The sequence below is a fragment of the Lutjanus erythropterus genome, chromosome 8 (assembly GCF_056507025.1).
Source record: "Lutjanus erythropterus isolate fLutEry1 chromosome 8, fLutEry1.hap2, whole genome shotgun sequence".
NCBI lineage: Eukaryota > Metazoa > Chordata > Actinopteri > Lutjaniformes > Lutjanidae > Lutjanus > Lutjanus erythropterus.
The window spans coordinates 38,159,583-38,447,940 of NC_139324.1; the positions used below are offsets into that span (position 1 = coordinate 38,159,583).

A 288,358-nucleotide genomic window follows, 5' to 3' on the forward strand; every position below is an offset into this window, starting at 1 on the left:
CTCCTGGTTTAGTGTTTGATCGCAGACAGCAGACGGCTGTAAAATCTGCTCTGAATTGTAGTGATTCACAGTCAGTTCCTCTTGATCTTCAAATATATTTGAGCAAGAAAAGATTCAACAGAGAGAAAAAAAAACACATCAGGAAGAGGGGAAAAATTAATCTGGTGAAGCAGGACGATCTGAAGTTGAAGTTCCAGGTGGAATGGCCAAAAAAGAGGCAGATAAAATGTTCAGTCTGGTGTCTCGAACCAGATACGTGATCTGATTTGTTGTTCCAGATGTTCTTCGTGATTCACCGCTTGCTGCACCTGAATGGAGTGTCAGTAAAAAGATCCCTGACAGTGGTAAGAGATGAAGATACGGTCGATTGAGAAAGCGGAGGTCCTGAGGAACGAGTGATGGAGAACGCGAATGGAGACGAAGAACGTAGGAATGATGAAAAGTAGGAGGGGAAGAAGGAAGCATAAAAAGGGAGGAAGAAAGAAAAGTCTGCAGCTTAAGTCCACAGAGGACTGCAGGTGAGTGTTTAGGTCAATAAAATGTCCAGCTACCTTTTGTTTGTCCATAGTGCTCGTGTGTGTGTTTGTGTTTTATCAGCTGCAGTTGCAGAGCAGCAGTCCGGCCACTAGGGGGAGCAGGTTGAGCAGCAGGAGCCACAGAGTGATGGCCAGACCTGGAGAGCTGGAGCACGGGTCTGAAACAAACAAACAAACAAACAAACAGATTCACATGAACATCGGCATTTATTTCAGTGGTCATTAATCTTTTTTTTTTTTTTAATCAATATTCAAACCTGAAAATTAAAAACAATTCACAAGTACCTGAATATCAAGATTCAATTCATTAGATTCAACAAGATTCAACATTTTAACCAGTAGATACGTCTAAAAATCATGGCAATTTTACAAAACCTAGATAGCATAGAAGTAACTCTTACACTGTAAAAGAAAAAGTTGAGAAAACTCATAATTCATTCACTCATTTTTTGAGTTTTGGATCAAACTCTGCAGCATGTAGCCGCATGTAAACGTAAAATGATCACGAGTGAAACTGACCAATGGGGTTACTCCTGGAGGTGTTGATGGGTGGTAGCAGGTGGGGGAGGGGGCAGTCGTCACAGAAGTCGGTGCAGGCGGGGCAGATCAGGACGCCGTTGTAGACCCAGTCGCTGACTCGCACGCTAACGCTCAGCAGCTGACCTTTACGGACGCAGAGGAAGGAGCGATCCTGAACATACACCGTCAGACCCTGAGTCGAGCACGCCACCTGAAAGTGTTTTCACAGCGTGAGTGAGTCTGGCAGCGCAGAAATCAAACCGTTACAACCTGCTGAGGATCGTGTTCGCGGCACCTTATAGCATCCAGAGCCCCAGTCAGGGTACGTCATCTTCCTGGTGCACTGCTCCATGATGAAGGCCGACTTCTGGTACAAACACACAGAGTCCGGTCCGTACTGCTCCGCTCCGTAGTTTCTCCACCAGTCTGAACACAGACACACACACACACACACACACACACACACACACACACACACACACACACACACACACACACACACACACACACACGTAACACTGATGGCTGATTGCTGATGTTGATGATTACTCAGAGAAAAGATATGGACAGATGCAAAGCTGCATCTACAGGGTTTCTCCTTCACTTCTCATGAGGATGTCTAGTCAGTGTTGAAGGTAAATGTAGTCAGCTGAAGTAACAGATTCCTCAGTGCTGCAAGACTGACACATCCAATCCATCGTACGTCAAACAGAATGTCCTACGACACCTGGTCACTGTATGCTGTCAGACACAATTCATGGACTCAATGAAAGTACACAAAGTAGGATACAAGAACAGCACACACTCTGCTTGTGGTGCTTAAAGCAGCACAAAAAAAAATCTTTTTCCAAAAATCATGCCCTGGTTCCTCCAGATACTCGACCTTGTTGTGAGCCGTTCCACGGTCCTGGTAGATTTTTACTGCAGACAGAAAGCAGTTCCTACACAAAACAGCTCGCGACAAAGTGAACTGTCCCTTTAACAACACAGTGTTAACAGCAGTGAGAGGGTTACCTGGCTGGTTCTCAGACACTCTGCAGTACGAGTTCCTCTGATATTCTCCACTCAGGTGCCAGCTGAACTCCTGGCTGAAGGGACAGTAGTCGGCGATCTCCACGGCGCCGCCGAAGAATGACAGCTGATCGGCAGCCACGTCGGGGATCCTCTCAAAATACTGACACACACAAACAGAATGATATATCAACAGACCGCAGTATCATATTTTTAGTAGTAGAGCACATACAGTACAATGAAGTAATATTACAGAAGGATAGTTTCAGCATAGTTTACAGTAGAGCTGAAACAATTTGAACTAATTGATTAATTAGTTGATTAAAAGAAAATTGATCAGAAGTATGTTTATGATTGAAGAGTATCCTGATTATAACTGAAGTTTACTACGATAGAGCGATAAAAAATACTAAAATAGAATATAACAAACATTTAACTGTGCAAATACGGCTCAGTTTGGTCGCACGCCAAAATGAACTGTACAAACAGCCGTGGCTTCTCCGTGTGTGTACCTGATACTCCAGCGGCAGCTCCTGTGGGTATTTCTGCAGGTTGCAGACGGCCACGGCCAGCTGGTCCTGTCTGCAGGTGAGCTGCAGAGGAGACGCTCGCACTGTGTCGCAGTACGGAGTCACAGCGTGTCGCCTGCAACAACAAACATAACACAAACGCAACTGGTGAGGTACTCTGATCTCATACAGTCACATTTCAAATAGCCTGAACTATCCTTTTAATCAACATGTGGTTAAATATAAGTCTGACTGACTGCACAAGTTTTAAAATGACTCGGTTCACCAGAGATTCTTTGTGATCATGAGGAAACAAACTGGCAGAAACACTTCATGTGAAGAGTGGAGTATTATTTATTATTAAAGAGTATTATTTTCACCTCTGTCTCTGTCTGTCCATCCAGAACTTGCAGCTCTTCATGACAAAGTCGCAGCCGAGGCCGCGGCCCCAGTCCAGCCTCTGGGCCAGGCTGTAGTTGGCTCGGTACCAGCCGCTGTCCTCCATGATGGCCAGCGTCAGCCGAGAAAACACTCGGTTCTGGGTGTGGGAGCCCGTCATCGCCTCGTTCTGGCGGAAGAAGAGAAAGTGATGGGGACAAGGAGAAACCCAGATTGCTCACTTCCAGGGTCAGACAGAGAGAGAGCGGTTACCTCCAGCAGCCTCTTCTCCCAGTGGTTCAGTTCAGTCCCTGTCCCTCCCTGGTTCTCCAGCTCCATCCCCTCCAAGATGGGGCAGTTAAAATGTCTCCTCGCCTCCTCCTGAAAACAAAGAGAAGAGCAAACACAGATCTGACAAACACTTACACCTCTGAGAACAGCTTGACTTAACTAAGATGGATGAGCCGTCTCCACTTCCTCCCACTGTACAAACCTGGAGCCAAAACATCCTGAATAGAAGCGCTGCCATCTTCAGTCATCAATCATGACATGAAACACCCTTTTTATGGCTTCAAATAAAACCAAACTGATCAGAAAAATGAACACTTGAACAGACATCAGCGTGATAAGAACTACCTAAAATGACAGAAACCATCTTTGGGGAAAATCTGTTTTGGTTTGGTCCATCTGGGGAGGCAGGATTTATGACCTGTACATGAGTCAGCCACCAGGGGGCGATCAAGATGCTTTGGCTTCACTGTTAGGGAGCTCTCATTTTTTATATATATCCAGTCTGTGGCTGCAACTAACAGTTATTTTCACTATCGATTAATCTGCAGGTTATTTTCTCAATTAATCCTTTAATCTGTGAATTTTTATAAAACACCTGGTATAATTTCCCACAGCTGAGAGAGATGTATTCTAATGTCTTATTTTGTCTGACAGTCCAAAACCCACAGAGGTTCAGTTTACAAGGAAATATGCAGATCAATACATGTGATTTTTATCTTGATGATGTAACGCTGTAATCTTTTTTTTCCTTCAGCTGACATGAATTAGCTGAACTTAGTATCAGGACAGTCACTGAACTTTAATCTTTGCTTTAGAGTCTGACTGATCTGTTGGTCGGGCTCCAATTAGCTTAAAATAAAGACATCCAAGAACATCCAAAAGTAGCACAAATCTCTGGCATTTTCTGCTATTTTGAACAGGTCAAAACACCTCAGCAGGTCGCGTCTCGCAAGCCTGAATGTGGTGTTCAGTGTATGAAGTGTACTGCTTCTTACCACGACACGGGGAGTGACCAGGACGTGGACTTGGTGTCGGACCATCTCTCCTCCTCTGATGTCCCACAGCCTGCTGACCCTCCTGATCACCGCATTGCTCCACTGGTACAGACCCAGGCTGACACACACACACACACACACACACACACGCATGCACGCACGCACACACACACACACACACACACACACACACACACACACACACACAAATTTAAGACGAGAGGTTTTACTTTTTTGTTTTACTTCAAATTATCGAACCATTATATGTCTGATGGTCTCTTCCTCGCTGCAACAAACACATTCACCAAAATGTATGCAAATCAATGCTAGCTCTTTTGCTCTTTTCATTGTAAAAGAGTTGGCAACACTGATCCTGGTCAGATCTTAATGTGGACACTGGAGACACATCTTGAGGTTAAATCATATCCAGATATGATCTGGATGTAAAACATATTTTAATGGCAGGTTGTTAAGGTGGTTCATGCAACTGGGCACAGGTCCTCTCGGTCACTGATGGCAATTAGAGCCAGGATTTGAGGATTTACAGTAAGCTAAAGTGCTAATCTTGATACAAACTCAATTAGTCACTTTTGGTAGATTTTATCAAACCACATATTAAACTTTATTCAGCCTGTCAAGACATTAAACTTGAATGAATCTATAGCTTGTCATGTTTTTACAGCAAACTGCAGGTTCCTTTGGCTCAGATATTTTATCCCTGTTTGTGATTGTTATATGATTCTGTTTGTAGCTGTAATGTGTGAATGTAATTCTGCTGAGGTCGTGTAACAGATAGAATATTTAGAGGAATGTGAGTGGAAAAGGAAAGTACAGACGCAGACTTTGCGCCTCAGCAAACCGAGATGACTTCTTATCAGGCAGACTTCGACACAAACTGTATTCACCTCTCGTTGAAGGCAGGCAGGCCGCTGGCGAAGCGAGGAGTCAGAGGTTTACCCTCGTCGTCATGGTAGAAGGCAAACAGGCCCGCTGAAAACCCCTGGTGGACAGAAGAGAAACAGCACACGAGGTGAACAGAAATCATCCACATACATTCTGTTATGGACTTGGTTAACATGGCCCTTTACTCATAAGTAACTTTCTAAGCTTATTCTATAAGCCAATATTCTGATGTATGAAGTTACAAACAAAGTTAAAAAAAACTCAAATTTAATGAGGGTAAGTGTTGGGTACCAGTTTAAAGCAATCCTGCTTTAAATGAGATTGTACCAGCCGTTTAAAGGAATAAAATTCAAGCATTTTTCAAGCACTTTCAAGGTACCTAAACAAAGATTTTCCAGACTCTCAGAGCCTTTTTCATCACATCTAAATTACTATAAATGCAACTTCAAAGTTGTTCTGTAGATGAAATGATTCAAGTTAAACATTTTCCAAGTTTTCAAGACAAATCCTGGACATGAAGAAAAATGCTGCTGTACTGACCAGAGCATGGATGATCTCATGTTTGACGGTGGAGAGCATCCCTTCAAACTCCTGAGGCTGAGAGGAGATCATGGCAGGACACAGGTTGGCATAGCCTGCTATAGGTCTAAAGGACACAAACACACATTTTATATATTAATAAACACTACACAAATAAAACACTGCTGGCTTTATCATCATGTTGTGGTCCTCCCCCACCTGTCCAGCTCTGCCTCCAGCTGGCAGTAAGCAGCGTAGGCCACTATGTTCTCCTGTCCACAGCGCTCTGTCGTGATGCCGCTGACGTAGAGCACAAAGTCGGATCCTTCCACTCCGGGACCGTCCGGGGGCCCCAAGGGGCCGCATGACTTCCCCGATTCACTGCACACTTTGCATTGCTAGAAGAAAAGCACATGAGACAAGGGTGAGCAAAGGGACTCTTAATTTTAATTAATTTATCATTTGTTTCATTTTTATGAAGATGATGCACAGTTTTATCTTCCTGTCAACCCCAGTGATCCCTGTAGTTTGGTTAAACTGCCGTGAGGTTTTATTTTATTTTCCTTTTCTATTTTAACTCCTCTGCAGTGAGATCGGACAAACCTTTTGTAAATTATAATGAATACGCTGTGAAGCATAAGAGGTTTAACTTTGACATTTTAAATAACAAGCCTCATATGTTCAGCAGTAACAACAGATAGTCAAAGCAGAGGTTGCAGCACTATTATTAGCTTCTGCCCAGCGTCAACAATAAACATAATGAGATTAACATCCCAACAATAAACTCCCTTTATCCTTTTAACCTTCCACTCTCTCTCAGTCATCCCTTCATCCATCCATATCACCATCTGCTTCCTCAATTTGGGCTTTTTCCTTCTGTTAGCAGCCTGCATTCTACTTTTCTCCTCCTTACTCTTCTGCCTCATCATCACACTCAACCCTCCTTCATCTCAGATCACAAAACGTGGTCACTGAACACTCAAAAAATAGCTTAGCATCGAAAATCTGTGCTGGTTAAGCAGGAATTTGGCAGTTCCTCCTTTCATGGGGTGTCCCACAGGGATCAATCTTAGGTTCACTTTTGCTTTTTCATATCTGTAGCCAAAGCATCCAAATGACTCAAGATAGCAGATTCTCTCTACTTTCCTTAACTGACAGGAAGTTCTGACAAGTTATCATCAAAACTGTAAAAAGGAAAAACATCATGGGCTTTACTGTACAAATTGTAAAGCCTCTTGAAGCAAACTGTGATGTGTGATATTAGGCTGTACAAATGAAATTTGATTTGACTTGACAAAGTAAAATAAAATGTGCAAATGTGCAACATTTCACCGACATTTAGTCAGATAATTTTACAAGGAGTCAGATGGAAAAAAAACCTCACAGCTCTTAAGTGTGCTCACATAATTGCAAAATGAACAAAACATGAACCTTGGTTCAGATTTTAAGGTTTGAAAAGGACCTTAAACATGTTATTACACCATCTATTATCCTTAGCCTGTCCTGACCTGCAGGTGGTGCTGTGGTACAACGACGGGGCCGCACCGGGTGACGTCTGCGCAGGCGTCCTGGCAGTAACGATGAGGGTCATCTCTCTTCCTCAGGTACTGATTGGTTGCACATTGTCTGAGATGACAGAGAACAAGCACTGCTGTTAATTAACTCTGCGCGGCGGTTAGAGAACAAATACACTGTTTCAGCTCTCCAGACTGACTTCATCATAAGAAACAAGCTTTTATTTATGGGTAAAGTGTTGCTTCTTTGAGCAGTGCCAAGTGTCAGAGCAACTAGTGGACTGCAAAGGCAAGAAAATATGATACAGGAAGCGACAGACTTTCACTAGACAGAGATGTGAATAAATTATATTCCTAACAAATGATATGTATGTTGCTATGATAAAGTAAGTTTCCTTTATATATTTATTTTACATAATTTCGATTACATGATTCAACTAATTCAGAATTTTTACTGAAGAGAAACATGACGGATGAGACATACATCACAAGCAGATCTAGTCACATGAGTGTTTCTTGAATTTGGTCCATTGTGCAGTGGAACGTCAGCTTTAGTTGAGAGATGAAAATACTGTGATTGGACAGGGGCCACATACCTACTGAGCAGCACAGGCCCCACCCTGCGCCTCACACTGAAGGCCCTCTGCAAGTAATCGATGGCCTGAGGAAACAGCTTATCCTGAGGAGGGACACATGCACACAGACAACAGCACTGTTTCAGTCTGACACACATCTGACCACAGCCCACAAATCACATAGTGTGGTTGGACACAAGTTCCTCACCTTAACCAGTCTCCTCTTGTCTGCAGGAAGCCTGCAGAGAGGAAAACAAAACACATCCTTTACTCTTACATACTGTAGTCACAAAGTGGGGACAACAGGCACATAATTCATACTATCATACTAAATTATGAAATCACAGGCTGCGGCTTTAATTTTTTTTTCATGAGAGTTATAAAGCTTTCACCATTAACTGTCAGCGACTGTAGTGAGCTGCTGCAGTGCTTACTGGTCAACGCTGTAGTCATAGATGATCTTTATCTTCAGCTGAAGGTCGTCAGGGGAGCTTCTTTTAGTCAAACGCTCAGGCTTCAGGTACACATGATGGACAACCTTAAAGAAAGGCAACAAAAGAAACAATAAGAAATCAACATCCAGAAAAAGTGTCTGTTTTTAACATTTAATGAACTCTCAGGTGAAGGCTGAGCAATATGGATCAAATCAAACCAAATCAATGATGTCCACAGTGAAAGGGCAGGTCTGAAGGGGTGTTTGTCCAAGTACAAAATGTCCATAACTTAGCTGTGTTTAAAAAGAAAATAACAAAACCAATTGAAACGTAGGAGGTGTCTTTAGTCTGCAGCCAAGTCAGAGCAAAAAAAAATGCCTATTTCAACTTTAATTATAGTTTGCATTTCCGCTGTTTGATGTTATCATTTTGACCACTGAAAATACTACACAGAACATCTGAGTACATTTTGACGCATTTTGATCAGTTAGTCAACGTTAGGCCGGTGCTTTTACGCTGAAGAAATCTACCCGGAAGTGTTATTTTGGTTGTTGCTAGGGGAACACAGAGCAGGTTTAGGGAGAACAGTTATAACTGAGGAATGATTGGTGCACTCTTTACTCACTAAATGTACCTGACATGACTGACTGCAGGTTGTGGTTACTGTCATTACAATAAACCCTAACGGAGACTGCTGTTAGCCTGTTATCTTGCTAACCAACTGTATTGCAAATCTCAGTTAAATAGCTAACTGAACATGCTACACTATTCTTACATTGGATGTCGCTCAACAACTGATGTTTTATATCATAATGACAATCAACGTTGGCTCTACTGAGTGTCCAGCAATCTATTTCAGAGTAACTTAGAGTAAACTAGTTATCTTATCACATTATATGCACAGAAACATTAATTAGCTACCACAGCTAGCGTCCTAGCTAGCTGAGTCCCTCCGCTGACGTTGAGTCTAAAAGAGAACCCCAGACCGGCGAAAGATCTCGCGAGCGTGATAATTTCATCAAACTATGATCTTTCCCTAATCCTAACAAAGTGTTTTCTGTCCCTAAACCCACCCAGACTTTAACTATAAGGTTGTTATGTTATAAAACATAAATAATTTGTCTAAAATGCACAATGAATAAAGAGCCGGTACAAATCTCGCGAGAGTGGCACAAGTTTAGAGTGCCCCTTTTAGTCACAACCGACGTTGAGCCAACTTAGCCACAGCACCCTGGCAGCGGAGGGTGGTGCTGGAGGGGAACCCTTGATTTTTCGGAACTCTCGTGAGATTTGTACACATTATTTCTTCATATGGCACTTAATACGCACCAACTATGTTTTATAGTGTGACAACGCCTTGGTTCTGACCTGGGTATGCTTAGGGACAAAAGCACTTTGTTAGGATGAGGGAAATAGGTTACAATGATCACTCTCGCGAGCTCTTTCGCGGGTCTGGGGTTCCCTCCTATGCACGACCACAGCGCTATAGCTACGTTAGCTTGGCTGATAAGAACAGAGCAAAGCTCACCTCGCCGGGAGACGGGGCACGGTGTTTGCACGTTCCGTGGCAGCTCACTAACAGCGCCAGCAGGGAGAGGATGAGGGCAGGGCCGAGGAACCAGGACACGGACGGCTTGCCATCCCCGCTCAGCCTCGGCTCCATCCTCCGACCAGCGGGTCTCGGCAGCCCGACGTCAACAGAACCTCCGTCGGCCCCTGTCCGATCCCCTCGGTGCTCGTTTCATTCATCGCTTGCAGGCTGAATCAGAACATGTCAGCATCCCGCAAAAATAGTACAAACTCCTGTCGCTGAAATGTGAAGAGAACAGGCAGCAGAGTGGCCGGGAAAAGGCAAAATCTGCAGCGGGTCCCGCTTTGTGGTTTGTGGCTGTCAGCTGTGAGGAGAAACCGGCGCTCCAAGATCGTCTATTGTCAAGAGGAGTTACTCAGAGGAACAACGAGGACGTGCGCCAGCTGAGCGAACAGGAACAGAACTGTAAAGATCGTCTGTTGAGAAGATGAGTCACCCCTCACTGAAAAATTTTGGGAAAGTAGAAGTCCACTAGGTGTTCTGGTTGTTGTGCGGTGTTCTGCTGTGGTTGATTGTAGACATATTTGCTCTTTATTGTTTTTAATGAACTTTCTTACATTTTATCATTTTGACAGACTTTTTTTTTAGATTTCCCTTTTTTGTGATTTTTACTGTTTATATTGCTGTATATGTTTCTTGCCAGATGCTGTCTGCTAGGTATTTTTCATCATTTCATTGGTATTATTGATATTTTTACATTGTATTGTATATTCTTTCAGCCTGTATGAATGTGAACTCAGTCGATTTTCCATGAATAAACATTTGAAAAACACATTATTAATATTCACCAATGTCCTGTAAATGCCAGACATAGTCTGATAACATCTAAAATTATACATAGGTTGCACTACTCAAAAGAGAAAGTAAAGAGAACTGCTCCCAACTCTGGTTTACTTAAAAAAAAAAAAAAAAAAAAAACCTGCCATGTTGTTTTTGTAGGACAAAGTAAAAATATGTGTGCTTTTACACACCAAAGATGACTGTATCCTACATTTATCTGCAATAAAAGTATTCTTTAAAAAATGCTAATTAGATTATTTTCATCACTTTAATTTGCCGTCATACAGCCCTTTTGGACAGGAAACTGCCGTTATAAAAGCCAAATACTGCTCTCTCGAAAGCCAACCAGAATCCTGTATCAAAAACAGTAATTTTATCTTGCAGAACACTTGAGTTGCTGCTCTGCTGCTTCCTCCATCTGTCACATCACTTAATTGTGAGACTCCAGTGTTTTTTAAACAGTTTTGCATTCACCAAAGTCACACAATACACTAACACATTAACTGATCGAGGCAGCAGTAGACTTCTGTGGGGCAGAATCACTGTTTTTGCCAAAGGAGTCTGGTTGTTTGGAGATACTGTCATTTGCCCTACAGAACGGTGTTTTCCATGGTGTTGGAAAAAGCTGCCTGATGACAAGGGACAGTGGTGAAGATATTCTAAATACAGCATACACTTAAATTGATATTGATTTCTTAAGGAGGCTAAAATGTTTTGTTGCTGACCCTGTCCATAGAGGCACGTTGCTCATCTTCCTCTCTGTTTCTCCAAACTGAGGATGTCTTGACCACCATCTACTGTAACTAATACACTGACTATGGATACAAGCACACTTCAAATAATCTGCACTGTCCCTTTAACAATGAGTGTGTAAAAAGGTAAAGTAGAAAACACGACCAAACACAGCAGCAGTTAGAGAAGACTGATTTTATATTGAAATGATGAGACTCGCTACAGTAAAACATGATGGTACTGTGGTGAAGGAAAAGTACCAGCAGTGGTTAATCAATCAGTTCAATCTCGGTGGGACCACTACGCAGTCCATCAGGCATCCACATGTGTAAGGACACACTCCTGGGGTTTTAAGGCGTTTCACATCGGCGGGATGAGAGGCGACTGCTGGTGAACTGCTGGAGCCAGCGCTCTCGGGCCATCAGGCTCTGGGTCCGTCCAGTGTGTGGTCGTCAGCGACGTTAGACTCCGTACTTCTGCTTCAGCTGCTCCACCAGGGCGATGTACTCGTTCATGGCGTCCTCTTTGCTCTTGCCTGGCAGGTTATGAAAATGCATTTAAGTAAATGAATACGTGAAGACAAATTCATGAATAATTCAGCACTACTTTAAACAAGAGATGAAACATTAATTGGTTTTTCATTAAACCACAATAAGATTCCCAACAACTGTTATTACTGTTTCAAATTATAATTATCATTAAAACCGTGTATTATTACGGTATTTTGAAACATTCACAGTAAAATAAGTTAGCATGAGTCTCTGGTGACAAAATAGTGCTAAACAGAGCTTCAGTTTAGCCTGATATAACCCTGAAGTCTTCCAGTCACACTGTGAATCTGGAGGTGAATGTCACTGAAAAATCCTACATATACCAAGAGCTCATTCTGTCCACACAGGGACTGAAAATTCCTTCTCCGAGGTTTGCCTGAGACCTGAGTGGTGATACGAATTAAAATGCTTCAAGTTGGTACAGAAAAATAAGAGCGGCACCGCCTGCAGGACTGAACATGTACCTTTCTGCTTCTCCCAGGCGTCCCATTTAGCTTTCCCGGTGAAATCCAACATCCCTGGACGACCTTCAGAAGAGACAGAAGAGAGACAAAGTCAGATTTAAGTGACAAGGTTTAAGTAAATGAAACAAGTTGGCTGAAATCTTATGCGCTCAAGGTGTAATGCATTTGAGGACAAAGAGCAAGAAAAGGAAAATGCAAAGTGTAGTCTTTCTTATTCACTGCATCCATGGAAATCGTGATGAACGCAGCCATAAAACTTTAGTTTCCTTAGTCAGTAAAGTCAGTCTTTTTATTTTTCTGACGACTACATGACTGCATAACTCACAGATGTTCAGACAAGCATAATCATTGTTTATTTTTGATGCTATTGTGTGTATATATGCAATTTAAAAGATATTGCCACATTTTCTGTCAAACTAATTTGCAGATTTACAGATTTGGTTTAGTTATAAGACAGAGCTGTTTTGCAGGATGTGATGTGCAGGAGTAGAGGCAGCTCTGTGTACAAGTGTTCATTAAGTCACAATCCGTGCATCTTGCCTCACTTTCAAGGGAATCAAGCTTGCTCTGGCCCATGCCCGCTTACACAGTGCTAAAATGTTTGGCTGTGCTGGCTGTCTGCTCAAAAACGCCACGAAAAAGACTATGATCAATTTATTTTTTCTAAATTCTGAATTTAATATTTTAGAAACTAAAATGGCAATGGTCTGAAAGCACATTTTTTCATACTTGTATTTTTCCCCAGATCTGGAAATAACTAAAATCAACTTCCATGACAAGAACAAAAAGACAGTGGAGACACTATCGAGGGCTGAGGTGTGTTTGTGGTAGGAGGCAGAGAGTGGCGTCTCACTTGTGTTGACGTCCCCGACGGTGGCCTGTTTGAACAGGGAGTAGACCTGCAGCATCTCATCATCTGCCGGCTTCGCCTTCAGCTGCTTCACCTCAGCTGCTGCTGCATCAAACTTAGCCTGCAGAGGAGACGATCGGACAACTTCAGAACAGGAGGACGGACCAAGACACACATTAGAAGAAGAGAAGGAGCTCTTAGAACCACACTTGTGAACTACGTACAATACTGCACATTAAATATCGGGGCCTAGAAATTATAGGCTGATAAAATATAATTTATATTATTATTTACTATTCTGATACTGATATTATAACCATTAAATATCTGCTATAATAATATCTGATTTTACAGATTATGTCAAAGCATTTCATTTGAATTCTTTGACAAAATGCTCACAGTATATTTGTGAACTTTTTGGGGAACTAGAAAAACATTTGAAGACTCAGAAATGTTCTTTGTTTTTGTTGTTAATAGTGATGTCAGGTAGGTTTAGTTAGGTCAGAGATGGAATATTAAAGCTACTACAGGGAGTTTTTAAATGGTTATCCAAACTGTCACAATTTAATACTGACACCTCTATATCACATACATGAGCAAAAAAGTCCATCAGAGAAAAGACTGGCTGGTTCTACTTATTTTTAATGTCCACCACAAGGTCACGTTCTTCTTGAAAACAGTCAAAACAAGCATGTGTTTACATTTTCCCAGGCAAAGTTACAGTGAAAAAATAAGCATGAGGTGATTTTTCTAGAATAATTTTAGTTTAGATTCTAGTTATGATGTAGGAGACACTACCAGTTTTATCCACAGGGGACTCCAAAATCAATAAAATACCAAAATCCCTTGTTGTAGCTTTAAATCGTCCATCTCTGCTCACTATACCTCCGCCTTTCTTACTCTCAGGTGTGCATGAACTAAAGGTTATATGAATGTTTTTAAAAAATAAAAATGTGAAATTATCTGTATCTGTTTGACCGCAAGAAGTAGGTAATTATCAGTTACCAATTTTGGCTTTAAAAAAAATCCATATTGTGTATTCCTAACTTTGACTTCTGCTGTCAGTACTGAGGGGAGGTTAAGTGTCACACTGGTTACACCTGAGATGAAGTTTAGCCTGAACACTAACAGGATCATTCAAGTCTGATAACAGAGGACAGACTTATCTAAACCTCCTTTATGAAACACAGGCTCCTGAAAATACCACCTTTGGTCTTTCAGGTGAATGTGAATAAAAACATATTTATTTTCCTTTAATATAACACACGGTCAATGCCTCATATTTAATGAGAGAGGCCAGAGCTATCTAAATTGATGAAAAGATGAAATCCCTTAGGTTGGGTCCAGCTGTATCAGATCAATAGTAACTCTCACACTTGGAGAAGGGAACATTTTGTGTGTGGAGGAGACACTGGCACTGAATAGATTCTTTTTTTAAACTCCTCTGCTGACCTACTGAGAATTCTTCATGCAGCGCACATCTCTTTAAACTCAGCCTGAATCACATATGCCTACTGTCTATCTATTAGTTAAGGCTAAGGCTGTGAAATTTATCACAATTCCAATAAAATCGTAATATGGCTGAGCAATATGCACATTGCAGAACCAGAATCAAATTGGAATTGGAAAAATGTATGAGAAAACAGCGTTATAATGAGGTGCTGCAGTGTTGCATAGATGACCTGTTCTCCAGATGAAAGAAAACATGTTTGTTTCGTACAGACCTCGATAAATATCACATCATCATGATTTTAGAGAGAACAGAGAACATAAAATTTGCAATGCAAAAATCACATATCGCAGTTTCAGTTAAAAGAACAGCTTTTTAACCAAATTGTGCAGCCCTAGTTTTAACACAGCTACCATAATAACGCTCCGCCGCCTCCAGAGCCTCTGATAAGAGAAAGGTGGCGGCTAATCAGTGCGTTGGACTTTAAACTGGTGTCACAATCTGCACACAGATTGATATTATTTTAGGCTGAGCTTCAGCACAGACTGAGATATCCGGGAAATCCCTCCACTCACAGTCTGGGGATAAATGCAGTGGAACTGAAAAGAGGCAAAATCCTTCAAGTACAATGAGCTCATTGATTCACTTGGACCCCTTCACACAAACACACAACAAAAACCCACTAGCTGTGCCACTCTGTACCAACTGGGCCAAAGGGGACGACTGGGTCGGATACGGTATAGAAAGTGCACTGATATGAATTAAGACTAAGGTGTGAATTTTGACTGACTGGTAGAGCCTTCATTTTGCTTGACTATATAAAAAAAAGTTGTATCAAGCAGAGCTGGGCAATATAATCAATAATAAGTCAATATCAAGAAATTAGACTAGACATGATCTTAGATTTTGGAGTGGAGTTGTTTCAGTTAAGAAATCTACCTCAGCAAGACACAAACTAACCAGCTAACTTGCTCCAAATTCTCTCATTCTATAGTCCTTAAATAATTTTAGTTAATGCTATGCTAAGTTATTCAGTTGATGCTTAGTTAATGCTATCACTAATAAATCACAGACATGCAGTAAAGACCTGAAATCCAAGTGATCTCTCTGATCTCTGACCGCCATGCAGCTGTTATACCAGCGCTTTACCCGATATATAACATGACCATATCATCCGTGCTCCAAATCATATCACAATATATATTTTTAAGGAGAAATCTGTACTAAATCATAAAATGAACACGATATATCATCAAAGGAAACATACAAAGTTGAAATACCAGATTATAATGCTAAAGCTAGCATGTTCTCCTCATTTCAGGCCAAAATAACTTATTTGTTTGCCCGTTTTACATTTATCATTTAAAATTAATGCTGAATATTGGCTGAATGAGCAAGTCCCTGTTTATGCGCCATAAAAAACATCAATAAGATGTTTATATAATGATTAAATTCAGCAACATGTTAATGGAGTCTGGCAGGCAGTCACTTCAACTTCAGAGTGTGTATTTTAAGAGCAGTGGGCTTTTGTTTTCAGAATAAAGAGGCTAGTTTCACATCACCAGACAGTTGACAGTTATAAACAGCTGATCAAATTACAGTGGAGGTCTCATCGTTGCTTGTCATTGTCAAAATATAATGTTGTGCTCCTGTTTGATGTCCATGCAGGCTGCAGAAAAACTCCCTGAACTTAGTTTGGGTAGAAGAGGCCAGGGGGAAAAAAAACTTCCTTCAACTGTAGATTGTCTATTAAATAGGTTGAATTCCTATTTAATATATAGTTTATGGCTCAAACTCACTATTTGGACTGCTGAACTTGTTTCTGAATGCTAAGTACTTACATATTTCTCCTCAAAGTGATTTAATCATGCTGATGCATGAAAAAGACCAATCTGGACTAAGAAACTCATCATGCTACAAGAATGTGTAGCTGGTGAGTGCAACCAAATGTGTTTTTAAAAAAACTGCCAGAATGTTGCAATGGGATGAAACCCAAGGCCACGAAATCTACAACAGAAATACAATAGGTAATAGGATCATGTGTAAGGAGGAGCAAAGATCAGGCTGTACAAACAATGTTAACAGTATCCTCAGGGTGTGTCAGGAGCTGAATGACTGTAGGTCAGCGGTCAGGAAGAAGCCGCTAAATCTAACACCATTTTAACACTGGCCTAAACTCTTTATACTGGTCTGCTGCCTGATGTGACTGAGTGTAAGGCAGGTTATGAACTTTGCCTTACATAAATACTCACTCCTTCAACTTGTGACCGGGCATGGAGAGCTGTGCATCAGCAGCAGCCATGTTGAAGTTTCCAATCTTACTAATAGATCAATCTTGACCTCTTCAGCCCACCTGCCAACACTGAGGGGCAGATGGACTGTGATACTGTAATATCAGGCTGTTAATATATATTAAACACACAAAACCGTAATTAGTGCACAGATAACGGAGAAGAATAACGGTGGATTGCAAGTCCCACCACACCTCAATAACACGCCTTTATGAACGGGTTAATAGCTAACAGCTAGTAATATCCTTCACTGTACACAAGAGTGTCAGTTAGAAACAATACTCGTTCGTTTAGTTGCCATGTGCTAATTTAAGGAAACAAGCCTTCGCTGTAAGAGTGGTGTCTAAATGGGAACTCTAGATTTGTGAAAGTCTCGCGAGATTATTACTTCATTTTACCCGCTGTACCAACTTAATTGTGTTTAATATTGACCACAACGCCGTGGTTAAACTCTGTTAAGGTTTAAGGCAAAATACTTTGTTAGGGTTACGAAATGATCATGGTTTGAGTATAAATGACAGCTCTCGCGAGATTTGCGGTTCCCCACCTAGGCACAACCCGCAATGGTTAGCTAAACCTGTCACATCGGCTAACGGCTCCTGATACCGCTCATTTAACGGTACGCAGATGAATAAGAACCAGCTTTTCCATGTGCAAATGCGGCTAACTACCTTGTTCCATACACACCTGGAGGTCAGCCATCTTTATTCACGGTCCCAGTAAGGCGAGGTGGCCGCTCTGCACACAAACGAGTCGAGAGATGGTGAAGGGAGAAAGTCTGCCCGTCCCTCCCATCATACGACCCCCGTCAGATACAGACACGCCCTCCCTTCATCCTATTGGCTGACTCAAAGACCGACATAATATCACAGGCTTTCATTGGGTGGCGTGAAAGTTGTAACCAATCATGCCTCTACAACAGAGGAGCCTTTTTTTTTTCATTTTACTATTCCGAGCCATTAAATAGCATCATGAAAATCACGGTCTGGACAGAATAAAAGTTAATATTATTCACTGTTGTGATTTCTGTGGTTTGAATAAACAGTGTCTCACTTATTTTCATGCTGTATTTATTTCAATATAAAACGGGTCAAACGGTCGCTCTGTATGGTAGTGATAATTTTTTATTATTTTGAAAATAACTCAGTGGACAAAGTTGTAGTTTTTTTTTATTCAAGTATTTATATTAGGCGAATGCCACATACATTAAAAGAAATAGCCCAGTAAAAAAAAAAAAAGAAGAAGTTCTCCATATTTTAATTGATATTATGCAGTACAATTCACCAGTCAAACTGAAAAAAGATACAATTTTTGGAAAATATTTCATATATATATATATATATATATGTATACATATATGAAAATAACCCTAACCCTAACCCTGCTCTCCTGTATTTATTTATTTTATTTCAGATTTTTTTCCTCCTCCTGCTCCTATGTTTAATTTAACTTTCACTGAATGTCAATCCCCACCTAGTGCTGTATTTAACTGAATTCCCTGGAAATTCCTTTCCTCTTCTTGTTTCTTAAAATTGACTTAGATAATATTACATGCCTCAGTCATTTGATTTACTACTGTAGAACTACCATAAATATCTGACTTCTGTCATTTTGAGTGTGTTTAAGTTGGCGACAGAGATTAAACACTCTAGATTTTGTTATTCCTTAATTTTTGTGATCATTTTTTAAACTGGTATTTAAAAATAATGATTATAATGATTATACTCAAAAATGTCCATGCATTATTCGGTATGAAATTGGCAAACAACTACAAGAAAAGAAAGAAAACAACAACAAAAAACAAAGATGAGGACTATAAATGTCACCAAGAGTTTGTACCCCTTCACTGCTCCATTGATAAAATGAAATTGGTTGGCTTTACACTTGGATGTTGACATGATTAAAAAAGGGAGAGTGAAGAGTTCGACAAAATTTCGCAGCGAGGTGCATCATGTTCTCTTCCATTAGCCTCCGGGACACCTGAGAAACATGATTTAACCATTTGGAGACAGGATGCAGTGCAAATGAACACTAGAAGATGGGTTCACCGAGGCCCTCTTCACCTTTTGGTCTTTGCAGAGCTGACGGTTTCAGTCTGGGCTTTTTATTCCTTGATGTTAAAGAATAGGTTTTTTTTTGTACCAGTGGTCTTTAGGCGGTTGTAAAGGTACCATTGAGCTGAGAAATTTTGCTATTTCAACATTTTTTATGCTCAACATGAGGCTTGCCTGAGCGAATGACAGGTGTGGAGCGCATATAACCCTGTGGCAGTCAATCACAGCACATAGGGTGCTTTACATCATTTATACTGCTTTAGCTCAAATCATACAGTCTTTGGTTCAGATGTCTCAAAGTAGCTCAGACATATGCAACTTTTTTTATTTATCATATCGCACATCTCAGCCTGATTTTTAGCTAACCTCTTACGGGCCATGGAAAAATTCAGCAGGTCCTTATCTGGCCCACAGGCCTTGAGTTGATTACAGGAGCAATTCAACGTCAAGACACACACACACACATACACTTAAAATAGAAGGGAAGTCATCCTTAGAAACTGTTTGAGAAAAGGGCAGGAACTTTCAAAAAACACTTGATTGCTGTTTTAGTCCCTCCAAGGATTCTGACTGGCTGCACAACTTTTGGAGTGGACACAGACGGACGACTTGAAGCCTGTCAAGATGGATTCTCTCGTGATCTCGCAAATCCAGCTGCCACGCAAGGTACAAATAACAAATATTTTTAGACTTCAACCAAACATCTTCCCAAATATGATCTGTGTGCAAATACAATATGGTCAGTGGTTCTGATAATCTTTACAAAAAGTATTATCTCTTTAATGTTATTCAAATCCAATTTATGTCTTTTTATATGTTCTTTTTTTCTCGCAAAGGCCCCTATGACGTCTTATGCAAAGGTTCTGAGCTTATAAACCCTCCTTGCATTGTTTCGTTCTGTCGTTTGAACACTAGATGTCGCCAGTGGTCCTTGAACCTCTCATACATCCCCTGCTCACTTACAGCTCAGTTTTACAGGAACTGGGTCAGCCTGGTCCCAGAGTGAAAGGAAAGGACTCGGAGCAAAGGACAGGAGAGATTTCAGCTGCGTATTCTCAGTGTAGGACCCCTTATTGTCCTGTGGGTCAGTTTTAATTCTACATTAATGCCAGACACTCCCTGAACACTTGACTCTACAGTCTGCAGACACCATGACAGCCATCAGTGTCAAGGTAAGCTCTTCTGGTTTCATTTATTCCACTTTAATTTATCTATTTATAAGATGATCATATGTTTTGTGTGCCAAAATGAGCTAAAAAGTGACTAGAATACAACAGAAGTACTCAAGAAAAGTACAAATATTTCAAAGTAATTATGTGTTTCCTATGAGACATGATACATTATATAAATGTTTAATTGAAAAAATCTATGTGGCCGTTGTTTTCAGTGTGAAACTATTAATTCAGCATCTATTAAAAAAAAGTTTGCTACAGGAATCCACTCAGTTTCAGTTGTCTCCCTCTCTGTTTTGTCTTATGTCGTTTACGTTGTTTTTGTGTTATTACATCCTTTATGTCATTTTCATCTTGTCACATCTTATAGTGTTTCCTCATTGTTTTGTCTTTTTACATTTTCATCTCGTTATCTATTGTTAAATAATGTTTGTCTTATTATGTCTTGTTATGTCTTATTTGTCTTGTTGCACCTTTTCTGTTGCTTCTGTCTTGTTACGTCCTTACGTCATGAAGTCGTATCATTGCTTTAAAACTAAAGTAACAAACCTGTTTTGAAAATGTAAGGAGTAGAAAGTACAGATGTTTGTGTTCAAATGTAGGGGTAAAAGTCACGTGAAGTACAGATACCAGAAAAATTTACTTAAGTACCTGTTACCATTTTTTTCTAATGACATGTTATGAGTTTTCTTACTGCTGTCTTATGTCTTATGTTGTTTTTGTTTTATGTCTTTTGTGCAATTTTCATCTTTTGTTTTGTTACGTTGTTTTTGTCTTGTTGCATCATTTTTGTGTTATTACGTCTTATAAGTTCTCTTTGTCTTGTTGCACCTTTTATGTCATTTACAAGTTAAAAGTTGTCAGAAAAATAAATGCTCACTTGAAGTACAGGTACCCGAAAAAACTACATAAACACCTGTTGTGTTTTTTATCTTGTGTTTGTCCTGTAAGGACTTGTCACGTCTTTTACGTTGTTGTTGTCTTGTTGCATATTTTATGTAATTTCTGTCCTATTACATCTTTTATCTCGTTTTCATCTTGTTACGCCATTTCTATGTTATGTTGTTTTTGTCTTATTACGTCTTCTATGTCATTTTTGTCTTGTTATGTCTTTCATGTAATTTTCATCTTATTATGTCTTTTCATGTTTTGTATTGTCATTTTCGTCTCATTACATCTTGTTATCTTCTGTTTGTCTTGTTACATTGTTTTTGTCTTGCTTTAACAATGAAGTAACAAACAAGTTACTTCCCATCTTGAGACGCAGTCAAATCGTTGCCTGTGAAGTGATTCAACAACATTACAGGAGTGAGAATCCGGTGTGTGAATACGCTCTAGTTTTTCATTTACTGACTCTCTCTATCTTTCACCTGGGCTACTAGTCTTCTGCACTTGTTGGGACGACAGAGAGGTAACATGAAGGGTGATGGGGCATCTTTTAAATAAAGAAAACAGCACTGACTCCTCCATGTCGTCCGCAGGTCTACAGAAGCTCTTTAACACAGGGGAATCAGCATCGTCTCTTCCTGGAGGTCCTGGTCCACAGCCTGATCATCCTTTGCACCGTCCTGTCCATCTTCCTGTCCTCCATCGCTGTGTGCGATGGCAACTGGCTTCAGACACCCAGTGGACGCACGTTTGGCCTGTGGCGCTTCTGCACCACGGAGCCTGTGGAAAATGTGGTGGGGAGGATAACGCTTGGACATAACGACCGGTCAGCCCCGCACTGCATCACCCAGCTGGGTCGGTCCGGTGTGGAGGGGGTGGAGGTGGGGATGGTCTGCTGTCGGGTTCTGGTCTCTCTGGCTGTGGTGGCGGCCATCTTTGGCCTGGAGTTCCAGGTGATATCCCGGCTGAGCGAAGGCGAGGACTCGGCCCGTCGATTGGTCCTGGGCTCAGCCCTGATGCTGGCGGCGGGTTACATGTCTGCGGCAGGTGTTGGCGTGTTTGTGGCTCTGCTTCGAGGGTTTGTGTCACCAGTGAGCATCTCACTCACCTTCTGGTGCCAGATCACTGCAGTCTTCCTCTTCTTCCTGAATGGAATGGCAGCCCGACACATCCACAACATGAACATACCGGCTCCACTGAGAGGCACCCAGCTGAAATGCTGAGGGAGAGTTCAGCGACTGTGAGGCCCTGTCCTCAGTGCATCAGTTCACACCTGGTATGACAGGTGAAGGTATCTACAACTTAAAGAAATGTCATTTATCAAGCTTGCAAACCTCCATCTCAGTTTTTGAATGGGTTGGTGTAACAGTTAATTCCACCAACAGGTTAATCCTCCCTTAAATGCTCGTTGGATCGTCTTAATGTTGTTCTCAGACAGACAACAGTATTGTTTGAAAAAACACAGCCTTCTTATTTTCATTGTTGGGACGCTGCTTTGACAAGACAAAACAAAGAGTATATCCTGGCTTAAAGTATTATCTGGCACGATGATTCACCGGCCAGTCAAGTATTGCCATGTAAACACTGTTTTTGTAACCTCACCACGATTCTTTCCAACTTTCCAGGGATGTTTAACTGCAGTTTCTGAATCTGGTTTAATCATTTACAGACACAACCGAAACAAACTGGTTGACTGGTTGATAACACAGTTATAAACGTGGCTCATTGATGTGTTTTCATTAGTTTTTATGCAACAGTGGAAGTTGATGACTCACTGGAAGATATGTCAGGCTCAAATATACACAGATTCTTACTATTACGATCAATCTTATGCAAATCTTGTCTTCTTTCATTAAAGGGAGAATCTTTCCTTGAAGAGAGAACTTTTTCGGGTTTCCTTTCATGGTGCTAAGCTGTATTTTATTTTCTTTGCACATGTTGTCCCTTAGCCACAAAATGGAAAAACAGAGAGCGCTGTATCTCTGTTACGCTGATGACACAACGTTGTATCTCCGTCTGAGACCTGATTCCCTGCAATGCCTGTCTGACAGCCTGGATGATAGCAAGCATCGGATGGCCAGTAACTAAAGGAGAGTAAAATGGAAATTTTAATCGTTGATATTTTTAAAAGTATATTTCATGACCTGGGATCAATCTCTGATTATGACAAACCCTACGCAGAGAAGCTTGGCATTTCATTTGACCTCTAATTTGAAATTTGATGAAAACAGATCAACGCTGTTGTTAAATCTTCATTACATTTTAATGCCATTGCACTGGTTACCTGACCAATCAATGTTGCCTCCTGCAAGTTCCACTGATCATAGCAATCCCCTGAGAAAACATCATACATGTGCGTCTCAATTTACTGACTCAATGTTTTATTTACTTTATTTCTTTTATTTTGTCATACATACCAAAAAGATCATAAGGTTTGCCATTGTTATTGGCATTAATCAGGTGCTGTTTTGACTGAGATTGAGTGCCAACGTCTTCATTTACAAATAAAACAGATTTTTGTTAGAAATTTTGTTTTTTTCCGAGCCTTTCTGATAAGGTTACTTAGAACACTCAGAACAGAAAGCTGCTTTATTCTCCCTGGAACAAGCTGTCTTTGATTTTTAATGAGTTACACAAACACAAAAATCACAACTTGCACATCTTGAAAATCAGTTTTCATTTGTTCCTGCAAATTCAATGGAAAAAATACCTAAAAACATCACTAAATACCACGTGATCAAGCATTTTAGGCTGCAACAACCCCCCCCCCCCCCAAAAAAAAGCCTGCAAATCCTGGAGGGGCTGGCTTCAGGAACTTCTATCTGTGTGTGAATCTCAGCCTACTATAATAATCACACAGTCAGATTACTTATCATCTTAAGCCAGAATTATTACTGTACTTTAACGTATGAAAAGAGAATAAAGGTCAGCTGATTGCAGCCGTTCACTGTCAGTGACTGTATTGTTGCTACAGACGACTCTGAGGCAATAACTTACTAAAGTCCAAACTAAGACATTATTTATTTATTTTCTGAATTGAATTCTGATAGCAAAGTGACAAAAACAGTTTTTCCATGCAGGCATATTGTTGTGTCAACAGCACAAACTCAACATGAATGTGTTACGATGTCTATTATCTATTTCGGTCACACGTGTACTGTGTGTTCCTTCTGCCGGTTAGATCAGCACAGCAGTTTATACACACGAAACACATTACACAGTTAAACATCAGTTAAGTTCATCTATAATACAAAACACACTAGAAAATATTTACAGCAGGGATGATGGATGTTCAAACTGTCTGAACAGTGATTGGAGAGAAACAGAAAAGTAGGGCAGCAGGATTTTTGGTTTCTTGGTCCAGACCAACACGTCTCAGACACATTTCTCTCAGACTTGTCTTTGCCTCCAGCCAGATATTAACAACTTGTTGATTGCACTCCTTCCTGCCTGTAACGAGACTAAGAGTGTCCACGCTAAAAGCTCTGTTGGGCTGTGCTTAAAGGGACAGTTCAAATTATCTGAAATGTGGTAGTATGAGGTATTTATCCATAAACAGTGTTTGGGAAAGAAGAGAGGAGGAGGAGGTTGGAAGCTACGCAACGTCCTGCTGTGGACGAGGTCAGCAACAAAGACTAAGTGCAAGCTATTGTTAAAATATTTTAATCACTTTACCTCCCGTCAGACGTTGTTTTCCTGTTGGAAAAGGCTGTCTGACTGTTACAGACTCTAGTATCGCTCTCTCAAAAGCCACCAGACTATTAATCCATACAGATTTTTTTTGGTCTGAGCTGCAGAGTTTTGGAGATATCAGCCGTAAAGATGTCTGACTTTTCGCCAATATAATGGAACCAAACGGGACTCGGTTTGTGGTGCTGAAAACACCAAAAAAATACATTTGACTCTTTCTAAAGATCATGACCTGCTGGGGGTCATAATGTCGAAGTGACATAATTGACCAAACAACACTTAATGACAGCAGTCATAATCACCCATTCAAATGAATTGTTACTGTTTGTTACGTCCCTTAGCTCGTGGTGGGAAAAGGGAAGAACATAAAACCAGATGTAATTGGTTAAATAAAGCTGTTTATTCACGCTAGCAGTTAAAGTGACAATTTACACAAACGAGAGGCTTCAGTACAGGCGACAGAGCCGGCGAGTGCTGCTCAACTCAAAAAAAAAAAAAAGAACATAACCAAAAGAGAACTCCCAAAGTGGGAGCTTACCAGCTACCTGAAGTGGCTACAAACAAAAGGGAAACAGAAACACAGTAGCTACCTACCAGGACAAGCTTCAGAACAAAACTACAAAAGAGTCAGCACTCCTGTACCTAGTGAAACTAATACAATGCACAAACAACGTAACAAGTGTGTGTGTTGGCTTCAGTCAGTTATTGAAACTGTACCCTGGCCCAGTCCCGTCCAACGAGTACCTCATTCACAATAATTTAAACACAAACACCAACGAGAGGCACATGAGGCGAACTGTCTATGAGGAAGGCAGCCGCCCTGACTGGCACACTCACGGAGTTTAAATCTCGTCGGCTTCCAGCTGCACTTCGGTGATTGGTGGATGGCGATCAAGGTGCACCAATCAGCAAGCCGAACAACAGGAGGTAGCGCAGGTAACGCCCCTCGCAGCTGGAGGCCAATCACGGGCCGGAAGTTCACACACTGCAACACATAAACAGAACTACGTGGCAAAGGGGGTTAAACACGGAGGGGGCGGTAACGGCGGGCCGTAACACTGTTACTTCATTGTTAAAAGCAAATCAAGAGACGGAAAACATTCAGAATATGATCACTGTTACAACCAGTAACACGACGTTATGATGCGTTCACTTACTGACCCATGTGTGTAACAGTCCTTAAACATACATGCATAGAGCTAAATCTTTGTTGACCCTTAATAAGCTTCTTAACTGTTGCCTCTACATGAAAAAAAAAAAGTCTCCTGTTTTGCTGCATGTCTTTGTCTTTATCAGGAGTCTTTCTGTTTAGGTCTCAGTCCGTCTCCTTCAGACCCAGTCTGGACTCACGGTAAACTGGATTGTACTGGTCCTGGTACAGTAACCCAGCTTGGTGCTACGTCAGGCGGGACTCGGGGGTGGTGGATGTTTTGATGAGCAGGGTGAAGTTGGTGGGACCACTCCCCCCGCTTTGACTCATGGAGCCACACTGTCTCCTGCTGGGCTCCACCTGCAGACGCCGCTTCAGCCTCCACCTCCGCCACCGCCTCTGGATCTCATTCTGGACCTGGAGAAGCATTTGCATTATAATTATTTCTGACCTGTAAATTAATAAAGAGACCGAAAAAATTACAGCTTTGTAGTGAGCGGTACAAGTTTGCATGTAGGACTGAAATTGTAATTTCGGGAAATAGCAAAATAAATCTTACCTCTCCATTCAGGAAACAGTAAAGAACTGCTACAACAAATCCCTGAAACAGCACACACACAAACAATAGCTGTTGCCATGACAGCATGCTCAAGGAAAGTTTGCTGACAATGCATGTGGATTCATGTTGGATTTTGTAACTTCCTGCTACAGTGAGTCGGCTGAGGCTCTGGGAACTCAGCAGGAGCTGACGAGGAGTCATCAGAGTACAAAACATTCAGACGCTGCAGTAACACGTCGACCACAACTAAGTGACACTCTGCTGTGTTTGAAGAAAATGACCCCCGGTGGTGATTGTACAGAAAGTTACAGTAAACCTTATTGTACCTGAGTGGAGGCGAAGGCCAGCTCAATGAAGTTCCAGATTTCAAAGGTCTTATCATCGACTTTGTGTGGAAGGAAAGCAAAGAGGATGTAGTGAAGGCCGAAGAGCGACACCAGGAGAAATGATGACTTGGCAAGTTTCCTGTTTAGCAAGAATTAACAGCGTGAATAACAGAAGGTGGAGTACAAGTGATTGTGTAACGTCACTACTGGGTCAAATAACCGTTTAGATATCCATGACATTTGTTTGAACTTGTGCATTTATTTGGCACATGTATTAAAATCTCATTCAGGTTTGTAATGACCAATCAGGGGAACTCCTTTGTTTTAGTTGTAGGGCTGCCCCCGATCAAGAATGATTTTTTGGCTGGTCAATACAATCCAAACACTAAGTTAAATTCCCATATCAGCCTACAGGACTATATTTTACCAGTAAGACAAGCATTTTAATGTCCTCCTTCATCTATGAAGTGCAAATTAAGACGTTCACACAGTTAGAGAAAGTAAAAATGTGCGTCCTCCTGTAGCTCAGTTATAAAATCTCCAGCACTGCTGCAGCTGCAGTCCTTCAAGCTGCGGATTGAGGATTTATTTCAACCGAACCAGAGTTGGCGATTGTTGCAACAGTAGAAAGATGAAGATGAGTTTTAATTTGTTTCTCTCGAGTTTGCATGAAGCTGCTGCTGATGATGATGTTAAAATTACAGGGGCAGGTTGCAGGGCTTGTGTGAAAAGGGCTAAAACATTTTTTTTCCAGTGTGTGGGTCCTCTCTAGTCACGACTCTTCAGTTCCAGTAGAAATAGGATGGAATTATGTGAACATTAATAAGATGACAGCAGTCCAAAAAACATTAAAAATGCAGTTAGAGTCTGTTAAATTCAACTTTACTATACTTTACTTATATCATGAATGTGCAAATGTGTACGTGACATAATCTAGCAACTCTTTGAGCGGCTTTAAAACTACTTTTAATTCATATGTGACTGGAGGTTTTTAAGCAGTTGGCTCAGGGGTGAACGATATAAAAAGCAAAACCACAGACCGACAGATATTAAAGTTGTGTAGCTGAACAAATCGCTCACCTGTAGTGACTGAACTCACTGCCAGGCATGTCCTGTGTCCTCAGCTTGGCCACCAGGATTCTTACAATAACCAAGAAGAACAACAGGTTGACCTGGAAAACACATCGATTACAGAGTCAGACTCGTCGTGTGTGTTCTGCGTCGTCATATTTCAATCCGTGATTAAGAAAAGTTAAAGCAGTACTGACGATGATGAAGAGCAGAACAGGAACTCTGAGAATCCACCAGATCCACTCACTCCTGCTCGTCTCCCAGCAGCTGCAGAGGAAAATTAACCATGTGGTCAGACAGACATGCTGCAAATCACATCCACACAGTTAACACACTAAATGCACCGGTTGCTCTTCTGTTTCATTTCTGACAAAAGTATCGGCTCAAGCAGTGTTTGCTGTAGTATTTATAAAATCTACATCTGCAGCTCTCACTTCTTTTTAAATCAAGGCTGAAGACTTTTCTGTTTGCCTTTCATTAAACCACAACTGAGGCTTTTGATAAATATCATAAACTGCACTGTAACTTCTACTTCTCTGCTTTATCTGATTTTTATTTTCTGTTTACCTCTTTAAATGGGATGTCTTTTTTATATTGCCTTATGTTGCTTTTATTTCGTCTCCATGTGTTTTATGTCTTATGTAAAGCACTCTGTATTACCTTGCTGAAATGTGCTATTTGCCTTATCGCTGGTAGTTATAGTTGTCACTATAACAACCAGGATTAAAACCTTGAGGATTAAGATTCTTCCAGCTACTTTTCATGTTAAAAGGACAGCTCACAATCCATCTGACACAAAATATTTTGCAGAGTAAGTAAAAGGAAGTGCAGCGTAAAATCACTTTAAGATGTCATGAATAATTCCCTCAAGTTCAAGTGAAGTAGTGCCATTTGGACCGGTCATGAAGATGTCATTACTTTACTCGAGGTCAAGAAAATTATTCATGATTCATGACAGCCAGTGTCAAAGCCAAAAATGTGCGACAGTTTAATGTAGTGTTAAAACATAAAGGTTGATAATGTCAAGTTGTCATAACAAAGACATCTTTGCATTAAAGGAACAGCTGTGGGCAGGGGTATCATTAAACATCTGGCCACATGGTGTGTTTGTGCTGTAATGATGAATATAAACTGATCCTACCCTTCATCTTCATGAAGGTATCTGGCAAAACTCCAGCCAATCATAATTATCACAGGAGAACCTGGAAGAGAAGAGAAATGATGAATTACTTTATATTTCTCTCTACATTTATCAGCATTTTAAATAGAGACAAAAGTAGAACAGGGAGGTTGTAACGTATAACAGCTCCCACAACTTGTGCTGAAACACATTTGCAGAGTTCGTACCCCAGCCGAGAACGATGTACCACCACAAGTGTCTCCTGTGGGAGAAGAGTGAGACACTGACCAGGCTGTACAGGTAGTGTCCCTCAGCCAGCAGCCAGCTGTAGTTGGCCATGATGCAGTAGTTGGACAGAGCTGTTGCAAGTTTACAACTCACCTGCAGGGGGCAGAAGAGGACAGAGGTGAGCACATTTTCTACTGCTGTCTCTGCAGAACAGTGGAGCCAGAAGCACATTCTGCTTTTTTCAGTAGTGATGGTTTTAGTACAATAAGTGTGAGCAAAAAAAATGTTGTCATCTTTATGCTGAAGGAAAGCACGACACAGGCAGTGTTTTGCAAAAGACTAAACACACTAATATGATGTCACTTCTCCATCCTGTCATAGCGCTGCCTGCTTACAGTTTTTTTTATAATTGCTTACACACTAAAAATAAAAATAACATACAGTTAGTGAAACCCAACACTCAAGGAGCGAAACATCAGCCCAGATGTGCACAACTAACAATAAGTACTTTCTCAGCAAAACACTACATACACTTTTCTACATCAGACAGAAATCTAACACGATGTCTCTTGTTTGCCCTTTCAGAACACCGCCTTTCAAAATACCGAGCAAACAACCAGTTCATCAAACACGGCCGTCAGGACTGCAGACACTCAGGTGCTCAGTTGTAAATCAGGCTTAAGCACAGTAAAAGTTTCCGTGTTTAAAGCGATGCTGTGTGCCATTCTGTGGTTTGATTGGTTTACATACCCTGTGATATGGATGAAAAGCTTCAGCCAGACTCAGCTGGAGGCAAAGCAATGCTACTGTTTTAAAAACTGTGCTTAAGCATTCATTAAAAAAACTGTAATTGTAAACTCACCAATTAGGCATAAACACAAGTGCACAAAATCTAAAATAAGACGAGGTGGCCCACTATATACACTATATCACTACTTTTGGTACTTGCATTGTGTTTAAAACACTGCGTTGTACGCCGTCCTTTGACATTTGACATGTTTTGATTGAAGTACTACGGTCAGAACTAGCTAGCCAAAGAGACGATATTTAGAAGTTTTGTAGTTACAGTTTTTTATGATTGCTTAAGCCTGATTTTGACAATGGCTGATTTTGTCAAAACGCTACACACAGGAAGAAGAACACCTTGAATCTTTTGCAAAATGTAACACTTCATTCAAAGCTGTACATCAATTCAGTTTGAACCGGTTACAAACTGCTGTGCTCAGTCTAAAACACGTTTAACATTTCTGTTTTTCAAATGATGGTTTGATGCTTTCAGAGATACTGTACAGAGTAAATTACATGAATTTATTTTCCAAACAGAACAAACAAAAGCAGGACTACACACTGATGAAAATAATTATTTCTCTCCATGTTGCAGTCAATAGATCTGTGCATTTCTAAAGGTTGCTTTTTGCACTGAAAATCAGAAGGGCACATATTCTAAAAAAGAATTTAGCCGGCTAAATAAACAGAAAAAAACATTTGTGGAGACAAAATGAAAGCATGAATTACAAAAACTATTAGCATCATCTCTTCACCTCGCTGGACTCACTTTTAATCAATATTATTAATTTTATTTGTTTTCTTTTTTGTATTAGATGTTCTGTAATGTCTTTTTTATTAACTTATTTACAGTTTTTATTTTACAACTGCTTGCACACTAAAATTAAAAATATAACACAGTGAAACCAGACACCTTGAGGATCAAAACTACGGCCCAGATCTGCACAACTGTAAGGACATTTTCAGCCTCACACTTTTTGCAAAAACACTAAACACTAAAGCGTTTTTCAAATTTAATTATAAACCCACCAATCAGGCATGAGAGATATAAAAAAGGCAACAGGTGAGTGAACCTGACTTCACCACAAATAGAGGACGTGAATAAAGAAGAAAAAGAACAAATTCATCAGATGTAAAAACAGTAAATGTAAAGGCCAATAAAACTCTTCAGATATCAGGAGCTGAGATCACTGTATATTTCCAAAGTTTAAACACAGAGTCAACATGAGGTCACGTGACAGCGCTCAGACAGGATGACGGTTCAAAGTACCGGATAGACGCCACAGAGAAAATGGTCTTCGGTTGAGAACAGAACCAAGTCTCTGATGAAGATGAGTGCGGCTCGGAGGATGAAGGAGAGGAAGAGCTGGATGTGGATGAAGTTGCGTGTGCAGTGGAGCCTCCTGGTGGAGAGAAGACAAAGAGGCATGGACATGGACATTGGTGTCAAACGTTGGAAAGCGCATGGATTTGCCACTGAAAACTAAGCAAGTCATCCCTTTTGCAGTCAAAAGCAAATGCCAAAATAATTTCCAAGATATATTATAATTTTTTTTTTTTTTTTATTACTATTAAAAGGAAAAAAGTGTTTAGGAAATACTCCTTTTCCTCTTAGCTGCTGGAGGAGCACGACAGTGTCTGTGTTTGATTGACAGCAGCCTGCAAGCTGAGCGCTGCTGCTGGAAACTTCCATCGTAGTTTACAAGCCACGGACAGAAAAAAACATTTGTTAGTCATAATGAAGAGTCAGGACCACAACAGCATCTGGACCACAGTGACATTTGCAGGTACGATCACATGACGTTCCTTGTGCCTAATTAGCGACCTAGCAAGCAAACTGACGTGAGCAGCGCTCTTTCCTCACAAGGATGTTTGTTTGGTCGCTTGACTGCAGGACAAGACGTGTGTTCATGTTTTACATGAGGAGATCTTAGCAGGGAAGCTAACAGGGGTTGTTGTTTGTGGCTCATGTATTGTGTAGCAGGTTGCTCTCTGTCTCAGTGTGACCGTCTCCTCTGTCTGTGATGAACACTGATGTCACTGCTTCATGCAAACATTTAATTAGTTAGATGATGCTTCGTTTCACTGCTTATAACTAGAAGTTAAATGCTATTTTCCACTAAAAAATTAGTATGCAACTGTGGCCATTGAGCTACTGTATTTTCATATTAAACATTGAGAACTTGCTTCTTGACTTGCAAGTCACATTGCACAGACTTGAGTCTTGACCTGGACTACGCCTCGAAAGACTTGAACTTGGTTCAAAGGACTTAAATCCAGCTGTGGTTCAAGGTAATGAAGGAAGAACCAGTGCAACAGTTTTGCTCATTAGAGCTTTTTAATAGGTTTTGGAAAATAAAGTAAATTTTAAATTATTAGGACTTACTCAGCTATACAAGCAAAAATATCTCATGCAGATGTCCGGCATGTTTACGTCTAACTGTCAAGTGAACTTTTGAAATGTGGGGGAAAGAAAGAAAATACAAATTAGGTATATAATAGCACATCACCTACTGGTTTGGAGCAAATAAACAAGGCTATGCAAAGCTTAGTATCGTCAGAAGTTTGTGGTATGAACTACGTTTCACATGGCTGAGAGCAGAAGAACACAGTAGAAGAAGTAAAGGTTGCAAACTGGAAACAAAAACAGTTGCTTGCCAGCCATCAATAAACCTCGAAGAAGAAGAAGAAGAAACTAAAGCAGTTGGTAATTTATGAGAGAAAAATGGGGAAAATTTGTCAGCTTGTAATTATTCTTTCATGCCAGTAGACAGCTTCTTTTTTTATGTTCTTCTACGACAAGAGAAATTTAGCCAGAAGGCAAAGCCGTCGATCTATCAGTCGATCTTCGTTCCTAATCTCACCTGCGGTCATGAAGCATTGGTCATGACTGAAAGAACAAAATCACGGATACAAGCGGCTGAAATGAGCTGCTGCTCCTTTGTGTAGAAGGGAGTCAGTTGAGGCGGTTCGGGCATCTCGTAACATAAAGATCCAGCTGGGAGGAAGCCAGGGGGGCAGACCGAGGACCAGGTGGAGGGACCATATCTCCACCCTGTCCTGGAAACGCCTCGGGATCCCCAAGTCAGAGCTGGTTAATGTAGCCGAGGAAAGGGATGTCTGGAGTCCCCTGCTGGAACTGTTACCTCCGTGACCCGACTTAAGATAAGTGGTTGAAGATGGATGGATGGAGGGATGGAGATAGAAACAGTGTTTCCATCTCCCATTAAGAGCATAAACTCTTTTGAAGACAGAAAAAAAACACCTCAAGCGAGCGTAGAAACATTTTGCAAAGCTGAAGTTTTTTGAATGTTGCTGTTTACATCAACCTGTTCTGTTGTGATACTTCAAAATAAATGAAAATACGACTACTGTTTGTTAGTTCAGAGAGCTGTCCTGCTGACCACTGACCTGAAGAGACAGAGGATGGTCACGGCAACGATGAGGGAGATGAGAGAAACGGCGTAGCCCATCGAGTACATGATTCTCACATACTGGAAGGACCTCTGGGACCTGAACACCTGGGAGGGAATACATACAGTTCACCTGTAGCAGGGTTACAAATGTGTGCATGTCTGTTCTTATATCTCGATCAATGGGCCTCATTCACCAATACCTTTGCTCATTTATTCTTCTTATGAAATAAGAAAACTTTGGTGAATGACAGAATCTTTGTGAAAACTGTGTAAGTAGATTTTAAGAAGAAATTTCCTCTTCGATTCGGTTGGAGGATGAGGGCCACTGTTTGGACCAAAGATAAGAAAAAGATTCTGTCAGCCCTGGAAGCTGCTGTTATTAGTCTTGAGGTTAGAACTGGGTTAAAAATTAAGATGTTTAAACATAAGTGTGTGCACGAGCAGTCAGAGAGTGTGTTACATCACACAATCAGATTTAAAGTGCGACCGGTTTGTGCAGATCTCCTAAATCACTTCAGTCGGCGCAGCTGTCCTCCCAACAGGAAGACTTCACACTGACACAAACCAGACGGCTCCTTGTAATGATTTAATCTTTAATTCCACTTCTCTCTGATCCAAACACGACGGTGGGAAATCACACAGTCTGGGATGAAGCTTAACTGCAGCTTCAGTTTATTTAAAGGTAATCCTGTTCACACCAGGTGACGGTTTGTATAAGAGATAGAAGCTGCAAGATGGAAGAGCTGCGAAGTAGTTTCAGTTAAAGGATGATTCTGATTTATTTTTCATCCCCAGAGTTTACTGCTTGGGTTCGACTGACATTCTTTTAATTATGACTTCTTCTTCTGCAACAGTATAATGATTTTTGGGCTGAAGAATTGGCGCCACCTGCTGCTTATCTCAATGAACCAACTAGTAATAATCACAATGGTAGTGGATAGAAAACAGCATTTTCTTTTGCCCGTTTATTTGAAATTTGGTTAAATTTTGCAGGACACTTGGATTGAAACAGCCACTGTTGCAAACACTGTATTTGACTCAATCTCCACACACCATCCTGATGTATTAAATACACACTAGAGCACCAAAAAAGTTCATGTGTATATGTGTACTACAGTACCCAGGTCTTTTAGAAAATCAACAAAAAAGTTGGGACGGGAACAATGAAAGACTGGGGAAAAAAATACCTGTTCAGAACATTTCACAGGTAAACAGGTGACAGGATCATGACTGAGTATTAAAGGGACGTCCTTGTTCACAAGCACGGATGGTGTGAAGTCCAGCACTTTGTGAAAAACTGCAAATAGTCCAACAGTTTAAGGGCATTTCTCAACACAAAACTGCAGGAATCTAGAGATTTCACCATCTAGAATCCATAATATCATTAAAAGATTCAGAGAATTCAGAGAAATCCCTGCATGTAAGAGGCGAGGCTGAAAACAAGCATTGAATGTCTGTGACCTTTGACCCCTCAGGCAGCACTGCATTAAAAACTACATTGTATAAAGGATATTACATGGGCTCTGGAACACTTTGGAAAACACTTTGGAAAACTGTTGTCAGTGAACACAGTTTGTCATCCACAAATACAAGTTAAGAGATGAGCTGATGCAAAGTGGAGAAGTGTGCTGTGGTTTGATGAGTCCACATGTCAGGTTGTTTTCAGAAATCACGGACGTCGTGTCCTCCGGGCTTAAGAGGAAAAAGACCGTCCAGAATTCAAGAGCCATCATGTGTAACAGTCACATCTGTCAGTGCCCCGTTAATTCTTCAGGTACTAGACTGACCTGTCTTCAGTCCAAACCTGACTCCCATTGAAAACATTTTAAGTGTAAAATACAACAACAGAGCCTCCGGACCCCGCCTGAAGTCGTTTATCAAGCACGAATAAGAAAGAATCTCACTTTAGAAGCTTTAGTGTCCTCTTGTCCCAAAAGACTGAATCAAAGTTATAAAGTTGGAGGTCGTAAAACTAAACACGTAGTTGTCTCTCTACCACATCATACAGTCATTAAAAACATGGTTAATGAACAAATATTCCAACCCGGTATCTTCAATCTGAGTACAAATAACGCCACCATTTGTACTCAGATTGAAGATACCGGGTTGGAATATTTGTTCATTAACCATGTCTTTAATGACTGTATGATGTGATACACTTTCAAGTAGGGCTGCAACTAACGATTATTTTAATTAATTGTTGTATCATCTGGCGAATATTCTCTCTTGTTTGCACCATAAAATGTCAGGAAATGGTGAAAAATGTTGATTATTGTTATCTAAAGCCGAAGATGACGTCCTCAAACATCTTGTTTATCCGACAAATATTCACATTTCAGGAGCTGAAATCAGTGAATTTTGACTTTTCTTTCTTAAATAAAATTACTCAAACCGATTAATTGACTATCAAAACAGTTGGTGATCACATGCATCCAAAAATAGACTTTGGCGTATGCAGTGCATACTGTTTGAAAGTTATTTATACACAGGTTGAAGAGAATGGGCTGAATACTGAAGCTTGGACCTTTTTTACAGATTTACATTCTGAGTAGGAACCAACGGTTTTGGGCTGAGAGCCACAGACCGGGCAGAGAAATCAGACAGATGGACCAACACATTGTTCATTTGGCCTTTTCATGGGATTTGTTGACAATATGAGATGTATGAAATAGCAGCAGCCTCCAGTGATGTGCACTGAAGTCATTATGTGACATGAATTTCACTTCACTTCATCAACATTTGCAGAACAGCACGTAGTTTGAGTCTCAGAAACAAAAACAACGGTTTGAATAAGTGGATTTTGTATATATACATTTTTAAATGTCCAGAAATGATAAATTACCTCATATTGTTCCAAACGCTTCAAATAAACTGAAAATAACGGCTCTTTAACTGGAATCTGCTAAACCCAAATAAAACATTTTGATAAATTGCCAGTTGCAAAAATAGCAGGAAGAGAGGAGGACGGACCGAGGGACAATGAGACACATTTCATATTAAGCGTAATATGAAATATGAACAGCTTAATTTTAAAATGTACTTGTATATATTCTCACTACTTTGTGACTGATGAAAACTAGCAGCAGGCGGGGTATGATGGATTGTGGGTATTTAAGATGGTATTTATCAGGAGTCTGAGGCGTCTGACTCGAAACAGTTTTTTTTTAGAGGAGTTATTTGTCCTGTGGATCTTTTTCTGTTTCAGCTTACCTCCAGAGGAAGGCTCTCGTTGAAGCCGTACACGCAGGCGATGTCATGTGGAGGGTAGGGTTCAGTCCAGCCGTGCTCCGTACAGTTCCTGAACACTCGGCCTACGCACAAACATGGAACATATTGGAGTATATTACACACTTTTTCTCTTATTATTCAGACAGGTTAACAACAGCATTCGCTGTAAATACAATGGAAACTGAACATTAAAGGTGAACCCCAGTTTAAAGTGATAGTTCACCCAAAAATAAAAAATAAGTCATTATCTACTCACCCTCATGCCGACTGAAGGTAGGGTTTAGTTTTTTATTCCACAAAACACGGCTGGAGTTTTGCAGGAAAACACTGTTGCAGAATCTCCCAAACAATGGAAGTGAATGGTCACCAGCTTTTAAATGTAAAAAAACAACAGAATAAAAACATGAAACGTCTTCATACTGCTCGTCCGGTGTAATCCAGGTCTTCTAAAGCCCCGACATACCAAGCTGACTTGAGAGACGTCATTTCCACCAGGTTTTTAGCCTGAATCTTCACTGTAGATCTTTAGCTTGGTGCCACAATCACACGCAGGTGCACACCGTCTGAACTGGGTGTGTGTGGTGTGACGGTGTGCACGTGCAAGTGGACGACATTTTGGGGCCTCAGGAGACCTGGATTACGCCAGACGAGCAGTATGGAGGCATGTTTGAAAACTGGTCACCATTCACTTCCACTGTTTGGGAGATTCTGCAACTCTGTTTTCCTGTGAAACTCCAGCTGTGTTTTGTGGAATAAAAAACAAAACCTGACCGTCACTCATCATGAAGATGAGAAGATAATGACTGAATTTTCATTTCTGGGTGAACTATCCCTTTAACAAAATGTTACAAATATCTAGTCCATCTGCCTAAAAGGTTTACAGATCATAAAGTATAATGTTTTTACTAAATGCAACTATAATCTGATTATGCCTAGTTACCTTTATCCTAATTACATAATCCTGTTACAAGTAATCCATTACTCCTCAAGCCTGCGATTACTACCATTGCCCCAAACTAATAAAACTGCACTGGACTAAACTGAGTTAAATGACAAGCGAAAAACTTAGAATGCATCAACATGACACACTAAATGTCCTTAAAAGTGGCCGTTTATGCGCCATGATGCCCCATGACCTCTCGCTGAGTGGCGTCACTGACCCTCCCACTGACCTGCGGTGTGGAGGAACCTGGGACACGGCTGAGACACGACCTCTCCAACTGGAACAGGAGGCCAACAGTTCAGCTGGTCCCACCAGCCCCTGCAGCCTGCTGGAGAAAACAGTCGCCGTCACAACCGAGCGAAAACAAACCAGTTAGGCAAAAATTTTTTATTTGGACTTTTAGTTTGTTAACATCAGCAGCAAGTTCAGGTTCTGGTGAAATAAAGAATGTCCCTTTATTGCCAATACAAGCCTGAGATTTAACTCCACAATAAAAACCTCAGTTTTATTAATGCTTTATAATATAAGCAGAGGACACAACACTTTCTAACATGAATAATAAGCTGTTGGAAATAGTGCATTCCAGTGACCCCAAACACGAGTTTAACTAAAATGAAAAAAGACAAAAGCTTGATTTGCAGTGTGTGGCGTGTTTAGCACTGAGACCATTTTCTCCTCCGTCACTTTCAAAAGTTTGCAGGAATTATTCACTTATGTTTCCATTTATGGCAGAATAACTCCTCCTCAGCGGTATGTCACAGTCTGAAGTGTCTACATATCTCTCCAAAGTCTTCTTTTTGTCTTGCCAAATTACTTTGGCGTGACTTTAGGACTCTCAGTCACAGTGAAAAATAGACTAAATTAAAAAAAACAAAAGAACAAGTGGAGAAGAAATAATGTCTGAGCAGACTGGCACAGTAATCACTACTGTGTGCTCTGTTTATCACAGGGCTGTTTATCATCACCTGACCATTTATCTCATTTTGGGAGACGTCCAGTAAAGCACTTTTCTCACACTTTTGTCCAGATCACTCCATACGATGAAAAATAAAGCTGTTCAGCCAAACGCTTGTGATGTGAGCGGACGGATGCAGAATGATAGTGTGGTAATTCTTTTAAATGTGGGTCAGAGAGACGGGCAGGGACCTGCTGTGGACATAACTTTGGAAAACTAATGAAACACTGACTCAAGGTTAAATCGTTGCACCAGAATCTCCCTGCAGAATCAAGCAATAAATTATTTTCCTCCAAGAGCCGAGACATGATAAATCTATAGTATTATTACAGTTGATTTGATCTTTATTTTTACAGCACAATAATAAGAAGTAACAAGCTGTAATTTATATTAAATTAGACATAAAACTAGAAATAATACGTTCTTTATTGGATTGTATGAGAACCTTTATTAAGCCCTTATTAGACTTTTATTAAATGTTTACAGGGACAAGTATGTAGCATAAATCAATGCCATCACAGATTCTCTGTTCTCACAGAACGCTCAGATCCTCTACTGCCGGTTTTCTACACACCCACATGATTCTGAGGTCCTTTAAATCAGATTTGCATTTCAACTAAAATCACTATTTCAGGATTTGTACACTTTGTCCAAAGTCAAAATCAAGCACTTTTCAAGCACTTTCAAGGTGCATTTTCAAGCACCCAAAATCTGTCGTAAATGACATATTTATACACAAAAAGATGATTTCACTTCTTCATCACATTAAATCAGATGCTACTGTGGTATTAAAAACCATAATTATGTTTTGTGATAGAATTCTATGGGTGACAAATTAAAGGAAAACAACATGTTTTATGTCACTTGATTTCCTTTTAGGGTTGCAATTTTTGTGCATTTTCCTTAACTGATAGTTGAAAATGCTTAAAATTGATCGACTGATTAATCTTTTACAATTAATAAAACACAAAACATGTTTTCTTTTTCTTTTTTTTATGTATATTTGGGACAGTAAAGCTTTGGAACGAGTAACTTATTCTTTTGGTGAATGTGTGTTTGTGTCCGAGTTGGTTGAGGATTTTTCATTGCCTTTTTTATGTTTTTAGTTGCAAATCAATGTATTTTATTCAGTCTCGTATGCAGTTTTTAAATGGCAGTTTAGGCCCTTAATGACCTTTACGGCCTTAGATTCATGATTTCTCCTTCAAAAGTGTTTTATCTTAATTTTATTGTCTGATTTATTTAATGTGTGTATATATGTACATATATATATATATATATATGTCTTGTATGTCCTGTTGTTTATTCCTTGTTTTTAATATGTAAAGCACTTTGAGCTGCATGTTTTGTATGAAAGGTACCATACAAATAAAGTTTATTATTATCATAGCCTAAGATAATTTGCAATGCCCGTCCCTCTCTGGAACTTTAAGATACCAAAGACTCAGCAACAAATATAGGTCCGTGTACATCATAAATCTTTCCTCCCAAACAATGTTCCTGTCACTGTAGGTGGTTCTTATCACGCTGATGTTTATTCAAGTGTTCCTTTTTCTGATCAGTTTGACTTTGATTGGTTATTTGATGATAAATAATTGTTGCATGATTGACAGCTGAGCTCTGATCACGGTCGAGCCTGGTTGGACTTTGATACCGCGGCACTGACGCTGATCACTTCTGCACAAACTCTGTCGTCACCAGTACAAGATGGCGGCGCTCTTATGCAGGATACTTTGACTTCAGTTTTTGTTCTATGGGAAGAAGTGGAGACCTGCTTCCATCTTGATTTATATCCGTGCTCAGGACCGCAGCAGGATGTATGTGCCTTTTTAAATTCCAGAAGGACAGGTCTCTCGGTGGTTTTGGAAAGAGTCCATCAGCGCTGTATCATGTTCAACGTCACATACATCACAATTAGCTAAACAGTTAGTGAACCTCTTGACCTGCCTGCATGCTTCGTATGTTGAGTCACAGCTGCAGTGAACTCTATATCTCAGTGTCGAGCAGCGAGTGGGCAGCTCCACCCACAGGAGTGGCAACTGTGTGTATCTTAGTGGTACCAACTTTACAGCTTTCATTTCTCTGTAGGTTTGGGTTTCCTGTCGGGGATCTTCTGATTGTAAAAAAATAAAATAAAATAACCAGACCACCTTCCCAAAAATTCTTCAGCTCAGTATTCAGGATCATATTTCCTCACCATGCACTCTGGAGCTTCTCCTGGTGCAGACCTGTCTTCCACATCCAAAATAAAACTGATCCATTTTCAGTCACTGCATCCAAATAATCATTAGGTAGCCAAAACAGTGGCCAAACACCTGATTTACATTTTGTTCACTGTGGTGCTAATTACCTGTTTGGGCTCTCTGACCTGCCAAGATAAGCAGCAGTTTGTGTTTCTACTGATTTCAGCACCGAGCCAGTGATTCTGAGAGCTGCTGAGTGAGGAGAAGTGTATAAACTTTGTCATTAAATTGAACATGAATTTGTTTCTTTCCTCGCATCACTGTACCGGGCGCTGCTCCGCGTCTCGATTGAGTCGACCTGCCAACATCTGGCAGCTGCTTGAACTCAACATTTCAAATGATTTCAACATTTACACTAATGTATGAAATAAGATAGCATTTTATCTTTCACGCCAAATTTTACAAATACAGTAAACAGTAAACAATACAGGCTGCTTCTTTGTTGTTTGTTGTGTTTATTGACTTTATGAAATGCTGTCTGTGATAAATTCTTAATGCTTGGGGTTTTCTTGTGTATATGAAAAATGTTCTACAATAATCATTTTTGTGCTTAAAAAGCATGTTGTTTGTTTGTCCTGCAGAGGTGGGAAGTAACTCCCTAAACTTGAACACAAATATCTGTACTTTCTACTGCCAACATTTTCAAAACATTTACTTTAGTTTTAATGTGTTAGAGGGGAATGACTGATTTTTATTTTGCATCTTTGTGTGCCGCCTTTATGTCATCAGGACTGATTTTAACCTAAATGGACTGAACAGTAACACATAGAAAAGATGATTCCTTGGTGTTTCCATCAGCGCACATCACACACGACAGACGTAACAAGATGGAAATGACATAAAAGACACAAACTTATTTAAAGATGTACAAAGACAAAACAACAAAAGCAATGTAAAAGACGTAACAAGAAAAAACAAGGTAAAGACAGAACAAGACAGAAAATACATGAAAGATGTAACAAGATGAAAATAATGTAAAAGGTGTACCAAGATAAAATGACATGAAAACAATAAGATAAAAACAATGTAAAAGACATAACATGTCACTAAAACAACCAAAAAGTCATAACAAGCTGAAAACGGCGTATAAGATGTAAGAGGACTAAAATGACATGAAGGATCCTAAAATAATGTGAAAGACACACCAAAAATAACATGAAAAAAATAAGACAAAAACAACAAAAAAAGACTCAAATGTATGTAAATGATGTAACAAGACAAAAATGACATGAAAATCATAACAATAAAAAAATGATGTAAAAGACATAACAAGACAAAAACAGAAGAAAAGACGTGACCAGACAAATTACATAAAACAGTACATTACAAACATTTCATTACATAAAAGACAAAACAACAAAAATGACATAAAAGATATTCAAAGATTTAACAAGACACAAAATCATGTAAAGGATCGAATAAGACGAAAAAAGAGTAAGACGAGATGAAAAATCATGTAAAAGATGTAACAAGACAAAAACAATGTAAAAGACTTAACAAGATGAAAACAACATATAAGACATAAGAAGACAAAACAACAGAAAAGATGTTACCAGTCAAAAATTACATAAAAGATATATAGAGATGAAAATGACATATAAGACATAACAAGACAAAAACAATGGAAAAGACTTAACAGGACACAACATCATGTAAAAGATCGAACAGAGTAAAAGACAAGAAGAAAATCATGTACAGGAGTAACAAGACAAAAACAACGGAAATGACGTAACATTTCAGAACCTGTACTTTTTAACTTTTACTCAAGTAGAGTAGTTGAACCTGTGTCTCTACTTTAACCAGAGTCTTTTTTTTTCTTGAGTAAAGACAGTCTGGACTTCTGGCACCTTTGCAAACTGTGCTGAAGTAGATTTGTGTTCATTTGCACACAGAGTGAAGAAGTCAGATCGCGGAGACGCATGTTAATACCAGGTGAGAACAGACCGTCAGTCTTCTGAATTACCGCACACTCGAAGAAATGAGCTTAACGAGCAGCAGCGAGCGAAGTGGAGAGCGCTCGAAGATTCGCCGCAGCAGAGACGTGAAACACGGAGGAGGACACTTTGACTCGTGTCGCTGCCGAGAGCTTAAACATGAAGGAAATGTCTGGTATTCATTAGTGGAGATACAGAGAGGCCCTTTGGCCCTGTGGAACTCTAAAAATGTGTGATGACATTGTGCGAGACATCAATCCACCAATCATCACGACAGGTAATGTAATTCCTCTTCAGCTCAGTGCTGACCTGGGAGTGGAAACCATGGCAACAGTAAGCTTTTTTTGTGGCTACAAATGTAATTAGCTGACGGATCATGCTATTACCTGCCTCAATAATGGGAGAAGGTACGTGGCGTTTCCTCTCAAGTCAACACGTTTGATCAAAATGACAGCAGAGCAGAACAACAGCAGGTTAGATTCTATCAATCCTCATTTTCTCTATATTTAAACCTCCGGCCAAATTACAGCTTGCAGCTGAACAGATGGAGGCGGACATGCTTCAGGATCTTTTTGTTGTCAGTGAGGTTTTCCTGGAGTAAAACATTTTACGGAGGGTAAAATGGATTGAGGGGACGTTTCAGCCCAAAATCAAAAACACATATTTTCCCCGTGGCCTCCAGTGCTGTTTATCCATGTAAATTGTTTTGGTGTAAGCTGCAGAGTTTTGGGGATTATCGGCCGTAGAGATGTCTGCTCTCTCTCCGGTTTAATGGGACTAAATGGCACTCGGCTTGTGGTGCTCAAAGCACCAAAAACATGCATTCAAAAAACTAAAACCCAGCGTCTCTTTCCAGAAATCACGACCCCGGATATTGAAGATAATCCGCATACTTTGATGTGAGCAGTTTCGTGTAGGAACTACTTTCTTTCTCATGGAAAATAAAGTAGTTCTGGTTGATTCTACTGCAGAAAGAAAGTAGTTCCAGCATGAAACTGCTCACAACAAAGGTTTTGGGTGAACTGTCCCTTTAAGTTAGTGCCAAAAAGTTCATGAACTTGACACCAGGTGGGGGGTAAGACCATCTAAACCCAGCTTACCTAACATTTATTTGCAGATCATCATTTCAGCATTCTGGTATTGATCTTAAAGGAGCAATTTTAAAGGGATAGTTCACCCAAAAATAAAAATTCAGTTATTATCGTCACACCCTCATGCTGATTGAGGGTCAGGTTTAGTTATGTTAGTCCACAAAACACTGCTGGAGTTTCACAGGAAAACAGTGTTGCAGAATCTCCCAAATGATGTGAGTGAATGGTGACCTGTTTTCAAATGCAAAAAAACAACAGAATGAAAACATAAAATGCCTCCATACTGTTCATGTGGTGTAATCTCAGTCTCCTAAAGCCCAAACATGCCAAGTTGACGAGAAAAATGTTATTTCCACCATGTTTTTAGCCTGAATCGTCACTGTAGATTCTTAGCTTGGAGCCACGTTCACGTGCACACTGTCTGAACTGGGTCTGTATGTTGGGACAGTGTTCATACAGCATGTCGGGACTTTAGGAGACTTGGATTATGTCATACAGGCAGTATGGAGGCGTTTTATGGTTTCTTTCCTGTTGTTTTTTTATATTTGAGAACTGGTCACCATTCACTTCCATTATTTGTGAGACTGTTTTCCTGTCTAACTCCAGCAGTGTTTTGAGGACAAACAAAATAAACCCAACCTTCAATCAGCATGAGGGTGATAATGACTGAATTTTCATTTCTGGGTGAACTATCCCTTTAATATCAAGTCAAAACATTTGCAAACAGCGTCTGACACAAAAAGTGTCTGTCTGCTCTCCAATATAATACGGGACTAGATGGCCCTCAGCTTATGGTGCTCAAAGAGACAAATAAATACATTTGAAGAAATTCAAAACTAGTGTCTCTTTTTAAAAATCAGGACCTGGTTACTCAGGATAATTCACAGAACTTGTTGTAAACAGTTTCATGTAGGAACTACTTTCTCTCTGCAGTCCAATATACAGGAACTACTTTAGAATCTACTGGAACACATGAAATTGCACAAGGTGTGTGGATTATCTTGAGTAAATACATGATTATTATCAATTATTAACAATAATGTGGGAGGCAACTTATAAAGGAGGAATGAGACTAAAACTTAGTGAAATAAAGGTCAGCATGATGACATCAGCAAAACCTTGTTTGTTTATTTTCCTATATAAATCACATACCTTTATTTCACTCTGTATTTCTCCCCTGGTCATCTGCAGTGGCTCACAGGTTACCCCCTTTTTGTATTAAAGGGATAGTTCACCCAAAAATTAAAATTCAGTCAATATCTTCTCACCCTCATGACAATTGAAGGTCGTGTTTCAATTTTGAGTTTGCAAAACACTGTTGGAGTTTCACAGGAAAACAGTGTTGCAGGATCTCCCAAAACAATGGAAGTGAATGGTGACCACATTAAAGTACCTCGTCCGGTGTGATCCAAGTTTCCAAGGATCTACACTGAATATTCAGGCTAAAAACATGGTGGAAATGACGTCTCTCAAGTTAACTTGCCATGTCTTGACTTTAGAAGACTTGGATTTACACCAGGCATTTTAGTATTTTTTCCCAGTTGTTTTTTATGCTTGAAAACTGGTCACCATTCACTTCTTATGTGGGAGATTCTGCAACACTGTTTTCCTGTGAAACTCCAGCAGAGTTTTGTGGACTAAAAAACTAAACCTGACCTTCACTCAGCATGAGGATGAGTAGATAATGACTGAATTTTCATTTCTGGGTGAACTATCCCTTTAACAGACCTGATTATCCACCTTAATATCAGTAGTTTTCATTATTATTATTATTTAATTTAGTCTTTTTTCTTGTATCTCATTAGGGCTCATTAGACCTCAGAGTTGTTTCAAACCAATCATCACTTGTCACAGTTTCACACCTGTTGCGATGTCAAAATCAATTTTCTTCATTTTGTTTCTGTCTCAGACTAAAATCTTTGTCTTGAAGCGGTTTTGTTTTCATTCTCCGAGCCTCTCGCACGTGTTTTTGTGATCATGACAGAGACATTGTGTTGGACTCACCTTGTTTTCCAGGACTGGAGGAGCTGCCGTTGGTTCTGAGCAGCTCCAGACAGGAAACTTCATCCTGGAGTAAAATGTAGTTCGGGTCGCATTCAGGAGGAACAGCTTGAGTCTGCAAACACAGTGAGAGAGCTGAAAGTACAGACAAACGCAGGCTGCGCGTCAAAGAGCGGCACCATCGCGCGTCCACGGTGGAAACGCCGCTGTCAAAGTATTGAGAAGAACTCACGTGTGAACAGCAGTGAAGAAGAAGAGAAAAAACCGCGATGTGTCCCGGTGTCCACATGGAGATGACATCGATGACTCTGCTTAACAATAATGGAATATTAAAGGAAAGTAATTACGCGCGTATTTTGGAGATGAAACGCAAAAACGTCATGATGATCCGAGCAGCGTCTCCTCCTCAAACATCCCGCATGACACCGTGAGAATCTGTGCGCACTGTTTCAGTCAGACAGACAGTCGGTGTCCCTCCTCCTCCTCCTCCTCTTCTTCATGCTGGTCCCTCCATCCTGAACCCAAACACACACCGCGGCGGTAACACACCTCATTTAACACCTCCACCCTCCTCCTCCTCCTCCTCCTCCTCCTCCTGAAGGTTAACTAAAGCTTTATGGAAACATTTGGCATTTTCACGAGCAGCTCTCTGGCTAAAAATCACAATCAACTTATTGTTACTGGTTTTAAAGTATCTCATGTAGGTACTTGAAGGCCTACAGATTTTGGGTAGGGGAGAGCGGGGCATCAAGTCATATGGGTAAGTTGTCACACTGGTTACATCTCCATCACCAGAGGGAGCTGTGCAAAACACCTAACAGTGTCATGAGCAACTCACTGTTCTGAAGTCATCTATTTTTGATATGCAGTGTATGTTGTTGTAATTTTTGGTGGGGAATAATTTTCGTATTTTTTTAACCATGAATGTAAATTTCAATAATAAAACTTGCTAAGTAAGCATGTTTAATAATGTTATTTTTGCACAGAACAGAGGAGAGAAAAGCCATTTAAGTTCTCGAATAAAGCTACCTTGTGGTATAGACAGCAAAAGTGTCACATGCACTGTAAAACAAAAATGTTGCGAGAACTCAAAATTGCAAAGCAACGGACTCCAGACTAGAATTTTCAGTTCTGAGCCAAAATCAGATTCTTAAGTTCTGAAAAAGTTTTACCAAGTACTGATCTTTTGTTGAGACAATTTACTTTTCTTCTTTAGATAAAATCACTGCGTCCAAGTTTCAAAGCAAATCATTTCAACTAAAGATTACAGGTCAGCAAAACTTTTTAAAGTTTATTTCAAAACTATTGCAGTGCCTTGCCTTCAAATTTTAAATCATCTTAACTACTTTTTTTTTTTTTTACAGTGTGTGACAATAGAGATTATCCAGCAGCAGCTCTGAAGAAGACGACTTTGCTAGCTGCTAAAGTTGGTGGTTGCTATACAACATATAAACGACAGAGCATGTGTTGAGATACTGTAGTGGTACATTTTTTTCATCATGATGTTCACTATGTAGTGATGCAGTTGGTATCACTTTGGTATTTTTCTATTTTTTTTTTATTTTTTTTTTTATCTAGCTCAGATTTAGCTGGGAGCACATTCCTGACCACCTGTCAGCTGCTAGGGGAAATCAGTTGGGAAGATTTACGTGACACTTGATTTGTATTATTATTATTTAAAAAAAAACAAAAAAAAAACAAGTGATTAAACCACCCGAATTTAAGGGAGGTAGACTTTTGCTGTGCTATGGATTAGGCCAAGGTAAAAAAAACAAAGAACACCTGTTACACAGGTATGTTTGGATGTGAGTTGAAATGTTAAAAGAGGGAGGAGGCTCTAAGAATATATTAGGTATTTAATATGGTGCACTGAGCCCCTTTCTTCAGTCTAACCCCGGGTTTGACTCATGCTTGTTGATTTTTCTACCCCAGAGAGATCAATAAACTTTGTATGGCAGAACTTGTTGCTCCTTCAGTGATTCTTCCTGATTCTTCCTTTGATGATGGTCTGAACTTTGAAAATAAGAGTGATAACTGTGGTCTTTTGTGGCACTAAGCCCAGACCTTACTGGCCCACCTCTGAGGACTTTTTCACACAACAATACTGTTTCAATTGTATTAGTAGTAATAAATTATTATAAGTTATCTGGCTGCAAGATGGACGGTTGAAATACACAATAAGATTTTAATTAGAAAAAATATGTTTAGAATGATAAAATATCTTTTTTAGGAATATGCAAACAGAAGGAGGAAAAAAATGAAGGAAGAAAGCACTTTACTTTAGGGGAGACCGGGGACGATGGTAACATTTTTGTTTCAGCATCAGTTGTCTAAATCAGTGATGGATCTCTCAAACGTTGATACATGGTACCTGCGTTTGTATTTGTTTGTTTGACAAATAAAACTCACCTGGACGTTTACTAAACAATCGCAGGTTATGCAAGTTAATATCAAATACAAAGAGTTCTGTTGTTACAACCTACCCCTCTATGGGGGTGAGTAGTAGCACTAGGCAGGGGCAGATTTTGCTGGTTTAAGAGCCACACTATCAATGACAAAAAAAATCCTTAATGTGTGTGTTTAATGTGCACCGTTGTGTTGGCTGCCTCTGATACAGTTCCACACATGTACTGCAGTTTTCATGTACAGTTGTTGTTGCTTCTCCCACGTCCCATGTTTTGTTTATCCTTTTTTTTTTTTTAACGCTGCAGGGCTTCTCGCCTGTGTTTAATGTTACAGCGCTATGAACTGTGGGTAACTGTGCAGGCAAAATCTGCAGCAATGTGGAGTTACAGAAAGTGTGCATGAGGGTCTAAAATCTGGGAACAAACATTGTGATTGGGCTGTAGTCAGTGACCGTGGTAGTTTCCCTCGCACTCAGATACAGAAGCCCTTCTCTGCTCTGTGATAATGATGATTTCTGTCATTTGAGCTGAGTGTTATCTACTTCCATTATACTGGGGAGAGAGCAGACATCTCTACAGCTAATATCTCTAAAACTCAGCAACTCACAGCGCAAACAAAGATGGATAAATGGCACCACAGGCCAGAGGAAAAATATATATTTTTGATTTGAGGAGAGATGTCCCTTTTCAACACTAAAAGGGGGATGTAAGGCCATGCTGGGTGATCAGACCCACACAGCATCAAGGATCAATAGTGGTAGCTTTATTTACCTGTTTTGACTCCGTCCTCTATAAATCTATGCTTCACCGCAGAGGCTGGTCATTTATCCTCTGAGGTGTTTGTGGATTTTACAGTAGATGCAGAGCAGAAACCGAAGAGATTTTATACGATTTAGTTGAGAAGTTACGAGTTCGTTCTCCCTATGAATTTAAAAAAATCATCCTAAAAAAAAACATGTTAAAGAAGTTTATTGAATCTCGCAGCGAGCCAAACCTGATCTTCAGTGACTCTGCTTTGTTTACATGATACAGCTGATTTCACTCTGCTGTGGAGGATTTGTGGATACATCAACATGACAGCTGGTCTGACATGGCATGTCATTTTAAAGGGATAGTTCACCCACAAATTAAACTTAAAGTAAGTCACTATCTACTATCTATCTACACTATCTACTTCTAATTTGTTAGTATGCAAAACTCTGTTGGAGTTTCACAGGAAAACAGCGTTGCAGACTCTCTTAAACAGTGAAAGTGAATGGTGACCAGTTTTCAACAGTAAAAACCTAAAAATCTAAAATGCCTCCATACTGCTTGTCTGGCATAATCCAAGTCTCCTAACTATCTAGGCGAACTATCCCTTGAAATGGTGCCTCTGGATGAATTTCTACGTTTACCAGGATCCCCTGCAGTCTTTAACTTGTCAGAACTTCACATTTTATATTTCATTTATATGTTTATTCACATTAATAGGAAATAGAAAGTCAAATGAAACAAAGATTTGAAGTCTTTCAGACAAGCTGATATGTGAAGACAACATTTTCCAAAAGAAAGAAAGAAAGAAATTAAATATATGAAATAGTTTACATAAAGTTTTACCAAACTATTACTTTCTATATATCTGACAGGAGACGTGTTCAGGCAGCCTCACGTCACAGTCAAAATGGCTCCATCTGCTGGCCAACACTTGATACTGACTTTGCATGGAGTGAAGCAGCTGCTGTCTTTCTTAAAGGGATACACTTTTTTTTAAAGTGGGGTCATATGAGGTATTTCTCAGTAAGTGAGGATGTACAGTATAGGCACCGGTCAGCACGCCTGGGGCACCGGCATGGAATTGTGCTGCTGTGGACGGGGTCAGCAGCAAAATGTATTTTAGACACTTAATAAAGGTCCACCTCAATAGAATCAATATCAGTTCAAGTGTACGTTATATTTAGAATATTTTCACTGCTTTACTTTGCTGTCAGACAGCCTTTTCTGACAGGAAACCACCGTGATACGAGCCAAATATCAGTCTCTCCAAACCAACCAAACTTCATTGACAAAATCAGTAATTGTAAAAGGAAGTTGCTGGTCTACCGCTGCCTTCATCTGTTAATTTGTTTGTGCTTTTGTGTGATTTCGTGTTTTAAAAGGACAGTTCGGCGCCACTAAAGTCACTCAATAACTCAAAGTAACTAAGAGACTAAGGCAGCATGATATGTGCAACTCTCATGTTCTGCAAGGAAAAATGACTGATTTCGCCTATGGAGTTTGGTTGGTTTTGAGAGAGCGGTATTTGGCTGTCTGACGGCAAAGGAAAGCGTTGATAATACTCTAAATATAGGTTATTTCTGAACTGATATTAATTTAACATAGGTGGACCTTTTTTTAAAGTGACTAAATTACGTTTTGCTGCTGACTCTGTCCACAGTTGTGCATCACTTATCCTTCATACTTTCTGCTTCTACAAACCGGGGCGAGCTGACTGTCATCTACTGTAGATAATACACTGATTATCCATGAGTACACCACATCATACAACCCCACAGTCCACTCTGCCTAAAACAAAGCCTTCTGCAGGCGCACACACTACTAAATTATTCACACTCACTTCCTGTTTGGCAGTTTGGACCAGCAGATAATATGGATTAAGATCGAGCTCGAGCAAACAAACATTTCAGTGACTGAAACTGAATATAACCAATAAAGAAGAGCAATAGAAGTGATTCCATTGTTAGCAGGTTAGCGTGCTATACTCATGTGTTCCCAATTCGCCATATTCACAAAGATGATAGTGAAAATATCTGGGCCATATTTCAAACTAAATAAGATATTTAATAACCAATTACACTTCCTTGTTAGCAGTGTCATTTGATATCGTTACACAATACGATAGGACAGAGTAGGCTGAGTTAACTCTGAAATATCAGCACACATCTCTGACACATTTATTCAAGCCTGGAACTAAAATGCCTTGGATATAATCAAGCTCTGCTCTCCCACCAGAAACAAATTATAGACTCGCCAGTAGTAGTGTGTTTCTGGGCAGCGTACAGTCTATTGTTATGGGGCACAATTTAGCTCTGTGACAGACTTAAAGGTTCCAAAATGGGTTCTGCAGTCCAAATTCAACATACCGGAGCAGGCTGACGAGGAGGGGTCCTCCAATGTAAGTTGATCAGCTGTTTATAAGTCTGTCGGTGTAAAGTTAAGCCTGTTATCCTGAAAACAAAAACCCTGCTGCTCTGAAAATACACGCTCTGGACTGTGAGTTCAGCGGCTGCCCGTCTCACTGCCTGCCAGACTCCAGTAACATTTTGCTCAGTTTAACCGTTACGAACATTTTGCATTAATTTTAACTCTAATAAACATGAAAGTGACAAACAAAAACAGACGTTCTGGACCAGAATGGACATTTCAAAGGAGGACATGCTGGCTATAGTGTTGTTGACATATCGCGGTCATTTCATGGTTCTGTACCGTGAACATAGAGACAGATTTCTCCTTGAAAAGCTGACAGCAGATGCTCTGATTTCAGGTTGTTATAATATGACATGCTGGTTGAGTTTTCTGTCATATTGCTTCATGTAATTGATAATGTGTCACCTCCCGTCCCTTAGACACTGCAGCAGCAATTACTTCTATTCTTTGCACATGTGTCAAGAGAGTTTTAATTAAGCATCTAACATCTGCTGTGCTACAGAGAGACACCAAAAATATGTCCTTCTTGCCAACTGCAATTAGAAAAGAAAAGCTGAAAAGAGCCAACTTAGAAACATCTTTTTTTTTCTTTTTTTTTACTGTAGTTATGTTTCTTAAATCAAACTGTTTGTTGATACTGTGCTCCTGTTGTTCGTCTCTATCAATTGTCTTGCTGTATTTTTTTTTAACACGAGTGTTGAAATGAAAGACTCTCCTTTCAATGAACATCCCTCACTAACTGACTTAAAGTGTCCAGATAAAATGGAATAGTGCTAAATGTTAGCTTAAACATGTTAGCTTTCACAAGCTTACAGATTCAACAATCCCATTTACACACATTTCTGTGGTAAAGTTATGTGAATGTTCAGGATAAAGTGAGAACCATAAGTTTAAATAACTTGGGTTTGTTATGTCAGTGTTTCCCAAACTTTTACACACAACAGGCCTGATCCATAAAACACGGGAAGTCCATTAAGAGGTCCTGTACATAAATAAACATTCCTGACCATTTTTACTTCCATTTCTGCATCACCTTATATTATCTTTACACATATAAAAAATGAGAAAATAACGCATTTAGGCTGAGTTAAGGCGATCTCATTGTTTTTACTTCCTCTCATCAAAAAAAACAAACCTTAAAAAACTCAAAATTTCAAGGTAACGTACTGTAATAAATATTTCAGTTAAGTTTCTTTAGTTAAAGTTAAGTTGAAATAAGCTAAAAGAGGTTTTGCTGACCTATATTCTTTTGTTGAGATACTTTGATTTTCTTCTTTGGATAAACTTGAATCTCTCAGTCCTAGAAACTAGTCTTAGTCTGAATTAAACAGGCTCTTGTTTTTTCCTCTCATCAGTAAAATAATTACACACATTTTAACTGATTTATAAAAGATATACTGCAGATATAAATCTTAAATTTCCGGAATTTACTCCCCAGTTTTTCATTTAGTGACCTAAATAAAATTACAGGAGATTTTATTGAGGTTTTCATGAATCCTACATGGGAATGTGTGCAGACAGACAAATCTTTTCTTTCCCACCTGAGTATGTTAATGAATCACGTTTGACCTTAAACTGGAGGCACGTGTCTGCAGTGCAGAAAAGACCCAGTAAATCCATATAAGAGCTGCAGACTTGAGTGCAAAACACAAACCAACAAGCTACTGATTATTTTACACATTTTGGACTATAACCTTCTTAACTGTCTTGAAGTGCCCAGTGTTAAATGTTAGTTTAACCATGTTAACTTACACAAGCCTACATAGAAAACAAAACCCTTTCCATGCATCTTCGTAGAAAAGTGGGTAAAGTTATAAGAAAATAAATAATAGGTGTAAATGTCATCAACACATAAGAGGAATGTGACATACTGTGTCTGCTCCCCTCTGGCTTCTGTTGTATTCATACATTCATCTTTGAAGCTGAACAGATGTTTCTCTCCTGGTGGGACAGCCTTGCTTTCATCCCTCTTGCAGAGCCGAGAGCTGTTGTCGCGAGCTAAAAATACCTGAGCAAAACTGATGGCCCTCTCTCCAGAGCGGACAGATGTCACTTTGTCACGTTTCCAGCCGGGGGGACCTGCGAGTGCGCGGAGAGGAACACGGGCCGCCCGCTGAAGCTGCAGTTTAAACGTCCTCCTCGAGAAAATGACTCTCAAGTCGCTGAAATAAACCAGTTGCGAAAAAAATAAGGATAATTCGATCACGATAATAACATCTCCCACTAAAATGCCATTGAGAAAACAAATTATAAGTAAATGTAATTTGTTGGAGACATGATTAACTTATCTTTAACCTGAGGAAACAACAGAGCCTCTGAAAGCTCGGCAAACTGAGGTCACCTGTTTGGAAGTCCAGTGACCTGCAGCAGAGTAACAAGACTCGGGAGGATTCTGTGATGCACAGGTTTGTAGTTTGTCCACAGACGGAGGACACAGATAAAAAGAAGCGTTGTCAAATACTGCAGCTGGGTCAGTTGGTGCATTCATGTGCGCCTGAGTTGATCCCATCTCCAGATTTAGGAAGTCTTATTCCAACTTTGGTGTGTTCATGGACTTTTAAGTCAGAAAACTACAAGCTACCAAAACATTTACTTTTGTCCGCCATGTTTCTGTGTATATGATGTCGAGTTTCTGAGTTGTTGTACTGACTTTAGCGTGCCATTTCTTTTTGTTTTTTTCCCTATTATTCAGACGCCACATGAATTCAAAGACACTGTAAATACCCCTGGATTATCAGTTTTGCATGTGCAAAACTCTGCGGGTCTGTGGTCAAGCTAGCAAAGATAAATCTGAAATGTCCTGGTAGACTTTTAAAATAAAGGCACAGAAAATACTTGGTTACGTTCAGGGAAAGATCAGGGTTTGGGTTAAAGTAAGAACCTTAATTACATAAGTTTCCATATATATCTTAACTTGTGAATGTAATGCAGAGTATAGTAAACTAAAAAACTAAAAAGAACAAACTAAAAAGATGTCATGCATGAATGTTTACTTATTTTTCTCTTTTGTTTGTTCTTAAACAAAGCAGTGAAAGAAAAATATTTAAATCCTACTTGGGATTCATGAAATGTGCGCTGACAACCAAATCTGTTCTTACCCACCTGAGTATGTTGATGAGTTGCATTTGATCTTAAATTGGATGCCAGGAAGTTTGCGATTAGCTGATAGTAAATTGCCAAATTACCAGTAAATCCATATAAGAGTTAAGTGTCATGTGCGAACAACAAATCAACAAACATTTGACGGTAACCTGCCAAAAAAAAAACATTTCTAACAAACATGGATGTTGGGGTTGTTCAGATGATGCCTGTGTTTTCATAAAGCAAACTACTTTTTCTTCATCATTCTTAACATTTCACAGCACAAAACACGACGTGACTGTTGTGTGTACTGACGTATGTGTGGTCTGGGGCTTTTGACCGCATCTAAGAACAAATGGGAAGCACGAAAGCACTGATGAATGCCACAAAAGTTCTTAAATTGTTTGCACACACAGTTTCACATCAGATTTGTTTGTATGAATGATGGGTTCTGTGGCAGATGCACAAAACCCAGAAAAGTGCATTTCCTAAATTGTCAGATTCATGCTGTAAAAGCACCACAAATTATCTATCCATTATCTATAACCGCTTATCCTTGGCAGGGCCGCGGGGCTGGAGCCGATCCCAGCTGATACTGGGTGACAGGCGGGGTACATCCTGAACAGGTCACCAGTTTATCACAGGGCTGACAACAAATGCATTCTTAGAAATAAGGGATCCAAATGGTTCTTCCCGGAACGCTGTGGTTTTACTCAAAAGATTAAGGGTTCAATTAAAAAGCCTTTTCATCCAAAGATCCCTTTGTGGAAGAAAGAGTTCTTCAAAGAACTGTTGAGATCCTTGAAGAACTCTTTTAGCAAGGGTTCTTTGTACCATAAGTATAAAAAGATTCTTGGTAGAATTCCCCCTGGGTGGGTTCTAGATGAAACTCTTGTAATATGAGGGTTTCATCCCAAAGAGAAAGTAGTTCTCTCAATGAGAAACTAAGGCACTTTATATATTGATATTGTGCTTAAATTGTTATCAGTGTCATTGAAATAGACTAAACATTCTGAATCCAATTAAAAATATATTGAATTTAACAGTTTTCTGACCTGTAAGTGTTTGTCTTTAGTCTTTGTTATACTGGTGGATCTGAGTCACAGGAAAATCAACCCTCTCTGCTCAAAAGGCTTTCAGTGTCAGCGGATGTTTCGGACGAGAGAAGAAAGAGGAGGTGCACAGACAGAGGAGGATGATGATGATACCGACAGCAGAGAACCAGGAAGATTAAATGTGCATTTACGAACAGATGGAAGCTACTGCTCTCTGGACTGCAGAAAATTGTAACAATTTCTCTCCACAGCTCCAACGGCCACCGCTGGTCTTCGGTTAAAAAAAAAAAAAAAAAAATGTCCTGGCTGTGGTCCTGGGGCTCTGGGCAGGCCAATCATGCTCCTCCTCACCAAACCAGTTTTTCATGGAGCTGGCTTTGTGCACGGGGGGGGGGGGGGACAAACAGAAGAGGGACAAACACAAACTGCAGACACAATGTTGTCTAAATGATCATAATTCACCTTCACAGGGGCAATTTGGATTATTTGAAGTGTGGTTGCATGAGGTACTTAGCCAGAGTGAGTGTGTTACCTATTTTGGAGAAACAGCAGGAGCACCAAAGTAGGAAGCTAAGCGATGTACTGCTGCGGACAGAGCCAGCAGCAAAACATATTAGACACATTAAACAATCATTATTAATTTAAAAGTCTGCTTTAACTACAAGACTTTCACTACTTTACCTTGATGTCTTGCTGCCTTTTCTGATGGGAAACTGATATTCATAGAAAAGTCTGTCATGTTTGTCGACTGGACTTGAAGAACTGAAGACGCCTCTTGGGATGAGAGGCGAAACTGAGTACGAGTACCACGATCTGGATAACTGAGAATCTTCACAGACGTGGGAAACATCCGGTATACGAGCCAAATATAGATCTGGCTGATTACCTCTAAAAACTCAGGAATTGCTGGTCTACTGCTGCTTCAATGTGTTAGTTGGTTTGTGTTGTTGTGTGACTTTTGTCTTGTAAAAGGTCAGGATTCACCAAACACAAGGACTGACTGGTTGAGGCCGCAGCAGACCAGCAACTCCTCTTCGTGTTCTGCAAAGTAAAATCACAGTTTTTGTCAAAGGAGTCTGGTTAAACATCTAATAGGGTACTATTACTTGCAAAAAGAAATAGTTTTACTAAATGCAGTAACAGCAGAGACAGAGAAAAGAAGACATTATAATGATGTTAACATCTTATTATGAATCTCGACACTGTAGCTTAAATGCAAATCTGTGAACAAACTTTAAAACTGTTTAAAATGTATTTTTGCAGGAAGAGGATGTGATGCTCTGTTCCATATGAAGAGTGCTGTGTTTAGTTTTTTTAAAGGCATGTTTTGGGGCTTTTTTGCCTTCATTAGATAGGACAGCTGAAGAGCAGACAGGAAAGGAGGTGAAGAGAGAGGGACACGCAGCGAAGGGCCTCAGGCGGGAGTCGAGCCTCCATACGTGGAGCGGACGCTCGACCAGCTGAGCTACAGGGCCGCCCAAAGACTGCTGTGGTTTTGATGAGTGTGGAGGAACAGTGATGCTCCGTGTTCCCTGTTCTCACAGTGATACGACGTCTCTGTGGTCAGACTCGTGGCTCTATTCTCTGCTGTCCGACACGTTTTGCATAAACGATTTGCAGCAGGGTTTCTTACTTAGAAAGCCCAACCTTATTCCACGCTTGCGGGTTATGAAAGCTTGGTGCTGCGATGTGGTACAATGTCACCTCTGTCTTCTGTTTTCAGCGCGGTCTGTTTTGAGAAAATAAAGAGGAGACACAGTAGAGGGAGGGGGGAGCGCTTGTTTTCTGTGAGCGAGGCAGCAGGCGTCCTGAGAGAGCGGTGCAGGCAGGAGGAGAGAAACAGAGGAAAGTTAAAGTGGCAATTCATTGACGCCAAAGATATATATAATATATCCGCTGCATCAACTTTTCTCCGATTCACAATCAACTTTTTACTGATAAAAAAAAGGGATGATCTTACACATTAAAGTCGGATGCATCGTTACACTCCTACTATAAGGTGTAAAATCTTCTGCAACTACAAGTAAAACCATGTTACAACAAATCGATAAGAATATATTCACTTTTATTATTAAATTATCCATCTTTACAATATACCCCTAATAAAACTGCAGTTGTACAAATCATTAAGAAGGAGAAGTAATCACATGACATGACTCCATGTATCTACATGTATATATAGTATATATACATGTATGTAAAACGTTAAAAAAAACCAAAAACACATCCCTTAGATCCAAATGAATTAAGATAATTAATGAACAAATAATGTCAAGTTACCATGCGGCCTCTTGTTTAATTGGCCTGGGTAATTCCAAAAATGGGCACACCTCTGATTAAAAATAATTTAATGATTTAATTAGTTTTTCTGGTCTGTTAATTTTCATACTATGTTTGAACAGTGCAGTGCAAAACAACTCGGTGAAAGGAACATTTCACACATGGCCTACCGGTCAAATGGCCGATGTGGTTGAGCTACTGGGTGATTAAAATTTCTACCTTCTTCCATCTGTTTTTTTTTTCATTAGTGGGCTGAAAGATAACAAGCTCCTGCATATGGAAATGCAAATTAGGCACTCGTACAGTAGGCAGTATTGGCCCCCTGTTCCTCTTCCCCGTCAACACCAAAACATTCACCACCAAACTAAAAAAAGACGGCAGCGAATGTACGCATATCTTACAGGCCAGGCCTACTTCTTTTGATTTCCAGGTATCAGTAAGTATATTCTACTGCAATGCAGAAATATTCAGCATTTGGAGTTAGTACGAAAATGTTGCGCACATTCAGGAGGTGCAGCAGGTTCTGTTAATCCGTTCTCCCTCTTTTCAGTCGTCTGCTGGTTTAAAAACCACGGCGGCTCCGTTTTCTCGTAGTCTTCCGCGACGTCAGAACGCACCCGTAAAGACTCCGCCCACGGCTTTCTGTTTCTGCGTCAGCGTCCGCACAGCAGGAAGGTCCGCGGATGTTCGCAGTGCCTTTGGTCAACGTGCAGGTGTCGAGCTCAGAGATCTGTGTTTGTAAGGAATGATGCAACAGCACATCCACACTGTCAGCCCCATGTATGAGAGGTATGTGGCTGAGGCGAGCAGAGCACAGGCCGCTGTCAGATGTAGAACCTCGTCGTGTGGTCGGATGAAACACCGTCACGCCGTCGGACGAAGAACTCCACGTAGTCGGATGAAACAATCCCTCATGGAGTCAAATGTAAAGTCAAACGTGGAACTCCTTCATGTTGTTAGATGTAGTACTTCTTTACACTGTCGAATGCAGTACTCCTTCACGTAGACAGATGTAGAGTCAAATCTTGAACTCCTCCGTGTGGCCAAACGTAGAGTCGAATCTTGAAGTCCATCCCGTCAAAAGTAGTACTCCTTTACACAGTCAAATGTAGTACTTCTTCATGTAGTCAGATGTAGTATTCCTTTACACTGTCGAATGTAGTACTCCTAAGTGTGGTCAAGTGTAGAGTCAAACCGTGAACTCCTCCTGTGTGGCTGAAAGCAGCACTCCTTCGTGTGGTCAAATGTAGTACTCCGAAATGTGGTCGAATGTAGAATCAAACCTTGAACTTTGAAATTTTTAACTTCTTTGTGTGTTCGAATGTCGAGTCGAATCCTGAATTCCTTTGTGTGATTGAATGTAGAGTCTTGAACTCCATCTGGGCAAATGTAGTACTCCCTTGCATTGTCAAATGTAGTACTCCGTCCTGTAGTCAAACGTAGAACTCCGTCACGTTGTCAGATGTAGAACTCCTTAATGTGGTCGAACGTAGAGTCCAATCTCATTCGTCTGGTAAAATGTACAGTCAGATTGATGCTCCTTTACATAGTCAGATGTAGAACCCCTTCATGTGGTCAAATTTTGAACCCCTTAATGTAGTTAAATGTAGTACTCCTTTACATAGTCAAATGTAGTGCTCCTTCGTGAAGTCAATTTTAGAACATGTCCATGTGGTCCAAGGTAGAACTCCTTCGTGCGGTCAGGTGTGGTCCTCGTTCTCGTAGTCACGTGGCGGTCAGATGTAGTACTCCTTCATGTTGTCCCTGACAGAGTTGTGTAGGTGCAGCTCCGTCCTGTTGCCCGTCTCCATGCTGTGGCGGTGCTCCTTCTCGCCGATGCTGTGGTTGCTCGTCTGGGCCCGTCGCCGGTACAGGAGGCGGGTCACCACGGCCACGACGCAGACCGTGATGAACACCACCGCTGTCACCACACCTGAGGGGCAGCCAGGGAACACAAGAACACATTAGTAGGTAGCAGCTGGAACTGTAGGGGTGTAAACAGTTTGAAGGTATCTTATCTTTAAAACCTGAACTCTGCATGTTTCAATGAGTCACTTTTATTGTCAAGGGTTCATGATCGACGTGGAGTAAGTTGGGGGAAAAAAACTTTTTTGTTTTGTTCTCGTATGTCGAGGGAACCAGTGCAATCAAGGGAATAACCTCATGGTGTTTAACCTCCACAGGGAAATGCCAGTCTGGCCGTTCAGCACCGCACAGTGTGCCAACACCAAAATAAAGCGCTTTGTCTAAATGAGCTTGAGCTAAAGAGACAAAGATGGTCATGGAGCAGAAGAAATAATTAAGATGGAGGCAGATGGAGAGAGTGACAAAAAACAGATGGGATTCATTTTCAATAACCAAAAGACAAATAAATGAGCACAAAAGAAGAAAACAGACCTGCTATTACAGCCACATCATTTTGAGTATCGCCGCCATGCTGCTCCTTATCTTTATTCGTTGTTGCAGCTTGATCTGAGAAGGAGAAGTGAGAAATGTACTATTTTGTTTAATGAGCAATTACGCCGCTTTCATTCTGTTGCTTCATGACAGAAACTGCTTGGTGTAAAACGACGGTAAACATTTCCTTCCAGTCCACGGGGAGACGCCAGGTAAGTGTGACTTCATTCATTCCTCAATTACTCCTGAAATGTTATAATGACAGAGATTTCAACCACGTGTAAATGTCTCAGAGCTGTGCAGCTGCTTCAGACAATTTACTGTGGAGCTTTAAAAGAAGCAGTTCATTTAGAAAATTATAAATCAACCAATAAACAGATATAAAGACGTAAGACATTAGGTTCTGAACCTTTTTATATTCTTTTCAACACGTTCTCGTTCCCGACTCGTCAAATGCGACAGCTTGGTTAGAGGCCCTGTGTTCAAAACCATGACACTTCAGGAACCCGGAGTGTCAGTTTTGCATGTGCAGGGTTCCACGGTAAAATCAGCAATAATAAATATGCAATGTCAGGGTAGACTTTCAAAATAAAGGCGCAAAAAGTACTTGGTTAGGTTTAGGAACAGATCATGCTTTGGGTTAAAATAAGTAAGCTCACAACACCGTATGTAAGACAACTTAAGTGAAGTATATAGGTTACATCAGAGGTTCTCAAAGTGCAGCCCACTGGCCTGTGGTGGCCCTCACAAACATTTTGTGCGGCCCCACACGTGATGTGAAATGCATGTATTCAATTTTGCACCGTTTGAACTTTTCGCTTTCAATAACCACCATTTAATACACACAGGCCTGGAATTTTAGCATTTTGGAGGCAAGGGCATCAGAAATAATGATCTTAACTTAAAAGTTAGGGATGACTGCATTTTTAAATTTTTTTTCTAAGTTGTCAACACTAATTTGACAACACTATAATTGATTAGTGTCTCAAAATATGTTTATCTATAATTAGTATCTTAAAATAATGGGAAACTTTGGCAAAGTAGTCATTGAATAACGAGAAAGTTTGTCATGATTTTGAGATACTAAATAATGATTTTGAGATAGAAAGTCATGATTTTGTTTCACTTGATTTTGGACGTAATCTGAAAGACACAGGTGTCTAAAAACTGTACTTGACGAGACAAAAGCAGAGGAGAAAAGTGAGGAATGACACCTTTTATAAAGCTGCTGGTTGCATTAGAATGCCATGATTTTAATGTGTGGCCTTCAATCATACAGTGGCTGCCTGAATTAGCACTCAGTCATAAACAATAAACAGGTTACTCATCTACCCTCCACACCTCCTCCATAGAAAGTTCGCTGACTTTCTCACTCTTTACACGTCACCCAACTTTGCCGTCACATCAAAACCTACAGAAATAATGCTAGAGGGACACCTGCAGCTTTATAGTTTGAGGCATAGTGGCACTGACCAAGGTGCAGCATTTGACGTCTTGGCTTTTGTTACTTTTTTTTTTGCTTTATGGTCTGTGGCTCGTATATCTGACCCCGCACACATTAATCATCCTGTAAGAAAAGCCTGCAGGGAGTGGTGTTCCCAGCACTCTTCCCAGAAAGTAGCTGCTGGCTGCCAAAAAGTAGTTACAAGTTGCCAGCTGACATCTCACTAATGTACTCTGAATATATTCCCTGCATCCCACTCTCGGTGAATGTGTGTGTGTGTTTGTGTGTGTGTGTGTGTGTGTGTGGAGCTAAGACCTGAGCATTAATTACACATCACTGTGAAGCTGATAACAAATGTTCTGACAGTCGTCTCATTAAAAATATTTCTAAACAGTCGTAGTGCAATATTCAAGAACATGTCACGGTGAAATTGGGCCTCATACATGAATGATTTCTTATTGTTCTCTTATATTAGTTCTTAAACAAAGCAGTAAGAGCAAAATAAGACAATCCTGTGTGGGAATCATGAAACATGCGCTGACAGCCAAATCTGTTCTTACCTTCCTGAGTATCTTTATGAATCATGTTTGATCTTAAGTTGGATGTGCATATCAGAAAGTTTGCAACTAGCATATAAAAACACCCCAATAAATCCATGTAGGGGCAGCAGACGTAAGTGCTGCCTGCAAACTTCTGTGCTTTATATAAGCCAAATATCACTCTCTTCAAACCAACCAAACTCCACTGACAAAATCAGTAATTTTACCTCACAGAAAGCGAGAGTTGCTGGTTAGAATGACTGATTTTGCCTGCAGAGTTTGGCTGGTTTGGAGACAGCAATGTTTGGCTTATAAAACCATTGTTTCCCATTGGACAAGGCTGTCTCATGGCAAAGTAAACCGCTGAAAATATTCTTAATATAATGAACAATTAAACCAATATGGATTATTTTTAGGTGGACTTTTTGTCTAAAGTAGTTTTTGATGCTGAACCTGTCCACAGCAGTTCATTGCTTAGCTTCCTTGCACTCATAATTTAAGATGAAATCTTTTCATACAATTGATTCATGCATGAGGCCCATTTCTTTCAATGGATTTGAAGCATTTTCTGCTGCTTTCAAATAAATTTTTTCTAAAAAGCAAGGACTTTTATTCCATTATTCTGATTCTTTGAGTACTTTGAGTACTTCTTCTATCACTCTCTATGGGCCCGTGTGTTTTATGCATCTTGCACAATTTGTAAAGTTCAACTCCAGGTGCATAAAATCTTCTTCAATTTTAGAGGTGACAGAGAATGTGACACTGAATGAGATGTACCTCTTTTTTTTATCATCAGATGGAGCGTTTCACACTGAGCATCTACACAGCAGTGCAGGACACTCTTTCCTAATCAGGACTAAACTCGAGTTTTATCCATCTGATGCGTTTATTTGTTTCTTTTTCTTTTTTTTTTCAAGTGTGCTACCATTGCATTTTTGTGCCGTCATATTATAATAGTGCATATCTATAGAGCTGACTCGGAAAAAACAAAAATGGTGTTCAGTTATTGTTGTTACCTCGCAGATTGTGCGATGTGATGGAGTCTGCCAGCGCTCCGCAGTTTGATTGGACCAGTGGACCCCGGATGGTGACCAGTGAGCTCCCTCGATTCAGCAGCGCTGCTTTCAGAGGAGCCACGTGATTAAACTGCACTGAGGAGAGGCAGCCAATGAAACCCTTCGAACCTGCTAGAACCACCTCCTCCTGGAAGCTGTCTCTTCCTAGACAGACAGACAGACAGATAATTATTTCATCATTTCCTGGCATTTATACATATAATCCCCTTAAATCACCAGACAACCTTTCCTTGATCTCAACTACAGTGGTATATTTTCCTCCTGTCATAAAGATGTCATTAAATGTTATAAGGTCAGCGTGATGACAGGGTACAGAACCAAGGACTTCCCAAAAACTTGGTATTTTGCCCGGGGCTCACTTTGAGTCATCTCATCACTTTCTGGATAAGCTAGCAAAGCTGTGACTGAAAAAATTGTTTATTAACCTAAACTTTACCTTAACTCCAATATTAAACCTTGTCTGTGTAATCAGAGCACGGACTGAGACGGTCATGGAGCTCGACCATGAGCTGATCTAAGCGTGCACCGCTACATCCTGCAAAACCACACACATCTGGGTAAAACACAAGTTTTTACAGAGTCCCATTACCTGTAGCTGGCATTAGCCAGTTAGCTCAGTTAGCTGTACGTCTTGATAATTCGGCCAGCCCTGGCATGTTTATGACAGGTTATGCTGTCCTTGTCAAGTTTTTATAAGAAAGACATCTCAAATAATTTTAAAGGGACACTTAAAGCTACTGCAAGGAGTTTTTAACTGGTTACAAAACAGCCTTAAGTTTTTACTCAGGTCTCTATATTTCCTGCATAACCAAACAAGACCATCAGCGAGAAGATAGATCGTATAGTCTGTATAGATTTTCTTGATGCCTGCCACTGCACTGGATTCTCCTTGAAATCAGATGAAAACTATTTCTGGCAGGGGTGTCAAACTCATTTTAGTTCTGGGGCCACATGCAGCCCAGTTTGATCTGAAGTGGGCCGGACCTGTGAAACCACTGCTTAATAATCTATGAATAACATGACTGGAGCTGCAGCTAATGTTGATTTTCATCATCAGTTAATCTGTCAATCATTTTCTCAATTAATCCATTACTTGTCTGGCCAATGAAATGTCGAAAATTATGAAAACTGTTGATCACTGTTGTCCTCAAATGTCTCACTTCGTCCACAGCGATTTTTTTCCAGTGCAAAGATGTAAAACATTCTGAAAACATTCATGATGAACAGCCTGAGACGTCTTGAGAAAAATAGGAACTATTTCAGCCATATAAATCAGGAATATCAGCACATTTTATTGAAAAACTGGAATGAATGACTCTGTAAAGTTTACAGACTTGTCTTCTTTCCATGTTTGCATCTTTTTTTGCAGTGAACATCAACTGAAATAACTTCCACTGAACACTCTTCCACTGCTGCAGCGGTGAGGACAGAAGTTAAATATCTCTCTGCATTAATGCTGAAGTTGACTTATTTGAAGTGCAGCGATCTGAGGAGAAGAATGGGAAGGTAATGTTTGCGGGAAATGATACATTCTGTTGACTCAGGGAAAGTTAAACATGATGAGAGGACTTACTGATGACTTTGCCCAATGTCAAGGATCTGATTAGGATCAGCTCTGCATCAGATGACAGCGTGTACTTTCTGTGGATGTCCTGGTCGATCTGGTGGAGTGGAAAGTAATCAAAGAGAAAGCCGGTTACAAGAAATCCAAACCAAGACAGCGGCACACGGCGATACATCAGAGATTGTGTTCTGGACTGCTTCACAAGAACCATTATCAGCACACAATTAGCTTTTAAGTGCTTCAGACCCTCTGCTGATGTGCTGACTCAGATTGTCGACTCGATACCCGATCCAAAAAAAAAAACAAAACTGAAGACAGAACCAAACGTGTTTGTACTTATTTTTTAAATGCTCACCAAAAGGACCACCATCTGTGTGAGCTCTGTAAAAATCACACATTAGGTCTGTTCTGGGGAGCCAAGTCTGAAATGCCTGTGGTGGTAATCAATGTCTGTTGATTTCAATGCAAATTAAAGGGACATTTTATTCATTTTTTTATGTTTTTTCTAACATTATGTTACTCCTGAGATGTGGTGACAATGCGTCGTGTCAGTGTTCACATATATTACTTGGTAATTACCACCTATTTTCCATGACGTTATGGGACCTGGAAATCGAAGTGTTACCTAATCCACTCATCCACTGCCACTTCTAATACGTGTCACTTTTGTGACACATGTGCAATGTTGTCGCTCTTTAAAGCTAAACTAAGCTGAATGTGTGCCTGTGCTCACTGTGCCTATCATTACTGTGCAAACAGTTATTTGAGTTAGGTTGTAAATTTTAAGTCTTTCTCATGACTGGATTTACTCAGATTGTTTTTATTCAATACACTTGAGCTGCCTGCTGAAGACAGAACCCTTCACAAGCAGCGACACAAATACTTTTTTTTTTAATTGGATCCCCATTAGCTTCCACAAAGTGGTTGCTAGTCTTCCTGAGGTCAAGACAAAAACAACAATAAAAAGACAACCACTTAAAATCACACAGCATCAATGAGACAATAAAATTCATTATAAGCCCAAAACTGAATGACTCAACACATGAAGGAATAAATAACAGTAATCTAAATTTATAATGGAAACAAAAACAAAATACAAGCTGGGATCTGACGTCTGTTACAATTTTTGGGACGGCATCTGTTTAAGTCCAAAGGAAGTGCGCTGCATTAACAAAATATAAAGATAATTGAGGCCTTGGGTTGTTTGCAGGTTAAATTTTATGCAGCAGGCAGCAGACTGTTGCAAAACAATCATCAAACATGTCACTTTGATTAATTATTCTGCACGGTTTCCTGCAAATCTCCACGCGAGTTGAAGTCTGACACAATGAACACACAGTTGCATCACAGGTTCTTCTCTCTCTCAGGACCGATCCATCCAGCAGAAGAACCTGGTTCAGGATGTTTACATGCTAACAGGCAGGAGATCTCACGGACTGATTTCACGCGTCCGTCGCTCACCTGTACATAGAGGTCTTTGCCTTCACGGTGGAGTCTGATTCGGTGGATTCGTCCGTCTGCCAGGCTGCTGAGGATGGGACTGAACACGTCTGGGCTCCTGTGTGTCTGCAGGTGATACCAGATCTGCAGACTTCCTGCACGAAATCAAGAAAAACAGACTTTAAAATCCACATATGAGCGCTTCATGAAAGAGGCAGAGGCAAAAAAAGTACACACATTCTGTACTCAAGTAGAAGTACAGATACTTGTATAAAAAAGAAACAGAAATATTGATTCAACGTCTTTACTCAAGTAAAACTGAAAGTGAAAGTACAGGCTGGGAAATTTATTCAACGTATAACTAACAGGACTTCACATTTTCTCCCCCTGCAGAAGCCCATTTCTGCCAATAAAAGTCAGATAAAAGTCTAGATAAAATACTTTTCATCTCATAATTCCAACTTTTTATCTCAAAAGTTAGAATTCAGAATTGTGACTTCTTATCTTGGATATTTTCTTTTCTTTTACGGGGGGAATGAGCTTCCATAGCCTCTTGTCATTTACGCCTTGTTACGTCTGTCTTGTGTGATTTACCAAGCAATTGTCTTTTTGTCTTTTGTTAGAATATAAACAGGAAATAATAAGAAATGCTTAATGTGTTTTGTTGCATTAAATACAAGATTAATGCATTAACCGTATAATTTAAAAGCTTCATGCATTTTTATTCAAGAAATAATCACAATTTCTGTTGATAATGTAATTTGTTTTGTGATAAACAACACAAAAATATCAAAATGCAAACACATTAGGTGTCCCACGAAATTTTTTGTTGACTTAAACTCATTTTATAAATCCTTATGATAGAAAAATCTTCTGTCTATGAAATCTCAAATTCAATTTTCATCATTTCAACTGAACTAATCTTGATAATTATAATATAATTTTAACTTTTAACTATCTCATAATGCCAACTTTTTATCTCATAATTTTAGCTTTACCATCGGGATATTTTTTCTTCTATTGGTGGAAATGGACCTCCATAACTTCATGTGATGTTTTCGTCTTGTTATGTCTGTTGTGTGTGATACGCGCTGGTGGATGCAACAAGGAATAATCTTTTATTTGTGTTATTGTCCCATATATTTAGGTTGAAATTAGCCTTGATGTTGGGAAGGTGGCACGCAATGATGCAAAATAAATATAATCAATAATTCCTCACAAATGTATTAAAACGGAAGCCTGTTTTGAAAAACTATGGAGCAGAAAGTTCAGATATCTGTGTTAGAATTCAGGGAGCAAAATTTGTTTTCTGTTTCTTCCCACCTCTGGGTTTAAGTTTGTGTTGCTGAATGTCTCAGTTACGCCTGAGACGGGGTTACTGCACATTTTAAATACCTCAACATATAAAAATATCTGCGCTCTCAGCAGCTGCAGAATGGATGCACACGAGTCTGTAATTCCTTGTATATATTTGTTTTTGTGAAGAACGAGTCAGAGGGAACGGCTACAGACCGTCACGATCTTGTTAATGATTCTCATGTATGTCAGTGTTGTGTTCATGCTTGTCCTCGGTGTTGGTAAAGTGTGTAATGTCAGATGTGTGTGTGTGTGTGTACCGTTGTGAGCCAGGATGACAGCGATGTACTGCTGGCCGAAGGTGCTGACGGTGAGCAGCATGGCGGGGCTCTGGGAGGTGATGAAGGTGAAGGCCACGTCCTCTCTGGCCCGGCTGCTGCTCTGCCTGGGAGCGCTGGAGGCCTGCGAGCTCCTGTTCTGCATCACGGAGAACGGCTCCTGGAACGTAAAGGTCACCGAGGACTCTCTGTCGAAGGACACCGACACCTCTGCACGCAGCACAACAAGATAGACGCGACTCATTATAAATCACACCGACACTCTAAAGTCCTACCAGCCGTCTTTAGAGGTTGCAGTGATTATTACAACACATCACAGCGTTATCGCTGTTTTTATTATTGTCTTTTCATCATTTTGGATAAATGATGTGTCAATCTAACTTTTTATTATCAAGTCTACTTATATAGTATCATGAGTGTGTTTTGTTTTAACCTTCATTAATATCTAATAATGGCAACCTTGGTCAGTCAGGGTCATGTCTGGAGGGGAACCCTTACTTTGCAAAACTCTTGCAAGACTTGTGTTGTTTTCTTCATTGTGCATGTTGTAGAAAAACACTTTAGAGAAGGTTAGAGAAAGATCACGTTTTGTGGTAAAATGACCACTCTTGTGCAGGGGTTAAATTAAGATTTCTCAGAAAACTCAAACGTTAATCGTTCTAGCTGCTGTTGGAAGGGTGCAATATTTGTGTAAAATATCTTGCATTAAAAATTATGCATTGAGTTTACACAGATCATCTGAGCAGTTTTCATTCTGTTCGTAAACCTGTCAGTTTCTGATTTCTCTGTGCCTTGTCATTTGCCCATCACTCTGCCATCTGTGCTACCTGACTGACTGACAACAGACTGATGTTTCTGATCTGCTTGGTAGCTTTAAAAGAAAAACACTGACAGAAAAAAGGGGAACCTTGTCAAAGTTCTGATGTTACATCACCTCATCTAGGGCATATGTTCTCTACAGCTACAAAGAAAATGTGCTTTAGTTATTTCTTGAATTGTTAAGTGTAAAAATATACACATTGTTGAATATATGGGAAGTTAAGTGTCCCCTTATGACACAGGAGAGGCCTGTGTGAACAGCCCTGCTCTCAAAGGACAGTTCTCCTTCTCTTTTTTCTTGTACTTAGCTAGCTAATATAAATCAATCATACGCTAGCTAGCTACAGCTGATAGTTACTGTTAGCAAAATGTTGGCTAACTAGCATATGAGGTGACCAGACATCCCATATTCTGGGGAATGTCCCTATTTATTTTTTTTTTACTGTACGTTAATGCCAGCTAACATCCAGTCATAGGGAGTAACAGATCAAATGTAACTGTATTACGTATAGCTTAGCATTAAAAAAAACCTGCTAATGGCAATATTGGTCAGGCAGGGTCATGTTCTGAATATCTAAACTGCTAATGTTAGCTACACTAAACAAAGACTAATGTTAACTAATCAAAAATCCTGTCAGCGCACTAACCCAAATAACGCTACTGCTACAGAAGAATATTTGGGGACTATACTGTTATATATATATATATATATATATATATATGTATATATGTATACATATATATATATATATATTATACTGTTGTCATATCAGTTTACTGGAAGTTCTGTGTGAATTGTGAATAGCATTAAGTACATTTAACGTGCACAATTATCATTATTAATTCAAACATTAACTGACAGAGGAAGGACTATCTGGACAAACGATTATTAAACCTACACCAGAACATAAAATATTGTATTAGGCTGAACAACTTCACCATATTTGGTTTTAAGGCAATTCAAAAGTAACAGAAAGTAATTAAGTCATATTACTTTAATGTTTTATAACAGGTAAATAGAAACTGTATCAGAATACATCTTTAAAGTAACCTTCCCAAGCCTGCTAATATCTAAAAAAGCTAGGTCTGAGCTAAGTTAGCTTGCTGTTAGCATCTCAGAGGACTGCTGATCCTAAATACAGCCTCACAGAGCAGCTAGCGTGGCTGTAAACTCTGTTCTGTCATGTTGTTACTGAGGTACATCTTGTAATCTCAAACTTAAATTAAAATTAGTTAACGACTGAGTGAGCTGGAGCAACAGCACACCTGGGCTGCCTTTTATCATTTCAGTTTTTACAAGCTGTTGCTCTCCAAAGCTGAGTCAAAGCTACGGGCCACTTACACAACAGTCACCGCTGCACCATTAAAGGACCTTTTCACAGAGTGCCTGGCAGCGACTCAGAGGAACGTGACTGTATTGATCCTGGTGTGGTCTCCCCCTGCTGTTATTTTTCAGCTCGGAGAAGTTTGGTGCAGCTGAACCTTCAGGCGGGGCTGCCCGACACACACGACACGCTGTATTCAATCAGTGAGGCATTCATTCATTTTCTTTACGCCTTCTTTCAGGTTCAGGGTCGGAGCAGAGCTGCAGGCTTCACCAGCCTCACAGACACCTGGACAAATACTCTCTGTGCTCATATTCTGGTCTTTTTCACGCAGATAAGAGCATTTTCCTCAAAACTAGAGTCATGGATTTTATTAGAAGGTGACTGTTTTAATATATGTTAGTTGTTGCTTCGTATAATCAGCCAGTCTCACCTTCCTTACAGGTGGGTCCTCCGTAGGCTGACTGCGAGCAGTCGCAGGTGTAGCCGCTGCTCTTCTCGATGCACCTCCCTCTGTTGTGGCAGAGGTTGCTGGAGCCGCTGCAGTAACCTGGACACCCGGGGCTCACCCCCAGCACCATCTTGGCCCTCTCCTCCAGGTCGAGGGTCGCACCGTTGACGGTCAGAGTCCTGACGCAGCCCAGGAAGCCGCTGTGCTGCTGGGACGCCGTTCCTCCTGGGACGATCATCGAACATGACTTCAGAAATCAGAATCAGAAATCTCCCTAATGCTCAGTGTATAAGGTTATGGACTAATGGAGATGAGTTTAAAGTGTTGAGTTAACTTCTGTCTCATCATGTTGTCATTACACACTGCTTTAGATTGAAGCCTTTTACTGAAATTCACAGGAAGTAAAAATTAACTAATGTGGCTCTTTATCTGTCAGACAATTTAATTCAGTTTCCAGTTTTGCAAGTCATAAGAAAGTCTCAAGTTTTTGCACTCAAGTCCAAAGTCAAGTCCAGGATTTGATCACAACAGGTTTTTCACCAAAAGTGATGCCATTTTAACAACAGAGCCTCGACTAACTGTTATTTGTGCAAATTCAGAACTTTTTTTGTACGTGAACAAAATTATCTTTGGTGTCATTTTGTCCAACTGGAGCTTGGTAACATTTTGACTAAATGGCCAAGATGACTGGTACATGGTCAAAATGTTTACATATTAGGTTTGACTTTAGTATCTAACTACTAAGAAATGCTGCAGTACAAGAACTTGAAGATCATTACAGAGGTACTTCGGGACCTGTTGTACAAGAATAGGGTTGAGTTTGCTGATAACAACTGGATCAGATGTTTTAATTGACCTTTTAAAATCTGCCTGTGAAGAAATTAATGGGATACTGTTATGATTTTAGCATCTAATTGTTAAAAATGCTTTAGAGAAAGAACAAGAAAGTAATGACAGATGTAGGTCTGTGTCTGTCACCAAAGGAAAATAAGAAAAAATAGAAACTTTAAACAACTTTTGTGATCATCTGAGTATACATTTCTGAGTTTACGAAGTGTGCTTGAATGCACCATGAAGTGCAAACAGCTGAGGAAGTCGAGTAGAGGGGAGGAAAGATGCAGCAGTAAATAACATCAACATCCAGCAGAGAATCTCAGCATAGTTTTATATTATCTGTTGATTTTCACATACTTTAAAGTCAAAAGGTTCAAATGAAGTAGAGTTGCAAGTTTTTTTTGGTTTTCTCAAGTCGTCAAATTCAAGTCTGACTCAAGTCATTCACTGTCATAACATGGTTACTGTAACTCTGCACTGCATTAAACTGATGAATGCATGGTGTGTGTGTGTGTGTGTGTGTGTGTGTGTGTGTGTGTGTGTGTGTGTGTGTGTGTGTGTGTGTGTGCTGGAGCAGACTGATGATGCAGTGAGAGGACGGACAGTCAAACGTACTGTCACAGATCTTTGTCATACACTGCAAGTGAATCGAACTAATAATCAAAAAGTAACGTAGTGTGTTGTGCCACTTTTCTTAGATTTCTCTGTTCTCCAGTCAGAAGCTGTCATACCTACAAACAGCTGGCCGTTGAGGCGAAGGCGGCGATGTCCGTCCGCCGGAGCCTCCAGGAAGCGGAGGGGCAGCTGGTCGACCTGCAGTGACGCCTCCTTCACATTACGCTCTGCTCTCACGTAGTGCCACTGCCGGTCGTTCAGAGGGAGGTGGGACTTCACAGCCAGGACTGCTGGACTGTTTCCCACGTCAAAGGAGAAGGTCACCACCGAGGGAGCTATACACACACACACACACACACACACACACACACACACACACACACACACACACACACACACACACACACAAAACAGCTTGGTGAGATTGCATCTTGTGCTTGTTTTTTTATGTTCTACTATATCATCCCTGGCTGATGCAATTGTGATATAATGCTGCCGGGGGGAGCTTGATGACCTGAATGGATTTATGAGGAGGCTCAGCTGACAGCTCGTCAATATTTCACCAAGTCTGTGATGCTGCAGGAACCTGCGGTGAAACATTATGGCTCCAACATCCTGAGAAAACGTCAAGACGCTCCTTTCTCTGATAAAATCTAATATATGATAAGTAGAAGGTAATACAAGACCAACTTCAACCAAACCACCCCCATATTATCAAGGGTGCAGGTTTGGTTTCAGATGTGCTATTAGTTATGTTCTGTTATTTTCATTGGTGACTTGGTGGCAGGCCAAAATAAAACCTGCCTGTAGTCAATACTTGTAAACCTTGAGACCTCAAAAATAGGGAGGATTTCAAAACCAAAGCAAGGGATCTAGGAGTCCTCCGCCCAAAAACAAATGAGTATCGACTTTTTCTCGGTGCATCCATCAGTATACATCACAACAGATGTACCAAAAACAATAAAATATGACAAGAGGGGCTATGGAACTACACTTCCAAAATATTAAATCGAAATTATAAGACAAAAAGTCTGTTATTTTAGTGATGATCAACTCACAGCTGAGCTCCACTCGGATGAAGTCTTTGAGGCCCATGTTCTCCAGAAAGACTCCTGAAGGAGCGCTGGTCTTGAAGTAGAACGAGATGTCGGAGGCGAGCTCGGCCTGCAGGGTGGGGAAGAGGAGGGAGGAGGACTCCCGGTAGAAGGACGCCGCGTTCCAGATGGACTCTGAAAGAAATTTAAACAAGAGTACAGGAGAAGGATCCCTGGAAGGAGGCTGACAGCAAGGAGAGATCTTCAGTCAGACACTAAGGGAACCAAGCAATTTACAAAAACACATCACAAATATACAGTGGCTGCGAGCTGCAATGCCGACTGCAGACAGCAAAATTTGATATTTTTAGAGCAGAGGACCAGACGTGGATGACAGAATGTCTGTGTTGATTCCGGTAGCATTGAAATTTTGCATATTTATAAAAATATACAGTGAGAGACTCCTGAATTGACCACAGGTTTCAGTGAGGGAAACTTTAGCCACAAGTCAGTGGATGTGCTGAAAAAGTTTCAGCTTTGTAGGATGTACAGATGATTTTTTTTTCCATTTCATTCAATATTATTATACAGGAAAAGATTAAAAGTGACGTTACAGAGGGTAAAATCAGTTACAGTTAAACAGGCCTGCCTCAGTCAGAACTGGTTCCCGTCCAAAAAAGAGACAGTCAACAGAAACAAAAACAGAAACAGAAACAAGTCTGGATTGTGAAGTGTCTAGACCGGTTGAGTCCACCAAGCACGGCACGTCTGCGCCATGGTTCTGATCCATCCTCCGCACGGCTGCAAGCCCCACCAGCAGCGTTTCAGAAGCATTTCAGCAACAGAGCGTTTCGTCCGCCTGATTATATTACCTGGCACAGATTTTGTTGATTAGGTCCTCTTTCCTTACTCTTTGTGTTTCTACGTGGGTAAGCAGGCTACATGGTTAAAGTGTTTCTTTTCTGTCTGTCTTTATGCTTGTGAGTCTGCACGGGGTCTTTTATTTTGAAAAATTAACTGGCCTTTTCTGTGTCAGACTTCCTGGCTGTTCGATCAAAAACAGACTGGGCGTGTATTTGAAGCGGAGTGGAGCAGAGAGCCGGTTCTGGGACGCACTGAGGCGCTGCTGGTGGAAGCACTGGGATCAGCTCCGGCTGATGTGGTGCAGCCGTAATGCAACGCAGCCACGCCTCGTGGAATTTAGCCATTAGATTTTTTCAGAATGAGTCATTATCATTACCAAAATTCATGCATCGATTGATTAAGGACCCAGAATTGTGCAAAATGATTTTCATATTCATCCATGCAGCAATTACGAGATATAAACTTTTCATGTTTGTGGCGCCCCCTAGAGGTGAAACTCAATGTGCTTCAATACACACGTTAAGTGAACACTCCTGAACAAGTGTCTATATTTTCAGGTTGATATCTCATTGCGTTCATGAGTTACTGCAATAATTTTGAAAAAAAAAAAAAAAAAGATTGGCTCATAAAGTCAAAATGGATTGATTGGCTGGTGTGGCTGACCTGGAAGATGAGGCTGAGGCTGAGGTGTCACACCAGCATTGATACGAGGGGTGGGGGAAAAATTTGATGCAAAATAGCACTGCAGTATTTTGCAGGGCAATGTAGTATTGATACAGGGATGCCAAGTATCTTTCTTTAATTATCTAAATTATTAAGATTGCACAAAAAGGACAAGAGAAGCTCAAACAGCAGCTACAACATTGAAGTGATCACCTACTGTCTCCATAACAACGCAGAGGGCCGATTCTGTAAACTGCCTCCGAGCCTGTTCTGTTGGTGTCTCCGATCACGATGTGGCTCACCGGTAGGTGGTCTTTATAGGAGAGGACCCCCGTGTCATTTGCCCTGTGACAGAAAAAGAAAAACAGCGAGCCGTCTCAGATAAAGGAACGTACGCCTTGAAAACAGAGCGATACATCACAATGCAGACAGGTACCTCTGGGAAAAATGCAAATGAAGCTCTCTGGTGTGAAATCCCAGAGAAGACCGGCCGAGGTGAAGATTAACATAGAGTATATAAGAAGATTCACAGAGTGTAAAACTGTGGTACTCTGTGCACAGAATCGTGATTCATTTGATCCTAATTTTAGTAATTAATGAACCGTAGTTAATCATCTGGAAGCAAACTGTAGAATATGAAACTGAATGTGTTAAGGTGAATAATATTCTGTAATGTGACTCTGAGTGTTTAATCTCACAGGAACCCCACCTGCAGGAACGTTTAGGTAGCACTTAGCGGGCATAAATTCTCAAACACACAACAGACTGTTTTCACTCATGAATTAATTCAGTCATGTTGCTTTGATGTTTAATAGTTTGTTTTTTTTGTGAGGTACTGTCAATGTATTCCAATCCTTCCTGTAGATGCTTCACATTATAAGTCTGCCAGCAGCCTGAGTTCCAGGGAACAAGGTGTGAAAAAAAAGGTTCAGAGGGAAAAGCTTAAAAAGACGAAGATGGCCTCTGCTTTTGTAGACCTTCACAAACTAGAAGAGGTCACTCAGTAGAGTGCTGATCCCCGCCAGGCAACAGATGGTGAAGCACCTACTGCAATGCCACCACAACTGCCAGATGCGACCAGCAGAGATGTGTAATGATTATCATGATCCACACATTGTCCTGAGCTGAAACACGATTTCAAATTGAAGCAGTCGTTGATCATTTGTGGCTGTGAGGTCAGCTGTCAACGGACAACAGAGCTGTCAAAAAACAGAATCACTGCATCACAGTTGTTTGTCTCCACCAGCCAGTCAAGTTTAATATTTAATATGGAACTGACTGCAACTTTTGAAGGAATTTAGTAGAAGGTATGAAGTGTACTTTTTGGTAAAAATGGAAGTTCTCACTGTTAGATCATCAGTCAGAGATCCCGTAGTCGACTGAGTTTCTCTCAGTCAAGCATTCTTTTTTTTTCCCTTTGTCAGTCGGTGTACATTACAGTAACAGGATAAAACAGGGAGAACATTTCAATGAGGCATTAAACGGAATCAAATATATTTTGGATTATATTGGCTGGTGCGCTGTCGGATGACTGATGAGACAGAGTGAAAGGAATGGAGCTCGTTTTTTTTAGCCTGGGTCATTGACTCTCCAACTCTCTGAATGACCACAAACCATGAAACTGCGATGGAAGCAGAACAGCGTGATGCGCTGTCAGCCACCCCATCTACACACACCTGCGGAGCGCTCAGACCAGGTGATGCTTGCTCGTTTGTTTGTTGTTTGTGTTTGTTTTTGTGAGTGACAGGTTCAGATTGTTACAGTTATTGTCTGATAACATTATGGAAAGGATCACAACAGTAAGAGACCTTATGTCAAAGAGTAAGACACGCTTTGTTTAACAAAAAACAGCTGTTTAATTGCTCTCGTCAAACTCTTTCATCATCATCATCATCTTTATGAAAAGATCTTGTTTTTGATTCATCGTCACCTCATAATTTTATCCTATTCAATATTTGTGTGCAATTTTTCATAATTAGCATATGACATTTTGAGTTATGGACAAAAAGGGGTGAGGTCACTATGACCTTTGAAGTGAAATCTAATCAGTGTATCCTTGCTGTTCCTGGTGTGGACCCAATGTTATTTAAGGTTTTTCAAGAATTCTGAAAGACAGAGGTCCTTCAGCATACAGTCATGAATGTGCACAGAATACAGTAGGCTGATTGCCACAGAAATATTTGAGATTAACTGCTGCAGGTCTGATCATGAACGCGCACACACAAATATTCCTGTTTTTGCCCTTGAACCAAAAAACAGACAATATTCCTACAAAGCTATTTACATGGCTAAAGAATATTTCACTAATATTCCCATTTACATGTAGCTGTGTGTACTCTGATTATGGAGAAGAGGAACATTTAGAGCCACTATAGCCAATTTGCTTCTTTGCATTAAAACAGGATTTTTCCACTGGTGGAAAATGAGCGAACAAAGCCTCCCTCTTTCATTCATTCAACCACCTTCTTAAAAACGTTGGCGTTGCGACATCTGCGCATGTCCAAAAACCTGTTGATATCCAAGTCTTTCATAATGTTTAAAATTAGTTGTGTTTCTTTTTTTGAAATGTGGGCTTTTCTCGTGTGCATGCATCTCCACCTCCGCCTCGCAAACTGGTCGGTTGGTTTACAACACACGGCGCTGACTGTAAACAGCCGAGAGCCTGTGTGTCTCAAACTGCAGTAAGAACCACAACTGAGACACATAATCTGAATGTGCTGCATGCACGTCCAAAGACGGCTACTAAAACCTGCATAATGCATGACCTGTATCAGATTTGGAATACTGTCATTTTTGGGAGCTGTAGTAGAAAACTAGTATCCCTGTAAATGTAGTCGACGTTGAAGAGGCTGTTTTATGTGCATATTACATGTTTCTCCTCTTGCTGTTTATGGCTACAACTCAGTATCCTATTATTAGGAGGGGGACAGCTGCAAGGCTCGTTTTGTCATAATATTATAATAACTGCACATATTGTCAGACACATTCCAAATTACTTTCATTCATTTATCAGCACGGCAGTAAATTACTGACACTTGCTTGTGAGCCAATTTATAAATTAGCTGGTTATCAACAGAGCTGAGTGACATACTAACAGGCATCAGGCTTAATTTGTTGAAAATACGCTGTTCTCCTGTAGTTATCACTTGTGGTAGCAGAAGCTGCTGTTGCTCAAAATGCTGTAAAAATAAGGTTTAATCTTCATCTTCTTGTTAATATTTGTGTTAATTAACCTTCTCAGATGATTTTTTCCCTGAGATTGATGCAGATTATATTTATTGGTGTCAGGTATGTGTGTGTTATGTACCACGAGTCTGTGTCGGCGTCACAGTTGCAGAAGTAGTTCATGTCGATGCAGTTCTCCTCCAGGCTGCAGGAGCACTGCTGGACTCCCGGCAGGAAGCCGCCCCAGTAGCTCCGCCTCTCTCCTGCCTGGTCCAGCCACCAGGACAACGGGCGGCCGTCTGCAACCAAACAGCACACAGTCAGAAAAGTAGGCCTCAAATAACACCTGAAAATATACAGCAAATGACTCAGTGTGGGACATGTGCAAAAATGTGTGTAAAGTTAGTTTAATAAACTTATATAAGTAATCTGTTTTAACCTCAGTCTTTCAATCTTTCAGTCTGCAAAGCAACATGACATCTGTACATTATAAATTAGATTTAGTTTGCTTATGATGATAAATGAAAAAAAGCATACCTCATTGCATAAATAAAGACAATTCAAACAAAGAAATAAAGTGAAATGCAGTACACAGTGTTATGTTATATTTATCCTTCATGAAGGCTGTTGCAGGACTAATGTGTTAGACTGCATTAGTTTTAGCTAGGTGTACCTAATGACCTGGGAAATGAGTGTTTATTTCAGCATTTCCCTTGCAGGATCAATACAAATACAAATTATCACAACAGATGGTTCCAGTGAACACAGCTCAGTTCAGTGTGCACCAATGAAAAATATTAGACTATGGCAATTTTACCATCTTGTTGTTTTTACTTTGCATCTGTAGTCAAGTTAAGTCAGATTTGAATTATATAGCCTAATATCACAAATCAGAAATGCGCCTCAAGGGGCTTCATAACCTGCACAAATACGCAGACTGTTCTCACTGAAACAATGACTGTATACATCATCCTGTGCAAGGAGCTTATTAAAACACATATTTACGTTTATTGTTAAGCAGTGTCATAGTATCAGGGCCGGCCGAAGCCTTTATGTGGCCCTAAGCAGAAGTTGATTTGGGGGAGCCCCCCACCCCCCTCAGTGCCACCAGTAATACTGACTTTTGTTAATACTCGATCATTCACATACCTACTGCACATCCATTATCAGGTTTATTAGTTGTAGCTGTGAGGTTTAAATGATCATAAATTATTAACACCAGCCTGACATGTTTTCACCCTTCCACGATTTTTAATTTTTAAAAGACAGCAAACTCTCAAGACTGGTCTGGTGTTAATTTGCAGTTTAATATTCAAAATAACAGGCTGTCACTGTGAGCATGAACGTGACACCGGCTCCGTCAGAGGCTGCTGAAATTTATTACAGCAGTAGAATTAGCTTACCAGACCATTAATTAATATTGAGTTTTTGTATGATTATCATTTACAATAATACATCACAAAAAAACAAACAAACAAACAAACAAAAATTCAGCAGATAGTTAACTTATGCCACAGGCCAGATTTGCATAGTATGAAGAGCAACAAAGGCTGCGTAGGGACAGGTTGGCTGCGGCCTGAGAGACGTCACCGCAGCCCGCTTGGAGGCGTGTCTGGGCTCGCTTTGGCCCCAGTCCAGGGTCGGTCCGTCTCGGGCGCAGCTCAGAGCGCTGAGAGTGATAATGGGAATGCAATTTGGCGTGGTACGGTTTGGCTCGGCCAAAAGTGCCAGTGGAAAAGGTCCAATAGTGTTCCTCACAGAGAAACCGAGGGGCCACGCAAATAATCGTGAACATGGAAATAATGAAACACCGTTTAACGGGCTAACTCCACAGTTCAGGATGACATAGTTCTCAGTGTTTTAACACGTTTTCAGCAACTATGTTCTAACATGTATTAATCAATTAGCAAAATAGTTGGTGATTAATTTAATAATCCATGCATAATTGTTTTATTTATTTCATTCAGCAGGTTTTATCAAGACAACACGTAAACCGGGAGGAAGTGCATCATTTGCAACACCAACGAGTGACTGAAACAGCAGCACTTTACTTAAACTTAAAGATATAAACACAAACTGAAAAAAAAAAAAAGTGACATACTGTGTGTTTGTCAGACCCTGAAGACCTACAGTCAGTATGTGTTGGTCTGTTTAATTGCTTATACACTCAAAGAAACCTGAAGATGGAGTGCCTGTTTTTTTTTCCATGGCTGTCTGCACCATGTAAAACCTAGAAATACTTCCTAGATTTTGTTTTGTTTTTGTTTGTTTTTCTCACTACTGAAGAGCAGGAAATGTGAAATAAACACATTCCTCTCACGTAAACTTGTTTCATTTAAAATCCTGGTTCTTCATTAGCATGATTGCTGAAATGAACTGGATCATGCCCAATGATTAATTAGAAAAGGCTGTAGAGTGTGCAGGGAACAGGGATTTGTTGGTGTCTACATGTTCAGCGAGGTGATTGACAGCCTTTGACCTTTTTCCGTGCTCACACAACAAAAGGCGGCAGCAGAGAGAACCAGAGCTGCAGCGGATATACAGATATAAACCGGCTTGTTCTCCGTCTCTCTTTGATCTGCTGTGATAATGAACTTGTTTGTTTGCGTTCACAAGGCAATTCAGGACTTCATGAATGTTTCATGATTTGGTGGCAAATGTGCAATGTTTGGGACACCGGAGGCTCCCGGAGGTATTCAAGTTGTATGTACACAGAAAAGATTGCTTTTCAAATTATAGCAAAAACATAACGACAATAGCGACGCTGGAGACCGTGTGAGTGTTCGTTCACGAGGTCAGAGCGGGGTTTTCTCCGTGTAAAACGAGCGGGACGGAGGAGAAGAGGGGGAAACATTCAGTGGCAACGTGACCTTCACAGAAAAATAATCGCTGTCACATCATATGAAGGGGTGTGCATAAGACTGTCATTACACTGTCAGTAACATTAAAGAGTCTGCGTGAATAATTATGACTGTTATCGTTAAGTGTCATGTCATCTTTAACACAAAGCTGACATTGTGTGAGATAGCTTTAAGTTTTTACATGACAATAAACTGTCATATGCGGTTGGTTTTGACACTGGCTGTCATAAGACCATTATAAGTGTTTCATGAATATTTCCCTTGACCTCAAGTGAAGAGGCACAGTTTGGACTTGTCATAAAGATGTCATTAAGTTAACAGAGACGAGAGAGAAGCAAGATACGCCACTCTTTAATTACTTCCATCATCTAACCATTTAATGAATGATAATCATTTAATTCAGATTAAAGGGTTGTTCAAACCAAAGACTATAACTATTAAAAATATAGTTCTAAAATCATTTTAATTCAAGTGGATGGGTGAGTTCACAAGTCTAATGCTGCAGTCTGGACTCGTCCATCCACTTGAGTCAGGCAGATTTTAGAAGTATATTTTTTATAGTAATAGTCCTTGGTGTGGACGGCCCTTCAGACTTTTTAAAAACAGACTGCGCACGCAAGATGTTTTTATAAAATCTTATTCAATAACATTCTGAACTGATGGTGAAAGTAACTCAGGAGTGACAAATCTCTCTTCCAGTATCGATCAGCATTTTCCCCCGCCATGCTCGTGTCATTGGCGTCCAGCAGAGTCTGACTGGACAGGAGATCCTGGGACCGAACACAACCTCCGAAACCAACGGTGAAATGGTTTTCTTGCTGGGTTTGGCTTCTGGTACTCAGCTAAATTTGTGGCTAGCTCCACAGCTAATTGAGCTAACTAGCTAACGCTAGCTAGAGATAACAGCAGTTAGTGGTTAGCCTTTAGCAACATGTAAACAAGCTAACTGTTATCTGTTCATCAGCTAACTCTTTATGATAATGATGGCATTATTGGCTTGATTAATGTCAAGTTGTCATGAGGAAGACATCTCAAACAACTCTGCATTAAAGATAACATAACTGACTGAATGACACTTAATGACAACAGTCATAAACATTCATAAAGAATCCTTCAGGTTAATGACAGGTGTCATATGACATGGTTATAACAGTGTGATAACAGTCACCCCTTCAAATAAAGTGTTACCAAATAATCTTCTTAAACAGGTGATTTTACCTTTGGTGTTGAAGAGGCGGGACTTCCTGCAGTTGTAAACCACTTCCTGTTGGCACTGCTCTGACCCCGCTATGATGGCGCGCAGCTGTCTGGCCGTGGCGCTGTAGTTAAACATCATGATGTGAGGTTTCTGCAGAGAGGAGCCCTGGACTCTGACTGGAACTGAGATGTTGTGGTTCAACACCGTCCACACCCTCTCCTCTAAATACACAACACACACACACACACACACACACACACACACACACACACACACACACACACACACACACACAAAAAACAAAAAAACAAAAAACAGACATGAGTTTGAACGTTAGCATGAACTCAGACAAAAACATGTTTTACAGTTGGTAAGCATGACTTTTTGTGAGATCCTGTGAATGTATCCCAGTTCATGAAGTAGTCACAAAATGAAATGTATAGATTTTGTGTACATCGACATGATTTTTTAATTTTTTTTCATGCCAGACGGCTTGACTTTAAAGGCTAATATGGACAAATGTTGTACAAGGAGTAACAAAGTCTGCATAGAGCAGAATTTGGGCTGGATGGGTCGGTCAAACACAGGACTTTCACACAGGAGACAAGGGTTTGATTCCCATGTGAGGCCAATAGTCTCTGTTAATTATTTTAAGGAAATAGTTATTTTATCTCAAGCCATTATCATTTCCTAACCCAGAGTAATTGTTTCTCAGCAAGAATTATTTTATTATTTTATTATTGCTAACTTGACCATGAAAAGATAACGATGGTGGATAACACATTAGTTTAAAAGTTGAAGTTAAGAAACTGCACAGGTTTTTACCCACCTGCCTTAAGAAATTAAACTCGACAAATACAGCAGCCTGGTCAACAGCTCTACTGTAAATATCCCTTTAGCATTAGTTTTGTACATGCAGGGCTCCGCGGTCAGGTTAGCAATAATAAATAAGCCATGTCTGGATAGACTTTCAAATTCTCAGCACAAAAACTGCTTGTATAGGTTAAGGAAAAGGTCACTGTTTGTCTATTAAAATAAGTGTCTTACTTGCGTAAGTTTGTGTGTGTAATGTTAGGTTACTTACATACATCAGATCACTTATGTAATGTCCTAACTTGCATCTTAATTTACAGAACACCTTAAAAAAATGTCAGTGTTGACCTTTGTTTTCTCGGACACAAGCTCCAGTCTCGGTGAAAAACCTGTGTTTGTTTGACCTATCCATCCACCCCACCTCCTCCATCTGTGGACGTTCTCACTCTTTATCCTACATCACCTGACTTTGACAGCACGCTACAGCGGTCCCTATGGCCTCGTACTTTGATGCTTCGGGGCACTGAGCAAGCTGCTGTATTTGACGCATTGGGAGTAAGAACGTTCTGGAAATGACAACATGGAAACGGTTTGGAAAGTTGCCAGAGGTCAGAGAGTTGGTAATAATCTGACCGACTTTTGGGCAGTCAGATAAACTGACATGCAGGCTAGACTGGGCTTTAAAATGCTGTGGCTTGTTACCTTAGTCTGGGATATAAATCTATATAAAACAGGTCTGTAAGGTCATCTCCCAGCGACCTCCTATTTTGTTGTTTCTCCCGTGAAACTCACATCATTTGCATGACATTCAAACTTTATTATGAATAACTGTCACAAAAGGATCCATATTTTTGTCATCCAAGTTGCCAGATTGTCTATGAAACACAATCCACGCACAGTCCACACACTACATACGATTTTGATCCATCTGTCACCGTCGCCTGGCGACCCACAACCTGATTCAAAATGTGTGTGTGTGTGTGTGTGTGTGTTTGCAGCTGCTCTCTGTGCAGGCAGACAGGCCAGCTAACCTGATGCTAACTGTTGTCAAAATGTCAGAGCAGGCCGGCGATCCACCTGAAAAAAAAATCTAAATAAACCTGCAGAGAGAGTCTGAACAGATTCTATTTATTTTCTGCCTGTAGTGGTCATGCAAAGCCTGTCGGGTTGATTTTAACGTAGGATACTGTGGGAAAAATGACGTTCATTCACTTATTTATTTGCTAACCTCCATTAAATAAACTCTCCATGTTCTAATTTGATATTTTTCTTTTTGTAAATCAAGCGGACTGAGAGAAAACTAGATTTTTGCACCTCCTCTTGGCTCTTTTTTCAAGCTCTAGTAAATCTGGCCCGTGAGGGAAACTTTGACCAATCACAGGTCATCTCACAGAACGGGCGCTCCGATTGGTTGTTCTCACAGTGTGTTAGAAAGTTTGAATCTATGCCAGAAACTCCTGCAGGAAAACTGGACTCATCAGGAAGAGAATCGTAAGAAGAGTCCAGCTGATGAGCAACATGTCTCAGCTCACCTGGTTACTTTTGACTTTACCTTCAGTTGGGTTTATTCGCATCTATCGGCTTTTACTGACCAGAGCTTCTGAGGGACGAAACACCAGAGTCACACTGATTTTGCTCCGATGCCGACACCTTTAATGGCGAGAGGGGAGTCTGCTTCCAACTTTTGAGATTAAAAAGTGGATTTATCTTCACTCTTGCTTCTCAACCTGTCCGGCTGACAGCGCTCGGCTGTTTACAATGAACCAATGAGAGATGTATTTGGAATATACCTCTTGAATGTAAAGAGAAGAGGGGGGAAATAACTAAGACAGGAGGGACAAAAAGGAAAGAACTGTTGATTCTAGACTTTCTACCTAATGCAGCTTTGGTGACTATTTTCTCATTGTGTTATTTTAAAGTGTATAAATGCCATTCATCTAAAATACACGTTTTATGCTTTCACTAATGTTTGGTTGGACACTTCATTTACCAGCTGGACCACACGCTACATGCAGTTAAGGCTGTTTTCAGACCAAATCAGGTGTTGCGGCGATTAGCCCAGAATTGTGCGGCGGTGTGGGGGGTTAGAGGGTGTTTATTCGTGCTGCGAACAAAACCGCTGTGAAACAATCACAAAATAACATTTTATTTGTATGATTCACCAGCTTTCTTGCTCCCACCGCTCTCCCCACTCAGTCTCTTTGATTGATGCTGCAGTCTCTCTCTCTCGCTCTCTCTCTCTCTCTCTCTCTCCCTCAAAGAAAAGGACACAAATCAAAGGAAGCGTCTCGGTGTCGCCATGCAGCATAAACCTGCAGCCAGACGCAGACGTCGAAGCTGGCTACTCGAAATGAAACCGAGAAAGGACACAACTGGGAGGGAATCATCGTTTGGTCCATGAAGTCCACCTGGAAAGTGTCCAGTTTCACAGATATCCCACGCTGCATCAGTCCAACCAGCAGTGAGATGTTTCTATTGGGTGGTTATCAAAGATGCTGGTAAACCAACACAGTACATAAAATAAGCACAGCAGGAGTGAATGAGGAGTAAATTTAAATTTTTTGCAGATTTTCTCCACTATTCAAATTGGTTTTCTATCCAGAAATGATTGTTGATAGCTTGACATCACCGTGACGTGGTCTGCACGTATTAGAACTGAAACAATTATTCAAATAATCGATTATTAAATTAGCCACCAACTATTCTGACAATCGATTGATCTGTTTGAGTTCCGTTTTAAGAAAAAAATCTCTGATTCCAGATTCTTAAATGTTAATATTTGACAGATATTTGTCACAGAGGAGTAAAGAAAACAGAACAAATTTGTCTCCTTTACTCCTCTTTAACATTTAACTGAATGTCTTTGGGTTGCGGACAAAACAAGAATATTTGTGGACATTATCTTGGACTTTAGGGAAACACTGATTGACATTTTTCACCATTTTCTGACATTTTAAAATAAACAATTATTATTATTAATTGAAATAATTAATCGATTAATGGACATTGAAAATAATCATTAATCACAGCCCTAATATGTATATATGTAAATAACTATATATATTGTTTTATTGTTTGATGTCATCTTATTTCATTTTCATCCTATTCCAGTTTTAATTGAATTAATAATCTGTATATGTTATATATTCATATGTGCAGCATGAAGGACCTACATCTCTCATTTCACTGTGCGACCCTGTGTTGTATAATATAATATTAATTAATAAATGACCTTGATACGTTGATATTTTGTCTGACGTTATCATAGCATCATTTATTTATCTGCAACCGTCTGTAATTGAGAAAAAGAAAAATGTTTCCTCTCTTTCTGTTTGTATCCTGTATTACCCATTTTTGTAGTCAGAGAAACATCCTATTCATATTTAAAGTATTTGTTCATTAGGTGAGCGTGCACGCATTACAGCAAGAGCTGTGTTTTCTTTTTAAATAAAAATGAAACAAAGGTTTAATTTTGCACCCTGAGGAAATGAGCTCACCTTGTTGACAGGTTATTTAGTAAAACGAGAATCTAGTTTAAATGATTATTTTGCACCTTTCTAAACAGACTGACGTCACACACACACACACACACTGTCAGGGAGTGTTGGCAGGAAGCGTATCGAGTGAGTGTAATGATTTCTCTCTGGACAGTGAAGTGTCAGCGCTGCAGATCGATGCAGTGTGATCTGTGAGAGACTCTCAGCTCGGAGCTTCGGTCCCCGCGGAGCTCAGAGAGTAAAGGTGACAACATAGTGGACTGCGGTGAACTCACCTGTCATGTTGCAGTAGACCGGTGCGGGCCCCAGGGGGCCACTCCCGTCTGGATCAATGGAGTAGAAGCCAGAGGAGCTGCCAATCAGCTTGTAGGCCTCGCAGGACGACTCGTAGATGGCTGCAAGAAGCAGAGAGGTTTTTCTTCAGGCGTCAGCACAGAAACAACAGCTAGTGGCAAGATGTTTTAACATCTAATCCAACCGCTCTCTCCTGTGTAATTACAGTTAAGACGTCCAAAATAGCATTTCTCCTTGTCACAGAAGCGTTCTCACTATTCAGAATGGTAATTAGAGATATGCACAGTAACATTCTTACCAGTAGAAAGTGCAATTCAAGATATTTGTCCAAACAGTGAAAGCAAAATAATATCTCTGGAAAATATTCAAATAGTATAAGTGGATATCTGCAGGTGCAATTTTCCCTGTTCATAATTATTCAATTGTGTGTCTGTATGTATCTGCAACGACATTTTCACTAGTCACATTATATTTAAGATATTCAAAGTTACATCATAGATATTGGGAATAGTTTTTCTGAAATTGAAATCATGGATACAAACAATTACAACAATACTAACAATAAGAACTTTATTGCAGATCTTTCGAATGTTCATTTTAGGTATCAATCAACCTTCCTGAGTCCCAACCTGTTTGGAACAAAGGTCAACTTCCTCCTTTCCTGTTTCCTGTACTCAGGCTATGTGCTATACTCATCTACGCTGAAAAGAAAACCATATTTTAAAGATCCTGCTCAACATATAATCACATCTTAGGTTAGCTAAAAAACATTAACTAACTAGCTTGCTAATCTACATCAATCATTAGCTATCTAGTTAGCTAAGGTTTTGTTCTGTAGCAAAACTAGCTAGCTAGATAGCTAATCTATGTCAATCGTTATCTAGCTAGTTTCATCTGATAGCTAATGTTTTGCTAATATTAGCTAACTTTCGAATGTAATTTAGTTACAAAACAATTGTAATTGTAATCTGTTACAGTTACTAATCAGCTGGTGATTGACAAAGGGGTTACATCCAAATGTTCTTCTCAGGTTGCCTGGTGGAGATCTGCACTCTGCCTCTAATTACAAATGGAGATTATCAGCAGGTTTAGAGTTTTAAAATACATTTTAAAATAAGGAACAATATGCTGTTATGTGCAGCGTGCACACATTACAAATCTTATGGAGTCTCACAACATCAGACTGGTCTTGACTGAAACCATACACACACCAACCGCTAACACTGCTAACTTTAGCAGCACAGACCAACCACTAACATTAGCTACACAGAAAGTCTGTCAGCTTGCTAATCTGTCAATACTACTACTACTACAGAAAAATATGTTGTGATTGTAGGGGGTGATGCTTTTATGTCAGTGTACTTGAAGTTTGAGTGTGAAGTGTGAATAGCAAATGTAATAAAGTACATTTAAATGTGCATGATAACGCTATTAATCTAAACATGCATTCCTTTGTTATGCACACATAACAAAGGAGGCAATGTCTGGACAAATGATTAATAAAGTGATCAATAGGCATAAAACATTATATTAGCCTGAATAATTTCACCATATTTGATATTGAGGTCATCCAAAAGTGATGGAAAGTTACATTACTTTAATACTGTAATACTTGGATTAGGTTACTGGCTATATTTTTAAAAGGTAAGCACCATTTGAATTTATTTTAAAATAACCTTCTCAATCCTACAAAGACATTGGAGAATTAAATGAATGTGAGCAGCAGCCACGAGGCAAATCAAACTCCACAAGGCACCGCTGAGTACACAGTGGACAAGTTGGTGGACCAGGTTGGAAAAAAAAAAAGAGGAGCCTGTTTTAAATTCAGGAGGTGTTTCTTTCTGTCACATTGGCTCTGACGTGCGAGGACAGCTGCATCTGCCTGCATATAAACAGGAAATCAGCATTCTGGGGGCACAGGAAGTTCACACGCGGACTCCAACAGACGGCTTCACGCTGAATAACAAGGTGATGTCGGGAGCTGACACCAAAGAGGAAAAACTTCAACATGTATGTGTCAGTGTGGCACTATTTCAAGGATGTCAGTTTTTTTATTTTTTACAACTCTGGTCTTATTGTTGTTTTGGCCATCAGTCCTCTCACTGTATTAACTGTAGCTGTGTGCACACAGTTCTCCTGTGTGCTCAGATTCCAGCACGTCTACGTGGTGCGTTCAGGGTTATTATTACTGACAGAAATGATGGAACACCCCTTGCAGTCTGATTTTTTGGCAAAAATGTTGAAAGATTTAAATTTTCCTTGCTCTTGTTTTAATTTTCAGAGTCAGTTCTGAGATCCCAGTGCATCAGAATTATCCTAATTCTCATCCTTCTTCCATATGTCTCATGGATCTTCTTTCTCTTTTACACTTAGAAAAAAAACAGGATGAGGATGAGATGCAATGAAACGCAATTTTTTGTTGTACGCTCTTATTGTTACGTCTCCTTTCTTGTTATTATAAAAGATGGACTGATTTGGTTTCTTACAAAACAAATTTAAGTTAGACGTCAAGTTCTGCCACTGGGGGTCTCTCACATTAAGACAATAACAAAAGACGTAGTTGGTTGACGTTGTGAGGTAGCGTGGGATTATGGGAGTTGTTGTCTTAATTGTTGAACAGCCACCACAGCTGATGGAAATCTATCTGACATGACTCGGGCAGAAATCATGTTCATGGACGAGGTGATGTATTAAAGTTTTGTCACTCTTTGAAAAGTCCAGTGACTCCTGTGTTTTCACAGAAGTTACAGCTGTGACGACTTTGAGTTTCAGTTCAGGTATTCCTTTTTTTATTTTGGAAAAGTCTTCCTGACCTTTTTTTGTTTACTGTTTCCCTGTGTTCCCTGTGTATTTATTCTAAGTGTTTCCCCTCTCATCTTTGCCAGTTCGTCTTTGTTAGTCAGGTGTTCCAGCCCAGGCCTCTGCGTTTCTCTGTGTTTTTTGGACTTAATCTGTTTTATTTGACTTTTCACCCCCTGCCCATTCATTTGGATTTGTTTGGCTTCGGACTGTTTTTCTGCTTGTGACCTGTTCCTGCCTGAATACACGTAAGCCTTCTGTATATTTTTCTTTGCTATTAAATCTTTTGACCAGCTCTGCTTAAAAGTCATCTGCATTTACGTCCAATCTTATGTATTTTTGTTGCTGCACTTGACGACCAGAGACGGTAAAGAGGACGATACTGTTGACAGATGACAAAATTAAACACACCGTTACCTTGAATAAAATGACTGATTTCTCTGATTTGAACATTGTTAGAAACAATTGGGATAATGTGAACAAACAACTCAACAAAATCTATAACATGTCACATTTTTAGACATTTTAATGCAGAAAATGTTACACATTATAGTTTTAAATGTAAACAGTAGTAGCACTAAATTACAGTGTTTTGACCTTGTGCACAAAGATGCTATTAAACTATTAAATTGTTAAAAATACGTCACACTGTAGTTTATTTTGTCCTGATCCTAAATATTCACATTTACTTATACTCACCTTATACTGAACATACTGTTTTATTCTGTTTTTATTATCACCTTGTCTACTTTAGTCATCTTTTGCAGACTTATCAAAAAAAGTTTTTACTTCACGTACTGTTATTATTCTGTTTTAAACTCCAGACACCGATTTATTCTGGTTCATACTGCAAATATTGATTTATGACCTTGTCTACCTCAGTTGTCTTGTTCTCATTTCTTCTTTTTTTCTGTTTCTCTTCTTTTTTTGTTATTAAACTTAGGTTTTTGTACTTTTTTTTTGGTAGTTTTTTTTGTACTTTTGTACTAAGTAGAATAATTGATGGCATTATGAAACATAATAAAGTAAGAATTTACTTTAGAAAATAAGTTCATGTTTATTTTTTCACATGACAATAAAGCTTTTGAATCTTTTGAATCCATTCAAAAGTCCTTTTGTGGACTGAGCCACGATGGAACATAGTCCCTAAACAGATGCATTTTTACCTCCTGTTTGATTAATGTTTGCTACAAATTATAGAAGCCATTTATTTTAGGAATTAATAGAAAAACTTAACAATGAAACTATACATTTTTATGTATTGTTAAAGATGTCTATCTTCAGTAGGAACCAATGGTCTTGTGACAGAAAGAGCCACAGACAGGAAGTCAGAAAGTATTGAGAGACGGACTTCTACATTAGCGGTCTTTCCATCCATCGGAAAAAGAAAATGCAAATGAAGCTTGTTTCCATCCACCACAGTTATTTAATGGGAGATTTCCCGTCAAGATAAGCAGTAGGTGGCGCCATTTCTCAAGTCAGAAACCATGACGCCATTTCAGAGGAAGAGGGAGCGACCAGATGTCTAATTAAAAGAGCGCCAGTCGAACCTGAAATGGCGAAACACCGTGTAGAAAACAGGATGTAAATCTGACATTTCTGTTCGATCAGCCATCAGTAAAATGCTACATCACTAGAATTTATTCAGAAAAAGTGTTTCCATCTCCCATTAAGAGCATTAACTCTTTTCAGAAAAAAACAAAAACTACTTCAAGTGAGCATAATAACTTTTTTTTGCAAATTTGAGGAAGTTTTTGTTGGATTTGGTGTTTTAATGGACCATCATTTCCGTCATCGTCGATGCTACCTCTCCTTTTTTTTCTCACTGAAACAATAAAGAACATTTAGCCAAAGAAAATGTGACAAGGTGACTCACAGTTGTGACAGGTGGCTCCAGAGTAGCCGGTCCCCGAACAGTCGCAGGAGAAGGAGCTCCACGTCTGCCAACACCGACCTCCATGTTCACACAGGTTAGGAAGACACCTGCAACCCGACAGGACAGTGTTTTTATTTATTTATTCATTTTTTTAATAAATGTGACCTGTTTATCTTCATAGTATAAACCCCAAGTCAAGTGGAAAGTAAATCCTTTTAGACTTGTATTTAATTGGATGCGGTACACAGACAAGCCAGTTCACGTTCAAACTCATAACTCCCTGCTTATTTTTAGAAAGACAGCGCCAAGACACATTCTGAGTGTGTTCCAACAGCGACAACAGAGACCCCGGACTGTTGAGCAGCTGAAGTCGTATACCGAACGAGAATGAGAAAGAATTTAACTTTCAAAACTTCAGCAGTTCGTGCCCTCAGTCCCTCGATCTCACACCTCAACATATCTAAATGAAAAAAGGTTCTGTTGTTCTCCGAGAGTCTCCGTCTTACAGTCATGCCCACTTTATCCCATGCAATCTTTTGCATGTAGTACAAATATGTTATATTTGTTGATTTAATTTAAATATCCCTTCATCCTGGTCTCCCTAGACAGAACGCTGGGACTCCTGTGGATTCAATGAGCCACAGTTGTATTCGTGTGTGATGAAAGTAGTTTCCATAGCAACTGCTTCATTGTAGTGAAACCGTTTCTTTTAAACGCTGTATAAAATGACCCTCAGTGACCTCTGGCATAATCACCGCCTCACGAAACTTCACAAACACAAACTAAGGAGCGCTCAGAGGATGGATGGCCATCCAGTCACTGAAAAAAATGCACTTCTTACAGAAACCTCCAAATGTCAAACGTTTTTGATGCCAAATCACAGCAGGATTTTTTTTTTTTTTTTTTTAGGTGTTTCTAAAGGTCTTAATAGTGTCTTAATGTGGCATGTTGGAGGGATTCTTCACCATTTTTAATAATTCTTGAGTGGTCACAAATGGTTAAATTGTGCACCATCATATACTTTTATCACAATTCAATTTTTTTGTTATTTATTCACTTGTTTTTATTGCTGTATTCATCTAATTTTATTTTATTTTTATTGTTAAGTGTTTTTATTTATATTTTCATATATACCTGATTTATACTATATTTATTTTGACTTTCTGTGTCCTGTTTTTTAGTGTCTTTTCTGGCTTCTTGTTTCAACTTTATCTTCATTTGTTTGACAAGTTTTTGTTATTGCATTGTTTTCCAACTCCCTGCTTTGCACTTTGTCTGTTTATTAAAGGTGCTCTATGAACAAAGTTATTATTGTTATCAGATTGTGAGCCCTTATACACTGTGTGACTTTAGTGCATCAGAAGTGACCCTTTAAAACGGCAAACTAACAAAATAACACAAACTAACCGATCGATGTAGTGGTAGATCAGAAACTCTCCGATATTGATTTTTTCAGGTCTAAAAATACGTTTTGCTGATGACCCTGTCCACAGCAGGACATTGCTTTACTTCTTATACTGGTGTTCCTGCTGCTTCTTCAAACTGGTGCCGCCGCCATCTACTGCACTGTACCTCATACAGTAATTCAAATAAAAAATATTAAGCTTCAGATATAAAGATTTCAGTGGAAAAATGTGATTGTTAAAACGAGGCTCTGTCTCTGCTTATTATCTCCCAAAGTGTCTTCATAACAGGTAACAACAAACAGAACAGAAAGACTCGTTTCTTCAGAAACTTGAAGCAGTAATTGTTTGTGTTGTTTTGCATCATGTTCAGTCTTCTACCTTCACAGTCTGCTGAAGTAACGCCGCACTTTGATCTGAATAATTCTGGAGACAGACGTGTCAGGGCAACATTTAAAGCATAAACAAAGCTGTTAGATGAGACTTGATGGAAAAATGAAAAGGTCACACGAAACCCTCGCGGGGACGTGACGATGTAAAAATGCTGGTGCGTCTTTTCTGAGAACTGATCTCTTTATTATCAGTTGAGAAAGATTCCTACTCGCCGCTTTGTGTGTTTTCATTTCCATGTTATTAAAACTGGCTTTGGGGAAGAAATCTGACAGTATCACTTAAGTATTTTTGTAGTATTAGTCTGTAATTGTCTTAAGTTGAGAAATCTAAGATACTGTGGTGTTTTTCTCCAAAAATAAGAGCATTAATATCAGAGCAGAGTTCATGTTTATGGGATCTGAACACAATAAACACCTCAATGAAACTCTAAACCGCACTTTTTTGATTAATAGTCTCTTCCTCAACCTTCCTCCAGTTTCACATAATTGCCATCCTTTCAAGCATGCATCTATTATTTCATACACTTTCATCTCTAAGCCATTAACTGCAGCGGAGCGGGTCGGCCGCAGCTCGGATAAGGTTGCAGTCGTCGGTTTAATTACCATCAAGTTTTTTTTTTTTTTTTCTATTGTTGTGTTCACAGCTGCTCTCACAGGTCATGAAATTATAGTAGCTGACCCGCAGAAGTGCTCTGCTGCCGTAAATTGAGTCATGAAGTTTAAATGGACACAGTAAGAAAAAAAGGAGATTAAGTTCCATAAAGGTTCTCAACCCGCTTAACACACACACACACACACACACACACACACACACACACACACACACACACACACACACACACACACACACGCACACGCACACACACACACTCACACAAAACTGTGGTCATAATCCCAAAACAAAGCAGAAAATGAACAAAAGACTCACAAATCTGCAGCCACACGTGTCCTGACACAAGCTGGTCACAGCACAGACTACACAACACAAACTACACATTATACTGAATGTTCAATGTTATTTTTCTTTTATACTACTTAGGGCTGCACAATTAATACAAATATTATCAAAATTGCATGATGGCCAAACAGTATCCAAATTGCATGAGCTAAGATTTTTTGATAAAGGAAAAATGTGTAACAAAGAGCATAATAATGAAGTACAGTAGTGCTGCAGAGATGTCCTGACCTACAAATCTTGTTTTCCAGATGTTTGTTTGGTTCAGACCCCAGCAAAAGTCACATCTCATGATTTTAATTGTTTTTTTTCCAATTAAAATAAAAACTGTGGTGCAAAATTACCATTCCCATTAATAGCGAATCATATCGCAATCGCAATAGACCGTTTTACAGCCGACATTTTGGTAGCAGAAATAGCGGTCTCCCCCAAGTCATTCAGACGGGTTATTGAGCTGCAAACATGTCTGGTTGTCGCCCGTACAGCTGTCAGAATCAATAATCCACTGAATTAATTTCTTGGCCGACTCAATCAGTTAGCATTAGCTCACATTGGCCAGGAAGACTCATGAAATCTGATTGTGAGTCGTTATTTTAGCCGACAAAATCCGGGGTCGTCAGCTAGAAATGGGAAGGTGCTTTTCTTTTCATCTCTAAGGAATCGAAGACCTCGTGTTTCAACAGTTACTCGACTACTTCGATGTTAAGTCTTCCATAGTCATCACTGTGAAGTGCATAAGCGCAGTGCAAGAATGGAAAGTTTGGCATTCTTAGCAACAATAACTAAGCGAAGGGTCAACTGCACCGGCTTAGTAGAAGTTAGTTAAAAAATTAAGCTGTAACAATTTAGCTACACGTCTGTCTTGCAGAAGTTACATATAATTTGATTACAAAAAATGATGTCTGTTTTAATTAAATGGTGGCACGACTAATCTAATCTCTGGAAAATGTAGATAAATTTAGGGGGTAAATTTTGGGGGTAAATGTTTGGTTAGTTTCATAGAAATGCTTATCATGAAACTGGGTGCTTGTAAAATGTAAAATGTTGCTTAGCGTTTTAACTATAATACACTTATATACAGCACAGTTATCTCACTCATCCTTTTGTTCATTTATTCTACTTTGCTCTATTTTTTCCAATTAAAATCAAAACCACGAGCACTGATGAGCTGCTCTAACAGCCTCCTCTGTTCTGGTTTCATGTTTCCACCAGTTCAAACTTTCTGCAGGGATTTTCTCCTATTGAGCCACAAGAGCATTAGTCAGGTCCAGCACCGATAATGAGGCCTCACAGTCGGTGTTCCAGTTCATCCCACAGCTGCTGGATCGGTTTGAGGTCAGAGCTCAGAGCTTCGCAGGCCAGCCAAGTTCATCCACACCGAACTGGGAAAAAAACTATTTCTTTATGGTGCCTGGGGGGCATTATGATGTTGAAACAGGAAAGAGACAAAGCTGGATGCAATCATGTGCGGTATCATTTAGTTCAACCTTCACTGGAACAAAGTAGCACAAAGCAGACACACACACAAGACCAAGAGTACACTAATACAGTATATGTGGGGTGTTTTTAAGCTGTTGGGAACACAAATCCTGTGACCAGTCAGGCAAACTATTATGTTTTATCATTACCGATCAATAATCTGAATCTTTATATTATTAAAAATAAAGAAATAAGGGTTGATGAGTGTCCTTTCAGTTGGCCTCCATCAAAGTTGATGGACATCTACCTTATTGAATCTTCAAGTAATGTTTTTAATGTGTCGCTTTTTATGTCATTAAGACACTTTATATGTTTTGGTCAGCTGTCCAATGTCCATTTAGTCCAAGCTGAGAGAAGAAAACAGGTCAGCTTTAGCTCCACTTCCTACGTTACTTCATGCTGTTTACAGGCTTCATTATTAGAAGGTAGGTCAGCTTAATTTTTGTGAAATAATCACATTAAAATACCCTCTGCTCCTGGGAGTGGACAGCTGTTAAATCAAACTCCAGTCTAAAAGCAGGTGGTTTATGGCGAGGTCATATTTTTTCACAGTAAAAACTTTCGCTCCACCATCATCAAGATTCTTTTCTGATTGACTCTGATCTAAAATCACAGTCAGGACACACGTCCTTTACTCAATAACATCATTAACTAACCGGTGATAAAGTGTTTGACACAGATGTACATATACTGACTGGCCGGGGTCCCACTGTTTATCATTTTCAGCCTCTCTTCAGGTGGCTGGAAGCCACAGATCTCTTCTTTTATCGTCTTTTGGGTAAGTAAAGAAAATCGAAAACTACATCATTTGGATATTTATGAAAAGCTAACTGTATGCTGTTACAGACATAATCAGATTACACTTACATTTAAAGAAAATATTATAATTTTGTCATTTTGTTTTTAAATGAGAAAAGCGGAACAACGTCACATTACAGAGACCAGCTCTCAAGAGCTCAATGTCTAATCACTGCTAATGTTAGCGACACAGATCATCTGCTGCTCTGCTGTATGAATAAGTTTGAGTGTGAAAATTACCCCAACATTACTTATAAAAGTACATTTAAATGGGCATAATTACAAAATAGCTGAACAAAGCAATTAATAAGCATAAAAGCATCCAAAAAACATTATATTAGCAATTAACAATTTCCCCATGATGTTAAGGTAACCCAAAAGTAACAGAAAGTAATCAAGTTACATTACTTTAATACTGTAATACTTTTAATACTGTGATACTTGGATTAGGTTACTGATTACATTTCTTGTTTAAAGTTCCCCTTCCTGTCAGGAAGTCGGGATGTATCAAACAGCTGTTTGTAGCTCAGCGCAAAAGAAAACATCTCCTTCCATTGTGCTTTCATTTCTTACAGCGCGTCTCTACCCTGCTGACTGAGCGTGTCAGCACACTGTTGTCGTACATGCTGAGCCACAGACAGCAGGTAGCTTCAAACCTGAGATGAGAGACAGAGACGGTCTCCCCTCAGGCCGGTCTACACAAGAAAATGGCAGCTTGTGTCCTTTCTATAAGCGTTCCAGACAACATGCAGATGCTCGTGGAGTTGGTGGGTCTGATCCAGCTCAGCTCTGCGAGGGGTAACGAGGGACTGATGCCACGCAGGACAGGAGGCAGCAGCTTGTTAGAAGAGTCCTGTGCCAGCAAAGGTGTTACGGAGCCTCCGCTGCTATGTAATTGGATGATCCTGTCAGTGTGCCTGTCTCCATTGGACAAGATGTCAGTGACTTTCAGCCTGCTGTGTAGAAAACATGCCACCATCAACAAATTAATCACGCAGGCACAGATAACTCCCCGTGGCTACGTGTGTCCTAATTCGGGGGACAACTCCTCTAAAGGACAAAGACGGGTCCTGTTCAGGCTGCTCTGTGAAGCTGTGATGGTCATCGGAGGGAAAACTTTACAAAACAGATTTTGATCGTTAGCAGCTGTGGTGGGAAAAAAAGGTGGAACATGGCGTCAGAATAAACATCAATAAATTCGACTGCAACTCAACGAGTCGCTGTGATTTTTTTCTTTTTTTAATAGCTTAATTTGTAGGGATGTTAATGATTAATGATTAATGATTAATGAGTAATCATTAATTGCTGTTAAGAATTCAATAGTATTGAAATGACAGTGATTGCGCCACATTTGAGTGACATTTGTTGAATAAGGAATCTTAAACTCTAACTGAAAATATGAAATGTGACACAAAAACAAAAAATAAAATGAAAATGACAAAAAAATTAGAGTTAGTTTTGTATCTTATTAATTATTAATGAGTAATTTATTAACTGAATGTTAGCATTTCATTTCAAGTGAAATACACAAAATTGCAAACCCTACTTTTAACTTAAATCACTTTTGCGTCTGTAATAGAACAGAATAAAAGTAACCAGTCATGATCCAAGTATGAACGCCCTTTGCCAATGAATGCTTCCATTATGTATGCACAAATCGCAGAAATTAAGTATATGCTCTACAGAACGTAAACACAGAACCCACGGTCTGTTTTGTTCAGTGATAATTCCAATAAAGGTTATTCAACTACTATGTCTTCAACAAAACTGATAAAAGGAGTTCCACGCAGGATTAAATCTTTCGATTTTATCAAAAAGCTACACAACCTAAGACACATTTTCCATTAAAATACCAACTCTTTGCATTGCCTCATTTGAATGAGCCTCCCAGAATCCAATCTGTGCTGAGCGCCGACACACAGAGAAGTTCAGCAAGTTTCAAGGCCAGAAGAATATCAAACTGATGGAGCTGCTTGCACCAGTCCAGAGCCGCGCTCGCATTTCTGTGAGGCTGTACACACAGCAGTGACCATGTTTTCTGAAAACTTAACAACAGCACTCATGGCGGGCAGTGTAGCAGTGTCGCCAACAGTTCAAGTGAGAACCACAGTAAAAAAGTACAGATTGCAGACCAGCGTCCTCTAGATATAACATCGACGCCAACATTAAGGCTACATGGATATATGTTGGCAGTGACGGTTACATTATTTGAAAAAGATGCACTGTATCTAAACAACTGAGCCTTTACTTTAGCATGTTAACATGACATTTAATAATATTAATATTATGGGAATGCCATAAGTTCTGCAGGTATCCGTCCATAAACCAAAGTAGAAGACAAATAGAAAGTTTGAACTGATGATGGCACTAGATGTAAAGAGATCATCAAAGTCAATAGACTGAAAGTTTGTACCAAATTTCATCCAGCAGGTGCAGCGATATTCTGAATGCTGTCATTTTTCTTGTGAAGACAGCCTCCATATTCATCACATTATCTGTTCCAAAAAAAAAAAAAGAAAAAAGAAAAGAAAAAAAAAAACCTGGACAATAATTCTTTCCTCTTTGTATCTACTCCTTGCTCTTTAACTGGGAGACCCGGGGGAGATCTGGCACGTGGGGGAGTTGGAACAACCACTAAGGTAGGAGATGAAGAGGCTCACCGAAGTTATAAAGACTTGTCCTCTGGGGATCAGGAATAATTAAATGGTTATTTTCAGCTAAACAACTGATACCAAGTAGAACACGCTGGTTGTGTCCTTTAAAGTCAAGCGAAGTAAGGCTGCCTCCTGAGCTTTCAAAGGAGGAGATCTGAAGTAAGACTGGATTTATCAGCCTGTTATGAGATAAATTCAGTGAAGAAACGCAGCTACTTAAGTATCTAAAGTAAATCTTTGAGAGCTATCCTTACCTGTCTCTTATGTTGCAGGTGTCAAACTGAAGCTCATTATAATTTCCCACCAACCCTTGCTGGACATGGTTGAGGTTGATTGGCTGGCTGTTGATGGATATGTGGCGCATGCAGCCCTGGAAGGCCAGAGTCGGGTTCTGACAGCCCGCCGGGGGACATCCTGGGTGGAGACGACGCGTCAAGAACAAAGATCTTTATCTTAACATGCCAGAGGACAACAGAGACCTTTCAGGAGTTATTCTGACACTGTGTGAAAGAAGACAGATAAATCAAAGTATCCGCACGCTGAACGTCCACTGACCTCCAAAGTAGAAGCTGCCTCTGGCTTCCAGCTGTTCCCACTGCTCGATGGTGGAGGCCGGCTCGTTGTCCAGAGTCAGAGTGATCTGCAGACTTCTGGTGTCGAGACTCACGGAGTGCCACAGTCCATCATTGACTCTGTGACCTGGGGACAGAGGGACAGACTTTACGTCAGTGAGGATGAAAGCGTCTGCAGTACAAAGAGCTACAGAGAAAATATTTGATCAAAAATGATTTAATTTTAATGAATTGCTTTGATAAATGGATTTGATCACAAAAGCAAATTCAAGCTTTTACATAGAAGTTCTTGCTATTGATTAAATGAAAGCTGTGTGAACCAGGCTGACCTTTATCCAAAAAACATCACCAACCAATTTATCATGTTATGTAAACCCGACGCCTTGTGACGAATATCTATTTGATTTTCTGCGATTCTTTGTCGGCCACCACGTGAAGTGAATCATCTGTCCGTGACCTTTCATCATACTCATTAAAATGTTGAGAGCTGGATGACAGGTTGTTGTTGATAGAGACAAAACTGCAAATATCAGATTTAGGTTGGAATTATTCCTGAAGGGGTTGTGTCTGCCGTTAGCTCAGTCTTTGTCTTTTACATCTTATCTTACATCATCTTTTGTTGTTTTTCTCTTGTTGTGTCATTCATCCTGTTACATAATTTACATCATTTTTGTCGTTACGTCTTTTAGTTGTTTTCATCTCGATACATCTTCTATGTCATTACCGTCTTGTTACATCTTTAACATCATTTTCATCTTGTTACTTCTTTTACTTGTTTTTGTCTCATTACATCTTTTAGACTTTTTTCTTGTTAAGTCTTTTAGGTTGTTTTCATCATGTTACGTCTTTGCGTTGTTTTTGTCTGTCCTTTGTGATATGCACTGATGGAATCGTCTCAGCCTAATACAAAAAATGACCACTTTTTCATAAACATGTTGATGGCTCAGTCTTAAATTGCTAAGAGAGGGATGAAACCATGATGGCAGCTGTGTAGATGAATCACCGTGTTCACAACTCGGCTCCCAGATTTCACAAACACCTCAGAGGAGACAAAAGGGTTCATGCAGGATGCACATTCATTGAGAGTTATTTTAATTTGTCAAAAATATTGGCTGTTAAGTCAAGTTTGTCCAGGCTCTTGGGGAAATGTTTCACTATCCGCCGCTCTCTCAGAATCTATTAAAATCCAATGATGCCTTTCCTCCTCCCAGAGGACGGCGAGAGCCCCGGGCATCGTTCTCTCCACTCGATTGGCTGTTTCATGGAACAGGCAGTGTAGCCGTGAGGGACTGCTGGTGATCGCCTTCTTCCCCCGCCTCACGGCTCACATCGATCTCAAACTGAGCTCGAGCAGTTTCTATATGCAGACTCTAATGTCTTTTATAAACATATCAATGATCTGTGCAGCTGTTGCTCAAGTGTCTGATAAAAGAAAACATTTGCGTACAGAACGTCAGCTGAGGTTCTCATCATCCTGCTGGTTTCCCCTGTGGCCGATCTGTCAGACATGTTGGAGTCTCTGAGCCCCACGTTTACCCGCAGGAAACGGCCGTGCTTTGACAGTTTAATGACATCACTTCACCGGTCACACCTTCACCGTGTTCTTTCATTTTCATCGCAGCGTTCAATATCCTGTTTGAATGTTCCAGTGACCGGCAGGAAATGGAGAGTAGCGCAGTATGGCAGGTAAATATTGTTGCTCATTACAAAATGGCCTATTTAAAGGAATAGTTAGGGTTTTTTTTGAAGTGGGACTTAACCGTAGTCACTGTGTTACCTTCAGCAATCTTCCTACATGGGTGCTCCTGTTGCTTCTCCAAACTGGAGACGTGCCGACCGCCATCAACTGGAGGTAATACACTGACCTTTGATAAGATCCTCATACAAACACACTTTAAATAATCCAAACTATACCTTCATGCATGCAGACACCTGATTCATCTGTATCTGTATCTCAAAGAGGAGCGATACTCAGCTTTTAATGAGTTTGGACGGTGTCGTCTGGCCCGTTGTCTCAGGTCTAAGCTGAGTTAGCTTAGCTCTTATCCCGGCTATCTTCTGCGGTAGCGGTCCGGTTCGTCTGGCTGAGCGACCTGTCTCCACGTCTGCTGCACTAATCGAGTCCCTTCCTTTTCTCACATTAATGAGTGTATTTCTGTCATCTATCATTAGATATACCTGCCATATTTCACCATCCACCAATGTCTGCTGAGATGTAAGCTAGCTTTAGCCTCAGTGTTTTAGTATTAACGTTATATCATGTGTGCAGCTGTCAGGTAACTTTACATAAATACTTGCACAGGGTTCTTCTTCTAAAACGTGTCAGACGTTAACATTAAAACAGACTTTTCGGCTGAGTCAAGGAGTTAGCAGCAGCTGACATCAGCCAGCCGACAAAATTCATCGTCATCAGCTAGAAATGAGAAGCTGCTTTTCTTTACGTCTCTAAGGAATCACAGATGTCGTGTTTCAACAATTACTCCCAACTGAGATGTTATATCTGCCACTGTTATCACTGCAAACTGCACAAATGCAGCGTGAGGATGGAAAGTTTGGCAGGCTTAGCAACAGTAACTAAGGAGGGCGGGGCTTAGCGAAGTGTCAATTGTCTTTGGAAATAAATGTTTGCATTGTGTTTAACTGCAAATAAAAACAAGGCAGCAGTCAGTAGCAGTCCTTTTATAAAATAAAATAAATAATTAATTAATCATTTAATATCACAGAAGATATGGTCAGTGTATTGAGACATTTTTTAAATTATGATATCATGGTATTAGATATATTGTCACACAGGTGTTAATGCAGAAAATAATCAATAACCTTTTTCACATTTATGTTTTTAGTATATATTTTATCATACTTTAGCAGGACAGCTCCCTTTTCTCAAAAACAGTCAGGTAATGCTCACCATTCTGCTGCTCTGAGTTTCTATTTAAAAAAAAAAAAAAAAAACTGTTCACGGCTTGATTCCAGCCGGCACTGCTGTCTCATTTTGTCGATCTGTGTCGGGCAACTTCCTGCATAGATTATTTCACACCTTACAGCGGCTAAGAGGGGATAATCCCTCCCTTAACTGGGAGACTTTTAATGACAAACATTTGCAGGAATTGCTGAGTTTCATTGGGAAACATGGCAGAGTAAGCAATTAAAAAAAGACAGACTGTTAGAAAATTGTTGTTGAAGTGGAAATGGACAACTTTTCTGCTGTAACTTATGATTATGAAGCAAATGTTGATTGCACAGAGGAATGGCTGTAGAATAATGATGCCATCCACTGTTAGACTGGTTCCCTATGAGCCTCGTTTTCACATTGAAAATGTGTCTATAATTCTTCCCAGGAAAATTATGTCTGCATTATAGACTAAATTAATAAACAAATTCACTCTTTTCTTCTAATGTTTTCTTCTACAGTTCTTCCCTCTACATCCAAACTTCAGCCCCGGTTGGTTTGAAGCAATAGTGTTACAGAGCCTACGTTATTATTATGCAATGCACACAAGGACGTAGTGGGAGCTCAACCCAAGTAAACTCAGTTTATCGCTCTTTGAAATGAGGCTGCGAGTTTACTCAGCTGTTTTGTGATCAGTTGTATTAATCAGTGAGGAGGAACAGGGTGGTTAAACTGGATGCACATCTTTAATAGCTTTTGCCTGTTCCCAAACTCAATATAAGGATGCCTTAGGAAAAAAATAATAATTGCATAAAATCACTGTAAGGATTTCCGTGGGATGTTGGTAACAGGTCTCTAATAACCACTTTCCTCAGAAAATTTTATGGGACCCATAACAGTTCCTCAAAAGCTAAATAATATGTGGAAGATGAAGCCACGGGTGAATTTATGGTAAATTGAGAGGATGAGGAGATACCAAGACACATTTTTTAGGGCAGGAGTGACCCATTGGACAATGTGAGACATATTAGAAACACAGTACAGTTTTGATGTTAGCGCTAGCAGCTTTGTCGCTAGCTAGCCAAATGTTAACCTGTTAGCATTATGTGGAAAGTCACCAGTCTTTGTTGAGTCCTGTAATATTTTTAGCTTGTTTTTGTTCTTATTCTTGTTATGGCTCTTTGGTTAAACTTATTTTGGATTATGTGTCTGTATTTTCCATATTCTCTGAGGAGTCTGTCCAGTTTGGCTTTTTATTTGTTTTTGTCTACCCTTAAAATAATGCTGTCTAGTTACATTCCAGAAGTGTTACCATGGTGACTGAAGTGCACTTATGCTGCGTTTCGATAGTCACTGCTGTGAAGCCTTAAACACAAAGACAGTCTAACAGGTTTAATGCAACAATACTAAATGAACCCCTGAGTATAGAGAGAAATATTTAGCTTAAGGGACAAACTTAAGTTTGAAATATAAGGTGGTTTATTCAACCAGGCACACGACCTGACAGCAAGCTAAATATAGCATACACTTGAACTGATATTGATTCTTGTCTAAAACGTGCCTAAAATGCGTTTTGCTGCTGACCCTGTCAACAGCAGTCCACTGCTCAGCTTCCTTACACCAGCACTCCTGCTGCTTCTCCAAACTGGGAGCTTGTCGACCGCCATCTACCGTAGGTAATACACTGATACAACCACACTTCAAATAATCAGAACTATCCCTTTAAAAATGACATAATTGACCAGATGGCACTTAAACAGTCATAACCATTCGTACAGATTCTTTCATGTTCATGTCAGTCACGTACTTGTAATCACAACCCTGATTTTTTCTTAAATCTTTAACATGTGTCTGTAAATGATCCGTCTGTCTGTGTTTAAACTGTATATTTATTTTTGCACAAGGTCTTGAGATTCCCATCTCAACGAGAGCACTTGTTTAAACAAAGGATTAAATAAATAAATGTCACATCACGGGGAAGATGGTGCCAGTCTTATCCACAGAGCTTCAAACAAATTGTTACCAAAGGATCTAATAGTCCAGTCCTCACAGTTTAGTTTTGATCCATCACTTGCTGTGCGGATAAGATTTCCAGTTATTCTCTGCATCAGACGGACGAGTATTACACAGAGACCCTGATGTGATTCAAGAATTTACTCCCTCTGTGCTTCGTGCTCTGCATTCAAATGATGAAACAAAGTCTGTTGTTCACAAAAATCGACTGACCAAATCCCAAGATTATTTCCTAATGTGATTTAAATGTAATGTGTCTCCACACCGAGGAGCAAAATGAGCCCCTGAATTTGCTGTGCTGCAGCCTCAATAATTATGAAGCCAGAAGAGGAGGAAAAACAAGGACTCGTGGCCAAAATAATAACGCTGGACGGAGAAGATACACATGAAAGACACGAAATTAAAAGCTGTCTGGATGTCGTCGCCGCACGTCTCAACCATGTCATATGATTTTCAGATGAAGTCAACTGACATGTGAGAGGAACGGTGCATCTTTTAGGATGCTTTTTTATGGAAAAAAGAAAATGTATGCTATTTGACATAATTGGATAGAGAGGAGTGTCAGTGTTTCAGTAAGATATATATAATAAGAACCATGCTGATATGACATCGTGAGTTTTCTTGTAAACAAAAAAAGGTTATGCATAAAACATTTACAAAACTGATTTTTAGAATCTTTTCAATCCTGCATTGCTTTTATCCAAGTTTAGTCGTCTGTTCTGTCGTAGCACCACATTTCTTGTCACATTACTGTCAGCTGTGGATGAGAAATTATAATAAATCATTTTTTAAAAAGAGTCTGGTTTGTAGAAGAGGATTCAAGCCACGGGAAAATTTATTAAGGTTAGGGCAACATGAGAAAAATTTATTTGAGTTCTGACTTTAAGGTCAGAATTTTGAGAAAAGATTGTCCCCGAAGAAGAAGAACAAGAAGAAGGAGGAGGAGAAGAAGATGAAGATGGAGGAGGAGGAGAAGATGAAGATGGAGGAGGAGAAGAAGAAGAAGATGATGAAGATGGAGGAGGAGAAGAACTAACCCTAATCCAACAAAGACAAAAGAAAAAGATGAAATGTTTTTTTTCCTTAAATAATATGAAAAGCAAAAACAGTTGGAGTCAGAATTCTGAGAAAGAATAAAGTCACAATTTTAAGTTTAAAGTCAAAATTCTTAGAAGGAAAAAACAGAAATCTGAGTCTAAACTAAATATTATAATATTTTTTTTATATCTTTCACATTTCCAGAATTCTGACTGTAAACGTAGGACTCTTGGGAGGTTTTGAGGTTGAAGAGGCAAATCACAAAAAAAGGGAATAAGAGCTGAGAAAATAATTTATTTCCACTGAAAATGACATGATAAAAGCAGGGCTGATATGAAATGAAGGAGGTGTCTGTCAGCGGATCCACTGTTTGATTTCCTTCTGTAAGCGGAGCCTTTGGTGTGAGGCTCAGACTTCAAAAAGCACCGATGTGGTTTATGGATTTTTATGGTAAAATGATTTGTAGCCGTGAGCCCTCCAGCTGTATTTCATTCCAGACGCCATCTGCAGAGTCTGGCTTCCTCAATCAAACATGATTATTTGTGTTATCTTTGCAATCACATAATCCCATCATGGCTCTCTACATCCACAAGATGACATTTTTCTTCACATAATTCTAGGAAAATTAAGATTTTATTGAGGGCAAACATGCTAAAAGAAAATAAAAGATGATATTATGTGCAAGACCACATCTTGTTCTCTTTCTGCATGATGGATTTGGTCAGCAGTGTCGCCTCAGCATTAGGCTGTGAAGCATTATGAACACTGGACAGAAAGACAAATAAACAGCCAGATGGACTCAGGACAGAAAGATGAGAAAAGGCAAAGACATTTCTCACATCTTCATGTATTTTGGGTCTAGTTTTTAGGATTAAAATGAAAACAGAGTGTGTCTGTTCATACTTGGGTTTTCCATTTAGAAACCTAGAAGTGGTCATTCAGTAGAGTGCAGATCTCTGCACGACAACCCCCCAAAAATATATGGATGTAACCTCTTTGTAATCACCAATGTTTTGATTAGTAACTGTGATTTAACTACAGATTTTTTGTCAGTAACTGTAACAGGTTAAAATTACATTTATTTTTTATTTAATAGCATGCAACTACTTACTTGTACTCTGTAGCGCTGCTCCTATTTGACACTGGTGTTTAGGGCACGAATTCTTGACTTAGGGCCGAGATTACAGTGACCTTGACCTTTGACCTTTGACTATAATGAAATATTTGAATTTCTCCTATTTCACATTAAAATTGGATCATATTTTAGTAGATTAAAAATTAGTACGTACATAAAGTAGGTATATGTGCGTAAGTAGGTATGCAAGCAAGTGCATAAGTAAGCCAAGTTAAGCTATGCCAAGCTAAGTACATAAGTAAGAAAGTGAGTAAGCAAGCAAGTGTGTAAGTAAGCAGGTAAGTGAGTAAGTGTGTAAGTAAGTAATTAAGTAAGCAATTAAGTAAGTATGTAAGTGTATAAGTAAGTAGGTAAGTAATTAAGTATGTAAGTAAGTGCATGAGTGAATGAGTGAGTAAGTTGCTATGCAAGTAAGCAAGTGTGCAAGTAAGTAGGTAAGTAATCAAACAAATGCATAAGTAGGTAAATAAGTCTATTTTGAGTCCAGTAAGACCTCGTGGCTATAGGCTAGTCTTGTTAAGACCTGATGGATGTTTTAATTTAAATTATGGCTCCTGAAAGTTCAAATCTGCACTTGTTAAAATAACAAGTTTTAATGTACTACAAAGAGTTTTCAGTGGGTTAACAAGCACAAAATGAATGTCAACATAAAATAAAAACTCCTTGTAACTAATTTAAATTTAATTAAGTCTTAGATAGAATTTGGTCTGGGAAATAGAATAAAGTCAGTTATACAAATATGTCTGCGTGTGGTGTGTCCTCACCGGCTGAGGCCTCTGATCTCTGCTGCCCTGAGCTGTGGAGGGTCAGGAGCAGTCGACTGCTGCTGATCTGCAGCTCCAGTCTCTGGGGTTCTCTGCTCAGCCATGCGGAGAGCAGCAGTCCGTCGGCGTTCCACGTCCTGAACTGGAACCGAATGGAGAATCCCCCCATGATGGCGGACGGCGCGGCCACTGGCAGCGACAGGAAGCTGCTGCTGGAGCTCAGGAAGGTGCAGGCCACCAGCTGAGGCCGTGAGCACGAGAAGGTCACGTTTCCCTGGAGAGTGACAGAAAGGGAAAATTGTGGAAAAAAAATGAAAAGAAGACTCAAGTAGTAACAAACTAGAATTATCCTCTGAGACCGTCTAATTAAAATGTTTTAAGAATAACGGATTCTCTCTGACCCTGACCTGTGTGACTGACCCACAAATCTGACTAAACTACAGTAAAACATGGCAAAACCCAGGAAACAAACTAAATATCAGCCACATTTTACACTAATCAGACAAGAGACCCTGAAAGTTTACTGAGAATGCAAAGTTCAGGTCTAAACATCTGACATAAACAATACGCTCACTTTACAAATTAATTATAGAGCATAGTGATTAAAATGCCTTGGGGAGCCAAACATCTAAAAGTGTGAAAAATATAAAAATAATCTCTGGATTTTTTTAATTATGCACCTGTTTCTTCCATCTGTCAAAATGGGATAAATTCTCTCTCATACCACTACATTTTTGTTTTAAAACAGCATTTTGAAACAAAAAAAGATCTCTAACCAGATGAGTGTTTTAGCACCGTTTCAGAAATATTAACATACTAACACGCCTAAAAATGCATGTCACAGCTAATAATACAGAGGCCTGGCTAACAGTGGGCTAACCAAAGCTAACAACAAACATATAGTACCCACGCTAACAGGAGGCTAACCAAAGCTAGCAGCTAACATATAGTAACCACGCTAACAGTAGGCTAACCAAAGCTAACAACAAACATATAGTACCCACGCTAACAGGAGGCTAACCAAAGCTAGCAGCTAATATGTAATAACCATACTACCAGCGGGCTAACTAAGACCAGCAGTTAACATGTAATAACCACATTAAAAATGAGCTAACCAAAGCCAGTAGCTAACATTTAATAGCCATACTAACAGCAGGCTAACCAATGCTAACAGCTAACATATAACTAGAGGTAAACTGTTAAACACTGAAGCATCAGAACAAATCCATTATTTATACAGACACAGATTTATGCTTCAAAACTGCCAGAATCAGACGCAGTATGTCCAGGAGGACTGCTGAAATGTAGATCGATTGTTGGCCAATTGTTCAGTTTAACCACAGAACGGATGAATGTCTCTTTTCTCAGTGCAACAGCAGCAACAGTAATGTCAGATGAAGCTGACTGGCTGCTAGTGATGCTGACTCGGCTGACAGGAGATGACAGCGCGGGGTAATTGAGGCACAGATTAAAAGTCAGACGAAGATCGGTTACAAACTTGACATCCAGAGATGTAAACTTTTAAACGAGCACTGATTAAAACCGAAGCAATCCAGCAACAGTTGAGAAATCCATATAATTCAGAAAAAAAAACAACTTCCACAGCTCCAAGGATCACTTTGAAACAACCTCATCTAACTTTGGCGAGAAGTGGAAATAGACAACTTTTCAAACGGCATCTGTGGGGGGGGGGGGGGGGGTCGGGGCAGTAACATTAGAAGAAAACATTAGGAGAAAAGGCATGAGTCTGTTTATTCATTTAGTCTATAAATTGAGCATCCATTTTCCCTGGTGGCAAACAGCATTGCATAGTAAACGCAAGGCTTATAGGGAACCAGTCTAAACACAGATGGTGTCATTATTCTATAGCCATTACACTGTGCAATCACCATTTACTACATAATGATAAGTTAAACGTATAATATGCAACAATTCCCCTAAAAACAATGTATATAGACTCATTTAAAAATAATCCCTTTCAATCATCACTTACGACTCACTACAAGCATGTGGTGGTGTCTGAGATGCTGCAGCCTTCTGCCTGTTTTCTTATTTTCTCATTGCAGCTCGGGACGATTAACCAGCTCAAAATGTCGGTGTTCAGGGAGTGAGACTCAACAATCAACTACTTTTTTTTTTGTCAGACAAATCCTACCGATTCCACCTTTAAAGCAAAAAAAAAAGTTTGTCTATTTCCACTTTAATTCAGAGGTCATTTCATGTAGGTAGTCCTATCAAACCCAGGGCCTGCAGGGCAGCACGGACCAATCAGAGCTCTCCAGCTCTCAGTGTGGCTCCTTCACACCTCCGTCAGGGAGAATCACCCATTGAACCTCCATCACGGCTTCCATCATGGCCCCCGGCCTCCCTCTGTCTCTCTGTCTGTTGTAGATGAAGGAACTTAAAACACCCCGATCAAACTTTTGAAAGCAGACAAGAGCCTGAGAAGACGCGCAGGTCGCGGACTAAATCAAAGCCTCGACCCTCGACCCGTTCTCGCGTTTACGCTTAATCACATAATGAGATCAGATTAAATGTAATGACACCAATTTTCTCTCTCAACTAACCAATTTTCCAGCCAGGATGTGTATTATTGCAATCACTGGTTCACAGTTTTAGGAAAAGTTGAAACCCTACAGCCAAGAGAGTTAAAACTCATTTTTGATTTTTTATGCCTTTTATGCAGAGTACGAAGATTACAGTCTTTTGGGTACTTTTTGCTGCATTTCTAATAAATTTTAAGCAAGCTTAATTTAAGAGAGTTAAGACATAAATGAGAACTGCAGTGATGTCTTTAATAATTATCAGTGTTTTCTTTGCACCGATTGGTTCAACAAGCTAGAATTGACAAGGTAGATTTTAAAATAAAAAAGGACATTTAACAAATAAAACATTAAACATGGTGGTTTGAACATATGGCCCCTGATACTGAAAAGTAATATTGCACATGATAATGAACACAATATAGTCCCTGATACTGATCTTAATTGCCCTGATATGATTAAAAGTAATACTGTACATGATATTAAAAGATGTGAACATATGCAGTTTAACACAGTGGTTATAGCCATTAACATTAATGGCAGCAGCCTAGTAAAATATTCAAGAAAAGAAAAGTTGATGCAGGAGAAAAGCAATTAAATGAGAGATTTCAAGCAGTATGTCCTCCATGCCTTACACTATTTTGTATATTTCATTCATAATAACTGTACACTTTTAATGTCTGTTTGCCTTTATTTTTCAAGACTTTTGCTTTTAAAGCCAGTTATTAATTATGATGTTATTATTAAAGCCAATAATCACGCAAATATGATGCGTCCTCTGAGAACAACCATAATGCTGATGTGGCTCAGGCTAAAATTGAGTTTGACACCCGTGAATCTGCAGGAATAAACACCCCAAGTCACACCGGATTCTGCTCTGATGTGAGCCTGTCTACAGACAGAGGGAGAGCTCAGAGTTTGTTTCTTAACACTTTTGGGGATTAAAAAGTGGATTCATCCTCGCTCTCGCTTCTCAACCTGTGTGCGGCAGCGAGCCACAGAGGAGTCGACCCCGACTGTCTGCAAAGGTACTGTAATTAGTCTCTTTTCTTCATTCATGTTGGCTGCTGACTGGAGGAGAAACGTTACTTAATGAACGTATGGAGGGGAGAGGAGGGGGAAAAAAAGAAGAGAGACTGGAGGGAAATAACAGAGCCGGCGTCTCTGGTGAGAGCTGAGTTCAGTTGGAGGCTGAACTGAACACAAACACAGCCGGTGCCTGCTCACTAGTTAGCTGCTCATTTGCTTACGGCTGTATTCTTGCTATTTTGGGCAGATAAACACACTCACACAAGTAACGTGAATAATTCCCAAAAGGATCAGACTTGCTAGCAATGCAATAGCTTTCTGTCTGAGCACACCTTAAGAATGTTATAAATCACAATCCATAAAATTCCATTTCCATTTACAAAAATAAAACACCTCAAACTCCATTCGGTATCTGTGCTTTAATGTTGGACCTGGGACACTGAAGTTACCGGTGCACTGCTGCTAACTGTAGCTGCCATTAGCTCAGCTAGCCGGTTTATTAGACTGGGACACAGCCTCAGAGACCGAGGGAGGCCAGTTTAATGACTGGAATACAGCACTGTGGTGGTTTAACGTTACAGCTGCTCCGACTGGACTGTGACTCTGGGGACGGTGAATATACGGCAGGTTCAGGCAGGGAAAAGAGGCGTGAAGTGATTGAGGAGCAAGTTCCACATGATTTTTTCCTGTTTTGAACAAGGTGTGTTGAAATAAATTAACAAAACACTCTGATGTCTGATGTTAGTATGCAACAGGCAACAAGCTTCGTGTCCCAAAATTAATATAATAAATGTGCGACAACTAGTTCACTATAAGCTTGAACTGACAAGGACTGGTCAGCTAGGAAGATCTTTAGTTGGGGGCAGCCCCGGATATATGATGCAGATGTAATTGAGAGTTACTGAAACACACTAAGACACTAATTAGCCTGATTCTTTAGCTGAATGGATACTGCAGCTGATTGTGTTACGAGGGAATCTGGTTCGAGTCCTCAATCTTCACGTTTTGTCCTTTGGTTCTTAGGAGTGGGTGCTAGGAGTACTTGGTGGAAGCAGTGGGCGCCCTTCAGTGGCGTCTCCCTGGTTGCAGAAGCACCACCAGTTGAGCTTCACTCCTCCTGCTCTACTTGGGCTGGATGTATGTAACCCACCAATACAGCTGAATGGATACTGCAGCTGACTGTGTTATGAGAGGTCACTGGTTCAAATCCCCAATCTTCACATTTTGTCCTTTGACTCGTAGTGGTGGGCGTTAACCTCGCTCAGATGTTACGTTACGATTTGTAGTTTGATGTTGTTGATATCAGCCTCACTGTTCACTGTTCACACTCCTGCAGTCCTATCAGATCTGTATTATGAGCCTGTTAATGCTAACACAGCATTTCAAACTACTGCTGCTTCACATGAAAAGTGCACCACTGGTGAAACATGGGATAGCTCTTATTTTGATTCCATATTATGTGGTCGAAATGACTAATAGGTACAATAAGTTTTAGAACTGGTTTAGTTGATCTTCTCAGCCATTATGGATTAAACTTTGGTTATGTTGCACTCATTCAAGTAAGTATTTAAGTGCGTGGATACATACAGTGGAATTAAAGCAAATAAAATCAAAGTTGGACTCACCACGCTGTAAATCTGTGGCTTGCGTCTCTTTGCCAAGTCGATGATGTTGATTCCATTGTAGTAGAGGTTTTCCATACAACCTTGGAAGTTCTTCCTCAGGAAGGTGCCGGGTTTGCCGGGCAGCGGGATGCCTCCAAAACTCAGCTTTAATGAAGAAGCACAGTGAAAACACATTATACAACGTAAGTAATCATATCATAATAAAATAACTTTTGGCATTTTTATGCTGTTTCATAATAAATGATGGTAGTCAAATTTAGCTACACCAACCAACTGCTAATGTTGGCTTCACAGAGCAGCCACTACTGTTAGCTACACAGACCAACTGCTAACTTCAACTACATTGATCAACCACTAACATCAGCTACATAGAAATCCAGTTAGCTAGCTTATCCGTCAGTACATCTACTACTACTTCTGACAAAATAGTGAAGCTGCTGACTGGGCTGGTGTTTGTGTGAATAAGTTAATGACAGTTTGCTTGAAGTTTCAGTGTGAATGTCATTATATTACTTAAAAATGTACATTTAAATGTGCATAATTACTTTTATGCACATTTAAAAATTACATTTTTGGTATTGAGGTAATCTGAAAGTAATGGAAAGTAATCAAGTTACGTTACTTAAATATTGTGATATTTTGATTTGGTTACTGACTACATCTTTTAACAGGTATTTGGTAACTGTATCTGAATACATTTTTAAAGTAACCCTTCCAGCCCTGGAGATTTTCTAATACAGTTTCATGTCCGTCCAAGACCTGAAAAGCTCCAGCTAACAGTCTCCTAACACAACAACACCATAATGAAACAGTCATTCAGTGTGAATGACTGATTTGAAGCAGGACTGACCTCGTAGTCGACCTCCAGCGAGTCTCCTTCCCCTTTGGTCTGGAAGTGCTGCGTGTGGGAGTCCACCGTGAGGTTCACCTGCTTGTTGAAGCGCTCGATGATGACGGAGTGCCAGTGCTGGTCGTCCAGCAGGCTGCCGACCGTGACGGCAACACGGCTGCTGCTGAACCTCAGCCTCGTGTCGTCTGACACAAACACAGAAAGACAAAAAAAAAAAACAACCCAACACGTGAAAAATTACTCAAGTCGACAGATGATGAATAAATGACAAAAACACTTTGACTTTAACACTACAAATTAATTTAATTTTACTTTAATACCTAAAATGCTTTGGTTCCCACGATAAAATTAGAACTAATTAACTATTTTCCAGCCATTGACAAAATACCTCGTCAATTGCTATTTTCACTGCCAGGCGAATTTTTCAAAAAAATTGAAACAACAAAATGAAAACACCGGTGCTCAGCGGCAGATCCGCGAGTGCATCACGACCCGGCCACAGAGCCCGGGCACAGAGCGCGGCTGCTCACGCTGCAGCCCCTGGGAGACGCGTTGCAGCTGGGTCAGATAGCACCACAATCTGGGAACAGAGCCCGGGCACAGAGGAGGCGAGACGTAGCCGGGGCCAGACAACGCTCCAGTCCCCAGGAGTGTTTCAGGCGGGGGGGCGAAACACACCTACACACCTAATGTTAGCCACACAGGTGACAGTGATATCACACACGTAATATGAAGTGATAAAAAACAAAAATAAAAACTAAATATGATCGGGTTGTAATAAGCTGCTTGCACAGATGACCTATACAGATGTTTTTCTGATGAGGGTGGACTGGCTTTAATAAACTCACCACGGCTACGTTACAGAGAGTATCAACCAAAGAAAAACTGGAAAATCTTAACTCAGAATTACAACTGAGATCTGTATTTAAAATTACAAAAAAGCATCACACAATTGTAAAATTGTATCTTGTAACTGCAACATTTATAAGTACGCATAAGTACGACGAGATAAAGATCTCATGAGATATTTATTCACAATTACAAAATGTTTTATTTATTTATTTATTAATTTGTCTGGTAAATGCCATGTGCTTCCATACGAATCTTTGTGTAACTCCCAAATTCCTAGAAACACACAACCTCAGTGTTCACTGGTTCTCACTCAGCGTTAGCTGTGGTTCTGGCTGCTGGTCTGAAAAAATAAAGTATTATTTCACAGCCACCTTTTAAGCTGCGCCGTCCACCTCTCTGTGTTTGTCTTCTCTTGTTCTCAGTTGGCGTTTATTCTGATCTGTCCTCAGTACCAGAGGAGTCTGTTTACTGCGAACTGAGCCGCACAGCCGTCGAATCCAGCTGAAAATCTTTTAAAAAAAAGAAAATCTACTCCTTTAAAATAGATCTTGGTGAAGCAACCTGGGTAACAGATCCATCCACCGGGCTTCACCGTCTCTTCTACACCGTGCATTAGAAGAGTGAGGTCGTGAGACAGTGTCTGACTCACCCAGGTTGAGGTAGAGGGCCAGTTTTCCTCTGTGGAGCTCGAGGGTGATGTAATCTCCCCTCTGTCCCTCCCCGTGCAGTAACACCCCCTCGGCCTGACGGCTCTTGAAGCGCAGAGAGATCACGTCCTTCACTGTCGACATGGACTTCTGGTTGAAACGGTACAGCAAAGAGCTTCTGCCGTCAAAGTCCGCCACATCTGACTCTAAAAGTACAAATCAAGTCATTAGAATAAAAGCTGCACACTCAGAATAACTCATGCTACATGTTATAGATGCAGAGCCAAAGTGTCTATGATTGATTTTTAATAACTTATTCAATTTATACAATTTTAATGTGGCTATATGGAAAAAAAAAACATCTACAAATTTACAAACAGACAAAACTGAATAATCACCCCCCCCCCACTATTACCCAAGTGTTTAATACAAGACACACTGGTTAATTTCCACAACTATGCAGATGACACACAACTGTACGTTTAATTGGACCCAAGTGACAACAAAACCATTTGCCATTTGACAGGTGGTCTGGCTCCAGTAAACAAGTGAATACAGAACAGACATTTTATTAGTTGTTCCCAAACAAAAACAAAGCTTCTGTTGCAGGTTTTATCTGAAGTCTCGAGCCTGAGGACTATCCCAGACTCAGACTTAAATTTTAAATCCCACATAAATGAGGTGACCAAAGCAGCTTTTTGATAAGATAAGTATTGCAAAGGTACGCGTTCCTGTCCCAACAACATGCTGAAACACTTGTGCATGTATACAGTGGAACCCCTCACCTATGTTCCTTGGCATGATTTGATGTAGCCTAATATTTTCACACTTAGTTATGTAATAGAACAACACAAGAAGAATGTATTAGAAAGATGTTACACATGTATTAAAACATTATTCTTAACACAAAATACCCATGCACACACACCAAGAGAGTGTCTTTTATTCTTAGTAAAATAAAATTTGGATTCTGATTATTTCAAATAAGACAGGATAAAAATACATAATATATGAAATATAAATAACACAATATTAAAACATAAAAAAGAACAATAATTGTCCAAGCCCTGGACTTGACATAAATAAAAGTTGGACGATACATCTCCACTTCCTCTCACGACACGAAACTGAAGCCAGAATATCCTGGATGTGAGTGCTGCCATGTTGTACTGGAGACGTTATCTGGAGCCTAACCCCCCCCCTTTTTGAATATCATCCAATAAATAATTAAAATCAACTGATCAGAAACACTTCAATAAACAAGAACTACTTTAAATGACAGAAACCACCTTTGGGGGAACATTTATTTGAGGTGTTTTGAGGTTTTTTTTAGTGTTTCCTATGTCCACATACTGCAGCCAGCCACCAGGGGGCGATAAAGATGATTCGTTATTTCTATATACAGTCACTGGTTTCCTCCATTAAAGGCTGACCTGACTGGTAAGAGGATGATTTAGAAATATTTGAACTATTTTAGATTTAAAAATTAAAATATTACTGAAATGAAGATATGATTCTTTAAATCATGAGAATTTAACCTCCTGCCAGAGAGTCACAGACCCCTGCCTGAGGACCTCTGGGTGACTCTACTGTAATGTAATGTACTTTTCACTGTCCTGCCAAACCAATCTAGTGATAAACTACAAATTAATTCAGAACTCTGCTGCCAGGCTTTAAACTAGAAAAAATACAGAGAGAGAGAGAGAGAGAGAGAGAGAGAGAGAGAGACAGAGAGAGAGAGAGAGAGAGAGAGAGAGAGAGAGAGAGAGCATATCACCATGGTTTAGCTATCCCTCCATTTTCTTTTAAAATTGATTTTAAAGTTTGATGACTTGTTTACAAGGCTCTTAATGGTTTGGGACCAAACTACACTATTGATTCTTTGTCATTTTATCATCCTTCACTGCCTCTTGGATCCTCTGCAGCTAGTGTTTTTTTTTTTTTTTTAAATACAACCCATCACACAAATAGAAAAATAAGCACCTTGGCCTTTTTAACTATTCACCAAAACTGTGGAATACTCAACCCAACGCTATGAAATGCAAACACTGTGAACATTTTTAAAGGACAATCAAAACCTGTTTATTCAGCATTGCCTTCAGCTTATACTTTACATAGTTTATTGTTTTATGTCTTCATTTGTTTTAATTCTATTTGTCTGAGAACATAGTCTTGCCTCTTATCCTTTATTCATTCGATTGCTTGGTTTTATTGCACAGAATCTGCACTTCTTTTAACTGGCCTTACATTTTTTATTTTATTTATTTATTTATTTATTTATTTAACACATTGTATACATTAAAATTTTAATAAAGAAAGTGAGTATTATACCCCCAGCACTGGCAAAAATACAGTAAATGAAAAATATAAATAAAAGAAATAATAAAATTAACTAAAATCCTCGCAGTGGATAATTTATAAAAAGCTTTATTCCTTCAGAAGTACCGGTTTCCAAAAAGTCACTACAGGGACTCCAGGGAGCAAAGTTATTGTCCTCCTTTTTTACAATATAAGTTAGTCTCCCCAAAGCCTGACAGCCTGTCAGTTCCTTTATTCATTCCATAATAGTGCAATTACTTTTCTGGATTGAAAAAGTCCAGAGTCAATAAGCAGCGACTGCTGCAGATTTACAACAGAGTCTTCAGGGTAAATGATTCCCAACACACAGAGCAGAGGCCTGTTTTTATTTATTCTCTTGTCTCCTCACTTTATTGTAAAGCACTAAAGCACTTGAGTTACACCTCTGTATGAAAAAAGCTATATTAATATTGTTTTTTTATGTTATTATCATTATTATTATTATTATTATTGGCAGTATGTGACACAATGCGCCTGTTGATTTCTCAGCTGAGCCTTTATGGTGTAACACCAGCGGCATCTTCACAAGATTCAAACACAATTTTCCAGCAACAACCTTCCAGAAAAACAACAATTGTCACATTGATGACATCAGCTTCCTGTCCTGTCCTGTCCTGTCCTGTCCTGTCCTGTCTCATCCTGTCCTGTCCTGTAGGTTGTGGCACTGAGTGATGCAGTGCTACCCGAGGCTTCTGTCGTTGGCTGATGTCTCCCCTCCTGTCCTCGTCTCTCATCTGACTCATATTTACAATAACAGTAAAGTATGTGAGCAAATCTTTGAACTTGAGCTTTAAGTATTCTCTGTTAATTCTCACTGAAGCTTGAAAGCTCCGAAACATCCAACAGTAGGAATAAATCAATACTAACATTTACAAAGCTGCATATAAATGCAGACACCAAAATCCTTTAAGCTGACACAATAATCACATTAATTCATAAAAAAGACTGTCCTCACAATGATAAAGCAAAGTTTACTCATCTAATGTTCAATGTTTAACTTTAGCAATTTATTTTAAATGCCAAGTTCAGTGAATTGTCTTGTCACATCAATCATACTTGGACCTGCAGCGTTGTGCTTTTCATTTTTAAACATTTTTACACGAATTAAATCTCATTCACATTTACATTAACATCACATACATTATTAAATTATGTCACTGGGTTAGGGTCAGGGTTGATGTTGCTGCTACACAAAACACTTATTTTGAAATATATAAATAAAACCTTTTCACCCAAAAAACGTTGTTAGTGTCGCTATTAATGATTATTTTTTTGTAGGTCATGATTTATCCCGTGTCTCAAGATTATTTTATTTATTTGATTTTTTAAAATTAATTAATTAAAATTATTTTATTCTTATCATTCGACTGCTTTGCCTTTAAATAATAAGAAAAAGTATTTTCTAAACATTTATGTTGTTAACATTACAGGTAACACCAATGACAAATAAATGGCAGACGAATTATTTACATAAATGTATAAAATCAATAAAAACACATTAAGCTCTACTTATTATGGAGTCATCAAATTTATAAGTTAATTGCCATTTAATCAGTTTTAATTTTGTAGGAAGGAATAAATCTCAGCAGATTCCAGCTTTTCTGCAGAATGAATCTCTAATAAAATTAGTGTAATTCATTAATAAATGATATACTGTCCAAAATGAAACAAAGCCTAAGTACATGCAGCAATTAGCCTTCATTAATACATCATATAGTTAATGAATTCATAAATGAATAATGTTGCCCATTTAATTATAATGTAAATAACTTTGTCCTTAATTTTCCAATTACTTATAATGTCATCATGAGTCAAGCCATAATTTTGCAAAAAATCTCCATATTCAAGAGAAATAAATTCAGCTGTAATTTGATAATGATGTTACAGACTGAAACAACAATTCTGTCACTTCGGACATTTTGCACAACAAAAATCATAATGTTTTGCCGTCCATGTTTTATAAAAACCAGCTGCGAAAATAACGGATGATGTACGACGGTTTCATTTTAAATGCAGTTCGGGATCATTACAAACAGTCGATTTACAGCTCAGTCCTGCCAGGCTGCAGTAAAAGCTAAACGTTCTGTGACTAAAGAAGATAAAACTGCGATATCTCCACATCAAATCAGACAGAACCTCATCTGCATGTCTTCTACGTTTTATATCTCCGTGTGAAACTGGCTTCAGTTTGTCCTGACTGAGCTCAGTTAGTAGCTGTGGGTTGGGTATTTTTTTTATTCCCCCTTCTGTTTTACCTTTTATATGTTTCTCCTCCCCAGAGACTCTCCTGCAGAGATTTATGAATTTATGGATTTCCAGCCTGTAATGCAGCAGGATGAGCCGCATTGATACCTGCCTGCAAGTCTCCTCCCTGTCATTCTGTCTTCACTGCGCCCCAGCAAACACACACACACACACACACACACACACACACACACACACACACACACACACACACACACACACACACACACACTTCACATTTTACTCGAGATATTGGATAAAAAAGAATACAGAGTAGGGATGCACCATGATATCTGCACATCACTGGTACTGGCTTATAGAGGCTTTAAAATTAAACATCAGTGTTGCTCTGAAATGAACAGGAGAGGCGACACTTTACATGCACTGAAGTCACATTATCAAAACTCTGCACACAGTCAGCGAAACAGAAGTCTATGTGCACCAAACTGGGAATTACTTCCCATTGTTTTCACACAAAATGCATTCAGTGACCACAGTTTTTTAAATCCATGAACTCTTTTCTCATTCTTACTCCACCGACTGCAAAACACTATGTGTTCAGTCCCTGCAGGATTTTACGGGCGTCTGAGGAGATTTTTGCAGCCTAAAATGCCTGATTTCATGGGAGCTTTTCAAAAAAAAAATTTGTGATGCATGTTTTTAGGGATTTTTTTTGCAAAGGAGAATAAAACTGCGCTCTGTTCTGAGTGATCTAAGTAAACTTACCAAAAAGCCTCTGGATTACAGAAGTTCTAACAAAATATGCTTTATTTGCAAATGAATAATGTGCACCTGGAGGGTATTCCACAAAAAAACAAAATCTTTTTGGAGCTTAAAACACCACAAAATGATAAAATATAAAAGTGTGCAGAACACTGATAAATGTCAATGAAAACAAACAAACAGTTTGTGGTGGAATTGTTCAGATTTGCACTGACCGGACAAAATTGCAAGATCACACAGAATTCATGGAGATTGGCTGGATTTACGTAAATTGTTGCAATCTGCACTTCAACATCGCGACTTCATGGAGGGACTGTATATTTCCTTACATTTTTCAAATACTTTCAAACCATTGCAAACACATTCAAAACAGAATGATGGCTATTTCTGTGCATTTCTGCAGTAACTGTATTGATGTATAATCCTGGCAACAACATTTGCAATAAAATGAAAGAATCCAAACAGCTGATTGTGGATAAAGCTGAAAGCTGATTCTCTCTGTGGTCGGTGTTTTTCAGGTCAGCGTGTTCTGAGTGATGATGTTTGCTCTGTTGGTCGGCTGGTCTTATTCTGAGACAGGTGTGAAGTGTTTTTGTAGTCTGAGTGAGATTTGGAGGAGAGAGAAACTGTTTGGCAACAATGCATGTTGATGATGCAGATTGTAGAAAGAGTTTTGTAAAAGTGGCTCAGTATTGACCGATTCTTCATAATGATCGAAAAATACTGCAATTATGTGGACGTGACGTGAGTTTGTCTGTGGTGTGGAGGTTTTTTAGAGTCTCTTAAAGGGTATCAGAGTTGCTGTTTGCGATGATTGGACAGCGTCGGTCATGCGAGGTGGAGCCGAATCTCGAATCTCCTCCTTCACCTAAAGGACCAGTGTGTAGAGTTCAGCGCCATCTAGCGGTGAGCTTGCAGATTCCAACCTACGATGTCTGTGAAGCTTGTATAAAAATGGAAAAGACCATATCTAGAGCGTTGTATTTTATGTCTGCATCTGCCAGCGAGCCATCATGACAAGAGCAGGCACAATAAAACGTTAATTCTATTACAAGAGAGACTTAGATGAGAAAAAAGCAACATGCATGTATCTGTATCAGCGATTGGAAAAAAAAAGTGCATCGGACAGTATCTTATTTGACACTGGCAAAAATCAAATGTGGATTTGTGGATCACATTTCCTGTTTTTGGAATATATTTGCTGATATTCTAGCTAGAAACCTCTGTTTTCTGATCTGCTCCCGTCTTAATTTGATGTTTCTGTGAACTCAAAACTTCATCGATGTTTATGTCTCAATAAATTCTCTACAGCATGAAGTCCATCAAAACAACTCATGCATATGGAAATTAATATTCTACTTAATTTACCACATAAGCTCCCTTCAATATATTTCATGCCTTTATTAGGGACCAGCTATGATTTATTAATTATTCATTATTATTTATTTATTATTTATGTAATTTAAATCTCACTCTGATGCTCTCTAGTGGATCAGGTAACCTTAAAGCAGCTGCATTTGTGCCAAAAATCAACTTGTTTGTTTAATCTGAGCACATGAGTCTGTGCACAAACAAGCCGCATCCAAGACTGTTGGACTGGAAAAAATGTGGCCATTAATGGGACTGAGTAGTTTAAATTTCCCTCATTTTATTAGATCATTTCACATCTTAACCACTGTCGGTCAGGGCAGCCGGATGAGCCTTTTGATTAAAATTAAAGGGCAGAGAAGCCCCTCAGCTTTGGCAAAAACAAGAAATGTCTGGTCAGAAGGAAGAGAAGGCAAGAGGTGAACTGGCAGAGTGAAGGCAAGAGAGACTGGAGGGACAGACGGAGGACGAGTCAGAGGGAACAGATCTGAATATGAGAGAGGCAGAAGACAGAGATGGAGAAGAAGTTAAAGGGGACTGATTATAGTACAGACATTATACAACATGACTCCACACAAACTCGTTCAACTGTTCTAGCCTTATAAATTTATGTTGCATCAAAAGTCTTAAAAAAAAATCCAACTGGGGTAAAGTAAAAGATAAAAAAAAAGATTTATGCATGTCTTCCTGTCTCGTCTCTGCACAAAGGGCTCTGTGATGTCCTCAATAAACCTCAAACTGTGTTTTACACAGTTAGAGAGGAATTTCTGAGCCTTCAGATGCGTCATGGGTCAAAATGAGCGAGTGGCTCGGTTTCTTGAAATATCTTTGCAATGAAAACAAGTTGAACTTAAAAGCTAACATGTTTACATTCATCCTTGCCAACATTTACTATATTAATTAGTGCCAACATGGCAGTCATGAATATTTTGAGAGCTGTTTTAATTAATTAAGCTTTAAATTGATGTCAATCAATGCCAACATTCATAGAGATTAGTGCCAAATTATGCTATCTTGTATATGAGTGTAGTAATATAGTGATATTAATTTAAGTTATTATTTTAGGAATTAAAAAAGTGGCACCAGAGTATTAAGACATATCTTTGAACCACCACTTGGATCTCTTAGAACTTTTTATATTTTATAGAAGAAATTTTTATCAATAATAAAATTATGTGATCATACGTAATTTGGTAGGATCACATTTAGGAAAACTTTCCCTTCATACGATCCCTTGAGACTTTTTTCTCTCATTCAGAACAGACAGAGGTCACAAAATCTTTATTTATGTCTCAGTTTCTATAAAGGTTCTGCTTTCCCTTATTTTCAGCGTTGCAATGTCGAATGCTTATTCAGTGTTTCAAAAGTGAGTTCAACATATATAAAAGAAATTCCTGCGAGCAAAAAGCTCAGGCTTCAGACAGCTCTGAATACGTTTCCAACAGTTTTTTTTTCCTACTTTCTTTATGGGTCATCTGCTCCAGGCACAGCACACCCACGAAGTAACGCACCAATCCACCCGCTCAGTCTGTCTCTTTGTACCGAGGTGATGCACAGCGACTCCGACCAGGACTGTGTATTATGTTTCATGAAGAAACTGTTTTCTGGTTTTCCCTCCGATGTCCTCCAGCTGCTCCGCCCTGAACTCCTGATGTATGATTTATATAATATACTTTTAAATTTATATAAAAGTTTTTTGATTGTCAGATAGTTTAACTTGTTGGGAAAGTAACTGCTAACTGCTGCTAAATTTAATTTAGCTGAAGTTAGCTAGTTAGCTCACTTAGCCATGCAGTTAGCAGTCCTATAGTAGTAGTTGACTCTCTCAGCCGCGTCTCCTCATCCCAGACCTGATAACCTCCTCCTCCTCAAGGCGATCCAAACCTCCGGCGCTCAAGGAATGAACACCAAAATCATTGCTCTTTAAAGCTGTAGTTTAGCTCTCATGCAGAATCTTCAGTTTTGCAAACCCGCCTCCTCCTACACCTGCAAAGCTGACATCCAGAACCAACCCATTACACGCGATTAAATCCACACCTGCCCGGGAACCTGTCTATAAACGCCTCAACACAACCTGCACCCATGATTAAATGCACATTCATAGTTCCCATAGTGACAATGAGCTTAGCGTGTGCATTAAGCTGATACTTTCTGAAACTTTTTACAAGCAGCAAAGCAGCTGACAACATTTATTTTCACAGTCTTTGAGTGAACCAAAATCCTGCCAAATGTCCAACTTGGCCTTTGACAATGTATCGTCCTCAATTTCGGATTTTCTGATGGCTATTTTTACCCTTATCTCGTCAGTATTAGCTGTCAGCTGGCCTTCATTGCTGCCAGATCAGATAGATCAGATTGTTTGGCAGGATGTAGGGTCAAAGGTTGTGTCGCAGACTTTCAAAATAAAATTCTGCCAGCTGATTAGGCCGCTGTATTAGCGGGATGAAAACATACTTTTGAAATTAATGTATTATATCTTGCTCTCCCCAGATACCTGCCTATAATGAGTTAATTGTTTCCCGTCCCTGTATCCGTGAATTTAGATAAATATTTTTGGTACTCAACCCAGTGCAGGACTATATTGTGATATACCGTCGTGCACATTGGCAAGAGGAGGAAGTGTTGCTCATAAACACCGGGTGCTGCTCCCATAGAAAAATTATACATAGATGATACACAGACTGTTGCTGCGTTACATCAACATCGCCACCGTATTGGACAGGGCAAAACTGACATTTCAAGCAAATACATGTGCACAGGGAAGCTGCAACCTTTCTGGATAAAAAGCTCAACATTTATTTCTCAACCAATCTCAATGAGTAGTGTCATATTTAAGGGTTCACAATGTACACAGAATAAATATAATAAATAAATATAAGAAGAGAAAGAAAAAAACCTGTAGGATCAAAACAATGTAAAAACCAGTTAAGTGTACCTGGTAAGTTTGAGAGTGTGTGGTTAGGTGAGGGTTGGATGCACAGAGTGATTTATCTCCAAGTGTGATTTGAAGTGCGGGGCGTTTCACTCACTGTAGGAGCAGCCGTACACCTCCACCCTGAGGCCCAGCCAGCCGCGGGGGTTCCAGTCCAGAGGGACGAAACGCAGGAAACGGGTTCTCACAGAGTGGGACAGCTTGTTCTGGATGGCAGCCTCAGAATTCACGTTCCCCACGAACGTCTGAAGGACCAGACAGAGAGAAAGATCACTGTTAAGAAGCAATTATGCAATTAAAGTAAACAGATGTACCAATGTTTCACCGAGAAACAACAGAAACAATCCCGTCTGAAGAACACGAACAGTAACATTTCTCCTGGGAAGAGGAAAAAGAGCTGAACGCTTGAAATCCAAGCAGAAGAAACATCTAAATCCTTTGAATAGCAAACTGCTGACAGGGCAAACCCAAGGGCAATGCCTTTTTCCTCTCTGTGAACATGCTATTTGATGAAAAGAGATAAGAACCATCATGTGGTGCAGAAATATGAGAATATCCAGAGCACTGTGGTGAGGAACAAGTGGGGAAATAAGGGGTCTCGCACTGTGTCTTCTCCCTGGGAAATAACAGCCCACGCCTCTGAGATGTCATTATTTATTTCCACCTCAGTATTCCTTCCACAGCTGTGAAAGACTGGAGCAGAAAAAAAAAACAGACAAGGTTACATCTGCAGCTCTGACACAGATAACTAGGAACTGGTTAAAACCTGCAACACCCCCCCCACCTCATCGCCCAAACAACAGAATGCACCGTTGGTCAGCGCCTCCAAAAATAACCCATCAACGTTTTCTGGCCTGACGCTCCGATCAGCCTGATAACACTGTTTCCCAGTGACCATCACGAAATGATTCATGCCCGATCTAAATGTATATGTTCACATGTTAATGGACTTGTAGCCTAAAGGTGTCCTTTAATGTAGTTGTCCTATCAAAACAGTCCCCAGTACATTTTAACTGTCCTACTTTTATTTTTATCCAGGGAGGGATGTACCATGAGGCAAAGGTCGGTGATTGCCTTAGACCTTAAGTTACCAAGGGCCCCCCCCCCCAAAAAAAAAAAAAAATCGCCACATAAACTTATGTTTAAGAAAGTTTTTACATTTAGTTTTTGGAAATTCTGACTCTCTAAATACCAACATGCTAAAATGGCATCAGTTCATGAGGCCTCCCTGCTAATGCTGACCCATCTCGTTTGCAGAGATGATTCAGGAACATGGTTTGAAGTACGGGAGAGCTAAGGGGGGCCGGGCTCCCCTGAGACGGACACCGGCTCCCCTGAAAGTCTACTTGGGGACATTTGAGGAGACGCTAAAACAGGCTGTTCCTGAAATAAATTAGTAATAGTAAAAGTATGCTGTGTGTCTGCATGTTGCGTGTTTATTCGTTCATAACATTACAGTTTCCGAACATTTATCTTCACTAATCAACACAATGCCGTGTGCGCTGGCGGGGCAGTCCGCCTACTTCGGTTCCTGCTTACTTTTCGTGGTTATAAATAAATCTCTTGGCCCTAAACCCATTTCCAGCAGATTACAACAATCCTCAGACAGAAGGTAAGCAACAGGGAAATAAAGGGACAGTCAGTGAGGAGAGAGTGTGAGAGACAGAGATGCAAGCAGCAAAACAGCTCTTTCTATGAGTCCCACCGCCGTAAAAATAAATGTGAAGCAGAAAAAATGTTGCCTGTGTTCCCTGCTGATTTTTATGATTTTATTTCTTGTTTTGCAGCAACAGCAGCCTTATATTCTTGTTATTCAGCCTCTATGAAATGTTACTGACAGTATTAACTATCAGTAGTAGCAATAGTTTTTTAGTTGAATGTTTTTCATAGTAACCCCGAAACTGACTTTGTTGCTAGTAGTAGTGTTAGTAGTATTATCGTGAGATTGATCAAACGTGCTGATGGTGAAAAATGACCTCACCTTCATCTTTTGAAGACTGGATCAACCTCTGTCAAAGTTATGAATGAGTCATAGACTCTCAGGACATGAACACTCATTCTCTAAAACACAGAGCCCATTCTTGGATTATATTAATAATAAATGACACCCAAGGATTGATCTCACACGTCACGTATAATGAATATCAGCTAATTAGGCCCGTTGTTAATATGTATGTTAATAAGTATACACAAGTTTTATTCAGTTTTTTCTTTGGCTTTTGTTTTTGCTCTGTTGTATATTGATATTCTCTGCATCTTTTTTGTTTTATTAAGTTAAATATTACATTACATTACATATTAGTTACAGATATATAAGGAGGGGTAGATGGGTGGGGGGGGGTGGGGGGGGGGGGCGGGGGGGCGTATTCACTAGACATGAAAATGTCTTACAAAGAGAACAAGATTTTTTGGTGAGAAAAGATATAAAACACATCAGGGTCAGCAAAGTGCTGCATAACCAGCTTTGGTCGGCCCATTGTTCAGACGGCCCATTATTCTGAAATCCCAATAGTCTGAAAAGTGTCTCATTGGACCAAAAGCCCATTTGTCTGACAGCCTGTTATCCCAAAAACAAACGCCCATTGCCCCTGGCTTGGCATTGGCAGACTAATCTCATTTCATCTTCGATTTCCAAGGGCTGTTATCAATACACGCAGACCGAATTACCTTACCTTAGTACAATTGGATAGAGCTGAAACCAATCAGGGCAACGAAAAGTCACCTACAACCAATTAGAGCGATGAAATGAGTAACGTAGCAGCGCTTGGACTGTTTCTAAGCAGAGCAGAGAATGACTGATGCCAGGTTGCAGTATCACATGTAAATAGTACATTTAAATATGTTTCTGCAAACATCTTAGGTGAGAAATAGGCAATGAAGTTACATAATCTTGATCCATATTTGATCAGCACTGCAGTCTGACTGACAGTTTGATATTAGTTATTAGATGTTAGGGTTAGGGGCAGGGTTATTTCCTGTCCTATTGCAGGGCAATGGGCCTGCAATACCTGCTGGCAGTCATGACAGTTTCCCCATTTCCCTTCACCAAAACTGTCCAATCAGTGAGTTACATGTCAGCACACACAACTTCATATTTACTTCACTTCATTTATTTGTTAAAAGTCTGTGTGAACCATTGAAATATATAGAGATAGACACCATGACAGCTCCCCAAAAGTGAAGCCAAAACTCTGTATCACCCCCTGGTGGATGGTTGCAGTATAGGTCATAAACGGCAGACCACATGGGACAAACTAAAACATCAAGATATTTTGTACAGTGGGAGAAAGTGAAGCTGCAGCATCCATCTTTTTTTTTATGTCAATAGTGACACAAACCAGAGCAGCGCTAGAAATCAGTGGTGTATAATTCTTTGCCTTTGGTCTGGAACAATAACCTGGGAACCAGATGAATCTGCCAAGCTCATTTTTTTTTCATTTGTTCTGGCAGATAAGTTCCATTCTTCCATTCAGACAGAATTTCACCTGCCTTGGATCCAGTCGGGTCACTCACAATCATTTATTTAATATAAGGTGGATTTAATATGATGACAGAGGAGCATCACTGGTCCAGATTTGAAAAACGCAGGTTCTCTAGGACTATCCAGCAATTCTCAGGCTCACAAAACACAGATCAAACTGCCAAACTGGGCAGAATAGATCAAATATGGATCAAGATTATGTTACTCCATTGCCTATTTCTCACCCAAAATGTTTTCAGAAACATATTTTAGTGCAGTGGTTCTCTGTTAGGAGGCATTTGCAGCAGATTTTGTTGTGAATTTTTATTAAACATCCATATTTTTTTGTTTTTAAAGATCAATATTTCCAGATATTACAGCTTTGGAGTCTCGCTGGTCGGTGCTGCTCTTAGTAGAGTCCGTTTCTGTGACTAATGACAAACTGGATATCCTTTGTACTTTTGTTCTGTTCTTTTTATTGTTGGCTGTTAATGCAGTGTTTGACTTAGGCTGGGGAATGGATTTTACATTACATCACCTCTACCAGTGATGTAATTTGCCTTAAAATGTTATTTAGTTTTGTGAGAGCCAAAGTGTTTGTGAACAAAAGCTCTGAACACACACATACAAAAAAAAAAAAAAGTCATTTTGGTGCTTTTGAGCCACAGTATTATGCTTAACCATGCAGCTAAAGCCAGTTTTGCTGGGTATTACATGGAACAACTACTCTGGCGCTTCTCAGAAAAAGCATTACAGCTCAAGACTCTGTCCAACAGGAGACTGGACAGGAAATAGAGACTAGAGATGGGTCACCGGACAGTCCGGACAGCAGCACCGTGAACTAAGAAAGGTAAGATGTTTCCAACAGAGCCGTCAAGTCCAACCAAGCTTCTGAAATATCAACCTGACTTCCTGCAATATCGTTTTTTTTGAGGGGGTCACAAACACCAACCTGAAAAAGTTGAAAACCACTGTTTTAGTGAACTGTTTAGCTGTAATAAAAGAGAGGTTGTAGCCAGACAGCTGCCATTCTGTGCTTTGCTCAGAAATAGACCAAGCAACAGTCCATCACACGTTGCTCTGATTGGTTGTAGGTCTATCCAGTTGTGTCCAGAGGCATATTGGCCTGCGTGCCTTGATAACACTCCCTGCAAATTGAAAATGAACCGAGAGTTTCCAGACTAATTCACATTTCCGAATTAGCCTGGCCATTCCAGGCTACTGTACTGCTGGAACAAGTGATCCAAGCAGCCTAAGGGTGCAGAAAAAGTGCAGCGTAAGCAATTACAAATGAACTTGTGCACCCTTCTGACAAAGCGTTTAAAAAAGCCAGACTGACCAAAACAGAAAAACTGAGAGAGACACGGACGGAAACGGACACAAATGACTGATCACCAGCTGTTTCAGGGGGAGATGATGCTCCAAATCGATAACAACTTGTATTAGAAACTATCAGAAAGATAGATTGTCGACAGCTTCGGGGTTTCGTGAATAGTTCGACTGTCAAACGAGGCCAATAATTCAGCGTCTCCCCCCCCGGCAGCAGGAAACACAAAGCCACATGAGTAGGCATGCTGAGAGGCGGCACAAATGACCGTCCACGTCTGCGGAGTGGAGGCCAAGTCTCTCTCAGAGGACATGGATACACGAGGATGCTGTTTCTCCACAGATAATGAAGGCGACGGTCCGACAAGGTAACCGCTGAGGCTGTTATGGTGATTTATGCTCAGTGCTTTCCTCTTTCGAGCCATTTAAGTGGCTGAATCTTGTAGGAGATGCAAGCTAAGCACCTCCACACACGCAGTAATTCTTGTCTGCAGAGAGAGGAGGCTTCTGAACACCTGTTAAATACTGTTGCTGTCGCTTTTTGTGTGGGAATGAATTCCAATTTAGATTTCTGTTTTTGCGTTGTAAAGCAGTTTGTAAAGCAGGAGGTTTATTTTATAGATATTACACGTTTATCTCAACAACTATTGAGTGAGTTTCCATGATGCAATATGAAAACCTACAATATGCTGACAGTATTTATAGAAGTTTTATTCACATTATGTTTAGTCATGTTTTCCAGCTTCCTTTCTCACTCTAATGTGTCCTGTATTTTCCTGGATGTCCACGGGCGTTTATTAGAAAATGCACTGTTACCTTGAAAAAATCATGGATATGGATCTTTTTAAAAATGAAATACCATCAAAATGTAAATTTTTAACATTTATTTAAGATTTATTAAGTTCATCACTATGCATACCACTGCATGTAGTAAAGCATAATGGCTGCATATATTCACAGCCTTATTTTTCTGTAGGATAATAACCATTAATGATTTGATTCAAAATTTTTAGATTTTAATCTAGAATTAGTGAAAAACAGTTCAGGGTACTTTATAAGATTATAAACATGTTATTTTAACAATACTAACAATTTTTAACTTACAACCATCACTAAAAATGATCACAGACTATGAGAGAAAGCTGGAAATGAGAACAAAAATAAAACTGAGAAAAGTCGGAAACATTAGTGTTACGACCGTTCCCGGTCTCCCCTACTTCATTTTTAATTGAGTCTAATTAATTATTTATTTGAATTTTAATGTTGGGAAATTGGAAATTTAGGCTGCTTGTTAAGTTTTATTGACAGAGACAATTATGGTTGCTAAGCAACCAAGATTCATCTCCAACTGTGCAAAAAGTAACAATAAAACTGGAAATTTTAAATGATTACATTTCTTTGCTTTTTTGTGTAATTTATATAAAAAACTAAGTTTTAAATGAATAGACAGACATTTTTTAGACAAAGTCAGGTACCAGCAGCATTATATTTTTAATTCCATAAAGTTATTGCACATATAAATTTGAAATTGGTCAAAATGTTCTTCTGTTAATATCTTTTTACTCATGTTTTATATAACATGATGTCCAACTGTTCATCTTGTTTTCTTGCTCACTTCCTTTTTGAATATGTAATTATTCCTCATTCAGTTCTATTCAACACTTTATTGCCATATCAACATGGTTGATTGGAGTTTACCTTGATGAGCTCATCTTCTCACATCCTTCTCTCGGTATTCAGTCTATTCATCTAATGAAGTGAGCTGATTGAAGCTGCAGTGAAGTCATTCTACCGATTCATACCAAACACATCACGATGAGTCATTAGCAATCATACGCAATCCCCCCCTCAGACTGTTTATTTTCATACATGAGCCGTGCTGCTGAGGACTCCCTGAGCTGCGTCGTCTCGGTTTTTTCCCCCCTGTGGAAACTCTTGCAGCAGCGCATCCTTTCAGGTCTGACTTGCAGAGGAAGCAGAGTCTCCTGTTAGAGGCCTGAGGGGGCAGATCGTCTCCCAGTGGACCGGAAGTCACTCCTCATACAAGTAAACAGTCCTCCCCTTCACCGTGACTTCATTATTTCCATTCTGGTATCGACTGACGTGCGCTCTCATTAAGACTCTTTTGTCTTCCTCTCCTGTGAGGAGCTCCCTCGTGCCGCTGTTCCTTTATGTCAGTGTTACACAGGAGAGGCAGGCTCGTACGTTCATTTTACCCACAATCGATTCAGTATGGACCCTCCTGCTGTCGGCACCGATCAGCACAAGAAGCAGTTTGTATTACAGAAGGTCAGCTGCCGACTCAAAACAAATTACCATAAACACACAGCCCTCTCTCATTCTGTAGATTTTCAAATGTATAGATTTACTGTGAGCTATGAATGCAGATGTGAATCTCTGTGGGTGAAACACTGAATCTTAAGGTAGAGGTTTCACCTGGACATTTAATTCTGAAAATTAACAAGATTAAATATATATATATATATTACAAAAGCTAAAATATGGCTGCATGGTTTGAGAAATGAGCAGATAGATCGTACAGCCCCGACTCCAGAACAGTTGGAAGGATGTGTAAACTGCAAATAAAGACAGAATGCAATAACTTGCAAATCCCTCTGAATGTCTGTGACCTTTGACCTCAGCTCGGATGGCTCTGCATTAAAAAATCTATATGACTGCATAAAGGATGCACCAGGGACTTGGGAACACTTTGGAAAACCACGCAACAAGAAAGACATTTATCAACAACATCCAGACACGCTGCAGACTTCTCTGGACCCGAGCTCATCTCAGATGGACTGAAGCAAAGTGGAAAAGTTTGTCCATGTTTCAGATTGTCTTTGAAAATCCTGGACATTTCGTCCATCAGGTTAAATTTACTTTTTGGGGCTAAAACTAAATTGGTAAAACTACTGGAATCTTAAAAAAAATTAAGTGAGATTGAACTTTTACTTTCTTTTGAGTAGTTCACCTCTCACTATTAGATTATCCAGTTCAACTGAAATGAAAAAAAAAGTAAAAGAACTCATTTTGTTGGTGTAATATTGTTTTTTTGTTGTTCAGCTACAGTTTTTAATATCCTGCCTGTTCAATGAGAAATATGCTTTTATTGTGAAACACAATCAAAATTTGTAGTTACTAGATCAAAATTATTAAGGATTTTTAAATGTCTGCAATTGAATCAAGTACTGTTTTGTGTCCGGCGACTGCTTAGCGTGTTCTGCCATCTTGCGGCACCACCACCGCTGCAGTGGGACATCGTGTCCAACACTCTTAGTGTCCACTGGTTGGGTCTAGAAGGGAACCCCAAATCTGCAGAACTCTCATGAGATTCTTCATGGTTTTGGTCAAAATTTTCACCCTAGCGAGATCTTGTGGATCCGGGGTTCCCTTCTAGACAACATGTCTGCTGCTGCAAACAGTGACAGATGGGTAATTAGATTGATGACGTTAAACAGCAGCCCTCAGTAACTGATGAAGGAAGGCATTTCTCAAAATTTTAAACAGTAGTCAGACACTGGTTGTGACAACAGCCAGAGATGGATGATGGACCACCACACTCCACCACATTTAAGTGATGAAGTTCTGTGTAATATATCATTAAAAATATCTATGAATTCATATTTTTCATCAGGTACTCAAGATTTTCAGGAACAAAGCTCTTTTCTGTTAATATTTTTGATCCACTATGACACATGGTGGTCCTCTGTACACTCAGTGCAGTGCTCTCAGACAGCAGCACTCTGCACTGTTGGAGCTGCAGCTGTTGGAGACTTCCTGGACATAGTTGTCAAAAGTAATGCTGCATAAAAAAGTAAGTGTAAAAGTAGAAAATTGTGCTCGCATTAATTCATGCTCAAACTGTAGGGCGACACCACTGCAGCAATGGCGGCTTGCTATTTTTTGAATTATTATTTCAGAATCTGTAGGGATGGGAAAAGAGATCGGTACCAGAATCTAATTCAGGATTATATTTGCAGTCTGAGTAGCGCTGACCAATCATCTTTACGCACACTTTCCATGTGGAGAACAAAAGATTTTGGCTTGAAATGCAATCTTTCAGTCCACTATCTATCATGTGACAACAATTTAGCTTTTTATTAGCTTTTTAAGAGTTTATCTGCGTTCATATGCAGGTACAATCTGCTCGTAGACGTCGTCTCTCAACCCCAACTCAATTCTCACGTCTCACGTTGCTAATCTGATTGTGAACAATGAGTGGTGCAACACTGGCCATCGCTCCGGTTAACAGATGGATTAACAGATGCATTAAGGAACACTGAGGCTCAGTATTGTGAACGTGTGACCGATGATGGTGCGTGCTAAGGATCAGTCAGCGATGACCATATGAGAGACATAAAATGGTGATTTTCCAGCTATAACTTAGGCATGTTATATGATTAAAAGAAACAGATTGGGCCTTTAAAGGGAATCCCAGGGGGGAAGAAACGTCTTCACACTCTGATCTCCTGCTGGATGAAAAGAGCTGTTCACACACGGCTCTGTGTCGGGGGATGATACGTGTATGTATAGGGATGATGATGATAATCTGGACCCCCATCAGGAAGACTTTCAAACAGCTCCATACACACTGAGTGCTCAGCTAATTTACCTCTACAGCAGAGCGGAGCGGACTGCAAATATTTTACAGACAAGTGTGGAAGAACAGGATTTAAAATAGCAGCGCTCACATTTTCTGGAGAGTTTACTTTGCATCAAATATCTTTCAGCGGACTCTAAAAGCCTCTTTTCTTACATAAGAAATGACACTAAAATAACAGCCAGTGCTTCAATTGTTCTGAGGATATTTCTCAGCCAGAGTCCACATTTCATCACCTCGGAGCTGGCCCCTCTGCAGACACCAGTCATTTCCTCAGCTTTTCTCGCCCGCCTTTGGATAATTAGGTCATTATCGGCTTGTGCCATCCTGTTGTCTCCATGTCCTCTTGTGCCTTTTCAAGCTTTGCTCAGAATGTTTCAACAGACCGTCTTTGTGAGGGTTTCTAAAGGACGGAGCTGCTGCTGGGACCGAGGTCAGACACAAAACCCACAAGTGAATCTGGGGAGAAACAGAAACTCTGTTCTGACGATTGTACACATTTTCATGCGTGTGATACTTGCAGAGAGATCTACAATCCCTGTGCGTCTTATATTTTAATTGAGAGTCAGCTCACATCCTTGTCCTGAGCAAGATATTCCACTATTTGTCAGATTTCTACTAAACCTGCTGTGGTTTAAGGCTGACTGACATTTAAAATATGAAAAAACAGTAACAACACAATACCTGAATTTTGGTGCCAATACGAAAACAGTACTTCTTCTTATTATTCTTAATACCTTTTGTCTGAGGGATATAAACATGCATTTGTCTTCATAAAACTCAAAGTTGAACTATTTTATTTCAAAACCAAATTCAGTTTGATATATTCTAAGAATACGAGGTAAAATAAGAATACTGACATTCATAATACATACCAATTTACCTGTTTACCCGCAAAATGTTCCAGACAGGTTTTTTTTGAGCATTACACAACTTTCACAGCTGTTTGTTGCTCCTGTCTCAACTTTTTTGAAAGATGTTGGAGGCATAAAATGCAGGCAAAGTTTAAAATGATTAGGAAATCATTGTTTTCCATTTTTATTTATGGTTTACAAAACCTCCTTTCTTTGGAACTGGGGTTTTTATGTCACTTGCACAGGTTCCTCAGCGACATCTTTTAAACATCTATAAAATGTGTTCTTTTCAACATAAAGCACATACCACAAAGCAAATCTGAGTACACGAAAACAAGTAGAGAGAAAAGTTGACTGAGGTTCTGAAGCGCAGAGCAAAAAGGAGCAGGAGTTAAAGGGTCAATTAAGTCATTTTTACTGCAATGTTGACATTGTTCGAGAGTCTCAACTTGACATTTACCAGGAAAGCATAGCCCCACCAACTGAGGTAAAACTCTCATGAGTTTATTGCAACAGTAAAATCACTTGAAATGTCATTTGGTGTGAAGCCAGGAGGCTTTACAGGCAAACCAGCACTGATTCAGGACCATGGACGGAGCCAACAAGACACTGAGGTAAAAACTGCAGGGAGACGGTGCGTTTTCAGAGCAGTGGGCATTTGTTTTCAGGATAACAGACTGTCGCACAAATGGATTTTCGGTCCAGCGGGGCATTTTTCCAACTATTGGGGTTTCAGAATAATGGGCCGTCAGAACTATGGCATGGCACCAGCCATGGACTGCGGCACCCCAGGTTAATGTGCCACCGTGGATCTTTGGTGCATCTCTCTCACCTGCTTTTACCTCTCCACTGTCACAGCGCAATAAAGGTATGAAATTTGTCAACACAGAAGAATCAGAAGAAGATAACAGACTTGGAGCACAAAGGCCTCATGATGTGCAAAACCATCTAAAGGCAGCATGTTTGTGTTTTACAGCCTCTAACTTGGAAGACAAGTGCCTACATGCAAGGCTTGAAAAATCTATATTTTTCTTATACTGTCAGCACATCCCATGTGTAGAACCAAACCACAGATGAATATACCCGACTAACAAGTACTGTGTGTGCATCCAAAGCCTGATACATCGTCTTCCTCTGTGCTGTAGAGCTCCGAAAACACCTCACTGAGCCTCACTGTTGCACTGGCTGACACACCGTAGTTTATTTTGACTCAGTCCCGCCGTCCTGCTGCCCCAAATACTCACTAGACCATCAAATGTGGATTTATCCACCACTGGAAATAGTCTCCAACAAATGCACCTTTTCCTCCTGTGTAACATTTGTGAAAAACTACAGTGACCAGCTGTTTCATGAAATGATTGAGCCATTCTGAAAATGAAACTAATTATTCTGATGTAAGTTAAAACCCCAGTAGAACTGTACAATACTGATGCAGTTTACTGACTTTTTCAGCTTTCATTTTTCATCTCTATCTCAAAATCAGTTGTTTCATTAAAAAAAAAATCGCTTTAGTAACTTTTTAGACCAAGTTTTATTCAACATATTTCAAAAAACACCAGAGAAAACAACAAGTAGCACCAGGTCTGCTGTAAATAGTTGCAATGGAGTGAATCTCAGTCTGCCTACAGGAAGAGAAATGAGAAAAATCGCTGGATTTATTTTATTTAAAAAACTTCACTGAAACCCAGTCAGTCGTCCCTACTGACTCTTTGTCACACTTCCCCCATTAAAACAGCGTGAGAGCTGTGAGAGCTGGTTAGGTCCCGCCGTTTCCTGATGGTGATGGTGTGTGTTAGGCCGGAGATATACTTGCTGTTTAACCATGCGTTTGCGTTCACGTATGCGTCGCGTTAATTTCTAAGGACGCGCACAACCATCGCTCCAAATGGACGCAGGATACGCGAGGCAGCCATGAAGCGTAGGGATGCGTAGGGGTGCGTATGCGAACGCGTAGTTTAAAGCAAGTATATCTCCGCCCTTAGTGAATCCGAATCATTCTGAACTGACGGGCTTGTGCTCGCTGTCTGCAATCTGCATACTGCCACGCCCCCATTTCTCTGTAAGGAACACGTTTGCATTGAAAAGTATCATGGAGAAAGCTGTGAAATTGTTATAACATCACATTCAGACGTACCCTCTAATATTCTTCTTCTTCTTTTTCTTAACATAAAAGCATTTAATCATGACATTTATGATCAAACCCCTAAAAACAAGGAAAATAAAGGAAGATAAATCGACCATCAAATCTCTTTCAAGACTTCTTCTTCCCAAAGAAAGTGGTTTTTGATGAGTTCTACATTTAATTAAAAGGTGTGTTTTCACATTTCCAGGCTGTATTCATTGTGTGTACACACGGTCTGAAGTAACCCTAAATGTGTTCACACAGTATGAACTCATTCAAGACTTGTGCGTAATGTTCATACACGCTGTTTCAGCACAAAACTGTGTGTACACACTGTTGTGTTGTGTGATAAGGCCCAATCATTTTCCAGAAAAGTGTGGTTGGAAGTGTTTCTGGCAACTTATGTGATAAAAATCGCAAAAGTTGCAACATGGTAAGTCGTGACGATTGAGTCTTTGTTGCACTTCCCCCCGAAAAAACAGCATCCACCTCCAGCAGAGAGAGCCAAGGACGTCCCGAAAAAAAATAAAAAAAATCACAGATCTCAGTGTTGCAATGAATATTTACAGTTCTGGTAACTGAGGACAACTTAAAGTGTCTAAAGCACAAAGCACAAAAATCAATCAAAGATTTTATAGAAATTGAATAACTGAATATAAACTTAAATTAACAAATTTTGTGAGGCAGAGAGAGATGTCCTATCCTACAAATCAGATTCTACAGACTTAAAAAAATAATTAATAATAATAATTTGGTACAGATTGCTGCAGAAAAATCTCATAATGATAATTTTAACATATTTTTAAATCAAAATAGGAATACTGATACAAAAATTATCATTACTTACAATATTGAAAATTATGCCACAATTGCAGTATCAATCAAAAATAATCATAATTAGATATTTTCTATGTTTTAATAAACTGGGAATGATTTTTTAAATGAGAGACGCTCCTGGGCGCTATAGTGAAATATAAAACAGGGTGATATTTAAAATCTTACACGGCCAGCTTCAGGTTGTCACAAAATCTACACCAAACAAGCATCAAACTCTCTGTTTTGCGTCAGAGATTCTACAGAGATTCTAGTTTAGTGAAAATCAGCGGGACTCAAACGGCTCACGTGTTTAGCTCGTGTGAAGGTTCCCGTCATGACCTCGTGTGGAGGACAGATAAACCCACACTTCAAATCCTTTACTCCTCCATTTTGCGCCTCTGTTTCTACAACGACTCGCTGTGGCAATTATTTGACACCGCCGCTGTCAAACCGAAGGCCAGGCACCTTTTCTTTAAAAAAAAAAAAAAGAGGTAAAGGTTGAGTCTAATTTGGCAGGTGGAGTGCTGCCGAGAGCTAACAGCCGTATGAGGAGCTGCTGCTCGCTCATTAGTCTCCTCAGCTCGAGTACCGCCACTGACCTATCACCTTTGAACTTCACTTGTTAAAATGCCAGATGGACGTCAATTAGTATGAGGCAAAGGTCTAAGGGGGGAAGCCGCGGTCGGCCAGCTCGGCGCCGGCTTCATCACGCACCGCTCGCTAATTAGCTGCCAGTCATCCTGCTGCTTTTTGGGCATAATAGTGGCACGGATCTGAGGCTGGCACCGTCACTCTGACAGGTGGTCAGTCCAGCACTTTGGTCCAGACTAAAATATTTGAGACTGTACAGACACTCATAAATCCTACTGACTTATATGTGATCTTCATCTACCTCACCAGCCAACATGAGGTGTGGTTCAGACTGAAATATCACAGTGACGCAGTAAAGGCCTGGACTCTCATCATTTTCAGGGTCAGAGGCCACTTGACATTTGGTGTTGTCACCTTTTTTGGCCAAATGCCGGCGCAGCAACGTCATGAGATAAAACAATTTAAGTCCATAGAAATGATTAATTTAACTTTAAAGGTTAAGGATGACTTTATTTTTGTTCTTTTTGTTTCTTCTAAATGTTAACGCTGAGAACAGGAACACTGGCAGTCAGTCAAAGGTCAGTGATGATATCCTAAATTGTGTGTGTTGATATCAATTAATCTATAAACAAATAAATGTAAAACATGTTTAAGTTTCCTTCCCTAACAAATCTGACAAACAAAACAGTGTCAAATGAGATGCAGTTAATGCCATTTCTAGACTACTGATTAATCAATTTATTTTTAATCAGTTACATTCTTAAATAATCACTAAGATCTCTAGTTAGCATCATGAATAATAATGAGAAACTACATTTATATTTATATGAAGATAATAAGTCATTATTTTGAGATAATGAGTGAAATTCCTGCCCTGTTAGCAACATTACACAGATTCCTCTGACTCTGGTTAATGTCAGTTTTCTTCTATCGAGGTGAAATTTAATGAAATACGTCAACGTCTATGTGATGAACTGATACCAGACTTTGTTCTAATGATCACGATTTGGACGTGACGACAAAACATTAGCATGACAAACGGCAGCATGTCTGGCTAATTAACACTAGCTTACTATGCATCTGCATTTGTTCTGTGGGGGTTTGAGGAGGAGGATGTGGGGTGACGCAGAATCAGAGCGGGTCGCCGATGATGCATCTCACTCTGGCTCGCTGTCTCAGGTCTAAGCCGAGTTAGCTTAGCTGTCCCCAGCTGTCTTCTGCAATCTGGCTGGGTGACCTGTCTCCAAGTCCGCTGCGCTAACCTAGACCCTGCGCTTCCTTTTCACACGTTTATGATTGTATTTCTATCATCTATCACGCAGATATACCTGCCGTCTTTCACCATCTGACCAATGTTTGCTGAGATGTAAGCTAGCTTTAGCCTCAGTCTTTTAGCATGAACGTTATACCATGTTGTATACCGTCGTCAGCTAGAAATGAGGAGCTGCCTTTGTATACGTTTCTATGTCGTCATGTTTCAACGATTTCTCCCAATTTGTGTGAGAATGGAAAGTTTGGCAGGCTAAGCAACAGTAACTAAGGAGGGCGGAGTTTAGTGAAGGGCCAGTTCTCTTTGCCCATCTGTGTATCATCATGTTCCACCTGGGAGCAGCAGAGTCACATGTGACACCTAGTGGTAAAAGTCGGTATTAACGTTGTGATCTGCAGGTTTGAAAACTTTGGCCCAACCCTTAAAATGTAAATAAACCATTTTAATCAGTTTCCAAACAGTAGGTGCATTTCTAAATCAATAACAGTGATTCTTACAGTGTCTTTTGTCCACAGCTGATTCATATTGTATGAAAAGCTTCTTCAGTCCATTAAATCCCTTCAGCATTCTGCAGGCAGAAGGACACATGTTGATTTGGGGGCTACTTCCAATACGCATGGCCTTCATTAAATCACCAGACCGCTTCAAAGCAACCCCACACACCTCTGCTCACACCAGGCCGCTTCGTTATAACTCGTTATTCAGTTGTTTATACAGGAGACGATTGATTACAACAGCTCACCATGTCACATTTTACGATATCACGGAACCATTTACAGCATGAAATATAGTGGAAATAAAACTGAACTTGCATTGGACTGAGGTCATCAGCATTTTTTTTTATTATTTATTTATTTATTTCATTGCAAAAATTCAATAAAAACCTGCCTGAACTACAGATTTGTGGCACTGTTATTATTTTTTCCCTCCCATATGTGGTCATGCAAGAAAACACCCAAAACAAACAGTAAAACTACTTGGTTAATAAAAATGAATTGTTGTATTTCAATAGCATTTCAACAGGAGGAATCATATGATTCTGTCCCAGGCTTATTGATCCACATAAGCAGTTGATTACTGTAGCCATGATCAGTAGAAGCACTTTCCACTGTATGTTTAATCATATACATTAATATTTAAATCATTTTATTGGACTCTGTGGACATGCAGAGCTGAGCAGCTGCTTTTTATTTATCAGTCTGTGAACGTTAGCCAACATTAGCTCAGTATCTGATGGGGAGACTGAGAGCCTCAACAGGATCAATTTACTGTAGATGATAACTTATATTTTATACTTACTTTATTAGCATAAGTGGAAAACTACACAGCAAGTCAATATCAAGTCTGACACTTCTGAATGTAATGATTAAAATTATGAAAAGGCCATTTTAAATATTCGTAGTACTGAAAAGTAGTAATGTGGTTATTCTCACTGAATATGAGCTACTGTAGCCTACTTTTTCTTTATACCGACTGAAGAACATACAATTAAAGAGACTGGTTGGATTATTTGAAGTGGGGTTTTATGAAGTACTTATCCACAGTCAGTCTTTCTACCACTACCTACGATGCCAGTCGGCACATTCCCAGTTTGGAGAAGCAGAAAGTACAAGAGTACAAGAATGGAAGCGGACAAAACATATGTTAGCCTCTTGAAAAAATTGGTTGCTTTAGCTCACAGGACGCAGGAGTTGCTGGTTTATTCCTGCATCAAGCTGGTGGCTTATTTGTGTTACTGTGAGACTTCGGTGAATCCAAACTAATCTTTTAAAACTCCAAAGTCACACCACAACAGAAACAAACTAAGATATCGAAGCACTGGTAGAGTTCTGCAAGCTTAAATGACTTTTTTGCCAATGGAGTCTGGTTGAGCAAGAGATATCTGGCCTATAAAACCTCAGTTTCCCTTCAGAAAAGGTGGTCTGACAGCAAGTTAATCTTGATCTGTCTCCCATTGAAAGTCTGTGGTGCATTATGGAGCACAAAATACAACAACAGAGACTCTGGGCTGTTGAGCACCTTGAGTCATATAACAAGCAAGACTGAAAGAATTTCACTTTAAAAACAACAATTAGTGTCCTCAGTTCCCGAATGCTTACTGAGCATCGTTAAAAGAAAAGGTGATGTATCACAGTGGTAAACATTATCCTGTCCCAACCTTTGTGACATGTTGCAGGCACCAAATTCAGAATGAGCGTATATTTACAAAAACATATATTGAATTTCTTGTCTTTGTACAGTGCAAAATCGGTACCAAGACAGGAGTGCAGTTTGGTCAGTTGTCTATTTGTAGATGATACATTTTAAACAGGTGTGGAGGAAGATAAATAATTCAAAACAACACGCAGCGGTGATGTGGGGTTCACCCCCACGCTTGCCATGCTCTCTCAATTTTAACATAATGACAGAAAATTCCACCACACCACTGCGACAGGCCAGCGGGGTCCTGGCTGGATTGATTCATCAAAAACTCACATGTTGGCATGAACCTGTTCTTACCTCCTCCTGCTGTGACAATCACTGTGTGGGCTTTTTTTTGTTCACGACTGAATGCTTTTGTTAAACAGTCCAGGTGTACAGTAAGTGGGGCCAATATGAAAGATCATAAAAATTAATGAACACACACACACAAGCACATCAGGAAGTTAAAACAAGAAAAACAGCCTCTGAGACCCACTGTGATATTACATTAACAAAGAGGAAAGTGCAGTACATACAGCTAGAATAAAATGTGTCTAATGCGAAGAAAAGATTTGTTCCTGTTTCATACAGTGGTTCAATGAAACAAAGCTTCACAGGAGACAAGACACCAAAGTTTCTTATGATCCAGTGGTGTAGGCAACCTGAGTGTTTGTGGGAACCTGAACAAGGTCTTGTCTTTGTATTTTTTTTTCTTTCTGCCTACATCTGAACATTCACTTGGGAGACTCGAGGGAAAACATGTCCTCATACAAGACAACATGACGCAAGTTGAAGAAAGACTCAGCAACCTGCTGCTTTAACACACATCCAGCAAATACATCTGCACAGAAAACCTCCTGATCAGCTGAATCACTGCGCTCTGTCACAGTGGAGACATGGTGACTGCACGACAGTGGTCTCTCTTCAGTAATGACACCAAGAGAAATACTTGATGTAACTTCAGTTCTAGAGAATGAAGTAACTGAATGCAACAGCCCGCCGTTGCCTTATTTACCTGGCCCAAATTAATGCTGAAGCTTTTGCCGAACGAGTAAGTGTCTGTTTATGAGTGGTAAGAAATAATTAATAATCTTGTAGAAGGTGTAGATCTTTATAACTGTTAAATTGAGAAAAAATGTTGATGGAGTTTGGCAGGCATGATCAGAGTCTGCTTGGATCCACTTAGGTACAAACAGACCTGAGGCCCGACCTGACCGGATTCAGAGCACTAGAAAAAGTCAAATCAACGGCGTCTGTCTCACATTGCTCAAAAATGTGATTCCACTGCAACACAGCTGAGCATCATTCAGGAACCTCAAAGGAAAAAGTCCATTCTAACATCATAACCAAAATGTCTGAAGTGTAAAGACTCACCCCTCCTCCGTCCTCCTGTCTGTACTGTTTCCACACCTGGCCTGTGTCGCTGTAGAGCAGCAGGTACCTGCTGACCCAGTCCGAGCTGTCGGAGCGCCCCTGTGTGGCCACAGCTGTCACCTCCATCCGGTCCCTGAGGTCCACCTGGAGCCAGGGCTCCCGGTCTGTCACCATGGGAGACCAGCCTCCTGCTCCTTAGGAGAGCAGAAAAACACGCAGAGAGTACATGTGTTATGTACATAATGCCACTAGGGGTCTCTCACGTTAAAACAAGAATAAAAGACGCAGTTTGATGATGCGTAGCTTAAAAATGGGGGATGTTTTCCCTTTAAAACATCCACCATCGCTGATGACAATCTGTCTGACATGAATCGGGCAGAAATCATGTTCATGTTTAAGGTAATATTAAGGTCTTAATCATCACCTGTTCACATTTGCCAACTTCCTGACGTATCAGTTGTAGCATGCTTTCCAGGAAGTTATAGCAACTAGCTAGAAACAGGTAACAGGGAACATCCTGTTAACTTACAGAAATTAGGGACGGAGCAGTCTGGGATTTTTAGAAATTTCAGATGGAGATGCAACTTCTAACTTTGTTCAACATAAGAAGACGCACAATGAGCGGTATCTCAAGGTTAATATGAACATAGTCAGTGAGCTGATGCTTAGCTAACATTAGCTTAACAGCTAAATAACTTTGTAAAACAATGAGGCTGGAAACACAGTTACATTATGACTTGTTTAGGAGTCAAAACTCAAAGTTTAGGACTTGGGACTTGAGTGCAAAAACTTATATGTGAGTCCTGTCCTGTCATGATAAAGGTCATGTGAAAACAAAATCTGTGATTATTCCTTACGGTGATAATGTCTCATGGCTCAGATGAGAGAGGCTCTAATCCATAGAGATATAACAGACTATTTTAACCTCATGATCAGGCTCTCACTGTTCTCCACTGCCAGTTTACACAATTCAGAGGTTTGACAACATCTTTGGATTTGTTTTTGATCCGAAAAAAACTGTGTGAAATGAAAGATCAAAGACACTGAGCATGTCCAAATCTCAGGACCTGAACTCACAGCAGGTCCTGTTCTGAGAGCTGAGCGTGTCCAGAGATAAAACTCAGCGGGGAACAACTACACCACTTTGTGGAACAAATCAAGAAAACTTCACTCAGGTTTCAAATTGAAGAAAAGAAACTTTACTTAAGCCTCAGAAGAATACAGATGATGAGCATGAGTTTTGAAGAGTGTTTCTTTCACTGTGCAGCACAGGGAGATTTCACAGCTGTCATGAAACCGCTTCTTTTTTATGTTTTTTTTTTTGTCCTTTTCTGCCTTTAATTGAGATAGAACAGCTGGAGATATGACAGAACAAAGACATGCCACAAAGGCGTGCAGGCTGGAATCAAACCCACGGCTGCTGCAGACACTTCAAAGCTTCAGTAAATGGGTTTGCACACTCTGCACTGACTGCAATTTTCATGGCCGATTCTGATTTCTGATTTTTGATGCGTCTGACCTGCCGATTCTGATTTTGGCCAATTCTGATTTTTAATCTAAGAACTATAATTCACAGAACTCACAAAGATCTTTGTCACTGTAAAATTAAACTGGATGTTCATAATAACACTGACTATTAAATAACTTTTACATTTTCTCCAAAAGTGCTCCAGGTTACAGCCACGCCTTATTATATTAATAAATTAAAATTATGCACCAAAGGCGAGCACGATCTTGTGAGATCTAATAAGAAATGTGGTTTCACACGAGCTCAAACTGTCTGGTTCCAGTTTCTGGCCGGTTGATAGTTGCATCCCTATTTTTCTAACAAGATCGAAATTCAGAGCAAGGTTTTATACCATTGCAACAGCAGTATGCTAAAACCATCGGTTGACGGCTGGAATAATCAAGAGGTCTGAGTGAAACAAAAGGTGAGTGATACTCAAGAAATCCCAGACAGGTTACTTAAAGGGTAACTTTGGTATTTTTCTGAATTCACTGAGTTGCACGTGAAAATATCAGTAGAGGAGCGAGAGTCAGACATCAGAGAAGCAGCGGGGAGAAACAGTGTTTAGAGACAGAATTTTTCACTAAAGTGGTAAATTAATGGTTTATTTCAACCAAAGCAGAGCTGGTGATTGTTGTAACAGTGGAAAGACAAACCAATATGGTTGATGAGTTTTATTTTGTTTCTCTCAGTTTGAAGTGAAAGTGTTTTATAATGATAATTGCTGTAAATAGAGTCTGGTGGCTTTGACAGGAGTGATACAATAGCTGTTTCTGGTTAAATAAAAAGGGTCTCCTCTTTAACAAAAGGGTCTACCTCTGGAGGGGTCCTTTCAATAATGTTGTTAGACACTTAAAATGCCAATCTGAGTCTGAGTGAATAAAACAAGCACTTTTGGTGGACATACACCGACAGCACGCAATTGCTCAGATGGATTACATCGCAGCCCTTTTTTGTGGCTGAAGGCTGCAGCAATCTTTTTTTTTTTTGGCAACAATTGTTGTCCCTATTAGTCACTTAACGCCAAAAACATGGGAAGTAGTTTCCAGGTCGAAAAATACAGAAGTTACTCAACACAATCTGATCCAATCTGCCGGCACTAAGTCTGTCTGCCTGCCTTAGGGGTGTAAATTTTACTCACATTGCAGTTCACAACTGCCTCTCAAAGGTTATCTCACTGGATGAGTAGTTCAAAGGGTTTTACCCGCAGGGGTCTATAAATCAATGTAAATAGTTTCAACACAGAGATTACTGTCAAACAGAAAGACAGGCACTAAACAAAGACAATAAAATCAAACTAAACTATGGCAGAATTGCAGTGTTGAAACAAATCAAGAGCTATTTGATTTTATCGGTGTCTCGGGACAGACTGAATTTGTTGAAATATTTATGGAAGGTCGGATCCAAATCGAAGATTACTCACAAGTTTCTAGCCTCACGGGTGCACTGCAGAGCCCGGGAAGCTTATGTCTGATTTATAGTATCCCTGGGTCAACAAACCATCATTTCGGTTTCATCAGTGTTGAATATGAGAAAGTTCCTTGACATCCAGGACTTTATGCCAGTGAGACAGGTTGTGAGTGAGTTAATTTAGGAGGGATCTGATGGATTTATGGACAAGTGGACTTGTCTATCATCAGCGTATAAATGGAAAGAAATATCATAAATGTGGATAACTTGACGCAGTGATGACATGCAGGTAGAGAACTGTAAATGGCCAAAAATAGACCCTTGAGGAACACCACAGGTAATATTTACCTGGCCTGAGGAAACATTCCCAACTGATTCTGCAAAGGTTCTACTGCTCAGGTTAGATTTTCCAGTCTAGACTGGTCCCAGTCACGCAAACTGAGTTAGGGAAGTAACAAAGGGGGGGGGGGGGGGGGTATTCATAATAATACTTATTTTGCATCATCGTGCACTGCCTTCCAAACATCAGGCATGATTTCAGCCTTAATGGATGGAACAATACACATGGAGAAGATAGATCCTTGGTTCATCCATCAGTGTGTATCACATGACAAATGTTAAAAGACAAAACAAAAGCAAAAAAACTGAATTATGTAACATGAAAAAGATGTAAAACACATAAGATGTAACAAGACAAAAATGACAGAACAAGATGAAAATTATGTAAAAAAAAACACAAGTGAAGGAGTCTCACCCGCAGAGAAAAGATGAGGTTTGCTTTGCACAGAAATGTCTTTCAGAGGATGACTTTTTAATTTTAAACTTTGAGCCTGTCCTTTTTCACTCTTGCTTGAGTGAAGACGGTGAGCCAGTACGTTGACTTTTACCGGTCTTCTTTTCTGTATCTGTGCCTCCACTTGAATAAAGAATGTGTGAACGTTTGCCCCCTTTGATTAATATGCTGCAAACTCAGCCAGGGGGTCTAGCTAGTTAGACCTAAGAAATGGTCATTTATAAAGGGTATGAGTTGGGAGTAAACCACTTTCTCCAGTATTTTGGCCCAAAAGGGTAATTTAGAAATGGGTCTAAAATTATTACAGATTTCAGTGTGGAGGTTAGGTATTTTCGATAAGGGATGCACAACAGAGGATTTAAAAATCAGAGAAAAAACTCCTGAGGATAAAGACTTATTGCGAAAAATATCTAAAGATGAAATCCTCTTTGAAAGATCTTGTGGGTAAAACATCTAAAGGAGAGGAGGAAGGTTTCGTGCCATTAATCATCCTCGGTAAGTCAGCCTGGGAAACCAGATAAAAAGAATTAAAAATCCAATATACCTCTGCGTGGTAGAATAACTGGAGATGGCGTGATTTGGGCTTTAATGCTATAAACTTTATTGACAAAGAAGAATTGAAATTTCTCACATCTCTCAAGAGAAGGGACTTCATTTAAATCAGGAGGGTGATGGATAAAAGAGTCGATGGTTCTAAATAGCAGTTAGGGGTTGTGAGGATCTGCAGCAATAAGATGTATTTCATGTAATTTATTCCACGTTTGGTGAGTTGGGGTGTCCAGATCAGTCCACATGGTTCGATCTGCATGTGGACCCTGGACAAAATTCAACCATCTTAGTGTGAAATCAAGTTTTGCTGCTTTTTAAAGTAATAATTCCCAAAATACTGATGCAGAGTTGCAGTGAAAAGACAAGACAGATGCAAGCTATATTATACTCTGCAGCGCTCTGAGTGGCACCAGGGTAACTACCTGAATGTGGGCATTTTTCATTGGTTTAACTGGGAAACTGGGCATGCGTGAAACCGATCATATTGTAACTTTATGTTGGATATCTGCTCTATTAACTTCAACACACAGCTCCTCTCAGCTCGCCGGAGCAGCTGCAATCTGTCCGTCTGTGACACAGCTTTCAGTGTTGATTGGCTATTACTATTGATATCTAACCAATCAGATACAAGATACAGATACAATACAAGAAGGTTGTGTAGCAGAATTCTGATGTAGTTCCCTCTTTGATCAATTAGGTTGTTTTATAAGTAATAATAACTAATTATATTATACTGTATAATGTATAATTATCTATTATAGAGTATATCTTATAATATATTTTAATACAGTTAAACAGTGTTTCCCAAACTTTTCCCTGGGTATGCAAATGACAAACCAAAGCCACAATAAGCCTTATCAATAAATTCTGGTAATTGTTCATTCCTGCGTGAATTAACATTCCTGACCATCACCCTTTATTATTCTGATGCTTTTTATTGAAAACATACACAAGTTAAAACTTTATGAATGAGAAATTAATTCATTTAGGCTGAGTTATCAGGTCATCTCACTGTTTTTAATTCCTCTTACCAGGAAACCAATATAGGACAATTTAGCCGACTTCATAAATGAGTCAAAAATAAGTGCATTTAGACTTTTTCTCCTGTCATCAGCAAAACAATTTACACATTTAAAATAATTTATAAAAGACAGATATAAATCTTTCATTTGCAGAAATTCCTCAGTAGTATTATTTGGGAATGACTGCAGTAGAGTTTAATATTAAAAGAGAGAATGCTGCAACAAAGCCAAGTGCACATTTTTTCTTTTTTACTGATCAGTGTCACATTCTTAACTCAAAACCACGATACAATCCAAACCATGACCCAAAACCACAATACAAACCTGGAGTCCATCTCTATTTATTTCCACGACATCATAAGTTTCTCATACTGCTGCCATATTAAAATGGCCATATTGCTGATGAGACTCTGGACTAAATATTTACTTACATTACAGTCACAACAATGTCAAAGTTGTAGGAGGTGGCGATCCAGGACAATGATATGTAGTGTGACGGCCCGGTCCACTTGAAACCGCAGATTAGAAAAACAATTAACCCAGTTTCCATCCAAATTGATTTGAGGTTGAAAGTGATTTGAGGGTAACAAAATGTTTACATATGACATTAATGTTACAGCGTGGAAAATTTGTTTTGTCAGCACGTCCTGCTGTAGAGATAAAAACAGTAAAGATAAAAGGGTGTCTGACATGTCTGTATCTACAGCATGTAAAATTACTGAACATCCTCTTATCTCACTCACCATCTCTTCTGTTGAGCTTGGCGTTATGAGCAGCATAACTGATGGAGGACTGTGAAGAGCTCTGGAAGGACGACTGCGGTAACGTGGACACCAAAGGGCTGTTGCAGTTATCTGTGAAAGAAAAATAACAAAGTGTGAGCCTTGAGCAGCATTTTTCATCTGAAACTGGAATTTAAGTAAATAACACAAACAAAGAGTTTGAAAAGTGTCAGACATGTGAGATGTGAGAAAATATCTCAACGCGATAAGTGTTAATTAAAAATCCTCGATGCTCTGTTTCTCAGCCGAGGAGGAACTTCTCTTCTGTCACTTCTGTTTGTCACTTAGTTCCCAGTTATTTCATTGCACATTTGTAACTTTTGGTGACACTTTTGGTATTTTCTTGCAAACTAAAAATATATCTTAAAAATGCCACAAATCTACTATCAGCAGACAGTTGGCACATGCATGCAGCCGTGCATGAAGCGGCATTTTGGGACATAATTTTTAAACAAGACATCGATTAAATTGTCTCTCAGTCAAGGTTTAGTTACAAGCAGGGTTGGAAAAAGTATCACATTCTTTACTTTAATGCAATACCAAAAAGTCCTACATTTAAAATCATACTTAAGTAAAAGTATTTAAGTATTTAGGTATGTTAGGTATGTCTGCTGATTGAAGAGTTTATTTAGCTGAAGGAGGAGAATTTTCTCAGCCCAAACAAAATGAAAAACTGTAATCTGAAAAGTGTAAGGAAACTGTCATGTGGACTAATTAACAGGCAGCAGAGCCAAAGCCCAGTGTTATATTTTATTATTTTCTACATTTTGTATTTTCTAACAACTCTCATTTCTCTGTGCACTTATCTTAAAACATCTGTAAACCCAAATCCATTATAATCTTCTAACAATGTAATTTAGGGTCTTATGTACATAATAGTGGGTGTATAAAAAGTATTAGAAATAAGATTTAATCCAAATTCAAAATATTGTTGTTTTTGTATATGTTCCTGTTGTGGAATTTTTTTTACATGGAGATATATTTAAAAATTATTGAATTAATTCCACAAACAGTTCATAAAAAGTCCTGCAAGGTAAAAAGACTGTCCATGTCGTCTGGTGTTTGTAAAGAGAGCAGAGACGGCAGCTTCAGTTCCCCGCTGGAAAACGCAGCCTGTCGACAGTAAAGTGGCGAACACGATCTAAATATAGAGTACTCTTAAACCTGTATTGATTTTTTTAGGTGGTCCTTCGTTTAGGTGGATAAAAGACGTTCTTGCTGAGCAAAGGAATCTCCACACTGTACAGTAGAGACAAATGAGAATAAGAAAGCAAAGAAGCACAAGAAGACCAGTTTAACTTATGTAACACACAGCAAACAACCAGCAGCTCCAGGATGTGGAGAGAATTTTGTTGGAAGAATATAATCAGATTTTTCATGACGCTGTACAACAACAAAACATCTGTACAACAGGCATGCTGGAGACTGTATGAAGAAAAAAACGTAGATCATACTGAGGTCTTTTGGGGATGTACAAAAATGTTCAAAAACTGGAACGATGCATGGGGCGAGGTGAAGGAAGTACTGGGATATACGATACCGAATACATGGGAGGTGCTGCACCGAAGCAACCTGACAAGAGAAACTGTTCAACGTAAGAACCGATACTTGACCAAAATCCTTTTAGCAGCAACAAAGAAGGCTATTACCAGGAAATGGCACAAAGAGGACCCTCCTGCTCTAAGATGTTGTTGAAGAGATATATGACATGGAAAGACTCACTCATTTACTGACAGTCCAACAATCAGAATTCACAGAAAAATGGATCAAATGAGTCCACACACTCTTGAAAAATGGTCCAAACACCAAAATGAGCTGTTTTCTAAGTTGCCAAGTTTTCAGAGGCTTCAGGATTCCTGTTTATGTCTCATTCTATTCTGTAAAGGTGAAGAAAACTGGTTTAAAAGAGGGAGGGTTGTAAGTGGGAGCACTGGGATGTCAGGTGTGACTGTCTGGCAGTTCATGGCCCGTGGGTCAGGGAGGAGGGGCCCTCAGCAGAATTTTGCTCAGGGCCCCTCGGAGGTCAGGGCCGGCTCTGTCAGTAGATATCAGTGGAAAGTAAATCTGCTATCAATAACATCTCTAGACTCGCGGAGAGAAACAGAACAGACATTCACACATGAATCATTTGTGCCAAGTGAGTCTTAACATAAGCTGTTCCAACCCTGTTCGCCCTCATAATGTCTGCTGTTGGATAAATCCATTTTTTTTCTTAAACAAACAAATAAACAAACAAATGATATTGAAAACATTTGAACAGAAAACGTATGACTCCCCTCTGACTCCATCAAAGCGATTTCCAGCAGTCTTGGCAGCCTGTCCACCCTTGTTAAACCCCACGCCAAAAACCTTAGTGTGAAATTTGATTCCGCCTTTCACTTTGACAAGCAAGTTAATGCAGCAGAAAAGGCCTTTTTTCCCCAACCTCCCAGTATCAAAAAATGTTTTCCTCTTTCTTGAGAAAGTCTTCCATTATATATATCATATATATCACCTTTAAATCCTCCCACTAAGGCTGAATCTGAAACTCCCTGTGTAGCGGGATTAGTCAGTCATCCCTGTCCCGCCTACAGTCGGTCCAGAACGCTGCAGCCAGCTTCCTGTCAGGTATCCGAAAAAGGGCAGATAATACCCCTCCACTGTCTGCCAGAACATTCAGATTTGATTTTGAGGTTATCCTGGAATGGGCAGCCGCCCCTCCTATATCGCAGACCTCCTAACCCCTTATTTTACCTCCAAGTCCCTCAGCGAGCCTGACTCAATCCCAGGGGTCTCCTGTGACACTGAGTACGAATATGTGACACAACTTATTTTTAGGGCTGACCCAGACTAAGGACTTTTTAAAAATCAAATCAGATTTGGCTGTACGACACAAATATTTGATGATTTCATCTTTTTTTCAGCTCAGCTTGTCACATTAAAGTCATATCACCCTACATGAGACTGGAACGGTGTCCCACAGGGTTCAGTTTTGGTTCCTTTACTTTTCACACTGTATATTAATAACGTTGCCTCTTTTGATAATGTCTGTAAGGTACATTTTTATGTAGATGATTACATACTTTATTCATCTGCTTCCACATTAATAGGAGCCTCTTCTATTTACTCCAGCTCTCACCTCCTGAACTCAAACTCATTTTAAATGCAGCAAAAACAAAACTTATGCAATTTTCTAGATCCTGCTTTTTGGAGGACTTTAATTTCAAAATTTGCACTTTAGATGGCACTGAAATTGAAAGAGTGTCCTCCTGTAAGTATCTCGGAGTAATTATTGATGAAAAGTTCTCCTTTAAACCTCATATTGATGAGCTAGCTAAAAGTTTAAGGATGAAACTTGGCTGCTAGGAGAAGGAAGCAATGCTTTTGTATGCTTATATAACTATCATTTTAAAGCTGCCCAGTCACCTGACATCCCTCATTATTTATCGTTGTAATCTCAACCAGACCAGATCTCAGGACTGGTTACAATTGTTTTGTATTGTTTTATGATTTTAAAATGTAACCAGGGCATCACTGAAAATGAGACCTTGGTCTCAATGGGTTTCCCGGGGTAAATAAAGTTAAATAAAATAAAATTACCAGTAAAAGCATTTACATACCAACAGTGATGCAAATAATCAGCATGAAATTGCAAATATTTCGGAGGTGAGATTTTGACCAGTCTGACTGTTCACATCAAGAGCAACGCAATTTTGTGAATAAATTATTAAACTTAAAAAAATAAATCGCACCTGACCTGGAGTTCCTTTAACTCTTTAAAATGAATAAAATAAATCAACATACCCAGGTACCACCGGCTCAATTTGAACCTCAGGCACTGTGCATATCAACTAACTCAGTTTTTCACAAACAATAAAGCAATAAATAAAATCAAAAACATAAAAGCCCTGGTTATAAGAGTCTGTTGTTGAAGAAGGGCACATACAAGTCCATTATCTTTACGTTTAAATATCCATGTACATTTTTTTGTCATAAATCATCCATTTCATATAAAGACATTTTCTATCAGTCTGAGCAAAATCCCACCTCCTTAAATACAGAATTAGGAATATTAGAGCACATAATTAAGCAGCTCAGGGTACAGAGATGAAGTGCAAAATGAAAGGAAGAAATAAGTTCATATATCAATAAGTAAGATTTGGTTCATACAGAGCATGTAAAATTTAAGTAAAGAAGGTATTAACAAACTGTATGTGAGCTCAGGTTTCATATACTGTATAATGATCTTATATATGGCAGATAAAATGCTGATAGAACATTTAAAGGGCATTTAGAGCAGATGAAAGTACAAAGTATATGGAAGCACATAAAAATACTAAAATAATGATCCTATAACAAGCACAATAATGTTGAAATAAATCACTAAAAATAATAATATGATATGATAATGGAAAGTATAACCATATTAATTGCAGGCCATCTTATAAAAGTGAGTTTTGGGAAGGTGCTTGAAAGCTGCAGTGGCGTCTGCTGATCTCACTGAGGGGAAGGCTGTCACCGAAAATGCAGAGTCACCCTCAGTTTTCAGTCTGGTCTGAGGAACAAAAGGTTTTGATCAGCTGATTTCAAGGGCCTGGCGGGGGCGTGCAGAGACAAAAGCTCCTGGAGGCAGACCATGGATGGCCTTGTAGGTAATTAATAAAATAAAACATAGCTAGGATTCTCGCTTGTTTATAATGTCTCATTGCAGTGTTAAGCGTGTGTATTTTTATAAGCTTTCATCTGTTTTATCCTGTTATTCTGATGCACTCTGACTGACAAACCAGAATAAAAAACGCCTGCTCGACTGACGGGGTCTCCGACTGGTTTCTTTCGGGGGGCAGCCCTGCTTACTTCACTACTTCTTCTCAGAATAATGAAGTTCTTGCTGGAGTTTGACCTGTTTAACCTCACTGTCACAAGGCTGCACAGGGTCACAACACCCAGCTGTTGTTCAGCACGTAACACCGAGAGTGATCTCCTCATCTGACTGAACGACAGCATGTTTCTCAAACACTGACGCATACAAGTTATTTTTCTTAAAGCTGAAAAACGTATCTGTGTTGAGATGCTTCCAGTTGTTTTCTGTCACAGCTTTAGGACTTTTTGGGGAACATTTTTATGGAACATTTGTCAGTATGGTGAGGCAGAAAAGAATGAGACAGACTGCACTTGAAGCTAATAAAGTGGCCTGTCGTCTGAATCGGTTAAACTGCATTTTTTTGTATTCATTCTGCTGAGAAAGAAAGAAATAGAAAATGCATCCTTGAGGAGTTGAAGTTGTGGGGTGAAAGTAAATTATCAGCCTCTCAGATGTGAGCAGTTTTAAGTGAAGAATAGTAGGAAAAAAAAAAGTCAGACTCACTTATCCACTTCTCAAATCTCTCTCCAACAGTCCATTAACTCGTGCAGTGACCCCTGAAAACAGGACAAAGCAGGGCTGTAGTCCCCCGTATGTGTGTGTCTGTGTGTGTGTGTGTGTGTGTGTGTGTGTGTGTGTGTGTGTGTGTGTGTGATTGCTCTGTTTAATCCAGCAATGTGAGATTAGAGCACTTCCAACATGCAGGAACAGATTATGTGCAATGCTGCAAGCTGGCTGCGCTCCACGTCTGTCGTGGTTTCAATGTCCGCTGGAAACGTTTCAGAAGTCGGGCGTCTGTTCATCGGCGGCCACGTTTACAACAGAGTTTACCGTCGTTTGGCTGACATTGTTTCACAGCAGCTCATTTAGATGCTAACAGATGCTTTGCAGCTGTTTCGAACATGAGGGCCTTTTGTTTCTTCTACTTTTCTCTGTCATCACTCCTTTTGAATGTTATGATTGCCTGTCTTTTACCTGTGTTTTTCTAAATTTTTTCCTAATGATGCTGTGATCATTAAATATTTTTCTGCAGCTCTGCAGCTCGGTAACAACTGCTGCTGCTTGTTTTTTTCTGTAACTAGTTCTACCAAGGTCACACATTTCATGCCACGGTTTGGTGGGGACAATAAATACGTCCCAGTTGGAGAAATGACGAAAAAACAAACCCAGTTACTTCTTCTTGGCACTACAGTCTCCTGCAACTATGTCCTCTCACACTCTACCTTGTTCTCCTCTGTGATGTCTGCTTGCTCTTCTGTTGCTTGTTGTCTCAACATTTCAGAGCGACAGAGACAAAGAGTGTCCGTCTCTGGCACACGGTGTGAGCAGAGACACTGTGCTGCTGTCAGAGGAGTACTGACTAAGATTGCAGTGTGCATGGAAACTATGACAAATGATTATTTTTGTGGATATTTCTCACTATCCCTCTGATTGCCTGAATAACTCACTAGATTTGTTGAAAGTCACTTAATTCATATATAAAATTTTTGGGGAGTAAAAAGACACCCATGGCAACAGGTGGGCAGTGGACCAAACCAATGTGAGCCACAATGAGAGGAAACACACAATCTTTCATGTTTTGCATCTATAAATTGGATAGGTGCTTTGTTACAATACAAATCTCACTAACTAACATTTTCTACACTCTCACAGACAACATTGGCTATATTTGAATTCTCTGATCAAAATTATTGCTTGGGACGAATTCCATAATCCCTGGATATAAGAAGGGACATGTCCCTGTTGTACCTTCTACACCAGGGGTGGGGAACCTCCGGCCTCAGGGCCGTATACGGCCCGTGAGACCATTTCTACCGGCCCGCAACACAATAATTTTTTTTATATATTTTATATATGCACTTATAGTATGAATAAATAAAAAATCAGGAAAAAAAATTATCGACAGCCATTAGTTTTCTGAGATAAAACAGACGGTTATGTATGTCCGAGTCAACGTCAGGGTCAGTGAATACAGCATGTGATGCAGTGGGCCGGAGTGATTGACACGGATGACAAGTGATGCATCATGGCGACTGTCAAGAAAAGGAAGGTGGATGCAGAATGCCGCGTATTCCAGGAAAAATGGACAAATGATTTTTTCTTTGTTGAAGTGAAAGGCAAGCCAGTGTGCCTAGTTTGTGGCGAGGCGCTGGCAGTGATGAAAAAGGCAAATGTCGAGCGCCATTACAGCTCGAAACATGCTAAACTGGACGAGTTGAGAGGACAAATGCGTTTGGATAAAATTAACGCTCTTCGTCGGAGTTTGGGTGCTCAACAAGCAGCTTTCACACGACCACATACTGACAGAGAGAATATTACGCGTGCAAGTTTTGTGGTGAGTGAATTAATAGCCACGAAGCTGAAACCTCATGCCGAAGGAGAGTTTGTGAAGGAGTGCCTCGTAGCCGCCGCTGAGCTGCTTGCGCCCGACAAAGTGAAATTATTTCAAAGCGTCAGTTTGTCTCGAAGAACCGTTGCAGATAGGATTACTGATATGGCACAAAATATTGAAAAAACACTGAAGGACACTGCAAGAGACTTTGAGTATTTTTCTCTGGCCTGTGATGAGACAACAGACATCACAAACACAGCGCAGCTTGCCATTTTTGTGCGTGGGATTACGGCCGAGTTTGAAACAAAGGAGGAGTTGCTATCTTTGCAAGCCATGCATGGCACTACTAAAGGTGAGGATTTGTTCAATAAAGTTGTTGTGGCCATGAACAAATTTGAACTGCCTTTTGAGAAGTTGAGCGGCATCGCCACTGATGGAGCACCTGCAATGGTTGGCGCGCAAAAAGGATTGACTGCATTACTCAAAAAAGAAATGAGCCGTCTGAGTCTGGATCCAAATGATTTAGTTGTATGCCACTGTATCATACATCAAGAGAGTCTGTGTGCACATTCCCTGAAGCTCAACAATGTGATGAAAACCGTCGTGTCCACCATAAACTTCATCAAAAGCAGAGGGCTGAACAACCGCCAATTCAAGGAGCTACTCAGTGAGCTTGAGTCAGAGTACGGTGATCTGGTTTATCACTGTGAAGTGCGATGGCTGAGTCGTGCAAATATGCTTGCACGGTTTTATACACTGCGGGAAGAAGTCAGACACTTCATGGAGATGAAGGGGAAACCTGTCATGGAGCTCAGTGATGGCAAGTTCCTCAGTGATCTGGCCTTCATGGTGGACATCACCAAGCACCTGTCAGAGCTAAACATCAAGCTGCAAGGTCCCAACCAGCTCGTCAGCTCTCTGCTTTCACATGTGAAATCATTTGAAGTGAAGTTAAGGCTGTGGCAAGGACAACTGGAAAGGGGAAACACCGTGCACTTTCCCACCCTGCAAGAACAAAAGCCTGATGTTACGACTGAATATGCTGGTGAGTGTGCAAACCTCATTCAGGCATTTGATGAGAGGTTTCGTGATGTGAAAAATATACAAAGGGAACTGGACATGTTTGCTATGCCATTTAATGTGCAACCATCTGATGTGCCAGACAACCTCCAAATGGAAATAATTGAGCTGCAAAACAACAACGAGCTCAAAGCTAAGTACAACAACCTCTCTCTGCTGGACTTTTACAAACTGTATGTTTGTGCTGAGGATTTTCCCATCCTGAGGAGACATGCCCTGAAGTTTGCATCTCTGTTTGGGACAACGTACCGCTGTGAACAGTTCTTTTCAAAACTGACACTTGCAAAGACTCGCTTCCGCTCAAGACTGACTGACCCAAACTTGGAAAACCAGCTTCGAGTAGCATCATCATCACTGCCAGCTGACATCAAATGCCTCGCCAAAGAGAAACAGTTCCAACCATCGCATTAGGTGAGTCTGACATGCATAGAAATGCAGCAATCATGAGGCTTAGTAACACAGTGATTGTAGACTTTTTTTTTTTTGTCTTTTTTTGCATCCCTAGGTATGTGTTCATACTGGTATGGCCCTCAGAGGACTTTATAAAAATTGAAATGGCCCTTGATATGAAAAAGGTTCCCCACCCCTGTTCTACACCCTCGAGTGCTACAACGAGACTTTTAAAACAGTACGAGTGCCAAAACAGTGGCTGAACCCGCAACTTAAACAAAGCACAAAATGAGAGATGATGATGAAAGAGTGGCTTTTTCATTTTTTCAGAAGTGGGCGCCTCTGTAGCTCAGCTGGTACAGTGTTCACCCCATGTACTGAGGCTGTTGGTCCTCTGCAGCGGCCGCTGGCTGAACTCTTGCAGTTTGCTGCACGCCATCCTCTCTCTGTCCACCCACTCTCCTGTTATATCTTCAGCTGTCCCTATCAAATGAAGGCAAAACATGCCCCAAAATATAATCTTAAAAAAACAAAACAAAAACAAACATACAAAAAATATTCACTGTTTAACATTTAGTATTAAACTCTAAATAAATACAAAACATGTGGCTAATTTGCATAATATATAAAACCTAACCAACTACTATAACTTTTATTCTAACAGTTACATGATGACAGTACATAAAAAAGTGTAGGCTACAGAAAGTGAAAGTACTGAAGTGATTAAAATATAATGCATGCATTTCTTGTCACGTCTTGGAGCCACAGTCTGTAACCGCTTATCCCGATGGGTCGTGGGGGTGGAGCCTATCCCAGCTGACACTGGGTGCTGGTGTTTTTGTGTCTCTTTGCATCTTTCCAGTCCCTGGGCCTGTGCCCTGTAGCCCCACTCAGTAAATCCATCCAGGCTCACATCATGACACATTTTCTTCTGCTGTGCATTTAAAATCAACATGTAGGTGAAAACATCACCATTTAATCATTTAAGAAAACTCTGACAGTCACGATAGTGTAAAAGTGGACGGTTTGACTGCTCTGAGTCACTGACCAACAGCTGATTTGAAGGATGACTAAAGTGGATCTTTCTTCGGCTGAGCTGATTTGCAGATGCAGATTTTCATCAGGGAAACACGAGGACCGGCGTCTCATCCAAACACTGGAACTGTGATTATTATTATGCAGACACAAGGCTCTCCGACATCTGTGAGAGCCTCCTTGACATTTTAAACCCCGAAAAGGACAACTCTCGCTCCGCCAATCTTCCTCTGTATCTGTCCATCATTTCCTGCTCACTGGCTGACAGTCTGACAAACACAATGGCAGGTCACACTTTGACTGTTTTCAGTTCAGGCTGTACAGTTTGTAAACCGTTGCAAACATTTCCATTCATTTCCCTTTGGTTTATAATTAACAATTATCATATACATATACAAGTCTCTATTTCTATGCATGGAGTAATCCATATAATGTGTAATCATCCTGTATAATACACTGCATATTTATATTTACACTGTGAAATCATCATACAATAACATCTATTCATTTTACAAGCTAATATTATAAATCTTTAATGACACAACATGTGTGCATTACAACATGTGTGCAATTATCCTCAACAAATATATATTTCATTTTATTGTATTTGTCACGTGGTCTTTTTTCTACCAATACTTTTGAGGCGTGAGCCGTTATAACGAGTGAATAAAGTTTATCTTATCTTATCTCACTCTACTTGTACTTTCAGTCCTTGAATTTTATGAACGTTAAGTCGAGCTGCTGTGCACTGACAAGTCTCTTACTTAAGCTCTCTTAGCAATTAATTAGAAGTGCACTGATTGAAACTGTCTCTCTGTTCCATATAAATACTAACAATTTTTTCCCCCAGAAAACTTCTTAGGACTTCATAACAAAATCATGGACCCTTAAAATAAGGTGTTGCGTTGGACTATAACTAAGTTATTGCAGACATAATATTTCACTATGATGGATTAATCACTGCAGACCTAATCAATCACTGTGATGGATTATAAGTCAAGCAAGTGTCAAGAGTCTGTTTTTAATAATGTTTATGAGTGCGTAAATTATCAATCCAGTTTCTTCTATGGCAGCTCTGAGGGGACACACTAAATCACGATGTTATGATGGTAGAGGGCTCATGATGCCACCTTCCTAATATAGTGTCATTTATTCTGGAACACTGTATTCTTCCAGAGTTTTTCTTCACTTTTTTTTTTTTTTTGCATTTTCGGTTGACCTAAATGTGCAAATTGTCTCTATTTTCCCCTTTAAATTACACAGTTCCTTCCAGGAAGCATTCTTGGAAATTGTTTAAATTCTTAAAGTGACTGTAACTCGAACAAAAATGTAAAGATCAGTGTTTGTGGTTTAAGGGTACATCACTGATTTAGCTTTGCAGTCTCACAACACTGTCAAACTTGTGAAGGGCAATTTAAAGCAAAAAAATCTAAATCTGTTCAGTGGAACTGGATAAATCCTTATTTATTTTTCTTTTGTCAAAACCTGACTCCTCCAAAAACCAAAATGCAGCTTGACTGTCATCTGGAGACACTGCAATAATACTAACTAAACTAAACTAAACTAAACTAAACTAAACTAAACTGAGAGACATACAGACATTAAAAGCACATCAGACATAAACTACAATAATCTAAGATCATGTGGAGCATCATAAAATTAGCCCCTATGTTTTCATGTGTTTCTCCAGTATCACAGTGGCTTCAGCAGCTTGTTTAACTGAGTTTTTGCCACGCCAGTAAATTAGTTTGTTGCCTTGTTTATTTTGATCCTGGGGTACCTGTACCTCCAACCAGAGGGGAGAACTCAGAGTGGGTGGGATCTGTCCATGCAGAACTCGTCTGTCTTCTCAGCCAGTCTGATCAGGTGCAGGTGGCACAGGTCAGTCTGCAGTTGCCCCATGATTCTACCCACAGGGTCTTAACAAATTTTTCTAATCTGTTCTTGTGAGTTATTTTGGAATGTCCATAAAAGCATACGATACAATAACACAGGAAGCTCTCAGTAAAGAGTTTGTAAAAGAAATAACACACTGAATATGGATCAGTACCTCATACAACCCCACTTCAAATAATCCAAACTATCCCTTTAACACACAGAAATGAGATTGATATCATCTCGCTCTCAAAAGGAAAGCAAACATTTATGTTTGCCATAATTCTGAAGAGGCTTAGACATGCAAAACAGCTGTTATTGTCTTTTTCTTATCAGATGCAACTACAGCATCTCTCCAAGCCTCCGGTTCCTCCTTTAAAAGCTTTATAGGATTCTATTTCGTCTCCATTCCATCTGCACTTTACACCCCCACACACGACAAATGAGACCTTGACGTCCTGGAAAAGCGAATACAAACCAATAACGTTTTTATGGCACAAGACATGTTTTTAAATTGACATGTGGAGCCATAACTGTCAGGCTCTGCGGGCACTAAAACCATTTCTCCATGTGCAAAATGTGCATCTTATAAACCCCGTTGTTCACGAGCCAAACAGCGGGCTGTCAATCACGGAGACTTATGGATGGAGGCTGATTTGGCTGCTGCTCGCCGCCTCCTTGGCCTGTGGGATAATTGAAAATCCTCTACAGCCATGAATGTGATTGTGTTATGGCACACTCTCTATGCAAAGCTCCCGGGCTTAAATCTCATATTCATGCAAGCCCAGACGTGCATCTGCATGCGACGGCACAAACACACGACTGTGACAGAGTGTGAAAAACTCTCGAAGCCATAAATACATCAAGTGTTAGAAAAAGAAGCAGAGCAAAGACTTTCAAGTGCCGCAGTGATGTTTCTTTGTACAGGCCAACAGCGTGGCGGCTGCACACAACACGAGGAGTCAGCTAAACACCCCGGGCTTGTGTTACACCACCAGAGGTTATCACTGATTGTGTTTGGGATAAAAATAATAGATGCCACCGCTTCCTCCCTCCGTCCTATCGGCTCCTCCTGGGGAGCGATGATGCAGTGATGTGCGCAAAGATGGATGACACATTCGGATTCAGGCCGTGAGCTCCCACAGCGCTCTTTGGCCTCTGAGATGTTAATCAGTTAATAAAGAGCTCCATGAAGATGTTTGACATGTTGAATAACAATCTGTAATTTACTCTGCACACATGAACTGGTCAGGAGAAGGACAAAGAGTAACACAACTGAATGACAAAGTAAAACAACTCAAGGCGAGGTAGGGCTGCAACTAATGATTATTAAAGATAAGATAATCCTTCATTATTCCCATCACTGGGGAATCTGCAGTGTTACAGCAGTAAAGGGGGATATGAAAATAGAAAAGAAGCAAAAAAAGTGAGCGATAACTAATAAACAAGAAAAACAATTACAATTTTCATGATCAAAATGATCCGTTGATCATTTTCTCAATGAATTGATTATATGTTTGGTCCATAATATGTCAGAAAATGGAGAAAAGTGTTGATCGCTGTTTCGACCTCAAAAGTCTTGTTTGGTCCACAATCCAAAGATAATCAGTTTACTATGAGAAAGAAGTCAAGAAATCCAAAAATATTCACATTTGGGTTGCTGAAATCAGAGACCTTTTTCTTAAGAAAATTGCTTACTTGCTTTGGCAATTAATTTAATAGTTGACAACTCATTAGATTAATCAAATAATCATCTCAGTACACACACACACAATCAGACAGACTGTGAGTGTTCTGAACTCGGTGAGGAGTGTGAGGTAAACAGCCTGCAGCATTAGACTCTTTGCAATCTTTTCACACTGCAAATTAAGGATTTAATTCAACCAAACCAGAGTTGGTGATTGTTGGAAGAGTGACCAGACTGACAAAGATGGTATTTGGTCAGTTCTGCATGTTTTTCTGTCGAGTTTGACCGACGTGTGTTAACGAGGTGATTAAGCCGGTCTTAGTGCAAAAAATTTGAATCCACAAGGTGTATGGTTGTATTTCTCTGTTTAAAAAGGAAAATACGTGTGAGAATGTTTAATTTCTTGACACTGTGTGCGTTGATTTTATCATTCATTTTGCTTATTGGAAACAGTCACACGTAAACACATGAGAAACAAATGACTACAACACTTTGCTGACACTGTTAACACCCAGCTCACCTCTGTTATTCCAGAAACCGTGAAAGAAACTACTCTGTGCTTACGAGCATGCAGCACGAGAGAAAATGTGGTTTTCACTGGCATCCCTGAACAAACCCAGAATAAAAGAATTTGTGACCAAAAACAGCTCAGTTTACCTCCAGACAGTTGGCATGGCGAAATTTAAACTAGTTTAATGACATAAAAGCGGACAGCTACAAGGAAAAGACTCCAGAGTCCACAAGAATCCTGCAACACTGCAATCTGAAAACAGATGATGAAGGACCGAAAAATGCAATAATTTTGCTGCTCGGTTGTTTGGTGTCTATAGTCTGTGTTTACTGTCTGCAGGTCCTTCTCTGCAATACACCCTTCATCAACACACCACATTATCAAGCAGACACACACACACAGACACCTATATCAGCATTAATGTCCAATTTCTCATAATAACCTCTTCAAAATGTCATCATTCAAAGTCATAACCTGGAATATCCGTGGAATTGGTTCTCAGGGGGGAAATATTATTGTACTGAATCACTTGGTCATGCTGCAAGCATTATAACAATAAACACATCTCTCAGAATCAGACTACAATAAAACAATCAACACACTTCAGCACAAAACAAAAAGGTGCATGTATTTTTTTAACTAAAAAGTCTCACCCGTCCATGACACCACCATCACATGCTGTATATCAATCAATAACAGCTCAGTGGAGTAATCAGTGATGGACCGAACACCAATGATCCAGTCTTTTCTCAGGTTTTTTTTCCCCTAAGCCTCAAGTAGGTGACTTTAACGCACCGGACCAGCTGCACGTCATCTTGCCCGAAAGTGCAAGGCCACACCTCCTTCTGGGGGAAAACTCATAGTTTCATACAATGGGAGAGATAGGAAAATACCAAAAATCTGGTTCTCCATCCTTTCTGGAAAGGAAAGGATGAACGGAGAGCAGTGAGAATATCTGAGCCTCCAGAGGACAGTAATTGTTCCTACTGATGGAGAGCTAATGGTCGCTTTTTATAACTGTTAATTCAATATCAGCAGTTTCTGGCCACTGTGTCGCCTCACCAATCCACTTTGATGGGGGAAGACTGATGCTGCATGACAGCTGAGTTATTAACCTAAATTTATTAAGACATTGCAAATGCTCAGGGTAAGGTAATAATAATAACAGAATGATTCAAAACTGTAATAAAAAACATGTAATGTTGCATTGTTGTCTGTGGGATCTTCAGTTTTCTATCCCCCAAAAGGGGACACAGCCTGACATTTTGGCGAAATACCCCTATGTACTGGTCTGATGTATCGATCAGTAGCCAGAACAACATTTCAAGCAGGAAGCAAGTCAGGCAGTCAACATATACAAACAATTTCTTTGGACAACAATAATTAAACACCTCATGAATGATTTTGGTCTTGGCAACAAGTGGCGGCTGCAGCACCCAACTGAAAGAGAAATCTTATTCTTCTCACCAGTTCCAGCTTGTTCTCACTCCCAGTGCATCAAATACAGCAGCCTGGTCAGTGGTCCTGTGCCTCAAACTATGTCGGTGAAGGTACCCCTCATGCATAATTTCTGGAGGTGCCCCTCGTAGCTTTATATGCCATCAAAAGCCAGTCAAACACAGACTTTCATCCAGGAGTCTGGGATCTGTGTCCTGTATAAAACCAAAAGTCAAAGTCTTTCAGTTACATAAAGTATGTAAATTACAGACATGAACTTGTGATCTTAACCCAGATCATGATCTTTTCCTAAAGCTAACCAAGTAGGTTTGTTGCTTAAACCTATCTAAGTAGTTTTTATGCCTTTACTTTGAAAGTCTACCAGGATGTTGCAGATATTTACTAGATAATTTGACTGTGGAAACCTGCACGTGACTGACCGAGCCGCAGTATTTGATGATGATGATGATTTGATGTTGACCACTGATATTCACATATTGTCTTCTTCCTCACCAGCAAATCAAAAGTAAATAGTATTTTAGACTCAGAGATCCCCTAATCATTATCAATGACCACGTCCCACTAACACTTGGAACAGAACCAGTCACCACTTTGACACGTCTCTTCTCAAAGACCTTGAGTTTGACAGTTATTACAAAGGAGGCAACTTGAAATAAATTAATCTCCAAAGTCATCACTAACTCTTCAGTGGGAAAAAACAGGAAAGGCATTTTAAGAAATAAAATAATTATGTGTTTATAAGAGAAAGAAACTGGAACAAGGCAAATCAAACAACTCGATAATATTGATGCAAGTAGCCCAACAGAGAAAACCCAGAGTGAATAAGAAAATATCAATTTACCTCTACCTCTACTGATTTAATGAAACTGAAAAAGAAAAGGAAAAAAAAACATTCCTCATTATTAAAAACTTAGTGGGGAAGCCCTAAAAGCACCCAAAGTTTTTATGCCAATTTATATTCATCAGAAAAGGACCCAAGTCCAGAAGAAACCAACTCATTTATCAACAGTGAAGACAGTGAAAAACAAACTTAATTCACCAGTGAAACAGGATGAACTCACTGCCCTGTTCCAGCAAATACCAAAACACCAGGACGTGATGGCCTGCCTTGCTGAGTTCTATTAACACATCAGGCCCATTCTGGCACTTCTCTTCAACAAACTGATAACTACAAAGACAAAATGCAAAACTTCCAGCAAACATGAACACAGCCAAGCCCATAAAAAGGACAGAACCATGCCATCAAATTACCCTAATCGATGCGGCTATAAAAATAATTACTGAGGTGCTTACGAACAAAATAGAAAAGTCTCTCCATCCAGATCAAACAAGTTTAATCAAGGGTACACACTCATCCACATGCAGACTTTTAATTGATTGCCTTCATCACTACAACAGGCAGGAACCATCCTTAGATGAAATATTTGATTTTGGCAATCATTTATTAACTCAACCAAGATTGTTTACACCTCAGCCTCCGCACACGCGGCACAAGGGGTCAAATCAAGGAGGCCTACTCTTTCCAGACTACATGAAAGGAATCTAGCAAACATGGTAAGATCAACCTCTACGCAGATGATATGTTGCTGTTCCTTCAAAAACCTCCCTCATGGCCACAAGACACAATTAAACTTATTGAATCATAATCCAATATCTCAGGCTTCTCTGTTAATTAGAATAAATCAGCTGGGATGTCGCAGACCATACACCAATATTCAATTATGCACAGATCACATCATGTATTCATGTTTCTGCCAGGCCATCAGGGATCTTTCGGCTCAACGTCAATCCATCACTCAGAACAATAAATAACAACATTCATCACTGGACGGACCTGCCACTACCCATTATAGGAAGAACAGCCACACTTAAAATGACAATAACGTCTAAAATAAACAACACAATGTGAAGAGAACTCAAGGGATTGGGACTAAACAGCTGTGTAGCCTTAAGAAAACCACTTATCAGTGAGATTAATCAGAAAAAAAGACTTCAGTTTGCTAGAGAGCATGAAGATTGAACTCTGGAGCAATGGAAAAAGGTCATGTGGTCTGATGAGTCCAGATGTTATGATCTGGGGTTGCTTCAGTTGCTCAGGTCGAAGTTCAACAACATTATGCGGCCAAAAATTGAGGTCAGCTCACTACCTGGATATACTGAATGAGCAGGTTTTTACATTGTGTTTGACATCACATCATGGCACAGACATATTCCAAGATGAAAATGTCAGGATTCGTCAGGCTCAAATAGTGAAAGAGTGGTTCAGGGAGCATGAGGCATCATTTTCACACATGGATTGTCCACCACAGAGTCCAGACCTGAACCTCACTGAGAATCTTTGGGATGCTGGAGGAGACTTTACGCAGCAGTCAGACTCCCCCATCATCAATACAAGATCTTGGCGAAACTTGCAGCTCTGGACAGAAATAAATGTTGTGACACTGAATAATTTCACTGAAAGAAGGCCATGACAAATGTGCGCCATGATCAAAGCTAAAGGTGGTCCAACAAAATATTAGAGTGTGTGACTTCTTTTTTTGGCCAGGCAGTGTTTTTTCAATGATTCTGATTCATCCCTACCTGGTTAAAATTTGTAGATTCAATCACCTCCAAGTTCTACTATCACAGAGGTGGAATTTGTTATAAAAACACTGGAGTTATTTAAAAGGATGATAGTAGCAGGGAAAAAAATGCTCCTGTATCTTGGCAGATAGTGTTTTGTGGCCAGAATGACTGAGACTTCTTCAAAGTCCCAACCTTGGGCAGATGAGGAAGTTCAGTCAAGGTTGTGCCTGCAATTCTTCTGCACACTTTTATGATGTCCTGCAATCTGTTTTTTGTGGTTAAGAGTGCCTGTACCAGCTGCTGAAGGAGGACGCGAGGACTGATTCAGTAAAACGGGAATAAAACATTTTCATGAAGGTATTAAAGCTTTGAAGTTTATGATAAAAGTACTGATGAGCTTTTCAACACGCAGCCTTCTGCATGAAGTTTGGAGGTCAACCTGTCGTCGATTACAGTGCTGAGATGTACTGATCGTACTGCTGCTCAAAATCAACAGCCTGATCATTGCTGACGACAGGAGACATGATTGTAGGATTATCTCTAAAATCTTTTGTCATCCCTTTAGTTTTGGACACATTTATGTCCAAAAAGTACAACTTGCAGCAGGCTGTGAATTCTGCCACTGCAGATCAGGGTCATCACTGCTGAGAAGAGACACGATGATGACAGAAGCGTCCGTCAACTTGGTATGACGCCTCACATGCAGAAGTCCCCAACAGACCCTGACACCTGGAGTCCAATAGGGACAGGACCAGGTCGAGTCAGGCTTAGGCTGGACGTGGGCTTATTCAAGTTTCTGAATGAAATACAATTCTATTTATTATATTTTAAATGTCAGAAATAATATTATATTTTCATATTATATAGAGCAGCATGAATTTAGTTTGATATTCAATTAAGCGAATAGAGTCAGTTTTTAAAGAAATTTCATCTTCTTAAATGTGAATATTTGATGGTTTCTTTACTCCTCTCTGATAGTAAACTGCATATTTTTTCATCGTCATCGTCATCTTGGATTTTTGTTGACACCCACTCAACATTTTTAAATATTTTCTGACATTTTATGGATCCAACAATTAATTGAGAGTATGATCAACAGATCATTACAGGAAAGACTGCTGTGATTGCAATTGTGACAGGATTAATTAATCAATTAATCAAGACAATCAATAGATAAACTGACAATGAAAATAACAGTTAGCTGCAGCCTGAATATTATAGTCTCGGGCTAAAAAACTGCAGACTTTGTTGGTCTGGTGCCACGTTAGGGCTTGATGCAGGGCTCTACTCACATATTGGCTTTGGCATGCATTCGTTTACAAGACAAATAAAAGATGTGAGAGGATCCACCCCTGAGGGGATCCAGTGAAGGAGACAGGGGAAAAAAAAACAGAAAAGATCTGATAAAACGCCATTAACCTTCACACGTTGCGACCTTTCAGTTAAGAGATCCATCAGCGAACATATCGAGCCAGGATCGATGTGGGTGATGCTTTCTAACCGTCCTGCTAAAATGAGAGGCTGGATACGTTCCACTTTTTTTGTGGTCAGCCCTTCACTGATCACCCTTCTTTTTGTCTCTCCCTAAACTCCTCCCCTTCTGCCCTGCCATTATTAAGGTATGTGGGAACTGTCAAGGCGGCGCCCCACCTTGTCCCTCGCAGTCGGAGCTTGATTCGGGGCGCTCTGACGGCTCTTTAGAACGAGGGCACGTGGAGGGACGGCTGGGTCACCTTGTTCCTCTCCTCAACTGAGACGACAGCTGAATCTGCCGAGCCCAGAGAAACAGAACCACAGGATGATAAACACTGAGGCTGCAACTCTTCCTTACTATTCAATGGTTAATCCAAATATATATTAATGCAACTTTGAGCGAGCACTCATTCCACTAAATTCCTATTTTTCATCTCCAGAAACAAACATTAAGAATCATCATAAAATCTCAATCATTGCTTTTTCAGATTGCTACAAATAACAAATAGTGTATTTTTTGTAGTTTGCAAAGGACTTGTGTTTCATGTTGTCATGATGTCTATTCTTCAATTTCATAACTATTGCACTCATTATAGCTATTAAACCAGTACACCACCAGTACAATTTAAGGCCACTTTATCTCCACAAGCAAATTTGTTTATTTGTATATATAAATGTCTGCCAGTCTGCTCAATCTTAACTTTTCTCTCATGTCCTTTTTGTCCTTTTTTTTCTATGAATTTAATTTTTTCTCTTTCTAATGAAGCTCAGCATAAGTTCAATCAGGAAGACTATCTTTATGCCTCATTCATCCATAACTGTCCTTCTCTCCCCGTCTCTCTTTACCCACTTATTCTCAATCAGCTGTCCATGGATGTTCACTCTTTAAGTCGACCAACCACATTTAGCCACAGTCTCCATCAGCCAGTCATGTTGTCGTGTCAAAACTTTAAATCCGTTCTCTCTGCAGCTTCCAGCTGTCATTTCTGCATGGAATCGTTGCGACCCTCCTCCACCCTGTTCTCCTCCAGTTCTTCTGATCCAGCGCCCAGCTTGAGCTCATCAGAAGTCCAGTCCTCATCTCATCCTGATCATCAGCCATCCCTTCACCACCACCACCAGTGTCTAGACTCCATCGGGATGTTTCCTTTACTAATCTTCACTACCCCCTTTATACATGATGATATCATGATGGACTCTAACCATCAAAGACTTTTCACATTTCTCTCTCAACTGTGCAAAAGCCAAATAAATATATTTTGTATACTCAGAATGAGTGACTTCTGGTTTTTCGCGCCTCCATCACATTTCATCTGTTTAAGAACTATATGAATCTATTTTAGTGGTGCTGGTTACCTCTTATTTTCTGACAAAACTCTTGTTAAGTGGTTTTCCTATTCCTATGTTCCTATTCTGCAATAAATAATAATAATAAAAAAGAATCATGCATAAATCATGGTTTCCTATTCGAAAGACAAAAAAAAACAAACAAAAAAAAAAACATGCACATGTACTTTGAATTTATCACGGAATTAAAATGCTGGAAAACAACTTTGCAAATGTTTTGTGTAAATGGAAATGCAACACCTTTGTGAGACCTCAGGGATACAAAACAACAGTTCTGGTGACAAACACTGAATGTTAACATAACCTTTGTGTGTTTGTGTGAAAACTCCACCAGGCATTTTTAAATATAGAAGTTCCCTTTCACTGGCTTGATGAAATACAACAATATCTGCATCATTTCCTGTATTTAAGATGCAACTGAAAAAACATCTTATAGACAGTGAGAAATATTTGTAATTTTTTACTCTTGTTTTTCTTTTTGACAATTCTTTCTTTCCTTTCCTTTTTTTTTTACATTTATCCATGTGTTTGTGATCATGCCTGATGTTTCTCATTACACTTGATCAAATCACAGAGCTAATATTGATGAGGACTTCTCTGCGTCCTTTTTTCTTTGACCCTTCACAGTATGTTAGATGAAGAAACTGAAAGAGCGTCCAGACAAAAACATCATACTGCTAAAAAAGAGAAATAAAAAACCACAACAAGGCCATAGTTTTTTTTATGTCTTTTATTTACTGTAAAAAGCAGAACTGTTTTGATTGAAATACTTTGTGAGTTTATTAGTAAGGATGAGGACATGTCCTTTGTCATTATGTTGTTATATTTTGGGCTCCATGCAGCTTTACAGACATTCTTCTAGCTGCGTTTGTGCAGGAAAAAAGATACCATAGATTTGAACTAAAGACCTTTTTATTAGCTGGGAAACAAAACCAAAATCAATGCATGCAAAAAAAAAAAAAAAAAGAATGGTAAAAGCATACGAAAATGAACCTGGACTCCAGACAAGCTGCCTCGGCAGAGAAATGAAACTCCGTTATCACAACAAACAGCCTCTTGTAGCCCATGTGGGCAGGATATTTTCAGCTCCAGTTTCACACCAGAAGACAACTTCACAGCGAGCGGTAGAGGCGCAGAAATATTCCCTAAACCCAAATCAAATAAACAAAGCTCAGCAGAAAGGAGGGCTGAGCTTCCTTGGTGACTGAGAGTAGGTATATAAACTAATACAAAATACATTATTCTTAAATAATCAGATAATGCCTTCTGAACAGATTAGAACAGAGAATCCAAATCCCCCTCTCAAAGTTTATTTTTCTCAGTAAATAATATTTTGGTAGGAATTTTATATCTTTTACACAGCAGCAGTAGACAGATGATCGAAAATGAAGGACAAAGATGGACAACAACGTGGAAGCAAAGGTCCCCGGACAGACTCAAATCTGAAACATTGCAGTTCCTGAGCTTTTCTGATCTCTTAACACCTGAGCTGCGGGGGAGCCTGACTGACACAGTTTACCACAAACATCACACCACTTCCCAAACAGAATAGAAAAGACTAGAATAGAAAAGAATAGAATGGCTGTATTGCTTTGCTTCTCTTGACATCTTTGTTCTCTTGACATTACACCTATGCATGCATCCATACCAGGTTACTGCATGGTATTAGACAGTTACTGCACAGTACAGGACAGCTATTGCATGGAATAAAACTGATATTGCACGGTATTACACATTATTGTATGTATTAGACAGTAATTGCCAGGTATAAAACAGTTATTGCACAGTATAAGACATACCATGGAATAACTGGTATAAGACAGTTACTGCATGGTATTAGATATATATATATATTATATATATATATATTAGACTGTATTAAACAGTTATTGTGTGGTATTTGCATGATATTAGACAGTTGTTGCCGGGTATAAAACAATTATTGCACAGTATTTGACAGTTATTACACTGTGTTTGCATGGTATTAGACAGTTATTGCATTGTGTAAGACTTACTGTGCAATAACTCATTGCTTACTGAATGGTATTAGACCGTACTGATGATGTGGCCCTCAACTGTCACGCTCTAAAGATGGAAGTGAAAAGTGCTCGGCACATGACCAGGACCAGACGGAGCTGCCATCCATGGAGGACCTCCACACTAAACGGTGCAGGAAGAAGGACAACAGGATCATCAAAGACCCCGATCTCCCAAACCACAAACTGTTCTGTCTGCTGCTGACAGACAGACACCACTGCAGCATGCAGTCCTCCTCCACGAGGCTCGGGGACAGCTTCATCCTGCAGGCCATATGACTACTGAACTCCTGAACTCTCAAGCTCGTCACTGTGACACTTTACTCACACTGTATTTTTAGACGTGTTACATTATAATCTATTCTATTTTAAACTACCACCAGCTACTTCTACTTATTCTAAATGTACATACATCACAGTACATATAATTATTCTTCCAGCTGTTTGTAAGCTGTTTATCCATCACAGTATATTATAATTATATATATACCTGTCTACAATTTGTTCTCATTATGTATAGACAGTGTTACATTACTGCACAACCTGTTTACTTGAGAATTTGTAGATTTAAATACGACTCACGTGTCACCAGTTGGCACCTGTCTACCACAGCGCTGGATTTTATTAGGCGTGGTGCTGATCAAATATTGTCCGATAATGGAAAATCTAAATTTTTTATTATCATGATTTATTATCAATATCACACATAAGAAGCAGGTCGAAAATCCCTATGTGTCATATTCTTATATTTGAGCTGCTGCACTATTTTATGTCTTAGAATGTAATTAAATTTTGTTACGTGATTTATCTTTGTACATTTTTTATACATATCCATGAGAGAACTGTTGAAGAGATGCTTGTCTCTGATAATTCCATGCTTCACTATAATTGTTGTGCATATGATAATACAAAAACATGAACTGCACACACTGATATCAGTGACATTCAGCATCAAAAGTAATCCAGGTAGTTAGTTTAGGCTAAAAATGGACCTTCAGTGGAGATCAGTCTCAACAGCTTTTCATCAGTTGTCAACAGATTTGTTGTGCAGCACTGAATAAGTCTAGACTCGTGATCCACAGGTTTTATTTTTACCTTGTGATCTGACACTTTGTGTTACTTGACTACAGACGGGAAAATGATGAAGAATGACGAGCTGAAATGTGAAAAGTGCAACATGGCCATGAGAGTTTTTCATATTTTTGTCAATAGCTTTTCTTTTTTATTTTAATGTCAGAACATGCCAGACCAGTTTCCTTTTTATCTGAGCCTCCTCTCTGTGCATCAGAGGAGTCTTTTTCTTTTTAAAATTATGCTCCATGTCCTAATGAGCTATTGTAGCCAGTTTTTTTTTTTTTTTTGTCAATGGCTTCCCCATCTTCAAACATACATCCCTTTATATTCACACAACCTCCTCCAGAAAGACTGCAGAGTGGCCCAAAGCAATTCTCCCACGTCAGAACCCTTTTATACTATAAATAAAACCTCATGCTTTTTTACTGGATTAATTTGGGTGTATTTTTTAAATATTTTGTACATTTTGTTGGCTGCTGAACTTAAGTACGTAGGATGATCATACATGGCCAAGGGTGCAGGTTTTATATAAACCTGCATCACATCACATCTACGCATATGATGCTTTTGTACACTGCTGTTTGCTAATAGGAGGTAGAACATTAGTACTTATTAGGACAATGTTAGGCCAATATAGATTATTGATGACTTTTTAACTGGAAAACTGTTTTCAACGATACCTTATTTTAGCCCTGAGTCGTGTCTGCAGGTATTCCTTTCAGGCAAGAATAGGATTTTGAAAAGCAATCCCTCAATTGACATTGCCATTGATTCGCATGAATATTCAACTGCCTGGAAATTAATGACATTAAACTAAAAACTGATGTATAGACAGCAAAGCAATCCAGATTATTTCTAACACTTTCTGCACACTTTATTCAAAATACGGACAATTTTTGAGACATTTAAGATTCAGGAATAGAGACAGGAAGGAGCTTCACCCTTAATATCAAGTCTCATGCAAACAGCTGGCAAGAAAAACTGCAAAAAGAATTTTAAAACTGTAAAACATCCATGATCCTCTTCCCCAGCTGGATCAAACACATGTGGTTTAATATTCCAGCCTGCTCACAGAGGCATACAGTTATCTACAGGTTTTAGAGAATTCTTCCACTGACCCAGAAGCTGCTGCATGTACTCGTCTCTCATGGGCCTCAGCTTATGACACAAACAGTCAAGTCACATTTTCCCAACAGAGAAGATGAATCTCAGTCCGGCAGAAAACCCACAGAAGTGCCAGGCGATTTATCACCAAGCTGAGTATTGGAAGATTTATGCAGCTTTGTGATTTTGGCCCGAAGACAAAATGTGTTGGAAAGCCAGCTGCTCACTCAGATTATCGGTTTAGTAATTTATGAGCTGATATTTGACTCTTGCTGGTGAATCAGTGTCAGACTGACCTGCTGAAAAACCTCTGAATTAAACAGTATTGATCTGTTTTAATGTGTTAAAAGTGCTTGTTTTGAAGGAACACCAAATGCCAGAATAAAACTTTAACACTATAAACCTAAACCCTCAACTTTTCAAACCTTTCCAGTATTTACCTGAATAATTTTATAAATGAATGAGTCCTGGTTTATCTTTTTACAGATCACCCACTTTGTATTTTTCTTTCTTTTCAAAATGAACAAAATTTAAAACAAATATAAGAGAACTGACAATGAAAGAAATACTTATCAGCACTTACATTTAGCCTTCTGCAGAAATTGACTGGGATTAATATTTTGCACCCTCAGTTGAAATTTGAATAATAAATGCCAAACACAAGGTGGCAGGTCATACATCTGCAGTGTCTGCAGCTGTACACATGCGAGTATGTTCAGGCTATTGTCGGGTCGATCAACGATGGGCTGAATTCATCGCCGGTCGCTTTTTTGGGCTAATGTAATGGTCTGCAGAGTGACAGCTGCTCTCATCCAGCGGCACGGTACACACCCACTCAGACGGACCGTGAGTGGGAGTCTGAGCACGGTGAGGAGCGAGAGGTAAACAGCCTGCAGAGTTAGGCTCTCTGCACTCTTTTCATGCAGAGAATTAAGGATTTAATTTGACCAAACCAGAGTTGCTGGAAGAGTGGACAGACTAACAAAGATGGTTTTGGTGAGTTTTAAATTTTTTTCTGTTTAGTTTCAATGAAGTGAATTTTCCGAGGATTTAATGAGCCAATTAAGTTCATCTTAGTTTGGTAAAAGAGAGAAATTAGTGTGAGAATATTTCATTCCTTGACACTTTGTAAGTTTGTTTATTGGACACAGTGAACGTACACAGCATGGTTGTTCGGAAAACTCTAGTTCAGGCTGCACACACTTTTGGTTCACGCATTTGCAGCAGTGCAACACACAAAAGTGCTGCTTGGAGGTGTGTATAGATCAGGAGGTGTGGAGATTATTAAACCCTCTCTCAAACAGTCACATCAGCTGACCTTATCACAGTTAAATGTCATGAGAAGCAAATGGAAACTTTCCCTCTAAATGGTTCAGACCATTATGATATTTATTTATTTATTTGGGTCCCCGTTAGCCACTACAAAGGTAGCAGCTAAGGTCCACACAAGTAAACATTACAACATAATAAAAACAATTTAAAAAATTCAAGGCAAAAGGCCAAAAAAAAAACTAAATGAACACATTTTCCATAATAAAACATGAGCTACTTTTGCTAAAAACAAAGTTGGAGAAGCAGTTACGATGAGATCTTATAATCAGATGTATACGTCACAAAAAAGCAGAATAAACAGTTATAACCAAGAAGTCTGGTGTGTGTTCAGGTCTGTATGGTTATACTGCAGCAGCCTGGTGTTGATTTCAGTTGATTTAATGAAGGTAAACACAGTGAGGAGCTGTGTATAACAGTACTGTGCTGTGGTGCCGCACTTCTCAGAAGCTGTGAATTAATCTACATTGGTGCCGATCTGACTCATAAAGCAAACTGTCTGTGAAAAGGAACAACATATTGTCTTCACTGCTTTTTTCCAGTTGTGTTTCTGCACAATCTGCTCATCAGGGACCACATACAGGCCATAAAACCTTCTGTTTTATATTGTTGTTGCTGGCCCACACTGCAGATATATTAGTGCACCCCCACTAATTTCAGATTTACGCCCAGTCATTTTGTTCTGGAACTGGGCCTGGCGTTAACCAATTGGATTTTGGTAATTTACTATGTCAAGTAGGACGTTGCCAAGGGTGCCAAATTCATTTCAGAAGAGGGGAGGGCCAGTTAGTGTGTGGAACTGTAGGAAAACACAGCTGGTGTCAAGAAATGTGACAGCCATCTCAATAATGGCTCATAAACCAGCACGAAAATTACCAACATAAACCAGCATGTTCTGAACAGACACACTAAAAACCCCAACAAAAAGTAATATTTGCATTTTGGAACATATAACAGCAGCTACAGGCATGATGGGAAATGTGGGCTGTTGCTACAAAATGTAGTTAAATATATCTATTCAGTGCCTTTTTATTAGGCATTTACCTCACGTTCAGATGTTTTGTTGAAAAAACAGATTTGAAGCATAAATGATGAACAAACCTCTTGCAAAAATGAGGTGGATGGGAATGATTGAAATGTGTTTTTAGGAATACAGGTTGGTTTCATTTATGCCTATGGGGAAATGTTTAGTCACAACAGCAGAGATAAGACGGATAGAAAAAGGATAATAAAAATACAATAGAATACAAAAAGGGTAAAAACATTAACAATATTAATACCAATGTAAGAAGATGGTGCATATAATTTATTATATATCAGAGTGACAGCTGCTCTTGACCATTTATCAATATTCAGTGCACTTCTATTTTATAATTTTGTGCTGTTTGAGCTCCAAAAAGATTCAGCTTCAAAGGAAGCAAATTTTTATAATTTCTGTAATTCTGAGCCATTTTGGTAGGGTTAGTTTGAACATGCAGAACAGAGTGTGGTTCTCCCTCTAACAAGTTCCCTTTGATTTTTAATGAATGATACAAAATAAATCACAACTTTCTTTTACAACTTTCATTTGGTCCTGCAATTTCATTGCAAAAACTGCCCAAAAACATCACAACATGCATTGCAATTTTTTTTTTTTAGAAAAGCTGCCATGAAATCAGGTGTTTTAGGCTGCAACAATCTCAAAAAAGGTCCGAGAAATCCTGGAGGGACTGAAATATGAAAAAAAAAAACGTTGCAATAAAGGGGCATTTGTGGAGAAACTGCTATGAAACACCAGTAGCCTCTTCCATTTTATGATGCATCGGCATACTTCTGCTGTTATTAGGGTGAAAGTAAAATAAAATTGGTAGAACACATTACTCTACGCAGATGGAAATTCAGCTGTGGTGGGTTAGACTGAAATTTTGATATTTTATTTTTGAATAATTGATGTCTTTCTTTAAATCAATTAAAAGCTGATCATTATCATACCCTTTCGACATGAATAATCATATCCAGGCTGTTGAACAGACTGGTGAATTGTGGGATACACTTAGATCTAAAAACAGCTTTGACGTGTGTGTGTGGTTAAATGCGCTGCATGTTCGTCATTTTTCAGACACGTGAGACACACGCCTGCCACCCTGCAACGTGTGAAAGCTCCCTTAAGTGCTCTGGACTGTCAGTGAGGGTGCTGGTTTGGACCCTCTGACTTCAGTAAAGCCTTTTCAGCCTCTTTCCTCCTCCGTGAGCCAGAACAACATCCTGCCTGCCTGTAAACACTTCAATTAAAACACAGCACCGCGACGTCCTCAGCTCTGTTTCCACAGAGATGAAACGCTACAGTAAACGGGGGCTGTTTCTCAATCACTCGCATCGATCCGAGCTTCCTCGAATTCAGCCGGCGTTTGGGACTAATTGTCAACAGATACCTCAGATTCACTCGGCGTATTGCTGAGCAGAAGTCACCCGGCCCCCGAGTCTATTAATCCATGTGAGGGATCATATGAAGCTTTATTGACACCAGCCGGAGGTCTGGAGCCCCACTGCTACCCAACACTACCATTATACCCTTTGATATGGACACTGTGGCCTGTGACGGACAAACTACTACACTCAACACTCTCCTCATAACAGAGCTACCTCAGCCCTGAAGATGATTCACAAGAATAAACTTCAAATATATATTGTTGATCTTTTCTATGGAGACTTTGACATCCAAGTTTAACTACAATCAATGAGTACATCAGCAATGTAAGAAATAAATAATAAAAAAGCTATAACAAATTGATAAGGTGACTTTTGATTTTAATGATGAATTAATGAGCTAAAAGTAAAAAAAAAAAAAAATCATTCAATTTGCAGATTTATATTGCCCTTTTCTTATGGCTTTATGAAAGTAATAACTCATTTGAGTTATGGCAGAACCCCCACAGCCTGTCATCATTAGTGTGAGAGGAAAGGTCAATATATGGTGATCATGAATGGCTGTATAAACTTTAATGGCTACAAAACATTGGCATTCTTAGAGCTAGCTTTGAGCTAACATGGCTAAAGTACTGAGAGCAAATCAAAATTAGTAAAAACTGTTTTATTAAGCAAATAGAAATTAGAGGAAAAGTTGAACTTCTGAATTGAACATAAGATACTGACTTAAGTACCCTTTATGCACAAAAACAGGTAAGAAGCCTATGTTACCTACGTACTTTAATGCCTCCTTTACGCCGACATGGACGTTAATCAATACATCCACTAGAGGGTGACGCTCAGGGTCAAGAGTTACCCCAAAGAAGAAGAAGAGTTTTTTTCTGAGGAGGTTGTAATAATGAACCTCTTTACAAAAGAGGCAAAAGTGGAGGCAGATGGTCTGTGCAAGTATTAAAAGCATGGCGACACGTGGACGAAGACTTCCTCTCATTAATTAATTGACAAAAAGTTATTTCCAGTATTTTTTGAAACATCATGTCTCACTTGAACTTGAGATTTACAGTGTGCCAGTTAATAATGCAACTTCTCAACAACAAGAAAAGTCTCGCCTGTCCAGTCCGACACAAGTGCTGGAAAAATGACGGGTTAGCCCAGAAGTAAGCTGCACAGGAAAGGCTAATGTTTAGCTAATGGTAACATTAGCATTGAACTGCAGTGTGTTTTTGGACACGTAGTAAAGTAAATCCATAATGAAAACAGTTGTTGTTGTTAGCATGTTGTTAGCCGCCCACTTTCAGTCCCAAGATGCCTTGGGTTGAGTCTGTCGACCAATCACAGGCTGCATTCCTGACTTGTGTGTGACGGCGCCGGTGTATTAATTGGTCAATGGGGTGATTTTGTTGAACTCGCAGGGGGAGGAAGTCAAACAAAGCAAAAATATCAGCCAGTTTAAAAATATGTACAAAGAAATAAGTTTTGAGAGCTACAGAAATAAGGAAGGGGAATATAAATAACATGAATGGTGACGCTGTTGTTACTGGGTTTCTTTCCTCTCCTAATTCTTCACACTGAAGTGTTGATTAAGTTTGAAGAGGACTTACACAGTGGGTTAGTAATGGGAAAGGATTTAAATGTTCAAATGAAATCCAATTAAATCAAATAAAATCAAATTCTCCACATGTAGGGCATAATAATTAGACAATAAGGCACAATTATCAGATTGTCAACCTTGTCAGATGTACTGCGCCATGATTTTGACGTGAGTGCTTTTCCCTTTAAGATGATTTTTTTTCTTTTATTTTGCAGGAGCTTCAACAGACCGATGTGGAAAATGTAGAAATTCGAGACCTGAAAGAAAAGTATCAAAAGCAGCTGTCCAGCTGTAGGAGGATGGAGGATTTCTCTGTGAATCTCCTCTCCTGAGGTTTCAGACGTTTCTTTTTCTTCATGAGCTGAGGTGTTCTGTAATGTTTTCTCTGAGGCACTGTGTGTGATTTCAGGCTGGACAAATACACAGAGATTTGTCAGTGTCTTCAGACTGTGAAAATATTTCTTTCTGATCAGTTCAATAAAGAAAACAAGGATTCATTCATCTGCCCAGTTAAGATGGATAAATATGTCAAAGTACAACATAAAATATTTTCCCTATGAACTGTAGTGTAATGTAGGAAGGTAAAAAATAGTCCCAGAGCAATAAAGTCGAATGCCTTGTGCAAACGTATAACAGCTTTAGCTATTGCATATCTCATCTGCCAACCATTAATTATTCAACCGTCATTCACACATTTTGCTAAACAGGATTTTAGTTCATTATCGGGCGGATTATGAGATTTCCTTCAGCTGCTGGCGGCTCTCTGCAGTGTTGGTGGTAGTGAGTTAGCACTCGAGTGAACCCGTCATTAGACGACGCGCTCTGTGTGTGTCTGTCCAAAGACACCAGCAGTTAGAAGCTGATTAGCCTCTGCTTAATGCCAGGCCTGCAGACAGGAGAGAGCTGCAGACAGGGCGACGGAGAAGCCTGACTCTCCCAGCAGCCCCTGCAGACGCCACTTCTGATCCAGACAGCGCTCTTAGAAATGTCACACAAATATCTCACATTTACACTGAGTCTGAGTCACAGTCTGACCCTCACGGGGTGAGAAATCATCGCCGAGTCGCGGCTGATGCAGCAGGTTGAATGAGGATGATTCATATTTGACACGTTTGGAGCAAAATTCAATCATATGCCAGTTAAAGGGATAAAAGATCTGGGAAATGCACTTATTTGCTTCATTGCAGATAGTTAGATGAATACATTTCATCTGTACAGCAAATATGAAGCTGGAACCACAACGCCATTACGTAGATTTGCAGTCAGACTGGGGGAAACAGGGAGAAACAGTGTGCAGCGGTAGTGTTTCCACCGTATAAAACCACAAAATATAATGTCAAAGATTAAATGATCTAAATAAAAATCTCCTCCTGTTTCTTTTTAACTGATTACTGCTCACTATTTGCCTGGAAAAATGTAAACACAGGCCTGTTTTATCTCATTCCATGGAGAATCTGACCCAGTGGCAGCCATTAAGAACAACAATACAGAAATGACCATTGTTCTCGCAGATAGTCTCATTATGTTATGTGGGTCAAATAGCAGCATCAGGAATATATTCAGACTGTTTCATAAGCATTTAAAAACTCATTGTAGCAGCTTTAATATCCAACATTTATTGCTGTTCTGAAACTCTGAGTTTTGAGTCTTAAACAAGTCCTAATGCGCTCTTCACCAACTGTACTGCTGTTTTAGGTCTCATCCTATCGTTCCTTGTGCAGCTTCAAATGTCGAAAGAGGCTGGACGTTCTTGGACGTTCTTGCATCTCCATCTTTTTTTGACCTGCAATTGCAGTTTTGCAAACTGCAATTTGTTTTTGATACCTGACCAAAATGATCTTTGGTATAATTTTTTCCAGCTGGAGCTCAGAAACGGAAAATTAGTTCTTCATGGTTCTCTGCTGTCTGATTGGTTCAAACAAAGCAGATTCCAGGAGGCTGAAAGCTGCATCGTTAGGATCTGAACTCACTGAATCCAGTGAGTTTTGCCAGTGGTGTGCTGTGTCACACCTGTAAGTATCACAAGACCCACACACACACACACACACACACACACACACACACACACACATGAGGGTGCAAAATCACACACCTGTAGGAATTGGAAAAAAAGAGTGCATGTGGAATGAAATATTTAGTATTCCATTACTGCAAAGAGCAAAATGTCTGTCTAAGATATCCTGCTGTTTTATGCCTATTGTTTTGTTATCTTTTCTTATGAAGCAGCAGAAACAGGAAATGTTGTGTCCATCAGCAGTAACTTAACACGACTCCTCCTATCAGCTGAAAGTGAACATGAAACCGCTAAATAACTGAAACTTCAAACCTCAGAGATTCAGTCAGAAGCTACAAAGGTACTGAGAGCTGAAGACACAGAGAATTCTGAAAATGTCTTTCTGCTGTCCTGCACACACAAGTCAAGTCTTTGCTTTCCAGTGCACATCAGAAAAAAAAAAGAAAGGCGACTGTCTGCTGGCAATGGGAAAAGGGTCAATCGCCTGTTTTTAGCGTGTTTAGCTGCATTAAAAAAACCTGAATTTTGGTGTAAAAACAGTGTTACAGACAAGCTTTTAAAAGGTGAGAAAAACACCAACACGTGGCGTTGTTTATACTTGACATTGAACCCTGCATGGTGAAACTCTTCTGACCCATTCAAGACAACCTAATCAATAATCAAATATTAAACGCTGTTTGATACGGTTGCTTAATAAGTGTGAAATCCTCTACTGCAGGTCTGATTAATACAACAGTCAGGCGCCCTCTCAGTGTAATGTTACGCCTCAGAGTTTAACTCGCCGCTTGTTCTTTCTTGGAGATTGAATGTTGAAAAAATAGCATCTTGCCATTTTTCATTACTGTTGCAGTCCCCTGCTGATTACTGCAGTTGTCTTATTGGCGCGGTCAATAGAAAGTGGGTGTTGATAATCCTCTAAAACCCTCTGCCAGTAACACTGAAAATAAACAGAGGATGAAACTATTTCAGGCATATTCATTGCACTCTATAGATCGGAAACTGGTGCAGAATCTGTGAGCAATACAGTTGGAAAAGGCCTCCACTGGCGCCGCATTCATCAAAATAGATTTTCTCCGCTCCCCGGGGACCGAGCAGAAATTGTTGCTCTAAATAGCCTGATATCATGTATCCATTGTGTTTTCTTTCATCTCATTAAATTACTCATTACAACCAAAAAGCATTTTCATCCCCTGACCCTGCAGAGTCACCTTAGTTCTCTCTAACACACGGGCAGAATTACATTTTAGCCTCCTCTCAGTCACGGTGGCTTACCTTAAGTGTGTTCATAAATACGAAATCATCAGAATCATTGAACAGAATGTGCAAAGAACAGTGAGAGCTGCAGCCAAATTATCAATCAGAGTCTATCGACAGTTCGCTGAGCCTCGTCCTCCTTCGTTAAGAGAAGTGAGGAGTCAGCAGTTGGTGAAAAACAGAGCAGCTTTTTAAAAAAAACTGTGAATCTCTGCAACTTCGAGAGGTCCTTAAGCATGCGGTCATGAACGTGCACAACAAAATATCAGGCTGATGGGTCCAGCAGTTTGTGAGATTATCTGCAGACTGATACGCACACAGAAACACATAAATCCTGATACAGATCTGTTGCTCTCTGCACATGACAGTGACAGTGCCTATTTGCAAAAGCAGGATGAAAAGGTTACTGTCAGTCAAAAGGACTCCTTCTACGTCTCATTTCCACAGGCCTAAATTATCATCATGTTTAGGAAATGACGCTGAGCATCTGTTTAATATTACTCTACTAACAACAAGCAATTTCTGGGTGTTTTTTAATAATTTCTGTTACATTTTTATTCACTGTCTGGGGAGGATTAGTGCACAGGATGGCCTAGACTGCAGCCTAGGGGCCCCACATATGCAAGGGCCCTGGATAGATCTATTTTTAATTATCTAAATTTACTTCATGTAAAAAAAACAAAAAAAAACCAACAAAAACCTACTTTGATCTCCATTTGCCCGTGAAAATATTTAAAAATTGATACATATTGAACTACTGACATTTATGACCTCTACAACGGCTCGATCTTTCTTCCTGGCTGTTGGCTCCGAGTTTTTGTCATGTGACTTCTGGCCTCAGCCTCATTCAGGGCTTCCCAGCTCCACCGAGGAGCACAGAATTTATTGTTTTTTTTTTTTTTTTACAGGATATGCTAAGTACAAACTAGGACTGCACCATAAATCATTAACTAAAAAGTAAAAAGTAAAGTGTTAAGTGTTAAATTGTTTTATTAACAACAATTAATAAAGCGATCAGTTAACCTGTAACTTAAAAACTCTGGTGTCTTTTCAGAAAGTGGAGCCAACTTCAGTTGTTTAGTGAAAGCAGCCAAAGCTTTGAAATGTGTTCCGCTAAATGGATTCTAAAAAATATTCACGGTGTCGGCTGCCAGAGACAGTTTGTCCGATCACATCAACACCTCCTCTCCTCTGTTGGTCCCCTCACATCAAGGAAGGAAGCTTTGGACAGCAGAGCGTTCGCAGACTGACTGATGAACCTCGGACTGCTTTTATCGAGGCTTCAGTCTCTCTGACAAACGAGAAGCCGAGAAAATCTGCCGCTGATTTTTGCAGGGTTGTGTCTGTCCTCGATGGCCTTTATTGATAACGCAGCTTTGTCAGACCTGATATCCTGTGGCATAAATGCTAATCCCAAACATCCAGATAATTCAAAGATTAATAGGGATGGAAACGTAATCTTTTGAGCCCTTCACATACACCCAGCAATCAGTCCAGCAGCGAACAAAACATCTGATATCATGATATTATCCTCCAACAGCTTAAATATGACGGTGTAAAAAAATGGACTGCAGCAAATATGGACACTTGTCTCTTTGATGCCGCCAAAGTTGTGGTTTCATGTAGCAGAAGTAATCATGGGGTAAAGAGAAACAAAAGTACTTCAAGCACCTAAGTACAAATGGATTTTGCTTTTTCAGTTTTGAATAAAGTTGCAATTTTGTACAATAAATACATGTTTGATAAGAATTTTTGTATTACATTCTTCCTCAGCTGATGTGCTAGACATAAAGAAACAAACTCAATAATTGATGTAGTGTAATATTATTATAGAAATAAATAATACTATAATATTGTAAATGAGGGATATTTTCAGAATACTATGGGAGACAAGTTAATTAGTAAAATTAACTGTATTTTTCACATGTTGTCCACAGGGTTGGGTTACTTTCAGAAATCATGGACGTTGTGTCCTCTGGGCCAAAGAGGAAAAGGACCATGCAGCACAGTACTAATTACAAAAACCAGCATCTGTGACGGTATGGTGGCGTGTCAGAGCCCACGACGTCACGGATAAATCGCCCAGTTGTGAAGGCTTCATTAATACAGATTTTGGAGCAACATATGCTGCCATCCAGACTTTTTCAGAGACGTCCCTGCTTATTTCAGCAAGACAATGTCAAGACATGTTCTGCACGTGTTCCAACAGCGTGGCTTCGTAGTAAAATAGTTCAGGTACTAGACTGACCTGCCTGCAGTCCAGACCTGTCTCCCACTGAAAATATGTTGTGCATTATGAAGCACAAAATACGACAACAGAGGCCGCGTACTGTTGAGCAGCTGAGAAAGAATTTCACTTTAAAACTTCAACAATTAGTGTCCTTAGTTCGCAGATGCTTACTTTGTATTGTTAAAGGAAAAGCTGATGTATCACACTGGCAAACATGCTCCTCTCCCATCGTTTTTGGAACATGTTGCAGGCATCAAATTCAGAATGTTGTTTTTGTACCACATTCAATTAAATATAGGTGAAAAAGTTTTTGCAAATCATTGCATTCTGTTTTTATTTACATTTTCCCCCAACGTTTTTGGAATCGGGGTTGTATATAAAGATTTGGTTGGTCTCGTTTCTATGAGAAAAGTGTAGCAACCATCCATGGTGCACTTTCAGGGCTGAGCTGGAGTGGAACAAAAATATATTTGGAGCAGACTGGCCCACCACAGTTGAATCACACACCACCAAGCTTCACACTGCCTCCCCTCAATATTTATACCAACCGTTTGCTCCCTAAAAACACTAAAGCTGTGTAATGAGTAAGAGGGAATCAGGGAAGATTAAGAGAGTGGGAACATGATAATGATCTCCTCCTTGGGGGATTTCAGCTCAACCTGGCTCAATGAGACACGAGGAGAGACACAATTAGGTGAGATTTGACATAATGATACAATCAGGTTCAGAATGATTGGATTCACTGATAATGAGCTGCAAAAAAAGCTGCACTGGCATGACAAGACAATACAAGGTGATGGACAAAATGTTTAATAAATAAATGAATGCATGGATGTCTCAGTTTCATTTATTGTCCATCAACACCCACACAAAAGCTGTCTCCCAAATGCATTTTTTCCAGGTCCCAAAAGAGCACCGTTCACCCACATAATCCTAATAAATAAATGAACAAAACAACAAACGCTGCCAGCTGACTCACCGTTAATGTTGTTGACTGTTGATGAACAAGATCATTCTTCAAATTCTTCCAATAAGACGCCACATCAGACCCACTTTAGATATAGTTTTAGCTCAACAGGAAACACCTAAAAGAGCTAGCCTGGTGGCTGCTAGCAAATGTTTGCTATTTATCTTGCTTAGTTCGCAGTGTTAGCTAGCCACTGTGACCTCGCTACATGATACCTGCATCTATAAAAGTCATAAGCTAGCCAAACTGAAGGACAGCAAAGTATGCATAGGCTGTCTTATTGTAATATTAGCAACATAACTTTGCAAACAACAGCTAGTTTGTTCAACTCTGACCTTTTTTTGGCTCCTGGACTCCAGAATAGCATAGCATTAGTGCTAATCATCATCATCTGTCATTACATATTGTTGAGCCAGGCAACCAGCCCACGGTTAGCTCCTGTTTACCACAAGTTCAACTCATCCTCCTCCTCTCTCCTCATCCTCCCTCACTGTGCCGTGCCCAACACGGGTGCTGAGGAAGGTCATGCAGCAAGCATGTAAGTTTCACACATCTGACAGCATCTGCCTGAGGGGCCTGTCTCTGTTTGGCATGTAATTTTCCCTCCCTTGTGTTTCATTCTCATCCATTTTGGCACTATTGTTTTTGCAGACGTGCTGTTTAAAAGCAATGTCTTTTCGTGTGGATGTCCAGTCAGTGTTGATGGTAAATGTAGTCAACTGAAGCGATAAATTCCTCAGTGTTGCTGTATTGACCAAGAAAACGGTCAAAAACAGTTCTTCTGCTGGTGGAGCCGTGCCAGCTGTGCCGACATGCACCAGAACAGAGTACATGCAATGTTTTCAAGAGAACTGGAGACGATGTTTGAGGTGGGCCTCTGTTCATTCGTATGAAAGCTACTCAGTGCTGTATGAAGCTGACTTATGGGCATAAAATTAACCAGATCTTCAGCACATGCCTCCCAAGCGCGTTAGAGCAGGCCTGTCAAACTCGATTTTATCATGAGCCACACGAGAATTATGTTTTCACTCAAAGGGCCGTCTGTAAGTTCAAGACTTTATTAGTAAATCTCTGTTATCATAATTGCTTCTCCATTTGATTATTATTGGTTTTAGCAACATTTCAATCATGAATAACTAAGTCTGACATGGCATTCTGTTGGGAATTCATTCTTGGTGTTTTTGTTGCTTTTCTTGGTGGCTAAGGCTAGCATGTGGTGTAAGAGTGCTGCTGGAAATTATTTTCTTTTGGCACTGACACTACCTCGTTAGAAAGCAGACAAACCGTCTCCATTAAGGACAAACCTGTATTCACCTTCCCAGGTGTTGTCCCTCTGCGTCAAGTCTTCTTTTCTTGAACATCTGCTGCTACAAACGTGGCTAACTACTCACTCAGCCTTCAGTCTGCAGATAACAAAACTGAGATGCATTCTGGGACACGTAGTTTATAGAACTCTATTGTCCAAATTATACTCTGTGCAAATTCCTAAATGAGGTGCTGGGCTGGGTTTGGGCCTTGGGTTTGACACATGTCCATTATAGAGACTTCCACAGGCTAATGGCTAATTTCTGGTTTAGCCCTGAGCTAACTTTAAAGGGGATAAAATAATTTAATCTTCTAGGTGTCTCTTCTAGACTTTCCAAATGTTACTGGACTGGCTGGATCAAACCCTGATGGTGAAATGAATCATTTTGCAGGGGTTGTGATGCTAAAAAACAAGATCCACTGTGTTGCAGCTGCATCTTTCACAATGTAAGTCTATGGGAAAAAGCATGTTTGGACTGCTGTGCATCATTTCACGATTTGGCAACAGTTTTCAAATTGCTTCAAAGCGCACTTCCTGAGTGAGACTATAGCTTTGTTGTAGTTTTTTGGCTAAAACCTCATTAGGTGACAAAAACTGTTGGCTACTTAACACCAACTATATCATGGTGACATCACTGGATGCAGGAAGAAGAAGAGATTTTGCAGCATTGGAACTAAATACAGCAGCACTGACGAATTTATTGCTTTAATTGACTTCATTTAACATCAACATTGATTTGACATCCGCATAAAAAGTACAGAATTTTTCCTTTAGCGAAGACACAGAGCATAAAGAGGGTGGAGTTTCAAGATGTGAGTGGGTCAGCCCAGTGTCGACTGAGCAAAATTAAATAAAAAAGATGTAGCTGTGTCGGTCCAAAAAGCCTGTCCGGACTTTCAATCAGTATTTCATATTTTTTTCCTACAGTATGTACATGTACATTTTCAATTTTACTATTATACTATTGTTCATGGTACTGTATGTAATATATATGTATATGGGAGAAACTGTGCAGTGCGTATGAAAGTGTAGAAATGCTTTTGAGCTCTGTAGTGGAGGCATTATGCACATGCAGGTATTCTTATTCATATATGCAGTTAGATGAAGTTCCATCGGATGCGGTGCAATATAATTTGAGATCTGAATACCTGTGTCTTAAATCCATGTGTTAGACCTAAATGATGGTACAGTTGGTGTTTGTACAATTGTTCATAACTTTGAGTGTTGTACTGCGGATATTTCCACTAGTCTGTGAGTCAGTGTGTTTGACCCGTCGCTCTGCAGCTCCCTACCCTCCCCAGTCACATCTACTGTACCTGCTGTGTCAGACTTTAGTGTACAACGCTGCCTGAAATCTTCATATTACATTAGCAGTCATCAAAATGTAACTGTATAATAAAATACGTCCCGGCGCATAATCTCTGTGGGGGACGGGGGTCATGCGCCCCCAATATATGAAATATGGAAACGCCTACATCCAAAAGCTGAAAGGAAGCTCATTTGTTCCCCTCAGTATTCAGTGTTAAATCAAACACCCTGCGAGCTCTCAGTAAACTCCTCCTGCTTCATGTGGGCGTTCATGAGAACCAGCGACGGTGAACAACAGGGTTTTATTTAGACGTGTTATTAGAAACAGCGCTGATGCAGGGACCGCGGTACCCAGTCAGCAGCTTTTACTGAGAACATGAGCCTCGACAAAAAGTTCGATCACTGCCTGTGTTTACTATCATTCATGTGGCAGGAGACGTTTCATGTCTGAGTCAGTACTTGAGGTAAAAACTGAGGAAATGTTAGTCACTTATTTTAGTCAGTTAAATAGTTAGATACTTAATTAGATAGACAGACAGACAGACAGACAGACAGACAGACAGACAGATAGATAGACAGATAGATAGATAATCTGGAGTTTCAGGATCTCAGTGACGTCTGTCTCCATTTTTGTCTTCATAGAGATTCAGTTTTTCAGTTCAGCAGCTTATAAAAACTTAGTTCTTCATCCTGTTGGTAGTTCATCCCACCACACAGGCGGTTTTAGACACTCTGCTGTTGTTTGCTTGCAGAGAGAAAGTGACCAGAGGCACCTTCACAGAATACAAAGTCAAAGGAGAGTGATGAATTGTTTTCCCCTCCGGCGTGTGGGCGTGGCTTAAATCTGCTCTGTCTCTACAGAAGCCAAAAAAAAAGGGATAAACCCAACAAATTACTACATTGTAAAGTACTACTATAGTCACTCAGAAAAAGAAAAAAAAACACATTTGAAATAGATTTGATATAAACTGTACAGTGAAAAGAACTGTTCCAAACCTACAGTTTATCTTGATAGAATCTTTTTTCTTGTCTTCAGTCTTTGTACAGGTAAGTAGCTCATACTAATTATTCATATGTGAACAACCAAATCAATCTTTGTGCATCATCCATGTCCACAAAAGTGATCCGTTTTTAAATACATCAACAAACAGGGATGTTTCTTGCCACATGCGACTGCAGACTATCCAGTTGCAAAAGGTCCCAAAAGCCACCAAATGACCTCCAGTGTGACGCCGTGATGATCTGTGGTTACGAGCAGATCCGGTATTCAGTATCCCCACTGCTATTCAAAATAAGACTGTCACTGTCAGAGATCGCCGGGCAACTTTTACAGACCAATTGATTCCACCAAGTACAGAACATCTTTGCCACCGGTTCTGATCCGTCCTCCACATGGCTGCGAGCCCCACCAGCAGCGTTTCAGAAGCACTTCAGCGGCGGAACGTTTTGCCTGCCTGATTATGTTTACTTGCTCAGATTTTGTTGATTAGGTCCTCTTTCCTTGTTCTTTGTGCTTCTACCATGGATAAGCAGGCTTCGTGATTAAATAGTTTGTCTTCTGTCTGTCTTTATAATCTTGAGTCTGCAAGGGGTCTTTTATTTTGAAAATTAAGTGGAATCTCTGTGCCTTTTCTGTGTCTGACTTCCTGCCTGTTTGATCTGCTCTGTGCTTATTGATGCGGCATCCGTCAAAAATAGACTTGGTGCATATTTGAAGTGGAGCGGATCAGAGAGCCGCATCTGGGACGCGCTGAGGCGCCGCTGGTGGAACCACAACCACCGAGTAGAATGGCTGTGACGTGCAGCACAGCCATAACGCGACACAGCTGCGCCTGGTGCAGTTTAGCTGTTAGTCACCCGTCATGTCACTGCGTCAGTCACATAAGTAGACTTTGCAAAAACAGGCAACTTTTTATGTAATTAGTTTAGTATTATTTATTGCAAATTTGCTCATAACATTTAAAATAATAATTAGAAGGAAAATGCAGCATCTGCCTCATTTTGGCAGATGCTCTGATTCTGTAAAGTTTTCATTATCTTTATTAGATTATCTTATCTGTAGAGGAGCCCCACTGATTCACATTTATTACAGCTTTTAGTAAGTTCCTGGGGTCAACTTGAGAATTTTGATTTAAATCTAAGAGAAAGGAGATGGTTTTACAGATCCAGCCTCCTTTCCATACACAGTTCACCAGATGAAATACATTAAATGTTAAATGCATGCTCACGGACCACTACTGAGGGACTGGAATGCCCCGACTATAGTTTCAAAATATAGGGGCCCTAAAAAAACATTTCACATTGGGCCCCAAAAGCCAGAAACGGCCCTGTCAACAAAGTATTGGACTGATCCCAGTAAAAAAGGGCAGTAGAAAACTATAAATATAATTCTGAACAGCACGCTGAACAAATCTGCTTTTCTTCTTCTACAGCAACATATCATTCAGTTTCAACTGTAAGAGGTAAAATACCAGATCTCAGCTCTGGCACATTAGGATCTTTGCTTTTTACATCAATTATATACAACATATTCTCATATTCATATTTGATCACCCTACATGTACGCAGTTTTGGTTTAGTCCACTTGAAAAAGTGCAGAGCGTGAAGCTAAAGCAGACAATATTAGCCATGCTGCACTAATGACTTAGCAGCTATGGGTAAGCACAGACAAGGGAGGACCCAAAAATATTCAATACAATATATACCCGTATCTGGTGCTTTTGCAGCGTCTCTGTGTGTCTGAACTGAATATTCTGTTAGCTCTGTGGAGAAACATGCTGTCTGTTCAGACCTGAGAGGTAAAGAGTCGTCACACCACTCTGTTCTGCCTCGTTTACCTCCTGAGAAATTTATCAGGTCTGCATGAATACGAACAACAGCAGGAGCCCTTTGATTGGCTGCTGTGAAGCCGCGTGCCGCCTCGGCTCAAACGTGCACCGAGTGGGAAATAATTTGCTGTGAAGTGTCTGCTCACTGAGCTAATTTAAAGCATGAAATTTTAAGTAAATAAAACAACATATAGGCAGCACGCTGAGCCGAGCTGAGCTGAGCTGCTGCAGCCACATGATCCTCAGTTCTGGGTGCCAGTGCAGCTGTGAGGGAACACTGAGGATGTTCCACCCACGGACCTTCAGTCAGGAGTGTCGTATCACACAGCATCATGGTCAGAAAAGGCAAATTAAGTCCAACTGAGATCCCTTTTTATATCCAAAAACTTTTCTTTTTTCAAATTATTGCTAGTCATTTTTATTACAGAAAAAGAAGAAGAAAATGGTTGGAGCTTCAACCCCATATGGTTGAATTACTGTAACAACACTTTTTTATCATTGACATTAGGATGGTAATATACTGATGTTTAAAAAAAATGCATTGTCTCATCTGGGAGAGGGAACGCAATTTTCTATCAGCAACAAAAGGTCTTTTTTTAGCATGAAAAAATAGAAACCTACAGTTATGAAGTTGACAGTTATTATCTTGAAAATATTCGCATGCAGTGACTCAGTCAGTGAAGTGCATCATGATAAAAGTAGTTTAGGTAGGTAGGGAGGCAGTTCTTCATTTATCCCAGTCTCACAGCAGCACAGATTAAGAAAGGGAATAGAAGAGGAATAATTAATCAAGAATAGATTAGGATGAAATTAAATACTAAAAATACTAATAACAATATGTGCAATGGTATGAATCAATTAGGGCTGAGCAATATGTCTCTATGATACATATCTCGATATACACATTATCTCTAATATAACATTTCGTAAATTCTCAAATAGTGATGATTTTATAGAATGTGGTGCATTGCTGTAGATTAAACTACCCAACAGTATAAAAAGTAGGGCTGAACAACGTGGACAAAATCAAACATCACATTATTTTTTTTTTACCAAATACCTCATAAAATATGAACACACTGAGATCTTTCATAAATAATCATTAGCAAGTAAGATACAATAACTAAAGCCCTTTTTACACTGGACAAAAAACAAGTAACACCCACTAACATCTGGCTTTTGTCTTCAGTGGGAAAGGGTACAATCAGCATTTAGTTCCGGGTCAAATGACTCTGCAGTGGTGACAGGTATTTATCGGCCCCAGCTCTGATTGACAGTGACGGAAACATGACTTCCTGGTGGAGTGAAGGCCTGCCGCCTCTTCTGCTCCTTTTTCATCCACATGACTTGACTCAGTTTGACTTGGTGCATCAGCGCAACACAGCGGAGTTTGCACCTGTATGTAACTGATGGCACGCTCATCTTTAGTCGTGCATGGGTGGGTAAGCATTTTATTTCCTATAAAGTCGATACAACAGTCCCCTGTTATTTTGTTATCTAAAAGCTTTCATTATGAAGCAGCAAAATCAGAAAATGTAACTAAGCACAACTCCCATCCAGCTGAAAGTGCACATGAAACAATAAATAAAGCAAGTACTTTAAAGTACAAACAGCAATACAGGAGAGAAACCACAGAGATTCAGTTAGAAGCTACAAAAGTGCTGGGAGCTGAACGCACAGACACTTAAAAAAACAACATTAGTTTTAGTCTTGGCTTTCCGGCACACATCAGAAAAAACAAACAAAAAAACCCACAGAGAGGCAGACTCCTCTTCTGGCGATGGGAACGGGATCGACCACTAGTGGGTTTATTTGTGCCAAGTCTACCAATGGTTGTTTATTCGGGGCAATTTTTGTCATTTTATTTTGCTAATTTAATGGCCTGCACTAGTGTCGGGTGCTGCTCCGGCTCGGGATGCTGCTGTTTGCTGGTAGGACGGTGCACTGAGCTGAAGAATGAGTGAGAGGAAAACCAGCCTGCAGGACCAGACTGTTCTCTCACTAATGTGGTAAATTAAGGATTTATTTAGACCAAACCAGAGTCGCTGATTGACAGAATAGTGGAAAGACTGACTGAGACAGTTTTGGTGAGTAATTATTTTGTTTCTCTCTGTCTAATGAAATGTGTTCTCTTTTTTTAACTAATGAGGAAATTAAAGCTCATCTCAGTTTGGTAAAAGATAGAAACCTGAATTCAGGATGTGATCGCTTGTATGTTTTCTGTTTATTAGTGAAAACAGGGGTGAGAATAATTCCCTTCTTGACGACTTGTGAGATCATTTTAAATCATGGTTAAATAAACACCAGTTACCACAGTCTTTGGGACTGGCAATGGCTGCCGGTACGTGATAAAACTTCAATTTTGAGCCATTATGACTTCCATTCTGGCACCAACAGCACAGCCAGATGACAATTTAGCTTGGTTATGTGGCCTACTGCTGCCTGTTTGGCTCCAGTTTTGCCTTTGTTTCGCCTCCAGGTAAAACCATGTAATGATGACATTGGCCCAAAAAGGATCTATTTCCAGGTGCACAGACTTGTGAATATTATATTCCACTTCTGCCATATTCTGCCAATAAATACCCCTCAATCTCACACAGCGGACCTTTAAACACCTGGTTAAGATTATGGAGAGATGGTTAATAAAATTCAATTGCAGCTTTGTGAATGTCTGACTGTTAGAACGTCGACGGTGCTGTTTTATTCTAATACAGTTAAAAATTAAGTGATGTGTTGGCTGCATGAGAAATGTTCAGCCTGCAGAGAGAATACAGAGGAACAGAAGCATTCTGAGTAGTTACAGCACAGAAAGAAAACGAAAAATATATACATTTCTGTCTATTTTTGTCAAAAGAGAGCACAGGACATGGGATTTACAGAGCAGATGCTAATGTAATAGCAGAAAAAAAAAACATGCAATTTAACTAAAGTTCCACACTTGAAAAGCAGCCTCACTCTGGCCTCAATAGGAATATGATAAAGGAAACTGTTGAAGGCCTAAAGCCTGCACTCCCAACTGCGAAAAGCTGCTGCGCTGTCAATCATGTGGCACTAAAAGGGCACGGTATTGAGGAGCAAAGCTTCTGATGAGAGACGTATCGAATGCTTGTGGGGACAAGAGCAGAAAATACCTCTGCTCGTCTCTTTGTAAAGGCGGGGAAAGCAATAGGACGTCGTCCTCTGAGAGGATGTGGCTGCCATTATCTGTGTCACCTGACACAAGGCCACCGAGAGCAGCCATGATGGATGTCTGCTCCCCTCCTTTTGTTTCTCAGAGGTAAATATGAGAGCAGCTACTTGTCCTCCAGGAGCATCTCACCATTTCATCTCAGCGCAGCGTGTCAATTCTGATCACTGGATGCATTTGAGAAGCACAGCAGCGTCATAAATGAGTAATGCAGCTGTCACTTTAGTTCAGTTCAGTGGCTTACATCACTGACATAAACTGCTTCTATACCCCAACACAAGGCCGGTGTCAGAGTCGCCCCCAGAGAGCAAATACAGACCAAAGGAGCAAATGATGTCACGCCTGTGGAACAGTACAGTCAGAACAAAATTAACTGTCCTCTCTGCCCTCTTGGATATAAAGGTTCCAAAAGGGTTCTTCATGAGGAGCCGAGCTTCTACTCAGAAGCACTGGCTCGTGAAGAACGAGAGGGTTTGAAATCCAGAGAAAAATTATTGGAAGAAATAGTTCTTCAAGGATTGTTTAGATCCTTGAAGAATTCTTTCAACAAGGGTTCTTTGTACCACAATATGAACAGGTTCTCAGTAGAAGCCCTTGAGTGGGTTTTAGATAAAACTTCTGGAAAATAAAAAGGGGTCTCGGTAGAACCCCCCCTCAAGTTGGTTGTACAGTTGTATGTAAAATGCCTGGAATAGAAAACGGTTCTTGGCAAAATCCCAAGTGGGTTCTAGATAAAATTTTTGGAATCTAAAAGGGTTTCTAGGTAGAACCCCCAGTTGGTTTCTAGATAAATCTCTTGTAATAGTAAAAGGTTCTTGGTAGAACCACCTGGCTGGGTTCCAGGTAAGACTCTTGGAATATAAAAAAGGGTTCTTGATAGGAGCCCCTGAGTGGGTTCTACAGTTTTAGATAAAGCACCTTGAGAGAGTGGAAAAGTTCTGTGTTCTCCATAGAACCTCTCATAGAGAGTTCCGAGTGAAGCCTTTCACAGATGGTTCTAAGTATAAATCTTTATGTTGGGTTTTGAAGAAAGGATTCAAAAAGAGTCCTATGAAATCCAGAGAACCCTTTTTGGAAGAAAGAGTTCCTCAAGGATTGATGAGATCATTGAAGAACTCCTCTGTCAAGGAATCTTCATACCATAACATAAAAGAGTTTTCAGTCGAAGCCCTTGGTGGGTTCTTGATAAAACTCTTGGAATATAAAAGAGTTCTTGGTAGAACCTCCTGAGAGGATTCTAGATAAATCCCTTCAAATATAAAATGGTTCTCTGGAGAACCCTTTGGGTGAGCTCTAGATAAAACCTGTGTAATATAAAAAAGAATTCTCCATATAACGTGGATTCTTTTTAGCACCTTTATAAATTAGAAAGGTTCTGTATAAAACCTCTAAACAGGGTTCTGGGTGGAACCATTACATTCACGGTGTAACCCCATATGCTTGGTTTTGAGGAAAGGGTTCATCAAGGGTCCTTTGTAATCCAGAGAACCCTTTTTGGAAAAAAGATTTCTTTGCATATTGTTGGGATCCTTGAAGAACTTCTTTGTAACCTAAAAACATTCTCAGTAACCAGAAATGGTTCTCCTGTAGGGACAAGTGGAAGAACCCTTTATGGTTACCACCTTTATTTCTAAGAGTGTGCTGTTTCTTCCAGGTCTTCACTGGTGGAGAAAACAGCCGCAGCAACTAAAGTTCTCATGTACTCAGCTTTAAACTTACCAAACTAACTGCAGTGATCAAGATGCAGGAAGGAAAAAAGAACCCTGCTGAGTGTTAAACTCACTGCAGTGTGACAAAGTTTAGTCTTAAGCAGTGTGGGTGGTGATTGACAGACACATTTTACCCTCTGGGCTTTCCGTAGCTACACGCTAAAACTGTTCAGAACTACAAACCCATTCAGGCCACTAAACGGCTGCTGATGGCCGCTCTGCACAGACTCACTGCTCTCTGCTCATCCGGGTTCAGCCACTGTAGAGGCTGGACTTTGACTTTTACCGTTTAATATTTTCTAACAAACATGGGGCATCCAAATTGATAACTAGATACTGCTGGCAAGTCACGTTTCGATTACGATTTAGAGGAGCACGATCCGATTATAAAGCGATTATCGATCCATCTTGATGCATCAAAATTTTAAGCTTTTAAGCCAGGGGGTGCTCACTGGATTGTATGTGGATTTATGTTGTTGTTTTTTTCACCATCCAATTGGTTCTGCCTAAGAAACATACAGCCACTCTTACAGAAACTTCTACATGCATAATAATGCTGATAGCAGATTCTGATTATTAACTTTTCTGCATCTAATCATAACCTTGCAAGAGAGCATCATGATGCATATAAGAATCATTTATTTTACCAACACCGTTTTGTCCATTTTGTACGTCTGGTTTAATCCTGAGGTTCTCTTGCTAACCTCAAATCCTGCCTCATGGTGCAGGAACCCAGCAGCTACTCCCACCTCAACCTCTGCTGCTGCAGCTGTTCTCCCAGTTCACATGTGCTCCTCCCTCGTGTTTAAATCTTCATCGTCACAGCACTTCTACACATGCACACACCGAAAAACAGCACGAGTAGGTAATTTTATTCATAAACCTGTAGTTTTGTTACTAAGAATAAACGGGCGCTTTCAGTTTGAGCCTTAGTTTTGCAGTAAAACAAACCAAACATGAGATTTACCTACAGTAAACCCACAGAGAAAGGTCATATGAGAAGAAAATATGGGAATATGGGGAGGAGATTAAATGAAAAATGAAGTAAGAAATCTCCACATATCAGCACACTGAATAAAAAGGCAACACCCAAACACGCCAGTCAAAACAATACAAAGACGGATTGATGCTGATCAAGGTCATCAATTATGGAAATATGTTGATTTGCATCATGTATGATAAAGTAAAATGGCTGCACCCAGTCAAAGCATGGACTCCCCAGAACGTTCTGCTTGTGATCATCTGAAGTGTGTGAGTATTGTAGACAGAGATTCGACAGCGCGGTGCTCTGTAAGCTCTGCAAATTAAAAAAAAACAAAACAAAGGTCGATCACAGCAGTCAAACTGCTCTGCACAAACACTCGAAGAGAAGCACCAGAGCGCTTTGTCGAGACGGCGGCAGGACAGCACCATCCTGTTTGCTTTGTAATCCCACCCATCATGATATATTAGGACTACCAACAAGCTGAACACGTTTCTGTTAGCGACAGTCACTTAAAATTGAGTTTCTAAACGTTTCTTCAGAATCGTCAAAGGTCACAGGTTCCTGTTTTGGGGCTAATAAATCAAATGTTATCGGATCCGTTCACAGGCTGATGTACCTGTGTACTTTTAGGCTGTGTTGGAGGTATTTCTGATACTGTTACCATTATTGGAACAAACCTGCTGCTGTTATAGTAACATTACGCCAGTTCTTTTCAAAGTTTTATGCCCAAGGTGCACCAAAGGCTGAGCCAAAAGCCTCAAGATACACCTGTATTAATGTCAAGGCAAAATAGCTTCTATTACCAACCCAGCCAATGGAGGCAATAAATAAACTACTAGCCAATCAGAGGCAGAGTTCCTGGAATGTGTGGTGGGGCAAAAAAATGTCAGTGCCACACTCTAATAATTCCCACCATCCAGCAGCTATACGAAGGACAAAAAATGGAATTCACATCAGCAGAAGGTTTTTAAACTATTTTTTTAGGTTACAGAATTTACCTCTGTGTTGTCAAATAAATGCAAACAAAGCACTGATGTAGTAAATTAAAAATTAATTCATAAATTTATGTAGAGTTGTATATTGCAGTAGTAATGAACTGCTGTCACAAAAACCCAAGGCACACCTGAACGTGCCTCAAAGCAAATCATTTGGGATCCACTGTGTTACACTAAGCATCATCTAATTATGTTATTCTGCAGGTTAATATTTTCTTTTTACTTTAACGACCATGTTTGAGTCAGAAAAACTTGTTGTCTCTCCTTGGCCCACACTGATGGATAAAATATGTAAATATGAGTACATCAGTTGTTACATTAATCAAGCAATAAAAACAATCTTTAGAATAATTAATAAATTAGTTGTTAGATTAATGGAATAATCAAAAAAGTAAACTGTAAATTAATCAATTAAAAAGAAAAAAAAAAATCAACCTTTGGTGAGGCTGTAAAGATATAATTGTAGTTTGATGAAGTTGTGAAGTCTTGTGGGATCATGGGAGTTGTTGAAAATCTATGTGATGAGGACAAGCTTGTGTATTAAAGTTTCATTCATGTTACATTCGGTCACGTTCGCTGGCCTCCTTCCTCACTCTCTGATGTATCTCGAAATTTCCCCTGAAGTTACCAGATGATGTAAAGGGGATGTGACGCCACTGACAGGTGACCAAATGAAACACCCCTGAATGAAATTACAGATTTCTCTGACATTTTAACTCATTTTTAGATATTTTAATGCTGAAATGTTACATATTATGCCTTTAAACTGCAAACCTAACATGGCACAATCATGGACCCACAGCTCAAATAGTTTCAGGGTTTTACGGCTGTAAATCGCCTCAAACTGTCTGACTGTAGAATTAGTGAAAATGCCTCTAATCATCAGAAATAAAAGCCTCAGCTGCCATTATCAGCTTATCAAAAATGTATGATATAAGAACATATGGTGGCTGATATGTAAAACAGTAATGGTTTTATAAACTACAGTTTAAGAAGATTCCAACAATGTTATTATTAACTGAAGTTTACTTTTATTTAATGTAGGGCTGCAACTAATTATTATTTTTAGTTTTGATTAATCTGTCGTTCATTTTCTTGATTAATAAATTTGTTTTTTTCCTCATAAAAATAAAATAAAATGTCAAATGTTTCCAAAAGTCCAACATGATGTCCTCAAATATCTTGTTCTGTCAAAGATATTAAGTTTACTGTCATAGAGGAGCAAAGAAACCAGAGAATATTCACATTTAAGAAGCTGAAATCAGAGAATTTGTGCCCTCTTTCCTTAAAAATCTACTCAGATGATGTCATCACATGAATTTGATTTGCATTTATCATTTTCTGAGGTCTGTTCAAAATTGATTGTTTTCTTACCATTTATTTGTAAAAAAAAAAAAGGCCATATGTTGTTGCATAAATATATTCATGAAGGTTTTCTTTCAGGTTCACTATCAACTGATCATTTTCTTGATCGACCAATTCTCACTGAAGAACTGATCGATTAGAGCAATTCTTTGCTTAATAAAACATCAGAAAATGGTGACACATGTTGATCAAAGCCCAAAATATTATGTTTATTTATATTAGAATTTGAACTTTTTGTCTTAGAAAATTACTCAAATGTATTATCAAAATAGTTGCCGATTAATTCAATAGCTGATGACTAATCGATGAATCTTGCATTTAACCTTTTCTCAACCTCTGTGTTTTGCCATAATTTATTTTGTAAAAAATATTTGCTTCTATATTGTAAAAAAAATAACTTTGCTTGAATGTATTGTAGGGCTGCAACTTCATGATAATTCTCACTGTCGATTTAACTGTCAGTTTTCTGACAAGGGCTGATCGATTCGTCGAGAAAATGACTGAGAAAAATGCTGATCAATATTTCCAAAAACCAAAGATATTCAATACTGTCACTGAGGACTAAAGAAACCAGAAAATATTCATATTTAACAGATGATTAAACTAGTTGGTGATTAATTTTATAGCTGGCAACTAATCCATTAATTGTTGCAATCATCTTTTTCTGAGCCTCTGTTTAAAATCGATTTATCATCATTAAAAAAAATCTACCTGAAAGATGAGGGATGGAAATCTTTTATCCCATTAAATACAACAAAATTACAAATAATCTCCTGTTTTATTGAGCGCTTTGCTCTGTATTGATTGTGCTGCTTATTCACTGATTTTTGGAGAAATTGATGAGTGAGACGTGAGTCAACGAGCCCCAGGTTTCCCCTCTCAGCGTCGCTTTCATTTTCCGGCCCCCGCAGGCACAAACACGCTCTCTAGCGGCTGCAGAAACTTCACCTGAATGTTATTCATCACACCAACAGGAGAGTCGCGTCCAACTGTCCAACTGTTTCCTTTTATTCATAGAGAAGCTTCATAATTAAACATCTGTGTGATAAACAGGTTGAAATATGAAAAGACTGCCGTGCAAACAACTCCAGGCTGCAGAGGAACGATCCCGTGCGCTTGACCTTCATCTCTGGAATCACAAACTGCGCTTTTAACGCACAATTCCAACACAAAGTAAACCCTGTTCAGACGCTGTTTGCACCAGAGTCAAGCAGCAGCAACAGAGGAGACACCGCTGCTCCTCCTGCAACAATCTGAGGACGCAGAGAGCAGAGACAGACCTCCTCAGCTCCTCTGCTTTCTTTGTAAAACAGCCAGCAGAGTGAGTGTGTGTGTGTGTGTGTGTGTGTGTGTGTGTGTGTGTGTGTGTGTGTGTGTGTGTGTGCAGCTCAGGTGGAGTCAGAGGTGAGCTGTAGGTGAACAGTCGGCGGTGTACTCACAGTGAGAAGCGGCGGACGCAGCGCTGAACACGCTCAGAGTGTGAAGCCAGAGGAGACGCAGAGATAGATCCATGATCGTGTCCTCCAGCCGGGCTCGGGCTGAGACTCAGGCTCGGGCTCAAGCTCAGGACCGGGCTGTAATATCCGAGTGACCGCAGCAGCGGGCTGATCGATGTCGGTGCAGAGAGACAAAACACACTCTGTCTCTCTCTCTCTCTCTCTCTGTCTGTCTCACACACACTCACTCAGTGACACGCGGAGCAGACGGCGTTCAGAGGCTCCTCCTCGGCTCGCTCCTCCACCATGGAGGGATGAAGGAGTGTGTGCTGGTGGTGTGAAGGAGTGGAAAAGCTCCCACGTCGACACTCCGACACTCCCTCACTGTGAGCCACATCCACCTCTCTCCCTCTCCTGCTCTGTCTCCCCTCCTCCTCCATCCAGTCCCTCCTCCTCCTCCTCCTCCTCCTCTATCCTACCTGTTTAATTGGCATCTGTGTCTCCCTTCCACGCCCGATTTCAGTCTTTATTGGCTGAGAGGAAAAGGGTGCCTGATGCCGATATATTTACTATAAACTAATCGATGTAAGAATGACAAGAGCTGCACAGTTCACACACTGTCGCACAGATCCAGCTCAAGAGAAACTGTCTTGAGTTCCGGATTGTTTGTTATCTTTACTGTGAGTTGGGTAGAGTTGGGTCTTCATATGATTTGGCGCAAAAACGGCACCACGCCCCAAGGTGCCTGAACCCTGACTTTAAAGGGCCAGTTAACTGGAAAATCAATCAGTTATACTGTGCTATTTATCCATACTGGTTTGGTTTGAGTTGCAGAGTTTTGGAGGCTGTGGAGGTCTGCCTTCTCTGGAACCAGTTAGTTCCACCAAGCAGGGCACACCTGCGCCATGGTTCTGATCCGTCCACGGCTGCAAGCAGCGGAGCGTTTTGTCTGCCTGGTTATGTTTACTTGCTCGGATTTTGTTGATTAAGTCATCTTTTCTGGCTCTTTCTACCATTAATAAGCAGGCTACATGATTCAATAATTTATTTTATGTCTGTCTTTATAATTATGAGTCTGAGCGGGATCTTTTATTTTGAAAATTAACCGGATTCTCCCTGCCTTTTCTGTGTCTGACTTCCTGCCCGTTTCGATCCGCTCTGTGCTAATTAATGAGGCATCCATAAAAAATAGACTTGGTGTGTATGTGTACATGTATAAGGGCTGCGCAGCCGTAATGCGATGCAGCGACGCCTGATGGAATTTAGCCATAATATAACATCCCAGATCCCTGTGGTGCTCAAAGTGCCAAAAATATACAATCTGAAAACTCAAAAGCAGTGTCTCTTTCCATAAATCATGACTCGATCACTCAAGAAAATCCACAGACCTTGTTATGAGGATTCATGAAGGAACTACTTTCTTTCTGCAGTAACAGAACTACTTTAGAATCTACCGGAACTACTTACTTTGTAACAGAAAGCTAATAGTTCCTACATAAAACTGCTCACAATAAGGTCTGTGGATTATCTTGACTGAATGGGTTATGATTTTTGGAAACAGACACTTTTTCCCGTGTATTTTTTGGTGCTCTGAGCAACACCAGCTGTTACATCGAGTCCCATTATCTTGCAGAGAAAGCTTCAGCTGATATCTTCAAAATTCTGCAACTCACACCACAGAAATCGAGACGGTTAAATAGCACCACAGGCCAAGGGAAATATGGATGAGTATTATTGATTTTGGAGTGAACTGGCCCTTTAAAAAAAGCAAAACAAATTCACATAATCACACAATATCATCACAACATCTTAAACCTAACTGAATGACACTAATTTAGCACTAAATAACAGTTACAGTAAAAACAGCAGAATAGGTTCTCAGCTTTAATTCTCTTGCAGAAATGTGATTATATTTGCTGAACTTCTGACATCATCAGCAGTGGTCTCCCCATTATAGGTAGAAATGTCAAGTTATTAAGACACCTTGCATCTAGTTTTTTATACAGTATCTGTGTCCCAAACCTCTGGAAAGTTGGCTTGAAATAGTCAAATGCATATCTGATATCAGAGTAAAGTTTCACATTAAGCATCCACAAAGCTCTGAGTGAAAATAAACAGTCACGACTAGCAGACAACTTGGTTCAAAAACAGCTCATTTGTTGTTTAGACCACACGCTCGCTGCTTTACTTCGTCATCAGACACTGTTTTCCAACAGGGAACTGAAGCCGCTGTCTCTGCTGTCTTTACATCCACCAGACTCCATGGACAGACAGACAGTCTTTTTACCTCGCAGGACACAGGAGCTGGAGATAAGACTCAACAGTCTGCTGTTTTTCTAGGTTTTCTACCTATTGCAGCTTAAAATTATAGATGTGTTGTGTCCAGCATTTTTCTTCATATAAAATTTACATTTTCTTCTGACTTAAAGTCGAGATGAAATAAAACATGCTTTCCCATTTCCCAAGGTCATATTGTACACTTATTTAACTATATATCCCAAAAAAGTTATGCTACAAAAAAATATTTTAAAATCAAAGAACTTTTAGAGCTGCAGAGCAGAGGCTAAGGTTCATTAGCTAACTAGCAACAGTACGGTACAGTGGTGTGTCTTCCACAGTGTTGTTTAGCTTCACCATGGTTACAGCCTGCTAGCTTGACTTTATTCACTATGAGGGAAAGTTTTATTTTCAAGGCATTTTACAGTTGAGCAGCTAATGTTAGCTACATGGTCCTCTACAAAAACCCAACTTTAATCACTTAAATAATTGCTTTCTAGTATTTCCCCTGATGTCCACCAGCTGCTCAGCTTCAACTCAGTTCAGTTTCTGCAAACTTAGCAACAGAACCGGGCTCAGCAGCATCACAGTGCACACGTCTGGACCGGGACATGACCCAGCCTTCAAGACAGACAGGGTGAGTACAGTATGTAAATGACAGTATGAGGTCATTTACAGAGTTTCTTGATGGAAAAATAGCTTTACTTATTGATTAGTAGCTAACTGCTAGGTCGGTCTCGCCGTGGTCACTGGATGCTCCCAGTCAGCTGGATAATGGACTGATGTAGCTGCATGGCGTGGAGGTGCAATGCTGATTCAGTACTATTGGCTGCTGTAAACACCAATCAAAATCCACAAGTTCCTCCCTAGCTGCCTGTTTTTACAGGGAACACGTTACTATGTGGAAGTAAATTCATGTTTTTCACATTTTTTATCGCAGCATTCAGTATATTATTACATCTTACTGCATATCATCTCAGATTTTAGATATCGTTATATCATGATATGTCACAAGTGTCTTTCCTTGTTTGCATTATAGTGAAGTTATGTAATTTTCTAAACTGTTGTAGCTGTTCTATTTCTGTTCCACTTAGTGATTATACCCTCATTACTGATGACTGTTTATTAAAAATCTCATTGTACAATAATAATAATATTTTGTGAAAGCACCATTAGTCATCCTTACAGAGTTGTTGCAATACGAAAATTGAGGTATTTGGTCAAACATATTGTCCATTTTGTCCAGCCTTATTCCATATTTTGGTCCAAACCCCCAACCTCCCCTTTCCCACGCTCCCTCTTTCCTTATAGTTTGTTGTTGCAAAAGGAATTAAATGACAAAGCAGTGGGCATGAAATCATAAACTACATCTAAATCAAACATTAATTACCCACTAATTGACAGTCAAATGGAAAATACATAAATATGTGTGTCTGTGTGTACATAAGGATTTAAATGTATATGGTTGTAAACAGTGCATATAAAAGAGGAGCTCTGCTTCTGTTTGTGGCTGTAAATCATTTCAGCACCACAGCAGCGGACAGCTCCCGTACTCTCTCACACACACACACACACACACACACACACACACACACACACACACACACACACACACAGCAGCACACCAGAGCTACATGGATACTGTCAGCATGGAAAGTAACTAAACACGTTTACTCGGGTGCTGTATTTAAGAACAAGTTTGAGGTTCTTTTCATGCTACTTTCAATCTCAACTCCACGAAACCTCACAGGGACATTTTGTACTTTTTACTTCCAAACATTTATCTGACAGTTTTATTTACTTTACAGGTTAAGATTTTTAAGTACAAAACATATCAAGTTTTTAAATTGACATTTCTTTATATCTTAAGCTAAACTACTCAATATTTTTTCACTAAAAAGTGGTACAAATTATGTTTAGGTTTTAAAAATGATGTCTAACATGCAGGTTCATGTAGTCTCTGTCACATCCTCACTTATTCTGTCCTCTGTCTCCATGATGGAAACTTTCCCCGGACGCCCCCTCCTCCTGTTGTAGTCATCAAGTGCCTTGCTGTATCTTTTTTTTTTTTCTTTGAAGTCATTTTCGTATCAAGACATTTCTTCTTTATTTCCGTGACAGACTCTCAGGTAACACGGCACTAACATCACTCACTATTCCCATTTCTTTGCTTTAGCAGGTCTTTTAATTCCACTGCTGAAGCTGTTAAAATGGCAGATTTTCCTTTATGGATCTCTGAAAGCAGGACGTCAAACTCCAAACTTCTCCAAAGTTCCGCACAGGTGGATCATGTACTCAGTTATCTGAAGTTACGAGCATTTGTTGAATCTGACGTGGCGTGTTCGTATAAGCCCTTTGTACGAAAAGTGTAAGAGAAATTTAAGACCAGAATACAAAAATGCAAGAGGCCCATTGTGTCTGGATGAGACATTTTTCAGGGATCGGCAGTATGAAGGCTGGATTCAAGACGGTCAACTAGGTCAACTCTCCATTATACCTTTAGGAAAGAAAACAATTTGAAAGGAATACAACATTGGCATACTTTAAACATCTCTCTCCGGAGTCAGTGCTCCAAGTGGTGATGTGGCCTGCTGCCCTTTTAATAATTCTCTTTATTTAATTTTTGCACAAGGTCATAGGGGTACAGACGCCTAAAGGAACAGAATAACACCGCAAAGCAACAAATGTGGAGCGAGAAAGAAAAAAAAAAGTTTGTCTCCTGGTGGCTGCCTGCATAATAGATCAGAAACCCGCCTCTTCCATGTTAGCAGATGGGTCATGGGCCAAGTTATAAACAGTATCTTTGCTCAAAGATGGTTTCTGTCATTCTAGGTACGTCTTTTCATGCTGATTGTGTTCAAGTGTTCATTTTTCTCATCAGTTTCTTTTTAATCAGTTATGTGATGCTGTAAAAAGGAGGTTTCAGGTCATGGTTGACAGCTGAGCTCAGCTTGTGATCGAGGTGGCCGGCTTCCGCGGCTCCAACCCCGATCACTGCTGCACAGACTCTGAATGACGTCACCAGAGCAAGATGGCAGTGCTTGGTTTAATTTTTGTACAGTGGGAAAAAGAGGAGATGTGTCACCCATCTTTGATTTATGACGTTAGTATAGAGGTCTGTAGGGTTATAGTGTAGCAGCCTGGTGCTGTTTTCAGGTGATTTGATGAAAGTAAACACAGCGAGCTGCATGGAGACGCAGCGTCCATCTTTATTTATGTAAATGGTTCCAACAAGCATTGTAAAAGTGTCCCCTTGGGTTCTGAGTGATAAGGTGAAAGGTAAACCAACTGTGTTTTGCCCAGTTTGGGGGAAACTTGAGCACAACATAAAAACGATTCCCCTCTTTTCCCACTCCCAAGGATGACTAGTGCCACGGTAGATGCACTACAAGAAAGAATGATTTATTCATCATTCACACGGTAGACAGATAGATGTCAAGGTGAGCATGGCCCGAAATAACAATCAAAACAATCTGGGGATTTATTAACTACATTACTTGCCCCCAAAAACAAAAGAAAAGAAAGACAGGCATCTTACCTGACTCCCTAACATCAACAGGAGAAAAGGGAAATGTAAAAACAAACAGGCTTCTCAGCCCTGCAGCTTCCAGGACTGCTTTGTTTTTTTTAAAGAAGGTATTTACATTTTGAGGAAGCACAACACAAGTTAATCACAACACCAGCTTTCATGAAACAGCACAGCCCAGCTGGAATGGTTTGGACGGCGCGGCATGGTCTGTTTGGGAGTCAGGAGAAAGAGGAGTGACGCTGATACCGGCATGTGCCTTTTTAAAGTAGGCGGCCTCAGTCTCCGAGCCAATCATCAAGACGACACACATGCTGGGGAAAAACCAGCACCAGCCTCCAGCAAGGAGGGAGAAACAAAGATCAAAACAACAAACAACAAACAACAAAATCCCTCATGACCCGGTAAAAATTAATTTAACATACGAGGAGGGACTACTGGCAGCTACAGGTGTAGTTTTAGAAGCGTCCATGGAAGCGACTCGTCTCAATCAAACGACGGCGACTCCTGAAGAGGTTAGCGTAGATACTGTGATAGCATCAGTCATATCAGAACTGGAGAGTGTTTCTTCGCTGAAAGAAGAGCAAAGAGCAGCACTGAAGGATTTCCTCGATGGAAAAGATGTTTTCACTTGGCAAGAGTTTGACCTGATTGGCTGGAAGTGTTTTTTCAAAGTAAGTACCCGCCCTTTACCAAACAGTTTCTCAGGATGTTTACAGATGACTTTGTGTGACAAACCATCTGGCGTGTCAGGTCACATGATTTGATGATGGAGGGAACTGGAATAGTTGGAGGGAACCCACACAAACAGGGAGAACATCCAAACCCACACAAAAACTTCCAATCCAGGAACCTTTTGAACTGTTCTTGCTGTGAGGCAACGTCTGCACCACCATGCAGATGATGGAGAAAAAAATCAGCCAATTAATTCATAATGAAAACAGTTGCAGTCCTATACAAAATATCATCCGATCACTCTGTTTTCATATTTTACAGCACAAGAAGCCCAGCCAGTCATAAGTAGCCTATAAGTAGCCTTGTCATAGGAGAGTTTCATGGAAACAACAGCAACTTCTTCAAAGGATTCATGTCTAAGTTTCAGCATGATGTTGTGGTGATCTGTTATCAGATCACACTGAACACTGTGTAAGAAACTTGTGAAAAGAAATTCAGAGGGACCCTAAACTCAGACTCAGAAACTGAGTTTTCTGGTAACTTGGCCGCTGCGACTCAAAGAGAACAATCCCCTCCAGGGTACTGTCATCGGCAGCCCTAAATGTGAGAGTTCTTTGCATCTGAAAACTCCTGCTCATCCATCATCTATATGAGTGAAACTGTCCGCACCATCTCTGTTTCCCAAATTAAATTCTCCACAGTGGCTGCATCAGAGGACGGTTCACTCAGGAGGTTATGTGCCAGATAGGAGATCCTGAGCATGCTGCAATCAGAGAGGTGTCACAGATTCAGGTGATCTGTGATTCTCACAAGGATTGGCCTCCTTTGGCTCACTTCCAGAGCTAGAAGGTAACATCAGACTCAGCTTTTTGGCGTTGGCACGTTCGCAGCCAACATCTAATAATTTGTTAAAGGTCCTGTGTATAAGATTTAGGTGGATTTACTGACAGAAAATGGCAGGAATGGAATATTATATTCATAGGTATGGTTTTATTAGGAATTTGCTTCATTATTACTTTCTCAAAGTGGGCTTCTCTTCATTTCTCTCTCTGTCTCTCACTCACTGAAGAGGATGAGACTTGAGCATGGATGTATTAACTGGATGCAGAAGGTGTGAGCAGCTCTCTTTCGCATCTCGTGTAGTTGAATTGTTGCAAAGCGCTGTGCAGTGTCAGAAACAGGTAGTGATGACAAAAAGGACAAAAAGGTGCGAAAATGTGTCAAAGCAGGGAGAAAAGTGGGAGAACTGTGAGAACGGAAGGAAACCAAGAGAGGATGATGGAAAAAATGGGAGCCACAATTGGCAGGTATGACTCATTTCCAGCTGGAAGAAGTGATACTTTCGTTAAAGTATAAAACCTCTGATGAATACAGTGCACAAAATGGAGGAGATGCAACAACTTCCAACATCATTCGACGTTGCACAAAGAACGGGGAATCGAGGCTCTGGTGTTAAAATGGAACTACATTCAGTGGAAAGCGCATTATGATTTGTTTAGGACTCAAAACTCAAAGTTTAGACCTGGGGACTTGACTTGGGACTTACACGTGACTTGCAAAACAATGACTTCGTCCCATCTCTGCCATCAACTCTGACCAGATCAGCAAGGATGAGGTTTTGCTGTCCTACCAGATAGTTGTGATGTTATGATCACGGTTGATACAAACTCAACCAATCCCTGTGAATTCTGCAATTTTGTCCAAACTCTGCAACTTTTCTGCAAATTTGACCAATCATTGTTGTTTTCCACAAGTTCTAGTTCATAGCAGTTCCCCATGCAAAAATCAAGCATGTTTTGTTTTATTATTCACAATTAATTTGCATTTATATTTGTGTTTTTTTTTTTATCACAGGTACTGAAATTAGCTTTTGTAATTGTTATTGACATTTATCAACATTCTGTGCACCTTTATTTATCTGACCTCCACCTTTATTTAGTTTGAGCCCCAAAAATGTATGCCTCTTTGTGGAATACCCCCAGGACGACCTTTTTCATCAACAAACAATTTTTCAACAAACAATCAATCAAACAATTTTGATTGTTTATGTCATCCTGAGCCTTTCTGGTGAGGTTACTGAGAACACTCAGAACAGAGTGTGGTTCTGTTCTCCCTGGAACAAGGTCTCTTTGATTTTAACGAATTATGCAAAAAAAAAAATAACCATGCAACTTTCTTTTTCAATTTTCTCATGCTCCTGCAATTTCATTAAAAATAATGTACAAAAACCATTGCATACTGTGCATCGCAATCTTTTTTAGAAAAGCTGTCTTGAAAGCAGGCATTTTGGGTCGCAACAATCCCAAAAACAACCTGTGAAATATCTGTCAGCTTTTTTCGCCTCCGTCTGCTACAAAGATGTCATGTAAGGTAACTCATGCTGCAATAAAGCAAAAGATCAGACGGGATACTTTGCAAAATGTCACAGCCGTGCCTCTTTTTGAGGGACAGAGAATTATAAAGAATTTTGTGCAATTTGATGTGTGAACTTTCATATGTATTTTGTTTGTATTAAACAAATCTTTGTTTTATAGAAATTGTAAATGATTCATTTGCAGTCTTACTCGAGCCAGAGCACCTGCAATACTTTTAAGGCTGAACAGTCAGCCGTCATGCCCCTTCAGTCTTCCCTCGTCCAGGTGGACACCATTCTCCACCAAATGGGACATACTGTAGCTGTCAGAAATCCCAGTTATAGCTTCAATTTTGAAGGTGTTTTTCCCCCCACTCTGCTGCTCATAATAGAGCCTGCAGGGAACAAACACACCATTATCAACAGGCTGTAACTGACACTGCTGCAAAGACAAACAGCAACCTGAATGTTTCTGTGTATTTTTACAACAACCTGCATCAGACTAATCCTCACTGACTGCATGCAGTGACACGTCAGCTGCACGACACCAGGAAAACGACAGTTAAAGACTTTAGTTTTTGATCGTGATGGTCAAAACTCACACCATCCACTGCAGTGGGATACTTTGGATCTGATATATATCTGTTTCTAGGACCTAAAACCTTCAAAGAACTGATTATTAATGCTTTTCCTTTGTTGTATCCAGTGTGAGCTATAAGGAGCCGCGTTGTGTTTATCTGCTGTCATCTGATCAAAGTGTAGGAGACGAGTCCTGGATGTGCTGCAGGGAGAGCTGCCGGTATCTAACACAGCAGGGAAGGATGTGGCTCCGGCACAGAAGACCAGAGAAAAAGTTAGTCACAATCTATACTGATAGATCGCACTCCAAAACTTCAAAAAAATCTGAATTGGCAGAAACACAGTTATATATTAATATGCTGTAAAATCTCAAGACCTGATTATTACTGATCAGGCTCATTATTGTATGATTTAAGCTCAGCCAGTCAGGTGTTCATCGTGTGTTGCCTGAATCCAAGAGAAAAAAGAAGAATACGTGATGTTAAAATCAGGATAACTCATAATTAGAAATCTATTTCTTTAGAGTAGATTATTTGTTGGACAAGCCTTGGATAAGGCATTGTAGCTGCTCTTCACCTTCTCTCTCTCTTTTTCTCTCTCAGTCTGCTCATCTCATCCCATAACTCTTTTCATTTCCATCTGTCTCAGTGAAAAAAGTAAACACATGGTGAATAGATGTTATTATGGAAATGCTACCAGTTTCTGCTAGGAAAATACCAAAATGAAAACACAAAGTATACACACAGAGGTATCTCATTTTAACATGAGTTTCAACCCATTACACAAGCTGAATTTAAAGAAAAGCATTTCAACTTTTGTCGAAAGTTTGTCAGTCTACTGCTGACGTTAGCTGGCTAGCTAGCTCGCTAAATCACTCAAGTGACGACAGCGGCGCCTTTCTGAAATGCCGGCAGCATGATGGATGGACACTTTTTAACATGGTACAACCACACAGAAGCAATTTATGAGGTCATGTCCAGGGATGAATGGCAAAAAAGCATGGTGACAAAGCACTTCATTGCCCCCTGGTGGCCGGCTGCAGTATAGGTCATAAATCCCACCTCCACAATGCTAATAGATGGAACATAGGCCAAACTAAAACAACAAAGTACACAACAAATAAATTTTTTCCCAAAGATGGAATCTGTCATTTTAAGTACTTCTTATCACACCTATTTTGTCCAAGTGTTAATTTTTCTGATCAGTTTGATTTTAATTAGTTATTTGATGATATAAAGAGACACGGCTCCAACCCTGATCACTTCTGTACAGACCATTGCTCCGAATATCACCAGTCCAAGATGGCAGCGCTCACATCCAGGATATTTTGACTTATATCAATATCTTTGCAGCATTAATTTAAAGTTGTTTGTTTAAAGTTGTTATTTCACAACTTTTATTATATACCATGGAAAACATATGGAGGTGAGGGCGTCTGTGACCTCAGGGACAGGTGTGGCCATCTACCTCATAAAAAGTAAGGGTCTGGTGTGGACAAAAAGAAATGCCAGCATTCAGTGCTGGCCTATTTCAGGCACTGTTTATATCTGTCTATGCAAGGCCATGTTTTATTCTGTAACAAGTGTATATTTGTGTAAAGAATTAAGCCATTTTAAGACAACCCAGACTAAGTCTGACACCATTTTCCCACTGGGTTTTGATGCCCGCTGCCAGAAGATTTTGGGGCTAACCTCATGCTGTGAGCACAGATGTCAGATGTCTTTGAGACTCTTTTAGACCACATGAGGAAGGCGGAGGTGATGTCTCGAGCTTTGGATGAATCGACTGACTGACACTAAACACTGGTGCCACAAAAAAAAAAAAAATGTTACTGACAGTCTCACTTCTCTTCTGACGGATGAATTTAAAACAATACAAAACACAAGGTTTTATGGGTACAAAAATGTCAATGGATGGACGGAAATTGTGAGGCATTGTGGCTTTAGTTTATACGCTTAAACCCACAACTCATCATCCTTTGTTTAACTTCAGTACCTTAGCCTCGTCTTCCTCCAGGGAGCCTCCTTGGGCTTTGCAGCAAGTGAAGGGCTCCATGGAGGGGGCTGCTCCTTCCATAACAGTTAATAATGTCCTCCTTCATATTCAAACAGTCAAGAGGGGAGATGGCTGCAGATCTTTCAACTGACTCTGCTCCACCTGCTGCTTTCAACATAAGAGAAATGTTTTCAGCAGCCTCACACAGCTTTCCATTCATAAACCGAAGCAAGAAATAAAATGACACACATAACAACGAGTAAACGAGGAAGCAAACCTCCATGGGTTACTTTGCATCGTCTAATCAATAACAATAGCGTCACGTTTCTGGGCAAAACAGACTCAATTTCAGACAAAGACAAAGGACACAATGTGAAGTTTAAAAAGGAAAGGTCCTTATCAGGGAGTCACACACTGGAGGTCAGCGTGGCTCAAGCCAGTCCAGGCAGGGAGTGGGCAAAAATCCAAAAACCAAGTCAGAAGTCAGAGACCAACACCAAAAAAAGCAATGCTGTGGAAAGCGATGAACAAATGAGAACGTATAGAGACAGTGTGGCAAGGAGCAGAGAAAACAGGACAGTATATATACCGGCTTGACCAAGGGCGAGTCCAGGGGCAAGTGAGCAAAGCAAGCACGGGTGTAGATAATCAGGACAGGGAAAAACACAAGAGTAGGAACTGACAGGAGGTTTTAGTCTTTCAAAATAAAACAGGAAGCACACTGTGGAAACATGCTACATTAGGTTAAAAACAGATGATGTTTCTGATGAGTGTTTGAAAGCCTATGTACCTGCAATATGAAAGAAAATATGTATGTATGGCTTACTGGTACACCATCTGTTATGGTAGTCTGCATATATATGGGTTCAAAATCCAACACATTCTAACTCCCAGCTTGTCAAATACAGCAGCTTCGTCAGCTGCCACACGCTTCAAACTAGGATGCTGCAGGTACCCTTCTAGCAATAATAAATGGGATGTCCAGGTATACTTTCAAAAGTGCAAAAACTATTTGGTTAGATTTAGGCAACTAAAATGCTTGCAAACCTCTTTCAAAAATCTGGGAAAGTTCCATTTACTCTTCTTCAATTTCAGAGTTTTTCCATGACTGTAATTATCAGGAACTTTACTGCATCTAACCCAGACCCTTCCTAATTACCTAATTCCTGATTACCTTTCCCTCAAAAAACTTATATTTTTTGTGAAAACTGCTAATCAGCTCTCTTGCAGCAAGATGAGAAGATCAACCACCCCAATGTCTGTAGGCTAAATGTGGAGCTACCAACAGCAGCCAGTTAGCCAAGTTTAGTGGGCTACAATGACTGGAAACAGGGAAGGAGCTTGTCTGGCTGAGTCCAAAGGTAAGGTAACATAATCCTCCTACCAGCACTGCAACACAAACACTCATACAACCGAAATGTAAAAATGAAAAATTTTGCTTTTTGCTTGAAGCAGTAACTTTCTGGAGTTTACTCGGTGCTATGCCTTTGTTCCATTGGCTCGTTATTCAGAAACCCCAATAGTACCAATATGTCCGACAGCCTGTAACACTAAAAACAAATTCCCATTGCTCTGAAGGCCTAAAGCTTATTGAACTTACAAGCGTAACTTAACTGACATAAGTAACTTATTTATTTTAACCCAAACTCAGATTTTTTCCTAAACCCAACCAAACGTCAACCATTCCACAGTGGTAGCCATGTGTTTTGAAAAAGCATATGGAAAAAAAAAAAAAAAATCTAAGAGCTTTCAAAGTGCAGGTATGTGGATTTTATTAACTTCGTACACAGCCAGACAAACTGTTTCCTCTTGTTTTCAGTCATTGTGATAAGCTAACCTGCTTCTGGCTCTGGTTTCACAGTCTCAGGGAAGACAAGGTAAGTGGAATCAATCTTCTGATCTAACCTTTCGCAAAGAAAGAAAGTAACTGTATTTAGCAAAGTATCCCTCACACCATAAATCAATTATAACCTAACTTTCTTTCACACTATCAGCCTTCCTCTGCTGATTTTTACTGAGAATGACATACATGTCACCTGAAGATAAAAAAGGCACTGCTGCTCAGACTGAAGTCAGAGCTCCTCATCTTCTTTAAAGGTCTGTCTGTGTCAGCGGTGACCTTTCCTTTACTCCCACTCACACTGACACCCTCAGTCAATACCCTGCTGGGATTACTGGTGAAGGTACCATGCAGTGGCAGACTCAGGCTATAGGGCACCCTACAGGGCACTTCATCATGTTACCACTGGAAGGGCATCCTAGAAAGAACTTTATCGTGTTTTCTCCACTGACAAGACACCATAGAGGGCACTTCATCATGTTTGCCCACTGAAAGGGCACCAAAGAGGGCACCTTATGAAATTTTATCCACCAGAAGGGCATTTGATCATATTTTGTCCACAGTAAAGGCACCCTAGAGGGAACTTTATCATGTTTTCTCTTCTGGAAAAGCACCATAATGTGCACTTTATCATGTTTTGTCCACTGGAAAGGCACCCTAGGAGGTACTTTATTTATATCTGCTGGAGGGCACTTGCTCATGTTCCTACCTAGCATAGAGGCCTCCAAGAGGGCAGTTTTGCCAGCGGCATCATTAATACTCCTCTTCTTTTTCTTCAAGGTTTCATCTTCAGCGTTAGCATAAATTTCACTACAACATGCACATGCACACATGGATATTGAATTACATTTCACATGCAGACCTCTTATTGAATCATTGACCAGATTTGTAAAACATGCCAGGTGGGCAACCCACTGTTATACTGCACCAGATTGAAAATGTCTGATTTAGAGAAAACAGCTTTATTCATAATAGTGAAATTCCCCGAGGTCTCCAAACGTGCTGTGATATTCAGACCATGTCACTCATCAGGCAAGAGAGAGCTGCTGCTGCTTGTTGAAGTCCCTGCAGTACCTCGGCAAAAAAAAGAAAAGTCTCTCTCTCATTTTGTGCACCAGCCTTGTTTCCTATAAATTATGTCGTATGCAGTTTGTTTTGAGGGAATGTTGATGCCGAGTGTATCAGTAAAATGTTCACCAACAACATATTCGATTTGTTTTCAATCAACATGGGCAATCATTATTCAACTTTTTTATAGTTATGCATCAGTAGACTGATAGTCACCTGCTAACTGCTAACAAACAAATTTTTGGTGATTTAAAGCCATTGTCGAGTTAAACTCAATCAGTCAATGATGTCATCATCTGACACGTTATCAGCGTTTTGATTGGCTGTTGCGCAAAAGTAGTTTAGAAAAGTTTTTTGCAACCGTTGCTGAGAAGTTCAGAGAAGTTTCAAGTGTTCTGCAGAGAATGTTACAACATGCAACTCAAGTTCAACATACAGTCTGCAAAATAAAGGTGTTAACTAGAACCATAAAGGGTTCTTTAGCTTGTCCCCAAAGGAGGACCGTTTTTGACCCTTTGTAGAACCTTTTATAAAGGTTCCACTTAGAACCATTTCAAGGAGTTCTACTGGGAGCCCAGTGTAAAGGGTTATAACTAGAACCATCTGTGAAAAGATTCACCCAGAGCTCCCTATTAGAGGTTCTGCAGAGAACCTTTATATGGCATAATGGTTACTGGTACTGAGAACCTTTTTATATTCCAAGAGTTATATCTAGAATCCACCCAGGAAGTTCTACCAAGAACCCTTTTTGTATTATAAGCGTTTTATAGGGAACCCACTCAGGAGGTTCTACAGAGAAACCTTTTTATATTACAAGCATTTTATCTAGAACACAGTCAAGGCATTCTACCGAGAACCCTTTTTATATTGCAAGGGGTTTATCTAGAACCCACTCAGGGGGTTCTACCGAGAATCTTTATACATTCCAAGAGTTTAAGCTACAACTGTACAACTTCTTATATTAAATTTTTTAAAATTAAGATCCCGCTCAAGGAGTCCTACAGAGAACCCTTTCATATTCCAAGAGTTATCTAGAACACACTCAAGGGGTACTAATGAGAAACTTTTTTCTGTTACAAAAGTTTTATTCAGAACCCACCCGGGGGGTTTGATAAAGAACCCTTTTATATTCTGGTACAAAGACCCCTTGACGAAAGACTTCTTTAAGGATCTTAACAAACTTTGAAGGACTTTTTCTTCCAAAAAATGTTCTTCTGGATTACAAAAGAACCTTGACGAACCCTTTCTTCAAAAAAAGACTTCTTCACAAGCAAACAGTTCTGAGTAGAACCTCAACCCTTTTGGAGCCCTTATTTCTGAGTGTAGTTTCAATCAAATAAAGAAGTTGCGTTAAACTTTCACAGGTTAAATTCAGCCTAACTAGCAGCCTCTGTGTCGCTGCTACACCAGAGCAGCCAGATGTTGAACATCAGTCAGCAGTCACCGGTTAGAATAAAAAAGCTGCTGAGAAGAAGACTCCACGTCAGACTCAAAGAGATTTACAGTGTGAACAGGCCACACTCTCTACATAGTTAGAACATATTTATCACGTTTAACTGCAGTTGTCATCTCAGTAATTGTCCCACAATGTGCTTGTCTCGCCTTGACCGAGCTCCGCAGAGCTCCATAAATGGATCAAAGGAATGAGCTGCTGCAAGGAGAAGAACGCTAACTGTCATTGTCAACCATTTCATTTTAATTGCATGGATTATGGAGCTCGTTTCCAAAGCTAATGTTTCTTGTTTCATTGCCTTTTCAAGTTCCGCCCTGCTTTATTGCTCTCGCTCTGCTTTTCTTTGCAGTGAAAAGCCAATTCATTTCCTTCATGCTTTCATCTGAATCACATGGTTCTTTTCATTTACTCCAAGGCAAATGCCCAAATGGGAAATGTAAAAGTGCTTATCATCGCCGACTAGAATCCATCATAGGAGAACGCAGAGCAATTCCTGGCGGTGACTCTGTGGAAGCAGCTCCACACAGAATAGAAAGGAGTCGGGTGACAATTAGTTATCAGGAAATATCTCGTTCCCATTAAAACTGAGGTGAAATTATCATAGAAAACTTTGTACCAACTGCTTTGTCAGTATCACATAGTTTGTTTTTGCTTTCTAAGACTGCAGTATTTAGACTTACAAACTGGGACAACATGAAATAGTCTCTGGATCTAATGATTCTGTGTGTTGAAAAGTCATGACAGGTTTTGATTTATTTCTGTAACTCTTTGATTACAACATGTCTGTTACGACCGAGCTTGTTAGGGGAAAGGAAAGCAACATAAAACCAGGTTTGTTTGGATAAAAAATAAAGTTTTTATTCAAAAAGATCTTAAATAATTGACACAAAATATATATGCAGACTACAAAAGAGGAAGGGCTTGTTAAGGAGTCTAAAGAGAACAGGTACAAGTGCTTCCCCTTAAAGAAACTAAAGATGGAAATAAAATCTCACTAAAACACAAGAGAGTCAAGCAGTTGCTTTTTAAGGACCGCCGTGTAAGATTTAATGTCATCTAAGCCTGAGCCTGCAGACTGCAACCAACTCACCTCACTCTCCCATTTTAGTGCGCAGGAGAACCTGCAGTGGTTGCAACATCTGCAAAAAAAAAAATGCAAGGCTGTGTCAAAAGCCAGTGTTTGGTTTATCTGTTCTGGACAAACAACATGGTGGCCTCGGTGAACCTGAGCCATCTGTCGATGCAAACGGCTCGTTCTGAGGTGACAAAAACAGTATTATATTCCATTTGTGCCATATTCTGCCAGTAAATCCCTGTAAACCTTTCACACTGCTCCTTTAAACTGGACTGGAAGTCACATGATAAGTGCCCACTGACTGAGAAATAATTCTGTGAAAACTAAAACCAAAATTTAGGTTTTGCTTGAATTTTTCTGTCTGGATAAACCAGTGAAACCATTAAAACCACTGTGATTATTTAACTAATCAAACCAGACAGAACAGCTTTTCCCATTCAAGCTGCTACTGTGCTGGTAGACTGACAATAAATTCCACAAATCAATTGGTGTGATTAATAAGTAATGAACCATTTATTAATTACCAGTTCTCAGTAACTCATTGTTATAGTCTGATTTATCTACGCGGTGGCACGGTGGTGCAGTGGTTAGCACTGCCGCCTCACAGCAAGAAGGTCTTGAGTTCGATCCCCCGGTGGGGCCTTTCTGTGTGGAGCTTGCATGTTCTCCGTGTGTCTGCGTGGGTTCTCTCCGGGTTCTCTGGCTTCCTCCCACAGTCCAAAGACATGCATGCTAGGTTAGTTGGTGACTCTAAATTGCCTGTAGGTGTGAATGTGAGTGTGAGTGGTTGTCTGTCTATGTGTCAGCCCTGTGATGAACTGGCGACTGGTGAACTCCGCCTCTCGCTCAATGTCAGCTGGGATAGACTCCAGCAGCCCCGCAACCCTCACGGAATAAGCGGTTACAGAAAATGAATGAATGAATGATTTATCTGCATCATGTATTACAGTTCTGCTTGGATTGCCACCTATTCCAACAACCTTAAGAAAGGAATAGTATGTGTTTCTGGGATGTCATGCACTTATCGGCTAATTGCTATACTTGCCAAGGTTAAGGTCAGAAGTATGATATCAATCTCTATGCATTAATTACATAGTTGTTAAATAAAAGATGATTATATGTACGTATATAGCACATTTCTTAGCATATTTACAAGGTGTTTGTACAGATAAAGTACAATAACATTCATAGATAATGAAAAACAACCATAAAAACAGAAAAAAACAAGGACAATAGACTCAAAATAAGTTCCAACAAACATAAACCAAAAGAAAACACATTAGTGTGTGCAAGAGATGCACCAAGCTGCTGCAGGATGTCAGGAGCAGCAGCTTCAGTCCTCGGTCAGCTTCACACAGGATGCGTTCAAGGTTCATCATCTACAATGCAGAGCTGCACAACAAAAAGCAAACTCTAGTGCCTTTGTTTATACTTCCTCCTTCTCCTTTCAAACGTGCATTTGTGTTAGGTTTATTGTTTATTGAATATTCTTGCTTTTTTAATCCTTTTTCATTTTTTTTCATTTATTTCTATTGTTTGATTTATGTTTTTATTTTTTTTTACATGTTTGAAATAAATTCATTGATGCAACACAAGAAAAACTTTTTTTTTTTATGGTGGAGCAGAGAGGATGAGTTTAGGAGTCTTACAGCCTGAGGGAAGAAGCTGCTCTTCAGTCTGGAGGGATACTTCTGTATTTCCTGCTGCTGGCAGCAGGGTGAACAGGCTGTCTGGGGTGGGTGTTGTCTTTCAGTGTCCTTTTGGCTCTGCGCAGGTACCTTCTCTTCCCAAAATCACTGATGCTCGGTAGATGGGTACCAATGATGTTCTGGGCGGTTTTAATGACCTGCTGTCGATTTTTTCCTGTCCTGGGCCGTGCACATCCCATGATGCTAGTTTGTTATGTTTCTAGTCAGGACACTTTCAATTGCTGCTCTGTAGAAATTAGCAAGAACATGGGACTGGAACTTTTTCTGTCTTAAAAAATCAAAAATCAGATCCTTGGTTTTGCTGAAGTTGAGCAGTAGGTTGTTTTCTGTGCACCACTCTGCAAGTCTGGTGATTTCCACCTGATCTGAAGTCTTATCGGCTAGTGATGGTGATATCATCTGCAAACTTCATTATAGAGTTTTCTCCATGTGAGGAGATGCAGTCGTGAACAGGAGGGAGGCTGAGCACACAGCCACGGGGGGTCTGGTGTTGAGCACCAGACTGCAGGAGTTGGGACTGCGAATCTGAACTGTCTGGGGTCTGTTTGTGAGGAAGTCCGGTTGCAGTGATATGCTAAAAAATGTCAGCGATAACATCAACTAGCTGGTTGGCACATGTTTTTAGTTACACTGCCAGGGATGTTATCAGGCCCAGCAGCTTTACTCACATTCACTCTCATCTTCCTCACATCAGCAGAGGATACTGACAGTGGCCAGTCCTCAGGAGGCGGGGTAGACTTGACAGCTGACTCTTTGTTGAGGAGATCAAAGTGAGCATAAAATGCGTTAACACACCATCCTGCTGCTGAGGGTCCCTGCATTTTGGCAGCATTTGGAGCTTAGTACACAAACACCGCTAATGTCTGTAAAACAGAGGAAAATAAACCTGAAGCCTTTGGGCCACATTCATGCAAGTGAACCATGAGCTGTGGGCACATTAGCACACTAATAAAATAATAAATAAACATTGGAAGCACATATAAACTTAGAATGTTGACTGGTTATTTTTTAAATGAAAATGCAATTATATAACTTTTTTCATATTTATGAATGAATAAATGATCGAAAGGACAGATTGAGGCTGTTAAGGGCCCAGATTGAGTCAATAGACAGACACTGAATATCAACTATAAACAATCAATTTTAAATTTTTTGAAAAGCATTGTTAGATATCATTCTATATTAGGAGTATATGATAACACTCAAAAACCTATGTGTCATCAGGACTGTGTGGGTGAGTATCACCAGCTTCAAACCTATGAGAAAAACATGGACAAAAAACAGAAATCTGTCACATGAAAACAACTCTAACTTTGGCAAAAGTGGAAGAAGCTGATTTCTGTGATTTAATGCTCATTACCAGCCACGACACGAGGCTGGTAATGTTTTCACCTTGTGAGTGTCCAGCCAGGTATTTTTATGTCTATCTGTACAGGCTGTACTCAACACTCTGATTTCAGTTTCGTTCAGTTCAAAGATGTGGTTCTACTGATGAGTACTATTTGTTTCCGCATTTTTACATTTCCTGTAAAAACAGGGAGCTAGGGAGGGACTTGTTGCAGCAGCCAATAGTACTGAATGAGCGTTAATGGTACACTCCCCACAGCCATACAGCTACAGTGCAGCAGTCTATTAACCAGTTGACTCTTCCTGGACTGGGAGCTCCCAGTGAACATGGCCAGACTAGAATCGAAGCCCAACAGAAGTTGGATGATGGGAATACCGTACAAATGTGGTTCTCTTGCCAGGTTTGGCTCCCAGCACCTTGAGGCTGAGTCAGCTAGCTTATCTGCCTGGCTAACTGAGCTAACGGCAGTAGTAAAGCTATCAGGATGCTCAGGAAAGCATCAGGACACTCTGTAAGTCACCTTGGTACTGTGTTACCTGTCATTCTGGGAGGCTGTTCAGTCCTGGTTGGGCCGTGTTCACTGGAAGGCTGCTGAACCTGGTTCTGTTGCCTGTTAATGGCAGCAGTCATCTGTAAAATGCCTTGTGCGTAAGCCAGTGGGCCATAACCATGCAACACCTGAAGCCATACTGGTAGACTGTAGCCTATAAGCTAACCAATGAATCTTAGCCTTAACTATGCACCGCTAAAAGCTGATTGACAGGAGGAGGTTTGCTCATGCAGTGCATTGGTGGTCCCAAGCCAGGATAGATGTGAAGGGTTGCATCAGGATATGCAGATCATAAAATGAGTCACCCATGCCAGGTTGGGTGGGGCCTAGTTAGACCCCTAATAGGGAAATAGCTGAAAGAAGAAGCAGTCTTATCATTCATGAGGTACCTGTCACCATTTTTTTTATTAAAAAATTGATGCTTTCAGTAACATTTCTGCCACTCTTGCATTAAAGGTTGTAAATCTGGGCTGTTTAATCATAGAAATGTATGGTATTACTTCCAAAAAAGGGCCTCTTCCTGCTCTGGATGAGCAGCAGCTAAGAGACATTCTCAGTTTCTCTTCAATATGAGCAGCAGTGAGGCTGTAACCTCCTCAGGCTGTGAGATAACATCAGTCATTCTGCAGAATAAAACCCCCATTAAATGCCATCGCACTACAATAACTGCCTGCTGTATGTACGTTACAGCTGTGATATGTGCTCCTCTGGCTGTAAAGAGAAGATATTTCAGTAAGTTGAGTAGAAAACCTTCAGACTGAAGAAGAGGCTGCTGTCAGTGAAACGAGAATCGTGAAGCTCTGAAAGCCATCATCCTTTTCCAATTAGCATAATCACATTTAGATGATGCTTTTGATTAAACATAAACTTTCCCTTTTTAATGTAGATGAAACTACGAGATTGTTGCAGAGCTGCATTTATCATGCAATGCAGTAATATTGCAGCCGGTTAGGAGAAAGACAACCAGTATATCATGCACAGATTTGAAGCTTATTATCCTTTAGAAATGGTACTATCCTTACACTGCTTTTGCATTCAAGACATTCACTCTACAACCCATCCTACTCAGAAAAATATGCACATAGGTTGCCTGTCCAAGCAGCTTATTGTTACGTGGCAACCTCATGTGGCCATAGTAGCTAATTTTGAAGGGTGCAGTACAAAGAGAAAGAAAGTCTTCACAAGGAGGAGGTGGGATGGATGGAAGGGTCAAACCCAGGATTTTCAACCAAGAGACTGGGTTTAGTTTATTCTAAGTTTTCAGGTACTTAAGTGACCTTGATGTGACGTTAAATGACTTGCATAATGTTACATACTTATTTGAACCGAAAGCATGATCTTTTCCTAGACTTAACCAAGCAGTTTTGGTACCTAAACCCAACCAAACTGTGACTGTTTGCTGGTATTGTCCAAAAGTCTCACATGTCGTTTTGGGAGTGTGGTGGAAAATCTGAAAATAAAGACAGACAAAATGACCAAAACTGTCTTTGTGGTGTTTTAATAAGACGTTGTAAAGGATTAGTACAGTCACAGAGAGAGAGAGTAAAAGTAGCTGATAGCAAGTCAAAAATATGCATCTGTTTTCTAGGGTAAAGAGGAGGAGGTGGTTGAGTCAAGATGTACTTTATGTGCTTGTCAGAAGATGTATGATATACTTGTGTTATCCAAAAGAGTTGTGTGTTCAAGGACAGGCAACCAATTAGTCCCTGTAAGACAACATTTAATGAGAAGCAACTTAAGTTCAATATATAATTTTTTCACTACAGGGGTCATTGGCAATCAAACTATTCTATCATTTAGGTATAAGGACATGTTGCATTCTATAAACAAAACTGGATAAATGTACCGTATATCCAACAGACCCTCAGTGAAAACTATCTGACATCTAACCCTTAGAGTTGGCCGATTTCTACCAAATTGGTATATCACGATGTCCATAGTGAAACATCGTGCTGGACGATGATATCATTGTTTTTGACTGTTTTAGGAAGACTGTCCAATAGCAGAGAAGTGCTCAGTTCAGCACTGAAGAAGCAAAGCTGGGAAATCAAGTGAAGGAGACACTGCTGCAAATATTGGGCAAACTGAGCGTCTTGGGTTCGCCTAACTGTAAAACAATAAACAAGAGTTGGAAATGTAAAGTTAGTGCAATGACCAACAGCAACAGCTTCTTTTTATTTTCTTTCACACGTCAACAACAGGACTTTGTGCCTTACAGTAAATCTGTGGGGACACGCTGCCTCAAATACAGAAAGCTTTTAAATCTCAATGTTATGATGATAAAAGGCTCAGTGGTTGATGACTGTCAGCCATCGTGATGGACGATGGCCTCATCCACCAGCCCAAACCTGCTAGCCCTAAACTTCTCACAGAACTGGTGCAGAGAACCCAACATTTCAAAGTATATTTTAGATATAAAGGAATTCCTTTTAGTTTTAGTTTATAACAAAATAAAATATTTCTAAATGCTGGGACAGCGGGTTTGTGGAGACAATCCAATAAAAACTATAACAAGACCTCCTCCTTAAGATTGTTACAGGTTAATGTTAATTTTTCTCTATAATATGGTTTCTTTATCTTGTTTTCTGCTTTCATTCAGATAATGAATTATCTAAAACTTCTCAGTGCAATCAGTGCCTTCAGCTTAACACTGTGACACCTCTGAGTGGAAGCTGTTAGAGCGTCTTTAACTTATGTACTTTCAAGTGAAATGAAGCATGTAATTACAAGAGTCAGTTGATCAAATCATTAACATTTGATTGGATTGCTCAAAAGTGGGGATGGCCTAGAGAATACAGCGCTGTAGAGGACTGCTGGCCTCCACCCAGCCCTCCCTCACGCAGTGGAGAGCAGGGGACAGACAGAAATGAATAAATTAGAGCACAACCACCCTCTTTTGGAAATGTAAATGAGATCCAAACACACTTCCCGATGCATGATGTTGCTTTGATCGGATACATTTATTTTGTTCAAAAGCTGTGGATCGTATTCGGTGAATGTTGCTTTTTTTTGGTATTGCTGTGGTTGAAGTTTTAATCAAAAAGGTGAGTGAAAACACTGCAGACCACTTATTGGTCAGAGAATCATCACTAGAGCATGACACTGAGCAACCACAGCCACTCCACCCACTGAGCTTCAGATTTTTAAATGGTGCCCAGCAGCACTACAAAGGAAACTTTAGGAACAGAAGTGCAGAGTTGTTTGCTGTGTTTTCAAGGACTGCCATGTCTTCTACAGTCTTGCCAGCTTTGGTGTCATTCACCCTATTTTCCCTCGAATGTCACGCTCTGAGTGGGAGTCTCAGATGTCTTACTGCTGGGTTACAATTTGTATGAACGGAGAGAATCTGACAAATCATTATTACTTCATTGCTTTCTCATTCATCACTTACAGAAGACTGAAAAGAGTGAAAATGTGGAGGGACATTGGGTCGTAATTCAAGGTAAAACAACATAATTTATAACCCATTAGCTACTGAAGCTACCGTGAGCATTCAACCATTCCCTTGCTAATGTTACAGTTTGATAATGTTGATGAATGTAGTAAATAAGGCATAAATTAATTCTAAAATATCAACACATATCTTGGAAACACTTAAGACTGGACATAAAATGCATTGGATGTAATCAAGCTTGTAATAAAACATTAGTGTTAACTGTGTTGCCGTCTCTTCACAGACTTGTTGCGGTTCTGTCAGTAATGTTATGTGACATTTTTCTCACTGGAACACTAATTTTTCTGTAATGTTTCGTACTGATTACATCAAACACAAAAGTGTCTTACAAACACTACAGCAGTGTGTGTTTTGTGTGGCAGTAATAATGTCAGTAATGTTAGCTATTAAGAAGCTGAATGTTAAAGTTAGCTGTTGTCTCCCAGTAACTAATTTAACTTTTTTCAATGGTCTTTTCAGTCACTGATCAATCAGGAAACAGTATAATGATTTAGCTCTATGTTTATATGACTTGCGATCTGGAACACAGCGGCATAACATGAGATTCCCACCTCGACTGTGACATCAGAGGAAAATGGCCGCCATGTGAATTAGGTGCTAATTGTTGTATTAGCCTGTCAGTTCCAGGCTTAAAGGTCAGCTGTGAAGGATTGAGTGGCATCTAGTGGTGATGTTGTAGATTGCAAGCAACTCAATACTGCTCACCTCACCCTCCCTTTCCAAGCATGTAGGAGAATTTCACAAAACTCACCAGAAACGAAGAGCACCTCTCTAGAACCACTGGTTGGTTTTTCTTTTCTGGCCTACTTCTGGCGGTGCAACATGGCGAGCTCTGAGGAAGAGACCCTGCTCTCTCTGTAGATATAAAGCACTCTGTCATTGGACTAGCCGAGCAGTCACCTGTCACAGCTGCTACACTCCTATAAAGAACAGCTCCAAAATGGTTCTTCCTCAAGGGTTGGGGTTCTACCTAAGAACCATTTGCTTCTGTTCTTCAAGGCTTGTTGAAGGCATGGTGTTAAAAGATGCTCACACTTAAATATTCAAAATAATTATCTGTTTCAAATGGAATTTTTAAATGTAGATCTGGAACCCCCTTAATCAATTCATTCTACTGATATTCTCGCGTTTTGTCTCATTTGTAGAACACAAAAGGCTTTTTGGTAGAACCCCCTGGGTGGGTTCTTGTTGGCACCCTTAGAAAATGGAAAGAGAAGATTCCTTGGTGAATCCATGACATCACAGAGGGGTTCATTGTAGAACCTCTCATACATGGAATCACAAACGGTTATAGATATAACCCTTTATGTTACGTTCTAACCAGAACCTCCTGAAAAATTGGGGACTTTATAAAGGGTTCTACAAGGTCCTCAGAGAAGTTCTCCTGTTCTGCCTGCTTCTCCAAGCTGAAGATCCGTATATGGTTCTAGTTAGCACCCTTATGTGACTGTAGTCTCACTCACTGACAATGTAGATCACAAGCTGGACAGATGGAATCTGGGAAATGTAGTCCAAAGGCAGGCGAGCAAAGGTATCAGGATGAAGTAAACTGATAGTGCTGTACAGTTTGTATATGCAACAGTTAAGGCAACAACAATTAGATAATTATGCTAAAAGAATTTGTTCGGGGGGACAACTTCGTGTTTCCACCTGGATCTGTGGCCAGGCACACAGGTACACACACACACACACACACACACACACACACACACACACACACACACACACACACACACACACACACACACACACACAGACAGGATTAATGAACAGGTCTGTTTCTGTGATTTTACACCAGTGGAAGTTCTCTTTCCTTCTCAGAGGAGAATTGTTGAACATATAACCTGAGGCTGCTTCATTTTTTTTTTTTAAATGCTGCAGGCCAAATAATAAAGCAAAGCGTCTGTTGAAATTAACTCAGGAGGGAACAGCAGCTTCATTAAATATAGTCAGAAGGCTGCTATTTGTCAGTGCTACCATTATAAATTTGATTATTCTGAAGCCATATCACTATGTATTTATTCTGGATCTACATAAAAAAGCTAGTATAGATCTCATTCTCAGCTTTGTTCTTCATTTGTCTTCTGTTTTATTCCAAAATTCTCTTTTGGACCCTCCAGGTGTCCTCTGTGCAGGGCACTCTCACTGCTGTGGGCCTCTCAGCCTAAAAAATGCATAAATTCATGTGTCATTTAATAGAAATACATGTCACACTATTCTAAAACTGTTCACTGTTTAAATGGTTTCAATAAAATTTCCAACACTGGAATTTCCCACTGTACTTAAATGCTTGACCAGAAAGAAACAGCTACAAAAGGCGCAATCATTATAACAATTACAATAATGAAAAGCTTTATTAGTGTCTCATTAAGAAGCACTTTGCTTGTTTGCCCACATGCTTAAGGAGCTTTGAATGGAGAAGTAGTAAATATCCGTCTCGCAGCCACACAGGGTTTTTTAAACTACTTGTTAACTGAACTTTCTAAAACAAAACATTATCATATGAAATAATTCCAGTATAATTCCCATCTCTAATCCCTGCTCCACTACACATAGACCCCCAGAATCCTCCCAAGATGACATAAAACAAGCACAAATAAATACATAACAGTCATACAATGACCTCATTGAGATGGGTAAAAGAAAAGACAGAAATAAAAAGCACCCTCAATCATCAGTTAGACTGCTGTGGTGCTTCAGAACCAAGAAAGAATTAGTCTGTTATTACAGCAGCGCTTGGCTTGTTGCCACTTCAAATAATATATTCTGAATGTCTGTGTGGCTGAAATTGTGCATTGCTTTCAGCCATTTCTTCGTTTCGAGACAAAGCATCGTGGTTTCCCGCGGTTCTCATGGTTTGATTCTACCAGGCACGGCTGCATCGCCTTACGACTGCGCCACCGCCGTTCCACTGACACTGCTGCAGAGCATCCCAGCAGCTCTCCCCTCTGCACCACTTCAAATCACACTGAGTCTATTTTTGATGGAGACAGAGTGGATAGAGTGGGCAGGAAGTCAGACACAAGAAAAAGAGGACCCGGACAGTTTTCAAAATAAAAGACCCCATGCTGACTCAGGATAATAAAACAGACTAAAAGGAAACAATTTAACTATGTAGCTGACTTATCCATGGTGGAGCACAAAAAGCAAATCAACAAAATCTGGGCAAGTCGATATAATCAGGTGGGCAAAACGCTGCTGAGGACAGATCAAAACAGTGGTGTAGATGTGCCGTGCCCGGGGCAATCAACAAGCCAGATGGTTAGATGGTGCAGGCTGATGACTCCTGCAACAAAGCAGGACATATTTTCTTGTAAAGCAAAGTCAGAGCTCTACTGTAGTCAAAATTCACACTGTAGGGCCGTGGCTTTCAAACTTTTTGTGCCCAAGGCACACCAAAGGGCAAGTCGAAATCTCAAGGCACACCTGTTCATGTATTCATAGGTGCAAAATAGTCTCAATAACCTGTGTTGTCACCCTGAACATTTATTTATATGCTCTAATGTCAAATGAAATTTGATGTTAATGTGAATAAGGTTTTAATCAGACCCTCTGATATCCCTAACAATCCCTTCCATCTGCTGAAAACTAAGTTTCATTTTGACAGGTTTTTAAATGATTTTTTTAAGGTATTGCCTCTGTAACTAAATTAATTTTTAACTTCTTGTAAAAGTTGTGTATTGCAGTGATAATGTGTGGTTGTTATCCCACAGCACCCCTGGACATGCCTCAAGACACAACACTGTGCCACCAGCTCCCTTTGAGAACCACTGCTGCAGGGGAAACTTCATACTGGTGAACGCGGCATTTATACCGTTCACCCCAAAACAACAACGTTGATTATTCATGTCCTGTCTGTCCCCGTTTCCTAGGGACAGTCCCCATTTTGGCGCCCTGTCTCTGAAGCTGTCCCTGACAGTGTCCCTGTTTTTAACTGTGCGTTCAAGAAGACTGGAAAGGAGGAAAAGTGAAAGCACAGGAGGAGGAAAGGTAAAGATATTATTACAGAATCTGCTGATTTATTATTCCTGTCAAGTTATACAGTACATGAATTGCTCAGCTCCTGCTTGAAACTTGAAAATAGCCTGGATAACCTCAAAGGACGCACAGGACAACTTACGCCTCACGCCTCACGCTTCTTTTCTTTTACTTATTCTCAATATGTTTTCATTTTCAGTCCATATCCACTTTACATCATTACAGTTAGTAGAGTTCATTAGGCTGATAACCTTTAAAACAAAATAAAAAAATACACAAATGACATTCATTTCAAATAAAGGCATTCACCCTTTAAATTAAGCATTTTCTTAAATACATATAAAATCACACCATCTCTTCGATTATACTTAATCAAAATAAAGAAAACCTTATTTTTTGTCATACCTGCAAATAATATTTTTGAGACAAACAATAAAAATGATGCAATCAGTGGGAATCTGTTACCCAAAGCATTTTATCTAGTGTACGATTTATTATTAAAGATTGGAGATTGTGGTACTGTAAACTATAATTTTCTGATACAGTTTAGAAAGTTATTTAGTGCCTACTTTTTTTAATCAGTCTGCACCGTAGTTTATTACAGCGCAAGCGCTACCAAGATCAAACTACATGAAACTAGACTTTGTATTTCATAGATCATAATATTGGATTTTTTAATGATATATTGACCGGTGAACTGAAAAGGTTCCAGGTTTTCATATCAGAAATCTGGTCACCTCACAACGGCAGCATGGCTCAGAGGAGTGCAGCAGTTTGAGCCGTTCAGCGGGGAGAAATTATGCCGCTGATGAGAGAGCAGAATGTAACAGTAGGTATAAACTCAGTTGTCTCAGCAGAAACAGAGCTTCCATTATGAAGAAGTTGTGTGGTTTGGCAGTGTCAGCTGGAATCGCCGGCTGGGAGCTTATAGCCGCTCTCAATTAAATCCACAGCAGAGCGCTCTGATGGCGGAGGGCTTCGCTGTGAATCAGCCTCCATGTGAGCCTTTTGTAGCTCCGCCATTGGCTGAGAGCACCCTGACCTCGATCCTGTCCTCAAGCAGAGACAGAGACAATTATAATGGAAAAGAGAGCAGTCTTAACCGAAAAGTTCTTCATTATACGTCACTATAATAGAAGAAATTCAAATAAAAGCAGCTGCAGGCCTCTTGTTTAATTTCATAAGCCACGTTTGTCAGCAGTGATTAATTTTTGGAGCACAGTGGTTTAGACTTGGTATTAAATTATATTAATTAATATTATACGGTGCCAGGGCAACTCATAATAACTCAGCATGTACTGCTTGAGATAAAAACCAGAAGCCCCTTTCAATTAAGAGAAAATTTTTACAAAAACAACAGAATTTTTATTGGACGAACAGCTTATCACACTGTCAGTGTTTATATGAAGCTGCTCTCTAACAAAACAGAATGTAATTTGGTCTCAGGTTAGTCCCCCCCCCCCCCACACACACACAAATAGAAACACAGAGGCAGAATTACTTCTCCGCTGACAAGTTTTATTTGTGTCTCAGTAAAAAGTGCTAAAACAAATTTATTACTGTTTTCATGGCTTCAGTTGCAGCTCGTCCACAAAAAGAACGCTTATTTCAAGAGCGAAGCCAAAGTTTGAGTGCGAGAGCAGCAGTTTGTGAGACAATTAACCAAGAACAAACATTCATATTTTACCTGTAGAGCTGTTTATCCATCTGGTTTGTTTTGGTGCGAGTTGTAGAGTTTTGAGGATATCGACTGTAGAGATGTCTGCCTTCTCTCCAATATAATGGGACTAATTGGCTCTTGGCTCGTGGTGCTCAAACCACAAAACAATTCATTTTTAAAAATTCAACACCCAGCGTGTTTACTCGAGATAACCCGCAGACATTTTCTGCGAGCAGTTTCATTAAGGAGCTACTTTCTTTCTGCAGTGGAATCAACCAGAACTACCAACCTCAACTCCAAACAAGTTTGTGACGTTGTTGTTTTTTCCATTTTACACAAGTACAAAAACTGGAAAAGTTGTGGAATGCTCAAAAAACACCTGTTCTTACATTCCATAGGTAAACAGGTTCACTGGTAACAGGTGGCAGCATCTTGACTGGGTATTTAAGTGGCATCCTTAAAAGTTGTTCACAGGGATGGATGGGGTGAAGTTCACCACTTTGTAGAAGGCTGCAAATAGTTCAACAGTTTATGAACAACTGAAGGAGTTTAGAGATTTCACCATCTAACATGTAAGGCAAAACCCATATATCAACAACGTCCAGAAACGCTGCAGACTTCTCTGGACCCGAGCTCATCTGAGTTGGACTGACACAAAGTGGAAAAGTGCGCTGTGGTCTGATTGTTTTTGGAAATCATGGTGTTTTGCGGGCTAAAAAGGAAAAGGACCATCCAGTTGGTAAGAGCGTAAAATTCAAAAGCCAGCGACTATAATGGTAGTGTGTTAGTGGGGTAACGATCATATCTGTAAAGCTGCCATTGATGCTGAAAGGTACATACTGCACAGGTGTTGGAGCAACATATGCTGCCATCCAGACGACGCCAACATACATTCTGCATGTGTTCCAACAGCGTGGCTTCGTAGTTAAACAGATCTGGACTGCAGGCAGGTCAGTCCAGTACCCGAACTGTCTCCCACTGAAAATGTGTGGTGCATTATGAAGCACAAAATACAACAGCAGAGACCCTGGACTGCTGAGCACCTGAAGTCATATATCAAGCAAGAATGAGAATTCAAACCTTCAAAAGTTAGTTAGTTAGTTACCCAGTGTTGTAAAAAGAAAAGGTGATGTAACACAGTCATAAATAATAACAATAACATACATTTAATACACAAAATATCTTGTCTTTGTACTGTATTCTCCTGAATATAGGTCAAAAACTTTTTCCAAATTATTCATTGCACCGAATTCTTTATTAACAACTTTTTTGGAATTGTTTGTACTTTCTTTCTAGTAGAAAGAAAATAGTTTCTACAGGAAACTGCTCACAACAAGGTCTGTGGGTTATTTTGAGTAACCAGGTCATGATTTCTGGAAAGAGACACCTGTGATAAATTTTTAAAATGCATTTTTCTGGCACCACAAGCTGAGCACCATTGAGCTTCATTATAATGTAGAGAATGCAGGCATCTCTGCAGCCGATATCTCCAAAACTCTGCAACTCACCAAAAAAACTTCTACATGGATAAACAGCAGCACAGGTAAGAGGAGGGGCGAACTGTCCTTTTAATAATACACGTGTTCTACATGAATGTTAGCAAGGACCGTGACCGTTATGCTCTGAGGTCATCAGCTCTGATCGATATATTGATCCAGTACAATTACCGCAGAAGAATCTTCCTGTCAGTGTCTAAACTGCTCACAGCTTCACTGTTCAATACTGTGAAATCGCAGGAGGAGGAGATGGAGTGTGAAGTTAAAAGTAATACAAACACCTTTGTTTGTGTTTTTCTTTTTTCCCCTCATGAGAAACACTTGAATTAGCATTTATGGGATGTTACATTTCCTGTGGTGTTTGTGAGCAGGTCACCTTCTGCAAGACAGGGTTTCAGCCAACACGTTCTCAATCCCAGCTCATCAAAACACAGCAGCTCGGTTGCTTTATGTTCCCCTCTAGAATCAGTTTTGCATGCGTAGACCTTTGCACTCAAGTTAGCAGTTCAGTGACCTTTGCTGTCATGGTAACAGTAATAAACATGTGGTTAAAGGTAAAGCCCAACCTTACTGTGACTTATACAAACATACAGTTACAATTAGGCAATCAGTCTCTGCACTGAACCCATTGTATGAGACCATAGTATGAGAGGCAATGAGCACCCATTGTCCAGCAGAGACCGTCTCCAGATGAAAGCCAGCAGCTTGGTCAGGGGTGCTGACTGACTACTATATATTTTCTTTCGAGTTTCTGATGATGGGGGAAACTGGAGCACCCAGTGGAAACCATGCAGGAAAGAAAGAAAGGCCACACAGAAAGGAACCTTGAGGTGAAGTGTGAGGTGAATGGCTATGGTTGCTGTCAGCTGGACAGGATGTAGTGGTATCTAGCAGTGAGCTTGTAGATTGCAAATTCTTTGCCACCTTCTCTGGATCCAGTTTTTGGTTTGTCCATTCAAGGCTACTGTACAAACAAGGGTTGGGAGAAAACAATTGATTCTCTTAAAGCTGTTCCTTTAGCCAGAAGCTCCGGTCTGTCTCCAGCTCTCTTCCCCAAAGCTCCCCGGTTCTCAGGCAGCAGGAACATGCACACACAGCTGCATTAGTGGAACAGCCAATTGGAATACCCGGTCTCTGAGATGACCTGTGATTGGTCAAAGTCTCCTGTCACAGGCCAGATTTCTTAAAGCCTGAAAACAGAGCTAAGAGGAGCTGCAGAAGTCTAGATTCCTCTCAGACAACTTAATTTACAATATGCTGAAATCTTATTTTGGAATTATTGCTCAGCGATGCCAAAAATAAGTTGCCTACCACAGCTTCAAGTATTTTGATTCTTTTTGTTTTCCCGACTCAGTTTTTTGTTTGCTGAATCAGTGTTTTACTCACATAAATAACTAGTGCTTAGTATGTTGATGCTAACCCATCATGGGAATCACCATTAGCACAGAAACAGATATTAGAATCACAATAGGATCCATTTTACTTCACATGCTTCACCGACTGATGGCTGCTGACTTCACATTGTTTACTGAATCTGCCGCTCTGGCTTCAACATGCCACAATGACCAGCTACAGCAACCTCAAAGGGTCAAAACTCAAGTTTCAAGTCCAATTCATATACAAGATACAACATTATTTGTTTTTTTTTTGTTTGTTTTGCATGTATAGCAATAACAACCATAACATACAGTATAGTGATTTAAACCTTCCCCACAAATCTGAATAAATCATAATATTGAATCACAACTCAAGAATCACACTATAATTCAAATTGAGGCCCCTGCAGAAGGCAACCCGCGCACTCTGTTCATATAAACGCTCATACTAAGGTAATGAAAGCACAATTTGCATTTTCAGGTGATTATACACTGATGAAAACATGCTGCCTTACTCTTCCACTACATCCCTGTGAATCTTATACACTGGACCTTTAACCTTTAGTAAATATTCCAGTACTCTTTCTATCTTTGCTTGTACTGCGGTGATGTTTTAATTCTTTGCACTCAGGAAAATGCAAGTACATGTCATGTGGTCAAACATCCAACTTAAATAATTTCTAATGTTTCTCTGTGTGTCCTGGATCTATACAGAGGCAGATGATCAGGTTTATGAGGTGATAATGTGTTAATTAACAGCTTGTTGCTTTGTACAAGTGGCCAAAAAACCTTGTTTCAGCAGACTACTAAAGTTTTCTAGTGCTGCACTGGACAGGATCATTTAAACACCTCACCCTTTAAGCCTTTTGGAAAGTTCCTGCGATGTGCAAGACTCATGGGAGCTGTAGTTGTTTAAAGAAAATGTAAAATAAAATTGGAAAGCTGTCAGGACATTGTTGTCTTTGCATCTTGTATTGGACACCAGCACACACTGGATCCTGCTGAAGTTGCTTTGAATTGGATTAATGAGAGCCATTGTCTCTGCAGAGAAGCTTAAAAAGTCATTAGGCAGTCACGGCACTGATAACTGTCCCCCTGCTGCATGTCACCTGACCAGTAATGGCGTTCAGCGCAGCACGGTGGGTCATTACAGGATTAATGTGTGTTTGGGCTGCCGGAGGACATTTCTAATCTGATCGCACCATCTGCAATATGTTAATGTTGGAGAAAGTGAAAGCTCATCCCCCACCAGGGACAATGTTTGCTCTCTAAATGTCTATAACCATGATATCGCCAATAACAGCCACATTTAGATAAATACTTTAAAACCAATTGTGATTAGAATCGACCCACGTCCACATTGACTTCCTGTCTCTGCCTTCCTTTTGCTTTCTGGACAGGAAAACCACACACAAACAACACCAACCACAAACCCACACTGACGGTGATCAGAACAGACGTGTTATCATTCAAAAGGTTTGATCACCTTTAAAACACAGGAGACAACATTCAAATGTCCATCGAGTCCTGCTGAAGTCCCCTAAAGGCTCCAGATGCCATTACACAAGAAAATAAGTGTTGGAAAAAACAAACAATCTATTGATGATGTCTTTATTGCAATTATCAGTGGTGGAGCTAAAACTAGTTGTTTTTTTCCTGATGCTTGGGCTAAAGAAGAGGTCATGGTTAAACTGTAAAGAGTTCTAAGGAGTGGCGGCGTGGAGCTGGTTGAGTTTTCTAGGTTTTCAGGCAACCAAAGGCATTAGCTGTTTCCATCTAAAGTACCAGGAATTTTTAGTCCCGGGAACTACTTTTCAAGCGACTATAATGTTCTGTTAGCTCATTTTTCACCTTGGTCTAAAGACCTGTGAAAATTGGGCACATCATTTTTGTACCAAGTTATACAACAACGATGCCACATAGAGCAACAAGAATACTACAACGTTAGCTTTTAGCAAGAGTCTGTACTTCATTGTTGGTCCATCTGTCATATGCTTTCTTCTGTAACTCCATGTTGATGTGTCAAAGAACAATAATCAAAATACAACAGGTTTACAGCTACAGATTATTATAAATGGTGGCTGAAACAAAAGGCTGCAAGTGCTCGACCACTCAGAGATGTTCAGCACTGCAAGCCCCACCTCCAAAGTTTCTGTACCTTTGGAGAGTAAATGCCCTCAGGCAGGGACTTTTTGTAGTCTGTAAGTGGAAACATTGAGTTTGTCTAAAGGTGGCTAGTCTCTGGAGAAAGTTTTGCAAATAAATGCAAATGGCGACAGCACCTGTGGTTGAAGCAACTGTCGTCGAGTGGATTAATAACGCCCGGTCACGTCACGCCGCTTTGAGTGGGCCCATGGTGAGAGAGACGGCAGCGAGCCTGGCAGAAGACGGTTTCAAAGTTTCCATAGGCTGATTGGAGAGATTTATAAAGCGAGAGGACAAGAAACTGCACGGGGTCGCTGCTGAGGCTGACTCAGAGTTTGAAACAGCTGTGCTGTATTTGGAAACAGATGGTAATCTGCATGAGAACTGAAGAGAAGGAAAACTATAATCACCCGCTTACAGTGATCAATTTGACCCAGACAGACTTGATCACTTGAAGGAGTTTGCGTCGTATTCGTATTCGTATTCGGGTACACCCTCACTAACTAGTTCTGCCAACGATGTGACAGTAAATTCATTCAGTTATTTGAGTCATTGAGTCCTGTCTCATCATGTCGGTGAACCATGTGTCCCAGCAGGGTCAAATGAAAGTGGATGGTGCAACTCAGTTAATAAGTTCTGTCAGTTTCCTCTAATTTCTATCTAACTTATTAGTTGTGTTAGATGCTGTGTGTTCTTTCAAAGGTTAACACTGTTTGTATTTAGTAAATGACACGTGTCAAAGTTCACCAAAGTTTAACTGCATAAAAAAATGTGTAAATTTACTTAAAGGACTGAAATAATTTGGCCTCAAAACTGAAAAAAAGAAGAACATGTTATATTGTATCATTAATCAGTGAATCAAAAGATTTGAGTCTTCATTTGCAAAAGTCAGTAGTTGTGATTTCACTTGATTTTTTTTCCTGCAGCTAATCTCACATACTCCTGGACCAATCAGCCTAATTTTCTGTGCACATTCATGACTGTACACTGAACGACCTCTGTGATTCACAATTTTTGACAAACCTTGGAAAACCTTTTATGGCTCCATGCCGGTGGCAGCCATGGATACAGGCATTATGTTTTCAGGTATAGTGAGAACTTTGAATGAATTTAATAAAAGGCATTGAGTGTGTTTTTTGTTACAGATCAGGTCAAACTTATCTAGAACTCGCATTTTATCCCCTTTTTGGCAAAAGAATTACAACTGTATTTTGAGTGTAGGGAGATGAAGAGAGAATCTGTAATGATAACTGTACAAAAGGGTGCAAAAGTGCAAATACACACACAAAAGGTGTGTGTGTGGATTGACATTGCAGTAGAGAGATAAAGGGTGGAAAGAAACAAATTATTTAACAGCATACAGTATGTATAAGATTGACTGGATTATTTACAGGATATCATACATGTTTAATATAATAACAATTTTAATTATTAAATAATTATTATCAATAATGATATCTCTTGACAGCCTGAGAGTAAAAATATGGCCACCTGTTGAAGGTAGCATATCACCACACTAAAAATTAACTGCTACTGGCTGTAGCTAGCCTATTAGCTGCTATTAGCTCAGTTAGCTCTGTAGCTATTAGTCCTATTATGACCAGCATGACGACGGGGACCACTGTACCAAGGTGATTATCAGTGGCGCCAACCTGGACTCTGACTTCAGGAGCGATGAATATGTCAGGTGTGGACAGAAGAGGTGTAAAGGAATAAGGAATGTAAGAGAGGTCAGGCATCAAATAGGCAGCAGGAAGCCAGAATATTTCCACATCTAACTCGGTGGATTAAGGATTTATCTTCAACCAAACCAGGACTGGTCATTGTTGGAACAGTGGAAAGACAAACCGAGACGTTTTTTGGTGAGTTTTATTTTGTTTCTGTCAAGTTTCAAGTGTGCTTTGCAAAAAACTTGTGGTGTATATTTCCTTTTTTGACATTTTTTGTATTGTTTATTATACTAAAAAAAAGCTAGGAGAGCTACAGAAAACTTATATACATCCCCCAGCTAAGGTAAGGTAGGTACAAAGTGCTATTACTAGACAGGACAGGCTCGGGCTAGCTGTTTAGCATGCTAACGTTAGTAGATATCTCTGCAACTTAATAGTAGAAAATAGAAAAATTCTGGCCATATCCTACACATTACACCTTGAAATCAGGAAAAATCTAAGTTAACCTGAAGAAGAATCTGACCAAGTGATGCCAACTTTTATTATTTGAAAAAAATAATTACAGATTCAATACCAACCCCAAATATCTACACACAAAACTAAGTAATCTTAGCGTACGTCCTGTTATCTTTAAGAATATTTCATTTTGTCATTTTTCCAGTGCATCTGTATTACATCCAAAGTATCTAGCATGTGTACATAACATGCGACTGGAACGCTTTGCATCAACAGCATCCAATTAAAGAGACTATAATGGAGTCATATGGGACGTTGACATGTGCCACAATCTCTGGAGATGGAGATGTTTCCTCCACAAGGCACAACAATAAAACCCCCATCATCTGCCTTTATTGTCCTCATGTTCTCTGACATAAATCCTGATTGCACCAACAGACCTCTTCTGAACAATAAAAAACGACAAGTGTTGGCATAACACCACCAAAGAGACGGAGAGGCAGCTGTAGAGTTGTAAAGACACACAAACAACACAAATCCTAGAGTGAAAAACAATGATTTACAAGCTCCGTAACAGCGAAAGACGAAAAATGTGACACCATTTTATTCAGACGTAAACTTTTCCAACTTTGTTAGGTGTGATGAAAGCAGCTACTTAACAGGCAGGAATACAGATCAGTTTTTATCTTGTGTTGCTGTGGGATAATAAAGAGGTTTTTTTTGCAGGGCTCAGCACTCAGCTGCTCCTCAGTGTCAACTTCAACTGTGTCAGAGCCACTTACTCTGTCAACAGGCCGTCACTCATGAATATTTATGAGAACGCTGAGGGGACTTTTTATTTTCATGTAGGCCAGGCTTCTGTTCCCTCCTCCTACACTCAGCTCATCTGCAGATGTGGAGACAAAGATTTCTAATAAGTGTGCACATACAGCTGCTCAGGGGGCTGAAATAAGCTTATTGGATCAGTTAAGTCCAAATGGGAGGAACCAAAGAACCATCAATCATTAGAACACATCTTAATCACATTTTTTTTTTATTATTATTACAGAGTACTTATTAAATAATTACGGTGCATAGTAATATAATTGTTGGGTAACGTCAAAATGGAGAAAACAGGGAAACTGTTAATATTGCAGTACCGTTAGCTGTGGTATTTTGTATTTTAATATATTCTTGGAAAATAAAAGTGCTTTTTATTATCAGCATTGTCTACATCATTCTTGCTGCTGAAGAACAAAACAGGAAGTTAAGTGTGGGAGGAAGGATAAACCTCTGTAGTTATAGAGGTAAAGTACTTAAGAGTGTGTTTTAAAATGATAAAATACTGGAAAAAAAGTCTTTGGCATCTGCTGAAGGATCAATCTGACAATCAACAATAGGCTTGTTTCACAATATGGTGACAAAGGCATGCTGGTACTTTTGGACCCTGAACAGCATGTTTTCTCTCAGTCGCTCCTTTCATTGCCAGAAGTCAACATTGCACATGTTGTCCACTAATTTGTCTGAATTTGTAATATAGGACCGCACGCACGCTACAGCAGGTGGCGATAAATTTGTGATCTGCCAGTAACCTAAGAGAAGAAGAAGGTAAGGCATGTGCGCATGTGCATTACTGCTGAGCGCAAAACTTCTGAGGCTGGTTGAATATTTTGAACTTGCACTTTCAACAGGCGTTGAATACACTGCCACGCTGTACTGAGCGCAGAAATTTGGGGGTCTCCTTTTGTAAAATGACACACTAGCTGTCTTGGTCTTCCATTAGCTCACATCATTTACAAGTTCAACATAAATTTCCACAGCTACGTGGATGATACCCAGTTGTATATTTCAGTCCAGCCAACTGACCCAAATGAACTTCACTCTCTGCCTGTTCGGCTTCAATAAAACAACAGATGAATGACAATCTTTTAAAACTTGACAAAGTTAAAACTGAAATACTGCTGCTGAGGCCAAAATGCAGTAGAGAGGCAGTTCTTAACAGACTTGGGAACCTGGCTCACCAAAATAAATCGCAAGTTAATAGTCTCAGTGTCATCTTGGACTCTGATTTAAGCTTTGAGACCCACATCAATCAAGTGACCACGACAGCATTCTTCCACCCGAGAAATGCTGTGAAAGTAAGGCCTTTCATAGCAAAGCAGGAAACTGAGAAAATTGGTACATGCTTTTATCTTAGTGGCAGGTTGAATGACTGTAATGCACCAGTCACTGGCTCACCAAAGAGGCTGATGCCGAAGGCGGTCTTTTCCATCCAGAAAAGTCTTCAGTGCCATTCTTTGCTCTACTTTCAAGGCAGAAATTCTCTTTAGTTCTGATATAACTGATGCTATCACAGTATTTATGCCTCTTCAGGAGCTGCCATTTTTGTTAGAGACGAGACATTTCTACAGACGCTTCTCAAGGTCCGCGCATCTAAAACTATGCCATTACCTGCCAACAGTCCCTCCGAGGATGTTGATTGCCTCCCACCAACTCTGGTGCAGACACAAACGGACGGCTTGGAGCTTGGCAAGATGGATTCTCGTGTGATCTTGTGAATCCAGCTTCAACGCAAAGGTAAATGTTAGGAGCCGCCATTGTTCGTTTGAGACGAGTCACTTCCATGGACGCTTCTAGCTGTTGTCACACCTAAAACCACACCCATAGCTGCCAGCAGTCGCTCCTATCATGCCAATTGGCTGCACTTCTTTTGGTGCGGACACATAACGGATTTGAAGCCTGGCAAGATGGATTCAGGTGCCTCGCAAGGTAACTCATTATGTTGCTTTTTAAAACATTTACCAGCTAAAGAGCATAGGGCTAACAGCATACTGCCCTCAAGGTTCATTTATGCAGATTTCAGTCTCAGATCACCAGTGAAACATTTGACTGTCAAGTGTGTTTTTATTGAGCTCTGCAGTGAAAATTATTTCTTTCACACATTTACATAAGCATCTGTATTTGATGCAAAAAGCAGAGTGCTCCTATCTGAATTCTGACTTTAAACAAGTGTTTATTCTACTTTTAACACACACAAAAGTAGGAACCATGAACAGACATATTCTACAGTGAGTCTGCAGTTCACACCAGGAATAGCTAACACCTATGTGGCACCGAGGACAGCACCTCTGTCCCAGCTGAAGATGTCACTCGTCTGGAGGAAGAGGAGCTGACGGGTGTTGGTGTAGCCGTCAGAGACCTTGACCGTCAGCTCGAGCATAATTTAGCCTCACTTTTCCTGAAAATGCAGACAATACTGAACATATCTGAAAGTGCTCAGCAAGAAATCATCCAGCAGACAGGACAGACGGTTCAGCTATCAGAACCTGATGTTTTCTGTGATTGAGGAAACACTCAGACGCCATTATTCTGATATTTACTCCAGTATTTTTGAAAGACACATCTGCTGGAGGCTCGCTTTCAACTTAAAATAGGAGAGTATCTTTCATAGCAACAGAATTTCCTGTTGGCTTATTGACAAGAATGGACAAAATATAATTTATTCCATAAGAAATTATTGAGCAAAGAAGACATCTGGACAAAGCTCTGTCCCCCTGCACTTCTACAGCAAGAGAATACAGCAGCTACAGGGATTTTAGCAGAAGAAGAATTCAGAATCACCCTGGGCTTGTATTTTGATGATTTCGAGGTTGCAAAGCCGCTGGGAACATCTAAGAAGAAGCTCAGCTTGTGTGCAGTATATTGGGTTCCTGCCTAGACCCCAAGTACGGCTCATCCCTTCATGCCATAAAATTGGCTGTTTTGTGCAAGGTAAACACAGTTAAAGAGTTATTCTGAGATCCAGGGTCCACTTATCTGAGACCTAGTATCCCTTGAGGAGAATGGACTTTACATTGAATGGTTGGGAGCACACATAAAAGGGACTGTTCTGTATGTTGCAGCAGATAACTTAGGTCGGTCCATACATTGGCAGGATTTCAAGAGAGCTTTGTTGTGGAAAAAATATGCATGTATTGTTTGACCAAACAAGAAGATATTCAAACAAAAAATATTTTTCACACTGAGAAACAAAGACACCATTATCTGGGCTCTTATCCATTTTTAGTCTTGATATCTGGGTTCTTGATGATTTTTTAGCATTGATATTTGCATTCTTGACCATTTTAAACATCTCAGTTCTTGACAATATTTGGTGTTGATATGTGGGTTGTTGACCTTTTTTAGTGTTGATATCTGGGTTCCAAACCATTTTTAGCAATGATATTGCCCATTTCTAGCGTTGATAGCTGGGTCCTTGATGATTTTTAGCATCTATATCTTGGTTCTAGACGATTAATAGTGTTGATATCTGGGTTCTTGATGATATTTAGGATTGACATCTAAGAACCAAAAATGTCCATGACAGAGAGGTTCAGGACATTAAGCAGGACCCATCTAAAGTAGTACGCTATGGAATAGGAGCAAGAGTAAGATGACTGTCCAACAGAAACTAACAACAGTGATGGAAATGATAAAGCATATATAATGTAATAAAACCTGTCAGTGAAAGCTTCACAAAGTAGGAACAGCATGTTGAGAAAAGAGGCTGAAATATGCCAAGAGTTCAGATTGTGCAGACTTTATTAAATGTGTCATCTTCATTAGTAATTACCTTAATTACCTACAGATGGATGTGTTTACTTGCTGATTCCATAATTTGAAAGTCTGACAGTGGGTGAAGGGAGGGGGGGGGGGGCACTGTGGCTGAATACAGATTTTTGTGCTACACCGCTGATGTCATGTCGTGAACCGGTCAGAGTTTTTTGACAGAATGATCTCAGATACTCAAAGTGACAGTTTGACCTCTCCTTCAGTCCACTGTTACGGACATCAGCCGGACCATTTAATTAGAGATTTTTCAGACCAGAACAGCTGCTGTCACCATCAGAGGAGGGTCTTCTTCTTGTTCTAATATTTTGTCGTTTTCCTCAGCCACTGCCACAGAGGCAATTATCTGGATGAGACCTTTGGCCCTTCATGTCCCAACAGAAAAAAGAAAGAACCACTTGAAAAGCTCTTCCAGCACACCGATGACACTGAGGAAATATCTCCCCTAAAATAAAATATCATTAATATTCAGCGACCTGCCTCTCTGTTATATGTTTCGGTCTTGAGTGCCACTTCTTGACTTTACCCATTACCAAAGACATCCAACACAGCAACACTTGATCTCTGTTTTCGGTGGTGGCTGAGCGGCGTGTGCCGACCATGAATAATGCATGGCTGTCAGCGCTGCGTCTGATTGGTGCGTTTCCAATGAGATCTCTCTATTTTGGGTGCTGGTGGTGAAGCAGCTTAAATGTCAGCTTTCAGTAATCTATCACAGGTGGGGGGCCTTTTGTCCTGACCTCTGCTCGACGCTGTGTTGTCACATTTTCAGAAAGTGTTTTCTCAGATATGCAGCTTGCTTCATATGCTAATCTGGACAGGCTGTATGTCACATTTGGAGCGCTGTGCTGTGAATATAAACCGCAGCTCTGCTCTCAGCACCACATTCTGCTTTAGGAACTAACAATCAACGTCAAACCAGGGGAAAAAAAAATACATCTGCAAGGTCTGTCCAAGTACATGGTTTGACACATATACAACTTTTGAATGACGAGTATGATTTGGGGGCAGAATTCAGAAAAGACATTAGAGAGAAATAGAAGAATGCACACAGGTTCACAGCAGGATTTAAGCAGTGACCTTATGATTATATTATATATGCATTAAACCAGTAGGCTAATGGGGAGAGCACTTGTTTTATATAATTAGAATATTGATTTCAAAGCAGTACAGACCTGGTACTATGGGGAAGTATTTAGGCGCCAGGCCTGACCTGGTTGACCTCTTTTCTCTCGCTGATGCATCATGTCTCCTCCCTTTCCCTCCTGAAAATTAAAGGATAGTTTGGACTGTCTGAAGCGGGATTATTTGAGGTCATTATCCAGTGTATTGCCTACAGTAGATGGTGGTCAACACATCCAAGGTGTGAGAAGCAGCAGGAGTACCAGTGTAGGAAGCTAAGCAATGTACTGCTGTGGACAGAGTCAGCAGCAAAACATTTTAGCCACTGAATTTTTTTTTTACATGAATTAAAGGGTATGCTATATTTAAATATTTTCACCCCTTCACCTTGCTGTTAGACAGACTTTTCTCATAGAAACACAATTATATAAGCGAAATGTTGTTCCCTCCAAAGCAACCAGGCTCCTTTGACAAAACAGCAGTTTAACCTTGCATTAACCTCGGAGGTTGCTGGTCCACCACTGCCTCAATTTGTTACTTTGTCCTTCTACACGGCTGTTGCAAGAACGTAGATACAATGCAACTTTTGCAGCATGCAACACTGTAGCGGCCTACCAGAGTGTCATTGCCAGCACTTTATTGTAAAAGTCACTTGTATGATGTCCCAAGGTTTCCACCACTCTTGCAGAAGATGTTGAACAGACATCGCAAAAATACCAATGAATCCCTGTTGTGCTGCACCTCTTCAACAATGTTGACTGATTGTAAAGTTGTAACTATGATGTTGCAGCAATGTCTTTATCTAATGAATGATACGTCACAATTGCGACATTGTAAGGATTGTGTTTGCAGGGTCCAGTGATGCAACAACTCAAACAAACTAAAAGACAGAGGCAGCGGAAGATGAACTAGTCCTTTGTCCTGTGAGGTAAAAATGCTGTTTTGTCCAAGGAGTCTGGTGACTTTGTACAGAGCGATATTGGGCTTTTATAACTGTGGTTTCCCTTTGGAAAATGCTGTCTAATGGCAAAGTCAAGGAGTGAAAATATTCTAAGTATAGTTAAAGAGACAGTGATCCAGTATTTTCAAAGATCAGAACTCGGCCAGAATCAGCCAACGTTGTCTATATGAAAAATAAGAGTATTTCTTTATCTCTCAGTACTGAAGATGCTCTGTAAAAATTATGAAGCACTTTGTTGTCATGTAGCGAGGATAAACAAAAACAGTGGTAGAAATAATTAAAGGTAGATTTGTTAGAGCTCTCAAGAGGATATCAAACACTTAATTAAAATATGATTAGTCAAAACCCATTTCAACATTTCAATCATCACATTACAGCTGGACTAAATAATCAGTGATATCCCTGCACTCTTACAGCTTGAGGCATTGAACCAGATCAACAGCAGACTCAGTAAACAACTCTGGTCCTGTCCATTAGTGACTTACACCAGGTCAGTGAACTGAATGTGTTCTACTGTCCATTTGGAAGACAGAGGACCTGTTTACATCTGGAATAATGTGACTTGTGACAGCTGTAAGTACAGGTGTGAATGCACCTAAGACACATTGAGATCAGATCGCTCAGATCACAATCAGAGGGGGTCTTGGCCGCATGTGACCACATTCTTACAGCAGTGTGTTTGTGAATATGTCCAGGGCCGCACTGACAAGTTGCCTATGCAACTGGCATCCTCTGCAGAAGCTTAAGTATGTACCCACTTGTGCTCCATTAAGCACAAAAAACAAGAAGGAGCCTAAACAATAAAAGATGACAAAAAAGAATTGACAGCAACAGGCAAAATGGATCGTCGTGGATGGAGCACACACGAGATATGGTGTCTGATTTCCATTTGGGCCGAAGAGGCAGTAAAATGGAAAATGGATGATTCATACTGCAAGCGGACAATTTATGAGTAGATTTTGAATAAGATGAAGAGGAATGGTCAGTCGATCAAGACAGCAATGCCAACGGAGAATCATACACCTCAAGAACTGCTTCAGAAAAGCCAAGGACTCAAACAACAAGTCTGGACACAGGACAAGCTGTCCCGTTTACATTGGACAGGAGACCAACTGTTATTCTATCCCAATGAATTCCTTCACTCCATTTACTTAGAAGAAAATTCTTGTATACCAACCAATGACGAGATGAAGGCAAAAGTATTAGGAAACCAGTGCAAATGAATCTGCTTCTTCTTCAGTTTAACTTTTGTCATTATTGTCATTTTTTTTTAAATATTATTTGTCAATATTTATTACTAGTAGTACAGCATTGTAATATATTATTGCATGTGTTGTGTGTGTATAAATTACATTCACTGTGGCATAACAACATTATTTGTACAATTAATGTTATCATGTCATTCTACCTAGCTAGCCAGCGTGCTAGCAGAACCATCTAACCTTGGGTGTGGTTATCATTTCTCTCGTGGCTTCCCCAGTACCACAGTTGGTGAAGCATAGACCCCCCCAAGTACTGAGGCTATGAGGCCTCGACAGCAGCCGTTGATGCACGTGGTCCCCTCTCTCCCCTTTCCTGTAATACATTCAGCTATCTTGTCACAATAAAGGCAGCAAAAGCCCACCAGACAGCCAACAGAAGCTGCTACCAAACCAGGCCGAACATTTATGGCAACATGGAGCAGGATACAAACTCTGCGGTTTTGACCATTAATAAAGGAAAATACCTGCACTCACATTTGTTTTCTAAAATGATCTGTCAAGTACTTGTAGTGAAAATTTTCTCATTAATGTTAAGGTTAATATAGTAAGGCCATACGTTTATTTTTATTTCAACCATAAAAAGGAGCCCTGAATATTGGTGGAGTAAAATGTATGGTATGTGTAATGACCAGTAGAGGGAGCTATTTTTAAACCTCATAGGCTGCAGTGTATTAGAACACAGAGATGATGGTAGAATTAAATCCATTTCAATGAAATGTCTTATAAATAATGGCAAAATCCAGATTTGTGAAATTTGGTGGAGCCCTAGAAAACAGCTAAAACTTAAAGCTTCTCAATAGGAGGAGCTGCGTCAAGAACATAAAATAAAACTCTGGAGAGTTTCTTTTCGGTGTGCTGAGAATCCAGACCAGCCCTCAGTTTACTTTTTCTGCCTAAGTTGCAGTAAACTGCAATTCTCACTCAATCAAGCTGTTTCCTTGATTTTTCTGAAAGAGTTTTTGAACTTCTAGCGAATACGTGTTTTGGAGGACCTGAGGACTTTGAATATTTTTTTCCAACAACATACTGGTGCTTAGAAAGTGGCTACTGAGGTCTGATATCCTGTCCTTTTTACTTCTGTAGCTTTGGCTCAGCTAACTTTAATTATAAACACACATTTGTTGCCACCTGCTTAACTTGATCTTGCAGAGATTGTGAATGTGTCATTCCCCGGTTGCCTCCACACTTGAGTGCTGCCTGTAATGTGTGCATGTTTGGTATCAGCACACCAAAGAAGCTGCTGATTAAAGATAATAGTTTGGCTTTATGCTTAATGCTTTTGTTAATTTTTTTTTATTAAAGGCGGTAGGGAAAACCGAAATGTAGCATAATTTAAGGACATTACGAACATTTCTATTAATGAAAACAAAGCATCCCCTCATTGTTATTTATAGCTTTTCATGGGCACCTTCACCTTCTTCACCTGCTAATTTTAACTGTCTGAACTCTGAGTTCAGCAGTCACAACCCATTTTCTATCAGAGCATTATTTTTGTCAAGGCTATACTTTTCTATCACATTTCACATCAGGAAACAGTCATCGTGGTGGCGAAGGAAAGCCCGAACACCTTTGGAGGTGTTGTTGAAGTGGTTGACATTAACAGAAGCTGCTACCAAACTTGAGGCTGACCTTTCTGGTTTTCTGAAATATCTGACACCATTACCTTCTGTTCCACATGATTAATGGCCTGCTGTTTCCACGCCAAGGAGACTGGCCTGTTTACTAATCCACAGTCACTTGTACCCATTCTATATCCAGGTGGGACATATATCAGAGCGAACACATGTGAACACACTCATGTTCTGGGGTTTAGGCAGTGAAGTTTAGTACAAAACAACAAAAATGAGATGACAGTAAATTTAAGCTTTTTATTTTAGATTATATTTGGTGCTCAAGTGCTTCCATTGAATCCTTAAACTGCTGTTCAACAATCCTGCTTTGGCTGTTCTCTCAAAGCCAGTACTACAGATATGCAAAGTTGTGTTAATTTTAGGACCCAAGAGCAGAACTCTGACAAAATCTGGCAAGAATTCACTGCAGCTTTATTGAGAAACTGCTGAACGATGTTTGGAGAGCTTGGCCGGAGTTTTACGGCGGAGCAGGACAGGCAGAGAGAGCCGGGCTGTTGGATGGAAGGCAGACTGATGACGCACTGGGCAAAAAAAGGCAGATGGACCACAGGGAGGATAAACCTGAGGCAAAGGTAGCACAGGATTCAGGAAAAACACAAGATAATACCGAGCAAAGGCTTAGCTTGACACAGTGGGGGACCACATTTGGAAACTGAACAATGTGGTGAAGAGTGAAGATTCTGGGTATTTGTTCTGCAGGAGCTTGATGAGTGGATGAGTTGCAGGTGTGCAAGTAAACTGGCAGCAGGAGTGAGACAGACAGAAGCAATCAACACAACTCGCCTTGTGCAAGAACCGCTCGTACCAACAGATTTGTTCTTAAGTGGTTGATTTGAATGATTTAAGAGAACTTGTGGCATTCTTCACTCATTTCTTTCAGATACAAACAGTTTATGAGGTCCAGACCTGTTCTAGAGTCATGTGCAGTTTTTCCACTAATGACTGTGGATTTCATTTGTTTGAAGACATTTTGAGTTTGATAAATAAATTACACTTCATAATTATGTCCACATGATCCTGTTTGACAACATTTCATATTATAATGTACTTGTAAGTTTAAATATAAAGCCTCTCATCATTCATTGAATGATCTATTATTACCTGCTGTCAGTTGTATTGGCTGTGTATTTTCACATGTGAACACGGACATACTCACTTATTCTGTCTCTGTGATGAAAACTTCTACTTAACCCTCTCCTCTCATTGTAGTCATTGATCACCTCTTACTGTGAATATTTTTTTCTTTTCTGTCAAATCATTTTCACATCGAGAAATTTCTTCTTTATTTCAGTGACAGTCCGACCTCAGGTAACACGGCATTAGCAGCACTTGCTTTTCCCGTTTCTTTGTTTTAGCAGGTCTTAATTCCACTGCTGACACGGTTAAAATTACAAATTTTTCTTTATGGATCTCTAAAAGCAGGACATCAAGTTCCAAACTCATACAAATCTTTTTTCTCTTTGATGCCATTTTCATGAATGAACACTTCCTGACATATGGAGCAGGAAGTGCAGCCATATATGGTATTATTGGGGTGTTAACTATGCTAATTTACAAGTCTCATGAACATGCACTCAAATACACACAGGTGAATAATTTACACGTAGTGTTTATTGAATTGTGGCGTGTTCGTACAAACCCTTCATACAAAAGAAAGGTAACACAAATTTAAGTCCAAACCACAAAAATGTTCTTGCATGAGGCCTGTAGTGAACAGCAGTTCTGAACATGTGCACAAAAAACTTTGAAAAGCACATACAACAAAATTGTAAATTGTTTTTGGTCATTTAAAGTGGTTGCACATGGTTTTTGTTTTGTCGAATTTACATCTAAGTTTAAAAATTAAAAATTAAATCCTTGACTCCTCTCTCCTCATGTCTCTTCCTGGATTTCTCCTCTAACACTTTGGGTGGGAGTTATGAGGAGAAGAGGCAAGGAGAGGAACCAAGGATGTATGAACTGAGAAATGAGAAAGGCCTACAGAGAGAGGACAAACAGGGGACACAGGGGAGGGGTAAACAGCAGAAGACATTAAGAATGAGACAGCTGGACCATGACAAGATGAAGTAGCAGGGTATGGAGGAGCAGGTGGTTTTCACCAGGGCTGTAGTCTTCAAGTCTGGACTCGGTCTGAAGTCCAGTCGAGATGTTTTTTCTATTACCTCAGACTTAAACCTTGGTTTTGCTTTAGCGAGACACTGTGGCGCCGGCTTCCGAAGATGGTACACGACCTACAAGCCAGGTGAATGTGTTGTTCGTTGCAGTATTCTTTGAGAAAGCCACAGGGCATACACAGAAAATATACCGTGAATAACCATGGAGCTTGTAGCTGCTTACGACTATTAAAAATGACAAAGGTGACGCTAGATGAGATGTTCCATCCATTGCTTTCATGCAGAGACGTCTCTTCCTATCAACAAGGAAAACAGTGAATAATGGACTTAAAGTCATCATATGGACACAAACATGACTATTAATGACATATCATATAGCTGAATGTATAAATAATCCATAAAAAATAAAGTACTCTTTGCACACCTGTCAATCAAAAATAGAAACTAAACATATACAAAAGAACTCCTATGGGAATCTTTCCCAAAGTCAAGTCAACCAAAAACATTATGTATAGATCAGTCCTCTTATTTATGATCAAAACATATAATTATAGTTAAAATGAACTGGTAAAATTATAATAATTTAGATGTGATGATAAAGGCTTTGAGATCCTGGAAGTTTTTTATTTAGATAAGTTGAAAGTGCTTTAATTTACTCTTAAAAAGCTGTAGGCACCTGAAAGAGAAATCAGTGGGTATTTCATCATAATGATGATTTTTAACATGGGAATTTAATATACAGTATAATATCACATGTTTTGTTATCTATCTATTTGAACGCCTGCAGTTTTAACACTCTATACTGTGAGTAAGACTGTAGACATCTCTAAATCTTCCTCCATGTTGAAAGACAGCTCTTGGAGCCTTCACACTTGAGCCGACACAGACTTTGACATAACTTTTTTGTGCGGCGGGCACACTATGGCGAACTATAGATGCAGCTTTATCTGGTGATGCTTTGACTCAGACTCGTGAACATTTGGTCTTGATTCATGGCTGTTCTTGGCGCGGACACGTCTTGTAGGAGTTTTGACTCAGACTCGTCTCTGACTAGTAGGAGTTTTGATTCAGACTTGTCTCAGTCTTGTGGGTGGTTTTTATAAAAGAAGAACTGTGAAAACAGACACGTCTGTAACTTTTTTCATCAGAATGGTCGAACGGGTTTCTTTAAAAGTGGCTGCACTCGAGCTTCTTTTAGAGTGTTAAGAAAACAACCAGTGATCAAGGAGTTATTGATGAGGAGGTGAGCAAAGGATGGAGGTCAAGAGCAATAGACTGAAGAAGGTGCATGGGGTTTAGGTCAAAGGCAGTTGGTATCTCATTGAGAGACAAGGTGAAAAGGAAATTAAAATGGGAAATTAAGAGGTGGATATTGGATAGGTGATGTCAGTAGTTGGGTAGGGAAATAAGGACTGTATGCCATCTGTCTTTTCACAAAGTAGTTAACACCGGTCTCGAAGAAGCAGGAAGGTGAGTGAGTGGAGGGATCAAGGAGGGTGAAGAAGATAGAAAAGCGTGTTTAAAGTTTGGAGAAGGAAGACTTGGATTGGAAGAAAGTGTTCTTAGTTGAAGACAAGGAGGCAAAGAAAGAGGAGAGAAGAGATTCATAGGAGAGGAAGTCTTCAGAGCGCTTGGATTTCTGCCATTTTCTTTCAGCTGCCCGCAGGGTGGTTTTGTCAGTGTGCCGCAGAGCTGGAGGGGGCAGGGGGTCGGGCGAGCCTGGAGAGAAGTGACAGGACAGAGACAGTCCAGGGAAGAGGACAAAGCAGAGAGGAGAGTGTCCGTGGCAGAGTCGGGTGGTATGACTGAGGACAAGTCAGGTGAAGGGAGAGCAAACAGAACATTTGAAGCAAGGGAGGAGAGAAACATGGAGCAAAGGTCGCAGCGGACGGGTACAGTGTGTGTAGAAGAGAGGTTTGGGAGTTTTGAGAGAGTTCAGAGAGAGGGAGACATGAAGTGGAGTTATGGAAAAGGGTTGCCCAATTAGCAGTCTTGAAGTTGACCCTTGAAGTCAGAATACACACACTCTCTTGTGGGCGTTCTCATTTGCATTTGTCTCGGCTTTCTGGGTGTTTACCCTTGGCATTAATATGCGTAATGGGTGAGTCGATCATAAGTGGACGGCGCTGAGTCTGTCTGCTAACATCTGTCATTAGAATGCATCTCCCCGTGCATCTCTGGTGGCGTCTATATGCAAATAGACATATCCATCATATCCATTTAGTCCAAATGCCTTGTTGTTTTTTATCTAAATTTGATGAATTTACAATAAGACCACAAATGAGACAAGTACAAGGCTGGAATACAAAGTATTTATGACAATGGAGCGTTTACTGAACAAAAACACAACTTTGTAACTTAATTCACAGATTGTGGTGAAACTGGATCATATTTTATGGAGAAATTATTTTCTGGTTTTCCATCTGAGGTCAACTCTGTGATTTACAAAGTATCCTGATGAACAGATAGATTTTCTTGTTGTTTGAGTAACTGCTGCTAACTGTAGCTGCTGTTAGTTAGTTAGCTCAGTTAGCTATGCAGCTAGTAGTCTTACAAGCTTCAAAGCTTAAATAAAGCTTAATTAGCTGTATTAAACCTCCTGCTCCCGGCAGTTCAAAGCTCCTCTTCAAGCATTGTACACAGCAAACCATCCCCCGTTGCTCCGAATTCTCAATCGGCAGTGTCAGATATTAATAGGATTGCTAGCTACATGGCTAACTGTGCTAATGGCAGCAAAGCTAGTGACAGTTAGAGGCTGTGTTTCAATCAGAAAATTAAATTACGGAGCGGCAGAGCAGTCGGAGGATGAATATGGTCTGTGCAATTTGATCTAAAATGCATCCTAGGCGTGTCTACTTGTGACTGGATAACCGAGGATGCATGTAAATGCCAGGTGTAAACAGGGCCTTAGACTTAGACTTGAGCATACATTAATTTTTTTCCATGCATTATTCATAGATTTAAGCCAAACAAGAAATGAGAAGAGGCCACTGAGTGGAGTGTGGATCTTGGATGTAAGCCCTGTGTTATCACCAGAATTTTGATTAGTGACGGTACGTTTTGTGAGGTCACAGTGACCTTTAACCACCAAAAGCTAGGCAGTAGTTCATTCTTGAGTCTAAGTGGATTTTTGCAACAAATTTGAATAAATTGCCTCCAAGTGTTCCTGAGATGTCACATTCACTGGAGTGGGATGGAGGGGAGCTTTAGTCAGTTCATCCTTGAGTCCAAGTGGACATTTGTCCCAGGTTTTACGAAATTCTGTCAAGGTCCTTCAGCTTACAGCCATGAAAGTTAAAAAACACAAAAAACTGATGAATTCAGTTGTATGCTAGATTGGCTGCAGACAGGTTCCACATCGTGCACATGATTGCATAAGATAACAAACAAATAAAACTAATAGAATTACAGGTTCCTGCAATACAAAAATTACAAGCGCACAAAAAGGCCTCTCAGTTTCAGTAACTCAGGTGCTGAGTTTTCTTTATGAGGACATCATAAACTTTGCTCAAAGCCTATTTTTGCTGCCTGACAGTATGTGACCGGAGCAGCGGAAATCTCCTTCACGCTGCCATTGTGTCAGAGGAGCCAAACTCCGGCAGATGATCACCAGTCATTTATCTCACTTGCTCTTTGACACTCAGGCTCTTATTGTCTGGCGTCTGCACAGAACAACTCATGCCTCTCACTACACAGCAGCTGCGTGAGCCAAACAAGTCAAGAGAGCTATTTTCACATTTGATGAATGTGACTTTCCAAAATTAAAACATCAATTCTGTGTCCCTGTGAACGCCACAGAAAAATCAAGACAGGGAAAATGATTTATAGCTTAATTAATTTGCTGCAAACGCTCTAATGAAAAGATTATAACCAGAGAAAGATCACACTTTGACCACTGTTGTGTAAATAGCTAGTTACGATTAAAGGAGTGTATTAAATCACTTTTTATGGAAACACAACCCTGACATTTTATCACTTAATGAAGTAGTTGGGACTAACATGTTGCTGACTTCCAGCAGACACAGAGTAACATGACCATCCAATTGAAGTTGTCCATGACAGTCCAGAATTGTCTCTGCTATTAACTCCTGAGAAAAATATCTGATTTTAAAGCTGCTAAATGCTCCACTTTGATCACCAACTATGTACCACACGTATAAAATAATGTAATTTATCTTCAGCTGTGGCTCACTGTCCAAAATTCTTACTTTAACAGATAACCTGTCATGGTTTGGGGTTTTGTGTTAGTCATTTCCTGTTTCATCTTGAAGTTCTCACCTTATTGCCTTCACTTCCTGTCTTTGTCTGTTTTCCTGCTCTTTTCTAATTATTTTCACCTGCTGTAAACGTTCGGTATTTAGGTGAATCCAAAAATGCGGAGACACGTGACACAGGGATGAATAAACAAAAGTGTAATATTAAAAATATCCTGAAAAGAAAACACAAAGCAATAAAGGGCGGCTGATGAGTTCTGGAAAAACAAGGCTGTGCAGCAAAGATCCAAAAGAGGGAATCCAAAAGACAGAAAAATCCAAAAGGTAACTAAGAACAAGACAGGAACAGGAGGAGAAACAAACTGGGAGATATTGGGGAGAAGACACGGATGACCTGACCACTGAAAGAGGGTTAATAAGGGACAGGTGGAAACAGTCAGGTGCAGCTGCAAACAATCTGGGCTGAAAGTGGCGGGACAACAGAGACACAGAAACAAGGGAAGGCAAGAATGTCAAAAACCAAACCAAAATAAAACAGGAAATAAACCAACAAAATCCCGAACCATGACAAATAGATCAATATGACAAACAGTTGTCCACAGGCTTGGATTTAACTTCAGACAGAACTTTTCTCGTCGTCTCGATGGATGAAGGAGGTAAGTGTGCTTGACTTGGTGATCGGACTTTGGATTTGGCACACAGGTGATGTACCATGTTTGAGGTACCCGTTGTGTGGCTGCCAGATGCAGAAATTGTTTCACATCTGTTAAAGACTCAGCACTTTAGTTGTCATTGTTCATTGCTTTGGTAAATTGTTCCCATACTGCACTTTCCCCCTTCCGTTTTCTTTGTTTTTAGTTCTCCTTTTTAAATTTTTGTCCTCTGGTCTTTGTATCCATTGCTGCTGCTGAAGATACCCGCCCGATCCATGATTTACCCGTGTGCCCGTGGGTTTAACTGCAACCCATGCATCTCTAATGTGACTGTAACAGAAACCAGCGCAGAGTAAGCTGGTCTCTGGCTGTGGAGCATGCTCTGCATCTAGGTTACAAAATGGGGATAAATTACATTTTTAGTGCATTTTTATATGGCGCCAACCTCACGTCTACGCATGTACTGTTGAAAAAAATAGACTTGAAGTCTAAATAAATGCTTCAGCTCCTGTTTATGCTTGTCAGATGCAGCTGAACCTGGAATACACAGAGCAGGTGTGGACAGCTGCAAGGATTAGACAGTGTGGTGACATATCTTCAGAAATAAAAACTACTATTGTATTAGTTTTTGATTTGGTCTGAATCTACAGTTAGAGGCTGTTTGAACACTATGGAGAAGGACTCGTCTTCCACTTTGTGCCACATGCTAATCAACACATTCAAGCGATGCTGTCATAAATGGCACATTTTACTGAAGTCGAACGCTACATGAACTAACCAGGCTAAGCCAACTAGGATACTATAGCTGATACAACAACAACTGGTGCACTGCCATAACATTACGGGTAAAACCGGCGTGCTAGAATTTCTGTTCCATAACTGCAAATAGTAGATGTAAATAGATGAATTAGACAGATTGGGCCACAATGTGCGCCAAACTCAGTGGTTTGGGACGATTACATGTACTGATACAGACCTTGTGCAGAGCTTGTATAGCCTGGTTGATTGCCTTGTCTTGCATCCGTCATGTCTTGTATATTGTGTGGAGTGTGTATCAGACTTCTGCATAACACTGAAGCACGAGGTAGGGGCGGCCCACTGTTTACTGCACTGCAGGAAAATCTGCACACTGATAAAATATGTTTATGTAATGACAACATAATTTGTCATCACAGTATGTAAATCTAATGTACCCACAGCTCATGACTTTTGTGTGATTTATTCTCTTAAGTTTAATAATCATTCACAGGTTTCATGGCTCTGGTTTCTGCATGTGTGTCTCTGCAGCCCAGCGTGTCCATGACACTCGGTTCCCCTCGGCTGCTCCCCCTAATGTCACTGAACCATGTGACTGGAACATTTACCTTCAAATTTATGTCTGAGGAAATCAGCGGGAACGTTTCAGTCTGTCTGTGTGTGTGTGCATGCATGTGTGTGTATGTGTGTGTACGCATGCACGTCAGAGAGATGTCAGATTCATATCTCTGGAGTAGACAGCAGTCATGGTTGGATAAACCTCAGACAGCATCTCTTCACACTCTGACATTTCACAACATTAATGACCTCAATGACCTCTGCAGGAACATGACTGGCCGATTGTCATCCTGTGAAGCAGGTTCAGACACACACCTCATGAGCTCCATCTTTAAACGAGTGTAAAGTCTGGAAAAACTCACTGGCAGTCAGTTAAAGGAACAGTGTGTAATATATAAGGGAGCAGAATATGGCAGATATGGAATACAACATTCATAAGTATGTTTTCATTGGTGTATAATCCCCTGAAAATTGGGTTTTCATCACCTTAGAATGAAACCTTATCAACAAATACAAGCTGCCATGTTCACTGCCATGTTTCTACAGTAGCTGAGAAAGAACAAACCAAATACTGACAATAAAGACATCCTTTCACATTCTTTGCAAGTTCTGTGGCCATCATAGTTTCTCTTAAATACTTGGAAGGGGAGGGTGAGGTGTGTTGGTTGCAGTCTGCGAGCCTGCTGCCACTAAATCCTACACACTGGCTCTTTAACTAAAACCAGATAAATAAACTCATTTGCAATATGCTCATGCAATTTGCGTAAGGATCCAAGAAAAGTAGGTTTGCACCCAAAAGCAAGAACCTGACATCCAGTCAGAATCAAGGGGGTTTATGGTCACTGTAGTGTCTCCAGCGTGCAACAAAAATGATATGGTGTCATGCATGAAGGCTCTAAAACTTGTCACAGCACCTGGTTGCGTACCTCTGAATTTTTGTAAATAGTCTACCAGAACATGAGCTGCATTTTTCATTTCAACATGTCAACATTGTCTGTACAAACATCTTTATGACTCTTCATGTGTAGTGATTAGACTCCATGTCAACACTACAGTATAAGCACCTAAGATTAGGTTAAGATTAGAAAGATTTGAAAATGTCTGCACTCTTACACACAGTGTTAAAACTGCATGTGTTCAAGAGAGACACATCACAAAATACCAATGATGTACTGCATATTATCCAGATCAGACTGATCAGACTGGCTCAGAATATGGCAGAATACTGATAAAGACAGACATTAACGTTGATGCGGGATTGTTTTGTTGTTGTGACAGCTTTTTTGGGTTATTTTTTAGGTGAATTTATTATTTAAATATTACTTAATATTTGGTTAATATTGGCTTGTCTTCTACTCTGTCCTTTCACAGCTGGCTGAATCTGCACTGACCATGAAACCTTGTTAAGGAACACAACTAGTCTGACTGACTCCTCGTGGCAACAGATGGTCACCATCTGTCATTGTTTTTGAACTAAACCTTAAAAGTTTTTAGTTTTGATAAGTTCATATTAAGATAAGGATATAATGGTGTTGTTTTCCCCCTGCAAACATTTAAAGGTTGGACTGGACTTGGTAAAGTAGGATAGAATTTCTACAGTTCCCATCTTCAATATTTTCCACGTGCATGACTGCAGATTTAAACAAAAAATGTGGTTGAACGTGACAGATTCCTTTTAGAAGTGTACACACGATTGTATCTCATCAGTGCAGCCTCCTTGCATGTTAGAAAATGACAATTTCTGCATAGAGAGTCTGGTTAGTTTGGCAAGAGCAAGAAAACAGTTGTTTCTGTTGAACAAAAGATTTCTCTCTGTAAGGATGTTGTCCTGCAAAATAACATCAACATCAAGCTGCTGGGAAGGAAGGATTACATAGCTCTGTTTTGCGTCTGCAGACTGCAGTGGTCTTCCTCAATACTGAAATATTGTTGTGCACATTAGTCACCTAAACAAAAAAACATGGGGAAATGTACCCTTTAAAGGAGAAATCTGTAATAAACCTGCTGTAGTAAATCATAAAAATGACCATGATATGCCATCAGAGATCATGGAAACGTGCCAAGTTGAAATATTTTTTAGGAGTTTTTGCCCATTTCAAGTTCAAACTAATGTTGACTGTTTGCTAAAAGAGTATGTGTTTTTTATGAGCGGTAAGAAAACAAGTCTTGTAAGAGTAGATGTTAGGATTTTGATTTCAGGATAATATTTCAGGCTTAACTTTACATCGACAGACAACTGACAGTTACAAACAACAGGTCAACTTACAGTGTAGGACTCATCATTGCTTCTTATTGTCAATTTAGGATGTTGCAGGCTTCCTGTGCTCCTGCAGAGCTCCTGCAGAGCGTTCATAAATACTGTCTAACAGCATCAGAGTCAACCACAGTCTCCCAAAGGCAGGTGTGTATGTACAGCATGCACCATGGATCTGTTTGGGGAAATGAAAACAGTGGAAGGCAACAATGCACAGGAGCCATCCTGTCCAAGAGGACAGCATCTGAGGTATGGTCTTTAACTTTTAGCTCAGTTCATGATGTGGAGACTTTTGAATGGGGGAAAATGTCATGATTTGCTTGTCTAACTTGCTAACAGCTTGTCAGTGTAAAAGCTGTCAGTGTTTTCTAATATTGTCGAAACATGACACGTTGTTCTGCTGCTGTAATGTTACACATCATGTATCAGCTACAGACTGTAGTCGCCCACAGCACACGATGACACATTACAAAGTTTAGTCACCCAACCAACGTATTTCGTTCATTTAAAATCCATCAGTCATTGAACTGGTTGTGAAAGTGAACCAACAGGAGAAACACTTAAGACTCACAAGACTGTTACTGCTAATATTACACTATCACTGTCTCCTTAGGACTCATGAAAATTGAATACAGGCCTACTCAAATCCAACACAGAAGATAAGCTGTGTGTGTGTGTGTGTGTGTGTGTGTGTGTGTGTGTGTGTGTTTGTGTGTGTCTGTCTGTGTGTGTTGACCAAAGGCTATAAACAAGAAGTGCACAGTGGTGCTAATTTTCTTTGTGACTTTCAATATAAAAGTTTTTGAAATGGTTTCAGGGTCTGTATCAGTACTTTTTGATTATTTTGAGCACATTTTTTTCATTAATTCAGTAATTAAAATCAATTTATCATCATTATTTAACACAGGCGTGTACAACTGAGTTAGAGATGTAGTTCCTTCATAATGCACACAAAATACACAGAATTAATTCAATTCAGAATAGAACAGGTTAAGAATGTAATACAAAATAAGCGCAAATACATGTAAACACCAAGAGAATAGTTCATTTGTAGTGTATTTCTTAAATTTGCATCAGGTTTAATATAAACGGGAGCAACACGATGTTGATGATAATATGGTCGACATCTTCACATTAAAAGTTCAACATCTGGGAAACATCGTCCATCAACTTTGACCGTGTTCGAGTCTTTATATCTATGATGCTTTGTGCTCAGAGTCCTCCTCCCCTCGTCCTGTCAGCTCAGTCCAGCTCAGTCCGTCCCTTGGGTGCAACGGCCTGATCCAGGATGTGCTGGAGCAGGTCTCTCTGCGTTAGCACAGCAGTTTCATTTTCCTGTCAGGACATCACCCAGAAGCAGCCTTAAGTCGCAGCCGTAGCATGGCTCTTATCTGCTCACCACCTCTCCTGCTTGGGTGTCCGCGGCACCGCATCCAGGTCGTCTGACTGCATGTTCAAAAGATGGCGTCTGCAGGGTCCTCTCTTGAAGTCAAGTATGTTTCAGCAGAGCTGTTGCCATAGTGCTGATAATCATGATAAATTTGGTTACAATTACTGTGATATGAAGATTTCATACCATAACATCCCTACCTTGAATCCTCGCAGACTCGGATGACATCACCAGGTAAGTGCTGGGTGGAAAATACCAAAGTTAAGGCCTCTAGGGGGGAAACTGGGATTGGTCCTTAGGGAAATGAGCAGACTGACATTAATTAAGCTGGTGTTGTGAAAGTATGAGGACACCGGTGTCTGCCTCCTTCAGTTCTGGTGTGCATCTGTTTTTCCGGGTCTGCCCCTTACCTCGAATGAAGAGAAATATGAATTATTTTTAGACTACAGTCTGTTTACAAGTTTTGGAAGGCCTTTTAATGTTCCTACATGACAGTTCCCCTGATGCACAGAACTGGCATTAATGCCCATCAGTTTTATATCTCAATGATTACTGAGTGTTCACATACTGTTGGTCATGAAGTTTTTAACTACGAATAACAGATTGCCCTCAAAAGTTGCCCATTATATGCAAACATACAGAACTTTTCAGAAAATAAAAGCCTTCCTAATTGCAGGATGAGAAGTTCTTGTGTGAAATAGTTAGCATGCCACCCACTGCCCTGAGCGTGAGGCTGACTGTTAAATTAAACCGGTTGAAGTGTGCTTAAGCAGTACAGAGAGGTCAAGGCTGCATGCTCGGCTGCAATTATGACAGCGCATGAATAATTATCCCACCAAAATAAAGTGGAGCGAATTTCTCTCTGACTGATGGACTTAAAGTGTTGGGAGAAGGTTGGGCCTGACTGCTCTGCTCTAATTGTCTGAGCCTTGGCTTTTCTCCAGGGGCCTCCTCTCACTTTATAAATCACACCATTGTCGGATGGAAGCCGCCACAGAGCTGAAGCGATTGGTCATTCTGCACTCCGGGTTTTTCGATCGTCACTGGTCCGATATCCCTTTTTCCTCTCTGCCAAATTGTTCAGAATTTATCGTTCATAACTTCCACCAATCTTGATTATCCTGAGCTCTTATCGACTGAGACAACACAGCCGCTGCATCTTAATCATGAAACAAGTTGCTCAGAGTTGGAGATAAAGTTCAAGTTAGTGCTCCTGGATGACAGAGCCCCAGCATGGTGTCATGGGAAAAAAGAACAAACAAAAAAAGGGTACACATGACTAATTCATTCCCTCTAATGTGTTTCTTAATTTGTGTGTTCCTTTTCCTTCATTTGTGTTCTCAAGTTCCATAATTTGCACTCTTGACTCCCTTAATTTCTGCTCCACAGTTTCTTAATTTGCTCCTCGCTACATGCTCTCCTTAATTTATCCAGGGTTGGAAAGAGTACTACAGTCCTACAACCAGAAAGGAGAAAAAAATTCTCAGTAGAATAAATAAGACATAAATAAAAAGTCTATGGACATGATAAACCACTTGAAATAAAGACCCACTCTGGGCATTTTTAACTGATGTTTTCTGGGTATTGATCAGCGTGGCGCCAGTTTGTGGATGGAGAGAGAAGTCAGAACATGGGAGCTCAGCATTTTAGCAAAATTAACAAAAGCCTACCTAAAAAAGCCAGTGTCCGGTCCCTGGCCCGTGGTTGGCTCCAGCTGGGGTGGGCGTGGCCTAAACCCATCTTCCCTTCTCCCATCATGTCCAGTCTACCGACTGGTGCGACCCTACTCCAGTCCACCAATCATGGGGAGGCAGCTGGGGAGCAGCGCTATATGAGCTTGGCGAGAGCGTCTGACCCTCTTGGTGTTGTTTCTTGTGTATCTTGTGTTGTTTTTTGTTTTATGGGTCTTTTCATTCATTTTTTTTCTTTACACCAGTAGTTAGCTTCCCTATTTGTGAGTCCTTTTGTCATATTTCTTTCATTGAGTAGACCAACACCCATCAGCCCTTTCTCCTGTTTGCAGTTTCGCCTCCCTTTTTTTAAACATTGTTTGTCAAATTCCCAGTGTTGTGTTACAGAGATAACTATATTTTACCATTTACAACTGGTTTATGTTGTGTTCCTTTTTCCACCATGAGCTAAGGGTCGAAACGTTGTACACTACATTTAGAAAATTTTCACAACTGGCACTAGATTTTCTCAACCGTAGCACTTCTGTATTTCTATGCATAAAAATGCCCACCGGTGCTGCACAGTATCACGCGGATCAGCAGTTTGGGTCACAGTCAGAACAGTTTATTCATGAGACAACAAATGCAAGAAAATAAAACCGAAGGATTATGACAGAGACGATGATTTACTGCGGAGACGTGAGAGAAACTTTTATGAACCAGAGGACACAGAAGAAGAATGTCTGCAGGGGGACGGAAAACTTCTGTGGAAACTGGAGGACAAGTTGGAGGCCGAGAAAGAGCTTAAGATGTGTTAACTGTAAGTCCATGTTCATGGACCCAGAGAGCCACTGCTGCCATGAGTGGGATGGGACTCTGCTACAACACAACCTGAGGATCTTTGTGAATCAGAGGATGTCAGTGCCTCACATACAGTAAACATCACCAACCATTCACAGTTCCATAAATGCCTGTGTGTTGAGGACTTTCCTAAATTTCTGAAGCTAATTGGAAAAAATGTCCTGAACCAGCTTTAAAGTCAGTTTTTGTCTCTCACTTTGTCTCTCAGTAGACTGGGACTCCTCCTTGTTTCTCCTAAGTTCCTCCTAATAATATCATAATAAACTATCCCTTTATAGTCAGATATAATCTGGTGCCATGGCAACCAGACTGGTCAGCATCATTAGAACGGAGAGCAGTAGCATGGTAGAGACAGCTGTCACTCCGACATAAATGATGGGGTGGAAGATTTTTTTCTTCACCTCTTCCACCTGAAAAGGGAAAGCCAAACGAGATGGGGGCTTGCTGACAATCACAGTCACCTCACATGGCGGGGGCGGCACCGCCTCTCGTCCTCACGTGTGAGGTGAACGATCCTCCCGACTCATCCAGCCTCCTCTCTTCACCAGCCTCCTCCACACTCCTGCAGCTAATCAGCTGTTTATTGCCCACTGGTTAAGTCTTCCCTCCCTGACTTTGCGATGATGATGATGTCGGTGAAGCGTAGCACTCCCTGTCTAGCTTTAGAGTGGACTGTTCCCCACTGTAATGATCTTGAATCTGCCAAAGCCATTGTCCTGACAGAGTTCACCGTTTGGGACTAATTTCCATTATGTGATTTATGGAAAACAAAGAATTTTTATCACTCTCATGTCAGAGGTGGATGGTCCACCTCACTGAGTAACTCCTGCTTCACACATTTAGTTTTCTGAGATCATTAATCAAGTAATTAGAGTCACGCACTGGGAATTGTATTTAATAGAATGAATTAGAAGCAGTTTAAAAGCAAAAATTAAGTAATATGCTGAATTAACAAATGGAAATGAGTGCTGACAAGCTGCTGGGCTCCGTACTGGACAGACTGCTGTGACTCAAAGCTCTGAACGGACGGTTCCCCGGCTGTTACTGAGGTGTCAGTCACAGCTGTAGAAATCAGAGCTCGGAGGTGTGTGCTGGTCAAACGAAGGGATGAAGTGTCTCCTAAAATCAGTGGAGTCTCTTCGAGTCCGTCAGTGGTGCCAGCTCAATTTCACAGTTCTTCTTCAGACGGAAGTCTCAACCTCTTTTTCTGTTCCTACTCCTCTTTTTCTTTGGGGGGCGATATACCAAGGAAATCTAAAAAAGCCAAAGTCATTATAATTCACCCTAAGAGAACATGAATGTCTGACCTAAAATTTAATCCACTTAGTAGTTGCTAAGATATTTCAGTCTGGCCCAGAGTATTGGACTGGTGCTAGCATGGCTGAAAATTACGCCTGGAGTCATGGTCACATGCACAAAGCACACGTAAAAGGTGAGCCGTCATGCAGCCTATGTGGAGAGCTGCGCTATTAAAACCGAATCGTATTGGTTCCCTCAGACATGCTAGAGGTAACTGCACAAAGCCAGGTCCATAGAGAAATTAATTTCCCAGTTTGATGTTGAAGAACTCGACTGGCCTGCAGAGAGCTCTGAGCACATCCAACACCTTTGGGATGACTGTGAGCCAGGCCTTATCAGCCTGCATCACTGTTGGACTTCACTAATGCTCTCGTAGCTGAATGGGAGAAAATCCCTGCAGCCAGCTTCCAACATCTGGTGGAAAGCATGCCAAAATGAGTGGAGGGGGGGAAGCAAGAGGGATTAGAACATACAGTAACACAATGCAAGTTTCACTTAAAGATTCAAAATAATAATGGCAGCAGTAGTGTTGATATAATAGCAATACTAGTAATTGGGATACTAATAATACTAATACAAATAAGATTCCACACAGCGGTGCTGGGGAGCAGAATAATGCTAGCTACAGTAACCTTGTCTTTAGAATAATGAGTTTTGGAGACGGTTGTAGCCCACAACAATAACCTCAGTTCTGTCAGAATTCAGCTGCAGAAAAGTGCAGATCATTGAGGTTTTTATGTCCTTAACAGCAGAAACATACTACTGGCCAGCACAAGATTTTGCTCCTCTGCTGTTTTCTAATCACACAGAGCTGAGCCTTATAACCACTTATGAAATTAAGATTATTCTGTACGTTCCTGCAAAAAACTGAACCCCCCCTTCTGTCTATGGACCCAACTTGTAAATATGTGAAAGAACAACGACCAACAGCACCAATGCTATTTCTAATAAATAAAGTGGATGGTCAGATTGTTATATTTAATCATGTGGAGGAGAAAATTGGGGGAATCGAGACTTAAGGAGAACAGGAAGAAGATGGGCAGCGAAACGAGTTGGAAAGCATGGGATGCATATTTCATCATTTATCAGAATCAGATCATTTCAGTAGATTATCAGGGTGTTTTCATGACAAACGCTCTTCGTCACTGAATGCTCTTTGTTCACCCCAACTAATTAGCATGGACCAATGGAAGTGGGCAGCATTGCCTTAAGACATGCCTAAAGTTTGGCCAACTGATTATTAATTTTTTTCGTCTGGCTTGATCGATGGATATAATTGAGTATCATCTGCATAACAATGACAGTTTATTAAGTGTTTCCTGATAATGCTGCCTAAAGGAAACATATATAAAGTGAATAGAATTGGTCCAAGCACAAACCCCTGGGGAACTCCATAACTACCATCGGTGTGTATAGAGGATACAAACTGAGATTGAGCCGATGAATCAGACTTTAACCAGTTCAGTGTGGTTCCTTTCATGCCAATTAAAATGTTTGAGTCTCAGTAATAGGAAATCATGGTCAGTGGTGTCAAATGTAGCACTAAGATCTGACAAGACAAGTACAGAGAAGGTCATTTGTAACTTTCACCTAAATGCATTCTATATCCTGACTGAAAATCCTCAAATCAACTGTTATTAAAGAGTCACACAACTGATTGGCGACTGCCTTCTTAAGGGTCTTAGAAAGAAAGGAAAGGTAGGGGAAAGAAAAAGAATACCCATATATAACTGGAAATAAAAATGGTCAGCCAGAAAACCTACCTTAATGTTCCCTTTTATGGATCAAAGAAGTTTTTACAGCAGGTAGAGTTTCCAGATGGGATGAAGTCAAGGTCCGCAGGTGTGGGTCGAGGTGTTTGGATAAATGTTATTGATCTGACGGCTGAGCCATTTGTCTTCCAATCTTCGTTTTGGGAAAAACTCGCCACGCTCCATCTGACCAGGTGACATTCAATGAAACCTCCAAATGATGAGATATGAGGGGCCAAAGAAACTCTGACCTTCACAGCTCTGCCCGCGCGTTCTGTCTCTCGTGTTGTTTTGTCCCTCGAGAAAGCCTCCGAGTTCTCCTGGAAGCTGAATGTGAAGGTTAGTTACACCCCCGTCCTCTGACTGTTGGTCTCTGTATTCTTCTGGCTGCACTGTTAAGTTAAATTATGAAGCACGGTGCAGGTAGTGTTTCAGCAGAGAGTCTGTGCTTCTCACTATCATGAATCCACAAACAACAAGCCGAATGCAGCTGGAACTGTATGCATCACACTCAATTTGCAGATAAACAATCTAATAGGCTAGCTCAGAGTCCACGCCATAACTAGTGTGCTCAAATTGCAGCATCTCTCATAAATGTATGCATAGTTTTCACGTCTAGTTTGCAAGTGCTTTCTCTCTCGGGTATTCTTTTTAGAGCACGGAAAATTGGTTTCACAAACCTTGGATTAGACATCCCCCCATACCTCCCATTATGTTTGCTGTCTGTGAGTGATTGCTTGCATGCTGAGATGAAAGGGTAGCCTGGGAACTGAGGCGATGAGGCGAAAGGGACGCGATAATGAAATGAAATGAGGCATGAACATTGGCTGTGGCTGTTATCACTTAAGAACACAGGGAGAGGGCGAGGGGAGTCCCACCAATAGGACCTGAGAGAGCCGGGCTTGGCCCACTTCTTTACCACCTTAATGGGCGCGCTGCTGCTGATGCTGCTGGAGTTCATCAGTATGCGGGATGCATCTCGGCACATTTTGACTTCAGGGTCACTGAAGAGGTAACAAAACAAAAGAAAAAGTCCTGCAGCACTTTGTGTGCAATATATTACTATATAATGTGTTATCTTAAGGCCTTAAGCTGTTTCCTTAAAACAAGCTGTAATAAAATATAGTAAAAACATGCAAACTTTATTTATATACTTTTTACAAACAAACCTACAAAGTGCTTTACATTGATGAAACAGACTTAAAACCATTCAGGCCTGAACCCTGCATTACAGCAGAACTGTACTGCAAACTAAAGAGGTAGGTCTTTTTTATATTTTGTATTAAAAAAAAAAGTAGTGTGTGCATCACCCCTAACTTATTCTTCCTGTCAATCCCTGCCTTTACAATCACATACGCCTCCTTTATCTTTGTAAACCTCGCTGTTGCTTTCTAAATCTTCCTGACTGGCTCTGTGTGACTGCATCTCAAGAGTTATTTAAAATATTTGTTCTGTTTTAATGACAATATAGCAGCTATGAAAACACAGAAAATATCACAGTGTGTACCCTTTGTGTTCACTGTTTGTTTCACAGTACACTAATAAGATGTAATAATACTTTGTATCAAATTAGGGAAAAACTAGAAATAATATGTTTTTTTTATTAGACCATTATTAGTTTTAGTGTTATTTAGTATTTGTCTAATTTGATACAAAGCACAGCTTGTTGCATGTTATTAGTGTGCTGTAAAATACAAAGCAATCACATAGGGTGCACAGCATGATTTTTTTTTTGATGTTTTCATAGCTGCTATTGTCATTAAAATAAAACAAATATTTTAAAAACCTCTTGAGACACAGCCATACAGAACCAGTCAGGAAGATTTAAAAAGCAACAGAACAGAGATCTGAAAGGATATGTGACTGTAAAGACAGGGATTAATAAGAAGAATATGTTTCAGGCATCATATGAGAGAGAGAACAACATGTGCCTCCATCAGGTAAGCGACAGCACCACAGCACCATGTCTAGATGCCTGACGCACAGGGCGTAACTGGCGAAGTGCTGGTTATCCTGTCACTGATCTGTGACTCAAAGGAAAAAAGGAAAAGCTTTTTCTATCTTCACAGTGGTGTGTAATAATCTGAGTGGGTGAGTGGACTTTCAAGTAACGTTCACAATGAAATCCTGCACTCCGCACAATAAGTAATGAGGAGGAGGCAAATATGGAGTACTCGAGAGAGCTCCCGCAGTTATGGCCGCTGCAGGACGGTTGTGACACTTTATAGTTTGTAATGTTAAAAAGCTCCAGCAGCTTTGAAGAATTTCTGAATGCAATTATGTATGTGCACCCTATGTTTTCGCATTCATCTGCATGACAGCATTTCTATATAAAACCCCAAGGTTGAGGGAGCAGGATGTAAAATACGGCTACCTGTCACAAGTAACTCTAAACAAACACGGAGCAGTGTAACACCAGAGTAACTGCTGACCTCTGCTGACTGTACTCTCTGCTGTAGCTAGGCTCTTAGCTACCATTAGCTCAGTTAGCTGTGTGCCTACAGGCCCTAATATGACTGGAGTCTGGCTGGACCTGCAGCTTGGAACACTGGCGGGGGAGTGTTCTGTTTACACCGCAGGAAACTGAACCAGGCTCAGCAGCCTCTGAGTTAACATGGTCCACGGGGAATGAAACACAGTCTCTGATACAGACAGCAACCAGCCTGCCAACAGGGAATACTGTACTGATCTGATATACAGCGGCTCTGATCAGGACTCTCACCGCGGGGACAATGAACACGGCTAGTGGGGACCGGAGAGGGGTGAAGAGCGGCATCAGAAGGTCAGCAGGGAGCCACAATATTTTCACTTCTGACACGCTGGATTAAGGAGTTATTTTCAACCAAACCAGAGCTGGTGATTATTGAATAATGGAGAGACAAACAAAGTTCATCTTAGTTTGGAAAAAAAAAAAAAGGAGAAACTTGAATTCTGAAGATGTACATACAACTTGTGTAAGAATATTTTCTTTCTGGATATTTTTGTGAGTTCATTTTGTCTTTTTAGACAATAAAAACTAAGAGTTAGTGAAAGTTTAAACGTCACCCGCTTGTACATATCTTACAGCTGAGACGAGAGGATCGGAGTCTTTCTGAGGGAGGGGAGGGAGGCTGTCAGCGCTGTAACGTACGTCACAGGTCTTTGTAACTGCTGAGTTTCCATTTGAAAAACCTGGAAAAGATCTGTGATGGAGTCACCCCTGAATTACATCATCTGTGTCCAGTCTAGTGTATAATTCCAGTAGTATTTAGGGACCCCAGTATGCATTACAATACACAAAATACAGGCAAAAAATAACAGACTAATACTGCATGCAAAAACTGGCATGATTATAGATAAAACATGATAAAGAGTGCTCTTCTAGTGGATAAAATGTGCACAACTGTCCTTCTAAGGTGCTACATACAAAAAATGACCTCTATGTGTCGTATAGTTAAATAGTTCCCTATGTCTTTTATTAGAATTTTGTGCGATGAAACCATTTTAATCTAAACCAGGAACTGGAACTTTTTCATCAATCATTTTCGACATGTTGGTGCCCCACCATGTACAGCTGGTGGCCCCCATTTTTTTTTGCCCCTGCCCCTCAGAAACAGTGGCGGACACAGGCTGTCTATGTGATCTTCTTTGTGAAAACTAATGTAATATGAAACGTACCATTTCATTTCCATTCACTGAGGCTCCCCTGAAACTGTTTAGAGCCCCTCTGGGGAGAAACGCCCTCCCACTTTGAAAACTGTGCCTAAGGTCATCTGGTTTCATATGATACCAGTACTTTTACTCTACCTTTAAAGCTGAGCCCGCTACAGCCTAGAAAAGACGGATAGATGTAACACTCCCACACACACACACACACACACACACACGTCCAAATGCATGATCTTATAGGCTTACGTCTGGAGGAGATAATAAAAATTCTGCCTTACTTCAGATGTCCCGAGTCTCTGGCTGTAAATCTGAAATTGACTTTAATTTGTCCTCTAAATTCTGACCATTCTGTGGCTCACGTATGGCACGGTGCCATGTCATTACATCCCCTCTGATTGAAGTGGCAGGTAATGAAATGTTGAGTCCTCCAGTAAAGACAATCCTTGGGCTGACTCCCGTGTTTTAACGGCTTTAATGAGAAATCTCTGTGGCCTTTACAGACTGAGACTGTCAAGATTTTGAAGCATATAGAAAGTAGAGAGCGAGGACTGCAGTGGTCACCAGCAGGAGCACAGACATTCATCAAACATCTGTGACTGATTATTCACAAATAAACATTTGTGTGTGCGTGTTGTTTGCTACTACAACATAGCTGCTAGTTTTGGTTAGCCTGCTGTTGTGTTTTCAGCCACTGTCTTTGGACACAAATGGACATTTAAGATACAGTAATGGAAAGAGAGAAAAAAATCACAATGCCATTGACAGTCTTGTCATAAAAATAGCATTATCCAGGAGGAGTCTGTGAAGAGGACTCACGTTTCCCTGTCTCATCATTTTTGTCCTTTTATCTGACTGCTTCCTGTTTCCACTGTCATGTGCTTGGCCAGTGTATAGAGAACCTACGTCCCTCACTGTCTGGCATGTCCCTTCGGACGGTTGTCTGTGGGGAGAGACAAATTATTTTTCTATCATATTTGAATTTTACTGCTTTCCCTTGTGATGTTATTATACCTGAAGGGTTTTATCCAGTGACTCCTGGTCCTTTCATCAGAAGTAAAACCCATGTGGCTAAATCCTGGTACAAAACACACAAGCATCATGGCTAACGTTAGCTGCTAACACTTTTAGAGGGAGAAACTCTTCTTGACTTGTGAAATTATCTTCTAAATTGACATGGTGGTCCACCAGAAGCTCTCTGTGTGAGGGGTCATGTGATATGCGTTTTCAGTTGTGTTAGTATTTACAAAGATTATTTCTGTAACAGTAAAATTGATATCAGAATTTATTGATGCCCTGGTGGACACTGCTCATGTTACAGGCGCTCCAATTAAAGACGAAAAAATATATAAGCATAGAAAAATTAAAAACATAGAAAAACAGTATATAAAATTATGTCCATTCGAAAAGACAGATGCCATGTTTTTGATTATAGATCGATATAGATGGATTTGTTTGCTGATGTTTCTGCCAGCCTGGAAACATCACTATACTCTGACCCATTGTTTTACTGTTTTCACTTTCCTGCTCCCCGCCCTGCAAACTTGTGTGTTGAAACCCGTGCACAACAGCCGCTGTGGAGAATCCTAACTGCAACAGCTCTGCCCAGTAGATTCAATGGTCAGCTCATCAATGGCCGCCATACGAACAGATGACCATTTCCTTTAAGGCGTGGAAGAAGAAACTATATGACTGCACCACCAACAGATCAGGAATTCAAGCAGTGGATCAAAGGGTCTTGTTGGAGACAGAGATGGAGGATGCCATGCCAGGCTTGCTCGTGTTTTTTCTGTCCTAAACAATTAAATATGAGAAAGCAAATTTAATATCTTTGCAGGTTATCTTCAAGTGTATGACTTGAATGTTCTCTTCAAACAATGTAAAAGAGTCAGGTGTCACTGGTATCAAGAAACGGTGATTCAAGAAAAAGGGGAAACTGGTTGTTTAGCGTTGTAAACAAGTGTGATTATCTCATCCCATGGCACATTTGTCCACATTTCTAGTCACTGATGCCCTTTTACATCCAGTTTTCATTTAGTGTTCTGCAGTACAGTATGTTCAGAAGGCAAACAAAGCAAAACCCAGAGGGTCTTATCTGTTATTTTTTATGTACATGTTGGTTTTTATCATTTTAGCTTAATAAAAGGAAATTAATGGCCAAATCACTCAGTCTGTTATGATGTAAAACTGCTCTGTTATTATGTGGTGGTTTAAGGTAGAAAGCCTTTGATTGGAAACAAATTTAGAAGACCGCCACAAGCGCAGGATGAGTCATCAACAGGTTTTAATAATTTTCCAGGAAAAGACAAACAGAAATGCCATTAAAAAGATCAGTCATTGTTGGGCCAGATACTGGCATATAGGTGACGCACAGCACAGTGTGTGTGTGGGTAAAAACACTTTTGTCTTCACTGGAACTTTAAGGTGAACTTGGCCTCTTGGCCTGACGTATGGCTCGTGCAGACTGATCCTACAGTACGGCCCTGATCTTGCACACATCTGGCCCATAAGATGCTTGACATCTGGCCTGTTTTAAGTGAAGTGGCGTTTAATCCCTCCAGCACACCTCACATATGGGCCATGTAAGGTGAGCTTCTGGTAAATTTATTTGGCCCGAAATTTGTTCACAACACACCTGACATCTGGCCCATATAAGTTCGACCGGAGGCTGACTGGAGGCAGACTCACCCTGAGTCAACGCCATCATTCAAGGCCAAATGTGGGTCATAAGAGGACTGCAGATGCAGGCCACATTTGGGCCAAACATTCAGTGTTATTTGTGCCTCATTGTGTCAGTGTTTCGTAAAAATAGAAAAATAATGAACCTTTAATCCACCTTTTGATAGGGGTGTATTTAATAAGGATTTAGTAAGCTCCACAACAAATAGAACTAATCCTGGAAATGATCAGTTTGCACAATTCTAGGCTATAATTTGTTTGTTAGGTCAAGTGCAATCACCAAATAATCACCAGATGCAACAAATACAAACAGAGAGGTGATTTCATGGCAATGGTTGGATTTAAAAAATGTGTTCTGTATGTAGAATCATCACATCAAAGTCTGCTCATTTGTTTTCTCAGCGGGAAAAAAAAAAATCACATGCTGATGGTATTTGATGAAACATGAATGTCACCCACAGTCGACCCTGCTCCTTCCCCATGCTTCGATGTTCTCCCAGTTTATTAATAATATATGATCTCAGACGAAGATTCACTTTCATCTTTAAATTCAGTAAATGCTTGAAAATCCATCTTGATGCTGCAGAGAAAATACCTATAAAGAAGACATCATTCTAGCAGGAATAAACTGCAAATCTTTGTATTAAAATAAGTCTGTCCACAGTCATCATCATTTCAATTGATGATGAAATATTAACAGTAGATACTAAAAGTAACAAGTTAGAGTTTGTAATGAAATCAGTGAAATGCTACTCCGTCAGTTTAAGCTTGCCCTTGAAACAGGACCAGTCTGTATCACTTGGAAAAACTTAATTTTGCAGTTTGAGCTCTTTTCATAAGACAATATGTTCTTGAAGCACCTGCTGAGGTTGTTTTCGATAATGTTCCCAGAACTTCAGCCGACTTCACAACTGAGACATAGATTTTTTGGAGAGGAGAAACAGACTCCATCGATGCCAATCTGCAGAGTTTGGAGGGTTTTCAGCTTCAGCTTGTTAGTGTCACACCGGGACATTTGACCGGTCACCTCTTTCCTTTGATTGGACTTTTTGCCCTGTGAGACAACTACAAGAGGCTACTTCAAAGCATGACAAACAAAGGGCTTTGTTTGTACGGTTGGGCAACATGGCCAAAATCTTTTTTTATCCTGTTAGGCACAATTTTATGTCATGGTGGCACCCTAACTCCAATTACAGTAATTTAGTAGGGCTTTTTGTGTACTTTTACTTAGGTTTTCAAGTCTCTACTTGTGCTCATACTTATGCATTGCAAGATGTAATCCACTTAGTACTCAATTATGATTTTAAAAGTAACAGTACAATTTGAATTAATAGCCAAACCTTTCATTTGCATTTTAGTAGCCAATCAGGTGATCTGATCATAAACAGGCCGATGAAAACTATGACATACCAAAGAAAAACAAAAACAAAACGCTGCAGCAGCAGACATCTGGAGTAAGGATGTTAATGATCAAGCAGTAATCGATTGCTGTTGAGAATTTAACCAATTAAAAATGTATTGATGGATAATTAATCAACAGTCATGGCAGTAATTGCACTTCATCTGGCATTGTTTTGTCTGGCGGAGCCATTTGTTGAATAAGTTAAATAAATCGACTTAAAATGAGAAAAACATTTTTGTAACCCTAGTTTGGAGAGCTGACTGTGACACCCAATGGTTAAAAGTAACTAATACTCTGAGTAGTTTTTGCAGTAAATACTTACTTAAGTATATTTCTAACACCAATACTTTTAACTGTAATTGAATAATAGTTTGGTAGTCTAACAGTACTTGTACTTAAGTCCAGATGTTCAGTGCACCACTGGATGTAACAAACTGTCTCTGCCAGCAATGGTTTTTCCAAAATGTTCATCGTCCATGCTCATGAACGACTGAACATTTGGAAGCTGTCTGTTTAATATACAGTCATGATTTAATCACCTTATATGTTCTAAACATTGAAGGTGTTTTTTGAATATTCCATTAATAATGTTCTCATTCTTTTGTTGCACGTGTCCCAACTTTAGTAGAATGTGCTGCAGGCATCAAATTCGGACTCGATGTTTATTTACAATAAAATATTATTGTGTTAGCAGCATGAATTATTCAATTGTATTCCAGAAAAAATTAGGCAATTGTGGGCTGGTCCGCGCAAAAGTTCAGGTTTGAATTAGTACCTCCCTGTGATCAAGTGAGAAAAATATGGCATCGTCCCATACACATATGCAAAAATAATTCAAATGTGGAAAACCATGCAGTAAACCTAAATTAAAACAGGTGGAGTGGAGAGACGGAATTAATCTGTTTATCTGTGCTTCATTTTGGAAGGAAAGAAGACCGTTGCCATAAGAATACATCTACAGCATGGTTGCATTAATATTTCTCTCATGCTTCATCCTGGTGTTATCTTGTGTTATGACAGTCTCGTGGACATGCACAACAAGTGAATATGAATGAATGCCTGGAACTGCTCATTTTAATCAAGAAAGAAGTTTGATGTAAAACGTACAAGGCGACTGATTGCTCTGTACAAAAGATTTTATTATACAATATGTCCAGGGAGAGGGTAGATAAGTGTTTCCTTTAATGGGCGTTTTTCAAAGAAACTCATTCAGGGAGGGAATGATAGCACAAAGCAGTTTAGAAGTGAAAGAAAGTCAAAAAGTGCTTAACAATATCCATTCTTCTACTAACTGCTCAGAGTCCCTTTACACAGGCATACTATGCAATCAGGCAAGACCAGAGCTGAATCCTGCTCATGGACGAGGTGTTGAAACCTCAGCCCCCACAGCCGAGCACTCACTTGACTTTATTCATGAGTGGTCAGCTGAATTAAAATGTCAAAAAAAGGAGTCATTTCATTTATTTACCATTTCAAAAATCAATGTTCAATCTTGGTGCTATTTGCTGTTTGGAACTATTGTTTGCACATGTTGACTCTGTCAGAACAGAACAGGGGTGTGTCCAGACGTTTTTTTGACTGGGGTGGGACCCCGACTTTTGTAGGGTGGCATGATGTACGCTTGCGTATTTTCATTTCACATATCTACTGTAATTACTTACATTGCAGCATCTTACAGATTCTTACAGTCCTGTAAAATGGGGTGGCCAATCAGGTTTCAGGGGTGGCCAGTGCCCCCCAGGCCCTCCCCACTCTTGAAACACCCCTGCAGCAGAAGTCTATGTGTCTAAGTGTTGCAGTTGATCCGTCCTAAGACCTGCTTCTTTTTATTCTGTGTTCCAGTAACAGCTGAGAAAGCTACCAGACAGAACCTCCCTTTACGGTTTCCTGCACTTAAATATGCTATGCCAGACATTGAAAAAAAAAAGCGTTTTTTAAGAGCCTTGCTCCAACAGACCAAATTTTCCTATAATTTTTGGTCTTTATGTCAAAACAGTCTTAAATTAAGTTTTAAAAATGTCATTTTACACAAGATTATGCATAAATCTCATTAGGACATTTAACCTGCAAGTTACACTTGGGTGAATTAACCCTTTAATTATCTCTATTTTTCTTATCTGGCCTGCAAAACAATTTTTTAATTTCAATTAAACTACCCTTGGAGTGAATACAACTGAAATAAAAACACAATCCTGATTTAGAAATAATATATATGGATTTCTTAAGGATTGCATGTTGAAGTTCGCTGATATTTTATGTCCAGAAAAGAATAACTTGTTCAACATTATTTCTCGATCGGCAAGCAGAGATGATTAGCAAGTTGTCAAGTGAGTTTTCATGCTCAGCTAGTCTTTTTTCATCATGGGTCTTAATGACCAGTTAGAAGTGACAGAAGAGTTCTTGAGTTAGTGTTCAACTCACAGCTAACTAATGAATAAAAATTGGCTGTTTGCATTTTTTCATTGTTAATAATGACGAAACTAGGTTAGTTGAGGAAACCAAAAAAAGCGACTTCTCAGAAATACGGTGCGCTTTCTAGCAGTACTTGAACACTGTGTTGCTATGGTTACCCATAGGTTAGCCCGTTCTCAGGCCCAAGCATGTGACTTTTTTCTACTTCCATTCAATTAACTTTGTGAAAATACTAATAGATAGCATATCTGGCTTAGAAGTGTAGAACATGACTGCACAGTAACTACTGTATGTGTTGGGGTGGCGACATATGACTTTAACAGCCAATTGAAATCGTTCTGGGCAATGAAGAAAGCTAAATCCATAATTAATGAAAAAAATGATGAATAGTTTTCATTTGTAAGTTCAGTGATGCTGGAGAAAACACATTTACATTATCAGTACAGGAACAATTTAAATGGAGGTAGGGATGCCCTTGTTGGAGAGAATGGGGTAATTCATCTTGACACAGGCTGATTTGGCTTCCAGAAAGCAATGCATTAAGATTGATTAATAGCATAATTACAGCTCCTATCGTCCTGCTGCAATGACTTTGTAATCTGCTTAAAGCATGCAAAGGCTGCAGCATCATTCAACAGTCCAACCTTTGAGGCGTTCTTTTGTTTCACTGCTATCTGTGTCCTCTGGAAACATTTACATTTCTAAAGGTTCCAGCACAAACATGAAGGATTGTGCTCTCGCACACCGCGATTTTCAGCTTCTTAACTCGCTCATGAAGTCGTAAAAAAAGAAACACGTATTCGCTCGTGGTCGCATGTCACCAGGATGTCGAAGGCATGAAACATTCCTGCGTGTGCAAATCTATGACCAATCAATCATTTTGATGTTCTGACACAATAACAATCATGGGGAGGAAACTCATAATCCGGTATTGATTAGCAGTTTCGAGGGTCAAGAGGCAGAAAATCTACAAACCAAACTGATGAATAATATGAACAGTTGGTCCTGTCAGTTCCTCCTCACTAGTCTGTGGTTTGACACACACATCCATCACACAAAAGGATGCATTAGATTAAACCCTCATTATTCAGGGGTTATGAATAAAAAAATGTAATGTACTAAATAAATGAGCACGTGGCCGCTGTGGTCAGTCTGTTTCAGAATCTGTGGCAGGATTCAAAACTGACTTTCACTCAGTAATGTTGTCACAGTGCATCCTTATACAAAAGACTGCATTTTTGTCTAAAAATATGATCAAATGTCCATCCATTAACTGCTTATCCTTGATGGGTTGCGGGGGGCTAGAGCCAATCACAGCTGACGTTGGGCGAGAGGCGGGGAACACCCTGGACAAGTCGGCAGTTCATCTCAGGGCTGATGCATAGAGACAAACAACCACTCACACTTACTGTGATACCTATGGGCAATTTAGAGTTATCGGTTTACCATTCTTTAGGCCCCGCCTTCCTTAGTTACTGTTGCTAAGCCTGCCAAACTTTCTATTCTCACACTACATTTATGCTGTTTACAGTGATAATGGTGGCAGATGTAACATCGAAATTGGGAGTAACTGTTGAAACACGAGGTCTCAGACGGATAAGAGTTCAGTGGTGCTGCATGTCTTTGGACTGTGGGAGAAAGCTGGAGTATCCAGAGACACGAGGCGATCATGCAAATTCTGCACAGAAAGGCCCTGCCCCGTCCACAAACTCCACAGCGAGCTGGGGGACTTTTAACTCAGAACCTTCTTGATGTGATGCAGCAGCACTAACCACTGCACCACCATACCCCCCTCCCTAAATGTACACCACCTTAACCACTAAAATCATGATTCAGATTCATTGATCTCACTAGTTTCAAGTTGTGAAAGAGCATTTAGACTAACCTCCCCACCAAAACATGTTCTGCCCCTTATTTCAAAACCTCAGCAGTCTGAAAAATGTCCCACTGGACCAAAAGTCCATTTATTTAGCCCCTTATCTGACAACAAATGCCCGTTGCTCCGAAAATACACACTCTCTCCTCATTTGGCTGAGGGTGATTCCACACTGTCCTGCTTTTTCAGTGTCCATTGAAATAACCAATTCTGTGGTATCAGAAGATAGGGGGTGAACGTATTATATCAAACAGCCATCTGACATTATAAAAGGAGTGTCTATCCTCCAAACCCAATTTGGTCTGTGGAAAAAAAATTGTTGTCAACAGAGAGAAATGTCCCAGCATCAGCTAATAGCTTGACATCCAGACAAAGCCAAGAGATGGGGCGAAAATGACTCCAATGATGGGGACTTTTTTTTAATTACAGAGCCTGATGTAATGTAGGGGGCGAGGATGTCGGATTGTAAACATTCTGCAAACATATTTCAAAAGAATCGGGATAGTTTATGAGCAACCATGCAGGATATGTTCCTGAATATATCAGAGATAGACTGCATGTGTTAAAGCAGCTTAATTTCTCTTCATGTATGACAAGTTGTTTTTCTAAATGTTTTATTTTATGTTGTTTTCAGTGATAGAAGGGAGTCTGTCAGTGTACCGACTGTGAATGAGTAAAAGACGTTCTCCCTGAAGTTTTCCAGTTTTTAAAGGTCATCAGTTTCTGCTGCTCTACCAGTCTGATGCCACTATCAGCAGGCTGAGGGCTCTTTCTTGTCGTAACAGACAGCTGTAGGACTCTCGCTGGGCTGTCAGTTGGAACTGGACTCTGATAAAGCCGATAATGGATGGTGGTGTCAGTCAGCCATGAACGGACCCCCAGGACGCACCTCTGGGCTCCTCAGCAGCCAATAAAATCAGCACCTCAGACTCATTTTCTCCCCGCAGACTCTCTCAGGAGGCCGCTCGGCTGATTTTAGTCTTTTACAGTCTGGAGTGTGATGTGAGTGATGATGATCAAATCTGAGAGAAAAAAAAAACACATATTCTTCACTTTACATATTCAACATCAAGATGATAAGTGAGAAATTACTGTGTCTCCTCACACTCAGATTGATTTTGGTCTGCAGGACTGCAGTGTGTTACTTCTGACAAACAGTGGAAACAGATGAACTCCTTCCTGCTGAAGTGTTCCAGTGCTGTGTTTAGGAGCTCCTCCGAGGCCTCCAGTTTTTCTTTTTTAAACTTCATCCATCAGTGTGCTGAATTCAGATAGAAATTATTTTAAAAATGCATCTTCAGTCTTCAGCCTTAGTATATGGGGTGAATGCTTTACCGACTGAGCTCCCAGGGTGCCAGAGACTGAAATATATATAACAAATACTGCATGAATTTTGTAGACATTCATAGTCCCCAAAAGACGAATCCTACTACCTGGTGATCCTGTGGTTTTGAGTGAAATGACTCGACAAGTATTCCATGGATTTTCCCCTCTGGCTGAATTGTAATCACTTTGGTGTTCCCATGACTAATCAAAACTTAAATTTCTCCAAATACCTGCAAAACGAACGACATTTTCATCAACCTCTGGTGTGTTAAATGTGGCAAATGTTGATATGGTAAGATGCTAATTAAGATGGTGTTTCTTCCATGAGAAGTCCCTCCAGCTTCATGAATTGGTGAATCTGATTTGTTTCTTTATTACACTGGAAATTAAAGGAAGCAGCTGCACAACCATTAGAAATGTTGGTGAGAGTGTGGGTCTTTTGATGTTGATCATTCACATGTTTTGTGGAAATGTCAGAAAATAATTGTATAATCAAAATGCTGCTAGTAGCAAGCAAGAAGGTACCACCACCAATAAAAAACCAATGGCTAACAGTTGTGGAGGAAATATTTTTAATGGAAAAATCGACACACAAACTGAGACTACAAGATGCACAACTGGACAGAAAATGGGGAAAATGGACTGTATACAAAGCTCAAAATGACAACACTGGACAGGAACAATAGTTAAGAAAAATACTGATCTTCAAGGCTGTAAATATATTAAGGCACTTCCCAAGCAGTTTCTGTTAGTTTTTGTCTGTGGTTTGCCATTTTGCGGTTGCAACTTGCACGTCAATGTTGTGAACATAATATCGATGAAGATTTAAATAAAAAACAAAAAACAAAACAAGGGGCGTATTTACAAAGCTTATTAGTAATGCTAAAATTTACCAATGATGTATCCTTTTCGATGGAAAATAATATGCCCACAGGTGCAGTTTTTATAGCGCTCACTAAGGTTTTTGACATGGTTGGTCATGACCTGGTCCTTCACAAACTCTGTGCTAGTGGTCTGTCAAAACCTTCCCCCCTCTGGTTTTACTAATTTCTTCACTTACCTGGGCAGTCAATCAGATTTTATGATAATGGAGAGAGGTGGTTCATCTTTAGGTCCATTGCTGTGAAACCCAGGAACGACCTTCTACAAATCCGTTCTGATTGTTACGTTCAGCTGTATGCTGATGATACCACGATTTACTCTTCTAACTCTTGACATCTCATAAATTCAACGTACTTTACAGGCCGACTTTGATGCAGTTCAGACGTGGTTTTCCTATAACAAACTTCTGCTGAATATGAAGAAATGATCTTATAACTGTTAATTTCTTAGATGGGACACCGCTTAAGAAAGTGGAGGAATTTAAAGACTTGGGTTTATGGCTCAGTTCTCAATTTTCTTTTATCAGTTCAGTGATAACGAAAATAAACTGTAGCCTGAGAACATATTGTTCTATCAGTTGTTTAACCTCTTGGGTCAGAAATAGAATTATTGTACAGTTGATATTTTACCAGTACAAGAGTATGCACAAACAAAAGAAAACCTCAGAAACAATTCTTCTCCCCTTCAATGTGGTTTATAATAGTCTCTTTATATTTATTGTAAGGTGTCCTTATAGAACCCATCATTGTTTTCTAATATACAACTCACACATAAAACAACGTTGGGACTGAAGCCTTTTTCTAACTCTCATTCCTCAAATTAAACCAATGAATCACATTAAAGAACATTAAAGGAGCTCATGTTTGATCATCAGCATCTCTAATCAGAGAGAATACTAACAGAGACTAATGAAAGCAGATGCTATGCCCTCGCGTCCTGTGTTGACCCTGAACCCGACCTGACGGCTCATGTTTTACATCATTAACTCACTGTGGTGATGTGATTAGATCTTTAACATGATAATTTTGAGATTCTTTCATGTTTGTGTTGTTTATTAGAGAGAGAGGTTTTAATGAACTGCCTGTCAGACGGGTTTCTCTGCAGGTCTCTGTATCAACAGGGAGGAAACTCTTAGTCAACTAGATGTCCCAGTAAGAAGGACTGGAACACAGTCAATGTGACACTCGACAGTAATGTTGATCTGTTCGATGTCAAACAAACTTCAGGGAGAGGTGAGCGGGAAGAAGTGATCTCACATCTGAGAACTCTGAGGATTTTTGTTTTGGCAAATTTTCATTAACAGACAGAGTCACTGCAGAGTATTCTAAGACTGTACGTGATTCCTCTGTTATTGCATTCATATCTAACATCCAGATTCAATTAAGTGATATTTTAAAAAGGGGAAAAACAAGAAAACCAACAAAGGTGTCTAGAACACCTCCCTAGGGAGGCGGCCATGTGGAATCCTTAGAACCACCTCAACTGGTTCTATGCAAAGGAGCAGCAACTCTACTCCACGTGCCTCACAGATGACTGAGCTTCTCACCCTATCCCTAAGGGAGATGCCGGTCACCCTCCTGAGAAAACCCATTTCGGCTGCTCGTATCCACAATCTTGTTCTTTCGGTCATGACCCACCCTTCATGACCACAGGTGAGAGTAGGAACGAAGACTGACCAGTAGACCGAGAGCTTTACCTTCTGGCTAAGCTCTTTTTTCATCACAACAGTGTGGTAAAGCAACGCTGCTCCGATACTTTGGCCCACCTCACGCTCCACTGCCCCCTCACCCGAGAACAAGACCCCGAGATACTTGAAGTCCCTCACTTGGGGTAAGGACTCATTCCCTACTCGGAGTAGACGATCCACTGTTTTGCTGCTGAGAACCATGGCCTTTAGACTTAGAGATGCTGATCCTCATCCCCACCACTTCAAACTCGGATGCAAAGCGAACCGATCCAGTGAGGTTGAACAGATTTTAGGCGTATGAAGCATTTGAAGATATTTGACGAAAACGCATCACAAAAAGCAAAAACACCAGTGTAGGTGTGGGCGAAATATATCTATTGGAGAGTTGAAATAAGTCCAATTGTTTCTGTCCCAAATACTTTTTTTTCACTTTTTATTCTTTTTTATTCATCAGAATGCACTGTGTGGATCCTGGAAGTCTAACAAATGTGTGTAGTGTGTTTCCTTCCTCAACAAACACAATTTAGCATTTTGAAACCTATACTGTTTACATCCATGTTTACCAACAAGCAGTCCACTTCCCAGTCATTTTTTGGTACTTCCTGTGGATACGTGAACGGTGTGAAACCATTTGGAGGACTGTGCTGTATTGCACACGTACACAGTGCATTGGCAAATGATGTCAGACAACCAGCATTTCTCCTTTTATTTATTTTATTTAGGGAACCTGCAAATCTAAAAACCTTTTTTTCCAGTAGCCAGAAATCATACTGTAGGTGGATACAGAAAAACACAGGCGGGTTAATCTCCAAAGCAACCACTACCATACTGTATGTGTTAAATCACCAGTGTTTAATTAACATTAGGCATCGACACAAACAAACAGAAAACAACAAAAAATATAATTACACTGCATAGTGGACATGGAAACATAGCCTGGCAGCCTCCAATAAGACAGCTGGCAGACAGCGGCATTAATGTTGAATTACACACACATACACTGGCAACAGAACACAAGCAATAACAACAACAAACCTACCAGATACAACAACAGCCTGATGCAGCGGCCAAATAACCAGTCACACAGCTGCAGAAGCAGGAATATGCACTCCTTATAGAATTGTGGAAATGACATCAAATGTGTGGCTGAATCAATTATAACAACACCACAGGGACAGAGGACGTGAAAAGCTTACATGTGATAACTGCACATTAGCACTGAAGTAATTACGCCATAGTCCAATGATTTAGTTGGCTCTTCACGGAGAGCTCAGTGTGAGTTTCACCACTGATGCCAAGTCTTATTTGTCTGAGGAGTGATATCACTGTACAGTTTGACATTTAACGGGCTGACCGTTTATCTTGGGAAAAATGTCACTTTACATCCAGCGCTTCATCATATGATAGAAAATCCACAGCTGGGTGGAAAGTGGCAGCTGACAGGCTGTTTTAGAGCTCAGTTAACATCCACATTTGTCTGCTGGCTGGCTGCAAATAGTTCAGGTCACAGTGCAGCTGTGGTTGCAGTTCAGCCAAGGGGCTTGGGTCGGATTATTTTCAAATTAAAAGTTAAAAGGATAGTTCACTCAAAAATCAAAAATACATATTTTAAATATGTAAATTTTTTTTGGTGTGAATTGAGTTTTGAGGGATGTCTGCCTTCTCTCCAGTGTAAAAAAAAAAAAGGTACTTGGAGCTACTTCCTGTCTAGTAGGAAATATAAGCAGTTCTGGTAGATTCTACTACACCAAAAAGTAGTTCCTTCATGAAACTGCTCACAACAAGGTCTGTGGATTATCTTGAGTAACCAGGTCATATTTTTTTGCACTGGCTTTGAATGTTTCAGTTCTTTTTGTTTGGTGCTTTGAACACCACAAATTGAGTGCCATTTAATTTAATTATTTTGGAGAGATGGCAGACATCTCAACAACAAATGCCATGAACTTGGCATTTCATCCTTGCAGCTATAGCCAAGTTTAAGCACCACGTGTAGTTTATATAATGTTCATTTTAATGTTTCTTAAAATGCATTTTGCCTCAATAATGATTAATACCACCAAATAAGACGCAAGTTAATGTTGCCTGAAATATGACCAACACATTTTGACTGTAACAGAAGTTATACCTTATAAAGAAGTGCATTTCCCAGGATTCCCAGGATACTGTGCTTCTTTTTTTTCAGGCAAAATTTTAATCTCTAATCCTCACTGGAGACATTACAAATTGGCACAGCTCACAGGACAGGAGGAGGGCTCTGCAGCAGGTGATTAAAACCCACACAGAACATCACTGATACCTATCTAATAGTCATCAGTAATATCAGTGAGGTGATGTGCCTGCACAACACCCGCCCCAGCCACGACCTGTTCACCTTGCTGCTGTCTGGAGATACAAAAGTATCTGCTGCTGTGCCACCACTACATAGCAGCTTCAGTGCTGTGAGACTCTTTAATTTATTCTCCACACTCCACCATAAATAAAAACACATTTCTTAGCGCATACATATTGTTTGTTTCGTGTTTAGCATGAATGTCAGCAGCTTTCATTTTATAGACCCTTTAAAAGCCGAAATGATCATGGTGTTAGCTGGAGGCAATGAAAAGAAAAAAACATGTTAGGTGAAAAATAGGGAACGTAGTAACCAAATCCACCGTATGATCCATATTTAATCAGCACTGTCTAGACAGTTTTATCTGAGTTTCATGTGTCTTGTGCATTATGGACAGACTCACTGAGAATAACCCAAGGTGAAATTTAGGGTCACTTTGTCATAAGAACATGTACGATTGGGCTTCTTTTTGAAACCAGTGGAATCGCCCCTGCTGGCCATTACAAAGAGTGCAGGTCTAACGCACTTCCACATTAATTGGCTTCACTTTTCAGACGGCTCTTCAGACCTTTCACTTTTTATTTCTAAGGTCTGTGATCTAGTTGCTACAGTGTAGTGTCTGAATTGCACAGACTGTCTCAGAAACCAGTGGTGGGCTGCCGTTCTGCTGCGTATCACATTTGTTTTTTTTCCATTGCCTTTCCGAAGCAAGCTTTGAAAAAGAAATAACAAAAATATAGCCTCGGTTTCGGGAGTACCAGTACCAGAGGAGTTCAGTTGGTCTGAAAGATGCAGGTTAGCTTTGGATTTTTGTCTGTGCAGAACTTAACATGTTCTAATAAATAAAGTTATAACAATAAAGGTGCACGTGCTGCATAGGTAAGCCTCTAGTTGGTGATGGCAGGTAATTCAGCTATTTGCATGATAAAAAAAAAACTTAAAAAAGAACAGTGTTGTAGATTGTGTATAAGTTGTAAATACCCCCATCATAAGTTCGGAGGGAGGCCACATTCCTTCTTCAGTGTGCCAAAGGATTTAAATCCCCCAACAACAAAAATCTGGTCTGGAGATGGTGCTGAATCTTAAACTCTATCAAAGAAGTCTTTATAAGGACAAACAGCACAGAGAGTTTAAGAACCAGACATGGAAAATCTGCCAGTTGTGGAAAAGAGGGCAGAATTTTCTGATCCTCAGAAACTCAAAAGCTTTGATAAAAAGTTTTTCCACCACTTTGTTTTGTTTTAGATTTTTTTTCGCTCTCTGAAATTGACTTGTGATGATAGTGTCATGCAATTACCCGAGAAGTTTACGAGCGGAGCATAGCAGAATTCTGATTAAACTGTGCTCATAATGAGGTGGCTGGTTATGTGGAAACCTCAGAGCAGACCACTGTGGCTGTTAACCCCGCTGACTCTCTCACTGCAGCGAGACCTCTGACTCGATAATGATTTTGGAAAAAACTGTTTTCATACAAGTTTTCATTTATTTAGAAACTGAATCAATGAGGAAATAATAGTTTCCTTTGCAAAAATAATATGGATATATTCAAGTTAGCAAGATTTACCTCATCCATGACCAGCTTCTGGTCATGGAAGTGACAGATATTGAAGAGAGGACTGAAGAACACTAAGCTCCAATGATTTTATTACACATGTTTATTCAAGCCAAGCTCAATACGTGTCAGATACAACCTTTTCATATACAGTGAAAACCTCTTACTGTATTTGAGTGGGTCAAGGTCAAATTGATCACTATTAGCAGATGATTATTACAACCATTTCTTTTTCTTAATTTCTCAAGCAGATTACCATCTAATTGACATTTGTGTATTTATTATATGATGAAGTAATTAAGAAGCAGCTTTGCTATTTAATAGCAGCTCTACTGTATAAAATAAATCACCATAATGTGTGTAATAAAAATTCGCCAATGTACAAACGTAGTCCATTGCTGTAAAGAAAATATACAATTACAATTTCATTAAGCAAATGCTTTTATCCAAAACAATGTACTTCTGAGAGCTGATAGAACACAAGCAAGGATGTGGACAGGAGAGAGCAATGCAAAGATCATATCTGACAAGACAGAGGGGCCTACAGGCAGTGCCTGTGGCAAGCAAGCAAGCATATAGCCCACCAAAGTTTAGCTGCTGCATTTCTTTTGACTTTCCAATGTAATATATATGGCCATATATGATGGGAGCCCCCCAGGGCTGCGTGCTCAGCCCCCTCCTTTTCATACTTTACACCCGTGATTTGAAGTTGTGTTGTGTTGTTTAGATGCTGAGTTCTGATAAAGGCTGAGTGTTTCTTCTAAACACGTTACACATGTTAGAGCCATGGTCCTCCAACACTATAAAAACCCCATGAACAGACATATGAAGGACATTGCCTCACCCTCCCTAACGGTTGGTTACAAATGTACCTTCAGCGACTCTCTCAGTCCAAATCAGCCCAGCAGTTTACCTCAGCTCACTTCACTTCCAACAACCCAACATGGAAGAAAAAAAAAAAAAACATTGTCACCTGTCACCGTCCTCTGGCTCTGGTGGACTGTCACGTCCAATAAAGCTGCTAGACAGAGTGTCTGCGTTTCAATGGTGTCTGACAATGTGACAAACGCACCACACATTTCTTATTTCTTTACACAAACTTGAACATTTACAAAGGAGCAATAGAAAGCATGGCAAGTGTCCACCACCATACCACTAAACTACAGAGCAGCTTCTTTTCTCAAGCTGTAGGAGTCCTCAACTCATCCTCCACACACACCATTAAAAATAGTTTGTCTTGTGTAGCAAAAAGTGACTACAACTTGCATATTCATTGTATAACCCTGCACTGTAGAAATTATAGACAAATTAACCTTGAATGTTGCTGATCTCAGTACATTCACTACTTTGAACAATAGGAATTTCTCAATTGTTGTGCTGATACAATGATAACTGAACACAGAAAAGGATAAATCATCACTTTTGGCTGCAGAGAGCAGTTCTGAATCGACCGTAATTGGAGAGTTTAGCAAACAATGAGCCTCATGCAAGAACCACCAGATTTGTTCTTTGTCTGTTTGTATGAGTGGTATTTTTTCCACAGTATACAAGTGGTCTAGACTTGTTGTGTAGTCACGTGCAACAGCAGTCTGCTGTTATCCGAACAAGTTTTTGTATAATGACTGCATATTCCATTAGTTTGAAGACATTTTGAGTTTGAAAAATAAATAACACTTCATCATTTTGTTGGCATTCTGTTTGTGTGCATTTCAAACTGTAATGCTATATTTACTCATAAAGCCCATCATTAGTTTAAATTGCCTTTTGTCTGCTCTCAGGCATATTGGCCGTATCTTCATATGCAGGTTTCTTAAATTTTTGTCCTGGGAAACAGCCTCCATTGCACTGCCTGACAGTGCAACATGACGTGTTGCTGCATTTATTCTGTCCTCTGTCTCTGTGATGGAGACTTATCCCAGACCTCCTACCTTCCTTTTTAAGCCATTTTATATCAAACCATTCTTCTTTTTTTTTTCAGTAGACCCTCAGGTAACTTGGTATTAAGGGCACTCATTTTTTACCATTTCTTGGCTTCAGCGGGTCCTTTAATTCCACTGCTGATGCTGTTAAAATCATAGATTTTCCTTTATGGCTCTCTGAACGCAGAACTCCAAACTCCAAACTTGTAGTCGTTCTTTTGACTCTTTGATGCCATTTTGATGAATGAACACTCCCTGACTTATGGGGCAGGAAGCATGGCCTCATATGCTATTGCTGGGGCGTTAATCATGCAAATTTATTTAATTTACTTATTAAAATCTCATGCACATGCAGTCAAATACATACAGCCAGATCATTGTGCAAAAAAGAGTAAGAGAAAGTGAAAATGAAAATGTTTTTACATTTGAGGCTCAATCTGTTGTTGAGAATAGTGATTAAAAAATGACTGCTGTTATTTTCATTTGCTGTGTAGTCATTAATTTAGAGGTTTAAAAAATGCTTTAGTAACTATAGCCTAAGACACACACTTTTGAAAATTATTCTCAACCATCCTGTCGGGACTATTGTATAAACATAAGCTTACTTACTGAGAGTGGAGCTAAACAGCAGCTGGGTGTCTGAGGTAACCAGAGACACTCCTCACACTCTGCAGCCAAATCAATTAACACACTCATCTATAATTTAAACATATTGATCTGCAACAGCAGCAGCAGCAGCAGCAGTGCTAATTGTGAAAAGACTCAGGCGTGTCTGACTCACTGAGACAATGGGCAGATGGGACGCTGGGACTGCTTCGCTCCTGTTTGGCTTGTATTTAATGTACAGCACATACAGCATGTTTGTTTACATGGATGAGGTCAGAGCAGGGTTTTAAGGAAGTTCGCGTAAGAAGAGTAAAATTATTCTGCAGCATTATCAGGAGTAGATATTGAACGTCAAGAAAACCAACAAACCAACCGTGTCCAAGACTATCAGACAGGTGTGTCTACGGAGGCCGGGAGGAAGGAGGGAAAACAAGAATGATGCAGGTGATCAATGACGAGTTGCAAAAATCTCCCCAGTACAGACTGTCTGTAGACTTACTGACTGTCTACTCTGCAGAGTAGACAGTATGTACTATAGATCTGGTCATAACTACTCAAAAAGATCTTAATCTAGGATCTAATAATAGACTCCAACCCACATGGGTGCCCACTTTGTAAGAGACTGCTCTTATAAATGATTTATAAATGGTTTATTAAGTTAATAATTAGGTTGTAAACATTTAAGAAATAATCAGTAGTCACTAAGTACATAAATCATTTATAAAGCACCTTTCAAAATCACAGTTACAAGGTGCTATACAGTGCAAACGTTACAGGAAAATACTTATACAACAACAATGAACACAACAACAAAGGCAAACATATGTTACAGGATAAAGTACTTACAAAACAAACTAGTTTTTAACGGCACCAAGAGTTTGATCTGGTTGGTTGAAATTAGTCTGTTTTAGATGTGATTGACAGACGGTTTATCCAGTCACCTGCCAAGTGTTTTTTTGAAAGTGCCTGCCCTTTTCTAAGGATGACTTCCCGCATGGTTCTATGTAACAAAGCATTTGGCGTGTCAGTTGAACTTTTTTGTGGCTCACTTTTTGTGTGTCACCAAGTGACCAAAGCACTGCTGTGTTTTCTCCGAAATGCTCTGAGAAAGTTTTCTGAAATCCAGTCCTAAATAGCTGTTGGGAAATCTTGCAAGGCGGAGAGTTTATTGGGGTCAATTGGTTGAAAAGACCAATACGGCAGTAGATCATCTGCATAAGTGATAAGAAATTGAATTGACTAAGGAGCCAAGGGGGAGCACGTACAAGGAGAAAAGAACAGGATCGAAAAATCAAAGATCGAACCCTGGGGTGCCCTACACATCAGCCGAGCAGATGAAGAGACATCATTATTAATGGCCACTGAAAAACTCCTGTCTGACAAACAGGAGGCAAACCAGTGAAATGCAGAAACCTGCAGAGTACAATAGAGAGATCAATGGTAATGAATGTTGTACTTAGATCAAGCAACAGGAAGACAGGATCAGCGTGCGTTAAAATGTAATTTCCAACACTTAATTTTCATCAGTGAGATTAATTAGTAATTCGCTAATAAAGCACACTTTATAAAGGTAGATCTATTAAAGTAATACCCAACTTATGGAAAACTCTACACTTAGAAAACTTTTCAAAATAGGTGTAAAATCAATGGATTTAATGTTGTTGCTTTAAAGGGTAAATGTGGTA

The 288,358-nt window shown here is 40.0% G+C and overlaps 5 protein-coding genes across 7 annotated transcripts in view; 1 reads left to right on the forward strand and 4 right to left on the reverse strand.

The window, feature by feature from the left end:
- The window catches only part of lmln (leishmanolysin-like (metallopeptidase M8 family)), a 19,824-nt gene extending 9,487 nt beyond the window's left edge, over positions 1–10,337 (reverse strand). Inside the window, exons 1-16 of one of the 2 annotated variants that reach the window (XM_084725473.1) lie at positions 9,713–10,337; positions 8,185–8,288; positions 7,959–7,989; positions 7,772–7,854; positions 7,170–7,287; positions 5,881–6,059; positions 5,683–5,788; positions 5,145–5,239; positions 4,240–4,357; positions 3,227–3,334; positions 2,956–3,143; positions 2,579–2,711; positions 2,070–2,229; positions 1,351–1,481; positions 1,056–1,266; positions 552–694 (exon numbers count right to left, since the gene is read on the reverse strand). In XM_084725473.1, the coding sequence (XP_084581599.1) occupies positions 594–694; positions 1,056–1,266; positions 1,351–1,481; positions 2,070–2,229; positions 2,579–2,711; positions 2,956–3,143; positions 3,227–3,334; positions 4,240–4,357; positions 5,145–5,239; positions 5,683–5,788; positions 5,881–6,059; positions 7,170–7,287; positions 7,772–7,854; positions 7,959–7,989; positions 8,185–8,288; positions 9,713–9,847 (2,001 nt within the window). In that variant the 5' untranslated portion in view covers positions 9,848–10,337 and the 3' untranslated portion in view covers positions 552–593. Of the gene's footprint in view, positions 1–505; positions 695–1,055; positions 1,267–1,350; positions 1,482–2,069; positions 2,230–2,578; positions 2,712–2,955; positions 3,144–3,226; positions 3,335–4,239; positions 4,358–5,144; positions 5,240–5,682; positions 5,789–5,880; positions 6,060–7,169; positions 7,288–7,771; positions 7,855–7,958; positions 7,990–8,184; positions 8,289–9,712 lie in introns of those variants that run through there. The other variant, XM_084725472.1, reaches the window with a different exon arrangement.
- Positions 10,338–11,467: 1,130 nt separating this feature from the next.
- Positions 11,468–17,718, reverse strand: LOC146323263 (acyl-CoA-binding protein-like). Its single transcript, XM_084725475.1, has 4 exons — positions 17,581–17,718; positions 13,156–13,273; positions 12,303–12,365; positions 11,468–11,822 (listed from the first exon to the last, which is right to left on the reverse strand). Exons 1-4 carry the CDS (start codon positions 17,593–17,595, stop codon positions 11,749–11,751), a joined length of 270 nt encoding a protein of 89 aa, XP_084581601.1. The 5' UTR covers positions 17,596–17,718; the 3' UTR covers positions 11,468–11,748.
- A 2,234-nt stretch (positions 17,719–19,952) lies between these two features.
- On the forward strand, positions 19,953–23,087 carry tmem37 (transmembrane protein 37). Its single transcript, XM_084724164.1, has 2 exons — positions 19,953–20,119; positions 21,601–23,087. The coding sequence occupies exons 1-2, from the start codon at positions 20,099–20,101 to the stop codon at positions 22,228–22,230; spliced, it is 651 nt and encodes a 216-aa protein (XP_084580290.1). The 5' UTR covers positions 19,953–20,098; the 3' UTR covers positions 22,231–23,087.
- A 2,673-nt stretch (positions 23,088–25,760) lies between these two features.
- sctr (secretin receptor) lies at positions 25,761–46,242 on the reverse strand. Of its 2 annotated transcripts, none has more exons than XM_084725478.1 (13): positions 45,981–46,242; positions 45,752–45,863; positions 37,754–37,849; positions 36,564–36,664; positions 33,349–33,458; positions 31,208–31,340; positions 29,151–29,304; positions 28,945–29,005; positions 28,001–28,070; positions 27,813–27,904; positions 26,733–26,871; positions 26,407–26,448; positions 25,761–26,264 (listed from the first exon to the last, which is right to left on the reverse strand). In XM_084725478.1, the coding sequence occupies exons 1-13, from the start codon at positions 46,035–46,037 to the stop codon at positions 26,094–26,096; spliced, it is 1,338 nt and encodes a 445-aa protein (XP_084581604.1). In that variant the 5' UTR covers positions 46,038–46,242; the 3' UTR covers positions 25,761–26,093. The 2 variants fall into 2 exon arrangements, with proteins under 2 accessions (XP_084581604.1, XP_084581603.1); XM_084725477.1 differs by having other exon boundaries at positions 37,754–37,852.
- An 11,453-nt stretch (positions 46,243–57,695) lies between these two features.
- On the reverse strand, positions 57,696–200,812 carry LOC146323266 (contactin-associated protein-like 5). The gene is made up of 24 exons (XM_084725479.1): positions 200,596–200,812; positions 148,837–148,947; positions 142,813–143,006; positions 124,316–124,463; positions 114,596–114,799; positions 113,095–113,279; positions 112,245–112,388; positions 107,048–107,321; positions 99,191–99,334; positions 98,890–99,049; positions 90,955–91,061; positions 86,261–86,380; positions 81,696–81,896; positions 77,759–77,915; positions 74,669–74,796; positions 72,949–73,119; positions 72,007–72,225; positions 70,424–70,666; positions 67,829–68,056; positions 66,234–66,367; positions 64,782–64,869; positions 63,149–63,352; positions 60,150–60,224; positions 57,696–59,685 (listed from the first exon to the last, which is right to left on the reverse strand). The coding sequence occupies exons 1-24, from the start codon at positions 200,666–200,668 to the stop codon at positions 59,489–59,491; spliced, it is 3,909 nt and encodes a 1,302-aa protein (XP_084581605.1). The 5' UTR covers positions 200,669–200,812; the 3' UTR covers positions 57,696–59,488.
- Positions 200,813–288,358: the final 87,546 nt, after the last annotated feature.

What these genes read in the sequence shown, in the direction of transcription:
- LOC146323263 (XM_084725475.1), bottom strand. An exon ending in CGTCGGGGACGTCAACACAA is followed by an intron (nt 12,366 to 13,155) that starts GTGAGACGCCAC and finishes TCTCTTCTGAAG; the next exon opens with GTCGTCCAGGGATGTTGGAT. An exon ending in CGCCTGGGAGAAGCAGAAAG is followed by an intron (nt 11,823 to 12,302) that starts GTACATGTTCAG and finishes ATAACCTGCCAG; the next exon opens with GCAAGAGCAAAGAGGACGCC.
- tmem37 (XM_084724164.1), top strand. Translation starts at nt 20,099, where the DNA reads ATGACAGCCATCAGTGTCAAG. An exon ending in TGACAGCCATCAGTGTCAAG is followed by an intron (nt 20,120 to 21,600) that starts GTAAGCTCTTCT and finishes TGTCGTCCGCAG; the next exon opens with GTCTACAGAAGCTCTTTAAC.
- sctr (XM_084725477.1), bottom strand. Translation starts at nt 46,037, where the DNA reads ATGTGGACACCGGGACACATCGCGGTTTTTTCTCTTCTTCTTCACTGC. An exon ending in TACCTTCATGAAGATGAAGG is followed by an intron (nt 28,071 to 28,944) that starts GTAGGATCAGTT and finishes TTTCCTCTGCAG; the next exon opens with CTGCTGGGAGACGAGCAGGA. An exon ending in TGGCCTTCGCCTCCACTCAG is followed by an intron (nt 26,449 to 26,732) that starts GTACAATAAGGT and finishes GTGCTGTTTCAG; the next exon opens with GGATTTGTTGTAGCAGTTCT.
- LOC146323266 (XM_084725479.1), bottom strand. Translation starts at nt 200,668, where the DNA reads ATGGATCTATCTCTGCGTCTCCTCTGGCTTCACACTCTGAGCGTGTTC. An exon ending in GAGATCAGAGGCCTCAGCCG is followed by an intron (nt 99,335 to 107,047) that starts GTGAGGACACAC and finishes CTCTGTCCCCAG; the next exon opens with GTCACAGAGTCAATGATGGA. An exon ending in CAACGGCCAGCTGTTTGTAG is followed by an intron (nt 70,667 to 72,006) that starts GTATGACAGCTT and finishes TGATCGTCCCAG; the next exon opens with GAGGAACGGCGTCCCAGCAG.